At 49.8% G+C, this 271,373-nt stretch overlaps 7 protein-coding genes, 1 long non-coding RNA gene and 1 pseudogene across 44 annotated transcripts; 6 read left to right on the forward strand and 3 right to left on the reverse strand.

Annotated features, from left to right (window-relative positions):
• The first annotated feature begins 50,190 nt into the window (after nt 1-50,190).
• Nucleotides 50,191-51,458, forward strand: LOC105491034 (putative GED domain-containing protein DNM1P34). Its single transcript, XM_024795813.2, has 2 exons — nt 50,191-50,523; nt 51,258-51,458. The coding sequence occupies exons 1-2, from the start codon at nt 50,281-50,283 to the stop codon at nt 51,456-51,458; spliced, it is 444 nt and encodes a 147-aa protein (XP_024651581.2). The 5' UTR covers nt 50,191-50,280.
• Nucleotides 51,459-55,328: 3,870 nt separating this feature from the next.
• LOC105490998 (golgin subfamily A member 6C-like) lies at nt 55,329-107,410 on the reverse strand. 16 transcript variants are annotated; one of them, XM_071100940.1, is made up of 23 exons: nt 107,364-107,410; nt 105,203-105,235; nt 95,207-95,271; nt 94,948-95,051; nt 94,530-94,656; nt 85,600-86,728; nt 68,954-69,073; nt 66,915-66,995; nt 66,023-66,061; nt 65,707-65,757; nt 65,525-65,606; nt 65,319-65,425; nt 64,195-64,281; nt 63,980-64,087; nt 63,699-63,786; nt 62,819-63,303; nt 62,474-62,542; nt 61,065-61,140; nt 60,544-60,635; nt 59,881-59,983; nt 59,701-59,798; nt 59,457-59,610; nt 55,332-59,370 (listed from the first exon to the last, which is right to left on the reverse strand). In XM_071100940.1, exons 6-23 carry the CDS (start codon nt 85,654-85,656, stop codon nt 59,186-59,188), a joined length of 2,082 nt encoding a protein of 693 aa, XP_070957041.1. In that variant the 5' UTR covers nt 85,657-86,728; nt 94,530-94,656; nt 94,948-95,051; nt 95,207-95,271; nt 105,203-105,235; nt 107,364-107,410; the 3' UTR covers nt 55,332-59,185. The 16 variants fall into 16 exon arrangements, with proteins under 16 accessions (XP_070957050.1, XP_070957041.1, XP_070957044.1 ...); XM_071100943.1 differs by lacking the exons at nt 95,207-95,271; nt 107,364-107,410 and adding an exon at nt 107,189-107,279; XM_071100936.1 differs by lacking the exon at nt 107,364-107,410 and adding an exon at nt 107,189-107,279 and having other exon boundaries at nt 94,948-95,271.
• Nucleotides 70,031-80,380, forward strand: LOC139364418 (uncharacterized). Its single transcript, XR_011626331.1, has 2 exons — nt 70,031-70,447; nt 79,999-80,380. It is a non-coding gene; the product is annotated as an uncharacterized lncRNA (long non-coding RNA).
• Nucleotides 75,211-78,112, forward strand: LOC139364125 (MKI67 FHA domain-interacting nucleolar phosphoprotein pseudogene; annotated as a pseudogene).
• Nucleotides 107,161-172,229, forward strand: LOC105490980 (dynamin-1-like). 20 transcript variants are annotated; one of them, XR_011626314.1, is made up of 8 exons: nt 133,541-134,326; nt 135,251-135,419; nt 136,599-136,648; nt 137,449-137,570; nt 139,325-139,476; nt 139,564-141,690; nt 150,411-150,597; nt 161,597-161,849. XR_011626314.1 is itself a non-coding variant. In XM_071100951.1 (7 exons), the coding sequence occupies exons 2-6, from the start codon at nt 108,559-108,561 to the stop codon at nt 166,149-166,151; spliced, it is 417 nt and encodes a 138-aa protein (XP_070957052.1). In that variant the 5' UTR covers nt 107,166-107,449; nt 108,475-108,558; the 3' UTR covers nt 166,152-166,181; nt 166,888-172,229. The 20 variants fall into 20 exon arrangements, 2 of the variants coding, with proteins under 2 accessions (XP_070957052.1, XP_070957051.1); XM_071100951.1 differs by lacking the exons at nt 133,541-134,326; nt 135,251-135,419; nt 136,599-136,648; ... (2 more) ...; nt 139,564-141,690; nt 150,411-150,597 and adding exons at nt 107,166-107,449; nt 108,475-108,567; nt 111,196-111,243; ... (1 more) ...; nt 166,005-166,181; nt 166,888-172,229 and having other exon boundaries at nt 161,597-161,697; XR_011626315.1 differs by lacking the exons at nt 133,541-134,326; nt 135,251-135,419; nt 136,599-136,648; nt 137,449-137,570 and adding exons at nt 107,170-107,449; nt 111,196-111,279; nt 114,927-114,982 and having other exon boundaries at nt 140,725-141,690.
• Nucleotides 172,230-178,380: 6,151 nt separating this feature from the next.
• On the reverse strand, nt 178,381-181,954 carry CIMAP1C (ciliary microtubule associated protein 1C). 2 transcript variants are annotated; one of them, XM_011757030.3, is made up of 4 exons: nt 181,608-181,954; nt 180,706-180,816; nt 179,777-179,890; nt 178,381-179,010 (listed from the first exon to the last, which is right to left on the reverse strand). In XM_011757030.3, the coding sequence occupies exons 1-4, from the start codon at nt 181,723-181,725 to the stop codon at nt 178,529-178,531; spliced, it is 825 nt and encodes a 274-aa protein (XP_011755332.1). In that variant the 5' UTR covers nt 181,726-181,954; the 3' UTR covers nt 178,381-178,528. The 2 variants fall into 2 exon arrangements, with proteins under 2 accessions (XP_011755332.1, XP_070957055.1); XM_071100954.1 differs by having other exon boundaries at nt 180,655-180,816.
• A 10,574-nt stretch (nt 181,955-192,528) lies between these two features.
• Nucleotides 192,529-233,062, forward strand: LOC105490982 (chondroitin sulfate proteoglycan 4). Of its 2 annotated transcripts, XM_011757031.3 has the most exons (10): nt 192,529-192,707; nt 212,900-213,063; nt 216,309-219,848; nt 221,281-221,763; nt 222,067-222,243; nt 223,937-224,135; nt 224,237-224,371; nt 224,519-224,685; nt 229,381-229,564; nt 229,883-233,061. In XM_011757031.3, the coding sequence occupies exons 1-10, from the start codon at nt 192,620-192,622 to the stop codon at nt 231,715-231,717; spliced, it is 6,972 nt and encodes a 2,323-aa protein (XP_011755333.2). In that variant the 5' UTR covers nt 192,529-192,619; the 3' UTR covers nt 231,718-233,061. The 2 variants fall into 2 exon arrangements, with proteins under 2 accessions (XP_011755333.2, XP_011755334.2); XM_011757032.3 differs by lacking the exons at nt 192,529-192,707; nt 212,900-213,063 and adding an exon at nt 213,111-213,389 and having other exon boundaries at nt 229,883-233,062.
• A 16,233-nt stretch (nt 233,063-249,295) lies between these two features.
• LOC105490983 (sorting nexin 33) lies at nt 249,296-260,210 on the reverse strand. Its single transcript, XM_011757033.3, has 2 exons — nt 257,389-260,210; nt 249,296-250,940 (listed from the first exon to the last, which is right to left on the reverse strand). The coding sequence occupies exons 1-2, from the start codon at nt 258,857-258,859 to the stop codon at nt 250,687-250,689; spliced, it is 1,725 nt and encodes a 574-aa protein (XP_011755335.1). The 5' UTR covers nt 258,860-260,210; the 3' UTR covers nt 249,296-250,686.
• A 5,312-nt stretch (nt 260,211-265,522) lies between these two features.
• Nucleotides 265,523-267,533, forward strand: LOC105490984 (IMP U3 small nucleolar ribonucleoprotein 3). The gene has a single exon (XM_011757034.2). It carries the CDS (start codon nt 266,456-266,458, stop codon nt 267,008-267,010), a length of 555 nt encoding a protein of 184 aa, XP_011755336.1. The 5' UTR covers nt 265,523-266,455; the 3' UTR covers nt 267,011-267,533.
• Nucleotides 267,534-271,373: the final 3,840 nt, after the last annotated feature.

Here is a 271,373-nt window from a genome sequence, read left to right on the forward strand (position 1 = left end):
TCCAGTTTATCTGAGTAACTTAGTAGCTCCCCACAGCCTACAAATTGAGTCTCCTATCATTCAAACCAGCCCTCCCTTTTCCTGGCCATGCCCCAACTTCTACCACCTTCTACCCCAACTTCTATCTAGCCTTTAAGAAGACTAAGATGCTCACAGACCCCTTTGAGAATCTAATGAAAGCTACGATCCATCTTCCCAGGAAAATACTTCTGCATCTAAAATTTTGTACTTATGGGGATTCATGACCCCAGCACTAGAGGTACATTATACACTGGAACTGGGAAGAGAAAGGGTTCCAGGCCTGGGTTCTGAGCCAGAAACAACTAGGCTACCGTATTGGCATTATTGCTGGGTTAAGCATAGAAGTGGCTTGCCACTTTATTTTTTCTTCAGTCCTCAGTTTCTTGGGACCCTAACAGGCATGGCAATCCCAGATAAGGATTTGAGACAAAGAGCAACAAACTCTTGAGAAGTTGGTACGACTTTGAGAAACAAAATATTCTAAATAAGTTATTTAATCTGTCTAAGCTTTATTTTGTTACCTCTAGATTGCTATGAGAAAGTAGATCTTTCTAAATTGCAAGTATTTTTGCTAGCTGTATCTCAGAAATACATACAAATACTAATTTCACAATCGCTTTTTGAGCATCTATCTGCTGCATGCCAAGCTGTAAGAGGGCTAGAAAGATACATAGATACAGTCCCTGATTTTAAGAAGCTTAATGTTTAGCATCAAAAACAAAGTATTGTTTCCTGATGCTTTTGGCTGCAAATAATAGAAAACTGTGATTTAATCTGCCGTGGACAATAAGGAAATAAATTACTTCACATAATAGGAAGTCCAAAAACAGAACAGTCTCCAGGATTGGTTGATCTGAGCTTTCCTGTCATCAAAAGTCCAAATTCTTTCCATCTCTTTTGTTGGATTAAGAACAAGGTGGCTGTAGCTGTTCTTGCAGTTCACATCCAGACATGAAAATATCCAGAGGCAGAAAGGACATTTTCTTCTATGTTTCCTTCTAACACATGGGAAGGTTTCCAAGAATCTTCCCAGCAGACTTCCCTTAGTGTGTCCTTGACCAGAAATGTATCACATGCCCACCCCTAACACCACAGAGAAGTAGATGGGATTACTGTGGATTTCCAACCTGTTGGGATGGAATGGTTGCTAGGGAGTCCCCATAGTCTTAGACAAGTAAAGACAACATCAGATCATATGTGATATGAAGTTCAAACTACTGAACTACATTTCAGGGGAGGAAGAAACTAATTCCATGAATTATTTGCATGAAAGTAGGGCCATATTCAGAGGATATTCAAGAGGTCATTTGATTGTAGAGTACAGCAAGGGGCCAAGAGAAAGAAAAAGCTGAGATATTATTTTTGGCCAGATTTCGAGCCCTGAAATACCATGTCAGGGACTGTAGTATAATAGTTTCATTTGGTGAGAGGCATCACTTTTTTTTTTTTTTTTTGAAACGGAGTCTCGCTCTATCACCAGGCTGGAGTGCAGTGGCACAATCTCAGCTCACTGTAACCTCTGCCTCCTGGGTTCAAGTGATTCTCCTGCCTCAGCCTCCTGAGTAGCTGGAACTATAGGCACGCACCACCGTGCCCAGCTCATTTTTGTATTTTCACTGGAGACAGCATTTCACCATGTTGGCCAGGATGGTCTTGATTTCCTGACCTCATGATCTTCCCGCCTTGGCCTCCCAAAATGCTGGGATGACAGGCATGAGCCACCGCGCCTGGTAGAGAGTCATCACTTTTTTTTTTTTTTTTGAGACAGAGTCTTGCTCTGTCGCCCAGGCTGGAGTGCAGTGGCGCGATCTTGGCTCACTGCAAGCTCTGCCACCCGGGTTCACGCCATTCTCCTGCCTCAGCCTCCCGAGTAGCTAGGACTACAGGCGCCCGCCACCATGCCTAGCTAATTTTTTTGTATTTTTAGTAGAGACGGGGTTTCACTGGAGTAATCACTTTTAAGAGTCATCTGTGCCAGGTGCAGTGGCTCATACCTGTAATCCCAGCACTCTGGGAGGCCAAGGAAGATGGATTGCTTGAGTCCAGAGTTCGAGACCAGCCTGGCCAACATGGCAAAAACCCATCTCTACTAAAAATACAAAAAATTAGCCAGGCATGGTGGCACGTGCCTGTAGTTCCAGCTACTCAGGAGGCTGAGGTGGGAGAATCACCTGAGCCCAGGGGGTCGAGGGTGCAGTGAGCTAAGAATGCACTACTGCACTCCAACCTGGGCAACAAGAGTGAGGCCCTGTCTCAAAAAAAAAAAAAAAAAAAAAAAAAAAAAGATTAATCTGGCCTTTGTATATAAAATGGATTATAGTAGACTTAGAAGTATGCAGCCAGTAAAAAGAAGCAAGAAACCTGGATTCTAAATCTGGCCTGCCAGTAATTAATGGGGCAAGTCATATCCAGCTCTGAGGCTCCCCAGCTGCAAACAATGAAGAACCTTTGGATCAGTCTGAGTCAAGAGTGAGAAAAATTGAAGTAGAAAGAACCACACTAGGGAATCAGTGTGGAGTAGAACTGCTAGATCTTAGAGATAATGAGAGTATAGAAGGAGAGAAAGGAAATTTGTTTAAAGTAACACTTTGAAATTTCTAGAGCAGGTGGCAGGGAGGGAGTGATGCCATTGACACATCAAGAAAAAGATGTTGAATTTGGTGTGCTGATGGAACTTAGGTAGAGAGTTTGTATCTTAAGTTTGAAGTTTATGAGGGAAGTTGGAGCAAAGGACATATAATTGGGTCAGCCACACAGGTGGGTGATGATGGAAGCCATGCCATAGGTGTGATCATTGAGTCACAAGGGAGGGAAGACAACCTGGGATGTTGACGGGACCCTGAGGAAGTCTCACCATTGGTGCTTGAGTGGGAAAAGAGTCATTTGAAGAAGTCAGAGGATGACTCATGTTGAATTCTTTATGGAAGGGACAAGTTAATTCAGGACCAAGAAAAGGACATAGGCTTTAGGGATTAGGAGGTCAGTGGTGCTTCAGAGAAAACCATTGCAATAGAATGATGGGCATGAGGTCAAAGTAATGTTAAAGTGAAGAGAATGTTGCTAGCCTACTTTCTTGAAAAGTTTCAGGGTGTTTAGAAAGAGAAATGGAACAATGGTTTGCAATAGCAAAGCAAAGGGAAACTTTTGTATTCGGTTTGGTTTTTATGATAGGACAGACAGAGGTAGGCTCACTGTGAAATAAGCTTCAGGGCCCCTTGCACTTGCACAGGCCCTTTCTGAGTAAGTATTAACTTTCCCCCCTTAATTTGATATTTGTAATTTTGTATTCTTTTTTTTTTTTTTTTTTTTTAAGAGACTCCCAAGATTAAATAAGCTTTAGGACCTGAAAACCCTGGATCTGCCTCTAAGGGGAGAACCATTAACAGGCAATGAAGATTGGATACAAGAGACGAGAAAAAGCATACTACTGGGTCCTGGAAGAGAAGAGAAAACATGGGATAAAGAGTTACTCATAGAAAGGAATGCCCTCTCCATAGAGGATTGTGTTAGGGTAGGGAATTGGGGAAGACACAAAGAAATGTTGAGTTAGACTGGAGAGTTATTGAGAGACCTCATACTGAATAAATAACATTAATTTCAGCGAAACAAGATTGATGATTAGCAAAATAGATAAAAACAGAAGCCAGAGGACAAAGAAATGCTAAAAAAAATATGCTTGAAAATTCTGAGCATGGAGTCTCATCTAGAAGTGCATAAAGGACCATGAGACTAGGATGGGTTGGGAGGCTGGAAGTCTCCAGGAAGACAGGGCAGGTTCAGTGTCAGAGGAAAAAATGAGAGCTGCCACAGCCTGTAGAGTGGAAGAATTTCAGATTTCAAGAACTTGAATGCATGCAGCCATAAACAAAGAACGAGATCATGTCTTTTGCAGGAACATGAATGGAGCTGGAGGCCACTATCCTTAGCAAACTAATGCAGGAACAGAAAACCAAATACCGCATGTTCCCACTTATAAGTGGGAGCGAAATGATAAGAACACATGGACACAAAGAAGGGAACAAAAGACACTGGGGTCTACTTGAGAGTGAAGGATGGGAAGAGAAAGAACAAAAAATATAACTATTAGGTACTGGGTTTAATACCTGGGTGATGAAATAATCTGTACAATAAACCCTATGACATGAGTTTACCTATGTAACACACCTTCACATGTACTCCTGAACCTAAAAGATTAAAAAATGTGGAAGAATGCCCAATTAAATGTTCCATGCTGTTCTGGTCTAACATATTCTTTAAGGCCATGTTCAAATGCTGTCTTCTTCAGTGAGCCTTCCCTAGTCCCCTATATTGAATTTTAGTCTCTCCTTTTCCTCAATTTCCCAGTACTTTGCCTGTTACAGCACTTATTTCACTCTGCCTTGGTTATGACTAGCTGGTTTCTCATTTGTCTCCTCTGCGAGATTATGAACATCTTGTCTTAATCCTCTTCATGTCTGTAGCACATAGCCTGCTTCCTGGGACATAGAAAGCACCCACTAAATGATCATTAAGTGAATATAGCCTACTGAAGCTGAAACCCATGTAACATCCTTACTTAGAGAGACTGCAAGTAAATTGTGAGAGAAGTGATCTAGTTTCACCAAAATGTCAGGGAAGTGGTAAGGACCTCTCCCTGTCTAAAGCGAGCACACATCAGCATGTGGCCACTAGGCCCAGACAACCACAGCGCTACCCAGGAGGTATAGGAAACTGAGCCCATCCCTGCTGAAATGAACAAGTGACTCATTATTCAACTGTAGCCAACTCAGCCAGAAAGTTTTTCTAAGCTAAAATTTTCACAAGTGTGGACTCTGGCTTATAACAAAACTCCTATCTTTGATTTTAGTTTTAGTTAGCAACACTCATCATTTCTCTCTTGCCTGTGTTATGAAGGGCTTTCAGACCAAGGTGTAAACACCTTGAAGTGGTATGGCTTTGGGCATATATGCACATGAATGTTATTCTGGGGAGAAGGTCTAAAGCACCACTGTCCAATAGAACTTTCTGCAATGATGGAAAGGCTCTATGCCTGCCACTATATGGTAGCCACTAGCCTCAGGTGGTTACTGAGCACTTAAAAAGTGGTTAGTGTGACTAAGGAACTGAATTTTGTATATGTGCTGCCTAAGCAAGCACTGAGGAACTGAATTTTTATTTTATTTAATTGTAATTAATTTAAATTTAAGTAACCACGTGTGACTACTGCCTACCGTATTGGTACCTATTGCCTACCATTATCTAGCACAACACTAGAGAATTCTATCATTTTATAATAATATCACATACAGCTTGATACAGCCGCGTCCATCCTTCCTTACCCCTTGAGAGCAGTGATGAGATGTTACTAATTACATCTTCAGTGTCAACACATACTTGCCTGACACATACTCAGTTCATAATAAATGTTTGTTAAATGAATGAACAAAAAAAGAATTTTCAGAATTTCTCTGGACTTAGTTTTCTCATTTCCAGAATAGGGAGGGTATGTTCTGAGATTTCTTCTGGCTCAAAGAAAATTATAGGATTCTCTTTAAAAATATTTATTTGTTCAACACATATTTGTTGAGCACCTCCTGTGTCCTAAACTACTACTTCTTTGTAGCAACCTAGGAAACTACCATTATGCCCCTAAATAACTGAGTTTCAGAAAAGGGAAGTAATTTGCTTTAGATTACGCAATAAATAACTGATAAAGCCAGACTTTTAACCCAGGTCTGTCTGTTTCCACCACACTGCTGCTTCTATATAAACTACAATTTTTAATGTAAATATTATAGATAAATATAAAATAGCAAATAAATTAGCATTGAGTGGGCAGGGTGGCATAGGAACTTCACTGGATTGGAATATGTATCTTCCTCTTAGGAAGATCCATGGTTCTACAGATAGATTCTTGATTGTTGAGTGAGAGACACCAGCACTTTCAGGAAGATCACCTGGGCTACTGAGAAGAAAGGATGCTCCTCCCGAGTGGGAAACCCTCCTGACTCCAGTGATGCTGATGATGAGGGCTTGGGGTATCAGCCTGGCGTCTACTGTGGTAAATTGCTAGGAACCTTTCAGAGCATTACATCCTCAGTCATCAGCATATGAAAGCCTCAAATAAAAGATTTTCTCCTCATCCTTCCAGTCACATTTATACAAAACATTCTTTTGGAATGTTTAAGGCTACAAACAAGTATACAAGTGTTTAAGAGGTACAAGTGAGAACATCTAGATCTTTCTAGATCTAGGTATAATATACCTTTTACCCAGTGACTTCAAATCTAAGCATGTGTCCTAAAGAACTAATTAAGCATGCACATCAAGATTTAGTTACCAGAGTGAGGGCAACAGTAAACAGTTATGAGGCAATTGGGAAATTTGAACTTTAAGTGTTTGATGATAATATGGAATTGTTGTTTAATATTTTTTAGATGTGACAATAGTATGGTTATTACTATCTTCTTTTCTTTTCTTTTTTTTTGGAGATAGAGTCTTACTTTGTCACCCAGGCTGGAGTGCCATAGTGTGATTATGGCTCACTGCAGCCTCGATCTCCCGGGCTCAAGTGATCCTCCCACCTCAGCCTCCCAAGTAGCTGGAACTATAGGCACATGCCTCCATGCCCAGCTAATATTTTTTGGCAGAAACAAGGTCTCACTATGTTGCCCAGGCTGGTCTCACACACCTGGGATCAAGCAGTCTTCAGTCTCCCAAAATGCTCATGTGACGATCATGCCCAGGCTGTTATTACTATCATATTTTAAAAGCAAGAGTCCTTATCTTTTAGAGATATTTATGGATGAAATAAAACCACAAATATTTGCTTGAAATATTTATTTCACCTTTTTTTTTTTTTTTTTTTTTTGAGATGGGGTCTCGCTCTGTTGTGAGGCTGGAGTACAGTGGCACAATCTCGGCTCACTGCAATCTCTGCCTCCCGAGTTCAAGCCATTCTCCCGCCTCAGCCTCTTGAGTAGCTGGGATTACAGGGGTGCGCAATCACACCCAGCTAATTTTTGTATTTTTAGTAGTGATGAGGTTTCACCGTGTTTGCCAGGATGGTCTTGATCTCCTGACTTCATGATCCATCCGCCTCAGCCTCCCAAAGTGGTGGGATTACAGGCATGAGCCACCGCGCCCAGTCCCAGCTATTGTTATAATAGTAAAAGAAAAGACCCAGAGTCTTAGAATTGGATGTACCATACATTTTGGTACAACCATACAATGAAATATAATACAGTCATTAAATGAGATTATGTATATATCTGGAAGGATACACCAAAATGTTAACAGTGGTCGTTTCTTGGTAGTGACTTTTTAGGTGATTTCAATTTTCTTTTTTTTTTTTTATTTTTTATTTATTATTGTTATTATACTTTAAGTTCTAGGGTACATGTGCATAACGTGCAGGTTTGTTACATATGTATACTTGTGCCATGTTGGTGTGCTGCACCCATCAACTCGTCAGCAAGGTGATTTCAGTTTTCTATCTGCTTCTTTATATTTTTAAAAATATTTGTATTGGGTTAGTTATGTAGTTAACATAAATATATGACTTTAAATTGTTTTATAGACATTTAAGATAGAGAGAGGTAAATCAGAGAGGAATTTTGCAAAGAAATTTTAAAGGCCCAATAAATATGTGGCTGTTGTTTTTTCTATCACAAAAAGACACCTAAAATATATGCCGCTCAAGGTTGAATTACAAACACTTAAACTTCAGGCCCCGTGACAAACAGCCAATTTAACTGACACTTTTAATGTTTTATTTTCCATTAGGAAAATAACATTTTTCCTCCTCCCCAGACCAAGCTGAGTGAGGGCTTTTTATGCTTTGGGTTTAGGTTACAAGGTCTTACATAGGGTTTCCTCCTCTGGCTTATTTGTTGGTCTTTCATTTAGCCTGTGGTCCTTCTCTGTAGAGCCACTGCAGTGTTAATCAAGACCTCCTCCTGCTTGTCCTCCAGGGCTTCAAGGTGGTGCTATGTGCAGGAGGAATTTATGGAAATTCAGGCTTGTTTCGTGTTTGGAGTTTACCGTAATCATTAATGCACTATAGAACTTTGAATAGTCATGGGACCTAGAATCTATAGTCATCTCCCTTGTTACATTTAGGTCTCATCTTGCAAGATATAAAAAATTAAGTGTAACAAGCTCAGTCCTTCAGACCTAATGGACCAAGGGGAAGATAACCAGGCTCACTCAAGACGGGGATATTTTTAACATTTACAAACATGCTTCTCCTGCTAAAAGCCTTGGGCTCCACTTAGAGATGATGAAAATAAAACCTGGAAAAAGAAAATCAGAGAAGTGGTTGGGGAACTGGGGGCTGATTCTGGCTCCTTTGGTCACTCCCTATAGAACATGTGTCCAGTAACATATTATAACGAAACCTTGGTTTCTTTGTGTGTCAAGAGATGTGTTGGATAGACAGGGTTCACATTTTCATCATTCAAACACTTGCTTAGTTTCAACAATGTGAAAGGCAGTTGCACATAGCTCTAAAGACAATAAAGGTCAAGAAGCTTATAGGCGTGAGGGCAGAACAAACATGAACACCACAAAAGATCAATGTGAGAACCAGATGGTAAGTAGCACTTTTTTTTCCTGCCTTTTTTTTTTTTTTTTTGAGATGGAGTCTCGCTCTGTCACCCAGGCTGGAGTGGCGCAATCTGGGCTCACTACAACCTCTGCCTCCCGGGTTCAAGCGATTCTCCTGCCTCAGCCTCCTGAGTAGCTGGGATTACAGGCACCTGCCATCACGCCTGGCTAATTTTTGTATTTTTAGTAGAGACGGGGTTTCACCATGTTGGCCAGGCTGGTCTCAAACTCCTGACCTCAGGTGATCTGCCCACCTCAGCCTCCCAAAGTGCTGGGATTACGGATGTGAGCCACACCGCGGGCCCGTCTGGTTTTGGACTGGAGAGTGAAAGGGCAGGGGAGGCAGAAATACTTTGTCTTAATTGAAGAACTGATTTATTTTCTACTTTCTAAATATAGCAGTTATGTTATTTAGTTTCTCTCTAGATTTCCAGGAAGCCCAGAGCTATCCTTAGTTTGAGTTCTCCTAAAAATAAATGCTGAGGTACACATTCTAGTGCAAATAATTAATTTTGGAGGGGACCCCAGGAAACACTCATAGAGGATTGGGAATATGAGACAGGGAAGCAAAACAATTTACCATGTCAGCTACTGGAGCTCAGTCCCTCCAAGGAACTCTGGGGCTGTTATAGGCTGTCAGTTATCCCAATCTTGGAGGAGAAAGCTGATGTGTTTATTCCCCAACTCCCCATTCGTTATTGATGACGGGCTGCTTCTGGGGGCATTCACCCTTTGGCATTTCCAATTTGCACTGTGCGTGCCAAACACACCTCCCATGATAGAAGGTTGCAAATATTGGCCGTTATCTCTTTGACGCTTAGTTTTGGATATTCATGGTCTCTCAGTTATTCTCCCTAACCCAACCATTGTACCCTTCCGTAGTAAGAGTTTTCAGTGGACATGGAGCTACCTAATCAGAAACTACCTTTTCTAGCTTCCCAGCCCATAAGTATGACCAAATAGCTAAGATACAGACAATAAGGTGTGCCTGGAAAGAATGCACACCGCTTCCAAGTCTTCTCTTTAAAAAGCTGGGACATACACTCTCCTACACCCCCAACCACTTCCTGCTTCCTTTTGGTGAATAGCTGAGACCAGAGAGCCAACCTGGACTCAGTGATGGAAACCACATGTTGGTGAAGCAGTCACCTTTCCAGGTCTTGAATGTATTTCCTGACTGTTATGTAAGAGAGAAATTAACTCCTTTCTAATTTAAACACTACATTTTGGCGTCTCTTTGTTATATCAGCTTAGCTTGTGCTCTAACCAACACACTCCCTTTCTCTCAGTACTGTTTTTATTTTTCCTTTTTAGCCTATTTTATTACTCTTATTGGATCATGTCTTTTAGCAGGACTTCTTGTGCCCTTCCTGGAAAGAGATAAGCAAGTGAAAAAAAAAAAAAAACCTAAAGAACAGTTAAACCCCTGTTATTGATATTTGCCATATTCGTGGCTGTCAATCAGGCTTTAAATCATCTCTTTATTTTGGGGAATGTTCTGACAAAGTTAAACAAAGCCGCTCATTAAAGTGGTAAAAACAAGTTTTACTGAGTAACTACTGACAGAAGGGGAAAGAGTGGAGCTCCATTCCAGTTTGTGCAGAGGTGCATGTGTACTTTAAAGAAAGAATGAGAGCGTAAGAGGGGGATGTGAACAAGGACTAAAGTGAGAAATGACAAAGGGTTGGTCAGTGTGAGTGAGAGTAGGCCAGCTGTGCCTGCTAGCTGCCAATTATCAAAGTTAGGATTCTAACCTCCCACAGAGACTGGGAGACAGAGGTCCAGTCCTTCTTGCTTATTACATTTCAAAGGAATGGCTTTTGGGTCCTTCAGAGAAACACTCCTGAGTTGTAGGAGATATAATACATCTATGCCTCAAAGAGAAAGAGAAAGCATTCACAATTGTAGGCCATTTTTAGTAAATGCTCTACTAAGAAAGGTAGGGGCCTATCTCAGGTGTTGGCTAGAGCAAATAGTAAATTTTTTTGACAGCTCTGAGCTTTTCCAGATAAAAATCCAAAATGGGGCTAGATTGTCCCAGGGACACCGGCTTAGACTGCCAGAAGCCATGTTAAAGTTTGATCAAGTCCTTGGTGCAGGGGTTTGAATGGAGTGCTTGTGCCAAGAGTTTTTTGCAGTTCTCAGTTCCCATATGAGGAGTCCCACCTCCTCAGTGCAGGAGTCAGAACTCACATCTCCACACTCCCTTGTAGCTAGGATGCAGGCATTTGGCCAGGTTTTTTCTATATTCCTGGAAAAGGACACCAGGCTCAGGGAAAATGATCTTTAGGAAGGCCTGGTGGTGAAGATATAGGTATGTGGGGGCAGCAAGGCTGTTTCTGCTGAGGAGGCATATAACATTTGTGCAAATACTGCAAAGGGAGTTGCTCGAGCTCCTGGAATCAACTGCCACCAACAAAATGAAGGCTTGCTGCTAGGGTGATGCTGATGGGAACAGGGGCAAAAACAGGAAAAGAAAAAATCCTTCTCCTTTCTCCAGCCTTTCAGTCTCCTTCAAGCACCCCTTACTTCCCTGTAAGCAAAAAAGAAATGCCAACCCAAGCCAAGAATAGAAGGCTGGGTTAAAAACTGAGAAACAATAGCATAATAACCAGCACAGATCTGAAAAGACGTCATATGCTTTTAGGTGTACATTATTTTGCTCCCTGAAATAAATATGCTTATTTTCTTGATTTATCTCTTTTCTTCTGGGCCTAGCCTCTCTCCCTAAATGGATTCCTCCATTCCCATGGCTTTGGTTAACATCTCTGTGACCTGACTCCTAAATTTTTTTTTTTTTTTTTTTGAGATGGAGTTTCACTTTTTTCCCCAGGCTGGACTGAAGTGGCACGATCTTGGCTCACTGCAACCTCCACTTCCCCGGGTTCAAGTGATTCTCCTGCCTCAGCCTCCCGAGTAGCTGGGACCACAGGCACCCGCCACCACACCTGGCTAATTTTTGTATTTTTAGTAGAGATAGGGTTTTGCCATGTTGGCCAGTCTGGTCTCAAACTCCTGACCTCGGCTGATCCACCCACCTTGGCCTCCCAAAGTGTTGGTATTACAGGTGTGAGCCACCGTGCCTGGCCGACCTGACTCCTACATTTCTACTTATAAAGCAGATCTCCTTTCTGCACTGTAAGTCTTGCACATCCAACTGCCTTCTCTGATCTTCTCCCCTTTGTCTCCCAGGTCCCTCAATCTTAACATGTCCAATTCTTGGTCTCTTTTTGAGCCCGCTCCTCCTGGAGCATTCCCTAGCTCCAGGAATGCACTCCCATTTCCCTCTTCTCATGCCAACACTGACAGTTACTCTTGGTCCTTCTTCTCTTGCCCATTTCTCACATGCACTGAGTACCAAGTTCCTTCTAAATGCTTGTGGATGTCTTCATTTCTCCCCATCTCCACTAGCCCTGCTCTGGTCCAAGCCACCATCCTCTCTTACCTGAGATGTCGGAGGAGCCTCCTAAGTCACTGCCTGCATTCCCTTTTGCTCCCCACTAGTGCAATCTTCTCAGTGATCTTTTAAAAATCTGGTCGGCCAGGCGCAGTGGCTCATGCCTGTAATCCTAGCACTTTGGGAGGCCAAGGCAAGTGGATCACCTGAGGTCAGGAGTTCGAGACCAGTCTGGTCAATATGGCAAAACCCCATCCCTACTAAAAATATGAAATTAGCCAGGCGTGGCGCTGCATGCATGTAATCCCAGCTACTTGGGAGGCTGAGGTGGGAGAATCACTTGAACCTGGGAGGCAGAGGTTGCAGTAAGCCGAAATCGCGCCATTGCACTGCAGCCTGGGCAACAAGAGCAAAATTCAATCTTAAAAAGAAAGAAAGAAAGAAAGAAAAATCTGGTCATAACACTTCCATATTTAAAAACCCTCCAGTGGTTTCCCTCCACTCTCAGGATAAAGTCCAGAATCCTGACCACAGCTTGCCAGGCTCTGAATGGTCTGACTCTGCTTCCCAACCCATCGCATCCCCCTAGACCATTTATATACTAGGCCACAGGTTTATTTTCAGTTATTTCAAAGCTTTGTCTCTTTCCTGCCTTTGTATTAGGCTGGTGTAAAAGTAATGGCAGTTTTTGCCATAATAGTTCCCTCTGCCTCAATTTCACTTTCCATCTCCCAGACCCTTCACCTCACTATCTTCTACTCATCCTTCAAGTCTCAGCTTAAATGTCATTTCCTCTGAGAAGCCTTCCTGGATCTCACCACCACCACTGCCACTTGGGCTAGGTAAGGCATGTTTTTATAAGCTCTAATAGCACCCTCTAATTCTTCTTGGCATTCATCACATTTGTGATCATTTATTTGTACAATTTGTTTAACGTGTCTTCTCATTACCCTTAAGCCCCATGAGGACAATGTTGCTCTTTTTCACTGCTACTGATCTAGCTAGCACACCTCACAGTGCCAGGCACATAACAGTGCCCAACAAATATTTGGTGAATGAACGAATGAGTAGAAAATATAATTACTTTGAGAGGCCGCATAGCATGGTAGAAGACACATTGGAGTAGCAGCCACAGACCTGGGTTCTAACCCTGATTTCGTCATTTCCTGGGTAATCTTCAGCCATAATACATTTAATTACGCTCTAGTGTCCTAGTCTTTAAAACAAAGGGGTAATGGTCTCTGAGATTTCTTCAGTTTCCAAAATGCAGTGAGCGTTACTTTTAGTGATGACCCAGTGACCACATGAAAAGGTGTCTCTGCGTTGACTCCAGTTCTGGAAGGGAGAGTAATACCTTTCCCCAGGCTCTCTGATTCGCCTTTCCCACATCCTCCCCATCTTACCACTTTTGGTTTGGTTACAAAGTAGATATCCCTGTCATTACTATCAAACCTGCAGTTGACCGATGTGTTTGGGAGATTAAGAAATGAAAAAAGTTGGCCAGGCACTGTGGCTCATGCCTGTAATCCCAGCACTTTGGGAGGCTGAGGTAGGTGGATCACTTGAGGTCAGGAGTTCGAGACCAGCCTGACCAACATGGTGAAACCCCGTCTGTACTAAAAACACAAAATTAGCTAAGCATGGTGGCGAATGCCTGAAATCCCAGTTACTTGGGAGGCTGAGGCAGGGGAATTGCTTGAACCAGGGAGGCAGAGATTGCAGTGAGCCAAGATCGCGCCATTGCACTCCAGCCTGGGGAACAGGAGTAAAACTCCATCTAAAATAAAAATAAATGAAAACAAGAAATGAGAGAAGTTAAGGTGTGTCAAGCTTCTAGAAAAGAGGTAGCTTCCCCTCTCAGGCCTGAGAATTATAGGGTAAATTTAATGCAAGTCTCTGGAACGTTTCCCATCCTCATAAGCTCTTGTGATGCTTCTGTTGGGGAAAAGCCTGTTCAGATGGGAGCAGAGAATAGTGCTGAGGGCAGAAGCTGTCACGAATCTTCAGTTCACTCACTCACCATGGGCTCTGGGATGGGTCGGGGCTCGCTTACATGTGGGTGTGTCAGGCATTCTGGGAATCCATGTCAAACAAAATCACTTCTCTACAACAGGAAGCTCTGAATCACGAGTCACTGACAAGTTGTTTAGTTTCCCCACCCTACTCCCTTGAACTCTCCCATCCTCACTCCCCAACTCATCCCACGGATCAGTGCACCCTCTATGCAAGTGATGCCAGCTGTAGCCAGAAAGAGCTAGGTCTTAATACCTGCCACCCCTGGCACACTCTCCTGGGCTACTCTTAGTCACAGACCACACGGTTCAGGGTCTTAAAGGTCTTCTTCAAGGCAGCACAATTATATCTAGAAGAACTGCAAAAAGCATTTGCCCCCAGAAATCCTGTGGCCCCATTGGATAACAATACTACCTATTCGAATGATGCCAGCAAGGACTCTCTTCTCACATTCCAGAAGCTAAGGAGGAAAAGTGTCAAAAAGATCACCCTGCAGACAAAAATATCACATTCCCACAAAATCTGAGCTGTAATGAGCTTATTCATAGAGTTATACTTAATTGGTCACCTTTCTAAGGTTGAATGACTTGCCAGTTTGCTCAGCGTAGGGCAGACTAGCTGCGTAAGATTGTGTGTGTTATTCAAGCAGAGAGTACCTGGTTTGGGGGGCTGAGAGCCAGCCCACACTGTATTTTCCAAGCCATGTGTTTTGGGGGCTGTGTCCTTCCACAGCCCAGGCCTTTTTCTAATCTGCATAAAGGTGTTACGTGAGCTATTGGTTGCTCTGGCCTAGGACTCCAAATCCGGAGGGGATAATGAGCATGTAAGGAAGAAGCACGGGTTCATATAATGCCGTGGGTCCTCTCCTCATCTTCACCTCCTGAAAAATGTTATCTTATTTCTCCAAAATAATGTCAGGTCATTTATTCAGTAAACATGGATTATTCATCTTGTCTGTGCCAGACAGGATGCTATGTTAGGAGGCTATATCAGAAAACATTTCCCAAGATAAATTCAGAAGGCAGATTAGGATAAATCATGGAGGAGATTTATGAACAAAATAACAATTTATAAAGGCGAAGCCGTTGGGGGAATAGTGCAGTAAGTGAGAGCTAGTAGCAACCAAGCTCTTATCATCCCTAGGCTTGAAGACTTGAGGGGAAGGAGTGATTACTGAAAGCTGGAATAAGAGAATGAGGGACAGCAATGTTACTCAGAGTGTGATTTGCACACCTGTGCAGGTCTTGCAGGTCTCTTCACACTGTTGTCAGTCTATGATAAGATATGTATGGCAATTGAAAGATGTTTAGAAATTTTCATAACAGTTCAACATTGCCGTAACATCAAAGTGTGTGATTAGTGTCAGAAAATGTAGTTTGAAGTTTAGGTTTTGTGTAGGAATGTGTCCAGGTAAAGCAGCTTAAATGACAGGGAAACATTCTGGGACACTTATTCAGATTGAGAAGCTTGCACCAGGGCTGGATACAGTGGCTCACGCCTGTAATCCCAACACTTTGGGAGGCTGGGAAGCTGAGGCAGGCAAATCGCTTGAGCCCAGGAGTTCGAAGACCAGCCTGGGCAACATGGCGAGACCCTGTTGCTACAAAATGAGCCAGGCATGGTGGCTTGTAGCTGTGGTCCCAGCTAGTAAGGAGGCTGAGGTGAGAGGATCACCTGAGCCCAGGAGGTCGAGGCTGCAGTGGACAACACAGTGAGATCCTGTCTCAAAAAAAAAAAACCTTGCACCAGAATGCAAGTAAATACACTGCTTTCCTTCTTGAAAAGTTGGGTTCCCTGACCCACCTCCCATAACAACAAATGAATGAATGAATGAATGTCAGCTAAACTTTCGGTGTGCTAGGTGACATAGTAAAAAGTGTTAATTCTATAAAGACTTGCTAATGTGTTCAGTTTGAGATTGTTTTCTTTACTCTGTAATAATATGGAATGCTGATCATAAACAATTGTAATTATATGCTGACATATGATGGTTACTTAAGGGAAAAATTCTGTCAAAAAGATTTGAAGGCTAGAGTGAATCTGTGCTTCTGCAGGATAGAAGACCAGTGTGGTCACACTTTTTTAGGCTGTAAATTAGACAGCCAGATCTATTTTCTTGTTTGAGATCTTGAGTATTTTAATGATGTCAATACTTTCATGCAAGGAAGAAATACAAGCTTAGAAGAACAGAATTTTTACAAATTGGGGTAGTACATTTCATTTCTTAACAGTTATCAGCGAAGTTGGTGATAATTCTGATATTGCACATCCGTTAAAAGTTAACACCAAACATCTTACAAATCTGATAGAACATTTTCAATTTATTTTTCATCAAAAGGAGATTCACAAATAGGAAATGAATGGATCCAGAAGTATCACTTGATAGAATAAATTGATCATGCTGTCTTCTAATAAATGATCATAGATAAATTTTGAAAACATAGCATCATTTGCCTGTTTTTGTTTGTTTGTTTGTTTATTTGTTTTTTGAGATAGAGTCTTGCTCTGTCGCCCAGGTTGGAGTGCAATGGTACAATCTTGGCTCACTGCAACCTCCACCTCCCAGCTTCAAGTGATTCTCCTGCCTCAGCCTCCTGAGTAGCTGGGATTACAGGCACCCACCATCATGCCCGGCTATTTTGCATTTTTTAGTAGAGACGGGGTTTCACCATGTTGGTCAGGCTGGTCTCGAACTCACGACCTCAGGTGATCCACCCACCTCGGCCTCCCAAAGGGCAGGGATTATAGGCATGAGCCACTGCGCCCGGCCCACCTCACTTTTATAGAGATACAAAAATAAAAACATACTTTTTAAAACTGATTTTTCTACTATAAGTGTGATTATTTTTCAATGTTGAAACTATTCGTATATACATCTGACTATGTGGGTATCAATGTTGTCAATCCAACCTAGATTAGGTAAATTAAAAAGCAATTTGTCACATCGAAAACTTAAAATATTGATATATGTATTGTTCTTTGAGAGTATTGTGGGCATTTAATGTAGGCAATTACTATATTGTCATCATTTTTTACTTAGATATGATTATAAACCTGTAAGAACTTAGCCATGTAGCAACAATTCTCTATGTTAATCACCTATATGCAGACTTTCAATGAGCAACATATGTAGGTTTTTGTAATTCTTTTTTTCCTGATTTTCTATTTTTGATATGACTTTATGACTTTAAATGTAGGAATAGAAATCTATCTTATATCTTGCAAGTTATTGCTTTTTAATTTTTCTAATAATTAATATTTTAATAATTCATGTTTCACTGTGTTTTGTAAAAGCACTATGGTGCACTTCATTGGAGATAATATAAAACAAACCAGCTCTTCACCCCAGATAGTCTGAGGAATGCTCCTGTGAACTTCCATGAGGGATGCTGCTAGCCTACAGCCATCCCCTAGGGAGGGAGCCTCAGGAACAAATGCCCTGACTGCCCTCCCCTCCCTCCAGTCTCCCACTGGGGCTTTCTCTCATTGGCCTAAACCAATCAGAAGCCAGAGGGCCTAGGAACCCTATAGAAGCAGTCCTTACAAGTCAACCTCCAGGACAGAGGGCAGGATGGAGGACAGGAGAAGGTATATCTGGGAGGGCACAAGGATCAAAATAAAAGCCACAGTTTGTGTCCCAAGATGCCAGTTATTTTGTGGAGTCATAGGCAGATAGACAATTAGAGGCAGTGTAATCAGTGACAGGACAGAAAGAAAACTGGGGTGCTATAGGAATATGTATCTAACCCAGGGCACATCTAATGCAGCCTGGGTGTTCAGGGTCAGGGGTGGAAGGGGATAAAATGGCTCCTTGGGAATGTGACGTCTGAACTGAGGAATGTGGGAAGAACAATAGGCCAGGAGACAGGCCGGTGGAGAGTGGGGATAAAGGTGACAGTCCAGGCAGGCACAGAAGCCAAATGACAACACAGAATGCAAGCAGGTAAGGCAGGACAGCTGGGCTTGCTCAGATCATGAGACATCTTATCCTCAGGCCAAGAGCTTGACTTTATGCTGCAATAAATCAGGTAGAAATTTCATGCTAATGAAGGAATGACTGAGAAGGTTTTGAGTAAAAAGGTTTTGATTAAAAAAGCCAGAGGAAAAACAGCAAGAAGCAACAAAGTTTAGATTCAGGAAGGAGCAGAGATGATTGTAGTGATAGCTAAGCCTTAGAAAGGGCTTACTCAATGCGCTGCCATACACTGTCCTAAGCTCTTAACATGTGTTAATTCATTTAATACTTCCAGTGATGCCCCCAAATAGATACTGTTATCATTCCCACTTTATTTTTTATTTTTATTTTTATTTTTATTTTTTTTTGAGACGGAGTCTCGCTCTGTCGCCCAGGCTGGAGTGCAGTGGCCGGATCTCAGCTCACTGCAAGCTCCGCCTCCCGGGTTCACGCCATTCTCCTGCCTCAGTCTCCGGAGTAGGTGGGACTACAGGCGCCCACCACCTCGCCCGGCTAGTTTTTTGTATTTTTTAGTAGAGACGGGGTTTCACTGTGTTAGCCAGGATGGTCTTGATCTTGTGACCTCGTGATCCGCCCGTCTCGGCCTCCCAAAGTGCTGGGATTACAGGCTTGAGCCACCGCGCCCGGCCTCATTCCCACTTTATAAATGGAGAAACTGAGGCACAGAGAGATTGGGGAATAGCCCCAGTTCACACCGCCAGCAGTAAAAAGAGCCAGGATTTGAATCTAGGCAGTCTAGCTCCAGCATCTGTGCTCTTAACCCCATTCTGGGGCAGAAGAGCAAGCTGGAGTACATCTGATTCCTCACTGTTTCCTCTATGGAGAGTCCAGTGGGCATGGAAACCATGGCAACTCACCTCTTCCAAATCAGCTATTCCTCAATGCCTTATTTGTATTAAGATGCCCAAACCTGTCATCTGTGCTGAATGTATTTTCCTCATTTCCATTTTGCATCTTGGCTTATGCTATACTGGCAAGGACGCAAGAGACAGGAGACCTAGACCCTAGTCCCAGCCTGATTCTCTGGCCCTGCTCAAGTCACTAACCCAATGGGACACCTGCCTGAAGCAAGCTTACTTCTCCCAGTGGCTCCCCTTTTGTCTTTCTGTACCACCTGATACAAGTTTGCTGTCTTTGCATTTTCTCTGCTTCTGGATATTTCGGCCATTGTTAACTGCATTATTTCATTCTTGGTCTCTGAATCCGGGTGTTTGATTTTCCAACTGATCCCTGTTCCTTATGAGGTGCCTTGTCAGCTATTAATCCAGGATAGTTACTGAGTTCTTGTAGGTGGCATAGCCACCAACTTGGGGTGTGTGTGTGTGTGTGTGTGTGTGTCTGTCTGTCTGTCTGTCTGTCTGTCTCCCAAGGGAACAGAGCACTACTGAGTTCAGGCTGATTATTAGCTTGTGGACTGTCAGCAAAATACATTCACAAGAAGGCTATGTGCTGATTTGTCTTTTGCAGTGACGTCATCTTGCTCATGTTTTATGTTTTTCAGAGTTCATTAGTTTCTATTTGTTCTCAGTTAATATCCAGCTCAATAGATTGTGTAAGTAGAATACCCCCAACTGAAAATCAGCCACTTAAAATATAGTGAAAAATGTGTCACCTATTTAAACTATAGTTGAAAATATGTACCCATTAGTTCTGTGTAGCAAACACTGGATAATGGGTAAGGGCACAGGATCCCAGGGATAGACTGCCTGGGTTCCAACTCTGACTTAGCCACTTGCTGGCTGTGAAATACTTGACAGCTTTAGGCCTCAGTTCGTTCGTTCTTTCTTTCTTTCTTTCTTTTTTTTTTTTTTTTTTTTTAGACGGAGTCTCGCTCTGTCACCCAGGCTGGAGTGCAGTGGCCGGATCTCAGCTCACTGCAAGCTCCGCCTCCCGGGTTTATGCCATTCTCCTGCCTCAGCCTCCCAAGTAGCTGGGACTGCAGGCGCCCGCCACCTCGCCCGACTAGTTTTTTTTTTTTTTTTTAGTAGAGATGGGGTTTCACTGTGTTAGCCAGGATGGTCTCGATCTTCTGACCTCGTGATCCGCCCATCTCGGCCTCCCAAAGTGCTGGGATTACAGGCTTGAGCCACCACGCCCGGCCTCCTTCCTTCCTTCCTTCCTTCCTTCCTTCCTTCCTTCCTTCCTTCCTTCCTTCCTTCCTTCCTTCCTTTCTTTCTTTCTTTCTTTCTTTCTTTCTTTCTTTCTTTCTTTCTTTCTTTCTTTCTTTCTTTCTTTCTTCCCAAAGGTGATAGTAAGCCTCAGTTTCTTGATCTGAAAAATATAAATTATTCAGCGAGAGTCTATGTGAAAATTTTAAAGCACACTGCCTGGCTCAGGAAAGTCCTCAGCTTTAGCCGTTATTAGCTATGATTACTACTGTGCTGGCTACATGTGTGTTAATGAGGCAGGAAAATGCTCAAGGATAACAACCAAGTATCCAAATTATCTCATCAGAACGAGAGAGATGCATGTGTGTGCATGCTCATGTTTCAGCTCAGAGCCCCTTGTCTAGAAGACTCTTGAACTCAGAGGACCAGGCAGTATCACTTTACTTTGCAGTGGAGCCATCACTTTTGTTGATCAATTAAATTGACGTAATGCTCTTCTTTTTTTTTTTTCCACCAACCATGTGCCTAGAGCTATCTGTGTCAAGAAGAGCATGCTTCAATTAGCTGGAGTGAGCAATTCAACTTGTGGAGGAATGAGAATTGACATTGTTGAGACAAGAAACATGAAACCCCAGGGTAAGGCAGGAATCACTGAAAGTCAGGCAAAGGAGCTCGTGTCCAGTAATGAGTTAGGCTTTGCTGGCCTCTGGCCCTACAGATGGCTCTTTGGAGAGGAAAAAATTAAGCTAGGCTAAGGCCACAGATCCTAAGGGACTGCTGGCAGCTGGAGGCTGTCTATGGAAGACAGGCAGAGGGTGGCACCTAGTTGGAAGAGGGGGCTGGGGGGCATGGCTTGAGCTTGTGTTTAGAGATGGAGTCCCCTGATTCCTGAGACTGGGGAAGGAGATCATACCCGGATCAGAGGACCTCAAATCAGAACTTTTCCCACCCACATCCCCTTCTCTTGAGGGCATCTTTGACTGCAAACAACAGATAAACTAGTTGGAAAGCTCAGCAGATTCTCACGATGGTGCCTAGCAGACCAGACCTAGTTGCCCTTTAACCTGTGACTGAGGGTGATGCCACTGGCCTGTATGCACACATTGGAAAACCTTTACATCCATGGACACGCCATGCCCCACAGTGACAACTGTGCAGGATTCTTTAGGTTTGGGGTGCTGTGCCGCAGGTTGCCTTATAAATATGTAGGATTAAAATGGGATGCCCTGGAGCTTAGCTAACCTTTACCCCACCCCTCCCTAAAATGAAGGGGCTGCTAGTTTTGTTTTCTTTATGAAAGATGGATCTGTCATTGTTTTTAGAACCTTTGGAGAAAGATTTATTGGGAGGAAGCTCTCCTGAACCCTCAGAGACTTTTCTCATTTACTGGAGCAACAGCTTTAGAGTCCTAGGTCTTCATCCTGGCTCAGCCACTCTCCAGCTGTGTGGCCTTCAAGAAGTTGCTTGACTACACTGAGTCTTATTGTCACCTATGAGTGGAGGTTGCTACATTGCTACTGTGTGGAGCACCTACCCCCAGTCACTCTTATAGGGTGATGGTGAGGAGTAAATGAAATAATAAGGTTGAGGCAGGAAGATCACTTGAAGCCAGGAGTTCCAGACTAGCCTGGGCAACACAGCCAGACCTCATCTCTACAAAAATGTTTCTTAAAAAATTAGCTGGCTTGGTGGCTTATGCCTGTAGTTCCAGCTACTTAGGAGCTAAGGTGAGACTACTTGAGCCCAGGCAGTCAAGGCTGCAGTGAGCCATAATCATGCCACTGCACTTCAGCCTAAGCAGCAGAGAGAGACTCTAACTCAAATATTAATAAATAAATAAATGAAATAGTACATGCAATTAGTACACTAGTACATGATCAGGCACATGGTAAATGCTCTCCACAGTTACTTTCAGTTCTAAAATATATTTTGTGACTCTGTGAGATAAACAGACCTGAGCAAAACCTTGTTAAACCAACAGGTTTAACATCTTGTCAAGAGATAGCAAATTCTTGGAACATTTGCCACTAGTCCCCAAACCTATGCCCATGACAGACACTGCTAATCGATAGCAGCATATTTCCCCTACAAGCCTCATCTACCTCGGAATCTTTTCTAACATAGCTTTCCAAGCCACCACTTGATCCAAGCCCATGAGATGAAACCTATTTGGCATTTCTTGATCTAGTGCCCCAGTAAACTTTATAATGTTTCAGGAGAGGGTGTCCTTTGGACTCAGTCCAGTGACAGAAGCATTTGAAAAGACTAATCTATATGATGGCTATTTCCTACAGGTTTAAATCTATGCCTCCAGGGACCCAGGGCATTGGCTCACTGGAGCCCCTTGTTCCCTTTACTTTTGTTTTGGGCTGTACCAATTTATTGCAATTTTATACTCCAAAGCTTAAGACTTACTTTTAAAGGGAAAGATCAAATGTTTTATTAGTTAATTTCCTAGAACAACTCTCTTTACCTCTTAGAACCAGAGTGTTTTCATCTATAAAAGAAGGCATTGAAATAATGAAGATTAGAGAAAAAAGTAATAAAACAGAAAATATAAAAACAATAGAGAAAAATCAATGAAATCAAAAGTTGTCTCTTCAACAAGATCAACAAAGTTCTTTGACAAACCTTTAGCTATACTAACCAAGAAAAAAAGAGGGAAGACTCAAATTACTAAAACCAGAAATGAAAGGAAGGGTCATTATTACAGACTTGAGAATAAATAAAAACTGTGAGTAGACCTGTAACAAGTAAAGAGATTGAATAATCAAAAAAAAAACAAAAACAAAAACAAAAAAACTCCCCTCAAAGAAAAGCCCAGGCCCAGATAGCTTCACTGCTGAATTCTACCAAGTATTTAAAGAAGTAATACCAATTCTTCACAAACTCTTCCAAAAAACAAAAGAGAGTACACTTCCCAACTCATTCTATGAGACCTCTACTACCCTGATAACAAAACTAGACTAAACATCATAAGGAAAGAAAACCACAGACCAGTATCTTCCCTAAATATAGACACAAACATCTGCAACAAAATCCTGACAAAACAAATCCAGCAACATATTAAAAGGGTTATATAGGATTTATCCCAGAAATGTAAAGTTTGTTTAACATGCAAAAATAAATTACTGTGATACACTATATTAATAAAATAAAAGGGTTGGGCGTGGTAACTCATGCCTGTAATCCCAGCACTTTGGGAAGCCTAGGTGGGCAGATCACCTGAGATCAGGAGTTGGAGATCAGCCTGGCCAACATAGTGAAACCCTGTCTCTACTAAAAATACAAAAATTAGCCAGGTGTGGTGGCACACACCTGTAATCCCAGCTACTTGGGAGGCTGAGGCAAGAGAATTGTTTGAACCTGGGAGGCAGAGGTTGCAGTGAGCCGAGATTGTGCCACTGCACTCCAGCCTGGGTGACAGAGCAAGACTCTGTCTCAAAAAATAAATAAATAAATAAATAAAAATAAAAGACAAACACCACATGGTCATCTCAACAAATGCAGGAAAAGCATTTGATTAAATGTTTTCATGATAAAAATACTCAAATCTTTTCATGATAAAAACATTCAACAAATTAGGACTAGAATGGAACTTTCTCAACCTGATTAAAAACGAAAACAACTATGAAAACCCTACAGATAACATCATCCTTAATGATGAAAGACTGAATGCCTTCCCCTAAAATCAGGAATGAGACAAGGAAAGCCACTTGCATGATAAGACGACAGGAAATCAAAAGGAACAAAAAACACAATTTAGTCACCCACTCTCCAATTGATGGGCAATAGGTTTTTGCTATTTTGAATGGAGCTGTTAGGAACATTCCTTATACATGTCCCCTGTTTTATATAGGCAAGAATTTCTCTTGAATGTAGAGTAGAATTCCTGGGCTGTGAGGAGTGTGAACATTCAACCTTATGAGATGGAGCCAAACTGTTTTCCAAAGTGGTCAGACCAATGTATATTCCCAGCAGCAGTTCTTAAAAGATCTCAAGATCTCTATCTTCTGGTGGTGTCACAAGCAGTCAAAAAGAATGAACACCAGCTATAAACAACAAGGATGAATCTTAACAATATAATATTCAGCAAAAAAAAAAAAAAATCCTATAAGGATGCATACAGCATACTTTTTATAACTTGAAAAACAACTGAAAGGAAAATATGTGTATGGGCTGGGTATAGTGGCTCATACCTGTAATCCCAGCACTTTGGGAGGCCAAGGCAGGAGGGTCGCTTGAGGCCAGCAGTTGAAGACCAGCCTGGGCAACATAGCAAAACCCTGTCTCTACAAAAACTAGAAAAATTAGCCAGGTGTGGTGGTGCAGGCTTGTAGTCCCAGCTACTTGGGAGGCTGAGGTGGAAGGATCTCTTGAATCCAAGTGTTTGAGGTTACAGTGAGTTGAGATTGTGCCATTGTACTCCAGCCTGGGCAATAGGAGATTCTGTCTCTTAAAATAATAATAATAATAAGCAAATAAGTAAAAATTTTAAGAAATGTGTACGTATACTTTAGGATTATATAAAGATAAAATTAAAAACTGTGTGAAAAGGAACTCTAGGGGAAGAGAGACATCTGTACACACATTTCATAGCAGCGTTTATTCACAATCACCAAAAGTCTATTGCAACCTTTTGGCTATTGGGTTGCAAAAGCAACCCAAGTGTTCATAGATGGATGAATGGATAAATAAAATGCGGTATACTCATACAATGAAATATTAAATTATGTTAAATAGATATTAAATAACATATTTAATATTATTAATTTAATAGTATTTAATAATTTAATACTATTTAATAATATTAAAAAAGAAGGAGATTCTGACACATGCTGCAACACGGATTGAACACCTTATGTTAAGTGAAATAAGCCAGGCGCAAAAAGACAAATACTATATGATTCCACTTGTAGGAGGTATTTAGAGTAGTCAAACTCAGAAATAGAAAGTAAAATGGTGGTTGCCAGCATCTTGGAAGGAGGGAAAAACAGGGAGTTATAAATGCGTGTAGAGTTTCAGTTTCACAAGATGAAAAGAGTTATTGGAGACTAGTCACAGCAGTGTGAATATACTTAGTACTGAACTGCACACTTAAATTTCATGTCTTGTGCATTTTACCACAATTTTGAAAAGAAGAAAGGAACTATTAAGGCAACTAGGAACATGAGATTCAGGAAAGTGGTTCCCTGTGGAGGGGGAAGTGATAGGGAGTCAGGAACACGGGGAAGTGCTGTGTCGCCAGCTATAATAAGTTGTCAATGTCCTAACTTTAATTTTGCATAGTGTGTTCCCTTTAAAAATAGTGCTTATTACATTTTTACAAATAAATAAACATATTAAAATGCTCCTGCATTTCACCAGTGGTGAGAATGTGTTATGAACCAGGGATTAGATCAATCCAGTTATCTACACCTGAAAGGAAAAACATTCAACCTCAAAATCCTCTGTAGGAAATTATAAACTTTTTAAAAATTGACAAGATGTCAATATCTCCCCTAACAACTTCCCTTTGTCACTTTCATATAGTCCTGACTTCAAGAACCCTTCTTTAAATTATTGCAGACAGAAGCTACAGAGAGAAGGCTGAACCAGGAAGATCCCCATCTGGGAATTTTAGTCACACTTCTGGCACCCAGCAGAAACAAAGGGAAGCTTGTTCCTTACAGAAAGTTATATTTTTAAAAAATTCAACAAAATACTAATTTATTAAACAATCCAAGTGACAATTTGGTTGCAAGTTGGCCACTCAACATTTCTAATTTTTTAATAAAATTGATCCATCATAAATGTGATAATTGACTTATTTTGACCCCAATTTGTTATCAGCTGTTGGTTTAACAAGGTTTTACTCAGGTCTGTTTATCTCACAGGGTCACGAAATATATTTTAGAACCAAAAGTAACTGTAGAGATCATCTTGTCCAGAGATAGCAAATTCTTGAAACATTTGCCACTAGTCCCCAAACCTATGCCCATAGCAGACAGTGCTAATCCATAGCTGCATATTTCCCCTACAAGCCTCATCTACCTCAGAACCCTTTCTAACATAGCTTTCCAAGCAACCACTTGATCAAAGTCCATGAGATGAAACCTATTTGGCATTTCTTGATCTAGTACAACCGTCTGCTTGTACAAATGGAGAAACAGAGTAAGGAAGTGACTTACCCAAGGTCACACAAGAGACAAAATTCATTCGAATCTTCTGAGCTCCGGTCCAGTGCCTTTCTCATTACTTTTGAGTCATCCCTTCCTTTGATATAAACCAGACACTCCAGTCATCACAGGAATCCCAGCCTCTGCTGAATCCAACTCCCAATGTGCAGCCTTATTCATGAACATTTTCCTTTCTGGGATTGCAGGCCTCTCTCTCCCTCTCCGTCCTTTTAGCTGCTACTGCTGTTGGTGGTGAGGGCTTCCATGGAGGAGAAAGCATCCTCCTTATCTTTCATGAAGCTCCTCTGGCAGCTCCCCATACAAAGCCCTTTGCAAGTGCACCACAGCACTGCCAGCTTTGGCATGGCTGTAACTCACTGTGTGCTGGTCACCGAGCTCCCCTCCATGGTTGCCTTGTTGACATGGAGCAGGTTCAGCTTCATTGCCTGAAATGATTCACCCTCCAAAACCTGCCACTGCACTCCCATACACAAATGACCACAGCATTCTTTCTCTGAGAAAACCTACAAAACCCAAATTGTTGTACAAATGAGACGGAGACCAAATTGCAAGAGCAGGTAAGCTGGTCTTGATCCGTGTGAGATAGCTGTGGAAACAAAACTGAAGACCATTTGGTGCCTTCTGAAATTGGCCTTAATTAAGATGCTTTTACGGAACTGGAGAAAGGCAGGCAGCAGCTCAGGATCTTTAGTGCCACAAAATAATGGAAAGGCCTTTAACCTCTGAAAGGGACACCAGGTACAGGCAAGGCATCATTTTCCTTGAACCATGTGGACATTTTACAACCTCTGCCAAGATGCCTCAATTCAAATTAAAATTCAAGTGGTTTTGCCAACCCCTCCTCCAAGTGAGAAGTACACACCTCATCTTAAAGCCATAGGAAAGGCATTGGAAATAACTGGTTCAGTCTTCTCATTTTGGACATGAGAAAGAGGGGCACAAATCAGACAGAGACTGGCCATAGGTCACACCCAGGGACTCAAAGCTCAAAGTCAGAGCTCTGCTCTTGATTCAAGGTTCTTCCTCAGTGCGTGTATCATAACCAGCGGCCCTTGCTCAGGTGCCTGGGAAAGGAATATACCAAACAGTGCAAAGAAACTTGCAACTGAAGGTAGCCTCCCCAGGGAACACATTGCTGCTGGTGGCGAAAGGACAGAAGAGTCCTCGCAATCGGAGGGTGAGAGAGGACAGATCAGAGCTGGAACTGACGAGCCAGCTCTGCGTTAGCATGGTGCTGTTGCCTTGCAGGTATTTGCTCTTTTAATCGTTTCAACAAATCTGGGTGACTAAACCCATTTCATGGATGAGAACACGTAGGCTCAGAGACAGTGAGTAACTTGGCTAAGGTGGCCTCATTAGAAGTTGGCTGTACCATTTGACCCCAGGTTACTCACCAGGGCCTGGCCCTTCCTCTGACACGCACTTAAGGCCACCCTCAGGCCACACAGAGTCCTGCTACTCCCACATGGATGCTGAAGAATCTCAAAGTTAGGTAGAAGTATATTTTATCTTGACACTTCAAAGGAGAATCCTGTGTAAGCAATGAGTTTAGGGGTGGATGTAAGGACTTTTTTATTTTCTGTGGGGGATATTTAATCCCTTTAGGAGAATAAAATGTTCTGAAGCCACTTGGTAGTAGCTATTTTTATAGAACTATTCTATTGTAAGGTATTACTTCTAGCTCACTGCTCTACATCTTCCAGAAAAGAAAACTCTGCATTTACTGTTTAAAATGAAATAAATGCTTATTTTTATAAGGTTGATATGGTTTGCATCTGTGTCCCCAGCAAATCCATGTTGAGATGTAATCCCCAGTGCTGGTGGTGCGGCCTGGTGGGTGGTGTTTGGATCATGGGGCTGGATCTCTCATCAGTGGCTTAGCGCCATCCCCTTGGTGATGAGTGAATGAGTTCTCTGAAACCCAGTTGTTTGAAAGTGTGTGGCACCTCCCCTCTATCTTGCTCCCACTCACTCCCTGTGACATGTCTGCTCCCTCTTTGCCTTCAGCCATGATTGTAAGTTCCCTGAGGCTTCTTTAGAAACAGATGCCAGTGTCATGCCTCCCGTACAGCCTGCAGAACCAGGAGCCAATTAAACCTCTTTTCTTTGTAAATTACCCAGCCTCAGATATTTCTTTATAGCAATGCAAGAATGATCTAATGCAAAGGTGTACTGTTTTGTTTTGTTTTCAAGCTAAGGTATATTGTTTATGCCTTATTACAAATATGAGGGATATCGGAAACTGGGGGAGGCCGTAAGCCCAGCAAGGGGAGGAATACTCTATGGCTTCAAGCCTGGGCTCTCCTGCATATGGGGTTTCACAATGGGAATGGTGCTTGATGCATTCAACTAATACCTTATTTGTAGATACCTGTATAGTTTTCAGCTTTTAAAATATGATCAGCTACATTGTAGGCAGTACTTCCAGTTAAGTCATAGCTGATATACAACTTTATTTCCTTATAATAAAATACTAGAAGTTATTGGTCAGATTTAAGATGTTCAATATGTATTGACAAATTGCCCACTAGAAAAATTGCTCCAATTTACCTTTGGACAGCAATTATGAAAGGCTCATTTTTCCAAACCCTCACTGATACGGTTTGGATCTGTGTTCCCACTAAATCTCATGTTGACTTCTAATCCCTAATGTTGGAGATGGGGCCTGCTGGGACATAATTGCCTGACAGGTGTAGATTTCCCATAAATGGTTTAGCACATCCCCTGGGTACTGTTCTCATGAGAGTAAGTGAGTTTTCATGAGATCTGGTCATTTAAAAGTGTGGCACCTGCCCCCTCACTCCCTCTTGCTCCTGCTCCCACCATGTGAGAGGCCTCGCTCCCCCTTTGCCCTCCACCATTATTGTAAGTTTCCTGAGGCCTTCCCAGAGCTGAGCAGATGCCAGCATCATGCTTCCTGTACAGCCTGTGGAACTGTGAACCAGTTAAACCTCTTTTCTTCAGAAATTCCCCTGTCTCAGATATTTCTTTACAGCAATGTGAGAATGGACTAATACTCTCACTAATGCTGAGTTTGCTTTTTCTTTATTATTACTATTGATATTGAATATTATTTTATATGTTCATTGGCCATTTGTATTTCTTCTTTTCTGAATTGCCGGTATATTTCCTTGACTTATTTTTCTATTACTGTGTTTGTCTTTTTCCCGTTTGTTGATGAGTACTTTTATATAGTTGGAATACTCACACTGATATACTTCATTATATAAAAATCAAAACTTCTATATGTTACAAAACACCAGAAAAACAAATGAAAAGACAGAAGAAATTATTGAGAAAAACAAATTTGTAATGAATAGAACAATTTTTCTTTATACCTTCTGTACAGTACTGAGCATCTTGCTTAGAAAATCCTTCATAATCCCCAAGATCATGTAAATATTCTTTTTTTATGTTTTCTCTTTGTTAGTATGTTTATAGTTTTATTTGTTAACATCTTTACAACAACTGGAATTCATTTCTGGCATGAGGTTGAAAGCAGTAATGATTCTAACTTAATTTTTTTCCAGGTGGTTAATTAATTGCTCTAACAAAACGTATTGAATAATTCTTCTTTGCTCAAGAGGTCTTAATGCCACCTTTATCACATGCTAAAACAATATGTTCTTAAAAAATTCAGGTTTGTGGCCAGGCATGGTGGCTCATGCCTATAATCCCAGCACTTTGGGGGGCCGAGGCGGGTGGATCATGAGGTCAGGAGTTCAAGACCAGCCTGGCCAAGACGGTGATACCTCATCTCTACTAAAAATGCAAAAATTAGCTGGGTGCAGTGGCAGGCACCTGTAATCCCAGCTACTCAGGAGGCTGAAGCAGGAGAATTGCTTGAACCCAGGCAGCAGAGGTTGCAGTGAGCCAAGATCACACCACTGCACTCCAGCCTGAGTAATAGAGTGAGACTCCATCTCAAAAACAAAAACAAACAAAACAAACAAACAAACAAACAAAACTTCAGATTTGTTTCTGGACTTCCTATTCTGTTCCATGATTTCTGATCTCTTATAAATTCTAAAGCTGTCCTATTCCAACAAGGGACCCCAAATTCTCAGAAATAGAGTTTGCATTGCTTTGGCGATCTCTGTTCAAATTCTTATCTCTTATGTTATACCATGAGTTTCCTGAGGGAAGGGTCCTGTTTCACTCCTCTGTGTACCCCAAGAGCCTACTGTGGTGTAATGGAGGGAGGGCACAACAGCACCACGGTGAAGTGAGGAAGCCCCAAGCTTAGGGGTGCCAGATTGAGCAAAGAAAAGTGCAGGACATGCAGTTAACCTACAATATCAGATAAACAGCAAATCGTTTTTTGTATAAGTATATCCCATGCAATATTTGGGATATACTTATCCTAAAAGTTATCCAGATATCTCCACTGAAACACTCATCCTCCTCAGACCTCATACCCTTACTTACCATGAAATCCAAGCTGGAAAACCAGGAATGCATTTCTTTACATGCCAAATGCCACAGCTCAAGTTAGAAGCACCCAGCTGACTGGGTGTGAGAGTGGGGAATATGGCCTCCCATGCCTGCAGAGGCTGCATCCCATGCCAAGAAGGGACTGACTCACTGCTGTTCCTCCATAAGGCTCCCTGCCACAACCACTTGCAGCATGTGCCATGTCCCTGTCCCATATCCCCAATCCCCATTCCCCAGGGGCCTTGAGCCCAGTGGAGCAGAGCAGACACTGTATGATCCCACAGCTGACTGTAGTCTCTAACCTTTCCTTCTCTTATAAAAGGAAAACAGGGCACTTCTCTGATGTCACCCAGCATGTGATACCTGCCTAGACACACCCAGGAAGCACTCAAGTCATGCTGGGGAGGCAGTCATCCTATTTCTCATGTTTATCCACACACTTCCCCAGGGGTGCAAGTCTACACAGCCTAGACACTGGTCCAAATGGCCCCTAGTTTGTGCTAGGCACAGTGCTAAGCATTGGGGTTACAATGATGAACAAAAACTGACCTGGTCCTTGATGTTATGGAGCTTATAGTCTAGTAGGGGAGATGGCCATAAATCACATGATCAAAATTTATTTAATTGAAAAAGTATAAAGAGATATAAGAGCGTATAGTGAGGGACCTAATCTGATGAGGTGGGTAGTTGACACCCCAATTAAGGGATATTTGAGAAGGCATTTACTGTCAAAGAGAAGTGTTTCTGGCAGAGAGAACAGCATGTGCAAAGGTCCTGAGGTAGGAGGGAGGGAACCCTCAGGGATCTGAGGTGATTGAGGGAGTGAGAGAGAAAGAATGAAGCAAGAGGCGGCTGCAGAGACAGACAGAGGCCAGATCCTTCAGGCCAAGGGTGAGTCAAGGCCATTGCAGAATTTAGCAAGAGAGTGACTTAATAATATGGGGCTTTTAAAGATGAATATGGTTGCAATACCAGAATGGCTGGTTGGAAGAAGGCAAAGTGGAAGCTACTGGGGATGTCTGTGTAAGAACTGACAGTGACCTAGCGGTGGAAATGGGGCAGGAGAAAGGAAGACTGTGCTGGGCTTCTTCATGGTTGAATGCAGGAGAGAAAGGAAGTATCAGGGAGATGCTGGCCCAGCCAGGGAAGACTTTCATCACCCACTGGGCATGGGGGAGGGTGGTTAACCTGTGGGGAGAAGCAGGGCACTTATCCAGGATGGAAAAGAGAGAGAGTGAGAAGGAGCAGGAGCAAGAGAGCTAAAGCTGAGAACTCAAAGGACCAAGGAGAAGCTACAGGGCCAGTTCACAGAAATAGGGCAGAAGGAACTCACTTGTTGCCCCAGCTTTCTCTCATTTCAGTCTCAAAGAGATCCTGCCGGCTAGGGGGACACTTTCTTCTCTTCGCAGGGTAACCAACTGTGGATCAGATCCTTTTCTAACATCGCAGAGCTGGGACTTGAATGCGAATCTGTGTAACTACAAAGCCCACATTCTTTGCTGTCTGCCAGGAGCCCCACTTCTGCCCCCGATCCCTGGGCTGATGAGTTATATTGGGGCCTATAGCCAAAATGAAGGCTCAAAGATTCCCCAGCAGGGGAGGAAAGTAGCTGGGTGGGAGGGCTAATTCTCAATTCTGGTAGTTCTCCCAGATCCTGGAGCCTAGGGGAACATGGGGAAACTAAAGCAGACACAATGTGGAGACAGCAAAGGGCAGTATTTCTCAACCCTGGCTGCACAGTGCCATCATCAGGTGAGCTGTGAAAACTCCTGGTGCCCAGGCCGTCCCCCAACCAATTAGCTCAGAATCTCTAGGGTGGGGCTTGGGCATCAGAATGTTTTCAAGCTCTGCAGGTGATGCCAAGCTCTCCAGGTGCAGTCAGGTTGAGAACCACTGGCATATCAGCCCCTTTCCTGAGACCCACTCTATCTCAGTTTAGACTCATATTGGAAGGGCCTCCCATAAATGTGTTTGGGGCCACATTGCCCAGGATCCCAGCCTAATCTGAGTTTATGTCCTCATTAAGATCTTTAGAGACCTAAGACACTGCAAAATTGTTGTGCAGAGCTCCTGTTTCTTTCTTTCTTTCTTTCTTTCTTTCTTTCTTTCTTTCTTTCTTTCTTTCTTTCTTTCTTTCTTTCTTTCTTTCTTCTCTCTTTCTTTCTTTCCTTCCTTCCTTCCTTCCTTCTTTCTTTCTTCTTTCTTTTCTTTCTTTCTTCTTTCTTTTCCTCTTCCTTTCTTTTTCTGTTTTTCTTTTTTCCTTTTTTTTTTTTTTTGAGACAGGGTTTCTCTCTGTCACCAGGCTGGAGTATGGTGGTGCAATCACAGCTCACTGCAGCCTCAACTTATCAGGCTCAGATGAATCTCCCACTTCAGTCTCCTGCACAGCTGGGACCATAGGCACACACCACGACATCTGGCTAATCTTTGTATTTGTTGTAGAGATGGGGTTTCACCATGTTGCCCAGGATGATCTTAAACTCTTGGGCTCAAGCGATCCTCTGCCTCAGCCTCCCAAAATGCTGGGATTACAGGCATGAGCCACCACACTCAGCTCCCCTTTTTCTTAAGTAATTCTAAATAAAAACAAGACTAAATTATAAAATAAAATTTGACATGGGATTTTTGGAGAAATGACACAAAACTTCCATGATAGCTGAAATTGAAGTATTTATTTTCGGATTTTCTGTTACGTGTGTGCACACAGGTACACACTTGTCTTTTGTTGGTGCTCTATGTGTGTACTGGCTCTATCTATTGGGTTAATCTGCACAGAGTCTGAAAGCACAATTTTCAGTAAACAAAAGCTCTACATAACACAATTTCCAAGCAGTTGAGACTGAAGCAGCAGTCTCTTTCTGGGTTTAATTTGAATTAACCCATTTATGTCAGAAGTTGCAAATGTTTTTTTGTGAAAAATCAGACCTTGGCAGTGACATTGAGCAGTGGGATATAAATAACTCCACAAGCTTAGCGTTCCAATAATGGAAATGAGTAAACAGTTTACTCAGAAATGAGTAAACTGCCAGGATGTACTTGTTCAGGAAACTGACAATTCTCAGCAAGAAATCTTCAGATGAGGCCTGTCACTCTCCAGTGTAACTCTAGGGCCTGCTTGGCAGGGGAACCAGCTTTGGCTGCAGGCTGGATCAAAGGGGCTCCCCTGGGATGGCACCTTCCCATCCCACAGAGAGAGTTCTGTTGGGAATGTGAGACAGATCAAGAAGATTCATCCATTAGGAAAGTGGCCTTTGGTCTGTCCGGTTTTAATGGAGGAGGGTGCTTGGTGCAATGACCACCGCTGATGGGGAAACTAGTCGAAGACATGGGCATTGTCTTTCCTATGTGTGCCCCACTGGGAACCTAAACTTGATGGGTGAAAAGCTCCAGGAGACGAATCAAGAGTGGTGTACATGTCTTGGCAGTCCAGGCTGGGCTCCTCCCACTACCCCTTGGTCCTGCCCTCTAGAACCCTTAGCAGGCTGGCAGGAGCCCTTTTTGGGGTCCAGACTTCTGGCCAGGATGCCTATGGCTTCCTAACACTCAGGTGGGGCAGCCTAGTGTACAGATCCTGAAAGCAGGAGAACAGCAATTGATCATGTGAACCCAAGACGTGACTAAAACTGTCTCTGATGGCAAAACCTTTGATGATGAAGAGTCTGGCCCATAGAAAGATGGCCCTGAGCATGGCATCTCTGACCAAATCCCTCACTCTGATCTACTGAGCGTATGAGCCCAGCCTTGCTCACAGTCGGGGCTGGAGGAAGACCTCATGGAGGCCACGCGATAACTGTACTTCTTGTGTGCCTGCTGATTCTACCCACACTGTTCTCTGCCCAAGCCAGCCCAGCCCTGCCATGTCCTGTCATTGCAGTCAGGGCTCTTTGGGGGTGAGTGACAGAAAATTCACTCGAGTTGTCTTAGGCAAGAAGGGAAGTTCATTGGTTAGTAAGTTAGCCACGGGCAAGAGAGGGAACAGTTGGGCCTCAGGAATACCTGGACTCTGAGTCACCAATGCTATTAGGATTTGCAGGCGCCTCCCCTTGTCTCTGTCTCCACCTCAGTCTGCAGACTAGTTTTGTGCTCTTAGAGCAACTTTCCCCACAAGGTTGGAGTCAGGCTGTTGGCAGCATGAGGCTTCCATCTTCCTGGCTTTGCCCCCAAGAAAGGATGGGGCTCCCCTCCATTAGTTCCGATTCAGAAAATTCCAGAAGAAAGTTTCTGCTTGGTGTGGTCTGGGTTGGCTGGGTAGCTGGGACACTAAAACTGCCAAGCCCTCTAGTGTCATGTGGTTGAAGTAGGGCCGGGAGATGTATTAGTTCAGGGTGTCACGCCAAAATACTACAGACTGGGTGGCTTAAATCACAGACATTTATTTCTCACAGTTCTGAAGGCTGGGAAATCCAAGAACAAAGTACCAGCAAGGTAGGTTTCATTCTGACGCCTCTTCTCTTGTCCCATAGGTGGCTGCCATATTGTGTGCTCCCGTGACCTCTTCTTTGTATTTGTGCAGAGAGAGTGAGTGAGGGCACTCTCTGGTGTCTCGTCTTATAAGGACACTAATCCTACTGAATCAGGGCCCCACCCTTAGGACCTCATTTAACCTTAATGACTTCCTGAGAGGCCTCATCTCCAAATACAGCCACGCAGAGGGTTAGGGCTTCAACATATGAATTTGGAGGAGACAGAGACACTCAGTCCATGATGGGAAGAAAAACTATTCATGAAAAAAGGGGTGCAGTGGCCAGAAAAGGGGGCAGACAAAACTACAGATGCTCTCCCCATTTCCCCCAATATACAACACACACACACACACACACACACACACACACACGGCCCTGTCTTTGCCCCTTCCCCATAAGGCCACTCCCCACCCCATGATTATTTACCTCCCTCCTATCCTGCTCTCTGGAGCTGCCCCTTCCCCTACGTTGTCCTGGGGCTCACTGATTGCTGCATGCAGGTAGGTGCATGTAAATGTAGCTGGGGGCCGGGGGCCTCCTGGACCATGTGTGTCCTGAGCCCCACCATGGGACTGGGTGAGGAAGTGGGTCTCACCCATGTCTATTGTCCTCAGGCAGAGCCCAGCCCTGGGACATGAGCTCAGTGGGTGCTACAGCTTTGTTGGATTCACCTCAGGCCTCCTTTCCCCACATCCATTTATAAGGTTCCCAGGGCCTTGATACCTCTGTCCTTGGAAGAAAAGAATGTGATTACCCAGCTCACATGAACCTGCTGGTGACTTCCTGCAACAGAAGCACATAATTTTCAAGTTCAAAAGAGTCTACCAAGTGACTAGCACAGTGAATGAAGACCTACAACAAGGCACATCATTGGGAAATTCCAGAAAACTAAGAGTAGAGGGAAAATCCTAAAATCTTCCAGAGAGAAAACACAGGTCATAAGTAAAGAGCCAAGACTCCACATAACACTGACTTCTTCCCAACAACACTGGGAACTAGAAAATAATAGAGCAATATTTCCCAATGTGAGGAGAAGTTATGTTTAAATTAGAGCATTATACCCAGCCAAACTATAATCAGGAGCTGGGGCAGAAAAATGACATTCTAAAATACATGAGGGTCAGAAAGCTTGGCTTCCGTTCACTCTTTCTCAGGAAGCCACTGGAAAATGTGCTGCAACACAATGGGAGAGTAAACCGGGGAATACGAGATGCACACAGAAGAGGCAGCAGGAAATTCATACAGTAGTGCAGAGACATGCCAGGATGCCAGCCGTGCCATGGGCTGAGAGTTGAGTCCAGATTGGAGCAGAAGGATGGAGGGCAAGGGAGAGAGGGAAGACTCCAGGAAAATAACAGGTCTGATACAGTATCTGGTGTTTCTTAGTTTTTGGATCATTATCACTAGGTATTTGATAAATCAGTTGGAGCATCTGAAAAGAAAATGGTAGGTGGGCCAGACGCGGTGACTCATACCTGTAATCCCAGCACTTTGGGAGGCTGAGGAAGGGCAGATCAAGAGGTCAGGAGTCTGAGACCAGCCTGGCCAATATGGTGAAACTCCGTCTCTACTAAAAAATACAAAAGTTAGCCAGGCATGGTGGCGGGCACCTGTAGTCCCAGCTACTCAGGAGACTGAGGCAGGAGAATCGCTTGAACCCAGGACATGGAGGTTGCAGTGAGCTGATATTGTGCCACTGCATTCCAGCCTGGGTGACAGAGTGAGACTCCATCTCAAAAAAAAAAAAAAAAAAAAAAAAAAAAGGTAGGTAATAGGTACAAAAACATATAAACAAGTGAAGGAAAAAAATGCGAAGCAATTATTAACTCTGAGAGAAAAAAAGGAAATAAATGAGACAATTTCAGTGCCAGAGTTGGGTTAGGGAACAATATTTAGATAGCTACAAGAATATAAATGATTTTGATTTCATAAGACTATGATCCAATCAAACTGGTAGATTGGAAGCAAGGAAATGGTTAAGACCTCATAAGGGAGGTAAGCCCTATACTGTGCTATGCCAGGAGGTAGACAGATACTGAAGAAAACAAATCAAGAAATAGCAACATAAGCATTATTTAGAAATATGATTATAAATACCAGAGGAAATAGCAAAATGAGTTTAAAGTGATGGCCTCTGGGAATTAGGACTCAATGGCAAGAAAGGAAAGGGCAGAGGAAATGCTTTTTGATATAAGCCTTTTATTATGATTTTGTTCTTTTTTTTTTTCTTCTTTTTTTGTTTTACTGGGGATTTCTTGCTCCAGATACCATTGTGTTCTTAACTCTGTGTATGTAGTATTTTGATCAGAAATAAATAAAATCTTACAAATTCTGGAGATCTGTTGTACAGCATGATGACTACAGTTAAGAATAATGTATACTTAAAAATTGCTGAGAGAGTAGATTTTTTGCTTTTATTATTTTTAATTGATACATAATACTTGTACATATTTATGGGGTACAGTATAATATTTTTATACATGTATACAATGTATAATGATCAATCAGGGTAATTAGCATCTCTACCACCTCAAAAATTTATCATTTCTTTGTTCTGGGAGCATTCAAAATCCACTCTTCTGGCTATTTGAAAATATGTAATAAATTGTCATAAATTATAGTCACCCTATAGTGCTAAAGAACACTAGAACTATTCCTCCTATCTAGCTGTATTCTTTTTTCTGTTTTTTTTCCAGACAGGGTCTCACTCTGTCCCCTAGGCTGGACTGCAGTGGTGCAATCACAGCTCACTGCAGCCTTGACCTCTCTAGCCCAAGTGATCCTCCCACCTCTGCCTCCCAAGTAGCTAAAAATGCATGGCGAATTTTTGAATTTTTTGCAGAGATGGGATCTCCCTATGTTCCCCAGGCTGGTCTCAAACTCCTGGGTTCAAGTGATCCTCCCACCTCAGCCTCCCAAAGTGCTGGGATGATAGGCCTGAGCCACTGATCTCAGCCATGTATTTTTTTTTTTTTTTTTTTAAATTTCAGACACAGTCTCACTCTATCTCTCAGGGTGGAGTGCAGTGGCACAATCTTGGCTCACTGCAACCTCTGCCTCCTGGGTTCAAGCAGTTTTCATGCCTCAGCCTCTCAAGTAGCCGGGATTACAGGCATGAGCCACCACCCCCAGCTAATTTTTGTGTTTTTCATAGAGACAGGGTTTCACCATGTTGGCCAGGCTGGTCTCGAACTCCTGACCTCAAGTGATCCGCCTTGGCCTCCCAAAATGCTGGGATTACAGGCATGAGCCACCGTGCCTGGACCAGCCATGTACTCTTGTATCTGTTAACCTGTTAGCCAACCTTTGGCTACTCTCTCCTGCTTATCTTTCCTCACCTCTAGTAAACACTAAGATCTAAGCAAATAGATCTTAAATGTTCTTACCACAATAATAATAATAATAAGTATATCAGGTAATGGAAATGTTAATTAACTTGATTTAATAATTTTATAATGTATGCATATATCAAAACACCACATTGAATACTGTAACTATACACAATTTTTTTTTTTTTTTGAGATGGAATCTTGCTCTGTCGCTCAGGCTGGAGTGCAGTGGCCGGATCTCAGCTCACTGCAAGTTCTGCCTCCCGGATTCAGGCCATTCTCCTGCCTCAGCCTCCCGAGTAGCTGGGACTACAGGCGCCCGCCACCTCGTCCGGCTAGTTTTTTTGTATTTTTTAGTAGAGACAGGGTTTCACCGTGTCAGCCAGGATGGTCTCGATCTCCTGACCTCGTGATCCGCCTGTCTCGGCCTCCCAAAGTGCTGGGATTACAGGCTTGAGCCACCACGCCCGGCCCACAATTTTTATTTATCAATTGTACTTTAATAATGTTGGAGGAAAAATTGAGTATAATGTTAAAACAAAAAACAATTGCAAAACCTAAAGAAAATCATTAGGCTGGGTGCGGTGGCCCATGCCTGTAATCCCAGCACTTTGGGAGGCTGATTCGGGTGGATCACCTGAGGTCAGGAGTTCAAGACCAGCCTGACTAATATGGCAAAACCCTGTCTCTACTAAAAATACATAAATCAGCCAGGTGTGGTGGCATGCGCCTGTAGTCCTAGCTACTTGGGAGGCTGAGACAGGAGAATCTCTTGAACCCAGGAGGCAGAGGTTGCAGTGAGCCGAGATTGTGCCACTGCACTCCACTCCAGCCTGGGTGACAGAGCAAGATTCTGTCTCAAAAAAAAAGAAAAAAAGAAAATCATTAATCTAGTCCAGACCAGCCTTTTACAGATGAGGTCACTGAAGTGCAGAGAGGTGAACTGACTTGTCTAATTTTACACAAGTCATCAGCAGAACTTGACCTGAAATCCAAAGCCAAGCTGTTTCCTATTACCTCCAGGTCCTTCAGTCCAGTCCTCTTGGGGTTCAGCCTTGGCAGTTGGTATTGGTGACAAAGGGAATAGAGGAGAACATGCATAGAGCTCTCCATTTAGATTGACATATTCACACTGTGCCAGGGCATCGGCAAGAAACAGTGCAAGCTCCAAGAGTGCTCGCCCCGACCCTTTTCCCCCTCCCCGGCCTCTCTCATAACCAACTTCAGCTAAAAGGTCTGAGAAGATAAGGGAATCTTAGATGACTCTCACTAGGGTGTAAATGACTCCCCCATGATTTTTATTTTATCAACACATAACTCTAAAAACAGTTTGATGGACAGGATGCCAGGCAGTAGGATGAAGACATGGGGAAACTGCCTGGGGTCATGAAGAAGGTGGAGGCACTGAAGCCATGAGTAATTTTATAAAGAACACCTTAGCAAATGTCCAGCACCGTGATTTCTCATCTTCACTACCTAGGACGCATAAGGTCCCACGTTCTGACAGATTTTATCAGACAAATTGCACTCAGTCATGCTTCATTCATTTTCCTTGGAGAGTTCCCAGGTTACATAGAATTGAGATAATTGCCCCACCTCGCTGTCACCCCCATGGAGACACTCCATGTTTCTGTTTGCAATACAGTCTTATATAGATCAATATTAGATTTTCATGGTGTTCTTTGTATTTTGCAACTATTGTTGAAGCTGGAGACCCTAAAAGAGCACTAGCTTCAGAGTCAAAGACCCCTGGGTTCCAGTTTCAGCTGAGAGACTGTGAGCACGTCACTAGCCCACTCTGATCCTGTATCCTAGTTGTATAATCACCTATTTCTCATCAATTGCGAGGCTGGAGAGAAAATTGCCTACTCTGGCCGGTACCCAGTAAGAGCTTAGTAAGCTTAAGTTCTCTTGCTTCCCCACTACCTTAAAGTGTTAGCAGAAAGACAGAGATGTGGGGAACGGCACCTAGGAGGCTCCAGCTGTATGCGTCACAATCCTACCAATGAAAAATCTGAATTAGGCTTCAGTTTCCCGTCTACAAAATGAGACATGACAGGAGTTGGGTAGGAAGAAGAGGAGCTTGACTTTGTTGGTTTAAACTGGGCCCGTCTGATTCTGTAACGCAGGCTTCACTGCAGGGTCCGGCCCACTCCGTAGCCAGGGCTTTAAGTGCTCTGAATGCCTTTTGACCAAGTCCAAGGCTGTCCAAGGTGGCGGTGGGAATGTGGAGTTGTGGGTAGTGGGGTGGAGAGAAGCAGTTTCCCCACATAACCTGCAGATGGCACCAGAGCAGCGCAGGAGCCGAGGGTTCCGCTCCAGCCTTCCTGGAGACCCGGGCAGGGCGGGGTAGGTCGAGGCAGAGGTGGTGCACACCGCTCGGCTGGGCAGCGGCACCGGCGCGGTTGGGGATCAGTCCACACCGTTTAAAATCGACACAAAGGTCTTCTGGCTGATTTCCTCTCTTTAATAGGGTGATCATATGCTTTATCATCCAAATCCAGACATTTCGGAGAGTGAAAGGGGCACTATAATAATTGCACCTGGACAGCAGACACAACCTTAGCTGTACCTTGCAAACCAGAACATATGGTCACCTTACCCTCCGGTCACTTTTTCTTCCTTGTTTCCTTTCTTTCTTTTACTTTTTTTCTTTTTAAACACACAGCATTCTTTCTCCCCGAGCACCGTTGTCTTTGAAAATGCCCTTGCAATCGGGATATTATCGACCAGGCAACATCTGCTTTCGCATCTTGAGTCTGAACAGTCTCTCTGAACCCACCCCAAAGGCTGGTTTTAGCTTCCAGTCAGAAGACTCTGTTCCTGGCTTGCCATCCCCATGACTCAAGTATTAAAGATGTCAGACGTGGAACAGTGACCCTTATCTCAACTTTAGTTCCTCTTTGCTAAATGTATTCCTGTAATTTTGTGCTGAGTGCTCATTTCCTTTATCTCTTTGAATTTACGTATATTAGTTTATCGAATTGCAAGTAGACAAGCCCCATTAAGCAGGATTCTTATATTTCCAAGATCATCTCATTACTCCATTCAACCCCAAATTAGCATGCCATTTATCCCCTTGTTTCTAACCCTCTTCACTTAACAGTCTCATAAACATCCAACCATTGCAAAAAGGACTCGAACTGTTCTCACTTCCATTTTTAGTTGATTCATTGCTATCCAAGTAGTGATTTGTCTGGGGAGTCATTAGTAGAGAACTGTGCCCTTAAATTTAGTTTTACAGTTGGATCCTGCTAGTTAATATCTCTCTCTCTCTGTCGTTCTCACATTGCAACAAAAGACTGTGGTTTTCTGTCTTAACCTAAAATCTAGGTTAGAAATTTGATCTTATTTCAATAAAATATTAATAGATAGTGTGAGACTTTTTTAAATTTACTGTAACGTTTCTCAGCTAAGAATGACACTCGTCACAAATATGCATGTAAGCAAGCAGAAAATTGAGCTTCAAATATATAAACTCTTAAAATATCATGTTTAGGGACAATTTTTTCTTCTTTTATAGTAAAGTATATTTGCTATAGTTGGAATGATTGTGTCTTCTCCAAAATTCATATTGGAACTTAAACTCCAATGTGATAGCATTAAGAGTGGGAGTCTTTAGGAGATGACTAAGTCGTAAGGGAGGAGCCCCCTCATGAATGGGGTTAGTGACCTTATGAAAGGGCTTGAGGGAGCTACCTAGCTCGGTTTTCTTCTTGTGCTTTTCTGTCCTTTCCATCATGTTGGGACACAGCATTCTTCCCCTCTGGAGGAGTCAACATTCAAGGTGCCATCTGGAAGCAGAGAGCAGCCCTCGCTAGACTGCAAACCTGCTGGCACCTTGATCTTGGACTTCCCACCCACCAGAACTGTGAGAAATACATTTTTGTTCTTTACACGTTACCCAGTCTCAGATATTTTGTTATAGCAGTACAAATGGACTAAGACAGTATCTTACATACAACAAGGTGCATGTACCTTAAGTTACAACTCTGTACTATTTACGTATGTGCACACTCATGTGACCACCACTCAGCTCAAGATACAGAATGTTCCCATCAGCACAGAGGGCTCCCTCTTGCCCCTTCTCAGTTGCTGTCCCCTCAAAGTTAACCACGATACTGACCTCTGTCACTATGGGTTAGTTGCGCCTGTTCTTGAACTTCATATAAATGGAATCATACAGTACGTGTGTGTTTGGAACTTAAGCTGGCTTCTTCCATTCAACATAATCCTGTGAGATTTAGCCATGTTTTGGGTACTGGTAGTTGTTTATTTTTCTTGTTGTGTAGTTTTCCATATTTTATTTATTACCCTTCTATTTTTGTCTCTAACTCAGTGTCTTGTGGGGTCTATTGGTCATTTTTAGCTAGATTGATATTGAACATCTTCTTATCAGTGGAGCTTAGGACATTTTTAGAAGACAAAAACCTAATAAATCCAAGCCCCCCAATCATAAGCCAAGCTTCCTTCTCACGCCTGTTTAGTTGCTCTTCTTCATGTAGTATTTTTTCCCTCACAAAACTGATGGAAATTAAGAAACCCAAAAGCTCTTCATCATGTTATCAGCTTAGGGACTCTTGTTATCTGCATAACAGGGTAGATATTTATAATCTGAAATGTTAAAATACACTATAGCAAACACTTACATAGACTAACTGCTGTTCAAAGTGCTTTACATATTTTACCTCAAAACAACTCTGTGAAATAGACACTATTATTGTCATCCCCACATTTTAGATGGGGAAATGGAGTTATAGCGAGACCATGTAACTTTCCCAAGGTGGTGGAGCCGGGACTTGAACCTGTGTTTTCTGGTTTTAGAGCCTGCACCCTTCACCACCACACCATATTATGTAGCATGATACTTCCTGTGGTTAAAGTGTTTTCTTCTATTAGCTTGGGAGCATTTTCTGAATAATTTGAATCTTATAAGTTTGCTTCAAAGAATACAAGTAAATTGAAATGGAAGCTCTAATATAGAATGTGTGGCATTCGTGAATAAATTATAGGACTCCCTGGTTTTAAGTAATAATTATTTGTTTATCTTGTGACTTTTGTCAGTAGGGCTGTAATGTGCTCACCTCAGTTTCCTTCTCTTCAATAGGAGGAAATGGGCTCAGAGACAGGCACAATTTATCAAAAAATCTCATCACACTTTCCCTCACTATCTGGAAACTGGAGATAGGTTTGTGAAATCTTGGTTGAGAAAGAGTTGAATGCCACTTGTAGCATAGTGAGTTTAAGAAAGGTGGTTTTATTTGCTAGTTCTGTTGCACAGGGTCCTGCAAGTTTTGGCAATTAACATATATGATCAACAGTTTTCTCACAAAGATTATCAGGGTTCTAGAGGAAATTATCTTCCAGTTTTATCCTGCTGCTAAAGTGTTATATTTCTTTATAGAAGAACTAATTAATTATTGGTCACTTTTCATTAGACATTTCTCTGCCTCTTTATGCTGTGCTTTATGTCTCTTTGTGCCCAGCCCCAGGTTTTTCCTTCTAACTGCAAGAAGGTTATTGAAATTTTCTCTCTCTCTCTCAAACTCCCGAGCTCAAGTGATCCTCCCCCGTCCGCCTCCTGTGTAGCTGGCATTACAGGTGTGCACCACTGCACACTGCTGATTTTCTCTCTCTCTCCTTTTTTGTTTTTGTTTTTGAGATGGAATCTCACTCTGTCGCCCAGGCTGGAGTGCAGTGGTGTGATCTTGGCTCACTGCAACCTTCACCTCCCTGGTTCAAGCAATCCTGAGTAGTTGGGTTTACAGGTGCACACCACCACATATGGATAATTTTTTTGCATTTTTAGTAGAGATGGAGTTTCACCATGTTGGCCAGAATGGTCTCAAACTCCTGACTTCAGGTAGTCCACTCACCTTAGCCTTTCAAAATGTTGGGATTACAGGCGTGACCACCACGCCTGGCCAATTTTCTCTTTAACCTTCCCCCTGAGCATGGGTACACACACACACACATAAACGTGCATATAGACACCCAGACATCCACATGTATACACAAATACACATACAGAGACATACACATATCTACACATACTTTTTAGATATATATTTACACACACCAACACAGATGTGCACACACACATATACACCTTCCTTTCATCTTCTTCACAGGAGTCAGGGTTCTCAGAGAGTGGAAAGAGTATTGCACCACGAGTCAAAGATAGACTGTGCAACTTTGCCCAAGTGTCTTTTCTTTCAAGATCTCATTTATAATAATAAACATCCTTACCCACCAATTAGGGTTATTTTGAAGATAAAACAGAAATGTTGAATAACAGAATGATGGCATGTCATATAGTTAAGAAGAAAGAAAGAAAGAAAAAAAAATTAACCTTGACCAAAAAGAGGTCTGGCCTTTGTCCTAGACTCCTGGGAGGTGATTTCTAACATGTAATACCTGATAGGAATATCTTTGCCTGGGGATCTTGGGTCATGATGGATAGACTAATAATAAGATTTAGGGTGGGGACTAGCCGGGGCAGGAAAAGCGACTATGTGATTTAGAGTCTGTGTTTTAAGTCATCCTTGGAAGGACTGGAGACTAGAAATTGAGAACATCCATGTGGACAATCAAGCATGCCTCTGTGATGAAGTTCCAGTAAAAACTCTGAACACCGAGGCTTGAGGGAACCTTATTGGCTGGGAATACTCCATATGTATTGGCACATAACAAAGCCACGAGGGTAATGCACTCTGACTGCATGGGGAAGGGATAATGGACACTCCATGACTGGTGTCCTCTTGGACTCAGCCCTACGCCTTTCTTCCCCTGGCTGATTTTAATTTTTATCCTTTCCATGTAATCAAGCGATAACTATGAGTATAACAGCTTTCTGTGAGTTCCAGCCAATTCTTAGAGGTAAGCAAGCAGAGCTCATCTACCACCAAGCTGAAAAAACTATTTAAAAATTCCTAAAACAAAGGCCAGAGCTCTCATGAATCTGACCCAACAGATTTTGAAGCTAAAGCTGAAGGCATTTGAGCCAAAGCCAGGCCAGACAGAGATGAGGCTCCTGGGAGGGAACAGGTGCAGTCCTGCTCAGGCTGCAGTGTCCCTGGGCTACAGCTGGAAAAGAGCTCCCTCTGGGTCACAGCTTCTAGGGACAGAGTTTGGGGCAGGTCAACTGTCTGATTTGTAAGGCTCTGGTGATGAGCTCAGCTGGGAAACTGTGTGGTGATGGGAAGAGAATGGTTTTGCTTTTCCAAATCATCTACCCCCTGCATGCTTGGATCCACATGGGAACTCAGTGTGGAAACTACCTTTGAACAGCCTAAGCCTGAATTCTGGGCCATGTGTGCAATTTCCTCGCCTCCAGCTTTGTTCAGTCCTTACCCCTACCCATCACTGATGCCAGATCCATCCTCCCAAATATCCTTTCACCATGTTACCCTCCCCACCACCTCATGGCACCTTCTACACAACAGGAAATGCCTCCCACCTCAGCTTGGCATTCAAGGTTCTTTCTGATGTGGCCCACCTCTCACCACCCTATGGCACCTTCTACACAACAGGAAATGTGTCCCACCTCAGCCTGGCATTCAAGGTTCTTTTGATGTGGCCCACCTCTCACCATCCCACCACATCTCCCTGTGGTCCTGCCTAATTGGATCAATTTTTCCTATCCATGAGCTGAACTTTCCCACCTCCATACTGTTGCTTACACTGTGAACTTCCTGTGCATGTTCTCTTCCTCCCTCTCCCCAAGTCCAAATGCTATAGACTGGATTGTGTTTCCCCAAAATTCTTATGTTGGAGCCCTAACCCCCTATGTAGTTGTATTTAAAAACAGGGCTCCTAGGAAGTAATTAAAGTGAAGTAAGTGGGGAGGGGCAGAGCAAGATGGCTGAATAGTAGTCTCTACCAATCAGTCCCCCTGCAGGAAAATAAAATTTAACAACCGTCTCCACCAGAAAACCATCTTCATAAGAACCAAAAATCAGGCGAGGACTCACAGTACCTGGGTTTAACTTCATGTCGCTGAAAGAGGCACTGAAAAGGGTAGGAGAACCAGTCTTGAAACACCAATGTCACCCCTCCCCCTCACCCAGCAGTGGCCGCTGTGGTGCTGAGAATCTGTGCACCTGGGAGAGGGAGAAGGCAGCAACTGTGGGACTTTGCACTGAACTCAGTGCTGCTCTGTCACAGGAGAAAGCAAAACCAGGTGGAACCCACATGACACCTGCCCATGGAGGGAGCATTTAGACCAGCCCTACCCAGAGGGGTTCACCCATTTCAGTAGTTAGAAGGCTTGAGGCTTGCATTTTGACAAGCCTTGGCATGGCAGGCTATTATGCTCTGGGGCCCTAAATAAACTTGAAAGGCAGTCTAGACCATAAGGACTTCAACTCCTAGGCAAGTTCCAATGCCATGCTGGGCTCAGAGCCAGTGGACTCAGGGGGGCACAAGACCTAGAGAGACACCAGCCAGGGCAGCCAAGGGAGTGTTGCACCACTCCTCCCGCAACCCCAGGCAACACAGCTTGCACCAACTAAAGTGACTCCTTCCTTTTGCTTGAGGAGAGGAAGGGGAAGAGTAAAGAGGACTTTGTCTTACATTTTGGATAGCAGCTCAGCCACAGTAGGACAGAGCACCTGTCAGAGTTGAGAGGCCCCCATTCCAGGACCTAGCTCCTGAATTACCTTTCTAGATACACCCTGGGCTAGAAGGGAATCTGCTGCTCTAAAGGAAAGAACCCAGTCCTGGCAGGATTCAACACCTGCTGACTCAAAAGCCTTGGGCCCTGAATAGCCAACAGTGATACCCAGGTAGTATGCGATGGGCCTGGAGTAAGGCTCTGAGACATGCTGGCTTCAGGGGAGACCCAGCACATTCCCAGCTATGGTGGCTGTGGTGACAGACTTCTTCTGCTTGAGAAGAAGAAGTCTTGCAGCTTAGGTGCCTGCCTGGCCACAATGGGGTAGAGAGCACCAAATGGGCTCCTGTGGTCACTGATTCTAGGCCTTCACTCTTAGACAGCATTTCTGGACCTGCCCTGGGCCACAGGGGAGCCCACTGCCCTGAAGGGTGAGTCCCAGGCCTGGAAGCATTCACCACAAGTGACTTAAGAGCCCTTGGGCCCTAAGTAAACATCAACAGTAGCCTGGCAGCACTCCCTGTGGGCCTGTGGTGGTGGCCACAGGGTGAGGCTCCTCTGCCTGTGGAAAGGGAAAGGCAGAGTGGGAAGGACTTTGTCTCATGGTTTCAGTGTCAGCTCAGCCGCCTTAGAATAAAGCACCAGGTAAATTTCTAAGGTTTTTGACTCCAGTCCTTGGCTCCCAGACAGCATCTCTGGACCCATCAGGGCCTGAGGAGAGCCCCAGAGCCTCGAGTGAACATAGGCGATAGCCAGGTAGTATTGACAGTGAGCTTTGAGTGAGACCCAGTGCTTTGCTGGCTTTAGGTCTGACCCAGTGCAGTCCCAGTGGTGGTGGCCACAGGGATATTGTGTCAGCCCACCCCCAGCTCCAAGTGGCCCATCAGAGAGAGAGAGAGAGAGAGAGAGGCAGAGACAGAGAGGCAGAGACAGAGACTGTTTTTTGGAGAGAAATTACAGGCAGAGAATAAGAGTCTCTACTGGCTGGTAGCTCAGAAAATTCCTCCAGATCTTGTCCAAGACCACCAAGGCAGTTCCTCTATGAGTCTGCCAGAACCGTAGCGTAACTGGGCTTGGAGTGTCCCCTAAGAAAGATACAGTTTAGATCACAACACCCACATCCTTTCAAATACCTGGAAAGCCTTCCCCACGGTGGGTACAAACAAGCCCAGGCTGAGAAGATGGTGGCAGCTTGAAATCAGCCATGGAATATTTGAACCATGGAAAATGGCAAACACTACAGAACAGACTCTGTTCCCGCCTCGACAGAGAGCCCCTTGGGTAACAACAGCACAGCACTGCCCCATCCCTGAGCGGAGCGCTGTGTGTTGCAGCAGAGTGGGGGCGGGTGTCTTCTCCCTTGGGCTACAGAATACACATTTTTTTCCTCAGCACATGGATCCTTCTCAAGGATAGACCATATGTTAGGCCACACGACACATCTTAAAATGTTAGAAAAAAATGAAATAATTTCAAACATCTTCTCTGATCACAATGGAGTAAAACTAGAAGTTAGTAATAAGAGAAATGTTGAAAACTATACAAACACATGGAGATGAAATAATATGCTCTGGAATGACCAGTGGGTCAGTGAAGAAATTAAGAAGGAAATTGAAACATTTCTTAAATGATAATGGAAACACAACACACCAGAACGTACGGGATATGACAAAAGCAGTGCTAAGAGGGAACTTTATGGCTATAAACACCTATTTTTAAAAAGTAGAAAAGCATCGAATAAACAACCTAACAATGCATCTTAAAGAAATAGAAAAGCAAGAGCAAACCAAACCCAAAATTAGTAGAAGAAAAGAAATAGTAAAGATCAGAGCAGAAATAAATGGAATTGAAATGAAGAAAACAATAAAAAGCATCAATGAAATGAAAAGTTGGTTTTGGGAAAAGATAAACAACTTTGACAAACTTTAAGCCTAATTAAGACTAAGAAAAAAGAAGACTCAAGTGAATAAAATCAAAGATGAAAAAGGAAACATTACAACTGATACCACAAAAATTCACAGGATCACTAGTGGCTATTATAAGCAACTGTATGCAAGGCCAGGTATGGTGGCTCACACCTGTACCAGCACTCTGGGAGGCTGAGGCGGGTGAATCACAAGGTCAGGAGTTCGAGACCAGCCTGACCAACATGGTGAAACCTGTCTCTACTAAAAATACAAAAAAATTAGCTGAGTGTAGTGGCACACACCTATAATCCCAGCTACTTGGGAGACTGAGGCAGGAGAATCACTTGAACCCAGGAGGTGGAGGTTGCAGTGAGCCGAGATCATGGCACTGCACTCTAGCCTGGGTGACAGAGCAAGACTCTGTCTCAAAAAATAATAATAATAATAATAAGCAACTGTGTGCAAAGAAATAGGAAACCCTACTAAAAATGGATAAATTTGTAGACACATCCAGCCTGCCAAGATTGAACCCTGATGAAATCCAAAACCTGAACGGACCAATAAGAAATAATGAGATCGAAGCAGTAATAAAAAGTCTCCCAGCAAAGAAAAGCCTGGGACCTGATGCTTCACTGCTGAATTCTACCAAACATTTAAAGAAGAACTCATACCAACCTTACCCAAACTATTCCAAAACTAGAGACCTTACCCAACCATTCCAAACTCATTCTACAAGGCTAGCATTACCCTGATACCAAAACCAAAGATACATCCAAAACAGAGAACTACAGGCCAATATCACTGATGAATATTGATGCAAAAATCCTCCACAAAATATTAGCAAATTGAATTCATCAACACATTAAATTTGGGGTGCAGTGTCCCAGGTTCACTCAACCCTTCCCCTTTTTCTGTGTGTGTCTACTTTAGTTGTGCTCCCAGGTGGCAGTGGTGGTGGCAATGTTGGTGTATGGACCTCCCAGGACAAGGGGAGCCTGGCACCAACTCTGGCCAGGTCTTCAAGCAAGGGACCTGGAGATATTCTTTTCCAATTTCCAGATTGGGAAAATGGAGGCAAATTCTGGGTACTAGAGTCAGAACTAAGATGAGGCTTGATCAGTGGTGTCTGGGGTCCTGAGAGGCAGAGACGTGAAACCCTCTAGTGTGTGGGGAGCTGGGTGTGTGTTCTGGCCGGTTGCTTCTCCTTGTGCCTCAACGTTCCAGGTACGCTTGGAGGGGCTGAGATCCTGGGGATGCCTGGAGCCTGGCTGCACGGCCTGGCCACCCTGATGCCCTTGTGTTCTCCATGGCAGACCAGCAAGACTGGGGAGAATGGCTCCGACAGCTTCATACACTCCATGGACCCACAGCTGGAGCAGCAAATGGAGACCACCCAGAGCCTTGTGGACTCCTCTGTGGCCTTTGTCAACAAGACCGTGTGGGACCTCCTGGTTGGTCTCATGCCCAAAACCACCACACACCTCATGATCGACAACGTGCATGCACCGCCTCATGGGGGCAGGGGGCTCCTGTGGCACTGGGGAGGCAGGTGGCCGTGTTGGCCTGACAGAGATGCCAACCAGCCCTGTGGGACCAGGTCCAGGGAGAGGGGCACAGTCAAGACCAGAGCTGTCCCATAGAACTATAACGTGGAACTGGGCACAGTGGCCCATGCCTGTAATCCCAGTACTTTGGAAGGCCAAGGCAGAAGGATCACTTAAGCCCAGGAGTTTGAGACCAGCCTGGGCAACATAGTGAGACCTGGTCTCTACAAAAACATTTAAAAAATAGCTGGGCCTGGTGGTGGCATGTGCCTGTAGTCCTAGCTACTCAACAGGCTAACGTTGGAGGATCACTTTGAGCCCAGGAGGTTGAGGCTGTAGTGAGCAGTGATCTCGCCCACTGTATTCCAGCCTGGTGACAGAGCAAGATCCTATCTCCAAAAATTAAAAACTGAGTAGATAGGTGTCCTGGTGGCATGATAGCTCCTGGCTCCCCTCCCAGATCTGTGACCTTGGGCAGGTGACTTTTCCTCTGGACCTCTGTCCTCATCTGAGTGAGAAAATGTGGTGGGGAGGCAGGTCTTCAAGTCTAAGTGGTGTAGAAGCCACATCTGAAAAGCCATACTCGGGGCTCCAAGTCCAGCATACAGTACAGCAGGGCCTGGTGGGGTGGCCAGGGTGGCACAGGCATCAGGTCCCAACCTCCTTCCCTGTTTGCCCACTCTCAGACCAAGGAGTTCATCTTCTTGGAGCTGCTGGCCACCCTGTACTCACGTGGAGACAAGAACATGCTGATGGACGGGTCAGCAGAGCAGGCACAGCAGTGCAACGAGATGCTGTGCATGCACCACGTGCTGAGGGAGGTGCCCAGCATCATCGGCGATATCAACATGACCACCGTCAGCACGCCCATGGGGGCTCATGGATGACTCCTGGCTGCAGGTGTAGAGCGTCCAAGCTGGACACAGGTACCAGGGCTGGCCCCCACAACCCCAAGGCCCCCCAGCCTCCATGGCTGAGCCTGTGAGCTCTTGGAACAGGTTCCATGCCCAAGCTGGCATACGTGGTTGCTCTCTGGAGCTGTCAGAGAGGGCAGAGAGCTCATGGTTTATGGTGTAGGAGCTGGAAGCTTAGAGGACATTGTGTGTGGGGCTGGACTGTGAGGCAGCCAGAGGCCTAGGAGCATCATCCTGGGCATACTGTACCTGTTGTGCAGTCTGAGTCATGCTGCTGGGGCAGGGCATCCAGCTCCCAGCCTGGGAGTGCCGAGAGCCAAATCCACTGCAGAGCAGGGGTGATAGTCAGGGTCCCACCTCCTCTATCTGTCAGAAATCCAATGGCGATCTAGGATAAAATCTTGAGAGTCCCATACAAACAGTCATCCCACAACACACCTCACAGGCCAGGCAGGGACACACAGCCCCCTTCCCTCCCTCCCAGGTACCATCATAGCTGCTAGCGTGTGACTGAAGGCAGGGTCCCTGGCCCCCGCTGAAGCAGTACCGCCGGCCAGCAGGCTTACGCACCTTGGCCTGTTGCTTCTATGCGTCACCTGTACTATTCAGCCAAGGGGACCACAGTCCCTGCTGGCTCAGCTGAGCTCCACCTAGCGAGCTCACCCACCTCCCTCTTCCTGCTGGGAAAAGCAGAAGAGCCCATCTCCCTCTTCTGCTTTTCCCAACAGGAAGGGCCCAGCCTCACCTATGTGACCTGCAGACCCTGCAACCAGCTGAGGCTCCCTTCTTAGACTTATAAGTCTATGGCCAGTGGCATATGCCCTTCCTGCCTCTCCCAGGGTCCTTTCAGAGGGTTCTGGGCTTTCTGACCGCCCAGAGGGGCCTCTGGCGCTCACTCCAGCCATCCATCCCAGGTGAACCTAAAAGGTTCACCATCCTGGGTCAAGCAGTGTTCCTTCTCTATCAGACCTGGCGGCTGTTGTGTGGGCCTCTCCAAGGCAAGAGGTGGCCCTGAGCCAGTGGGTTGGAAGAGAGGATGACTAGAGAAGAGGGAAGCCTGAGGGGGCTGAGCATTGGTCTGAACTGTGGGTGCACTGCTTGGGTGCCATGGGAGAGGCCAGTGTGTGTGGGCTGGGGAGGGCCGCTGCAGCCCCTAGGCACTACCTGTGAAGCTCCAGCTCCTCCCTCCATCTTCCTCCCCTTTCCCTTCCAGCCCCTCTTTTCCAGGAACCTTGCCACCCCTGCACCTGCGCCCACCCCTCCCCAGCCCTCCCACAGCTGCCGCAGCACAGCCCTGCTCTGTGCTTGCCTCACCATCTTTCTGCTCACTTTTCACTCTCCTGTTTTCTCTCTGCTTCTCTCCAACTGCCAGCTGATTGGGTCAGGCAAGTTCATCCGGACCTGAGAGCCCCAGCCCCACTTTGACCTCTAAACAGATCCTCCTCTTCTCGGAGGCCTCCCTTTCCAAGCCTGCCTGGGCGAGTGTCCTGTGACTTGACAGTGGCTCCCCAGCCCAAAACCAGCCCCCTTCATCTGTGACTTAGTCTGTTGTAGTGCTGAGCTGACACATCCAGGTGTGACCGTTCCTGAAAACTTGTGCCCCTCTGTGGTATGCCCTGCCCTGTTCTATAAATACCCATAAATACTCTGTGGTATGCCCCACCCTGTTCTATAAATATCCATAAATACTCTGTAGTATGCCCCGCCCTGTTCTATAAATATCTATAAATACTCTGTGGTACGCCCTGCCCTGTTCTATAAATATCCATAAATACTCTGTGGTATGCCCTGCCCTGTTCTATAAATATCCATAAACACTCTGTGGTATGCCCTGCCCTATATATAAATATCCATAAATACTCTGTGGTATGCCCTGCCCTGTTCTATAAATATCCATAAATACTCTGTGGTATGCCCTGCCCTGTTCTATAAATATCCATAAATACTCTGTGGTATGCCCTGCCCTGTTCTATAAATATCCATAAATACTCTGTGGTATACCCTGCCCTGTTCTATAAATATCTATAAATACTCTGTGGTATGCCCTGCCCTGTTCTATAAATATCTACATATACTCTGTGGTATGCCCTGCCCTGTTCTATAAATATCCATAAATACTCTGTGGTATGCCCTGCCCTGTTCTATAAATATCCATAAATACTCTGTGGTATGCCCTGCCCTGTTCTATAAATATCTATAAATACTCTGTGGTACGCCCTGCCCTGTTCTATAAATATCCATAAATACTCTGTGGTATGCCCCGCCCTGTTCTATAAATATCTATAAATACTCTGTGGTATGCCCCGCCCTGTTCTATAAATATCTATAAATACTCTGTGGTACGCCCCGCCCTGTTCTATAAATATCTATAAATACTCTGTGGTACGCCCTGCCCTGTTCTATAAATAGCTATAAATACTCTGTGGTACGCCCTGCCCTGTTCTATAAATATCTACATATACTCTGTGGTATGCCCTGCCCTGTTCTATAAATATCTATAAATACTCTGTGGTATGCCCTGCCCTGTTCTATAAATATCTATAAATACTCTGTGGTATGCCCTGCCCTGTTCTATAAATATCTATAAATACTCTGTGGTACACCCTGCCCTGTTCTATAAATATCTATAAATACTCTGTGGTACGCCCTGCCCTGTTCTATAAATATCCATAAATACTCTGTGGTATGCCCTGCCCTGTTCTATAAATATCTACAAATACTCTGTGGTACGCCCTGCCCTGTTCTATAAATATCTATAAATACTCTGTAGTACGCCCTGCCCTGTTCTATAAATATCTATAAATACTCTGTGGTATGCCCTGCCCTGTTCTATAAATATCTACAAATACTGATACATATATACACACACACACATATATATACACACACACACCTACACATGGCTGACCGCCTTGCCTCTAGCGCTGGGAATCAGTCACTGTGCTGTCCTTGTGGAGTCTTGTGGCCTAACAAGAGAAAGCTCTCCCCTGACATTGCCCCTCCAAAGTGCGCCACCTCCAGTGAGCCTCCCTGTCATGCCTGGCCTGTGGACAGCCAGCCTCCGCCATCTCTCCCACCCCCCACCAAGCATGGGGTTGCTGTGTACGCAGCCATGTGGCCTCTCTACCAGTCCTGCTGTCCCTCGGCTGAAAATCAAACCCATTTCTGGATGACGGGGAATGTGTCCTCTGCTGGCTGTGTTCTCTGTGGAGCTCAGGGGAGGGAAAAGGCCAAGCCATTTCTAGGGTACTGTTGGGAGTGGTGAAAAGGCCACACCCATTCCAAGGGACACTTTTCCTGGAAAGTCTGGAGTTTAGCTGTCTCTTATCCTGGGAAGCCGGCTCTGGCCACTAGGGTGCAGGGCCATGAACTCAGCCTGGAGGGAGCCTGCAGGGCAACCGGCACTCTGAGAGGCAGACAGAACAGGTCACCAGGTGCAGACAGGAGAGGGAGGCAGGGGGACAGAAGGGAAGATGCCTGGGGTGGATGGAAGTCAGTGCCCTTGGGTGCTGGTATCTGCCTTCCCGGCCACTGCTAGATCAGGCTTCTGAGCCTGTTGGCTGTCAGGGCTGGACTGTGCCCCATAGGCACCATGGCAGTCCCCGTGAAATCCACCAGATGTCACCAGGCAGCATACAGGTAACAGGCCTGGAAGGTCCCCAACAGCCCAGCTGGACATGCTCAGACACTCTGGGCTCCTCGTTCACAGTGGCACAAACTCCAGGACCCAGTGAGGGAAATGGGAACATACCAGGTTGGGCAGTATGGCTAAATCCATTTATTCCAGAATCAAAAGCAAAATAAATGGGAGTCGCATTACCAGGGAGCCACAACCTCATCCCCACCTCCTTCCTCTGTCCTATGCTATCAATAAATAAGTTTCCCAGATGCAAATAATGATTAGAACCTCCTCCCCATATGCCAGTTCCAACCTCCGCTAGGTACAATACAGGGGGCGGCCCTACTCCTGGAATATACAAAATGTTACACAGATACTATATGTACACTGGGGAAGGGGGGCCACCCCAGCAGCCCGTGCCCTCGCCTGCTCTACACTTAGCCCCACTGTCCTGCCTCAGCTGCCTCTCTGAATAAGAAGACAGGAGCCCCCTGAGGGAAAAGTTGCTTTGGTGAGAGTAGGGAGGCCATCAGGCCTCCTCCAAACAAACCAACTCCACCAGCCTCTGGCTCTTAAATAGCAAACATCACCATCCAGAAATTTAAGGACTCGGCCCTGGTCAAGGTGGCAAAGGGTCTGTTTTTCACCCCCACCCCCATTAGACAGGGGTCTTGTCATGCTACCCTAATGGTAAAGGGGTGACAGGGAAGGGGTGATAGGAATATGATGGGGGGGAGACTCCAGCCCCGCTTCTCCAGGCTTATGCTGACAGGGGCCTGCTTTTATTTGTTTTTGTTTTTATCCCTTGACTTATTTTTTTAATCCTATAACTTCTTGTTCATAATAATTTTTTTAAACTTTTCATGAAACACTATTCTACTTTTTTTCACAACTTTTCCACATTTTTTATCCCATAACTTTTTCATCCACAACTTTTTTATCCCATAACTTTAGTTTGTGTTCTTTCAATAAACACACTTGCATAGTTACAATTTTGTAAAAATAAAAACCGATGATCTCATGCCAAGCGTGCCCAGCATTTGCACAGTCTCATACCTTTAATGCCATAGCTTTCAAGACACACAAAATTTTAAGGCAAAAACAGCCCCTTGCAACAATTTCCTAACTTATTGCATTGCAGTAGCATCACAGTAGCAGTCAATAATGGTACTTTAGGCAACAGTCTTTCAGTATTTCCATTATACATTCTGTTTACAGGAATTCATAAATTGGTAAAAGTCATTCTAAGAAAACTCGGCAAATAAAGCTTGGCATTGGAATTGGCATTTCTTTCTCTACTTTTCCTTCCCCCAGTTTCACTCTTTTAAACTACAGTATTCATATTTTAATATGCTTTAACTTATTTCAAAACATTAAGATAGTTACATTTTTGCATAGTTATATTCTTTTAAAATGATTCTTTAAGCCAAAGTTTTACAGAAACTATATTGTGGATAGAGCTGATTTACATTTTCACATTTTCTAAATTAGATATCAGCTTTGGTTGTGGAATTGATTGTTGTTTTTTTTTTCATTTCTGGGAAACCTATCAGGTTTAATCAAATACTTTAAAAATGGTTATATATTGCAATCTTTAAATAGGTATTTTAATTATTTACTTCATACAGAAATTCATATTTATTCAGTTGAACTCACACTTTAAAGTTCTATGTTTCTGATAAACTCTAACCTTCTAATGTTGCCTTCTCAGCAAATTGAAAGCTGCCTTATACTGAATGAGGAAGAGAACAAATACTTGGCTGAATGAGGTATTGCAAAAGACTGCGTGCACTTTGAAGAAAAACTTAAGTTATTATCATACAATTTCTATTCTTTTTAGCTTTTTTAAAAAATAAATTACAAAATACCTACACAAAGAGTGGTATTTCAGTTAATACAGTACATTTCTTTTCCAGACTGACATTCAGCTTAAACATGCCAGTGTGTGATTTCACCCATAGGTACCTGATGAACACATTATTGTCAGATTGGTTACAGATGTTAAACACTATCTGAAGGTCATTCCTAGTCATTTATATTTATCAGGGTAAAAGTGAAGTGACTTGAACTATAAAAATACCTTTGAAATAATTTATCAGTTTATCAGGTAAACCCAGTTTCAGCATTATAAAGAAAAACTGTTAGACCAAACAAGGGGGCTAATTAACAGTGGTATGATTTCTAACTCAAGGCTCTAAAATAGACAATTTGGAAGAGTCAGTTGAAGTCACAAGGACTAAATATTTGCACCCTTTCAGTGAATGCAGGCAAATCTATTATTCCATCTGTAAAATCATATTATTGCTCTTCTGTTAATGTCATATGTATAAAAGTATCATGAGGAAGCCAAATGCTAAAAATGGAGATGATCTAGTAACTAGAAATGCCCACCCCAGGGAACGCATATACATCTCTCCCTACATCCTTATAAAGTGATGTATTTTGGAACACAGACATTAGAACTTCATGAAGTTTTAGCTGTTGATTCTTTCCCAAGCATCATAAAGTTATGATTTAGGCAACGTATAACTGAAATAATTCATTCATCATGTACAGACACATTAACATAAATACGGCACAAAATATGCCTCTAACTGAAACTGAGAGGTACAAAAACATAGTTCACTCTTTGTAAAGAACTTTGTGAGGAAACATAACTCTGTGATTGTATAGACACTTTTCCTCATAACACTTTGAGCTTCACAAACAGTAGATTGCACTGCAGTTTGTAAACATTTTAAGTTGCATAAACTTCCCCTTGATTTTCAAATGTAGTATAATACAGTCTACTAAAACTCCTTTTTGTTTCAACTAATACTCTCACATATATTGGTTTATAATAATGGTCGTTATTATTTTTAAAGTGTTTTTCATTCAAAGAAAAGAAGCAAATTCTTGTGTCAGATTAACCAATGTGGTTGAAGAATAGGTATTAGCCACAGAGGTCTAGATGGTAAAATCAATCTTCTAGCCTCAAAGAAGCTCCGTGAACATAGAGGAATGCCAGGTGTCACACAGCTTTCCTTCACTCAAATTCATTCTTGACTAGAGCCTGTATGCCTGTTCCAGGGACATTTAAACTCTGAAAGGATTTCTGATGATCTTCACTAAATACATTAAGAAGAATATCAACCAGTGCCCTTTTGTGTACTGGGACATGTCGTCATGTGATTAAACCAGGTAACATGAACTCTGACGTTAAAATGTATTGTGGATATGAAGGCTCTAAGCTAGAAAAGGTTTTCTGCATCCACAGTCAATGATGGGAGCCTGTCATTCCTCAGAAATAATCCCTTTTAGGTCACTGAGAAAGAGTCCAACCGCTGCAGCTCATGCTGCGATATCTTCATGAGCCCAGAGCACATACAAATCCTAAGGGAACTACCATAGTACCGCGCTCATTCCTGGCACCAGAACAAATGAAACACACTCTATCCCGCACACACCTGCCAGAGCAGGTCACTTTCCTCTTCTGTGAGATTTAAAAAGCTCCCCAAAATGTTACCACTCCCATCTCCAATACACAGAAAATAGGGGAAAAGCTGTTTCCAGTTCTCGGCCTTTAAACAACTCTAAATGTCAGTACTCACAGGGGCATATTACAAACTAAGAAACAGTCCGCACTTGAGGGCAAACCACATATTGAGCTAATGAAGAGCTCACTGTGATTAGGATTCGATCAAACATAATAGCAGAACATAAGCAGATTTTATCTGAATTCTGTAAAGAATATACATGCTGCAATAACATTTAAAAAGCATGGCAGCCTATTCCAAACCAGCAAGAATAGTTTTGTGCAAATAGTGGGTCTTTGTGTGTTTGAACTCCCACCACATAAGGGCAAACTCGATACGCATGCTAATAACCTACAATTATCAGATAAAAAACAAAAATGCTAAAGGATGCCAGAGTGAACATCAGGGAAAGATCCCTCTCCCTTAACTTTTTATAAATAAATTTAAACTCTAAATTAGAAACACAAATAACCATGAGGGGCTCTAACATTCAAATGAAGTAAAGGAATTGTGTAGGAGATTAACCACATTTCATTGTTGTTGATTTTAAATTTCTTGACCAGCTCTCAGATGATGATGATGTTTATCTCCCTGTTCTCCGCTGCCCGGTAAAAGAATGGGACGCAGGGTTTGCTGGCCAAGCCTGAGTGCTCCTGGGTGTCCTGCATTACAGGAAGCAGCTGCACGATCTTCTGTGCAGTGGGGTTGGGTGCAGGCTCCACGCTGTCAGCCAGGCTCACCTCACAAAGATCTTCAGAGAGAGGGAGGCGGGGGTCTGAGCACAGTGCGAGCCTCCCCTGTTCCAGCCTGCCCACCCCGCCTGAGGGCTCTACTCACCACCCTGCTCCTCAACAGCCCCAAGCTCCTGGGGGGCTGGGGCCCCTGGAGCTGGCTCATCACCAAGGTTCTGTGTAGTGGGGAGGAATTTGTCATGCCCCTCGTGGTCGCCCACGAGTGGCAACACCAGCTCCTGCAGTTCCAACAGCTTCACCTGAAGGGAGGGGTGCTCAGCTGCCATGACTGAGCCAGCACCAGCGCCAACGCCCACCCCACCCCCACAGAGATATTGCATGCCCTCCACCTTCATCTCCTCCTCCTTCTGGGCCAGCCTGATGATGTCCTCCTGGTGCCGTGTGTTTGGTACTGCCCCATGGCTCTCATATATGGTGATGTAGTCTCCTGCAAGAGGACAGGGCTCAGATGCTGGGTCCCCTCCGATGGCCCCGCAGCTCCCCATGCCGTGCCCTGGATTTCTGCTTACTCATGCCCTCTCTTGCTCCAGAGAGCTGGATGAATCCAAGCTCTAGTTTTTCCACCTGCTCCTTCCTGTCCACCTTCTCCTTTGGGAGGTCCATAAAGCTGCTCTGGAGCCAAAATAATGGGGTCACATCTCGGGAGTGACCTGTCCTTCCCCATCCCCACTTTTCTTGGCCCATGCCAGGACTCGCTCACCTTCAGCTTCTCCATGGCCCCCTGCAGGGCCCGGTAGGTCTCCCCACACACAAACTCATCCCCAGTCCCTGGGGCTGGGGCCTCAGCCTCTGGCTCCTTCCAAGTCGAGGCCACCAAGTGAGTCAGGTGCGGGAAACACTGCCTTTGCACCTTCCGCTGTCCACATAGCCGTGCCTGCTCCTCCTGGGCAGTGGCTCCAGTGGAGTTGAAAAATGCCACATGAAGGCAAGAGTTGAGTATTCTTGTAGGGGCATACACAAATCAAATGGGGCAGGGAGGTGGAGCACAGCCCCTTCCCTGGGGTCTCAGAGAGTGCACCTGTTGGTCACAGGTGAAATGGTGTCTGACCACTGGCTCCCGGAAGGGGTGAGGGTCCAGAGAAATCAGAAAGTGGGGAAACCAAGAGCATGAGGGGGTCTGGGAGGCACCACAGAGGAAGGTGGCAAAGTGGGGCAGGGAAAGGCAGACTCACCATGGCCTCCTGGCTCTCCTGGTCCTTTGGGATGCTTGGCATGAGCTGAGGCACTTCCTCCTCCTCACCATCCAGATGACCTCCTTCATCTCCTGTGGGGAGGTGGCCAGAGGGGTCCTCAGAAAACCCAACTAGGGAGGTATTGTGGGCCCACCTCTCCCCACCCTCACTGTGTAACCCTGAGCCAGCCCCTCCCCAGAGGGAAATGAGCTGCTGTTCTTTATTTTTCCTTTTAAGAACCAAGATCTTGCTATATTGCCCAGAAAGTCCCACTACCGGTCGGTGTGGGAGTTCTGAACTGCTCCCTTTCTGATCTGGGCCAGTTCACTCATCCTTAGGCAACCTGGTGGCCCCCTGCTCCCAGTAGGTCACCATATTCATGCCGAGTTTATTGCAGACACCTGGTTGGCATAATGACCAGCTCTTCTAAAGGTTTCTTCCAACCCTTCAAATGCTGTGCTGCTGACAGTCCCCCCTTCCCCCTGGGGCTCTCTCCTCTTCCCCTGAGTGGTCTCCTGTACCTTCTCCAGGGAGAGCCATGAGGCTCAACTGGGCCTCTAGGTGTTGATTCTGCTGGCTGGCTGCTTCTAGATGCTCCTAAGGGAATAGAAAACGAGTGAGAAGGCACCGAAGTTGCCAGGTCTTCTCCCTCGAGGCCCCTGTCCTCAGCAACTCCAGCTCCTGGGTCCCCTGCAGCTTTGGCGGGCCATCTCAGCCACCGCTTTGCCCTGAGTTTCCTGCTGCTGCAGTTGGTCCATGAGCTGGGTCTGCAGCAGTAACTCCCTGTACAGCACCTCCTTCTCAGAGGTCAGCTGCTGATAGGTGGCCACGTACTGCTGCGGGTGACCCAGGTACTAGTCTCACTGCTGCTGCAGACTCTGAGACTCCTGGCTCTTCAGCTCCAGCTGCAGGAAGGCCCTGGGCATGAGGGCACGTGGTGGCTGGCTTCCAGATTCTGGGACCATTAATAGGGTAGTGAGGGCACTGTGGGGCTCTGTCACATGCCTGGGCCCCTGGACCCTTGCTCCAGGCCTAAGAAACTTCCTCCCTTGCCTAGTACCCCATGCCTTCTTCCCCACCTCAAATATCATTTATTTGGGTCCTTCTTCCCACCATTTAAACTGTAGGCCACAGACTTGTAGAAAAGTAGAGGGAGCCAACCACCATCTGCTAAGTGTGCTACAAGCCTAATGCTTTCCATGTATTCTCTCATTTAATCCTCAGCACCTCTGCAAGGAAAATGCTAACTTCCTGTTGAAGTTAAAGAAACAGAGACTTAGAGGTGGAAAGTAGTTGAATGGTGACCAGAGAAACCAAGGCTCGAATCCAGTTTGAATCTAAGGAGGGTTTTTGTTTTGTTTTGTTTTGAGACAGTGTCACTCTGTGGCTGAGGCTGGAGTGCAGTGGTGCGATCTTAGCTCACTGCAACCTCCACCTCCCACGCTCAAGTGATTCTCATGCCTCAGCCTCCTGAGTAGCTGGGATTACAGGCATGTGCCACCATGCCTGGCTAATTTTTTGTTGTTTTAATTTTAGTAGAGATGAGGTTTCGCCATGTTGGCCAGGCTGTTCTCAAACTCCTGACCTCAAGTGTTTCTCCTGCCTCAGCCTTCCAAAGTGCTGGGATTACAGGCGTGAGCTACCACCCCGGGCATAAGGAACCTCTTTTACCAGTCTCTTCCCCTATAATTGGGGAACTCCATGCCTCTAGCTGGAATGATGATGTCCAGACCTGGGAGGAGCCCAGGGCTACCCACCTCTAAAATCAGAGGGCAGGAAGCAAGAAACAGGTATAGGGCTACACTGGAGGGTGCTGAGGTCACCTTCCCTCCAGCTAGAGCTGCCTTTGGCCTGGGACCTCCCCTCCCCAGAGGCTGGTGCCCGCCTCCCAGCCCATTTTGGATGGGGCAGAGGTTACCATCTCCTTCACCTCACTCAGCTTCTCCTGCAGCTCCTTTACTTGCTGCTCCAACTGCATTGCGCTCTTGTTCTCGTTGTTCTGGACAGAGAGAAGCAATCAGTGGCCATCCACTGCAGCTGGAGAACCCTGAACTTGGTGTCTGTCTCCCATGTCAGCGGGAAGGGTGGAGGCAGGTTAGAAAAATCATCCCCTCTCCCCCACAGCCATCAGAGCAGGGCCTGATGAGCTCTGGCTCACAGGTGCCTTTCAAAGTACCATGTCATGTGAGGGCTACACTGCCCCATTTTACAGGTGGTGAAACAAAGGCCTGGAGGGCTAGGGATGAAGACAGGCTCCCCAGGTGGGGCAACCCACCAGATCTTTGAAGCTGCACTGTGGCTCGGCCAGCCGCTTGTCGAGCTTTTGGTTCTGGGAGAGTGCGAGCCTCTCCTGCTTTCGAAGCCTCTCCTCCTGCATTCGTAGCCTCTCCTCCTTCTCCCACAGCCTCTTCTCCTGCTTTTGCAGCCTCTCCTCCTCCTTTCGCAGTCTCTCTTCCTGCTTTCGCAGCCTCTCCTCCTGCTTTCGCAGCCTCTCACCCTGCTCCTGAAGCCTCTCCTTTTGCTCACACAGCCCCTCCTGCTCCCGAAGCCTCCTCTCCTCCTGCTCCTGGAGCCTCTCCTCCTGCTCCTGAAGCCTCTCCTTTTGCTCCTTGCTCAGGAGACTCAAGGCCTGGTTGTTTTCCACCTGGGATTGGAGTTTTCCCACCAAACTCTCCACCTCCTTCCTCAGGTGTTTGGCCTCATCTTGTAGCTGCTCCACCTCAGAGGGCCCTGCTGCGGGTGCTGGGGATGAGGGCTCAGCTGAGAAAGGAAGCAGACAATGAGGGCCTCTGGATTCCCCCTCCCACTGTCTCCCCCCACCAAAAAAAAAACCAAGCCTCCTCTTGATGCACAGCTCCTCTCAGGCTTCCCAAACTTGGCCTCACTGCTAATGATTCCTCGCACCCGATGGAAGCCAATTTCCCAGCCATGTCAGATAGAGAGCACTGTGGGTGGCTGACAACGGGCACTCCTCCCTCTTTGCTGATAGGGAACCTGAGACTCATGGAGATGACAAGACTTGCTGTCTCCTGGCACAGACCTCTTTCCCTCTGCCTCAAAGCCCTTCCATTCACCCACCTCCCTGGGGCATCCTAAGCCACCCCACAGCCCTCTGATGCCAGTCCTGCTCCCAGATCACACCAGCCCCATCTTACCTATCTGGGGTTTGAGTTCCGACAAGCTCCTCTCCAGCTCCTGTATCCGATGTATGTCATGCTTCTTTTCCTCCTTCAACATGCGAGCCTGCCCAAAGCACAGGGGGAAAGGGGCCTAGAGAGAGGGGCTGGTGGCTGGACAGGCTACCCTCTCCCTCTCTGACCCCACCTCCACAAAGCCCAGATCCATGACCACCACTGGCTATACTAGTCCCATGTTACAGATGCCCAGAAAGATCCAGTGACCCATCTAAGGTGGGGGCTGGAGGGTCAGGTCTCACCTCCACCGACATTTTCCGCATCCTCTCCTGCCACCGGGCCCTCTCTCCTTTTATATGTTGAGCGTATTCGTCTCTCTGCAGCTGGACTTGTTTCAATGACTCTGTCACCTGCAGGAATGGGCACAGAAGTGAGGAAGGGCTGTCACTGGTCCTCACCTGCTCCTGGCCACCTGGGGTCATCTTCCTTCCACATCCCTCCCTCTGCAAAGCCTCACTTGTGTCACGTGTGCGTTCAGCAGCGCCCGCTCCTTTATGGTCTGCCGTAACTGCCGCTGGAGGACTGCTTCACTGCGGCTCGAGGACTGGATGGTGAAGAGTGAGAAGTTTTGATGTGGGGAGCCCGGGCAGTGCCCTTTAAAAGGGCTAGGGCGAGGCTCAATATACAACTCGGTCAGTAAAGATCAAGGCATTTCCAAGCCCGTGGCCTGGTTTTTAAAAGAACTCAGTAAAGTTGGAAGGGACAAGGAAAGAGATTGAATTTACAGCTGGCTAACGGAGGCCCAGAGAGATCGGATAATAATGCAATTGTTATTTCTGTTATTACTACCAGTGTTTGAAACTTTATGGAGTGCTTCACCAGGTACCATGCTAACAATCCCATTTAATCCTCACAACCATCATCTGAGACAGTTACTAGGGTAACCTCTACTGCGTAGATGAAAATCATGGAGTGTTTGAGGTTAAGTGCTTGCCTAAGATCCCTGAGACAGAGCTGGGATTTGAACACCCAGGTCTATCCGATCCTCTAAGCCCATTTTTTCTTGCTATGGGTGGGGACACAGATAGAAAGGGGGAAATTAATCTTTTGTTCACTTTTTGAAAGGATGATACATTCGCATAGTTCAAAACTCAGAAGGTACAGAAGGGAAGTGTCTCCCAGCCACCCTGTTACTCTCTGCTGAGCTTTTTTACGAATGCTTACACTTACAGACATGTTTTATGTATATTATCATAGCACATACACACACACACACACACACACACCCCTCTCCTCTCTCTACAGAAATGGTGACATAGTAAAGGTTCTCTTCTGTACCTTCACAGTACAAGTACCCGATACCCCACCTGGGACTTGGCCAAGGCCACAGCCAGGTAAGGGCAGGGCAGGCACTTGGCCTCTGAGATCTGTGTCCAGTGCTTGCTCCCCACAGTGCTCCCAACTCACCCACAGCAGCTGACTCAGCCCCAGGCTGCCTCTAACAACCATACACAAAAGCAGCAAGAAATGAGCATGCTGCCTTCTGGGCAGGACACTGCATCCTGCAGAAGGGACCTTTAGGCTCACTCCTGCATCTGGGAAGCCAGGCTGCCAGGGGATGGGGCAGCTGGTTGGACTCACCCTGTCCTCTTCCCGCTGCTGTGTACACACAGCAGAGAAAGCCCGCTCCAATTCTTGAATACGCTGTAAGGAGCATTGCAGGCGGCCGGCCAGATCCTTGGACTCTTCTGTAATGAGAGAGGTTGAGATGGGGCCCAAAGGAGTCCCCCTAAAGTGCCAGTGTCAAAGTGCCAGGGTGAAGGATGATGGGGTGCCCAGATTCCCACCTTCGAAGTGTCTGGCGGCACGTTTAGTATGGTAAAGGGTGGTCTTCAAGTCTGCCTTTTCCAGCGTGAGGATGTTGATTGTCTGGAATTGAATATTTGGGAGAAAAGCCAAGCAAGTGCTGAAAGAGACGGAAAGAAACATTCTCCGGAGGACAGGAGAAAACTCCCCACCCTCCACTCACCTCTAACTGCTCCGTCTGTGCTTTGTGTATTTCATTGGTTGCTTTCTTTTCCTATAGGAAGAGGAAGACAGAGCTCTTATCCGGGGGAGGCAGAGATGGCACAGCAAGAGAGATGTCCCCAGCATGCCACCAATGCCCCAGGACAGGCACACCCATGGGACCAGGTTATCAGGGACCCTGTGGGTATGGGGTGGAATCTGAGGGGTGAGCCTTCTTCCCCAGGCTGGGAGTGGGTGAGACAAGACTGGCGCCTCTACATCTGAGTGCCCTCCAAACCCAGCAGTCATGTTGTGTGCAAACAAAGAAATCACGTTACTTCTTCCAGCTGATGTTCCACTTGTTTCTTCTGTTGTTTCTGTGGGGAGAGTCAAATTCAGGTGACTGAGGGGGGTCCCCTCAACTCTATTTCCCAAGCCAGGAAGTTGTAGGCAGGGACCAAGAATGGATTTTAAAGGCAAAGTTCTCAGACCCAATGGCGACACGAACTGGTCAACTCTCCTCAAGCTCCCAAGGACAGAGGATTTGGGTCTTTGTTGGTTTTTGCCCACAGCCACAGAACTCAAAGTCTGAATCTGGATTCTCTCAAAAGGACAGTAACATAAACCTCTAGAGACGGAGTCTGAGAAAGGTCCACCCTTCTGCCAGCTTGTGATTGAGAAAGATGTGTTCATTTGACAAACATTTACTGAGCACATACAGGCCAGGTACGGGTCTTCAAGCAGATATACAGGATAGAAAAGGACAGACGGGAGCCCTTGGCCCTGAGATTTCCATTCTAGGGGCATTTCAATCTCAGACTGTCAGAGCTTAAAGAGATCTTTGATACTCTCTACCTCCTCTGGAAACATGAGCCCAAGGAGGAGAGGTGGCTTGTCCAGACTCAAAGAGCAACTTAGGGACTGAGTCAGGGCAGAAATACGGGGCCCCTGACAACCCTCACTTTCCTTAGAGGTGACAACCCCAGGGCGTATGTGGCAAGGACTGGAGCAGGGATGTCTGAAGCAGAGAGAGTCAGCAAAGAGGACAGTGACAGAAGAGCCATGCTGCATGCTCCTTGCTCTGGGGTCCCCCCAGGTGAAGCCTGGGTGCTTCAGCTCCCCATTTGCCCTTTTGACCAGGGGCCCTCAGCCCCTTTCTTCAGAGCCCCAAGGGGAAACTAAAACCCAGGATTGGCAGCACGGAATCAGGGGACCCCACTGGACTCTTACCAATGATTCTATGTTTTCATTTAGTTGATTGATTGTTGCGGAGCTTGAGTCCAGGGCTACTTCCAGTTCTTGGTACCGGCTCTGAGGCACATGCAGAGAGGATGAGTAGAAGGACGATTGCAGGGAGAGGTAGAGAGAACAATCATTAGGGCTGGGGTGTGTGGGGGTTGTCTCAGCTGGCATAGGGGCACCCAGCCCCTGCCATGAGAGGAGCTTGGAGGGCTGGCCTGCAGGGTCACTGCACCTCGGCCCAGGGCCTCTTACCTCCAGACCCTTCAGGGTAGCAGATGATGCAGGGGTAATAGAAATTCAAAAAAAAAAAAAAACTTACATGGGATACAGTTATGGATATCGAGAAAGTTAAAAAAAAAAAAAAACAAAAAAACCAGCAAGGAGCTGGGCACAGTGATTCATGCATGTAATCCCAGCGCTTTGGGAGGCAGAGGCAGTTGGATCACTTCAGGTCAGGAGTTCGAGACAAGCCTGGCCTACATGGTGAAACTCCATCTCTACTAAAAATACAAAGATTAGCCTGGCATGGTGGCAGATGCCTGTAATCCCAGCTACTCCGGAGGCTAAGGCAAGAGAATCACTTGAACCCAGGAGGCAGAGGTTGTAGTGAGCCAAGATTGCACCACTGCACTCCAGTCTGGGTGACAGAATTGAGACTCTGTCTCAAGAAAAAAAAAAAGAAAAGAAAAAAGAAAAGGAAAGTAAAAAAAAAAAAAAGCCCCAAATCCCACATGCCTGTTCTGTACATTATTCCCAAACTACTTTTAAACTTTAAGGTATGTCTCACCATTTCCAAGATGATCAAAAATGCAGGGAAGGAAAAAACCCAATCAGTCAAGCAGGTGAAGAAGCAGACATAAACAGGCTGAAGGATAATGCCAGCAAAATAAAATAAGCCAGAGGCAAAGCATCCCCCAAACCAGAGAAGCCTCAGGGGCATGCACAGCTGGAGACAGTAAGCCAGAGGGGTCCTGGCACTGCCTCACCTTCCACTTGTTCAATGGGGGAGCGCTACCCCACTGGAATGGTGAAGGTTGGACACCAGCACCTTCAGAATGTCCTGAATCTACAGGAGGTGACAAGGGAAAACAAGGGCAGGGGGAGAAAGACAGAAGTGGCTTAGAGAGAAGCAAGAAAGTCAGGGTAGGAGGAAGATGTGGGTTCAGGAAAATGAAATGCTGAAGAAGAACAGAGGAGATTAAAACCATGGCCTGTGCCATTCTTCCAAATGACCACCTGCTGCCTTGCCAGTGGCAGGAACAAATAGATGGAAAAGTCCCCTGAGCGATGCAGTCACAGAGTAGAGTCACCTGACCAATGCAGCTCTTAATATGCTCACTGGACCCCTCTCCTCAGGCCCAGGGCATGGACGATGAATCTGGTAAAGCTCTAGACCTCCACCTCCATTAAAAAAACCAGACTCCTGAGTAAGGGTTCACTTGAACTAAGGGGGCTCCAGCTAAAAAGCAAGTTTGAAAGACACTGATGTTGTCCAGTATCATCTTACAGAGGAGGAAACTGAGGCCCAGGGGAAGTGATTTTTCTGTGGTCACCCAGTAGGCTGGTGGCAAGTTAGATCTTCTCTTACCCCTAATGCCTGGGGCTTTCCTCACCACACACTGGGGCCCTTTCAGTGACTCCTAAAGGGACAGGCTGATGGCAAGTGTCTGAACTCATTGGCCCAGCATCCCTTGAGACTGGGGATGAGGAAAATCAAGCAGTAATGGCCATTTCCTGGGTGTCCTGGGTGTTTACAGCGGCCAAGTACTAGGGATTAACATAAAAACAACAACAAGGAATCTCATTTAATCTTCAAAAATGGAAGTCAAACAATACTACCCCTACTTTACAGATGTGAAAAGAGAGGCCCAAAGAGCTCAAACAACTTGCCATAAGTCAGATCCCTATCACATGGAGAGGCAGGATTCAAACCCAGAATTCTTAACCAGTACCCAACAAACTCAACAATTACCCTCTATTGCCCCTTGGGTGCCCTTTCCCGAGAAATCTGACCAGCCAAGACTCACATCCCCAGGTGAGTGGCAACCACCAGAAGTGGTTGTCTCAGGGCTACTGCCAGTATTTTTCTTTTTCGTCTTCACTCCTGCCGGAACACCAAGGCTGTTCCTCTGCTGATATTCTTTTAGCTGTGGGAAAGAAGAGCAGTCATACTCATGAGGACTACCAGCCCCTACAGCCACATCCTCCTTTACAGTTTTTCAAAATACTCTTATACACCATCTGATTTAATGCCACCAACAACTGCACAAGGTGTTGTCACAATCACTTAGTGACTGAGAGGGATTGATATTATGGCTAAAAAACAAGGGGGTGGGGGAAATAATGGAACTTAAACTCAGTTTTCTGACTCCAAGCTCTGGGGTTTTCCATGAATCAGCAGCTGCCAGGGACCAAAACCAGAGGCAGAGGTAGAAAAATAAACATTAAGTAGTCAAGAACTGCACACTGTGTGGTTTAGAGTCATACATCCTCACATGTCTGTTAGTGTGAATAAGTACACCAGTATCTCTCAAACTTTTATATCAATGTGTCCTCACGACAAAGGCAACTTTTTTGTTAAATCTGGCAATTTATCAGAAAGAGGACAACCCAAGTCTCATTTCAAGGAAAAGTCTGGTGTGCTCTTAGAAACCTATGTGACTGTCATCCCTAAGTACATTAAGGATTCTTCCTCTCTCAAGAAAATCAAGGGAAACTGATGCTTCAGAAAGATCTCCCACATTTATCCTGTGGCACTCAAAGTACCGAAGTTGAGATGATATAAGGAAGACTCAAGCTGTTAAGTTCAGTTTTCCAAGATCTATTCCACAGAAGATGAGCAAATGTCACTTCAGAGACCACTGACTGAAGTGCAGTCTGGTCCCAGAACCATGGAGAATTAGAACATGAGGTGGAGAACTCAGAAAAAAAGTTAAAGTCTCCTGTTGAGTAGAAACCTGGGAGAAAACCAAACCCAACCCATTCTCCCATTGCCACCCAGAGATACTGTCAACACTTTGAGCTCATAGGCAAAGGGTAGGCTTTACACACTGTCAATGTCTATGTGACGGGAGTAAGGCAGCCTGAAACCTCTGCCTCTTAGGTCCCATACTCTTCATTCCCATTCCAGCTGGAAATTTGTGCTGTGACCAGAGAAACCAAAAATTGGGTGAGAACGGTTAGGGGACTGGGTTGTAAGAGAAAAGGCTGGTCTTGCAGCAGTAATGACAGTTCATAGGGGGATTGTGACATCACTACATTCCACTCCTCCTGGGGGTGGGGGGAACCACACTAGTGAGATGGCTGAGTCATTCTGATCCATGATGGTGAAGCAGGATATAGGCCTGGGACCCACGTCCTTGGAGATGCCAGCCCAAAGAGTGCAGGGAGATCGGGCTTGGGTCAGCAGGAGGGGAGAGTAGAGTCTGCAGCAGGGAACCCCAGGAATCACCAGTTCAAAGTCACCCAGGGATGAATGGCATTGGGGGTCCTGGGGCTGGGGGACCCACATCCTTGGAGAGGTGAGCCCAAAGAACCCAGGGAGGTTGGGCTTGGGGTGGCAGGATGTGAGGACTGAGTATGGAGTGGGGAGCCCCAGGAGTTGCCCACCCAAAGTCACTCTGGGGTCATTGGTGAGGGCAGGGGCTGTGCTGCTTGCTGAAGGAGTGGGACTGACTGCCAGGACTTTGGTGGGGGGAGCCCAGAGGTGCCAGGGTTGGGGTCCCCAGTCCAGTGTGCCTCAGGAGTAGTATAGACTCTGGCTGTGGTCTTGTCATTGGAGGGGATCTCTGGCTGGATTTGGATCCACGACCTGGTGCTTTTTACCTTTTTCTTGGCTGCTGCCAATTTGCTCTCTCGAGTTTCTTCTAACATCGCGGGGTGGGGAGGGAGGCAGGGTTGGGGCCACATCAGGGAACACCTCCAGTCACCTACCAGTCAGCTGTGTGACTGAGCCAGAGGAGGCGTAACCAGGGCCCCAATAGAACACAGAAAAGGGGTGTGGCCTTCATGCTCCAAGCCCATTGGTCAGTGAGAAAGATAAAAGGGAAAGGAGGCATGGCCAGGCAGCAGTGTGTCCATAGGAACCTGTGGCATCACAAGGGAAGCTGCCCATGCAACTGCTGTCCCCGCCCACTTGGGGCAAGGGGTAGGGCCTGCTTACTCCGGGAGAGGGGACGGGCCGGCTTTTGCTTTAAAACTTTAAAAAATATATATGTTTATATTTATATATTTGTGTGTCAGTGTGTGTGTGTCTACGTGTTCCTCGAGATCTGTCTTCATTATCCAGCTTCTATGCATGGTCTATGATTTTGGCCTACATTTTTCATCTTCAGATGGAGTACAAGAATTATCAGTATTATCTCTATTGAGACACAAATCCTATAGAAATGTAAAATTCGTAGTATGTCTGATGATTCATGTAGCAGACTATATTATCCAACATTCCAATAAGGTAAAATAATCACAAGTAATTCTCTCTTTTAAAACATTTCTCTTATTCTCCTACAATGTTAAGATTTTTTTAAAGCAAGAAACATGTCTAATATCTCTAAAAACACAAAGCTTTTGGGTCGGGTGCAGTGGTTCACCTTAGTTCAGGAGTTCAAGACCAGCCTGGGCAACATGATGAAACCCCGTCCCTACTAAAAATACAAAAATACCCAGGTGTGGTGGTGCGTACCTGTAATCCCAGCTACTCAGGAGGCTGAGGCAGGAGAATCACTTGAACCCAGGAGATAGAAGTTGCAGTGAGCCAACATCAAGCAACTGCACTCCAGCCTGGGCAACAGAGCGAGACTCCGTCTCAAACTAAACTAAACTAAACTAAACCATAAAATAAAATAGAAAAATACCAAACTTTCAATTTAATAAGCACTCAAAACTCTTTACCAGTTTAAAGCAAATACAAGGCCTCCTTTTCTAGAATCACCTGGCCTCTCTAAGCCTTGCAAATGAAACTGATTTTCTCACTTGATCCTTGGCTATGACTTGCAATCATGAAAATCAAGAATTGTGTTATGTCACTGTGTATTGCTCCCTGAATTCCACACTATGCTGGGATCAAGGGTTGAATCTTTCATGATTTGCTCCGTAATCTCAGCTTCTTATCCCACACCAAACTAAGCTTTTTTCTAGAGTTCTACCATTTACAGTTAGTAGACAAGAGGGTTCTCAATAATGTAGTCTCTGGACTAGCAGCACCAGCAGAACCTGAGGACTTTTTATAAGTGCAAATTCTCGGGCCCCACCCTGGACCTGGTGAATCAGTAACTCTGGGATAAGGCTCAGCCATCTGTGCTGCAATAATCCCTCCAGGTGTTCAAGAACCTCTGGCATACAAAAGGTAGAAAAACATGTTTCCTTCTGTAGGTCCAAAGCCAGGGAAACCATATGTTCTGTCTTGATATGAAACAATGACATGCAATTAAAAGACATAAATCTCCCTCCTGCTCCCACCCTCCATCCAATGTGTTCTATTTTTATGAGTTAAATAAGAAAACAAGTGGCAATCAGAGATGCAGTCTAAAAAGTATATTTACAAATGTCAGTTCTCATCCAGCCTGATCTCATACAACACCATTTATACCCTCTTACCTCTCAAGTTTTAAAAACATATCTTCACAATGTAAGTCACAGGCACACTAGCAGTTCCATAATAAAACACCAAGTAGATTGGAATGTCCAAATTTACTAGAGAAGAAAAGTGGAATCAATGGCTATACTTTCAAATTGTAATCAACAGGAAATATAAGTTTTGAATTTTTTTCACCTTCGTACTTCCAAGTTAATAGAATTAAACCAGAATACTCCATTCTTTCACAGCCTCTAGCCAGGCAAAATCTTCCTGTATTGCTTCTCACTTTCAGTGGATATAAAGCAGAGTCCTCCTAGGCACATTTTATATACCTGCAAAGATGCAGAACTAAACACTTCCATCTGTTCAATATTCAAACAAAAGACCTGTAAACCCTGGATGGTGAAAGTAATACTTCAGCAGTAGCACCAAAGCCTCAAATATGAAAAGATACCAAGAATGCCACTAGCAAACAAAAGGAGCTCAAGGCCGGGAGCAGTAGTTCACGCTTGTAATTCCAGCACTTTGACAAGCCAAGGTGGGAGGATTACTTGAAGTCAGGTGTTCAAGACCAGCCTGGGCAGCATAGCAAATTCACATCTCTATAAAATTTTTTTAAAATTAGCTGGGCATGGTAGTACACACCTGTAGTCCTAGCTACTTGGGAGGCTGAGGTAGGAAAACTGCTTCAGCTCAGCAGTACGAGGCTGCAGTAGCTATGATCATGCCCCTGCAGTCCAGCCTTGGTGACAGAGCAAGACCTAGATAATTACAGCCTGTCCTGCTCCTATTTACATTAAAATCACTAAGTTAAATGCTTTCAATCCGCAGGATAAAAATTAAGTGAAATATGACTTTGGAGGTTGGCCAGAAAATAGGCAATGGAGAAACAGGCACTTCCCACAAAAATAAAAATGGTCAATAAGCATATAGAAAAGATTCAAGGCTGGGTGCGGTGGCTCACGCCTTTAATTCTAGCACTTTAGGAGGCCGAAGCGGGTGGATCATCTGAGGTCAGGAGTTTGAGACCAACCTGACAACATGGTGAAACCCTGTCTCTACTAAAAAATACAAAAATTAGCCAGGCACAGTGATGGGCACCTGTAATCCCAGCTACTTGGGATGCTGAGGCAGGAGAATCGCTTGAACCCAGGAGGCAGAGGTTGCAGTGAGCCGAGATCACACTGTTGCACTCCAGCCTGGACAATAGAGCAAGACTCCACCTCAAAAAATAAAAAATAAAAAATAAAAAAAATGTTCCAAAGCACTAGAAACGAAACAAATGTAATGAAAACAATGAGATTTTCTGCTTAAATACCAGCAAAGAGGACAAATGGAAGGGGGACACTGGAGCTCCGCCCTTGTTGGTGGGAGTATAAACTGAACCAATTTTTTCTGCAGGATAATTTGAAAATTTCTACTAAAAATCTTAAAACTGTTTTATGTTATTTTCCTCCAGAAATTCTACTTCTATGAATTCAGCCGAAAAATCCTTGCTTGAGTTCATTAAAATATATATATAAGAAAATTTACTTCAGGGGTGGCAATGATTAACTTAATATACATCAAGCTTTTAAAAATGTTGATGACAAGGATATATTTACTGCCATAGAAATATGCCCAAAACATAGTGACAAAAGACTATATATTATGATTCTACTTTTTAAAATGTTTATATGCATACAAAAGTATAAAAAGCAACAAACCAGAATGTTTTGCGTGGCAAAATTAAATACTTTTCTTAATATTTTGTCTTCCAAATTATTACAAAAAGAATGTGATTTTCTTTATAATCAGGGAGAAGTATTGTTTTCATTTCGTTATATTTAATTTTTTTTTCTTTTACTTATTTTTTCTCATGTATGTATCACATGTACTCTAGAGAGCTTGAATCCCTACCTCTTGAGGTAAATCAGACCATTTCTGTCTCTGTCAACTTGCCTTTCTTGGACATTTCAAATCAATGGAATTATGCAATACATGCTCTCCTGTCTGGCTTTTATACTTAGCTAATGTTTTTGAGGTTTGTCCATGACATATAATAGGTTTTGGTAATTTGTTCCTTTCATTACTGAGTAGAAGTCCATTGATGGATATATCACATTTTGTCAGCAGAGAGCATTACAAACTTTGATATCAATTTCCTGTGGTCTAAATGAAACCCTTGGAACACAGGACTTACAGGGAAAGCTGCTGTGCATATCAAAATAACTACTTAGCAGAACCAGCTTTGTCCTCAGGAGCCTTAACCGCTGCAGAAAATTTTACCATTTTGCAACTTCCTTTTTACAAGCAACTTTTGCGTTACTACAAATCAGGACTTTTGAAGCATCTGATACATCCATCGAATAAGTATGAGCGTGTGTCTGAGTGGACAAGTGAAACCATCTATGCTATACTGCATATTTTTTCCTGCCCCAGACTGGACCAGGGAATCTCTCAGCTTTCTAGAGTACCCTGTCTCCACTGACAAAGCTGAACAGTATTAAAGACCATACTTCCTTTGTTAGGGAGATTTGGAGGGGAGGCCCAACAGCAAGGGTGGAGAGGAAAAAGAGAGGGGAGCTTGTGGAACAGGAAGTCCCCCAGGGTCCGCGCATGGCTCCCCGCTGTTGAGGATGTTGTGGATGGGGAAGTGCTGATGGTGTCCTGAGGCAGCCTAGCACCTCCACTGGGCCCAGGAGGTCTTGACTTTGGACCCTTACCCATGTTCCAGAAGTGTTTAAAAGTTGTTTTTGCTTTTGTTCTTTTCCTAAATAATCATTACTTGGTAGTTAGTTATTAATCTTTCTTTGGGAGGGGGACGGGGCTTTAAAACTGAAGAACATAATTTTCATTAAAATATAAAAAATGGGAAAAAGTTACTTTGTAAACAATTTGCTATACAAACCAAATGGGAGCTATTGAGAATCTCAATAAAATGTTAAATGCATTTGCTGCTGTTAGAAGAAACAAAGAAAAAATTTAGAAGAAATAAAGAAAAAAATGCATTTGCTGGCAGTAGTACCATTTGCCTAAGGTTGGGTCACTGTGTCATCATACTGTGGTGGGGGTATGTGTCGTGTATATGTGTGAAACTTTTCATCTCAGGGTAGGTCATAATCTTAGCTGCAGTTTTCCTTCCAAATAGGGTTACAAAGTAGTAAAACATGGACTTGGAAGTGACAGACCTGAGTGAATCAGCACAGCTTAAAGAAAAATCCAATAAAACTAACTTTTAACAATCCTGAGGTTGGTTTTTGAAACAGGTACAATTATTTACTCTAAGCATCTGGTTATGATCTTGAGTCAATAATACATACTGTCGTGACCCTATTTTTTTTTTAATGGAAATAGACGTTTCATCCAGAAAACCCCGAAACACTGACTTTTTTTTTTTTTAAGACAGGGTGTCACTCTGTTGCCCAAGCTGGAGTGAAGTGATGGATCTCAGTTCACTGCAGCTGGCCTCCCACCTCAGCCTCCCAAGTAGCTGGGACCACAGGCGCCACCGCGCCCGGCTAATTTATTGTACTTTTTGCACAGATAGGATTTTGCCATGTTGCCCAGGGTGGTCTCAAACTTCTAGACTCAAGTGGTTCACCCACTTCAGCCTCCCAAAGTGCTGTGACTACAGGCGTGAGCCACTGTGCCTAGCCTGCAGTGACTTCTTAAAACTTAAGTTCAAGCATCTCTTCTTAACTCCTTTAATTGGAGGTATCTCTTCTCTCATTCTCATCTTTGGTGTTTTCCCAGAGTTCACTGCTGACTGGATATACAACATACATTTCAAAGTCAAGGCTGCCTGCAGTGGCTCGTGCCTATAATCGCAGCACTTTGGGAGTCCAAGGCAGGAAGATTGCTTGAGTCCAGGAGTTCGAGATCAGCCTGACCAACAGGCAGAAACCCCATCTCTACTAAAAATACAAAAATTGACCAGGTGTGGTGGTACATGCCTGTAATCCCAGCTACTCAGGAGGCTGAGGCAGGAGAATCGCTTGAACACAGGAGGTAGAGGTTGCAGTGAGTCGAGATCGTGCCATCACACTCCAGCCTGGGCAACAAGAATGAAACTCCATCTCAAAACAAACAAACAAACAAACAAAACAAAACACAGAAACAAGAACAACTTTCTCGTGGAATAGTCTATGTATGCCACCTACTTAACCTACTGAACGAAACCCAGATCCTTTCTTATCCTCCCAGTGTGGCACTCTTTCAAGGTTCAGACTATCCAGAAATAAAAGGACTGGAAATAGCAAAGGCTATGCATTTGTGTAGTTTGAGTCTGAGGATGTTGCCAAGATAGTTGCTGAAACAATGAACAACTACGTGTTTGGTGAAAGACTTTTGGAGACTCATTTTATGCCACCAGAAAAAGTACAGAAAGAACTCTTTCAAGACTGGAATATTCCATTTAAGCAGCCATCATATCCATCAGTCACACGTATCATCAGAATCGGCACTTACACAAAAGCTATGGATGGAGGAGCGATTTAAAAGGAAAGAAGGATTACTCAGGAAGAAATTAGCTTAAGAAGGAAATGATTATGATGTTCCTTCTTTGATTTTACAGAAAATGGAAAGTATTTCAAAAACAAATCATCAGACATCTACAAAAGGCCAGGTTTTATGTAAGAAGAAGAAAAAGAAAAAAAAAAAAAAAAGAAGAAGAAAAAGGTTTTAGGTACTCCTGAGAAGACTGTGGATACCCAGGGGCCCACACCGGTTTGTACATCAACGTTTTTGGAGAGATGAAAATCTGAAGTGGCTGAAATGAATGATGATGAAGATAATGAAATAGTTTTCAAACAGCCCATATCCTGTGAGACTCAAACACCTACATGTTCACAGAAGAAAAAAAAAAAGATGAAGAAAAAGCAATCCGTGATTTTCAATGTATTATATATAAGATTTCTTCTGAAAAAATATTTTTATGAGAAAAATACAAAAAATTAGCTGGGCATGGTGGCTCATGCCTGTAGTCCCAGCTACTCGGGAGGCTTAACGGGAAGGATTACCTGAGCCCAGGAAGTTGAGGCTACAGTGAGCTGTGACCAAGCCACTGCTCTCCAGCCAAGTCAAGTCATTACATTTATCTTAGCCTATTCTAGGCTGACTTAAGTGAGATTTGTACTAAGAATACAATAGGCTACCTCACAGACATCTAAGTACAGAACTCAAAATAGGACCACACCATGGAACGGCTGGGGTGGGAAGTGATTTTCCTCTCCTGCAGGCCTTCACTCTGGACTTCCACTCCATGCTTGTGCTCTGCTCTGTGGATGAACATTCGGCATGTGCTCCAGGATCCTCCAGCCTCTGAGGCTTTGGCTTGCCCTGGCAGTACCCCTGGTCCCAGTGTTACTGGACAATATAGATGCTCCTCTGCAAAAAATCTATCGAACACTCTCTGTGTCATTTCCAATGAGCAGGAGAGAGAATCTGATCTGCCTAGCAGTGAGGGTGGGAGTTCCCTAGTTGTCCCTGGATTTGTAGTGCTGCCCTATCCAGAGACTCGAGGAGGGGCCAGATATCCAAAAAGAGTGTGTGAGTAGGGCATCAGTAATACAGTCTACTTCTACTAGAAAGTATAAAGTAGAGGCAGTGGCTCACACCTATAATCCCAGCACTTTAGGAGGCTGAGGCAGGTGGATCACTTGAGCTCAGGAGTTCAAGACCAGACTGGGAAACATAGAAAAACTCCATCTCTACTAAACATACAAAAAATTAGCTGGGTATGGTGGCACATACCTGTAGTCCCAGGTACTTAGGAGGCTGGGGTGGGAGCATTGCTTGAGCCCAGGAAGTAAGAGGCTGCAGTGAGCCAAGATCATGATGCCACTGCACTCCAGCCTGGGCGACAGAGTGAGACCCTGTCTCAAAAAAAAGAAAAGAAAAAAAAGTATAAAGTGGAAGCATCTGTATGCATGATTGAAGTCATGCTTTCCATCTATTTTTTCCACCTTCCCTTTTTTCTCTCTAAAACATTGTATCTTAAGCTTTTTCCTATGTTATCAAGTACTCATAAGCATTATTTGAATGGTTGTATCAGAATCCATTATCTGGACTCATTGTCATTTAGCCATCTGCAGTTGCTGGAGATACTGCCCTTTCTGCCACACTCAGTCACCCTTCTGACCTTGCTGTGTCCAGTTATCTACTAATACACATACTGGTCATTTAGGACTTAAAGTTAAGAATAGTTATCATGGTTTCTAACACTTCAAAAAGAATGTATCTTCCTAAAAATAGAATGGCTTGGAGTTTATACTATTAAAGCAAAATAGACAAATCGATGATGAAATTACTGTTTTACTTTCTTCTTGTGTCTATTTTCACTTCTCTGTCATTTTGATGGATACAGTTTCATTTGGAAGGATTTTTATTTCAAAACAGAAACAGTATATGACATGAGAATGGGAACTCTGAAAGGTTCAACTTTCTAGTTTACTAAGTTTGTCACAAAAGCTACTGATAGTCAATCATGATTGGCCTGTATTGAAAGTGAGTTCACATTATGTAAATCTTAAGCACTATACTTTCTATCAGATATAGAAAAATAGGTGTGTTTGGAAAGGTATTCAGCTAGGAGTCAGGAAGCTTGACTGTTAGTCCCAGTCCTGCTTCTTCAGCTGAGCACCTGTAGGTAATAACTCAGCAGCTATTTCTTAAATACCTAATGAATTTCAGGCTTTGTAGTTGGTCTGGGAATATAGACATAGATACTGCATTCATGATTCTCCAAGGCTCCCTTCCTCACCCAGCTCACAGTGAGCTTTCTTATGCATTGTGTAAATCTGTCTCCTAACAGTCCCCTACTGTGTCTCCAACCTGCTTCCCAGGGCAGTTGTGAGGATCAAATGAGGGAGACTATGTGTGAAAGCAAATTGAAAATGATTTTAAAATGCAATAAAAATATGATCCATGGAAAATTATATAAAGATCCTTAGAATTTTAAATAAACAGTACATTAGGCTGGGCACTGTGGCTCACACCTGTAATCCCAGCACTTTGGGAGGTCAAGAGGGGCAGATCATGAGGTCATGAGATCGAGACCATCCTGGCCAGCATGGTGAAACCCCGTCTCTACTAAAAACACAAAAATTAGCTGGGCATGGTGGTGCGTGCCTGTAATTCCAGCTACTCAGGAGGCTGAAGCAGGAGAATCACTTGAACCAAGGAGTCAGAGGTTGTGGTAAGCCATCACGCACTGCACTCCAGCCTGGGTGCAACAAAACAACAACAACAAAATTACATTAACCTGAATTTTCTATGGTTTTGATTTTAAATAGATATGAAAATTTCACAATGGACCACTGATATGGTTGAAAATCTTGGCTTGGTTATTCTCCAAGAAAATGATACAGTGGTTTGTATGATTAATTTTCTAAAATTGCTAGCCAAAAGAAACCAAAGCCTTTTTTGAGTCGAATGACTGGATCAAAGGAGCGTTGAACCTTATAACGGAGAAATGTTTTCTGTGTTCACTAACAGCTTGCCTTTGTTTGATTCCAGCTGCAGCATATCATGAGTGATGACGTCTGTGAGCAGGTGACTGACCTATACCTGGCAGAAAATAATAATGGGGCCACCAGAGGCCAGCCAAACACACAGAACTCAAGGAGCCTCCTGGAGTCAATGTATCAGCAGAAAGTTGAGCAGCTAATGTCAGATAAGAATTGCTTTAAGGTGAGAGTGGCTCAGGTAGTCAAATACCTTGCTGGTGACAATGTAAGTTGTTAGGATTCTCTGAACCAGAAGTTAAAGCCAGGGTACTCTGACCCCATGATTCTACTCCTGGAACTTTTTAGAGTTCTCAATGGGTTCACCAGAGAAATACAAAGTGGTAAGTAACTATCTTCCTGGACAATATACTTTGTTTCTTTCTTCCTTTTTTTTTTTCAAAAAAACAAACACAAAACCAAAAAAACTAGTTATGTATGATTTTTACAATTTTGTATTCTTTTTCTCTGAACATTTATCATAGTACACATTGTAAATACTATTGTTAGAAAAATGTTGGTGCATGAAATCTATGGTCATGGTCATTACAGAAAAGAAAACAGGCCTGGCACACATGGTTCACACTTGTAATCCCAGCACTCTGGGAGGCCGAGGTGGGCGGATCACTTAAGACCAGCTTGAGCAACATAGCAAAACCCCATCTTTGCAAAAAATACAAGAATCCAAAAATTAGCCAGGTATGGTGGCATGTGCCTGTAGTACCAGCTACTCAGGAGACTGAGGTGGGAGGATGGCTTAAGCCTGTGAGGTCAAGACTGCAGTGATCCCTGATCGGGTCACTGCACTCCAGCCTGGGTGACAGAGCAAGACCCTATGTCCAAAAAATAAAAGAAAAAAAATGCAGATAACCAAAACAAGTCATCTTAGAATTCTTTCCTGAAATTAATATTGATTACATTTCTAGACTTTTCTATGTTTGAGTATATATTTTGAAAAAGTTTATACTGGACAAATGGTTTTTAACTTTTTTTTGAGACAGGGTCATGCTCTGTTGCACAGGCTGGAGTGCAGTGGTGAGATCACAGCTCACTGCAACCTCTGCCTCTTGGGTTCAAGTGATCATCATGCCTCAGCCACCCTAGTAGCTGGAATTACAAGCATGTGCCACCACACTGGCTAATTTGTATATTTTTAGTAGGGCTGCGATCCCTGTGTGTCTCTGGGCCAGCAGGCTCTTCCCCTCTGTAAACCTCAATGTTCCCCTTCTACAGAATGGGCAGAATTTCCTTCAGACAATACTTGCTCATCTGTTGGGTCCATAGAGAGGAATGGGGCATAGAGCTTTAGCAAGGAGCTGGACAGAGGCCAGAAGCAGTCAAGATCAGAGGAATGAGAGGGTCCCGTCAACTCCCTGATTGCCCAGGACCTCACTGAGTCCTCACATGCATGCCAAGATCTGTCCCACCAAGTCAGGAGCAAAAACCCTCAGCTCTGTCCCAGTACCGGGGCTGTAAGAAACCCATATCTCCTCTTGGGGCCTCCTGATAGGATGACTTCTCCCAGCTCGTGCCATCCAAACAGGGAGAGCTGGTCCACGCCCAAGTTAGGAGAGCGCAGGGCAAATCAGTCCCCTCCAGCCACACACAGCCTGAAGCTGCTCTCCAAGGACCCCTCAGTCACAGAAGGTGCTGATCCTCCTACAGTGCTGCCCCACACCCACCACCGCAGCCTCCTGGGGGTACAGTCAGAGGTGCCCTCCTTCGGGCTCTGCCCTCACACCCACTCCTACACAACTACTCTCCCTGTCGGCCGCCCCAGAGACCAGATTGGTTTGGGCCTCCACCTCAACAGGTCCGAACCACCATCTCTTCTGCTTCCCAGAAGGCCAGCTCCCGGCAGACAGGCAGTGTTCCCTCTTCATTCCACAACACAGAGGGCCCATCACAACCCTCTCAGCAGATGGTAGAACTCCCCAAGCATCCTCTTAAAGAGGCTTCACCTTTGATGGCCACAAGCCCCAACACGACCTCCTCCCAGGGAGTGAATTTGGACAAAATAAAACATAAAAGCAGCATCTATTAAATTACCAGCAACATTTCCTACTAGGATTAACTCTCGGAGTGAGCAGTGTATTCCATTAGATGGATCAGCGCAGGGGTTAGCAAGCGTTTTCCGTACAGGGCCAGAAGGAAACTCTTTAAGGCTCTGCAGACCACTGGCTTTTAGTCACCACCTACTCAAACCCTCCCCTGTAGCAAGAAATCAGCCCTAGGCAAGATGTCAACAATTGAATGTGGCCACATTCCCGGGAAACTTTCTTTATGGACATGGAAGTTTGCTTGTCACGTACTTCTCATGTGTCACAAGATACTATTCTACTTTCCATGTTTTCTACCATTTAAACATATAAAACCCATTCTTTGCTCATGGGCCACATAAAAACAGGCAGCAAGAAATTTGACCGTTAGACCAGCGGTGGCTGACCCCTGGATGGAGTATTAGAGCTTGGGTGCGCGCCCCACCCCAGGGCTTCCAGGAGAGGGAGAGCAGGCTGATGCCGCCTCCACCCCCATCGCTCTAGGAGAGGAGGCAGAGCTGGTGCTGTATGAAGTTTGGCTGCAGATCCTGGGCCAGCCCTACACCAAGGCCTTGGAGGACAAAACCAGCCCTGAGTTCTGGGCACTTCAGGGGAGCTGACCAGATGGGTGAAGTGGGGGGATCGGGGAAGAGGCCTCAGGAAGATGGGGGATGACTGGACAAGGCTCTGGTAGAGCTGTGACCCTCTCCATCCTCTCCTGACACCCCAGCTGACCCTCGTCCTCAGATCTCTGCCGAACTTTGACCAAGTGGTGGTGGAGGAATTGCAGTGGGTCCGGGGTGGCCCTGGGTGACCCAGGGCTCAGACCTGGGTTCTGGGGTTGAGGGCAGGAGGCTGGAAGAGATGACCACCCTTAGGCCCCCCAGGCTGCCCAGACCCCTGAAGTCTGTGATAATCCTCCCACCAGGCTGGACCCACTGACCGCCAGAGTGGGTGCCACCTTCTTCAGCGCGGTGCCAGCTCAGGCTCTTGTGTGGGACTGTGTGTGTCAGGGTCTGCACACCTGCACACCCTGGGGGAGACAGAGGGCCTCTTGGTAGAGATGGTCATCCCAGACCTCGGTCAGTAACTCCTTCCCTCTGCAGGCCCCCTCCGTCTGTCCATTGGCCTCCTCCCTTGGGCTCGCTGCCTCCACATGCCCTAATCTGAAACCTGCCACCCTTCCTCATGGAGCCCTCCAAGATGCTCCTAGCCCCAGCTCCCTGGTCCCGCAGCAACTTCTGGGCCCAGATTCTGCCTTCTCAGAAGTCTGGGAGGCAGGGCCCCCGCCTGGCCATAGCCTTCTTTGTCTGCTCTAGGCACTCCTAGCCCCAACCTGCTGGATGCCTCCATCCCTGGCTATGCTGTGGCTCTTCTCATTCTAGGCCTCCTGCTCGTCACATTTGCCCTTGTCCTAGTGAGTGTCTGGCTGGGCCCAGACTCCTTCCTGAGGGTCAGGCTGAGCCTTTGATGCCTTGAGCACTCGAGCTAAGCTGAGGGGTAAGCAGGCCCCTTTACACCCCTGATTCCCTCACCCAAGCCCAGCATCTCCTCACCCTCCAGCTGGGGCTGCAGGGTTTGGGGTCAGGGAGCTGGGCCTGATCCCAGTGTCCCTGCCCTTCTTGTCAAGGTGCTGAAGTGGAGGGCCTCCCATGGGGTGTTCAGCCTGGGAGCGTAGACGCGCACAGTGCAGCACAGAGGACCCTCTCCAGACAGGTAAGTGGTTCTCCCTGACCCCTGACCCTGCTTTTGTTCTGGGTGGGATCCATCACCACCCCTGCCAGGGCCTTCTGCAAACACTCCCAGGGGGCTACTGTCGGCAGTGCCTTGGTGGTGCAGTCAATGTGCCAGAAAAGCTCCCCACTACTGTGGGAAGTAGCTCAGGTAGTCAAGCAGACTCCCCCAAACAGGCCCCACCTACCCCTAACCTGTTCCCAGTTGCCTCCCACCAACCCTAGAAATGATGCTGGGGGCCGACAGAGACTGAACTTAGGTGCACAGGGGGCCAGGAGACCTGGGACAGAGAACAGGAGGTGTGGGGAGGGAATCTTCCCTCCCCCACTTCCCACTGCATTATGGCCAGACAGTGGCACCTCCAGGTCCTGGAAGGACATGTGTGGACCCAACTCAGTTTCCCCTTTGTCTCATGGCCTTTCTTCTCCCTTGACCAGGGCTAGGTGGATGTGGGAGGAGACACAGCACCATCCTGGGTGCACTCAGACTCATTCCTCACTGCTGGCTTCACTCCCTTTCCTCTACACACAGGTGACCCCTCACGCTGCTAATCCCTCTGCTGAAACCCAAACTCCAAGCCTCTCTTCTCCCCACCTTCACCATGCCCCACGGCTTCCACAGACAGTGCCTCAACCCTGAAGCACTGTCTGGGGTTGAGGGCAGGAGGCTGGAAGAGATTACCTGCCTTAGGTCCCCCAGTTCCAACACCACTGACTTTCCCAGGAACTCAGAGCCAGAGAGGGCCAGGGTCCAGCCCAAGGTCACACAGCCAGGGACTTCTTCCCTCCTACACCCCCAAGGACTGGACTTGCAGGGCTGGGGCAGAGGTGGGGTGGGGGAAAGCAATGCCTTGTCAACCCACACAGGGAACTCCACTCCCATCACCAAGGTTCGTGAAGTCGAGGAACACCCCTGCTCCCACGTCCATGCTCACTCAGGGCCCTGCTCCAAGAGCTTGGCACTCACACCAGCCTCACGCCCTCCATGCCACAGGTATCGGTCTTCTTTACAGAGTGGTAAATGATGGCCAATACAGCTAGACCACACAGAGGACTTAGGCACAGCTCGGGGGTCCACAATCTCTGCTGTCCCTCCTGCCACCAAAGTGTGGTCCTGCTTCCAGGCAGCAGGAAGGGGACAGAAGCCCGCCCCAAAGAGGGCTGGGACAGGGCACCCTTACACCTGCCTAGTCTGGCCCAGTAGGGCTGGAGGGACTGTCAGTCCTAAGAGAAATGATGGCCCTTTGGGGGTATGGAAAAGTCAGGAAGCAATCCAAAGTTGGTATTTAAAATATTGATTTCTAGATACTTAGACAGGCATCTGGTATGAGGAGCTGGGAGGGCCCCAGGGTACAGCCCACAAGAGGAGGAAGACTAAAAAGGGGTCGGAGTGGGAATGGGGGCTGCTAAGGGAAGGCCCACCCCCCTGCCTGAACCCCTGAACCCAGCCACAGAGCCAGTCAGCCTCAGGCCAGAGGGTGTGAGCAACGGGTGCCCTGGCTGCTCTACAGTGAATCAGAGCCAGAGGGTGTGGGGGGTCTTCCAGGGCAGGTGTGGGGCACAGGCCAAGGTAAAGCAGGCTCCCAGGGCAGAGACTGAGGCTGACCCCTGCAGCCCCCCTACTGCAGGGGGGGACACAGGGATAGGCAAGGGTCTTAACCCAGAAAGCCCCAGCAGCTCCTGTGCCCATTGACGCTTGGCAGCGGTGGAATCCAGGAATGGTCTTTGAACCCATGACCTGGAAGGGGGAGTCAAGGATAGTCCTGGCCCATAGGCTCCTCTACCTGCAGGCAGTGGGCAGGCCCAGTGAGGGGACCCCAGGAGCCCTAACCATGAGCTTACCTGGCCAAAGACAGCAGCCAGCACCAAGACATCAAAGAAGATTGTTGGACAGATCATCACATCAGGGTTGACTGCGGCTGCCACCAGATTCCTCTGTACTTCTGGAACACACAGGCCTCTCCTTCCTATCCCTGGCGCACCCCTGCCCCCACCCCAGCACCCCGAAGACCAGCCTAATAAATGAATTTGTCCTGGGTCAGCCCAGCTGTCCAAGCAACTGCAATTTCTCACTAGAGAGCCAGGGCGGGGCAGGGTATAGGAGGGGTCCCCGGAAGATGCTCCCCAGGATGCCCCGAAGCCTAAAATGTTCCCCAGTGGGCCTTCTCAGGGAGGGAGGGTTATGGCAGCCTTTTCTCTCCAGCCACCTCCATCACCACAGGAACTCTTACAGGCGTCTCAGGAAACAACTGGCTCACTGGAGCCAGGACTAGCATGGACACAGTCCTGGGGCTGAGGCTGACTAGGTGGTCTCTCTGTCTTCACTCTGCCACTCTGTCTTCAAGTTTTGGTCTCCTGGCCCACTACAAGCCAGGCTGTTTCAGGCTTTTATGAGGCCTTGCACAGAGACAGAGTTCAAACACAGTTGGTGAACACAGCGGGCTTTAGGGAGGTGGCACATACTTGGGGGTGGGGGCTGGGTAGCAGGGAAGGGCAGCTCTGGGGGCTAGCATGCCTGTCTGGAGGTGGCGCAATGGGACATGCACCATGTGAGGAGAGAGGGTCCACCTGGAAGAGTGGATCACTCAGATGGCCACCAAGCTGGATGGCCACCGGCAGAGCCTGCAGGACAGCAGAGGGGACTGGGAAGGGACAGAGGACAGCTGAGGGGCAGGGAACCTGTATTCCTCCATACAGACATGTGAGTCTTCCCTAAGTGGATCTTCCCCACGGGGGTGAGGGAGCATTCAATACACACCTCCAGCTCACCTCAAACCATCTCAGGAGGCCACCACCAACTCACACAGGCCAGCTGCACTGTCACAGTGACCCCAGAAGAGCACAGCCCTGTCCTTCAGATGAATAAACAGAGGGAGACACACATCTCACAGCCAGGAGCAGCGACTCAGACCAGGTCCAGCTGCAGTGCTGCCTCGATGGCTTCGCCTGCACCTCCTCCAGGACTCAGTTCCTGCTAACAAGTGAGCACTTGAGTACAGGTGAAATAGGTGCTATTATCCCCATCTGGCTGCTGGGGAAAGGGAAGCAAGGCACAGGTGACTTACCCAAGGCCAAAGAGACAGGGCTGGTTCAACCCCATCTGTCTCGGCCAGCACATGCCCATGGCAGAGGCTTTACTGTGATCCAAACCTGGAAGGTGGAACTCCTTCCAATGTCCCACCCAGGGCACAGAGCATGCAGCCCCATGTTTGGGGAGGTGACAGTGTGGAAAACAATCTGACTAGGCCAAGGCCTCATGGAGCCCAGGGTTCCCTAGGGCCAGGAGAGCACTGGAGCCCACCCCAACACCCATTGGAAACCTGGAATCTGCACCTGCAGGAGATCAGGGGAGGGGTTCAGTCTCCGATGCACCTACAGCAAGGTGAGACAGGCACAGGTGGGCATCCTGCTTCCAACCAGCCTCAGGTGGGCAGGAAGCAGATCTCCTGCCTGACCTTCCTCTCCTGCCTCCCCCAAGCAGAGGAGAAGGGGCAGCCACCCATCAGGCCATTGCCCAGACTGAAGCCGCTGAAGCTAGGTCCCAACAGGCGAGTGTGACCCCTGACTATCCCAGGCCCGGGCCAAGGCAGTCCTGTCTCTGGTGAGGACCTGGTAGACAGGAGATGTGATGTCCCCACGTGGCTCTATAAACCTCTGATTGAGGATAATCAAGGAAACAGGCAAGACCATCAAGCTCAGCCAACAACACGACGGGCACCAGGGGCAGGCAAAAGTCAGTTTGGGCCCAGGCCTAGCCCCTGGAAGGATGGTGGATGAGGGGTCAGCCACGGTGAAGGGGAATGGATGGCCACGGGCTGGGTGGTCAGGGCTGTCAGCTCCTGCAGCCCCTGTGGAACATCTGCCCAGGCCTGGCTCTGCACTCAGCCTTCTGCCTGGAGCCACAGGTGCCTGAACACTGGCCTCAAGTAGGGATGGAGGTAGGAAAGGCACTGTGGCCACATGCGGGCATCTAAGCATGGGACAGAGGGGTATCGTGCCCCGAAGAGATAATACAGGCCAACAACTTAAGCAGATGTGACACCATCAATAAACCCCCTTGTCCTGGGTCACATCAATTAAGTCAGCACCTACCCTGACCCTGAAGCTGCAGCTCAGTCTGGTTGAGACTCACAAAGAGATGTTAGTGCTGGGCAGGGGGCCTGGCCCAGCCTGTGATGTCCAGCAAAGCTGTGAGCTGGACAAGAATCTCTGAAGATTAGTCCAGGACAAGGACAGCTGTGCCTGGGCAGGGAGTGGCGGCAATGCCCAGGGGGCAGGAGGCCTGAGGATCTTTAACTAGGTAGGGTGCCAGGTCAGGACATGCAGAAGAAAAGGTGGCATGGCAGCATCCTGCCCGAGGCCAGGCTATAAACCTAGGGGCCGCCTTGTCTAGCCTAAACCATGCTGCTGCCCAGATGCCATCCTTCAAATGTGAGGCAGGGATGGGAGAGCCCCCTGCCCCCTCATCCCTCCCGCCCCAAGCTGGTTCCCATCCCTCACCAGAAGGAAAGGGAACTCTTCTATGGGGCACAGAATGCCAGGTTCTCTATCACCTGGTGGAAGGGACGGGGGCAGGGGGAGTTGCAGCTGGGTGAGAAAGAACCCAGGTCCCACTCTGTCCTTTTCTTTGCCTGGGGCCAAGGAGAGTCACAGGGGAAGGGCCAGATTAAGAGGGATCCACCCTGGAGCCCAGAGCTACCCAGAGAGAAAACCTCCCATCCTCCTGATTCTGCTCCCAGCTCATGCTGCTGGGATAACATCCTCCCCATCAGAGAGGCTGGAGGAGGCAGAGGCTGACCCTGCTCCGTCAGGCACCTCAGCGGGTTTCAGTCCACCTTCATCATGATCAGGAAGGGGGTCCCAGGGATCACAAATGTGAGGGGCAGCTTCTTGGGCTCCAGGTGCTCCAAGGTAGACCCTGTAGGGCACCAGGGCTAGAAGGGTGTTGGGGAGGCCAGGCACGGTGGCTCACGCCTGTAATCTCAACACTGAAACGCTGAGGTGGGTGGATCACGAGGTCAGGAGATCGAGACCATCCTAGCTAACACGGTGAAACCCCATCTCTACTAAAACTACAAAAAATTAGCCAGGCGTAGCGGCATGCGCCTGTAGTCCCAGCTACTCAGGAGTCTGAGGCAGGAGAATCACTTGAACTCAGGAGGTGGAGGTTGAACATGGCCAGGATCTGAGCTCTGCATGGCCATGGTGACCCTGAGCCAGGTACCCCTACATTAGTCTCAGTTGTAACTCTGTCTCATGGTTAATGTCAGCCCTAGGTAAGCCAGGGTAACCAGAGTTCCCAGTAGGGACCAAGACCAAAGGATGCAGGGGTCAGGCCTGTCCCAGAAGGTCAGGCTAGATGGGGATCTGTGAAGCCGGGGCAGCCAAGGGCCTACCCTTCAGGTTACAGGTATATGGGTCCTGGTGTAGACCCTCGCATGCCATCCAGAGACCCAACCCTAGGGACAGTTCCTCTCAGGCTGGTAGCAGAGAGTTGATCCTTGTACTCATGCCACCAAAAGCTCTGAAATGAGGGGGCCTGTGGCTCAGGGAAAGACTGTTCAGGAAAAGGTTCTCAGGGACAGGGAAGGTTTGAGCTGGGTCTTAGGGCAGCCAGAGAGGTAGGTGACAGGCCCTCTCACAAAGCCCACCAGAGAATGCAGGAGGGACACAGGTGTAGTGTCAGGAATGTTCTGGAAGACAGGAGGCAGTCTCCCACTCACAGATGGAGCCAAGTAGTGAGGTCAGGTCCACACACCAGGAGAAGCTGGTATCCACATGCTGGCGCACTTTGTTTCTTGTTTTAGAGACAGGGTCTTGCTCTGTTGCCCAGGTTGGAGTGTGGTGGCTCAATCATAGCTCACTGCAACCTTGACCTCCTGGGTTCATGCAATCTTCCCACCTCAGTCTCCTGAGTAGCTGGGACCACAGGTGCACGCCACCATGCCTAGTTTTATTTTTTGCAGAGACAGGGTCTCGCTATGTTGCCCAGGCTGGTCTCAAGCACTTTCCACCTCAGCCTCCCAAAACACTGGGATTACAGGGACAAGCCAGTGCTCCTGGCCACGCTGGTGCATTTTGGCTGCCATGGTGCACAGGAGGTATGAGCTGGGGGGCAGAATCTGCTCCTGGACCTGTACCCAGGCCTGCACCCAGACTGACCCCTGGGCTGCAGGGAGCAGGTGTAAAGAGAATGCAGTGAGCGGAGCTGGCTAGCCAGTGATGGAGACCCAGGCTGGGACTAGGAGAGGTAGGGCTCCAGCCCTCAGCCTAGTGGCCCTGCCCAACCCCTTGGGGCCAAGATGATTTCCTAGGAAGCCAGGCATGGAGGCCAGCATGCACCTGAACTGAGGACAGAAGACTCTGATGAGAAGGAGGGGGAGGCCTCTGACATAGTTTGGATACTTGTCCCATCCACATCTCATGTTGAAATGTGATCCCCAATGCTGGAGGTGGGGCCTACAGTGTGAGGTGTTTGGGTCATGGTGGGGGATCCCTCATGAATGGATTAGTGTCCTCCCCACGGTAATGAGTGAGTTTTCTTATTTTCTCTTTTTTTTTTTCTTTTTTTTTTTTTTTTTTGAGACAGCATCTCACTCACAGCCCAGGCTGGAGTGCAGTAGCACGATCTCGGCTCACAGGAACCTCCACCTCCTGGGTTCAAGTGATTCAATGAGTGAGTTTTCTAATAGTTCACTGGAGAGCTGGTTGTTTAAAAGAGCCTGATGCCTCCCCTCTCTTGCTTCCTCTTTCACCATGCAACATGCCTGCTCCCTCTTTGCCTCTCGCCAGGAGTAAAAGCTTCCTGAGGCTTCACCAGCAGCCTAGCAGATGCTTGTACAGCCTGCAGAACTGTGAGGCAAAGACCTCTTTTATAAATTACCCAGTCTCAGGGCCAGGAGTGGTGCTCACATCTGTAATCCCAGCATTTTGGGAAGCCAAGGCGAGTGAATCACTTGAGGTCAGGAGTACAAGACCAGCCTGGTCAACCTGGTGAAACCCTGTCTCTACTAAAAATACAAAATTAGCCAGGCATGGAGGTGTATGCCTGTAATCCAACCTACTTCGGAGGCTGACACATGAAAATTGCTTGAACCTGGGAGGCAGAGGTTGGAGTGAGCCGAGATCACACCATTGCACTCTAGCCTGGGTCACAAGAATAAAACTCCATCTCAAAACTCTGTCTCTACTAAAGATACAAAAAATTAGCCAGTCATGGTGGTGCATGGCTATAATTCCAGCTGCTCAGGAGGCTGAGGCAGGAGAATAGCCTGAACCCAGGAGGCGGAGGTTGCAGTGACCTGAGATTGTGCCACTGTACTCCAGCCTGGGCGACAGAGCTAGACTTCCTCTCAAAAATAAATAAATAAACCAGTTTCAGGTATTCCTCTAGTGCAACGCAAAATGGGCTAATACAGCCTTCATGCTTGGTGTCCACTGGACCTGACAATCAGGGAAGGGCTGGTCTTGACTCTGCCACTAACAGGCAGACTATGACAGAGTTGTTTCCCTGCTCAGCCTCAGTTTGTCCTCTCTCAGCTGAGCAGAGCAGGGATAATTGCTTCTCATGTGGGCCACAGGACAAAACAAAGCCCTGAGTCCCACAGGAAGGTAGGTGGGCTACATCCAAGGGCAGACAGACCTGGGGCATTATTTTATGTCCCTGAGCTGGCAGAGGGACATGGAGAAGATGCCTCCTTTGTGGGCAAGGGAGAAGGGAAGATAAGCAGAGAGGCACCAGACACCTGCCTCACCCCCTCCTCCCCCACCTCACACCAGGCCCGTTCCCATTTAGCCCCCAACTCAGGCTGCACCATTCTCCTTATGGTCAGGGTGACTTCGTGGCCAAGCTGACGGAAGCTGACAGCTTGGATTCATCAGGGACAGCATGTAGTGTAGGTGATGTGCAGGATGGAAGTGGGAGGGGACACGGAAACCGTGGTGTCAGGTCTGGGGCTGCCAACATGGTACCTGCCCTGGCTGTGGGCAGACCATGCTGGTCCACCCTGCCAGATGTGGCCTCTAATTCTAAGGTCTCTGAGTTCCAAGCCAGGACTGGAGCCAGACTCCCTTTGGGGACAGGGGACACAGTCCACATAGACATCACTTGTGCTTTGGGCAAAGCCAGCTGGACAAGTGAATGGGAGGGGACCTGCTGGAGGGTAAAACTGGGCCTGGACTACTCAGACCTGCCTCTGTGACAGGACAGTCCCGTCCTTCCAGTCAGACGCCTGAGCTGGAAGCCCACCCAGCCAGGGAGTGGGGAAGGGGTGGCCTGCAGTCTCCCTTGAGTCTGTAGCCCCTCCCACCCAAGGGAGCTCCATAAAAAAAGATGCAGAAACATCAAGTGCTCCTCCCAGCTGCTGGCCGCTTCCTGGCATGGCCTCCAGGACCCTGGATGAGTTAAGATGGGGCTGCCAGCAGCTGGGGGCAGGGGGAAAGCTGGGTCCCCAGGGTGGATGCCTAGCAGGAACATGCAGGTGTGGCAAGTGATGGGCCCTGAGCCCCTTCTGCCCAGGGGGCCTTGGTGACACACCTGCTGCTGAGCTCAACCCAAGGAGTCAGGGCCTCATGCCAAGCAGCCTCTCTGCTTGCGAAGACAGTCCTGGGATCGTTACCCCTCTGCCCAGGGCTCAAGTATCCAGGCTGTGGAAGGACCAGCAGTCAGAAAGAGGGAGGCCGTGGGTGTGGGTCCCCTAGCAGTCAGGGGCCTTGGTGGACAAAGCCCCTGTGAGGGGGATGAGGGGGAAGGGAGACTGAGCTGTACCCTCCACCCTGAGATCTGTGGTACTGGGCTCCAGAGGGGGACCTGGGGGGAAACCAGCATGAGACAAACTGCTACTGATGCCTTTGAGCACCTACTCTGCAGGGCTGGGCCAGCCGGAGGTTGGCATCAGAGGAGTAGGCCAGGGGCCACAAGAAATAAGGCTTGGTTTGGTAGAGCTGTGACCCTCTTCATCCTCTCCTGACCCCCCAGCTGACCCTCATCCTCAGACCTCTGCAGAACTTTGACCAAGTGGTGGTAGAGGAATTCTAGGGGGTCTGGGGTGGCCCTGGGTGACCCAGGGCTCAGACCAGGGTTCTGGGGTCGAGGGCAGGAGGCTGGAAAAAATGGCCTCCCCTAGTCCTGCAAGGTTGTGCAGGCCCCTGAAGTGTGTGATGATTCTCCCACCAGTCCAGATCCACTGACCGCTAGAATGGGTGCCACCTTCAGGCTGGCACCAGCCTGGGCCCTCAGGTGGGACTGTGCGCGCCAGTGTCTGCACACCCTGGGGGAGGCAGAGGGCCTCTTGGTAGACACGGTCATCCCAGACCTCGGTCAGTACTTCCTTCCCTCTGCAGGCCTCCTCCCTCTCTCCATCTGCCTCCTCCACATGCCCTGATCTGAAGCCTGCCTCCCCTGCTCATGGAGCCCTCCAAGATGCTCCTAGCCCCACTATCTGGTCCTGCAGCACCTTCTGAGTGCAGATTCTGCCTTCTCAGAAGTCTGGGAGGTGGGGCCGCGCCTGGTCATAGCCTTCTTGCTCTGCTCTAGGCACTCCTGGCCCCAAAGCCTCCAGCCCGCTGGACACCTTCATCTCCAGCTATGCCGTGGTTCTCCTTATCCTGGGCCTCCTGCTCGCCATAGTTGCCCTTGTCCTGGTGACTGTCTGGCTGGGCCCAGGCTCCTTCCTGGGGGGCAGGCTGAGCCTTTGACACCTTGAGCCTTTTAGCCAAGCTAAGGAGATTCCCCCACCCAAGCCCAGCATCTCCTCATCCTCCAGCTGGGGCCGAGGGGTTTGGACCAGAGGGGTGGGCCTGAACCCAGTGTCCCTGCCCTTCTTGTCAAGGTGCTAAACTGGAGGGCATGCCTTGGGTGCTGACTTTCCCAGGAACTCAGAGCCAGAGAGGGCCAGGCACCAGCCCGAGGTCACACAGCCAGGGGTTTCTTCCCTCCTAGACCCCCAAGGACTGACTTGCAGGGCTGGGACAGAGGTGGGGTGGGGTAAAGCAATGCCTTGTCAAGACAGGGAGCCCCGCTCCCATCCCCAAGGTGCATAAAGTCGAGGAACACCCCTGCTCCCATGTCCATTCTCACTCAGGGCCCTGCTTCAAGTGCTTGGCACTCACACCAGCCTCCCGGTCTCATTTACAGAGGGGGAAATGGTGGCCAAGAGCCTCCCCCAGGACAGACAGCTAGACCACACAGAGGTCTTAGGTGCAGCTGAGGGGTCCACAGTCTCTGCTGCCCCTTCTGCCACTCATGCTGCAAGAGACCACACTGTGGAGAGGGAGGAACGAGAGTGAGCTGGGTGCTCACACATGGGGCATGGGGGACTAGGGAAGGTTCAGCCAGGAGGAAAGAGCAAAGTCTGATCCTGTACGTACACATCACAGAGCCCACGGATTCAGAAGACCCAGGGCCAGGTCCCAGCTCTGTGGCTGCTCAGCATGTGACCATGGTTAAGTCGTCTCCCTGGACTCCCCATGCACTTTGCATGCTGCGTGAACCTTCTAGAATGAGCGCAGACACTGGCTGGGCTCATACTTACTGCATAGGTTGCAGACCCCAAGTGCTTCTGCAAGGGGCTTTGCTTCTCCTCATAAGAGTGGCACAGGCTGGCCACATGCTCTGGGGGTAGAAAGGAGTAGCTCTGGAGGTAGCAGGTGGGAGCTGGGCTTGGGTTCCTGGCCCAGACAGGGCAGGGTACACCATAGGGTCACAGGGCCTGGCCCCCTCTCTAGCAGCCCTTGGCCCACAGGCTGCCCAGCTGCCCACCCACAACCCATACCTTTGGGCAGCCCCAGCTGCTGCAGTTCACTGGACAAGCATCCACCATCGACACTGTGCTTGGCCGCACTGGAGAGGATGAAACAGCACTGCCACTGTGGCCTTCACATCGCCTGACTCTGAGGGACCTGTGGGTGGGACAGGGGGTTTCACTGTGGCCCCAGCCACTCCCTTTTGCCCTATTAACTTCAGCTCAAAGCCCCCAGGCCTTCTGGAGCCACAGGCACTGCTACTGCTCCACCAGGAGCTGGCAGAGGACAGGAAGGTGGGACTGTCAATGTCTTTCCTTCCCTCATGCTCCTCCACTAGGGAAGGTAAGTTAAGGATGCTGCTGGGAGGGGTGGGGGGCCCCTCTGTACCAGGAACCAGGCCGAGGTCCCAGGGTTGCCTGGGGCCTGTGAACTTAACGGGGTACTCACCAAACTTGGCCATGAGCTTCAGGATCTTCTAATACTATGAGGAAAGGAGACCTTCAGAGGCTGCCAGTACTCTATTCACCAGCCCCTCACCCCTAGCCTGGATCCTGCAATAAGGAACAGAGAGGCTGGAAAGAAGTATGGGTGGTGCCCAGAGAGGTTGACAGGCTGGGTCACCCATCTCCCTGGGCCTAGTGCAGAGCTTCAGGGCACTGGGGGTCATAAGGTCATGGGACAATGGGGTGCTGGGTCTTGTACTCACATCATTCCCCCGTCCCAGCAGCTCTTTAGTACCTGGCTGCAGAGCAGCTGCAACTTCACAGAGGACTGGAAGGGAAGTCCTTACATCAGCCAGGCTGGTGAACCTCACCCCTCCTTCCTGGGGACTGGCTCAGAGCAGGCCAGACACTGATCAAGGTCACGAAGCATGGTAGCACAGGCTGAGAGCACTGAAGCCCTAACCCCAGAGAAAACTCACCATCCTCTACACCCACAATCCCCAGCCCAGTGCCCCTCCTCCACCCAGACTAGATCCTGTGCACTCAACCATCTTGGCCAGCATGCTGATCTCTGCCAGGACCCAGTCAGGACAGTCCAGATCACCACAGAACCAGAACCTCTGAAAGGGAGGGAGGCAGGTAATCAGGCTGGAGGGAGGGCTGAGGTGTGGCCGGGATCCGTGTCTCCCACACTTCTGTCCAGCAGGGACCCCTGGTCCCCATCATAGATGGATGCCCTCTGGCCACTTGTTCTCCCCTATCACCAGGCTGTTGAGTGAACTCTCTCCTGACCCACCCTGCCACCAAACCCTGCTCTGAGGTCTACTCCAGGCATTCATCTGCTCAGCAAACATCAATTGAGTGCCTTCTCTGTGCTAGCTCCCACTCTAAGTGTTGGGGTACAGCAGGGGATAAAACAAAGTCCCGGGCCTCACAGAGACGAGTGACCTCTCTCCTCTTCCCCATACCCACACAAGTCCAGCCACTCCGGCTTCCCTGCTGCTGCTCAGGGACACCAGCCTTGCTCCCGCTGCCATGCCTGCTGCACTCTCTGTGTGGCTTGCTATCTTTGATTTCATTCCACTCTCTGCTCAAGTCACACCTCATCAGACCAGTCCTATTTATTTATTTATTTATTTACTTATTTATTTATAAAGATGGAGTCTCACTCTGTTGCCCAGGCTGAAGTGCAATGGTACAATCTTGACTCACTGCAACCTCCGCCTCCTGGGTTCAAGTGATTCTCCTGTCTCAGCCTCCCAAGTAGCTGGGACTACAGGCATGTGCAATCATGTCTGGCATTTTTGTATTTTTAGTAGAAACAGGGTTTCTCCACATTGGCCATCTTGACCTCGAACTCCTGATCTCAGGTCATCCGCACAACTCAGCCTGCCCAAAGTGCTGGGATTATAGGCATGAGCCATTGCACCCTGGCAGGCTGGCCCTTCTTGATCATACTTCCTGAAATAGCCCCTCACACATGGAAATTTTGGGGGCGGGTGGATGTGTTCATTATCTTGATTGTGGTGATCCAAGAGCCAGGAATATTCGGTCTTTACTTGTTCAGCCTCATCTTTCCCTAACCTCCAGGTGATACTCTCCCAGCTACGGGAATTGCATTCATTCCTGGGGAGCCATGCTCTCTCTCACCTGAAGTTTCTGCACATGCCATTCCCTGTCTGAAAACACACGCCTCCACCCTTGCCTCCCAACTCCTGGCACACATAAGGGAGGAAACCACCCCTCATATCGTCTTATGCCCAATTTCTGCCTCCAAAGAAAGAAGAAGTAAAAACTAAAAGGCAGAAATGAAATCCACAGGCACACAGCCTGGCGCCACACCCTGGGCCTGGTAGTTAAAGATCGACCCCTGACCTAAACAGTTATGTTATCTATAGATTACATACATTGTATAGAAATGCACCATGAAAATCCCTATCCTGTTTTGTTCCGATCTAATTACTGGTGCATGCAGCCTCAGTCACTTACCCTCTGCTTGCTCAATCAATCACAACCCTCTCACATGCAGAGTTGTGAGCCCTTAAAAGGGACAGGAATTGTTCACTCGGGGAACTCGGTTCTTCAGACAGGAGTCTTGCCAATGCCCCTGGCCGAACAAACCCCTTCCTTCTTTAACTCAGTGTCTGAGGAGTTTTGTCTGCGGCTTGTCCTGCTACATTTCTTGGTTCCCTGACCAGGAATCAAGGTGATTGGCAGATGGTCGAGGCAGCTCCTTAGGCGGCTTAAGCCTGCCCTGTGGAACATCCCTGCAGGGGACTCCAACCAGACCCAGCCATGTGGATCCTGAGAGCACTCCCAGGTAGGCATTTGCCCCCATGGGACACCTCGCCAGAACAGTGTGTGGCAGGTCCCCGTGGAGGATCAACGCAGTGGCTGAACAATGGGAAGGAACGGGCACTTGGAGTCTGGACATCTAAAACTTGGTAAGACTAGTCTCTGAAACTTGCCCACTCCGTTTGAGTGGAAGCATGGCCTGATCACCCATGGCATGCCTTCATTGGCACTTTGGTTTTGGTTTTGACTTGGTTTGAATTGCTTGATAGGATTGGTCTTAGGAACTTGCCCACTCCATTTGAGTGGAAGTGTGGCCTGATCACCCACAGCATGACTTTATCAGCACTTTGGTGTTTTGGTTTTGACTTGGTTTGAATTGCTTGACAGGATTGGTCTTGGGAACTTGCCTACTCCATTTGAGTGGAAGCATGGCCTGATCACCCACGGTGTGCCTGTACCGGCACTTTGGTTTTTGTTTTTGACTTGACTTGGATTGCTTGATACTTTGGTTTTGGTTTTGACCTGGCTTAGATTTCTTGATACTCTGATTTTGGTTTTGATTCTGGTTTGGCATAAACTGTAAAAGTGTGTGTGTGCCCTTTTTACCCATTCTTTGTTTTGTGGTGTGTGTGTGTGGTGTGACTGTGGTGTTTTGTCTTGAGGAAACATGGGTCAGGCACAAAGTAAGCCCACCCCACTAGGAACTATGTTGAAAAATTTCAAAAAGGGATTTAAGGGAGACTATGGAGTCACCATGACACCAGGAAAACTTAGAACTTTGTGTGAGATAGTCTGGCCAGCATTAGAGGTGGGTTGGCCATCAGAAGGAAGCCTGGACAGGACCCTTGTCTCAAAGGTATGGCACAGGGTAACCTGTAAGCCAGGGTACATATATCAGTTCCCATATATAGATTCATGGTTACAGCTAGTTTTGGACCCCCCACAGTGGTTAAGAGGACAGGCAGCAGCAGTACTAGTAGCAAAGGGACAGTTAGTTAAGGAAGGTTCTCGCTCCAACTGCCGAGGTAAGTCGGCACCAAAAGTCCTGTCCGACCCAACACCAGAAGAATCATGGCAGGAATTTGTACAAGGAATACCCCCTCCTTATCAGGAGGAAGGACTCCCCACCCCTGAGCCCACAGCACCTCCACCTCCACCAGATAACCACACCCCTAGACCACCCAGAGTAGAAAACAGAGGAAGTGAAGGTGCGGGAGAAACTCCTCCCTTGGCAGCTCACTTATGGCCCAAGACTGCAATCCAAATGTCCCTGAGAAAGCAGTGATATACTGGGGTAGATGAGGATGGACACATGGTGGAAAGGCGTGACTTTGTGTATCAACCTTTCACCTCTGCTGACCTCCTCAATTGGAAAAGTAATACTCCATCTTACACTGAAAACCTCAAGCTTTAATTGACTTGCTCCAAACAATTAAACAGACTCATAATCCTACTTGGGCTGATTGCCACCAGCTGCTCACGTACCCCTTTAATACAGATGAAAGGTGAAGGGTGCTCCAGGCGGCAACTAAGTGGCTAGAGGAGCACATCCCAGCCGATTACCAAAACCCCCAAGAATATATAAGAATTCAACTGCCAGGAACAGACCCCCAATCGGACCCAAACGAGGGACCAGACATGGAGAGGCTAAGATGGTACCGTGAGGCATTAATAGAAGGTCTAAAGAAAGGGGCTCAAAAGGCTACAAATGTATATAAGGTCTCTGAGGTCATCCAAGGAATAAAGGAGAGTCCAGCGCAATTCTATGAAAGACTGTGTGAGGCTTACCATATGTACACTCCTTTTTATGCAGATAGCCCTGAAAATCAGCGCATGATTAACATGACCTTAGTTAGTCAAAGCATGGAGGATATCAGGAGAAAATTGCAGAAACAGGCTGGGTTTGTGGGTATGAATACCTCACAGTTACTGGAAATAGCCACTCAAGTACTTGTGAATAGAGATGCAACAAGCCATAGAGAAAGCTGTAAGGAAGGCAAACGCCAGGCTAGGCAAAATGCCGACTTACTGGCCATGGCCATTAAGGGAATTCCCCTGAAAGGAGAGGGAAAGGGGGGTTCCAGGAAGAATACCCACTAATCGCCCACGCTTGCAACATAACCAGTGCTCCTATTGTAAGGAAATAGGACATTGGAAAGATAAGTGTCCCCAACTGAAGGAAAAGCAAGGTGGTTTGCAACAAGAGACCTTAGATAAAGACGATGGAGCTTTGTTCAATCTGGCTGAAGGGTTATTGGACTGAAGGGGACTGGGCTGAAGTGCCCACAAGGAGCCCGCATTCAGGATTACAGTTGGGGGCAAGGACATTAAGTTTTTGGTTGATACTGGTGCTGAACATTCAGTAGTGACCACCCCGGTTACCCCCTTATCCAAGAAAACCATTGATATAATCAGAGCAACAGGAGTTTCCACTAAGCAGGCTTTCTGTCTACCATGGACCTGTTCAGTGGGGGGACATGAGATAGTTCACCAGTTCTTATACATGCCTGGCTTGTCCCTTGCCCTTGCTCAGAAGAGACTTGCTTAGCAAGCTGAGAGCCACCATCTCCTTTACAAAACAGGGCTCTTTACGGCTAAAGGAACAGGAGTTATCATGGCCCTTACAGTCTCCCAGGAAGAAGAATGGAGACTTTTTCTAACTGTGCCAGGCCAAGAGATAAAACCAGCTCTAGCTAAGCAATGGCTCCGAGTATAGGCAAAGGATAATCCTCCAGGACTGGTGGTCAACCAAGCCCCCGTACTCATAGAAGTTAAGCCTGGGACCCAACCAAATTAGACAAAAGCAGTATCCAGTTCCCAGAGAAGCTCTCAGAGGAATCCAGGTTCATCTAAGGTGCTTGAAAGCCTATGGAATTATAGTTCCTTGCCAGTCTCCATGGAACACCCCCCTCCTGCCTGTCCCTAAGCCAGGGACAAGGACTACCAGCCAGTACAGGACTTGTGCTTGCTCAACCAAGCTACAGTGACTCTGCACCCAACAATTCCTAACCCTTACACACTGTTAGGGCTGCTGCCGGCTGAGCACAGCTGGTTTACCTGTCTGGACTTAAAAGACGCCTTCTTTATCGTCAGAATAGCTCCTGAGAGCCAGAAGCAGTTTGCCTTTCAGTGGGAAGATCCGGGGTCTGGTGTCACTACTCAGTACACTTGGACCCGGCTTCCCCAAGGGTTCAAGAACTCTCCTACTATCTTCGGGGAGGCCCTGGCTCGAGACCTGCAAAAGTTTCCTGCTAAAGACCTAGGCTGCGTCTTGTTCCTGTACGTGGACGACCTGCTGCTGGGACACTCCATGGCAGTTGGGTGTGCAAAAGGGACTGATGTCCTGCTTTGGCACCCGGAGGACTGTGGGTATAAGGTGTCCAAGAAGAAAGCTCAGATCTGAAGACAGCAGGTACACTACCTGGGATTCACTATTCGGAAAGGGGAGGGCAGCCTGGGGTCAGAAAGAAGGCAGGTCATCTGCAGCCTGCCAGAACCAAAAACCAGAAGGCAAGTAAGGGAATTCCTAGGAGCTGTGGGGTTTTGCAGATTATGGATTCCAAACTTTGCAGTACTAGCCAAACCTTTGTACAGGGTTGTGGGCGGCAAGCCACCCAGGTGCTGAGGCAAGAGACCAAGGGCACAAGCTGTTCCAGTATAATAAAATATATAAAATAAGAATAGTCATATAAAATACAGATAATAGATATGATTATGTATGAATATCATTAATCATTAGTTTGTAACAATTACTATTTATTCCAATATTATAATAATCCTTGCTCTATAATTATAACCTAGCAAAAACCAGGCCAAACAGAGATAGGAGCTGAGGGGACGTAGTGAGAAGTGACCAGAAGATACAAGTGTGAGCCTTCTGTTATTCCCGGGCAGGGCCACCAGAGGGCTCCTTGGTCTAGCGGTAATGCCAGCGTCTGGGAAGATGCCCATTGCCAAGCGGACCATGGTCTAGCAGTAGTGTCAGTGTCAAGGAAAAACATCCACTACTTAGCAGACCGGGAAAGGGAGTCTCCCTTTCCCTGGAGGAGTTCAGAGAAGACTCTACTCCTCCACCTCTTGTGGAGGACCTGACATCAGTCAGGCCCATATGCAGTTATCTGGAGGCCTAACCATCTCCCTGTGATGCTGTGCTTCAGTGGTCACACTCCTAGTCCGCCTTCATGTTCCATCCTGTACACCTGGCTCTGCCTTTTAGATAACGGTAGCAAATTAGTGAAAGTACTAAAAAGTCTCTGATATGCAGAAATAATGGTGTAAGCTGTCTCTCTCTCTCTTTCTCTTTCTCTCTGCCTCAGCTACCAGGCAGGGAAGGGCCCCCTGTCCAGTGGACACGTGACCCACGTGACTTTACCTATCATTGGAGATGGCTTTCACCCCTTACCCTGCCCCTTTGTCTTGTATCCAATAGATATCAGTGCAGCCTCACATTCAGGGCCACTACCGGTCTCCACGTCTTTGTGGTAGTGGTCCCCCAGGCCCAGCTGTTTTTTTTTTTTTTTTAATCTCTTTGTCTTGTGTCTTTATTTCTATAATCTCTCGTCTCCGCACACGGGGAGAAAAACTCACCCACCCTGTGGGGCTGGACCCTATACAGGTTTACAAAGGGCGGTGACTGGGAGCCTTTTGAACAGGGGCCTCTACAACAGCAAGCCTTTTGTAAGTTAAAGGAAAAACTTATGTCAGCCCCAGCCCTAGAACTACCAGATTTGATAAAGCCCTTTACACTCTATGTGGCAGAAAGAGAAAAACTGGCAGTTGGAGTTTTAACCCAGACTGTGGGGCCCTGGCCAAGGCCAGTGACCTATCTCTCAAAACAACTAGATGGGGTTTCCAAAGGCTGGCCTCCGTGTCTAAGGGCCCTGGCAGCAACAGCCCTGTTAGCACAAGAAGCAGAGAAACTAACCTTTGGGCAAAACCTGAATATAAAGGCCCCCCATGCTGTGGTAACTTTGATGAATACAAAAGGACATCATTGGCTAACAAATGCTACATTAACCAAGTACCAAAGCTTGCTATGTGAAAATCTCCGCATAACTATTGAAGTCTGTAACACCTAAATCCCACCAGCCTGCTTCCAATATCAAAGACCCAGTTGAGCATAACTGTGTAGAGGTGTTGGACTCAGTCTATTCTAGCAGACCTGACCTTCGGGACCAGCCATGGGCATCAGTAGACTGGGAATTACACGTGGACAGGAGCGGCTTCATTAACCCACAAGGAGAAAGATGTGCAGGATATGCAGTGGTAACTTTGGATGCTGTCGTTGAAGCCAAACCGTTGCCACAGGGCACTTCAGCCCAGAAGGCTGAGCTCATTGTTTTAACTGGGCTCTAGAATTCAGTGAAGGTAAGACTGTAAACATCTACACTGACTCTCGATATGTCTTTCTAACCCTCCAAGTGCATGGAACATTATATAAGGAAAAGGGTCTGTTAAACTCTGGGGGAAAGAACATAAAATATCAACAAGAAATTCTATAATTAATAGAGACAGTGTGGAAACCTCAGAAGATGGCAGTCATGCACTGCAGGGGACACCAGCAAGCCTCCACTTCAGTGGCCTTAGGAAACTCTTGAGCTGATTCAGAAGCTTGAAAAGCAGCATCTACCCCTTACCGGGTATCAGTAGTAGCCCCCTTACTCCCTCAAACACCTGACCTGGTACCTACCTATTCTAAGGAAGAAAAAGACTTCTTCCACACAGAAGAGGGGCAAGTAATAAAAGGAGGATGGATCAGACTGCCAGATGGGAGAGTAGCTGTGCTGCAGTTGCTGGGAGCCACAATCGTATTGGCTGTGACCAAAACCACTCATCTAGGTCAAGAGTCACTTGAAAAATTGTTAGGCCAGTACTTCTACATCTCACACTTGCCAGTCCTTGCCAAAGAAGTAGCACAATGGTGCACTACTTGCCGACAGCACAATGCAAGACAAGGCCCCACTGTTCCACCCAGCATACAAGCTTATGGAGCAGCTCCTTTTGAGGATCTTCAGGTGGATTTCACAGAAATGCCAAAATGTGGAGGTAACAAGTATTTGCTGGTTCTTGTGTGTACTTACTCTGGGTGGGTGGAGGCTTATCTAACACGAACTGAAAAGTCCTACGAGGTTCTGTGTGCTTGTCCGAGATCTTATTCCTAGGTTTGGACTGCCCTTATGAATCGGCTCAGATAACAGGCCAGTGTTTGTGGCTGACTTGGTAAAGAAGACAGCAAAGGCATTAGGAATCACTTGGAAGCTACATGCTGCCTACTGACCTCAGAGTTCTGGAAAGGTGGAGCGAATGAATCAGGCTATCAAAAATAGTTTGGGGAAAGTATGTCAGCAAACAGAATTAAAGTGGATACAGGCCCTGCCTATGGTATTGTTTAAAATTAGATGCACTCCTTCTAAGAAAACAGGCTACTCCCCTTACGAAATACTGTATCATAGGCCTCCTCCTATACTACAGGAGCTTCCAGGCACTCCCCCAGAGTTAGGTGAAATTGAATTACAGCGACAGCTACAGGCTTTAGATAAAATTACACAAACAATCTCAACTTAGGTAAATGAGAGATGTCCCATCATCTTATTCTCCCCAGTTCACCCTTTCTCTCCAGGTGATCACGTGTGGATCAAGGACTGGAATGTATCCCCTTTGTGGCCACGGTGGAAAGGACCTCAGACCATCATCCTGACCACCCCCATGGCTGTAAAGGTAGAAGGAATCCCAGCCTGGATCCACCACAGCTGTGTGAAGCCTGCAACCAATAAAACCTGGGAAGTAAAACTGAGCCCAGACAACCCCTGCGAAGTGACCCTGAGGAAGACGACAAGCCCTGCTCCAGTAACACCAAGAAGCTGACTGGTCTACGCACGGCCGAAGCATGAGGAGAATAATTGTGGGACTCATTTTCCTTATAATTTGGACTTGTGTAGTAAAAACTTCCACTGATTTTCCCTGCATGGAGGACTGCTCTCAGTGTATACATCAGGTTACCGAGGTAGGGCAACAAGTTAAAACAATGTTTCTGTTCTATAGTTACTATTAATGCCTAGGAACTTTAAAAGGAACATGTTTATATAATGACACTCAGTACAAGGTATGTAGCCCAGGAAATGACCAACCAGATGTGTGTTATGACCCCTCTGAGCCTCCCATGGCCACAGTTTTTGAAATAAGATTAAGGACTGAAGACGGGTGAGGACTCATAAATGATACAAGTAAAGTATTAGCCAGAACACAAGAAAAAGCGGTGCCCAAACGCATAATCTTGAAATTTGATGCCTGCGCCGTCATTAATAGCAGTAAGTTAGGAAGGGAATGTGGCTCTTTTAGTTGGGAAGAAGGCTATATGACCGAAAATAAGTACATTTGTCATGAATTAGGACTGTGTGGAAATGAATGTGGATACTGGTCTTGTGTCATTTAGGCCACTTGGATAAAAAATAAAAAGGATCTAGTCCACCTTCAGAAAGGAAAAAATGGCCCTTCCTGTACTAAGGGACAATGTAACCCCTTAGAGCTAGTAATAACCAATCCCCTTGATACTCGCTGGAAAAAAAGGGGAGCATGTGACCCTAGGAATCGATGGGGCCAGACTGGATCCTCGAGTACATATCTTGGTTCGAGGAGAAGTTTACAAACGCTCTCCTGAGCCAGTGTTTCAAACTTTCTATGATGAACTAGATGTACAAGTACAAGAAATTCCAGGAAAAACAAGAAATTTGTTTTTGCAATTAGCCAAGCATGTAGCCCAGTGTCTCAATGTCACTTCATTTTATGTATGTGGAGGAACTGTAATGGGAGATCAATGGCCATGGGAAGTCAGATAATTAATACCTACAGACCCAGTTCCTGATGAATTCTTGGCTCAAAAGAATCACCCTGATAATTTCTGGGTCCTAAAAGCCTCAATTATTAGACAGTAGTGCATAGTTAGAGAAGGAAAATAATTCACTCACCCTGTAGGATGACTTAGTTTTCTGGGACAGAAACTGTATAATGGAAACACAAAAACAGTCACTTGGGGAGTTCGAATCAGAGAGGAATCCATTTAGCAAATTCCCAAAGTTGCAAATTGTGTGGACCCACCCGGAGTCCCACCAGGACTGGACAGCCCCCACTGGATTATACTGGATATGTGGGCATAGAGCTTATGCCAAATTACCTGACCAGTGGGCAGGTAGTTGTGTTATTGGCACTATTAAACCATCTTTCTTCCTACTGCCCAGAAAAACAGGCGAACTCCTGGGTTTCCCTGTCTATGCTTCCCATGAAAAGAGAAGCATAGCTATAGGAAATTGGAAAGATGATGAATGGCCCCCTGAGACAATTATACAATATTATGGGTCTGCTACCTGGGCACAAGATGGCTCATGGGGATACCAGACCCCCATTTACATGATCAACCAAATCATACAGTTACAAGCTGGCTTAGAAATAATCACTAATAAAACCGGCAGAGCTTTGACTATTCTGGCCCAGCAAGAAACTCAGATGAGAAATGCCATCTATCAAAATAGATTGGCTCTCGACTACTTGCTAGCATGTGAAGGAGGGGTCTGTGGGAAATTTAACCTTACTAATTGCTGTCTACACATAGATGATCAAGGGCAACTAGTTGAAGACATAGTTAGAGATAAGACAAAACTGGCACCTGTGCCCATGCAAGTGTGGCATGGATTTGATCCTGGGGCCATGTTTAGAAAATGGTTCCCAGTGCTAGTAGGATTTAAAACTCTTATAATAGGAGTTATAATAATAATAGGAACCTGCCTACTCCTCCCTTGCTTGCTACCTGTACTTCTTCAAATGATAAAAAGCTTCATCGCTACCTTAGTTCACCAAAATGCTTCAGCACAAGTGTACTATATGAATCACTATCGATCTGTCTTGTAAGAAGATATAGGTAGTGAAAATGAAAGTGAGAACTCCCACTAATAAAATGAGTGAGAGTCTCAAAAGGGGGGAATAAGGGAGGAGACCACCCCTCACATTGTCTTATGCACAGTTTCTGCCTCCAAAGAAAGAAGTAAAAACTAAAAGGCAGAAATGAAAGCCACAGGCAGACAGATTGGCGCCGCACCCTGGGCCTGGTAGTTAAAGGTCAACCCCTGACTTCATCAGTTATGTTATCTATAGATTACAAACATTGTATAGGAATGCACTGTGAAAATCCCTATCCTGTTTTGTTCTGATCTAATTACTGGAGCATGCAACCCCCAGTCATGTACCCTCTGCTTGCTCAATCAATCACAACCCTCTCACACGCACCCCCTTAGAGTTATGAGCCCTTAAAAGGGACAGGAATGGCTCACTCGGGGAACTCGGCTCTTGAGACAGGAGTCTTATCAATGCCCCCGGCCAAATAAACCCCTTCCTTCTTTAACTCGGTGTCTGAGTTTTGTCTGCGGCTTGTCCTGCTACACACAAACTGTACTTCAGCCAGCCAGCTCCTGCCATCCGCCTTTAAAGTTGATGGCATCTTTAGCACTACATGCAAAGTGCAGTTAGGTCTCTGCCCCTGGAGCCTTAACTATGACTGCCAATTCAAACCTCTGATTCCCCCTTCCCTCAGCAGCTCAAGTCCTCCCAGTGCCTAGCACACTTCGTGGTATAGACTAGGCACTTAGAACGTATGGATGCACGGATTGGATGGATGGATGGATGGATAAGTCTCAACCCCAACACTACTACTTTCTGGGTCTGGAAAGAGCAGAGGGGCTTCCTAACAGTGTGGAAGAGTGAGACTGATTCTAAACACGTGTCCAAGTCCCACAGCAGGGACTGGGGAAGGTGGTGCCCTTGGGAGGTCCTCTCCGGGCTGGGGAAGACCTGACAGGCCTCCCAGCTCCAGACAAGCCCCACTTCCTGCCCAGGGAGGTGGGGGCCCTTCCTTCCGCCAGGGAAGCGCGAGAACTCTGAGCACGGGGGCCCCTCTGTCTTACCGGCTCCCCCACCCCGTCTCGGGAGCCGGATGGCGGTGGACTTTTCTCTACCAGACCAGCAGCCCTCACGCCGGCACACACTGTGTTTGCGGAGAGGCCAGGGCAGACCTCCCCGCTTTGCCGGAGCCACTGGCGCCCCCTCGTTCCCGCTCCAGCAGCCGCCCCCTCGCTTCACCCCTGGTGCCTCATCATCAGGCCAGGAAGCCAGGGCCCGGGAATTTCTTTTTCTGGTGGCGCCTGGTCAGCTGATTCCACGATCAGGTAACCTTGACTAACGGACTCTGGGAGGGCGGGGGCTGGTCCAGTGAGGTTGAGAGCGGACCGCAGCCCCCTGGAAATGCCGGGTCTAAATGCTGGCAGTCTCCTCCTCCTCTCCCAGAATCCTTCCCTGGAAAAAAAAAAAAAAAAAAAAAACAGCGCCAACCGCCAGTTTAACTGACAGTGGGAGTTATTTCATTTGTTTAACTTAAGGTGGTAGGATCTTGGGAGCCAGTGGGATTCAGGTCATTGCCATGTTTTCCACTGTTAAGCGAATAGCATTATTATACACAGCTGCGGGCTGTGGCAAAAGACATTTTAAAAACTATTGAAATATACTACACATACAGAAAATTGTACCTATTATAAATATAAAGCTTAATAAGTTTTCATCAACTGTAGACCTCACATAACCAGCACCCAGATAAGGAAATAACCAGATAACTTCTTCAAGTCCAGGTGTATTTTATTTCATTTTGATGAATCGTCTAGGTGCCTAACTAAAAGGGCTGTCATAATTAACATGCTCAGGAAAACTCCCTACAGCTTCAACATCAATAGATGCTTATCTTAATTTTTGCCAATCTGATGGGGAAAAAATCGGTTGCCTAGATTGCATTGGTAGTCAGCTTACTGGTAGCTTTGAGCTAATGAGTAGTCTAGAACAAGTAAGTTTCCGACATTGACTTGAAGAGGCAAAAACAAAAAGACAAAACAACAACAAAAAAATAGATTAGAGAATGCACTAATAACCAGAGAAGAAATTGAATACAGTCGTCCCTTGGTAACCTCAGGATATTGGTTCCAGGACCCCAGAGATACCAAAATTCACCGATGCTCAAGTCCCTAATATAATATGGCATAGTATTTGCTAATAACCTATGCACATCCTTCCATAGACTTTAAATCATTTCTAGATTACTATAATACCTAATACAACATAAATGCTTTGTAAATACCTGTTATAAAGTATTTATAAATTTTTGTTTTTTATTGTTTTACTTTTTCCAAATATTTTTGATGCACAGTCGGTTAAATCCAAGGATCCAGAACCCGAGGATACAGAGGACTGATCGTAGTTTGAGCTCTATCCTCAATTCCATGCCTATCCCATGCACCAGGTACAACTGGTTTTATTGTTGCAGGCTTTCAAGTTTTCAAAAGACAGAGCTCATGACAAACTGTTCTATAGAATAGAAAGAAATGGAAAGTGTCCCAATTCATGGTAAAATTGAACTCATTTCTGAAGAGTTATTTTACAAATCATAAGCACTAGCCTGTTGAAAACAACAATATGTCAAGTTACTAGACTATCCTATACCATGTCGAAAAAAAATTTTAAGAACATAAGACCTGTAATCAGCACTTTGGGAGGCCAAGGCCGGTGGAGCGCTTGAGCACAGGAATTCTGGACCTGGTTGGGCAACATAGGGAGACCCCAGTCTCTACAAAAAATTAGCCACTTGTGTTGGTGCACATGTGTTGTCCTAGCTATCCAAGAGGCTGAGGTCAGAGGATTTCTTGAGCCTGGGAGGTGGAGGCTGCAGTGAGCCATCATGGCACCACTGTACTCCATCCAGCCTGAGCAACAGAAGGAGACCATCTCAAAAAATAAATAAATAATAAATAAACAAAAAATAATAAAATTTTTTTAAAAGACTGGGCGCAGTGGCTTATGCCTGGAATCCTAGCACTTTGGGAGGCCAAGGCAGGCAGATCACCTGAGGGCAGGAGTTGGAGACCAGCCTGGCCAACATGGCAAAATCTGTCTTTACTAAAAAAATAAAAAATAAAAAAAATAGATGTAAGAATGGCTCAACTTTTGTTTCTTCCTGTCAATAGCTTAAAGAAGAGAAAAATGGATAGATTAGGAAAACCATTTTTTATTTAAAAAGATAAAATTAGGAACAGATGAAAACTGTCTTAAGAGTATTTGAAAACCAAAACAGCAAATTTAACATCAGACGGACAGAATATTTAAATTCAGAAATAAAGTTAAAAGGTGGGTGGTGTGCCCTTTTAATGTCATACTGGAGCATTGTTTCATAGATACTTGTTTTACAAATAAAGATTGACTATTTAGGCTGGGTGCAGTGGCTCATGCCCGTAATCCCAGCCCTTTGGGAGGCCAAGGCGGGTGGATCATGAGGTCAGGAGATTGAGACTATCCTGGCTAACATGGTGAAACCCCGTCTGTACTAAAAATTTTTAAAAATTAGCTGGGGTGGTGGTGGGCGCCTGTAGTCCCAGCTACATGGGAGGCTGAGGCAGGAGAATGGCGTGAACCTAGGAGGTGGAGCTTGCAGTGAGCTGAGATCACACCACTGCACTCCAACCTGGGTGACAGAAGGAGACTCTGTCTCAAAAAAAAAAAAAAAAAAGATTGACTATTTAGAGCAGTAGTTCTCAAACATTAGAGTGCATCATCATCACCTGCAAAGCTTGTGAAACCGACTGCTGGGCCCCACACCAACAGGACTGAGGTGGGGCCTGAGCATTGCATGTCTATGTTCCCAGGTGATGCTGATGCTTCCAATTTGAGACCATGCTTTGAAAACCACTAGTGTAGGGAAATAAATTAGAGAATATGTTATGAATATACTGGAGAATATGTATATAAGTTAACTTACAGATTTCTGTCCAGTAGAAAAGATAACTCCCAAAGAGGACAGTTTTATTTTCCAATTTTTTTTTTTTTTTTTTTTTTTTTTTGAGACAGAATCTTGCCCTGTTGCCCAGGCTGGAATGCAGTGGCATGATCTCGGCTCACTGCAGCCTCTGTGTCCCATGTTCAAGCGATTCTACTGCCTCAGCCCCTTGAGTAGCTGGGACTACAGGCACCTGCTACCACACCTGGCTAATTTCTGTATTTTTAATAGAGACAGGGTTTCACCATGTTGGTCAGGCTGGTCTTGAACTCCTGACCTCAGGTGATCCGCCCGCCTCGGCCTCCCAAAGTGCTAGGATTACAGGCGTGAGCCACCATGCCTGGCCTCCCTATAGGATATTAACAAGTTTTGTCTCTATCTCAGAATGCATTTCGGAAGGCCCTTCCTGGAGCACTACAGACACTGTCTCTCAAAATATTCCTTGAACTAGCTTCACCATGTTGCTGACTCCCTTGTAAATTAAAGAAAATATCTTATATATATTTCTTCATTATTTGTATGAAAGTCAAGCTTTTCATATTGTGAAAATTATACTTCTGGCTGGGTGCAGTGGCCCGTACCTGTAATCCCATCACTTCAGGAGGCCAAAACAGCAGGATCACTTGAGGCCAGAAGTTTGACACCAGTCTGGCCAACATGTCAAACCCCATGTGTACTAAAAAAAAAAAAAAAAAATCAAAATTAGCTGGGTGTGGTGGCATACACTTGTGGTTCCTGCTACTTGAGAGGCTGAGGCACAATAATTGCTTGAACCCAGGAGACAGAGGTTGCCGTGAGCTGAGATCGTGCCACTGCACTCCAGCCAGAGCCAGAGCAAGACCCTGTCTCAAAGGAAAAAAAATAAAAAGGAAAGAAAGTTATACTTTGATACAGTATGCTAATATAAAGGATATGATATGGTTTGGCTCTGTGTCCCCATCCAAATCTCACCTTGAATTGCAATAATCCCCACGCATCGAGTGTGGGACCAGGTGGAGATAATTGAATCATGGGGGCTGTTTATCCCATGCTGTTCTCATGATAGTGAGTGAGTTCTCATGAGAACTGATGGTTTTATAACAGGCTTTCCCCTTTGCTCAGCTCTCCTCTCTCCTGCTGCCCTATGAAGAGGTGTCTTCTGCCACAATTGTAAGTGTCCTGAGGCCTCCCCTGCCATGCAGAACTGTGAGTCAACTTAAACCTCTTTTCTTTATAAATTACCCAGTTTTGGATATTTCTTCATAGCAGCATGAGAATGGACTACTACAGTGTACTAATAACAGCCCAGACAGTAGTATACAGGTGCTGCTATACTTTGATGCCAGAGGTATTCCCATTAAGCTCAGGAGCAGTATGTGCTATCATTACCATGATCTAACATTGTTCCAGAGGTTTTTAGGTCAGCAGTTCTCAACTGGAGGTGATTTTGCCTCCCTGGGGATATTTGACAATATCTGAAATCATTTTGGCTGTCACACTGAGGAGTGCTACTGGCATGTAGCAGGCGGAGGCTGGAGATGCTGATAAATATCCTGTGAGGCACAAACAGCTCCAAAACAAAGAATTATCCAGCCCAAAACGTCAATAGTGCTGCTGTTGAGAAACCCTAGTCTAGAGAAATAAAACATGGGAAATCCATTAACATAAATGTGGGAAAATAATAAACTAGTATTTGCCAATGACAGTCTAGCTAGGAGGCCTAAAAGAAGAACCTGAAGAACAGTTAGATTTTGCAGGGGCTGCGTGGTGGCTCATGCCTGTAACCCCAGTGCATTGTGAGGTCACATTGGGAGGATCTCTTGAGGCCAGGAGTTCAAGACCAGCCTGGGCAACATAGTGAGACTGCATCTCTACCAAAAATTTAAAAATTAACCAGATGTGGTTGTGTGCTCTGAGACTCCCAGCTGCTGAGGTGGGAGTATCGCTTGAGCCCAGGAGCTGGAGGCTATGGTGAGCTGTGATCATGCCACTGTACTCAAAAACTTTTTTTTTGAGACAGGGTTTTTCTCTTTTGCATGTGGGGTTTTGCTATGTTGCCCAGGCTGGTCTCGAACTCCTGGCCTCAAGCAGTCTTCCTGCCTCAGCCTCTGAAAGTGTTGAGATTACAGGTGTGAGTCACTACCCCTGGCCTTAAAAAAGAAAAAGAAAAAAATAAATTACATGGTATCATATGGCCAGTTGAAAGATGTTGGAAAACAGTTGTGCATGTGACCCCGCTGTAACCAGTTATAAAAGTATCAGGATTAAGAAATGCACTGGGTCTAGCTTTCCCAAGTTTAGGTTCCTGCTGAAAGAATGAGATGGATCTTTTCTTCCTCCGCTCCTTACCTCCCTGCAAGAACCAGGATGGTGCATTTCGATGGGCAGGCTCTTACCTCTGGCAGGCCACGGGGGCATGCAGAACATTTCTGCACGTGTGTTTTGGGCACTCAGATAAAGACCCCCTCCCTATCCAGGACTTTGTTTAGGATATTTGGCCCATGGAGGAATGAGACTGGAATCACCTGGGAGGGACAGAGGCTTCGACTGGAAGGAGGAGTGACCTGAACTCCAGGTTCTGTCCCTACACTTTGTTCCCTTGCAGCACCCTGTTAGTGGTGACTGGAGCCTGGAAGTCAGGGACGTTCGTGACCAAGTGTTGGGTGGACAGGAAGAGCTAAGGGAGGTGAGGGGCATCTCTCCAGTACTTCCCCCGGCCCTGTCCCCAAATCATGCCCTCTGTCAGCTCAGACACAGCCCCAGCCAGCAGGAGTGTGGGTCAGGAAGGACGAATGCACTCAGCACGGATCTGCTCTGTAATCTCCGCCTCACTTCATTTCAGGTTGAGGGAAGTGAGTCCCCACAGCACTGATGATATCCTGTCAGCTGAGAACATTCAGCTTTATTTAGAAAAATAAGGTGGGACATCTCTTGGGCATGGCGCATGGAGAAATGCCATCCCTCTGTGGCAGTGAGCCAAGGAATAAACCAGAATATGCAAAACCTGTGTCACAGAATCACCATTCCTGGAGGAAAAGCCTATATGGTCAAGATACCCACAGCTAAATTAACCCAAACATTCCACCCAGCCTCAAAAAACCAGTAGAACTTTGATATTAATACACTAACCCTCAGGTCTATACAGAAATTTGTAAGAATAGCCACATACTGTAACATGCGGTCATTGAGAGAGGAGCCCATCAGAACAAATGGAACCAAGTCCAGAAACATGTCTGTCTAGATGCAAGATGCCAGCATGTGTGTCAGCCAGGGAAGCAGACCAGGAGCAGATATTTAGTAAGATTTAAAATTGGGCTCTGTAACTCAGGCCTATAATTTCAGCACTTTGGGAGGCTGAGGTGGGAGAATCACTTGAGCCCAGGAGTTTGAGGCAGCAGTAAGCTATGATCATGCCACTGCATTCCAGCCTAGATGACAGAGCAAGACTCCGTCTCAAAAAAAAAAAAAAAAGTGCTCAGATGTGCCCTTACATGGAGCCACCTTTGGCACAGCTTCCAAGACTGGCAAGGCCTCACTCAGGACCAGGGGAACCAGTCGTAGCTCAGTTTCCACCACCTGAGTGGCACAGTGTCCTCAGTCCAGGCTCTGTCGGGTGTCAGATCCCCCCATCGTGCCCCTTCTGCCCAAGCTCTGCCTCATTATGGCCTCCACTGACCACAGCCTCTTCCACCTCCCCAAAGGGACCCCTGCTCATGCTCCCCAGCCTGCAGGAGCACCTGCGTCTCCAGGAAGCCCACCCTGCTGGCTCTGGGCTCTATGTAGGAGAGCTGGGCAGGCTGGATCCTGCCACTGAGTTCAGTCTCAAGGGTCTTGCTCTGTCACCCAGGCTGGAGTGCAGTGGCATGATCTCGCCTCACTGCAGCGTCCACCTCCCGGGTTCAAGTGATTCTCCTACCTCAGCCTCCCAAGTAGCTGGGACTACAGGCACCCACCGCCGTACCTGGCTAATTTTTGTATTTTTGGTAGAGACAAGGTTTCACCATGTTGGTCAGGCTGGTCTTGAACTCCTGACCTCAGGTGATCTGCCCACTTCGGCCTCCCAAAGTACTGGGATTACAGGCATGAGCCACCACGCCCAGCCTCCCTATAGGATATTAACAAGTTTTGTCTCTATCTTAGAATGCATTTCAGAATGCCCTTCCTGGAGCACTACAGACACTGTCTCTCAAAACACTCCTCGAACTAGCTTCACCATGTTGCTGACTCCCTTGTAAATTAAAGAAAATATCTTATACCTATTCCTTCATTATTTGTATGAAAGTCAAGCTTTTCACAGTGTGAAAATTATACTTCAGGTTGGATGCAGTGGCTCATGCCTGTAATCCCAATACTTCGGGAGGCCGAAGTGGTGGGATCACTTGAAGCCAAGAGTTTGACACCTGTTTGACACAGGTCGAGCCCCATGTGTACTAAAAAAATAATCAAAATTAGCTGGGCGTGGTGGCACACACCTATAGTTCCAGCTACTTGGGAGGCTGAGGCACAAGAATTGCTTGAACCCGGGAGGTGGAGGTTGCCGTGAGCTGAGATCATGCCACTGCACTCCAGCTAGAGCCAGACTGAGACTCTGTCTCAAAGAAAAAAAAAAAAGAAAATTATACTTTGATATAGTATGCTAATATAAAGGATATGATATGGCTTGGCTCTGTGTCCCCATCCAGATCGCACCTTGAATTGCAATAATCCCCACATGTCAAGGGTGGGACCAGGTGGAGATAATTGAATCATAGGGGTGGTTTCTCCCATGCTGTTCTCGTTCTCATGAGATCTGATGATTTTATTATGGGCTTTCCCCTTTGCTCATCTCTCCTCTCTCCTGCTGCCCTGTGAAGAGGTGTCTTCTGCCATAATTGTAAGTGTCCTGAGGCCTCCCCTGCCATGCAGAACTGTGAGTCAACTTAAACCTCTTTTCTTTATAAATTACCCAGTTTTGGGTATTTCTTCATAGCAGCATGAGAATGGACTAATACAGTGTACTATTAACAGACCAGAGAGTAGTATGTAGGTACTGCTATACTTTGATGCTAGAGGGATTCCCATTAAGGTCAGGAGCAGTATGTGTTATCATTACCATGATCTAACATTGTTCCAGAGGTTTTTAGGTCAGCAGTTCTCAACCGGAGGTGATTTTGCCCCCTGGGGATATTTGACAATATCTGAAATGATTCTGGCTGTCACACTGAGGAGTGCTACTGGCATGTAGCAGGCGGAGGCTGGGGATGCTGATAAACATCCTGCGAGGCACAAACAGCTCCAAAACAAAGAATTATCCAGCCCAAAACGTCAATAGTGCTGCTGTTGAGAAACCCTAGTCTAGAGAAATAAAACATGGGAAATCCATTAACATAAATGTGGGAAAATAATAAACTAGTATTTGCCAATGACAGTCTAGCTAGGAGGTCCAAAAGAAGCACCTGAAGAACAGTTAGATTTTGCAGGGGCTGCATGGTGGCTCATGCCTGTAACCCCAGTGCATTGTGAGGTCACATTGGGAGGATCTCTTGAGGCCAGGAGTTCAAGACTAGTCTGGGCAACATAGTGAGACTGCATCTCTACCAAAAATTAAAACATCAGCCAGATGTGGTGGTACGCTCTGAGAGTCCCAACTGCTGAGGTGGGAGTATCACTTGAGCCCAGGAGCTGGAGGCTATGGTGAGCTGTGATCATGCCACTGTACTAAAAAAAAAAATTTTTGAGACAGCGTTTTTCTCTGTTGCATACAGGGTCTTGCTGTGTTGCCCAGGTTGGTCTCAAACTCCTGGCTTCAAGCAATCTTCCTGCCTCAGCCTCCGAAAGTGTTGAGATTACAGGCATGAACCACTGCCCCTGGCTTTACAAAATAAAAATAAAAAAACAAAGAAGGTACAGGATGTTGTGTGGACCATTGAAAGATGCTGGAAAATAGTTGTGCGTGTGACCCCGCTGTAACCAGTTATAAAAGTATCAGAATTAAGAAATGTATTGGGTGTGGCTTCCCCAAGTTTAGGTTCCTTCTGAAAGAATGAAGGGGACCTTTTCTTCCTCCCCTCCTCACCTCCCTGCAAGAACCTGGACTGTGCATTTTGACAGGCAGGCTCTTACCTCTGGCAGGCCACAGGGGGCATGCAGAGCCTTTCTGCATGTGTTTTCTGGGCACTTGGATAAAGACCCCCTGTCCAGGCCTTTGTTTGGGATATTTGGCCCATGGAGGAATGAGGGTGGAATCACCTGGGAGGGGCAGAGGCTTCGACTGGAAGGAAGAGTGACCTGAACTCCAGGTTCTGTGCCTACACTTTGTTCCCATGCAGCACCCTGTTAGTGGTGACTGGGGCTTGGAAGTCAGGGGCCTTGGTGGCCAAGTGTTAGGTGGACAGGAGGAGCTGAGGAAGGTTAGGGGCATCCCTCCAGTACTGCCCCCCACCCCATCACCAAATCAGTGTCCTCTAACAGCTCAGACACAGCCCCAGCCAGCAGCAGTGCGGGTCAGGAAGGACGAATGCAGTCAGCACGAATCTGCTCCATAGTCTCTGCCTCACTTCATCTCGGGTTGGAGGGAGTGAGTCCCCACAGCACCGATGATATGCTGTCAGCTGAGAACATTCAGCTTGATTTAGAAAGATAAGGTGGGACATCTCTTGGGCATGGCGTGTGGAGCAGTGCCATCCCTCTGTGGCAGCGAGCCAAGCAATAAACCAGAATGTGCAAAACCTGCGTCCCAGAGGGACGCACCGTTCCCGGAGGGAAAGCCTATATTGTCAAGATGCCCGCAACTAAATTAACCCAAACATTCCACCCAGCCTCGAAAACCAGTAGAACTTTGACATTAATACATTAACCCTCAGTTCTATACAGAAATGTGTAAGAATAGCCACATACTGTAACATGTGGTCATTGAGAGGGAGGAGCCCGTCAGAACAAATGGAACCAAGTCCAGAAACATGTCTGTCTAGATGCAAGATGTCAGCATGTGTGTCAGCCAGGGAAGCAGACCAGGAGCAAATATTTATTAAGATTTAAAACCGGGCTCCGTACCTCAGGCCTATAATTACAATACTTCGTGAGGCTGCGATGGGAGGATTGCTTGAGCCCCGGAGTTTGAGGCTGCAGTGAGCTATGATAGTGCCACTGAATTGCAGCCTGGATGACAGAGCAAGACCTTGTCTCAAAAAAAAAAAAAAAAAAAATGCTCAGATGCTCCCTTACATGAAGTCACCTTGGATATAGCTTCCAAGACTGCTGAGGCCTTACTCAGGACAAGGGGGCCCAGCCCTAGCTCAGCTTCCACAGCCTGAGCGGCACCTGGAGGAGGTGGCCACAGTGTCCTCAGCCCAGGCTCTGTCGGGTCTCAATCCCCCGATCATCATGCCTTTTCTGCCCAAGCTTTGCCTCATTATGGCCTCCACTGACCACAGCCTCTTCCACCCCCACAAAGGGACCCCTGCTCATGCTCCCCAGCCCGCAGGAGCACCCGTGTCTCCAGGAAGCCCACCCTGCTGGCTCTGGGCTCTATGTAGGAGAGCTGGGCAGGCTGGATCCCACCTCTGAGTTCAGTATGGGGGGTCTCCACCCATGCTAGGCTTCCACTGATGGGACATAAGTGCCCTGGGGGTCCTTTACATCCACACAAGAGCCCTATGGTGACAAGGAATGGGGTTCTGAGAGGTTAAATGACTTGCCCAGGGCCCCAGAGCTGGCTAGAATTCCTGCACTGCCACATCCAAGGCCATGTTTGGGCCTCCCGCTGGGGGCCTGGACACCCCTCTGCATCTACCAGGCTGGGAAACACATGTCTACTGCAGCTTCCTCCCAGTGACTTACAGCAGCTGCAGATTTCTGGGGGGCCTTCTATGGGGCCCACTGCAGCAGGGAGCCGAGAACTCTTACAGAGCCCTATGTTCTCTCTCCACCTGCTTCAGCTCCGAACTCATACTAGCTGGTCTGATGTAAGAACAGGCTGTGGTGAGGGAGTTGGGGCTCTGGTCAGTAACCCAGGCCTCCAGGAATCAGGTGATGTCGATCTGGAGAGGAGGTGCCTGCTGGAGGGACTAGGGGGAGCAAACCTGGCCCAGGGCCCTGGCCTCCTGCTGGGGCATCCCCCTCTTCCTTCGCAGAGTCCCCTGAGAATCCGAAGGCATCCAGGGTAAAGTGCAGTGTTCAGCTGTGTCCTGGGGTCCAGGAAAGCCAAGTAGTTGTTCCACCTGCTGTCCACCAGGCACCCCAGCAGAGAACAGCCTCAGCCCACCCCAGCCCAACACCAGATCCCAGGGACTGATCCACCTGTAAGAGGGCAGCATGAGACTGCCCCCATTGTCCCTAGAGAGTCCCCTCAGTCATGGGCTCCGACCAGGGTGCAGGTGGGCCCAGAAGGCTGGCCCAGCATGGGTGTGGCTGCCCATTGGTCCTCTGAAGAGCCCCAGTGGCTTGTGGCAGCTGGTGTGTGTTTGGGCTTGGAAGTAGAGGATGTCCCCCAGCCAGAGGGCAGGGGACACTTGTTTTGCATTCCAGTCCTCTGCAAGGACAGGGACCCCAGGCTCCAGGCACCCCAGCTCTGCCTGCCCTACCCACAGCCTACCACTGTTTGGTTCAGGCAAGTCGCCCCAGCTCCCACAGAGGGAGCCACCCTTCCCAACTCCTGATGTTTGCCCGCACCGGTCAAGCTCCATTCTGGAAAAAACCTCCACATCCTTGGGACGACACCTCTTCCTTGACTCCTTTCCAGAGCTACCATCCCCACTTCTATTTTCTACCTATCATTTGATGCAGAGACCAGCTTCTTCCCTGGGCCAGGGCTGTTCTGGAGGCAGGGAGGTTGCAACCAGGCCATGGGGTATAGCAGAGCACTGGGTATAGACCAGGCTCTCCAGGCACACCTGGGCAGAGAAGTCAGAGACCCACAGGTGAGTGCCCTTCCTTCTGGCCCCACCCACCTCACTGGCAGAAAGAGAGAAGCTCCACAAGGAGGCTGAGGTAAACAGGGGAGCCTAGGTCACCTCTGTCTGATCTCCTGCCCTCCTGGGACAAAGCCAGAGGTTGGAGCTGGGAGTTGTTGAGAGCCCTGGCCCAGCCCTGGTTTCACCGATGAGGCTCAGGGAGGGGCTGGGTCAGCCCAAGTTACTGAGTCCATAAGGGATGGTTCTGACCATAACCCATGACCCTAGAGCTAGCCGAGGCCCCATCCCTTTCCCACGTATATCATCCTTTTCCCACATAGGGGCATGAACTGGCTTCTGACTTCTAAGGCTGAGGCCCAGCACACCTCTCCCTCCCCTTGCCTGCAGCTGTTGTCACACATCAGAAGTGAGTTTTTCCCTGAGGGGCTGGAGGTGCAGCTCCTTGGGCTGGACCAGGTGGCCAATCCAAACAAGTCCCTGTTAGTCCCCACCAGCCAGGAATTCTCATGCCACACAGCAGCTGGAGGTACCAGGATACCCGGGGGGATTCCAGGGATGAGCCCTCCTAGAGGCTCCCACAGCAGCACTGCCATCCCCAGACCCGCCACAAGCCCCGTGTCCATCCAGCCTTCGAGAACCTGGCCCCTCACACATACTTGCCCCGCTCCTCACACCTGGCTTTGCTGTGAAAAGTGGAACTGGTTCCACCTGGGCCAACTGGAGAAGGGCCTCACGAAATTACCATTTTGGGGATTCATTCCAATCATTCATTCATTTATTCACCAAATACTCACTGTCCACCTTTTTGTACCAGGCCGGGGTGATGGTCAAGCGGAACACATGTCCCAAGGAGCTTTCCTCTCTTTAGAGACAGACATGCGGACTCTCACACCATGAGATGCCCTCTGGGCTAGGGGGTGCTCAGGGCTGGATGCAGGGGAGGGCCTCGCCCACAGGAGGTGCTGGTGGGTATGGATGTGGAGGCCACCACAGGGTGAGAATGTCCAGATGTAGGGCCTAGCATGTGCCCAGGCCCAGGGTGTGACCTGGGACAGGTGCGGGGCTGCTCTATCTGGAAGGCTTCCTGACTCTGCCAATAATAGGCCATGGCTGGATCAGGCTTCATGTCAATTTTTAATATTATATTTAATAAGTTTTGATTATGTAACTAAACATGATTATTGTGATAAAAATTATGAAATATAGAAAAATTAACACACACACAAAAAACAGCAAACCCCTTCTCTCCCAAATAGCTGCTTCGACAGTATTTTCTGACTTTTTTCCCCATGTATCTGCAGCTATAAACATAAGCTGCACAAGATAGTATCCTTCCCCATATTCTGTTTTGGAGCTGGATTTTTCACCCAGCAGTGAATAGAGGCAGGCTTTAAACAGGCCAGGCATTGTGAGGGCCCTGGGAAAGGAGACTGACCATGTTGCTGGGTGACTTTGGGCAAGTCTCGCCCTCCTCAGAGCCTGGATTTTCTCAGCCCAGTGAAGGGCAGGAAGGGCTGTGGTAGGACTGCATCAGTGCTTCCCAAACTCAGAACTGCCACGTGGAGCTGTGTGAGCTGTCACCGCACAGCCCCAGGGACAGGAGCATTCTTGTCATAGCCTCTGTGAGTGGGACTCCTGTCCGAAAGTGTGGTGTGTGAACCTGGTGCCCACAAGAGGATTTCAGGTGATATGCGGATGCATTTATTTTTACCGTTACCTTCTATTTGTAGTAAATGAGACTGATTCTCACCGGGAGGGCTTGTTAACCCACAGATCACTGAACCCACTCCTCAGAGGTTCTGATTCAGGAGGTCTGCGGTGGCACCTGAGAATCTGCATTTCTAACAAGTTCTCAGGTGATGGTGATGCTGATGCTACTGCTTCAGGGACCACACTTTAAGAACCACTAATCACAAATTTCCTTTTATTCATTTATTTAAGGCAGGGCTTTTCTCTGTCACCCGGGCTGGAGTATAATGGTGCAATCATGGCTCATGGTGCCTCGACCTCCCAGGCTCAAGCAATCCTCCTGTCTCACTTCCCAAGTAGCTGAAACCATAGGTGCACACCACAATGCCCAGAAATTTTTGTATTTTTTGTAGAGATGGAATTTCACCATGTTGCTCAGGCTGGTGGTGAACTCCTGGGCTTGAGCAATTCACCTGCCTTGGCCTCCTAAAGCAAAAGTTTCCTTTTTAAATACATGTATTTAGGTTTTAAAAATGAGTTGGCTTGCCGGGCGCGGTGGCTCACGCCTGTAATCCCAGCACTTTGAGAGGCCGAGGCGGGCGGATCACAAGGTCAGGAGATCGAGACCACGGTGAAACCCCGTCTCTACTAAAAATACAAAAAATTAGCCGGGCGCGGTTGTGGGCGCCTGTAGTCCCAGCTACTCGGGAGGCTGAGGCAGGAGAATGGCGTGAACCCGGGAGGCGGAGCTTGCAGTGAGCCGAGATCGCGCCACTGCACTCCAGCCTGGGCGACAGAGCGAGACTCCGTCTCAAAAAAAAAAAAAAAAAAAATGAGTTGGCTTAAAGCACATGAATAGATCTTCAACACTAACCACTGGGGAAATGCAAATTAAAACCACAGTAAGATATCACTAGATGTCTATTAGAACAGCTCAAATCAAACATAGTGATAATATCAAATTATTGAGGCGAGGATGCAGACAAAACTAACTCATACATTGCTGGTGGAAATATAAAATGGTGGCCGAACACAGTGGCTCACACCTGTAATCCCAGCACTTTGGGAGGCCAAGGTGGATGGATCACGAGGTCAAGATATCAAGACCATCCTGGCCAACATGGTGAAACCCTGTCTTTACTAAAAATACAAAAAAAATTAGCTGGGCGTGGTCGTAGGCACCTGTAGTCCCAGCTACTTGGGAGGCTGAGGCAGGAGAATCACTTGAACCCAGGAGGTTGAGGTTGCAGTGAGCTGGGATCATGCCATTGCACTCCACCCTGGGCAACAAGAGCAAAACTTTGTCTCAAAAAAAAAAAAAAAAAAAAAGTCAGGCACGTTGGTGGGTGCCTATAATTCCAGCTACTCGGGAGGCTGAGGCAGGATAATTACTTGAACCCAGGAGGTGGAGGTTGCAGTGAGCTGAGATCGCGCCACTGCACTCTAGCCTGGGTGACAGAGCAAGACTTCATCTCAAAATAAATAAATAAATAAAAAGGAACATGTACAACTTGGATGGATCTCAAAGGGCATTTGCTGAGTAGGAAAAAAAAAGCCAATCTCAAAAGGCCGCATACTTTGTGATTCCATTTGTATAATGTTCTTTTTTTGTTTGATTTTTGTTTTGTTTTTGAGACAAAGTCTCACTCTGGCCCTTCTGGAGGATAGTGGCATGATCTTGGTCATTTTTAGTGGAGTATTTACACCATGATGTCAGTGTATCTTTAGTAGAGACAGGGTTTTGCCATGTTGGCCACGCTGGTCTTGAACTCCTGGCCTCAACTGATCCACCTGCCTCGGCCTCCCAAAGTGCTGGGATTATAGGTGTTAGCCACTGTGCCAGGCCTTCATTCATTCATTCATTCATTCATTCATTGAGACAGAGTCTCACCCTGTCTCTCAGGCTGGACTGCAGTGGCAGGATCACTGTAGCCTCCACCTCCTGGGTTCAAGCGATTCTCCTGCCTCAGCCTCCACATAGCTGGAACTACAAGCTCGTGCCACCATGCCTGGCTAATTTTAAAATTTTATAGTATTCTTGAAGTTGGAAGATTGTAAAGACAGAAAGCAGATTAGCGGTTCCCAGGAGTAGGAATAGTAGAGGGAAAGAGCCTGGAATGAGTGCAGAGGAATAGCAGGAGGGGGATTTTCATGGTGGTGGAACAGTTCTGTATCTTGACTGTAGCAGTGGTTAAAGGAGTCTACATATGTGATAAAATGGCATAGACCTAGACATGTGACATTGTTAGATATTGTCCTACATTTATCCAAAATAGAACCTTTGGAGGAAACTGAGTGAAGAGTCCATGAAACCTCTCTGTACCATCTTTGAAATTTCCTCTGAATCTCTATTTCCAAATAAAAGGTTAAAATTTATAAAGTTGCTCTAGACCAAAATATTAAATAAAAATAATATTGATTGTATGCAGGTCTGGCAAAACCTTAGACACATTGAATGACTAACATCTCTAACCCATCCAATGCACAATTGCCCCTGGTCAGGCCCTGTCCTAGGCTAGGTCATCTGCTGGAAGATAGCACTCTGGACTCTCTCCTGCTTGGCTTTGGGGTAGAGATGCCAGGTAAAATATAGGACACCCACTTAAATTTAGTTTTCTGATTACAAATAATTACTTAGTATGCGTGTACCATGCATATTTAGGACATACTTATACTAAAAATTATTTCTTTAAATTATCTTTTAACCATCTTCAGCAAGTATTGATATTTCTTTAATGTATGTATATAGTTGCTTTAAAGCTCTTCCTTGCTAATTCCAATGTGTGAGCCATTTATGGGTTTGGTTTGTTTGTTTGTTTGTTTGTAATGGAATTTTTCTCTTGTAGCCCAGGCTGGAGTGCAATGGTGTCTTCTCAGCTCACTCTAACCTCTGCCTCCCAGGTTCAAGCAATTCTCCTACCTTAGCCTCTGGAGTAGATGGAACTATCGGTGCACATTACCACACCCAGTTAATTTTTGTATTTTTAGTAGAGATGGGATTTCACCATGTTGACCAGGCTGGTCTTGAACCCCTGACCTCAGGTGATCCACCCACTTCAGGCTCCTAAAGTCCTGGGATTACAGATGTGAGCCACCATGCCTACCCCTTTTTTTTGCGGGGGGGGGGGGGACAAGATCTCACCCTGTTATCCAGGCTGGAGGGCTGGAGGGCAGTGGCATGATCTCAGCTCACTGCAACCTCCACCTCCCAGGCTCAAGCCATCCTTCCAGGCAGCCTTCCAAGTAGCTGGGACCACAGGCACATGCCACCAGCAGTCCTGACTGGTTTCTTATTAGAGGAAAGACAGAGATGTGGGGAATAGCACCTGGGAGGCTCCAGCTATATGCTTCACAATCCTACCAATGAAAAATCTGAATTAGGCTTCAGTTTCCCGTCTACAAAATGAGACAGGACAGGAGTGGGTAGGAAGAGGAGCAGCTAGGTTTGTTGGTTTAAGCTGGGCCCGCCTGATTCTGTAACGTGGACTTCACTGTCGGGTCCAGCCCACTTCCCAGCCAGGGATTCCCGTGCTCTAGATGTCTTTTGGCCAAGTCCAAGGCTGTCCAGGGTCAGGATGGGGAGGTGGGGTGGAGGATAGTGGTATGCAGAGAAGCAGTTCCCCCATAAAACCTGCAGATGGCACGAGAACAGCGCGGGAGCCAAGGGTTCCGCTCCAGCCTTCCTGGAGACCGGGGCAGGGCGGGGTGGGGCGAGGCAGAGGTGGTGCACACCGCTCAGCTGGGCAGCGGTACCCGGCTGTGGGCCAGTCCATATCTTTTAAAATAGACACATGGGTCTTCTGGCTAATTTCCTCTCTTTAGTAGGGTGATCATATGCTTTTTCATCCAAATCCAGACACTTCAGAGAGTGAAAGGGGCACCATAATAATTGCACCAGGACGCCGGGCGCGGTGGCTCAAGCCTGTAATCCCAGCACTTTGGGAGGCCGAGACGGGCGGATCACGAGGTCAGGAGATCGAGACCAGCCTGGCTAACACGGTGAAACCCCGTCTCTACTAAAAAATACAAAAAACTAGCCGGGCGAGGTGGCTGGCGCCTGTAGTCCCAGCTACTCGGGAGGCTGAGGCAGGAGAATAGCGTAAACCCGGGAGGCAGAGCTTGCAGTGAGCTGAGATCCGGCCACTGCACTCCAGTCTGGGCGACAGAGCGAGACTCCGTCTCAAAAAAAAAAAAATTGCACCAGGACAACAAACATAACCTTATGGTCACCCTACCGTCTAGTCACTTTTTCTTCCATGTTTCTATTCATTTTTTGTTGGTTTTTTTTTTTTTTTTAATTTATTTTTAAACACATAGCATTCTTTTTCCCCGAGCACCACTGTTTTTGAAAATGCTCTTGCATTCGGGATATTTTCGACCAGGCAACGTCTGCTTTCGCATCTTGAGCCTGAACAGTCTCTCTGAAGCCACCCCAAAGGCTGGTTTTAGCTTCCAGTCAGAAGACTCTGTTCCTGGCTTGCCATTCCCATGACTCAAGAATTAAAGATGTCAGACGTGGAACAGTGACCCTTATCTCAACTTTGGTGCCTCTTTGCCAAATTTATTCCTGTAAATTTTTGTTTGTTTGTTTGTTTTTTGAGACGGAGTCTCGCTCTGTCGCCCAGGCTGGAGTGCAGTGGGGCAATCTGGTCACTGCAACCTCTGCTTTCCAGTTCGAGTGATTCTCATGCCTCAGCCTCCCAAGTAACTGGCACTGTAGGCACCCACCACCATGCCTGGCTAATTTTTGTATTTTTAGAAGAGATGGGGTTTCACCCCACTGACCAGGCTGATCAGAAACTCCTGACCTCAGGTGATTTGCCTGCCTCAGCCTCCCTAAGTGTTGGGATTACAGGCGTGAGCCACTGCGCCCAGCACTATTCCTGTAATTTTATCCTGAGTGCTCATGTCCTTTGTCTCTTTGAATTTACTATATTGGTTTATTGAATTGCAAGTAGACAAGTCCCATTAAGCATGATTCTTACATTTCCAAGATCATCTCATTACTCCATTCAACCCCAAATTAGCATGCCATTTATCCCCTTGTTTCTGAACCCTCTTCACTTAATAGTCTCATAAACATCCATCCATCGCGAAAAGGACTCAAACTGTTCTCACTTCCATTTTTGGTTGATTCATTGCTATCCAAGTAATGATTTGTCTGCGGGAGTCATTAGTAGAGAAATGTGCTCTTAAATTTATTTTTATAGTTGGATTCTGCTAGTTTATATATATATATATCTCTCTCTGTCATTCTCACATTGCAACAAATGACTGTGGGTTCCTGTCTTAACCTAAAATCTAGGTTAGAAATTTGGTTTTATCTGAATAAGATATTAATAGATAATGTGAGAAAACAAATTAACTTACTGAAACTTTTCTCAGCTAAGAATGACACTCATAGTCAAAAATATGTATGTAAGCAAGTGGAAAACTGGAGTGTAAATATATAAACTCTTAAAATATGTTTAGAGACAAGATTTTTCTTTTTTCTTCTTTTTTAGTAAAGTATATTTGGTATGGTTGGAATGATTATGTCTCCTCCAAAATTCATGTTGAACTTAAACCCCAATGTGATAGCATCAAGAAGTGGAGTCTTTGGGAGATGATTAAGTCATGAGGGAGGAGCCCCCTCATGAATGAGATTAGGGACCTTATGAAAGGGCTTGAGGGAGCTACCTAGCTCAGTTTTCTTCTTTTGTTTTTCTGTCCTTTCCACCATGTTAGGACACACTGTTCAAGGTCCCATCTTGGCAGCACCCAAAACATGACAAAATTAGTTTCACTTGTTGTTGAACTTCATATAAATGGAACCATTCAGTATGTGCACGTTTGTGGCTGGTTTCTTTCATTCAACATAATCCTGTGAGATTTAGCCATGTTTTGGGTACTGGTAGTTCTTTATTTTTCTGGTTGTGTAGTTTTCCATATTTCATTTATTACCCTTCTATTTTTATGTCTACTCAGTATCTTGTGGGGTCTGTTGTCCTTTTTAGCTAGATTGCTATTGAACATCTTCTTATCGATGGAGCTTAGGAAATTTTTGGAAGACAAAAGCCTAATAAATTCAAACCCTCCAATCTTAAGCCAAGCTTCCTTCTCACGCCTGCTTCAGTTGCTCTTCTTCATGTGGTATTTTTTTCCCTCACAAAGCTGATGGAAATTAAGAAACCCAAAAGTGGTGGGGCACGGTGGCTCACACCTGTAATCCCAGCACTTTGGGAGGCCCAGGCGGGTGGATCACAAGGTCAGGAGATCAAGACCATCCTGGCTAACATGGTGAAACCCCGTCTATACTAAAAATACAAAAAAAATTAGCCAGTCGTGGTGGTGGGCGCCTGTAGTCCCAGCTACTCAGGAGGCTGAGGCAGTAGAATGGTGAGAACCCAGGAGGTGGAGTTTGCAGTAAGCTGAGATAACGCCACTGCACTCCAGCTTGGTGACAGAGCGAGACTCCATCTCAAAAAAAAAAATAAGAGAGAAAACCAAAAGCTCTTCATCATGTTATCAGCTTAGGGATGCTTGTCATCTGAATAACAGGGTAGATATTTATAATCTGAAATGTTAAAATAACAATAGCAAACACTTAAATAGCAATAACTGCTGTTCAAAGTGCTTTTTATATATATTATTTTCCTCAAAACAACTCTATGAAATAGACACTATTATTGTCATCCCTACATTTTAGATGGAGATATGGAGGCACAACAAGACCATGTAACCTTGCCAAGGTGATAGAGCCAGGACTTGAACCTGTGTTTTCTGGTTTTAGAGCCTGCACCCTTCACCACCACACCATATTGTGTGGCATGATACTTCCTGTGGTTAAAGTGTTTTATTAGCTTGGGAGCATTTTCTGAATAATTCAAATCTTACAAATTTGCTTCAAAGAATACAAGTAAATTGAAATGGATGATCTAATATAGAATGTGTGGCGTTCATAAATAAATTATAGGACTCTCTGGTTTTAAATAATAATTATTTGCTTATCTTGTGACTTTTGTCGGCAGGGCTGTAATGTGCTCGCCTCATTTTCCTTCTCTTCAATAGGAGGAGATGGGCTCAGAGACAAGCACAATTTATCAAAAAATCTCATCACACTTTCCCTCACCATCTGGAAGCTGGAGATAGGTTTGTGAAATCTTGGTTGAGAAAGAGTTGAATGCCACTTGTAGCATAATGAGTTTTAGAAAGATGGTTTTACCAGCCAGTTATATTGCACAGAGTCCTGCACATTTTGGCAATTAATATATGTGATCGACAGTTTTCTCACAAAGATTATCAGGGTTCTAAAAGAAATTATCTTCCAGTTGCATTCTGCTGCTAAAGTGCTATATTTCTTTGTAGATGAACTAATTAATTCTTGGTCACTTGTTTTTCATTAGATATTTCTCTGCTTCTTTGTGCTGTGCTTTATGTCTTTTTATGTCCAGCCCCAGGTTTCTTTTCCTAACTGCAAGAAGATCATTGAAATTTTCTCTGTCTCAAACTCCTGGGCTCAAGTGATCCTCCTTCATCTGCCTCCTGAGTAGCTGGCATTCCAGATGTGCACCACTGGACAGATACACACATATATAACAATACTTATAGACACACAAACATCCACATATAAACACAAACACACAGAGACATACACATATCCACACATACTCATTAGATACACATTTACACACACAAACACACATGTGCACACACACACATATGCACACCTTGTTTCCATCTTCCTCTCAGGACTTGGGGCTCTCAAAGAGTGAAAGAGTCTTGTACCATGAGTCCAGGATCAACTGTGCAACCTTGCCCAAGTGTCTTCCCTCTTGAGATCTTGTTTATAATAATAAACATCCTTGCCCATCAATTAGGGTTATTTTAAAGATAAAACAGAAAGGATAACAGAGTGACGGCATGTTGTATAGCTTCAAATAAAAATTAACCTTGACCAAAAAGAGGTCTGGCCTTTGTCCTAGACTCCTGGGAGGTAATCTGTTGAAACATGTAATGCCTAACAGGGGTATCTTTGCCTGGGGGTCTTGGGTCATAACGGATAGTCTAATAATGAGATTTAGTGTGGGATTTAGCCAGGCCAGGAAAACCGACTAAGAGATTTAGAGTCTGGACTTTAGGCCACCCCTGGAAGAACTGGAAACTCAAAACTGAGAGGATCCACGTGGACAATCAAGCATGCCTCTGTGATGAAGCTCCAGTAAAAACCCTGAACACTGAGGCTTGAGGGAGCCTCTCTGGCTGGGAATACTCCATGTGTATTGGCACATAGGAAAGCCAGGAGGGTAATGCACTGCCAGACTGAGAAGACTACAATAAATACCTAACTCTTCAGTGCTCAGGCATTGAATATCCATAAACATCAGGAAAACATGTCCTCACCAAACAAACTAATTAAAGCACCAGGGACCAATCAGAGAAAAACAGAGATATGTGACCTTCCAGACAGAGAATTCAAAATAGTGGTTTTGGAGAAACTCAAAGAAATTAAAGATAACATAGAGAAAGAATTTGGATTTCTATTAGATAAATTTAACAATGAGATTGAAGTAACTAAAAAGAATCAAGCAGAAACTCTGGAGATGAAAAAAGCAATTAACATAATAAAGAATCCATCAGAGTCTCTTAATAGTGGAATCGATCAAGCAAAAGAAAAAAAATTAGTGAGCTTGAAAACAAACTATTTGAAAATACACAATTAGAGGAGACAAAAAATTTAAAAGAATGAAGCATCCCCACAAGATCTAGAAAATAGCCTCAAAAGGGCAAAGCCAAGAGTTATTGGCCTTAAAGAGGAAGTAGAGAAATAGACAGAGGTAGAAAGTTTATTCAAAGGGATAATAACAGAGAACTTTCCAAACCTAGAGAAAGCTATAAATATTCAAGTACAAGAAGGTTATAGGACACCAAGTAGATTTAACCCAAAGAAGACTACCTGAAGGCACTTAATAGTCAAACTTCCAAAGGTCAAGGATAAAGAAAGGATCCTAAACAGCAAGAGAAAAGGAACAAATAACATACAATGGAGCTCCAATACATCTGGCAGCAGACTTTCAGTGGAAACCTTACAGGCCAGGGGAGAGTGCCATGATATATGTTATGGGCTGAAGGAAAAATCTTTTACCCTAGAATAATATCTCCAGTGAAAATATCCTTCAAACATGAAGGAGAAATAAAGACTTTCCCATACAACAAAACCTGAGGGATTTAACCAACACCAGACCAATCCTACAAGGAATGCTAAAGGAAGGTCTTCAATCAGAAACAAAAGGACATTAATGAGCAATAAGACATCATCTGAAGGTACAAAACTATAGTAATAGTAAGTACACAGAAAAACACAGAGTATTATAACACTGTAATTGTGGTGTGCAAACAACTCAAGTAGAAAGACTAAAAGATGAGGCTGGGCACGGTGGCTCACACCTTTAATCCCAACACTTTGGGAGGCCGAGGCGGGTGGATCACGAAGTCAGGTGATTGAGACCATCTTGGCTAATACGGTGAAACCCCATCTCTACTAAAAATACAAAAAAAAAACCAAAAAACAAAAAAAACTAGCCAGGCATGGTGGCACACACCTGTAGTCCCAGCTACCTGGGAGGCTGAGGCAGGAGAATCACTTGAATCCAGGAGGTGGAGGTTGCAGTGAGCTGAGGTGGCACCACTGCACTCCAGCCTGGGTGACAGAGCAAGACTCTGTCTCAAAAAAAAAGAAAAGAAAAGAAAAAAAAACCTAAAAGATGAACCAAACAAAAATAACAACTACAACAACTTTTCAAGGCATAGACAGTACAATAAGATATAAGTAGAAACAACAAAACGTTAAAAAGCAGAGGGACAAATTTAAAGTGTAGAGTTTTGTTCATTTTCTTTTTGCTTGTTCGGTCCTTTATGTAAGCAGTGTAAAGTTATTAGCTTAAAACAATGGGTGATAAGATAGTATTGCAAGCCTTGTGGTAACCTCAAATTAAAAAAAAAAAAATATACACACACAAAAAAACAAAAGCAAGAAGTTAAATCATACCACCAGAGAAAATCACCTTCACAAAAAGGAAGGCAGGAAGAAAGGAAAGAAGAAAGAGAAAACCACAAGCACCAGAAAACAAATAGCAAAATGGCAAGAGTAAGTCCTTACTGATCAATAATAACCTTGAATGTTAATGGACTAAACTCTCCAATCAAAACTGTTATGGAAAGAACTATTATGGAAAGCAGTTCTCCCCATCCCCACCCACATCATTTTTCATCAACTCTAGATGATGTAAGAGCCCCCAAATGCCTTAGGTTTAGCATTCCTTGGGGAGAAGTCCCTTCTTGCTCAGAGTGTAAAGACAAGTAGTGACACTGTTTCTGCCTAATAGACCTTCAGTCTCCAGAGTGGAGAATCTGCCTTTGTGTGGGGTCTTAGTAAGAAAAGCTAGGATCCAGATCGGATCCTCTCTGGCCCTGCTGCAGCCAGGGAGTGCACATGTGACTTAGACTCAGCCAACCAAATGCTCTTTCCTTGCTCGTGGAAATTTGAGTGAGAAAGGCGGGGAAACAGAGATGGCTGTAGTACCACCAGAGGTCGTGGGGTGGGCAGGCTGAACCGTTTCTGTTAAGAGACTGTTGTTGTGGTTCTTGGGGCCTTCCTCTTTGTTTCTCAGTTATTAACTGTTCTCAAGCCTGATCCATCAGCTTCCTTCTATTCTGTCACTTCCCTGTCTTTCAATAAGTCCCTTTTACTTAAGTTAGCCAGATTAGTTCTCAAGCTTTTAACCAAGAATGCTTCCTGGTGGAACTGAGCCTCTCTCACCCCTGTGGTTTGGCCAATAGAGAAAGGAATGTCTTGGGGGAGCAACCTTGAACTTGGCTTTGTTTCCAGGCTTGCCTCACTGTGGCAGGCTGGTCTTAGAGTACTGCCTCGGCTACCAGGGCCCTTCTCAGTAGGATCGTTATGCCATATATTGGTCTTAAGTGTGACTTTCTCTGTCTCATGTAGGATAGTTGACACTGGCAAAGACCAGCCTCCCAGAATCAGACACAGAGGAGACGGCTTCTCTAGGACTCTTCATGACAAGCTAGTGCCAGTTCTTGTGGTCAAGGGTTGACATGGGTTAGGAACAGAGAGGTAAATGAACTCTTGGGCTGCTGGAAAGTTCCAGCTGTGCATCCCCAACCTCCCCGGTATCTTTTCCCTTTTGTGTAAATTTCCATTACTGGTAAGAATGGACATGTGGGGAAACCCATCTTTGTTAATAAAATGTCACCCCCAGAAAATCACTGGAGGGGTTATGACCTGGAGTTCTGCTTAGTGCAGACTTCTTAGGCTGACTTGGAGGTGGTGCTGTTTGCATGTGGTCAGTCTGGACTAATAAAGATGCTACCAGGGTAGTGGATAAAATTCACTAGCTAAACTTCACTTTGCATCTCTTTTTTGGATTAAAGAGGTTAATTAGTGAAAAACAGGTGAATTCCACTTCTTTGGAGTGGTGCAGAGGATTTTCTTTTTTTTTCTTTTTTTTTTTTTTTTGAGTCGGAGTCTCGCTCTGTCGCCCAGGCTGGAGTGCAGTGGCCGGATCTCAGCTCACTGCAAGCTCCGCCTCCTGGGTCTACGCCATTCTCCTGCCTCAGCCTCCCGAGTAGCTGGGACTACAGGCGCCCGCCACCTCGCCCGGCTAGTTTTTTGTATTTTTTTGGTAGAGACGGGGTTTCACCGTGTTAGCCAGGCTGGTCTCGATCTCCTGACCTCGTGATCCGCCCGTCTCGGCCTCCCAAAGTGCTGGGATTACAGGCTTGAGCCACCGCGCCCGGCCGGTGCAGAGGATTTTCTAACACAAAACTCAGACGCTATAAAAAGACAAGATTAACAAATTTGACTGCATAAAAACTTCAAATTTCTATAGCAGAAAACAAACAGCAAACTGAGAAATAGTAGCAACAGTTGTGACAAAGAGATAATTTTCTTAATATACAAAGAGCTCTTACAAATAAATCCAATTAAAAATGGGAAAGGACCGGGCACTGTGGCTCATGCCTCCTGGCAATTTGGGAGACCAAGATGGGCGGATCACTTGAGGTCAGGAGTTTGAAACCAGCCTTGCAAACATGGTGAAACCCTGTCTCTACTGAAATACAAAAAATTAGCTGGGCGTGGTGGTACATGCCTGTAATCGCACCTACTCGGGAGGTTGAGGCAGAATAATCACTTGAACCCGGGAGGTGGAGGTTGCAGTGAGCCGAGATTGCACCACTGCAGTCTAGCCTGGGCAACAGAGCAAGACTCTGTCTCAAAAAAAAAAAAAAAAAAAAAAAAAAAAGGCAATCATTTCACTGCATGTGCCTCCAGTAATTGCTCTGTGCAAAATATACAACTATTCCATCACAGACCATGAAGGGTGCCTCTCTCCATTCTGAGATTTTCCACTTGAGTTTCTAGGCAGCTTCTCACCTGTTTTCAAGCAGGGTTGGGGCAACCATTTCTTCAACAGCGCCAGTCCTAGGAACACCAAGATACAGGCCAACCTCCCACTCTCCGGCACCCCATGCTGAGACTGACAAGTAAGCAACATGGTGGTGGGTACTAAAATGGAGAGTCAGCCAGGTGCATCTGTAATCCCAGCACTTCGGGAGGCTGAGGAAGGAGGATCCCTTGAGCCCAGGAGTTCGAGGAGACCCTGGGCTCAAGCGAGGAGTTCAAGGAGAGAGATAAATATAGATATCTATAGATAGATAGATAGATAGATAGATAGATAGATAGATAGATAGATATAAATATATAAATAAATATATATATAGAGAGAGAGAGAGATCTTGTTTCTCTCGCGCACTCTCTCCGTGTGTGTGTGTGCGTGTATGTTATTTCTTTCTTTTTTTGTTTTTTTTTTTTAAATAAAATGAAGACGTCCAACAGCTGTGCTGGAGCAGCGTCTCTGCCTAGGGAGGTGATGACAGGGCAGGCTCCACCAAGGAGGAGCTGAAAGAATGGGAGTTCCGCGGCAGAGGAGGTGGGCAGAGCCTTTCTCCAAACACAGGTATACCACGTGCGAAAACAAAGCGGTGTGCGAAGGCCGGGTGCATGTGTACAGCTGCAAACTGGAAAAGAGACGCCAGGCTTGGGCGATGAGGGATTTTTCCTGCATGGATTCCCTTCCTGCCCAGGGTCCTCTCTCGCTGGTCGGGGGCGCCTAACAATAATCCTTGCCACGGGTTCGCAACTGAAAACGACCTTCCAGTCCGTCCTTCCACATTTCACTTTTTATAGACGAATATACAGAGGCCTTAGAGAAGTGAAATGGCTTGCCTCGGGTCACAGCTCTGGCCAACACTGGGGTCCTGACGGCCAGTTTGCGGATTTTCCTGCCTCTGGCCTGCGGGCACTGCCCAGGCTATCAGCCCCAACCCTGCTCCGGGGACCGCGATCGGGTTTGTCTCCGGGCGGACTACGTCTCCCACAATGCCTTGGGCCCAGACTCCTTCCCCCCCCCCCGACGGGTGCTGTCTCAGCCAATAGAAAGGCAGAATTCCCAGGGCCCTTCTCGGAAGCCAATGAGCGCGGCGGTGGGCGGACCTCTCCTGCCCAGGGTTCCCTGTACCCCACAGGCTTGAGTGCCAATGCTTGGGGCGGGCCGAGGCCGGGGCTGCTTTTGCACACAGAGCATCCGCTACTGCGGGACGTGGTCTCCCTAGAGGTGAGCCGGAGAGGCAGGCCTTGAGCAGCGCGGACCCCGTTCAGTAGCCCGAAGCGAGGGAATAGCGGCTCTGGAGCCAGCTGCCGGCAGCCCTGCTTGGGCTGGGGCATCTGGGTCACACTTCGTCTCCCGCGGGCCCGGGCAGCGTCGATTTACGCGCCCGGCTACGCCCCGAGAACAGTCCCCGACGCTTCTCCCTGGTTGAGAGCTCCTTGCGTCTCCTACCTGGAAGCGCAGACTTTGGACGGGAAGAGACATTGGACGACATCCCGCGCAACCGACGCGTTTTACAGATGGGGAAACTGAGGTTCAGAAGGGACGTGTGGGCCGGGCGCGGTGGCTCAAGCCTGTAATCCCACCACTTTGGGAGGCCGAGACGGGCGGATCACAAGGTCAGGAGATCGAGACCAGCCTGGCGAACACGGTGAAACCCCGTCTCTACTAAAAATACATAAAAAACTAGCCGGGCGAGGTGGCGGGCGCCTGTAGTCCCAGCTACTCGGGAGGCTGAGGCAGGAGAATGGCGTGAACCCGGGAGGCGGAGCTTGCAGTGAGCTGAGATCCGGCCACTGCACTCCAGCCTGGGCGACAGAGCGAGACTCCGTCTCAAAAAAAAAAAAAAAAAAAAAAAAAAAAAAAAAGGAAGGGATGTGTGATGCCCCAAGTCAGACGGCAAATTAGCTGACCGGGCAGTTTTCCTAGGCTCTCAAGTAGGAAGGGTTCTCTTACACCATATGCCACTGTTTCTTCTAGTCATTTGAGTAAAATACATGTTGAGTGCTTCCATTTTCCTACTAGCTTTTTCTTCATCTTTTTTCTCTTTTTTTCACCTTTTTTTCCTACCTTTCCCCCCTTTTTATTGAGGAGGTCGTTATCTGAGTCTTTATGATGTAGTAATTTGTAAAATTTTTTTCCTTTTTGTAGAGATGGGGTCTCAAGCTGTCGCCCAGGCGGGTCTTCCACTCCCGGTGTCAAAGGCTTGTGAACCAGAGCAACTCCATCTTGAATAGGAGCTGGGTTAAAAGAGGCTGAAACCTACTGGGCTGCATTCCCGGATGGTTAAGGCATTCTAAGTCACAGGATGAGATAAGAGGTCAGCACAAAATACGGCTCATAAAGACCTTGTTGATAAGGTCTTTATGGCCTTATCAGTCACAGTGGCTGATACGGCCTGATAGCAGTGAAGAAGCCGGCCAAAATCCACCAAAACCAAAATGGTGACCAGAGTGACCTCTGGTTATCCTCACTGCTACATTCCTACCAGTGCCATGACAGTTTACAAATGCCATGGCAACATCAGGAAGTAACCCTATGTGGTCTTGAAAGGGGGAGGCATGAATAATCCACCCCTTGTTTAGCATATCAAAAAATAACCATAAAATTGGGCAACCAGCAGCCCTCAGGACTGCTCTGTCTATGGAGTAGCCATTATTTTATTCCTTTACTTTCTTAATAAACTTGCTTTCACTTTGCACTGTGGACTTTTCCTGAATTCTTCCTTGTGTGATATTCAAGAACCCTCTCTTGGGGTCTGGATCCGGACCCCTTTCTTGTAACACTGGCCTCAAGCCACCTTCCCTCTTCAGCCTCCCAAAGTGCTGGAATTACAGGCATGAACCACAGTGCCTGGCCTAAAAATAATTTTGTATTGCTTTTATAATATTTATTTAAAGTCGTTTGCAATTTCCACCGCTCTCAGTATTTTGTAGCTGCCATCTGGTTCTTTTTTCCTGTGTGAGTCCATTTTTAAAGGGAATTGGGGACTTACTGTGTCTGTGGTTTTTCTGCCCTGCTGGTTTTGTGTTTATACATTATTTTCATTTCATATCAGAAGGATTATCTTAAATCATTAGTGATTAATCTTTGTGAGTATAATTTTTAAAATATTTAAAAATACATATAGTATAATGCACAGATCTTAAATTTCATGTTTGTTCTTATGCAACCATTGCCAAATCAAGATACCGAAAATTTCCAGCATCCCAGTTGACTCCTTTGAGCCCCGTCCCTGTCATTACCACCCAAAGGTAGCCTTTATTATACCACAGTTTCTGATACGTGCTACTATATGGATGTGCCGTAGTTTATTAACCATTCCCCTACTGGTGGATTCTTAAGGACTCAATTTTTTGGAATTAGAAATAATGTGGTTTTGTGTCCTTGCAAATACATTTCTTTTTGCAAAGATGGGTTTTTGTTGTTGTTATATATAAAGTTTTCGTGCCGCAAAAGACATAGCACTCGAATATAAAATTTTCTTTTTGATTCTCAGCAAGGCAAGTTACTTCTATAGAAGGGTGCGCCCTTACAGATGGAGCAATGGTGAGCACACACTTGGACAAGGGAGGGGAAGGGGTTCTTATCTCTGACACACATGGCCCCTGGTGCTGTGTCGTTCACCCATTGTCTAGGGTTAGACCGCGCAGGCTAAACTAATTCCGATTGGCTGATTTAAAGAGAGTGACAGGGGTGAGTGCTTTGGTGGGAAAAAAATGGTTATGCAAGGTGGAGAATGAGTCAGGGTGGAGCAGGTAGCAGGTAATCTGAATGAGTCAGGGTGGAGCAGATGATCAGAATGAGTCAGGGTGGAGTAGGTAATCAAAAAAGTTGCTTTACAAGGAAGTTAAGTTTAAAAGTAGAAGGCAAAGAATTGAACATACTGACATATTGATTCTTTGAAGATAAATTTAGAACTTAGAGCTAACATTTTTAAGATAAACTACTGAGGGGCCAAGACTGGATTGGAGATGTATGAGCATGTCTGAAACTTCATAAAATAGATAATAATGGAGTTGAGATAATTGTCTTTCTTCCAATGAAGCTCAAAGTGCTTTGACATCTGATCCATTGCTAATCCTTAAGATGCCCCCGTAAGAATATAAAGATGAGTGTTACTATCTCTGTTTATTCGGTGGTCACTGAGATTGAGTGACTAAGTTGCATGTTAGGTCAAGGTCACGCAGTGCAAGTCGGAGCTGACTTAGGAGAGTCCTTAGTATTTCAGTCGGGTTTTTCTGGGGACTTTGCATTTCTGATACTTTCTCTGGTGTTTTGGAAGGAACAATGCTATATGTTTTGTGTTTGTGATTCTTTTTTTTTTTTTTTTTTTTTTTTTTTTTGAGGTCGAGTCTCACTCTATTGCCCAAGCTGGAGTACAGTGGCATGGTCTTGGCTGACTGCAACGTCCACCTCCCAGATTCAAGTGATTCTCCTGCCTTAGCCTCCTGAGTAGCTGGGACTACAGGTGCATACCCAGCTAATTGTTGTATTTTTAGTAGAGACAGGGTTTCGCCATGTTGGTCAGGCTGGTATCGAACTTCTGACCTCATGATCTACCCCCCAGAAGACAGGGGGCACAGATTTGGCCAGTGGGATTCTCCAGCTCTAGAACTGAGGACTTGGCACTTTGTATCATGTGTCTGTACAATTCGACTTCATTCTTTCATACCAGCCTTCTCCATGTGGTGGAGGTACATGGCTGCTTCCAGACATCATCACTAGAATAGAAAGCTCTTCCTCCCTGTGGAACTCCACTTCAGAATTCTGGGGAAGGCCTCTGATTGGTTTAGCTTTCATAGCCTCTTTGAACAATCACTAAAGACAATGCTTGATGCAGGTAATTAACCACATTCCTGCCCTATGACTGGAACAGAGAGATCAGGGGTCCATAATTAGAAGTTCGCACTAGAATCACATGTTTAAAATGGAGAAAGGTAGAGAGAAACAATTGATGTTCAACAAAGCCTGTATATGGAGGCAAATATGCCATATTTCGGTATTAATAAGCCTATGGGAAGAAAGAATCTGGATATCATTTGGTTTCACAAACTAACATACCATCAAAAGTGAAAACAAAACAAGATGTATCAACAAATATTTATATGGTTTTAAATGAGCAAAGCTTGTTTATTCCTGATTTTTGACCACTCACTGGCTTTCTCAGTATGCCACTGACACTTTTGTCTCTGCATGTGGAGGTCTTTCTAAATTTGTCTTAGTAATATCCCTCCTAGAGTGTTTCCTAGTATATGCAGGAGATAAAGAATTACTATATACTTCCCCTCAGCATGAATTTCTTCATAAGCTGGATTCCAAAGGGAATACTGCATCCATTACCAAAGTTAAAATACATGAGTCTACAGAGCTACACTTTGAAAATATTTAAAATACAAAAAGATATGTGCATGTATGTCTGAATGCAAATGTGTGTGTATGTGTATTTGTGTATGTAAAAACTCTGCTGTAAAATGAAAAATAAAGGCCTGAGTATCCTAGATAGTTCAACAACTCTTAAAGGAAAAACATACACCTATTAAATTTGACTTATGATGTTTATTTTGCCTGCATTGTGAAAATGTTGATTTCGTTGGTCATAGTAGTTGGCCAATGACAGCAATTTCAAAATCATCCCTGGATAGTTGGCAGCCCTGCCAACCATTTCTACAGTTATGAAAATATTCCTCTTTATACAGTGTTAGGATGTACTGCTGCATTTTTTCAAAGTTCAATTTCTTCGTTTTTCATAAACTAATGAAAATAACTTTTTAAAATTGCTCTTCACATTTTTACTGCAGGTATCACTACAAATATGTATTATTTAAGCCTATCAACTGACAGCATATTACTTTTGTCAAGAAAATTACCAATAATATTTGTAGCAAATAAGAAATAAATGTAGACAGGCAGACTTATGATGAAAACTTACATCTTTGTTTGGGTTCCCCAAAATGCAGACTGAGATAAAGACTTGATTACAGATGGTTTATTTGGTGATCCCAGGAACTTCATGGGATAGAGTGAAGAAAGGGAGAGAAAGAAAGGAGAAAAGAACGAAGGGGGTGCCTTAATTAGTAGGTCCCATTTTCCTAAGCCACTGGGGCTCACTTCCACTGGGGAGCCTCTGAGAAACCGTGTAGAATACGCCTCAGGAGGAATTCACTGAGGGATGGGGAAGTTGGGAGTGCTTATCTTCTAACTCTTGAACCTTATTGATTAAAGGTTGACCTTGGGGGCACTATGCCCTCAGCACTTCCAGGCTACTCTCACCACGGGCTGAGAAGGGCCTCAGCAGAGAAGCAGAGTTACGGCACTCGTGGTATGAAGATGTCAGTGTGTATGGACATGTTTGCAAGCTGCAGGGGAACTAACAGGTGGGCCGTGGGCAGGGTATCAGTAGTGACTACCATGTTCGTTCCTTTCATGCCCACCCTGAGTTTGCTTTGTTACTGACATTTCAGGGTTGTAGCTGGCTGCAATCTCCAAAAATGATTGAAAATAGAAGAATATGTGGAACAAGTTACAATCTTCACTGCTGCCACTAGTCCCAAGGCTATAATCTATACTCATCATCCCTCTGCTCCACCACCTCTTCTAGATTTCCCGAATCCTTGGCTAGCACTTCCACTAGTCATCGTTGCTTGCTCAGTGAATGACTGCACCTTCAATTCTGAGTGGTTGAGCCTTGATTACCTTGCCCTTGTCAGGCCATGGGATGAGAGATATTGTTGCAGCCTTCTTTAGAAAATACAACCTGCCACATCTCTCACAGCAAGAGCTATGCTGCCCTGCTCAGGGCCTGCTGAGACTTGTTCCTAGTTTTTGGAATAGACGCAATGGGGGCAGGCAGTGGCAGACCTTGAAGCAATCTTGGAGGTGTCTGCTTCAGAGGAGGACTGTGTAGAGTCTCTAGGCAGTGGGAAGCTGTTCTCTTCAACTAATGGGGTGCAAGATACTTCTAGACTGGAGGGTTCAGGGAATGTAGGGGTTCAAGGTTCTCAAACATGTCTACCCAGATGCCTGCCTGCACCCCAGTGGTTCTAGGGACCGTTTCCTTCCTCTAGGGCTTTGACTTTTACATCAGAGGCCTGCTTGGACTGTGCCTTCAGTCGGCTTTGTAGTTCTGTTACTCTTGCAATGAACCCCTGAGTGTCATTTTTTAGAACATTTTTTCCTGGTTGTAGGAAATGGAGTTTTTTTGTTTGTTTGTTTTTTGAGATGGAATCTGGCTCTCTGTTGCCCAGGCTGCAGAGCAGTGGCATGATCTCGGCCAACTGCAACCTCTGCCACCTGGGTTCAAGCAATTCTCCTGCCTCAGCCTCCCGAATAGCTGGGATTACAGGCGTGCACCACTATGCCCAGCTAATTTTTGTATTTTTAGTAGAGACGGGGTTTCACCATGTTGGCCCAGGCTGGTTGTGAACTCCCGACCTCAAGTGATCCACCCACCTCAGCCCCCCAAAGTGCTGGTATTACAGGTGTGAGCCACCACGCCTGGCTAAGGAAATGGAGATCACTTTAAATCCTTCCAAGGAGGCCTTCTGGCTTTCACTGCTATGCTGTGAATGGATAGTTGGATGATATAAACCTGTCTTTCTTTTTTCCCAATTCTTCTAAGGCAGTTAACAAGAACAAGACAACTCTTCAATTCCTGTGACTATCACAACCCCACATCCTTCAGGAGGATGAGCACTACTGCATAAGCTAAGCTTCTCTTTCACCTTTACCTCATCCAAGTACACCATGGGTCAAGTGTAGGTATGGAATCTTCGAAGTGCCAGGGTTTGTCACCACCTTACTCACCACCACCAGTGGGGTTTTTGTTGCCACCATACCATTGAGAATATACTTTCTATAGTCACTTCCAGTACCCGTTACCTTAATTTGAGTTCTTCCAAAATCAAACCTTGTGACAAAGCTTTGGATACAAGAGTCTCTCTTGGAGAGGATCCCAGGTAGAGCAAGTGAGTGAGTGTGGAAAGTGAGAGAGGTGAAACAGAAAACTGAATTGATGAATGGGTTATTATTGTGGGCAATTTGGGCTCATTCCCATTTGGGACCTCTGAGGAACCACACAGAATGCCTTATAATAGTCCCACCAAGGTATGGGATGGTTGGATATTAATCCACTGATCCTCATCCTTCATGGGTTGAGGGGTGTTCTGTCCCCAGCAATTCTAGGATGCCTTGTGAAGGTTGGGCAAGCTTTTGTTGTACTGGAGGAAATCCTCAGTCAGAGAAGCAGAATGAGGCAGGTGCTTGAGTGGGCAAGCCGTCAGCATGCTTAGGATTCCTAAGTTCACTGCAGCTGCAGGTCAGGTCAGCTCAGTTCAGGGGACATGGGGAAGGGCATCAAGACAGTCTGCTACCTACTCTTCAGTAATTCATATGGAAAAATCAGGAGGCAGTGCCTGTTAAACATCGTGGACTGAACACATGTGTTTATCACAGCTCCATCCTGAAGCATCTCTGAAATGACTGAAAAGGAATAAAAACAATCTTATAAAAACTGGAAGGATAAAGAGAACAGAAGAGGCAACAACAGACAAGAACTAGCAACAAAATGCTGGAAGATGGAAGGCAGATGGGTGAGCGGTAACAAAGTTAGCAGAGCAACAAGAAAGTTTGCTTTGCTGTGAAAAATATCAGAAAACAAAAGCAATATAGGGTGTTTGTAGCAGAAGCTGTCCCTGCTCTACCTATGTCATCTGGGATCCCTCTGCCATCTCTTTGTAGACCAGCTGGATTCCAGTGTGCATTCTTTCACAGAAGCCAGCATTCTGCTGGAAGGTGCAAGAGAGCCAGAAGCGCCTGAGAATTTGTGTCCCTTCCCTCCCGGCACAGCCCTTAACCAATGACTGATGAGGGTGGGGACAGACATACTCCAGCTCTTTTGCCATCTCACTGGGATGACTTTGAGGTGTGACCTATGATGTTCCCTGGGCCCTCTGCGGGAATGAATCAAAATTCCCTTCCGTGGGACTTGACTTGATGTTGTACCCTTACGTGGCATCTTGCTACTCCTACTTTCTCACTTCTCTCTTTTCCCTGGGAATATTTCCTAAGAAATCACTTTCATGTGCATTTTCCTCTAGTGCAGCACTGCTTGAAGATACTTCTGTTTCAGTGATGTAGGAGTGTGTGTGTGTGTGTGTGTGTGCGTGCACGTGCATGCACTGGGTTATCATTTAACATGGATTTCTTATCGTGAAGCCAGTTTGAAAGCCACTGTTCTATACCACATTAAACTGCCTGTTTGTTCACTGAGCTGGAAATTTTCCTTGATGCCCCAAAATAAGAACTGTCGATCAGATTCCAAATCTTACTGCTTATTTGAGCACAGTGACTTAAAATATATTAAATAAAAATGTAGGCTGGGCACAGTGGCTCACACCTATAATCCTAGCACTTTGAAAGGCTGAGGCGGGTGGATCACTTAAGGTCAGGAGTTCGAGAGCAGGCTGGCCAATATGACAAAACCCTGCCTCTACTAAAAAAAATACAAAACATTTAGTCAGGTGTGGTGGCATGTGCCTGTAGTCCCAGCTACTCAGGAGGCTGAGGCAGGAAAATTGCTTAAACCTCGGAGGCGGGGGTAGCAGTGAGCTGAGATTGCACCACTGCACTCCAGCCTGTGTGACAGAGCGAGACGTTGTCTCAAAACAAACAAACAAACAAACAAGTATTAGTTATGGCTCTAAAGAACGAGGTCAACTTTGACACAATTGGCTGGTCTGGTCTTTGACTTCTTGGGCAGCCAACCATGCTAAAAAGCTTTCAAAGTCCAGGCATCCCTTTAAGATTGATAAATGTGGCATAAAGGTTGTGATAGTTTGTTGGGAACAGACCCCCCAAAATCTGGCCATGAACTGGTCCCAAAACTGGCCATAAACAAAATCTCTGCAGCACTGTGACATGTTCGTGATGGGCATGACACCCACCCTAGAAGGCTGTGAATTTACCAGAATGAGAGCAAGGAACACCTGGCCCACCCAGGGCGGAAAATGGAAAACCGCTTAAAGGCGTTCTTAAACCACAAAAAATAGCATGAGCATTCTGTGCCTGAAGGACATGGTCCTACTGCAGATAACTAGCCAGACCCATCCCTTTATTATGGGCCCATCCCTTTGTTTCCTGTAATGAATACTTTTAGTTAATCTATAATCTATAGAAACAGTGCTTATCACTGGCTTGCTGTCAATAAATACGTGGGTAAATCTCTGTTTGAGGCTGTCAGCTCTGAAGGCTGTGAGACCTCTGATTTCCCACTTCACACCTCTGTTATTTCTGTGTGTGTGTCTTTAATTCCTCTAGCGTTGCTGGGTTAGGGTCTCCCCGACCGAGGTGGTCTTGGCAATGGTTGATTGTTAATTTTTTTGCAGGCTAGCAGAAACAAAAAGACCAAGTTTGCCTTATAGCAGAGCCAGAAGGTGTGCCTGACCACAGGGCAGGATAGTCACCTGGGGACTCTGGCCCTTGGCTTGGCTTGGATGGAGAGAGGTGAGGTGTACAGAATTGCTTTGCATTTGCCCCCAAAGACAAGGTAGTTAAGAGAAGGGAAGATAACACACCACATATTCACTAATAACCAGTGAAACCTAGCAAAGAGGTCACACAAATTTCTGTCAGTCAGATTTGTGGGGATCCCGGGGCAGGCCTGACTGCCAGAATCGGTCGGAGGCCATGAGTGGAGGGCTGAGAACATCATTTCTATAAGTACAGTGGAGATGAAATCTGGAAGACATTGCAAAGGAAGGGGCAGGAGACTCATCTTCCCAGGAAAGCCGTGGGATCGTTGGCATTACGTGTGTCTGTTGATAAACCTTATTTGTCAGTACATGACGTAACACTGTCTACATGTTTAGAAAAGAGCAAAAATATGTTGAAAAATTGATGGAATGATTAAGACACAAGGAAGAAGATCTAAACTCATCAAATTTAGGACGGAGATGACTGTGAGTTAAGAATTTACAGGGGGCTGGGTGTGGTGGCTCATGCTTGGAATCCCAGCAGTTTGGGAGGCTGAGGTGGGAGGATCACTTGAGGCTAGGAGTTTGGGACCAGCCTGGGCAACATAGTGAAGCCCTTTCTCTACAAAAAAAAAAAAAATTATCTGAGCTTGGTGGTGCACACTCGTAGTACCAGCTACTCAGCGGGCTGAGGAGGCAGGATGACTTGAGTCCAGGAGTTGGAGGCCGTAGTGAGCTATGATTGTATCACTGCGCTCCAGCCTGGGTGACAGAGTGAGAACCTGTGTCTGAAAAAATAATAATAATTTTTAGAGTCTAATATTGTCCCGAAGAAGAGCCTGACTTTCTGGTGGGCATGGATATTCTGGACTCCCTGAAGGTGTGGTGGAGCGTGGGGAGTAGGTGCTCATCAGCACCACCAGGGTCTCTGTTAAGCAGAATACTGTGTATGGGTATCAATCCCTGCAGGGGAATTCTGTGTACTTATTAATCCCAGGGGAGAACTCTAAACACTCACCAACGTCTACTACTACTAAGGTTCCTAGATCTAGCAGTTTTCTAGATCTAGCAGGAGGTTTTGCCCAAACCCAGCTGCCAGTGTTGGTGAGACACGGCACTTGGGCAGCATGTCAGGCAAAGCAACTTAGTACTCCCAGACAGGCAGCAAGGGCCAAAACAAGTCTAGGATCCATGATGTGCTGGCCCCCAAGGCTCAGGGAGGCTGCCCACGGTAGATGCAGACTTATCTGTATGTGCCCTACTTTGCACCTGATATAGTTTGGATATTTGTCCCCTCCAAATCTCATGTTGAAATGTGATCCCCAGTGTTGGAGTGGGGCCTAGTGGGAGGTGTTAGTGTCATGGGGGCAGAGCTCCCATGAATGGCTTCGTGTCCTCCCCATGGTAATGAGTGAGTTCTCACGCTATTAATTCACATGAGATCTGGTTGTTTAACAGAACCTGGCACCGTCTCCTTTCTCTCTTGCTCCTCTTATGTCATGTGACATGCTGGCTCCCCTTTTGCCTTCTATGAGTGGAAGCTTCCTGAGGACCTCACCAGAAGCTGAGAAGATGCAGGTGCCATGCTTCTTGCACAGCCTGCAAAACCATAAAACAAATGAACCTCTTTTCTGTATAAATTACCCAGATATTCCTTTATAGCAACACAAACTGGACTAATATAGCACCACAGCTGAGGCACCCTGAAAGCATTCTGCTCTGGTTTTATACCTCAGAGGCCACTTGGGTTGCTGAGCCAAGCAGTGCAGGCTCTTCTAGGAATGACAGAGACGAAGCCTGGAGTATTCTGGGCATTTCCTCCTCATCTCAGCACGTTTCATTCTCCATACATTCTGCCCAAGAACTGCAAACAAGAGAGGGTCAGACAAGGCTATTTGGGGACTTGTCCTCCTGTCTGGTTGAAGGATCCTTCAGCACCAGCTGCCTCTCTCTCCTGGCTCCATGTTCAGTCTGCTACTTTCTGATTATTACTCCAGGTTGGAGGGATGGCTCATGGACAACCCTTTTCTCATCACTGGGAGGGCATGTTCCCCATTGAAACTTAATCCACTGAGTTGAGACTCAGTCAGTATCATGTGCGTTTAGGTTGTGGGAGCCAGTTTTCAGCACCAAACTCTCTCCAAGGTGTGATATTCAAACTCCTGGCTGAAATAACACATATAATGGCTTAGCGCTGTGCCCAACAGATTCTAGGTGTTTGGTGAATAACGGTTGTTATTTGTCATTAACTCTAGATGCCAAAGCCTATTGAAAGATGTGTAATTGAGAAATCAGTAAGAATGAAATCCAATTTTAAAACTTTCAGGCCAGGCACGGTGGCTCACACCTATAATTCCAGCACTTCGGGAGGCCAAGGCAGGTGGATCACATGAGGTCAGGAGTTCAAGACCAGCCTGACCAACATGGTGAAACCTCCTTCTCTACTAAAAATACAAAAATTAGCCAGGCATGGTGGCACATGCATGTAATCCCAGCTACTCTGGAGTCTGAGACAGGAGAATTGCTTGAACCTTGGAGGCAGAGGTTGCAGTGTGCTAAGATTGCGCCACTGCACTCCAGTCTGGGTGACAGAGTGAGTCTCTGTCTCAAAACAAAACAAAACAAAAAATTTCCAATAGTTTGTGCTTCTATAACATGTCATTAACAGCCCACATGGGAATTTGAGAAATACCGTTATTCGCATCCGAGAGGGATGTAACTGGAAGCTGTGAAGATTAACATCTGAGGGCACAGAGAACAGGCTCAAGTTTACTGTTATGTAGCCCTCCTCCTAGTTCCTGTGTCCCATTGGAGGTGCCCTGAAATCTTTTTTTTCTCTAGTCTGTGAGCCACCCACCATTTAGGTCTGTATGTGTCCATTTTAAATAAAATTGCATTCCCACTATGTAATTTCCCCATTGAAAAACGGGGGCACACAAAGCCCTGTTGATCTCATCAAATCCTGATTAGTGGCCCTGCTTCTTGCAACTCATGGAAGAAGATATTTAAAATGAAGTCCTTGTTTATACATATATTTTTTTTTTCATTGTTCCTGCTTTCCAATCAGTTTAGGTATAGGATTTTATTGATTTCAGTGTGCATTTATTTGGATGTTAGTAATGAGAGGATTTCACAAAATGGGATAGAGACTACCCAGAAACATACTCATCCTAGACTCTTAACTGTCCTTGCCCTCCCATCCAAGCTTCTCAGATTGACTCCTTCTAATGTGTCAAGATTAAACCAAAACCTTACCTATTGAGAACAAAAATAGTTATTAAGGAGCTGAAGCACATCTTTAAACAAGTTCTGAAGATTACCTTCATTGGGCTTAGTTTACACCCCAGGGTAAAAGTAGGGTCTGATCTTTGTTACCGCCTGAAATATTCATCCATGGCTACACGAACGAAGCGGGAGGCAAGACCACTTCTATTGTTTAGATAAGGGTTTCCAAAATAATTGTACTGTTTAAATAACACAGCTTTATGGTCACAGGAAGTCGTTCTTAAATTTAAATTTATATATAAATTCCTTTTGCAGAGAGGCTCATTTGAGACAATAAGAGAACTTTAGATAAAGTTAGGTAGAGGAAAGAGAAATAGAAATACAACTTTAAGGCCGGGCGCGGTGGCTCAAGCCTGTAATCCCAGCACTTTGGGAGGCCGAGACGGGCGGATCACAAGGTCAGGAGATCGAGACCATCCTGGCTAACACGGTGAAACACCGTCTCTACTAAAAAATACAAAAAACTAGCCGGGCGAGGTGGCGGGCGCCTGTAGTCCCAGCTACTTGGGAGGCTGAGGCAGGAGAATGGCGTGAACCCGGGAGGCGGAGCTTGCAGTGAGCTGAGATCCGGCCACTGCACTCCAGCCTGGGTGACAGAGCAAGACTCCGTCTCAAAAAAAAAAAAAAAAAAAAAAAAGAAAAGAAATACAACTTTAAGAAGAAGAATGAAGAAAAGCAAGACTTTACTCAATGATTTCTATAACTGAACGATGGTAGAGAACAGAGTGCTATGATATTTACATTCCATTGACTATTCTAAAAATGCTGTTATAGTTTTGTTTTAAAATCAATATTTATTTTTTATTTATTTTATTTTTTTGAGTCAGAGTCTCGCTCTGTCATCCAGGCTGGAGTGGTGCTTGGATTACAGGCATGAGCCACCATGCCTGGCCTAAAGTCAATATTTACAAGACTGCAAATTATACCGCTAACAACTACTTAATCTTATAGAACTTATAGTTATCAATCTAGCAATGTGTGTCTGTGAGGCAAAGGAAGGTGGGGAGGGGGCACATAGGTTTCTAAAACTCTTTTGGAGGTACCCGAGCCAAAAAATGTTTGGCAACAGCCATTGTGGGATTTGGAGGCTTAAGTGGCAGAATCTATCCTCACTTCCCTAAACCTGCGTCCTGCAGTACAGTAGCCACTAGCCATGTGTGGCTGTTGAGTGCCTGGGACACGATTAGTGTAAAGGAGATGTGCAGTAGGTATATAAAATGTATACCAGGTTTCAAAAACTTTGCATTGGCCAGGTGCGGTGGCTCATGCCTATAATCCCAGCACTTTGGGAGGCTGAGGTGGGTGGATCACCTGAGGCCAGGAGTTCATAGATCCTCCTGGCCAACATGGTGAAACCCTGTCTCTACTGAAAATACAAAAATTAGCCGGGCGTGGTGGCAGGTGCCTGTAACCCCAGCTACTCGGGAGGCTGAGGCAGGAGAATTGCTTGAACCCAGGAGGCAGAGGTTGCAGTGAGCAGAGATCACACCACTGTACTCCAGCCTGGGTGACAAGAGCAAGAATGCATCTCAAAAACAACAACAACAACAACTTTGCATTAAAGGAAAAAGAATGTAAAATATCTCAAATAATTTTCATATTGGTTACATATTAAATGATAATATTTTGGATATATCAAGTTAAATAAAACATATTATCAAAATTAATATCACTTGTTTCTTTTGCATGTGGCTCCTAGAAAAATTTTTTTTTTTTTTTTTTTTTTCTTTTTGAGACGGAGTCTCGCTCTGTCGCCGGGGCTGGAGCGCAGTGGCCGGATCTCAGCTCACTGCAAGCTCCGCCTCCCGGATTTACGCCATTCTCCTGCCTCAGCCTCCTGTGTAGCTGGGACTACAGGCGCCCACCACCTCGCCCAGCTAGTTTTTTGTATTTTTTTAGTAGAGACGGGGTTTCACCGTGTTCGCCAGGATGGTCTCGATCTCCTGACCTCGTGATCCGCCCGTCTCGGCCTCCCAAAGTGCTGGGATTACAGGCTTGAGCCACCGCGCCCAGCCAGAAAATTTTTAAGTACATATCCATAGGTGGTTTGCATTTGTGGTTCATGTGATATTTCTATTGAACAGCACTGTGTCTAACAAATGTTTCCCAGACCTCAGAAATCCCTGTAACTCTTCAAGATTTTTGCAATATCTGCTATTACTGATGGTAATATTATGAAATTATTATTTTTCACTTTATATTGACTGACATTTTAAAGTTATTTTAAAAGGAAGCTATAGATCATGGGTTTAATATATTAGCTCAAATTGTTAATACACATTAAATATATAACTCTTGAAATTTAAAAAAGTCTCTCCCTCAGCATACCTCTGAAACCATGTTATGTTGCAGTAATAACAGGGCAACTATACACTGGGAAATGTTGCCCTGAACTGAGGAAAAGGGATTCAAAGGGAATTTCCTTGGGTGGTGGAAGCTCTTGGCCCACTCCTGAGCAGTGCTATTCCTGGCCACCAGAGGACTGGCCACCAAGAGCCATGGCCTTGGGAGCAGCTGTGAGACAGTAGAACCTGAACTTCAGAGAGACAACTCTAGTAAACATTGGCTTAGACAACGAGCATCTCAGTGGCAATCAGATGGACTGAATAATAAAGATCTTTCTCTGTTTTCCATACATCCCAAAAGCAGCGCCCCAACTCCCCAAAGGAAAGATTGCCCCACCCTGACATATAGGGTTTGAAGTCAGGTTAAATTTGATTTAGAAAAATAATGTGAGTCTTACCCCCAGGATTGTGCAATAAAATTCAGACCCCTTAAACATGTCTGCAACATGGGTGCCATGATCCCCATATAGATATCAATGAAGCTCAGATGTCCTAAGTGACTTCCCCAATGTCATTATAATTAACAAATGACAGCCTGCTGGCTCCTAACCTGGAAGCCTTGTTATACCCATTTTACAATAGGGCACCACGGACACAACAGAGATACGGCCCTGCCCTCCACACGCTTGGGAGGTGTGGTCCCAATCTAATTGGGACGCCAAGTATTTTCCTCTATTATGTATTAGGAAAACACCAGAAAATATTTTCACTGCAAACAGAAATCCAATTCCTGAAAAATGGAATCTAAGGCCACGTTCAGCATCCTTCTGTTCCCCACAAATACATTTCTTGTTATTTGTTTAAATTTAATATTTATAGAGACAGGGTCTCACTATATTGCCCAGGCTGGTATCAAACTTCTGGCCTCGAGGGATCCTCCCAACTCAGCCTCTCAAAGTGCTGGGACTACAGGTGTGAACCATCACTCTCAGCCATTTATTTTATTTTAATATTTTCCTCTGACCACAGGATGTGATCATTTGGCAGCTGTGGTAACAAGAGCCCAGGCTGAAATCTGACAGACCTGGCTTCCAAATCCTAACTCTGCCCTATGACTTTGGGGAAATACTTAACCTCTCCCTATGCAAAAAGGGAAAAGTTGTTTTAAAATTTAGAAATAATGTCTGCAAAAGGGCTTGGTAAATATACCTAACTAATAATATGATGATCATAGAAAATAATCATTCCTTATTCTTCTCTTTCCTCAAGATCATCTATCGACTTTAATACAAAACAAGAGCAAGCCTTTCATCTAAGGAGCATAAAAAGGCTAAATGGAGTTTGTGTGGCTGCACCTGTCTGTTTGCTTACTTAGTGTCACCATTTTCCTAGAATCAATATGATTATTCGCCTGTGGACATAGTTTCCTAGCAACACACATCTTGAACCAATTCAGGTAAATTTCCTCTATCACTTATAGTCACCTGGCTTCTGCATCAAGTGGCTCTTCGCAGGCCTCCGTGAATATTAGTATTATGCCTGCTTAAGGGAAATGAGCAAATGTTAAGCTTATACACCACCTTTCTCTTGGGATTTTATGATACGAAGCAAAGAGCCATCAGCTGAGGCTGCCACAGTCTCTTTGAAGGCTTGGGTGGGCACAAAGCCTTGAAAACAGAGCAGAACAAATTTATCTTCAGGGTTTCCTGATCATGAGGGAAAGGAGTAGTCCTTATTCAACAATCATTGTTAATGATCAGGAGATAGACCCAGGAAATAATCTGATTTTCCTACACAAGGGTCTAACCTGGTCTTCCCGCTGAGAGCAGGCTGGCAAGCACCTTTAAGGCAAATGACAGTCAAGTTATTGCCAAACCTCTTAGCAAATAATGTATGATTTTTCCATGTTTTAAGTGCAAATATTATTTATTTTAAATTCCCTTTATCCTTCCAAGACTGATTAAAAGAAAAAATTGGCCGGGTGCCATGGCTCACGCCTGTAATCCCAGCACTTTGGGAGGCCAAGGCGGGCAGATCACGAGGTCAGGAGATCGAGACCATCCTGGCTAACATGGTGAAACCCCATCTCTACTAAAAAAAATACAAAAAATTAGCCAAGCGTGGTGGCGGGCACCTGTAGTCCCAGCTACTTGGGAGGCTGAGGCAGGAGAATAGCGTGAACCTGGGAGGCGGAGCTTGCAGAGACCGTGCGCCACTGCACTCCAGCCTGGGCGACAGAGCAACACTCCATCTCAAAAAAAAAAAAAAGAAAAAATTATGTTATTTGAATCCCTACAGGCAGGACCTTCACTTTGATATTCATTCAGTGGGTTTTTGTGGTTGCTAATCACATGTTAAACAATGATGTACCACTTTTAATTAGAAAAATAGTGACGATTGGCCGGGCATGATGGCTCACGCCTGTAATCCCAGCACTTTGGGAGGCCAAGGCAGGTGGATCACCTGAGGTTAGGAGTTTGAGACCAGCCTGGCCAACATGGTGAAACTCTGTCTCTACTGAAAAAACAAAAATTAGCCGGCGTGGTGGCAGGTGCCTGTAATCCCAGCTGCTTGGGAGGCTGAGACAGAATTCCTTGAACTGGGAAGCAGAGGTTGCAGTGAGCCGAGTTGGCACCATTGCACTCCAGCCTGGGCGACAACAGCAAAACTCCACCTGGAGAAAATAAAAAAAAAAAAAAGAAAAAAGGTTGGGTGCAGTGGCTCACACCTGTAATCCTAGCATTTTGGGAGGCCGAGGTGGGTGGATCGTCTGAGCTCAGGAGTTCAAGACCAGCCTGGGCAACACGGTGAAACTTTGTCTCTACTAAAATACAAAAAATTAGTCGGGTGTGGTGGCGTGCACCTGTAGTCTCAGCTACTTGGGAGGCTGAGGCAGAGGAATTGCTTGAACCCGGGAGGTGGAGGTTGTAGTGAGCCAAGATCGTGCCAAGACTCTGTCTCAAAAAAAAAAAAAAAAAAAGGAAAAGAAAAATTAGTGGGACATGGTGGCACATGCCTGTAATCCCAGCTACTCAAGAGGTTGAGGCAGGAGAGTCGTTTGAACCCAGGAGGCAGAGGTTGCAGTGAACTGAAATTGCGCCACTGCACTCTGCCTGGGTGACAGAGTGAGACTCCATCTCAAAAAAAAAACATTGACATTGGTACAAGCCATAGAATTTATTCGTATTTTACCAGTGTAGACTCATTTGTGTGATGTGTGTGTGTGTGTGTGTGTGTGTGTATAGTTCTATGCAATTTTATTACATGTGTAGCCTTGTGAAACTACCCCCTTAATCAAGATACTCAAACTGGACCATCATCATGGGTCTCCCTCTTGCCATTCTTTTATAGCCACATCTCTTCCCTCTTTGTCTTTAACTTTTAACTTTTTTAATTGTTTTATTTTATTTTATTTTATTTGAGACGGAGTCTAGCTCTGTTGCCCAGGCTGGAGTGCAGTGGCCGGATCTCAGCTCACTGCAAGCCCCGCCTCCCGGGTTCACGCCATTCTCCTGCCTCAGCCTCCCAAGTAGCTGGGAGTACAGGCGCCCGCCACCTCGCCCGGCTAATTTTTTTTGTATTTTAGTAGAGACGGGGTTTCACCGTGTTAGCCAGGATGGTCTCGATCTCCTAAACTCGTGATCCGCCCGTCTCGGCCTCCCAAAGTGCTGGGATTACAGGCTTGAGCAACCGCGCCCGGCCAACTTTTAACTTTTTTTAACCTTACATTTTTCTTTCTTTCTTTCTTTCTTTTTTTTTTTTTTCTTTTTTTATAAAGACAAGGTCTGGCTAGGCACGGTGACTCACACCTGTAATCCCAGCACTTTTGGAGGCCGAGGCCGGTGGATCGTTTGAGGTCAGGAGTTCAAGACCAGCCTGGTCAACATGGCGAAACTCCGTCTCTACTAAAAATACAAAAATTAGCCAGGCAGTAAGGCTAAGCGGGAGGCTGAGGCAGGAGAATTGCTTGAGCCTGCGAGGCGGAGATTGCCCCGGTCAGCCGAGGTTGTGCCACTGCACTCTAGCCTGGGTGACAGAGTGAGACCCTGTCAAAAAAAAAAAAAAAAAGACAATCTCACTCCTGGCCATTTACCCAAGATAAATGAAAGCATAGCTTCACACTAAGACCTGAATGTGAAAGTTTTTAGAAGTTTTATTCATAATTACCCAAAACTGGAACAACCCAAATGCCCACCTAATAGGAAATGGGTAAACAAATTGTGATGCATCTATACAATGGAATACTATTCACGACAAAAGGGAATGAAGTACTGATACGTGCTACAATGTGAATGAATCTCAAATGTGTTAAAATGAAGAAAGCAAGGTGCAAAAGACCTCATGAGTGATTCCATTTATATGATACCTCTAAAAAGTCACAGCTACAGAAATCAGATCAGTGGTTGCCAAGCGCTGGGGTTGGAAAGAAGATTAATTACAAAGGGGCATCCTAAAGGAATTCTGTGGGGTGACGCTTATGTTCTCTATCTCAATTGTGATGGTTCTTACACAAATATATACATTTGTCAAAAACTGATCAAAGTATACATCTAAATTTTATGTAGATTTTACCTTCATCAACCTGAATTTAAAAAATAAGTATGATACACAAAGGTCCTTTTTGGTAGCTTACACAGCATTCTTGTGTTCAGCAGTGCAAAGTGGGCATAGCTGCGGTATAAAGTCAACATTTCATAGAGTTGCAGAACTACAAAGTCAATGAGTGGTCAGGCAAGGCAGGTCTGCTATGCTAAGGTCAAGGCCCTAGTTGAGAAAAGCTGGGATCCTGAAACATGGGATAAGGACATCTGGGTGAAGGACCCCTGAAGACTGTGGCTCTGCAAACTCTCAAGCCCTTAGAGGCTGCAGAAGTGCCTCACCCCACAACAAGTTGAGACCTTTGCCCAGGAAGGAGGACACTGCAGAGGCCTCTTTTCTTCAATACAACAAGTGTCCCCTCAGAATACTCTCTCTTCTCCTGGTGCCAGATGGATAAACAGACCTAAATCCCAGCATACCACTTCTAAGGACATGCTGTGCCTAATGATGGAAGAAAAAGATCACATCCCAAAACAGCTAGAATTAGCCACCATGGACTGGCAGAAGCCAAGGGAAGAACTCCTGGGATTTCATGTTGAGGGTGTTACATCAAAGAGGCCAGAATATAAGACTGGATGAGCAAGACTTCATAGTCTTGGGACACTGTCTTAGGACACTGGATTTAACACCGTGTCTCTTAGGAGATAGGCAGATTCATGTCTGCGTGGTTCTTGGAAGCACGAAGAAAGTGATGACCCTACAGAAAACATTCTCCAAGGAAGAAGCACTGAAAAAGCAAGTAGGCAAAAATGACCTGGGCAGCCAGTGTTATCCAGCCTTTGTCATTAGTTGCCCCAGAATTAGCATGACCTGCCCATGAATGAAGCTGCCACAGAAGCAGAGCTGGGCCCAACAGCATGAACTCCCATGATCTAGCTATGGCTGCCTCTGAACATCCAATCTTCCAGCAATAGATCCCAACGCTGACCCTCCTATATGGCACTATCTCCTGAGGAGACCAAATTGCCACTTGGTGACAAATTGACTACATTGGTTCCCTTTCCTCATTGGAGGGCCAGTGATTAATTCTTATTGGAATAGATAGCTATACTGGTAAAAGTCTGCATTTCTTGCCCACGGAGCCTCAGCCTGCTAAGCTCCCTATTTGGAAGCTTATGGAATATCTGATCCACAGGCATGGAATCCCACACAACTTAACATCCAACAGGAGACGCACTTCACACTAAAGGAAGCCCATGTCCACAGGGCCAACTTGTTGTACCACAACCATCCAGAAGCAGCCAGCCTGAAAGAGCACTGCAATAACCTTCTTACTGCCCAACTTCAGTGCCAGCCCAGACACAATATTCTGTAAGAGCGGGTGTCATCCTCCAGGATGCAGCATATGCACTGAATCAAAGACCTGGGGAGGCCTGTCCTCACGCATGCAGCTGTGTCTCCAGTGAGAAGAATGCATGGACCCAGGAACCAAGGGGCAGGAGCAGGAGTGCCTTCCTTTCTACCATCTTCTCACCCCTTCTAATGACTCAAAGGGGACATTTTCACTTCCTGGCTGCACAACTGTGGTCTCTGTAGGGTTAGAGCTCCTGGTCCTCAAAGTGGGTGCACTCTAGCCAGGGAGCAAATCCAGAGTTCCATTGAACACAAGGTTAAGGCAGCCTTCCAGGGCACCTTGGGCTCTTTGTCTCCAGAGACCAGCAAGTGAGAAGAGAAGTCACCATCCTGGCAGGAGTAATTTATCTTGATCAGCAAGCAAAGGTAAGAACATTTTTATACAATGGGCAGAGGCATGGTGTACATATGGAACTCAGGTGACCTACCTGGGTGCCTCTTAGTATTCCCATACCCACCTGTACTGTGAAGGGACCCCTTTGTATAGCAACTTTGGCCAGAGATTACTCACGACTCAGCCCCTGCAGTAATGTGGTCTGGAACACGTCACCAAGTAAGCATCCAAAACTTGCAGAGGTCATAGCCAAGGGTAAAGGGCATTAGAATACATAGTGGAGAAGAGAGGAAATGAGTGCCAGTTGCAACTCCAAAACTAACCAAGGAGATGGGGGTTGAGGTTCATCTGACCTCCCTCTTCTGAGCTTCTCCCCAGGAAGCAAAGCTCACAGTAACTGTGAAGGAGCAGCTCCCTGATCATGCAGGGGAAAATAGTTCACATGGGGTGAACTGCAGTGGTCTTGGATTTGTGCCATTCAAATCTCCCTTCAAGAGAGTCTGTTGCATAGAGGATAGTTAGCTGACAGCCTCCAGCTGCAGAACCTTCTGGATCCTGTGCAACATGCACACACTCACACACTGAAACCATGCTGTCTTAAAAGATTGAGCATGGCAGGGATACTAGAGCCTGACCATTCCTGCCTAACGCAGGACTCGTCTCATGGCAAGTCTTTGCTTTGTGGTTTCTTCTTGAACAGGCTGACTTTCTGACAGCTGCACAGGAAAACAGGGTGAGAGTAGGCTCTTCTCACCCTTCTCTCCTTCCCTCTCTTGTTTCTTTCATAGGCGTCAGACCTGACTTACAGTCCGAAGGGTTTCCCTGCCTGCTCTTGCTCCCTTGGTCCTTTATCTTTCACAGGCACTTCCCCCAAGAAATCTGCTGTGTTTCTAATTCTATCTTGACCTCTGCTTCCCAGAGGGAGAAGTATCCTGACAATCACCCTTTCTTACACCTGATCCCAATGGGAACCCAGCTTCTATGCAAGCAGCCACATAATTAAGCTCATCTGTCTCCTGTAGAGTTGGTTCTGATTACGCTACTAAAATTAAAAGCAAAGTTTAATATTCCTCTACATTTTCATGCCAAGAACACTTAAATTATTAAAATTCGGGGAAAAAGTCCATTTACAGAAATATAATTATTTATATTTTAGCAAAACACTGTCCCACGAAGTGGGTACATATGTAAAGCATCTGCTCTAGAACTTTCCAAAACATCCCCAAACAGGTTTTAATCTATTTCTTCAGGTCTCGTCAAGTTTTCCTATTTCCACAACTCCTGATTCTAAAACATACATGTCAATTTTTCAACCCTATAACATGTTAATAAAATTTTAATTTTTCACCTGTTGAAAAGGAAACTACCATTATATAAAACATGAATAACCTGACAGTTTTGGAGGGGCTTGTGTCATTATATGTAAATGGTTTCAAGTGTTTTAATTTCATCCATGATCAGACTTTATGCCAATAGAGAGTAAGGTCTGTGCCTTATATTTCATGTATCCCTCTGGGCCCCAGGAACTCTGCCTGTGCTTAACTAGTTTCAGGCTGGGTGTAGTGGCTCAGGCCTGTAATCCCAGCACTTTGGGAGGCCGAGGTGGGCAGATCACCTGAGGTCAGGAGTTCAAGACCAGCCTGGCCAACATGGTGAAACCCTGTCTATACTAAAAATACAAAAAATGAGCTTGGCCTAGTGGCAGGCACCTGTAGTCCCAGCTAGTCAGGAGGCTGAGGCAGGAGAATGGCTTGAACCTGAGAGGTGGAGTTTGCAGTGAGCCGAGATCATACCACTGCACTCCAACCTGGGTGACAGGGTGAGACTCCATCTCAAAAAAAAAAAAAAAAGTGTCAATAACCAACTAATTTATTTAATCTCTCTCCATCCTTTCCTTTCTTCTACCACCACTCTAGGATAATAGCCATTATACCTCTTGAGTCCAATTCATTTTTTTCCTTTGTTTTTCTTTTTTTTGCTGTTGTTATTTAGTTTTTATTTCATAATCATAACTCAACTCTGCAATCCAGCTAGACATGGAAGGGAACTGCAGCAAGAGCACAAAGATTCTAGGATACTGTGAGCAAATGGGGTGGAGGGTGCTCTCCTGAGCTACAGAAGGAATGGTCTAGTGGTTAAGATAAAACCTAAGTCAAATTTATTAGAGTTGTCCACAGTCAGCAATGGTGATCTTCTTCCTGGTCTTGCCATTCCTGGACCCAAAGCGCTCCATGGCCTCCACAATATTCATACCTTCTTTCACCTTGCCAAAGACCACATGCTTGCCAACCAACCACTCAGTCTTGACAGTGCAGACGAAAGACTGGGAACCATTTGTGTTGGATCCAGCATTTGCCATGGATAAGATGCCAGGACCTGTAGGCTTTAGGATGAAGTTCTCATCATCAAATTTCTCCCCGAAGATGGACTTGCCACCAGTACCATTATGGCATGTGAAGTCACCACCCGACACATAAACCCTGGAATAATTCTGTGAAAGCAGGAACCCTTATAACCAAATCCTATCTTTCCAGTGCTCAGAGCATGAAAGTTTTCTGCTGTCTTTGGAAACTTGTCTGCAAACAGCTTGAAGGAGACATGGCCCAAGGGCTCGCCGTCGATGGCGATGTCAAAGAACACAGTGGGGTTAGCCACGGCTGATAGTACCGGGCTCCCGACGGCGGGGGCGTCTGCAAAGCCTCTTTGGTTTTCTTTTCTCAATATGCCTAAATATTTAAAATTATTATTTTTAAATTATATCAGCAAGTCTACTTATTTTAAAAAGTAAAATATATACATATATATATATATAAGAATAACGTTAATAATCTTCTTGCAGTCCCTTCCATCCTCACCCCAAAAACAAGCAATAGTAACAGCTCGATGTCCCTTAGTCCATATCTTTCCTTATGCTTGTACAGACCTATAAAAATTGGTATATTTAAGTATAGTATGTTTTATGATTGATTAAAAAAAATCACACTTAAGCAATGTGGTTTTTTCATCTCTCTGTCTCAATAAGTGAGACTCTGGATCAATATTTTTAAAAACTACATCATATTCCAAGTTATTGGTAAAACCACAAAGTATTCAGTTCACTTATTCCTGAGTTCTAATGACATTGAGTGTATTGTCATAATATTATAAAACACATGTTTCTCTTCTGTGCATTCCATGTTCATATTCTTTATTCCTTATATTTAAATTTCTAAACCATCAGAACCTTATTTTTATGAATGGCATGAGATCGTGTTTTCTTCCAGATTGATAGCCAGCTTATATTTAAAAAATTAACCTTTTCCCACTGAATATTTTTTATATTTTTTGTCCTTATATATACTTTATGTTTTATATTTTATGTTCTTATATATACTTACATATATACTTACATATATTATATATACTTATATGTATTATATATACTTATATATACTATATATTATATATACTATATATAGTTACTTATATATAATATTATACTTACATATAATATATACTTTTATATATTATATATACTATATATACTACATATTATATATACTAATATAAGTATATATATATACTTATATACACTTACATTGATTTTGGGATCAATTTCTGATCCATGGATACATTTTTATTCATCTTTTAATGTTGTTTTGATTATACTGACTTTATCATATAGGTTAATATTTGGTAGGGCAATTCTCCCTGTTTCTATTTTTTATTTTCATAGTTTTCTTGCCTATTCATTTATTTTTTCATTTGAACTTTACGTTCATTTCATGTACTTTTGTAAAATGACTTGCTATGGTTTGAATGTTCGTGCCCTCCCCAAATTCCTATGTTGAAATCCTATCCCCCAAGGTGACAGTATTAAAAGGTAGAGCTTTTGGGAGGTAGCTAGGATGTCAGGGCAGAGCTCCCATAAACAGGATTAGTCCCTTTATAAAAGAGGCCCAGCCGGGCGCGGTGGCTCAAGCCTGTAATCCCAGCACTTTGGGAGGCCGAGACGGGCGGATCACGAGGTCAGGAGATCGAGACCATCCTGGCTAACACGGTGAAACACCGTCTCTACTAAAAAATACAAAAAAAAAACTAGCCAGGCGAGGTGGCGGGCGCCTGTAGTCCCAGCTACTTGGGAGGCTGAGGCAGGAGAATGGTCTAAACCCGGGAGGCGGAGCTTGCAGTGAGCTGAGATCCGGCCACTGCACCCCAGCCTGGGCGACAGAGCAAGACTCTGTCTCAAAAAAAATAAAAATAAAAATAAAAATAATAATAAAAGAGGCCCAAGGGAGCTTGCTTGTCCCTTCCCCCGCTGAGGGCATAACAAAAAAGCACCATAAATAAACAACGAAATGGGCTCTCACCAGACACTGAACTGCCTGTGCCTTGATCTTGGACTTCCTAGTCTTCAAAACTAGGAAAAGTCAATTTATGTTGTTTAGTAGCTATCCAATCTATAGTATTTTGTTACAGTGGCCAAAATGGACCAAGACATAATTCAATGTGATTCTAGTGGGAATTGCATCATAGTTATACATTAATTTTTCTAGGAATTAACATTAACACTATCCTTTCTGGAGTACCAGCATGTCTCTCCACTTGCTTAGATCTTGTTTTCTGTCTTTAAAAATTACTTAATATACAAACGTTCTTAGCCATTATTGTTGTTGTTTTCGTGTTTTGTTTTGTTTTTGTATTTTAGTAGAGACAGGGTTTCACCATGTTGCCCAGGCTGGTTTCAAACTCCTGAGCTCAGGCAATCCACCGGCCTTGGCCTCCCAAAGTGCTAGGATTATAGGTGTGAGTCACCACACCCGGCCTATTGTTGTTTTTAATCATGATTTTTATTTTTATTTTCTATTTTTATTTTTTTTCTTGAGATGGAGTCACCCAGGCTGGAGTGCAGTGGCACAATCTTGGCTCAATGCAAGCTCCACCTCCCAGGTTCACGGCCATTCTCCTGCCTCAGCCTCCCAAGTAGCTGGGACTACAGGCACCCGCCACCATGTCTGGCTAATTTTTTTTGTATTTTCAGTAGAGATGGGGTTTCACTGTGTTAGCCAGGATGGTCCCAACCTCCTGACTCGTGATCCGCCTGCCTAGGCCTCCCAAAGTGCTGATATTACAGGCGTGAGCCACCGCACCCAGACATTTATTTATTTATTTATTTATTTATTTTTGAGATGGAGTCTTGCTCTGTTGCCAGGCTGCAGTGCCGTGGTACAATCTCGACTTACTGCAACCTCCGCCTCTCAAGTTCAAGCAATTCTTCTGCCTCAGCCTCCCAAGTAGCTGGGACTATAGGTGCATGCCACCACGCCTGGCTAATTTTTATAGTTTCAGTAGAGACGGGTTTCACCATATTGGTCAAGCTGGTCTCGAACGTCTGACCTAAGGTGAGCCACCCACCTCAGCCTCCCAAAGTGCTGGGATTGCAGGTGTGAGCCACCACGCCTGGCCTTACCATGATTTTAAAGAAGATATTTCAAATTTAAAATTGTGTTATTAAATATTTCAAATATACAGAGAAATATAAAAAATAATATTCCGAGCAACATGCACCCTCATCTCATACTTACTAGATTTTAACATTTTGACATATTTATTGAATGTGATGACATTCTTTCATCTTCCCCCTTTCTAGATATGTGACTAGTGTCTAGAAGCCAGTGTTTATAATTCCCAAACATTTAAACATTTTTTAAATGTATTTTTGCATTTCTAAATAATAGATAATGGTTTTATATGTATTCCTAAGCAATATATAATGCTTTTATGTGTTATTTAAAAAATAAATTTACATCCATGACTAGTTATTCTTCCTACTGAGAAAGGCTAATTTTTATGTGCTGTATATATATATTTGACATATATATATATTTGACATATCATATTTTATTATTTATTGTAGTATTTATCTTATTAAAATCTTAGATTTTCTCTGTTCTCTATTATATACAAAAATATGCAATTTTACCTTTTTTGTACAATATACATACCAATTTTTTTTTTTCAGTTTAATTAGCTAAACATTTTAAATAATGTTGACTAACACTGGGGAAAGCAGCAGTTTTTCTTATTCTTGATTTCAATGGAAATTACTTTAGAAATTCTAATATAATGTTTCTGTTGATTTTTATAAGCTTGTCATATTTAAGCAAGACTTTTAACTTATTTTTTTTAGGATAATGTTTGGCTGAATCGTCACAGTGATCTGAAGAGGGATGTATTAGACCGTTTTCACACTGCTGATAAAAACATACCCGAGACTGGGAAGAAAAAGAGGTTTAATTGGACTTATAGCTCCACATGGCTGGGGAGGCCTCAGACTCATGGCAGGAGGCAAAAGGCACTTCTTACATGGTGGTGCCAGGAGAAAATGAGAGAGAAGCAAAAGCAGAAACCCCAATAAACTCATCAGATCTCATGAGAATTATTGACTATCATGATAATAGTACGGGAGAGACCAGCTTCCACAATTCCGTTACCACTTCCTGGGTCCCTCCCACAACACGTGGGAATTCTGGGAGATATAATTCAAGTTGAGATTTAGGTGGGGACACAGCCAAACCATATCATTCCACCCCTGGCCCCTCCAAATCTCATGTCCTCCCTCATATTTCAAAACCAATCATGCCTTCCCAAGAGTCCCCCAAAATCTTAACTCATTTCAGCATTAACCCAAAAAGTCCGCAATCCAAAGTCTCATCTGAGACAAGGGAAGTCTCTTTCACCTACGAGCCTGTAAAATCAAAAACAAACTAGTTACTTCCTAGATACAATGAGGGTACAGGTATTGGGTAAATACAGCTGTTCCAAATGGGAGAAATCGACCAAAACAAAGGGGTTACAAGGCCCATGCAAGTCCGAAATCCAGTGAGACAGTCAAATTTTAAAGCTCCAAAATGATCTCCTTTGACTCCATGTTTCACATCCAGGTCATATTGATGCAAGAGTTGGGTTCCCATGGTCTTGGGCAGCTCCACCCCTGTGGCTTTGCAGGTTACAACCTCCATCCCAGCTGCTTTCATGGGCTGGCCATTGAGTGCTGCAGCTTTTCCAGGCACATGGTGCAAGCTGTCAGTGGATCTACCATTCTGGGGTCTGGAGGACAGTGACCCTCTTCTCACAGCTCCAGTAGGCAGTGCCCCAGGAGGGACTCCGTGTGGGGGCTCTGACCCCACATTTCCCTTCTGCACTGCCCTAGCAGAGGTTCTCCATGAGGGCCCCAGCAGCAAACTTCTGCCTGGGCATCCAGGCATTTCCATACATCCTCTGAAATCTAGGTGGAGGTTCCCAAACCTCAATTCTTGACTTCTGTGCACTCACAGGCTCAACACCACATGGAAGCTGCCAAGGCTTGGGGCTTCCACCCTCTGAAGCCACAGCCTGAGCTGTATGTTGGCCCCTTTCAGCCACAGCTAAGTGGCTGGGACATAGGGCACCAAGACCCTAGGCTGCACACAGCACAGGGTCCCTGGCCCCAACCCACAAAACCACTTTTTCCTCCTGGGCCTGTGGGCCCAAGAGGGAGGGTCTGCCATGAAGGTCCCTGACATGGCCTGGAGACATTTTCCCCATGGTCTTGGGGATTAGCATTAGGCTCCCTGCTACTTATGCAAATTTCTGCAGCTGGCTTGAATTTCTCCCCAGAAAATGGGTTTTTCTTTTCTATCGCATAGTCAGGCTGCAAATTTTCCAAACTTATGCTCTGCTTCCCTTATAAAACTGAATACCTTTAATAGTACCCAAGTCACCTCTTGAATGCTTTGCTACTTAGAAATTTCTTCGGCCAGATACCCTACATCTTCTCCCTCAAGTTCAAAGTTCCGCAAATCTTTAGGGTGGGGCAAAATGCCACCGGTCTCTTTGCTAAGACATAACATGAGTCACCTTTGCTCCACTTCCGAACAAGTTCCCTGTCTCCATCTGAGACCACCTTAGCCTGGATTTTATTGTCCATATCACTATCAGCATTCTGGGGCAAAGCCATTCAACAAGTCTCTGGGAAGTTCCAAACTTTCCCACATTTTTCTGCCTTCTTCCGAGCCCTCCAAATTGTTCCAACCTTTGCCTGTTACCTAGTTCCAAAGTCACATCCACATTTTCAGGTATCTTTTCAGCAATGCCCTACTCTAAGGGTACCAATTTAATGTGTTAGTCCATTTTCACACTTCTGATAAAAACATACCTGAGACTGGGAAGAAAAAGAGGTTTAATTGGACTTGTAGCTCCACATGGCTGGGGAGGCCTCAGAATCATGGCGAGAGGTGAAAGGAACTTCTTACTTTGGCAGCAGCAGAAGAAAATGAGAGAAGCAAAAGGAGAAACCCCTGATAAACCCATCATATCTCATGAGACTTATTCACTATCATGAGAATAGCACAGGAAAGACCAGCCCCCCTGATTCAATTACCTCTCCTTGGGTCCCTCCCACAACGTGTGGGAATTCTGGGAGATACCATTCAAGTTGAGATTTGGATGGGGACACAGCCAAACCATAACAAGGCAGGAATTATTATTAACCCATCTTCCCAATAAGGGAACTGAGGCTGAAAGGAAGGGATTTACCCAGAATCACACAGCTGGGAAATGAGCAAGCCAGGACTTGCCTCAGGTATGATGACCCCAAAGTCCAGGCATACCCTTAGCCCCCAGGGAGGGTGGGGCTTTGCCCATCTGCCTTCACTGCCTGCCCTGTCTTGCAGGAATTTCTACAAGGATTATCAGCAGCTGGAGCTGGCCCGTGAGACACAGAAGGAGGTGAAGAGCTGGAAGTCCTCCTTTCTGAGGGCTGGCGTGTACCTTGAGTGTGTTGGGGTGAGCAGCAGGGCAAGGAGAGGAGGGGCAAGCTGCTGATACTAGGGGGCCCTGGGGCACCATCCACAGCGATGCCAAGTCATGCCATGTCTCTGAGCCCTTATTTGACTCAGAAATAACCAGGAATCCTCCCCACTATCTACTCTGGGGGTGAGATCAGAGTTAAGTTTTCTGGTCCTCCCATCCTTCTCCAGTGGCAGTTTTGTGTCTCCCTCTCTGCCACAGATGGCATTTCCTGCATGCCCTTTCTATGATGCTGGTTTCTTGTTGTGGGGAAAAGAAAGAAAGATCAGACTGTTACTGTGTCTATATAGAAAGAAGTAGACATAAGAGACTCCATTTTGTTCTGTATTTGAGATGCTGTTAATCTGTGACCCTACCCCCAACCTTGTCCTTGCAAGAGACATGTGCTGTGGTGACTCAAGGTTTAATGGATTTTGGGCTGTGCAGGATGTGCCTTGTTAAAGAAGTGTGTGAAGGCAGCTTGCTGGTTAAAAGTCATCACCATTCTCTTAATCTCAAGTGACCAGGGACACTTACACTGCCAAAGGTCACAGGGACCTCTGCCTAGGAAAGCTAGGTATTGTCCAAGGTTTCTCCCCATGTGATAGTCTGAAATATGGCCTCATGGGAAGGGAAAGACCTGATCGTCCCCCAGCCTGACACCCGTGAAGGGTCTGTGCTGAGGAGGACTAGTACAAGAGGAAAGAAGGCCTCTTGGCGGTTGTTGACAGTTGAGATAGAGAAAAGCATCTGTCTCCTGCCCGTCCCTGGGCAATGGAACATCTCGGTGTAAAACCCGATTGTATGCTCTGTTTACTGAGATAGGAGAAAACCACCTTATGGCCAAAGGTGGGACTTGCTGGCGCAATGCTGCTAAAAGGTTTATGGAGATGTTTGCATATGCATATCAAGGCACAGCATTTTCCTTTAAACTTATTCATGTCACAGAGATCTTTATTCGTATGTCTTACTGCTGATTTTCTCCCTACAATGATCCTATTATCCTGCCACTCCCTTATCTTTAAGATGGCAAAGATAATTATCAATAAATACTAGGGAACTCAGAGACCAGTGCCCTCTTATGCTGAGCACCAGTCCCCTGGGCCTACTTTTTCTTTCTCTATACTTTGTCTTTGTGTCTCATTTCTTTTCTCAAGTCTCTAGTTCCACCTAATGAGAAACACCCACAGGTGTAGAGGGGTAGGCCACCCCTTCATCCTGTGACTGCTTTCTCTTTTCTCCCCTATTTCACTGTGGCACTGTCTAGAGGAGCCTTAGAGTTGGGGTGCAGTGTCCCAGCTTCACTCAATCTCTCCCCTTTTCCCCGCTGTGTGTGTCTACTTTGGCTGTGCTCCCTGGTGCCAGCAGTGGTGGCAGTGTTGGTGTGTGGGCCCCCCAGGACGAGAAGAAAGTGAGTGTGACCTTCTCTTGCTTCCTGCCAGGCGTCTGCAGCCTGGCACCAGCTCTGGCCAGGTCTTTAAGCAAAGGACCTGCAGATGTTGTTTTCTCATTTCTGGATTGGGAAATTGAGGCAAACTCTGGGTACTACAGTCAGAAACAAGATGAGGCTGAATCAGGGGAGTCTGGGGTCCTGAGAGATATAGGGATGGGCAGAGACCTGAAACCCTTTAGAGCATGTGGGGATCTGGGTGTCTGTTTAGGCCAGTTGCTTCTCTCTCTGCATCAATGTTCCAGGTACCCTTGCAGGAGATGCCTGGAGCCTGGCGACATGGCCTGTGTACCCTGATGCCCTGTGTTCTTCATGACAGGCCAGCAAGACCGAGGGGAATGGCTCCGATAGCTTCATGCACTCCATGGACCACAGCTGGAGCAGCAAGTGGAGACCATTCAGAACATGGCCATTGTCAACAAGAATGTGCAGGACCTCATGCCCAAGACCATCATCCACCTCATGATCAACAACGTGCATGTGCCGCCTCATGGGGGTAGGGAATTCCTGTGGCATTGGGGACCCAGGTGGCCATGTTGGCCTGGGGGAGATGCGGACCAGCCTTGTGGGACCATCCTCAGAAAGGGAGGCACGGTCCAGACCAGAGTTGTCCCATAGAAATATAACGTGGGATTACAGTGGCTCGTGCTTGTAATCCCAGCACTTTGGGAGGCCGAGGTGGGAGGATCACTTGAGCCCATGAGTTCGAGACCAGCCTGGGCAACATAATGAGACCTCATCTCTATATAAAAACTTTTTTAAATAGCTGGGCTTGGTGGTGGCACGTGCCTGTAGTCCTAGCTACTCAACAGGCTGACGTTGGAGGATCACTTTGACCCCAGGAGTTTGAGGCTGCAGTGAGCGATGATCTCGCCCACTGTACTCCAGCCTCGTGACAGAGCGAGATCCTATCTCCAAAAATTAAAAACTGAGTAGACAGGTGTCCTGGTGGCATGATAGATCCTAAGTCCCTTCCCAGAACTGTGACTTTGGACAGGTGACTCTTCCTCTGGACCTCAGTGTCCTCATCTGAGTGAGAAAAGGGCAGTGGGCAGGCAGATCTTCCAATCTAAGCGGTGTAGAAGCCGCCTGAAAAGCCATACTCGGGGCTCCAAGTCCAGCACACATTCCCAGCAGGGCCCCGTGGGGCGGCCAGAGCAGCAAGGCATCAGGTTCCAACCTCCTTCCCCCTTTACTCTCAGACCAAGGAGTTCATCTTCTTGGAGCTGCTGGCCAGCCTGTACTTGAGTGGGAACCAGAACATGCTGATGGAGGAGTGGACAGAGCAGGCACAGCGGGGAGACCAGATGCTGCGCATGCACCACGTGCTGAGGGAGGCGCCCAGCACCATTGGTGACATCAACACGACCACTGTCAGCACGCCCACGGGCGCCCGTGGATGACTCCTGGCTGCAGGTACAGAGCGTCCTGGCCGCAGGTGCAGAGCGTCCTGGCCTGACGCAGGCACCAGGGGGCTTCCCCGACCCCTTTGGCCCTCCCCTGGCAGGTGCCCTCGCGCTCCCGCCCGGGGTCCCCAGGTGAGTAGGAGCTGAATAGGGCGGGAGAGGCCGCCGGACGGACGTGGCCAGGAGAGAAATGGGGCTGGATTCCAGAGTATCGGACCTGGTAGCCAGAACTGGCCGTCTCCATCCCAGGCACTCGGACCGTGGGTGCTGGAGCCCTGAGTGGCCGAGAGCTGACAGAGCCTGCCCCCAAAGGAGTACTGAGTCCCGGAGGTGGTCGTTTTTAGGGAGGGGGCTATGGGGCTCATCCCACCTGCCCGCTTCTTTCCAGCACTTACATGGTGCTTCCCTCCATATTCACTCTTGGCAGCTGCCCTACACCTTGCATTCCTCCTCCTTTCTTCTTCTGTGTGTGCTCCATCCTCCATTCCCTCCAACTCCTCTCCCAGCCCCTGGGGAGCCTACCTCAGGTCAGAGAGTCTGAACTCCGATCTGCTCTGGTTGTGTGGATTTCCTTCAGCTACCCTGATGTCCCCACTTCCAAGTCCTGACTCCTTTGAGCCATTCCAAGGGGTGTCCGGCCACTGGCCCACAGGAGCAGAGACCAGGCTGTGACTGTGTGACCATCAAGGTGTGTTATGTGTGGGGGGGAGCTTGCACACGAGTGTGAGTGTGTAAGAATGGCACCCAGGCCTGGACCAGGACAGGAGCCTGGGGGCCATGGGCAATCTGATATTTTCCTCCACCCCCACCACGCCCACACCCCCGCCCCACCCTACGGGATCTAAACCAATATAGTAGGGCTGGCTGCAGGGGCAGGGACAGGAGTGTCTGAAGCCTGCTTCACTTCCGAAGATTTCTAAGGAAAAGCGTTCTGCATCTTTTGGCTTGGACTTGTTGACCCATGGCCCTCTTGCAAGGACATTCACTCCGATTCCCAGTGTGCCCTGTTTCCACTGGCCACGTTCTCTAAGGAAGAACAATAGCATCTGTTTTTGTCTCCAAATGACTGTAGGGTGGGGCTGTGGGTCCAGCGCCCATAAATCAAAATGAGGCAAGGATTGGGGCTTGCTCTATGATGCTCTGATGACCAACGGAGATGGGTAGAGGCAAGCAGCATGGTATTGGGCAAGAGCACTGGACTGGGAGTCCAGAGATGCTGCTTCACCCTGGGACTTCAGGCAAGTCCCTTTCCCTTCCAGAGCCTCAGCGTCCTTTCTATCAAATGATTTCTTTCTGCCTTTCTCCCAGAGTGGCTGTGGGGATCAAGGGAGACAGTGGCCATAGGGATGCTGTGTTAACTGTAGATGTGGCCATAGGAGCACTTTGCTAACTACCAACGTGAGTTCAGACTCTTCAGGGTATTTGGCACCCAGGTCTGTGGTGAGGTGTGACATATGGGATGTAAGGTTTGATGCCTGCTCCAACTCTAGTCTTACACGCAAGCAAAACATTTGGCAAGTCATGACCCTGCCTTGGTGAAAAGGGCAGTCTGGGAGAGCTTCTTTAAGACAGCCTGGCTTCAATGCAGTCCGGGGCATGACTGAGAAAGAATTACGTGGCGAGGAATTGGAGGGTATTGGGTAAAGAGGCTGCAGTGTGGCAGTGTGGGCAGAGGTGTAGTGTGGGCCGCATCCAGGACAGCTGCTGGCCAAAGCAGGGAACAGAGACAGAATGAGGAAGAGCTCTGTGGGGAGGGTGGGGGGCATAGGGTGGAGAATCTTCGAAGTCTGAAGAGTATGAGTTTTGGGGCTCAATGCTGTAGGCCGTAGGGAGCCATGGAAGGCTCTTAAGTGGGTCAGACTCTCTGACCTGAGGTAGAGAAATGACAGCTGGACATTAGCTGTCTCCTGTCTCCTGGACATTAGCCCTGTCTCCATGAGCAGCACAGGTGGTCCTCTGAGCACACCAGGCACGAGTGTGCAGGGAGCTGGCGCAAATGCCTCTGTGTGAAGGCAAGCTTCTGTGTTGTGACTCTGCCCACGTGTATGGATCAGTGTGCCGAGTGGCTGCACACCCAGCTCCGTGCCGGCCAGTGAGGGTGCTGGGCACTGGGAGGTGGGGGGGAAGGAGGCGTGTTAGGCCACTGTCTCCAAAAGGCCTCTGTGAGTCCACATGTGCTTCTGGAGGAAGGAGCCCTGCACACCGCAGACACGGAGTGTGCTTCCACAAAGGAGCACTCAACTGGGAGTCAGGCAGGCTGGCCACTAATCCCAGTGCTGTGCGACCTCGGGCAGGCCCTGCACCTCTCTGGACCTAGGTTTTCTTGTCTGTAAAGTGGGGGAAGGCTAGAATGGCTGGTAAATGCTCAGCTCTGTGAGCCAGCTGAACCCGTTTTGTATCACCCGTAAGGAATCACCCATAATGGGGGAGACTAGAGCCACTCTAAACCTAAAGCAGGATTAGATGGTACACGGAGCTGAGCATTTGCTATTTTAACTATGTGTTTACTTTCATGGATATATTTCATGTGTATATTTTCACATATATGTGTATATGTGTGTGTCTGTGTGAGTGTGTGTGTGCACATGTGTATGTGTACATGTGTGAGGGTATTTGACTAGTATATCAGACCCTGATTTCACAAATATGGCTAAAGACGAGGCTAAAACACATACTTAAATTTTAAAAGTAAGCTGATTTCTAAAAAACACTAAGAAGAGTTCCGGTGGCATGTGAGTGTGGCAAAAGTCCTGATGAAAGTCGACAAATGGCTGCAGCCCTAACCTGAGTGTCCCTGTCCCCTTCCTGCCTAAGGGACAGTGGATTCAGGGCCCTGGCCTCCCTGGAATGAGAGATGTACAGACTGGGCCCCAATCTCCCACTGTGTCCTCACAACCCCAAGACAGAATGCCCTGCAGATTGGCAGGAGACCTCACTGTGGGGCTCATGGAGCCAACCCTCCCGGTCATGTAGGGTCCAGTCCTACGGGGCTTAGCGGGTGTTCTCCCCGTATGCAGAGACGAGAGATTGTAATAAATAAAGACAGGAGACAAAGAGATAAAGAGAAAACAGCTGGGCCTGGGAGACTACTACCATCACAACACAGAGACCAGTAGGGGCCCCAAACGACTGGGTGCGCTGATATTTACTGCGTACAAGACAAGGGGGCAGGGTAAGGAGGATGAATCTTCTAAGTGATTGACAAGGTGAAGCAAATCACTTGATCACAGGACAGGAGGCCCTTTCCTCTTAGGCAGCCGGAGCAGAGAGAGAGAAGGCAGCATACATCAGCATTTTATTCTATGCACTTACAAGATCAAAGACTTGAAGACTTTCACTATTCCTTCTACTGCTATCTACTACGAACCTCAAAGAGGAACCAGGAGTACGGGAGGAACATGAAAGTGGACAAGGAGCGTGATCACTGAAGCACAGCACCACAGGGAGGGGTTTAGGCCTCCAGATGACTACGGGCAGGCCTGGGTAATATGCAGCCTCCCACAAGAAGCTGGTGGAGCAGAGTGTTCCCTGACTCCTCCAAGGAAAGGAGACTCCCTTTTGCGATCTGCTAAGTAATGGGTGCCTTCCCAGACACTGGCGTTACCGCTTGACCAAGGAGCCATCAAGCAGCCCTTATGTGGGCATGACAGAGGGCTCACCTCTTGCCTTCTAGGTCACTTCTCACAATGTCCCTTCAGCAGCTGACCCTATACCCGCCGGTTATTCCTAGGTTATATTAGTAATTAAAAGGTAATGATTAATAATGTTTATAATAATAATTGATAATTATCCATGATCACCTCTATATCTAATTTGTATTTTGACTATTCTTATTCTGTTTTCTTTGTTTTGCTGAAACAGTCTGTGCCTTCAGTCTCCTGCCTCGGCACCTGGGTAATCCTCCACTCACAGGGCCACAGGGCCACGGGCCCTATGAGATCTCTGAGGCCACAGAGCGTGTCCACACACGTGACCTCCAGGGTGATTTGGGCCAGGGCACAGGAATGGCCCAGGCAGCGGTGGCCTGGGCGTGGGCAGAGGTGGCTCAGCATCGCATCTCCTCAGAGGGGCCATCTGAGACGGCTGGACCCATGAAGGGGCTTCTCCCCAGTACCCACCTGTCCTGTCCGGGAGAGAACAGCCAGCCCCACAGCCCCAAATGTCTCTGTCCTCCAAGAGGCTGGATGTGAATCACAGGAATTTACAGCCCGGCCTGGCGTGGGATTTATGAGTCTGCCTCCAGCCGGGGCTGGCGGGGAGTGGCCGCTGTCAGCCCCCCATTGCCGCTGATGGATGAGGCTGTTTCCTGCAAGACAAGCTTCCCTCTGTGGCAGGCAGTGGAGGGAGAAGCATCCAGGCCCTTGGGCCAGCCCCATACCTGTCCCAAAGCCGGATCCCTCGTGCCTTCACAGTCCACACCTCCCCTTGATCCCTAGCCCTACACACTGACACGCAAGCAGGAGGTGCACCCAAGGGGTCCAGCTCTTAGCCAGAACTCTGCCATCTGCAACCCTTCCCCATGACCTTCAAAACCCTTCCCTCCCAGGGCCCAAGCCTTGGGACCTGCCCAAGATGGGACATGCCACACTCAAAGCCAGAATGGATCTCTGAGGTAGCCCAGAACACACACACACACACACACACACACACACACACACCCCAGGGTCCAGAGAGGAACGGGCCTTGCCGGAAGTCACCCAGCAGCACAGTGGTGAAGCCAGACCCCAGCCCACAAGCCCCCTGGACTGGTCATTTCAGTGTCCGGTCACAGTGGACTGTCATATGGCCACGGGGGTAGTTTTCACCTCCAAATGCAGGCGCGTCTCCAGAGAAGAGACAGACCTGGGTTTGAGTCCCTGCCCCACCACTCTGTGTGTAAAAGTCATAAGCTCTCTATGCCCTTCCCTCACCTGAAAAATGGGGCTCAAAATAACCCCAACTTAGCAAGGCTCTTACAAGGTTCAAGTGAGAGGACGCAGGCAGAGCCGCAGGACAGAGTGGGCCCCTGGCACATGCTCCCTGAGTGGTGACAATGGCTCTCCACCATCTCTCGTGCCTCAAGGGGCTCCACTGACTGATTTGCTGCAGGCAGGAGGACAGTCATGGTTGGGTGGGGCAGGAGGAGCAAGGAGAGTTTGAGTGTGGGACTGCAGGGCAGGAGTGAGGCCACTTCCCACTGAAGGAGACCCTGGAAGGCTCCCTGGAGGTGGTGGCATCAAGCAGAGGATGTAGAACTGTTTCTCTTGCTCTGAAGCTGACTGGGGGCTTCTTGAGTGCCACAGGGATGGAGGGAAGCACCCTACCCTGAAAGCCCAGCCCAAGCTTCTGCCCTGGATGACCTAAGGAGGAGTCCCTCCTTTCTCTGGACATCCGAGAAATGGGGCCAGGGAGGACCAGACAACACTCCCTAGAGGCGCCTTTCTGCTCTGGCCCTTGTGCCAACTGAAGGTGGCCGTCCAGACCAACCCTCTGCAGTACCCAATTATTGCCACTGAGCGGCAGCAGGGAGTAAATCTGCGATCCGGCCTCCTTTCCCTGCCGGCCAGTCCCTCCCCCAGCACCTGGTGGTCTTTGCTCCTCCACCCGCCAGCCAGCTCGGCAGAGAGCCAGAGCTGAGGGTCCTTCACATCCAGACATCTGACGCTACCCGCAGCCCTGCAGAGAGCCAGCATGCTGGCTGCTTTCCAGACGGGCAAACTGATGGCCGAGAGGGGAGGACTTGTTCAAGGTCACATAAGAGTAAAGTGTGCCCACAGCAGAGGCGATGTGAAAGGAGACTGCGGTCACACGGATCTGGCTGGGATCCTGGTCCCCTCACTTCCGGCTGTGTGTCGTCGGGCAGGTCCCCCACCCTCTCTGAACCTCAGTTGATATAAGTGCTGAACACACGAAGCCACCGCTTTGTTTCCAGTAGAGTTTATGCTCCACGAGTGCGAAGACGTATCTGTCACTCACCTCAGCGCCCCCAGAGCCTGGCGCAGGGTGGGATTCGGAGAATAGCGCCTACCTCCCGGGGCCTGCCTGGCACTCAGCAGACGCTGTGTCTCCTCAAAACCCCCCCCATGGCCCTGGATCAGCCTCGCCTCGTTCCCCTCCCATCAGTCCTTCCTGCAGGACACCCACCCCCCCGGCCTTGAGGGGGGCTCCTGCTCACCTCCCACCTTGCTCTCTGACTCCCACCCCATCCCTCTCGGCCCCCTTTCTTTGTCCTGGCCTCTCCCTCATGTCCCTCTCTCCTGCCGAGCCCCTACTTGGTGCTACGCTGTGTTTACAAGACGATGACAGTTTTTATTTCTCTTCTGTCTCCCTTCCTCCTCTGAAGGGAAACGTGCTTCCAATCTTCCAGGAAAAAATGAAGGCTCCGGATGAGAAAAAGCAAACAAAGGACAGTGGGACTGTGGGCGTCCCCACCCCCGCCACCTGCAGACCCCACACACAAACCAGCGCCCGTGCCCGCGCCCGTGCAGCCCTCCTCTGCCAGGCCCCAAGAACGGCTGTTACTTTGGGGGTAATTGAAAATGTCAATCATTATTCTAGAGGATAAGCAAGTCACAGAGACACAGGGAGCGAGCGAGAGAGAGAGAGAGAGAGAGAGACAGAGAGAGAGAGAGAGAGAGAGAGAGAGAGAGAGAGAGAGAGAGAGAGAGAAGGGAAAGGAAAGCTGGTCCTGGGAGAGGATCTAGGGGAGAGAAAGGCCAGCTGGGAGGATGTGGATGCAGACAGGAAGAGGGAGCAGAGGGAACGGGAGGGGCGGGCGACTCTCCACCAGTGAGCAGGGCCATGGACTCAGGGGGATATGTCCTCCCACCAGCCCCCCACCCCACCCTGAAAGGAGCCAGGTGCCAGGAGCTCCTGTTTAGGCCTCCCATCCCTGAGCAGCCCCGAGGGTGGGCGTCTCTGTGTGCTGGGAGCAGGGGTGGGCACTTGGCTTGTCTTCATGGAGATGCCCTCTCACAAGCACATGTACAGTGCCCAGAGGCCAGGCCCGAGGATGGAGGGCTGACAGAAGCCAGTGGTCCCCTCTCCTGTGGGAATGCAGGTACTCTCTGACCTCCCTCCCATCACCCATCCCACCTCTCTCTGCATGTCGGGGCATCTCATGGTTTGTGGACTTGCTTCTCCAGGGCAGCGGGGGGCACCAGTGAGCCTGGGTGGGCATGTATCTGTGCATGAGATGAGATGCCTGGGAGAGAGGGACAGGGCGGGGTGGGGAGAGTAAGAGGTGTGGCCGTGCGTGGCGTGGGGCCTGTGCACATGTGTGGTATAAGCGTGGGTCGTGTCTGCTTTTTCCCTGTGACTAGCATGAAGCATGTGTTTGAAGGCAGTGGTGGTACCAGGTGTGTGTGTGTGGAGTAAGGTGTGGGTCTGCGCATTTGTGCGTGTGTCTTGCCCCACATGTGTGCAGTAAGGGACATGTGTGTGTGCACAGCCCCTACCTGTGTGCCTCCAGATGGTGTATCTGTGTGTCCCTGAAGGCAGGGCCCCTCTTCCGCTTCTGGCCCAGGGCCACCATCATCCGAGGTCCTGGGAACCAGAGTCGTGGCTGGCCTTGGGGCTTCCTCCAGCAACAATGGAACAACAGATACCAGCCCCCACCCCAGCCAGTGTCCAGTGCTCATGGGACTGCGATGTCACCACCAAGCTCTGGCTGAGGTAACTCAACATGGAGTCAGGCCTGTCTTGCCCTCTAGAGAGAAAGGAGGAACCTCAGGTTGGCTTCCTGCCAGGCACCGAGCCTCATCCGCCCTCCAACGTCTGCTTGTGGTGGGAAAGGGCGAATTCCCACCCTCCCACTGACACAGCCTCAGACGTCCTGGAGGCCAGGGCTCCAGGTGAAGATTATCTCTCCATATCCCTGGGCCCAGCCAGAGCCTGGCACAGGGCAGGAGCTTAGCAAATGCTTGTTGAATGAATGAATGCATGGATGGGGACTTTGTGTGTGATCAAGTGCTGGGCTGTGGGGTCTAGTGACCTGAAGATACGGATTCAAGTCCTACAAGGATCAAACCAGGGCTTCCTGCAAGGTCAAGTGAGAACCCCCTGAGTTGTTCAGAAGGGGCCATGCTGCACTCAGCCAGACCCGGGAGGCCATGCCTGACCTTCTGCAGGTCACCTCTCTGGGGGCACTACCACAGGAAAGGCAGCGTCAAGCGATGGGACTGCTTCATCCAGAGGTCGATCCCAAGCTAAATGACCCTGTCTTTTTGCAGACCGAGGCACAAGGGAGGCCCCATTCATCTTCCCTGGAGTTGGCATCCCTCTGATGGTGGGGCCATCTCTCATCTGAACATCTTCACCCCCCAGATATTCCTTCCGAACCCTCCATCCTCCTTCTCCCCTTCCCTTGGGACCATAAACCCATCCCAAGAGTGAGTCCTAGTTCCAGGGCCAGCTCCCAATCCTGCCCCTGTCTGGTGGCAGCTGGGGCCAGGCTGAAGGTCTGTCCTAGACTGAGCCATAAAGGCAAAAGTAATACTTAGTCCTAATAGAAGTAAAGCACTTCACCCCCGACGAGCCCTGGCCCTGGTCACACACGAAACCTAGACCTTTATTTAGAGATGGGCCACTAATCTGTCACGTGGGCTGGGCATGGTGGCTGAAGCCTGTAATCCCACTTTGGGAGGCCCAAGCAGGAGGATCACTTGAGGCCATGAGTTTGAGACCAGCCTGGGCAACATAGCAAGACCATGTCTCTACAAAAAAAATTAAAAATTAATCAGGTGTGGTGGCGTGTGCCTGTAGTCCCAGCTACTGCAGTGAGCCAAGATTGTGCCATTGTACCCTGGCCTGGGCAACAGAACAAGATCCTATCTCAATAATAATAATAATAATAATAGTAATAACAATTGTCATATGGCCAAAGTTTTTTCCAGGCTCTGAGCGCCAGCTTCCTCATCTTTCCAACAGAGGGCCTTCGCCTGGGCTCAGTGTTAAGTCAGAAAACCCCTATTCAGAGGTTGGCCTGCAGTTCCCTGACCTGGTAATGCCGGGGAGCATTGGCTGCTGTCACCTGCCAGCTCCCACCCCACCCAACACTTACAGACCAAGCATCACTAATTTTTGCAGCTGCCGTGATAAATGGCACTGTCGGCAAAATGACGGAGTCTTCGCTCTGTCGCCCAGGCTGGAGTGCAGTGGCGCGATCTCGGCCCACTGCAACCTCTGCCTCCCGGGTTCTCACCATTCTCCTGCCTCAGCCTCCCGAGTAGCTGAGACTACAGGCGCCTGCCACCACGCCCAGCTGATTTTTTGTGTTTTTTAGTAGAGGCAGGGTTTCACCATGTTAACCAGGATGGTCTTGATCTCCTGACCTCATGATCCGCCCGCCTCAGCCTCCCAAAGTGCTGGGATTACAGGTGTGAGCCACCGCGCTCGGCCAAAATGACATCTTTCTAATCTGCTACAAGACAGATGGATCCCCGAGTTCCTGCAGCCTCCCAAGAGCCAGCCCAGGCCAGCCTTGTTGAGAGGCCCAGACGCAAAGCCCAGGGCCTGGGGGCAGGTGAGATAGAGAGGGGACCTCAGGGCCCAGAGTCAAGGACATCCCTAGTGGGGTTTACCACAGGCTCTTTTCTAAATATTTAGTTGTATGTGTGCTTCTAAAAATATTCCAAATAATATTATATCCTCTGTTCCTTTCTGTCCAAAGTTAGGTCTTCAATTCAATTTTCTTTTCTTTTCTTTTCTTTTTTTTTTTTTAAACAGGGTCTTGCTCTGTCACCCAAGCTGGAGTGCAGTGGCACAATCACAGCTCACTGCAGCCTCGACCTCCTGGGCTCAAGCGATCCTCCCCCTCAGCCTCCTGAGTAGCTGGGACTATAGGTGCCCGCTACCATGCCCGGCTAATCTTTGTATTTTTTTGTAGACACGGGGTCTCGCCATGTTATCCAGGCTGGTCTTGAACTCCTGACCTCAAACGATCTGCTTGCCTTGGCCTCCCAAAGTGCTGGGATTTCAGGTGTGGGCCACTGCACCCAGCCTCAATTTTTGCTTTAAATTAAAACCTGGAAATTGTTCAGGTTTATAAGGATGAGTCATTAGACACTGGTTCTGAGGCGGTGCTCTCTTCCCGTCTCCCTCTGTTCTGCGGAATGGCGTGCCTCTGCCTGAGCCATCGGGTCTGGGGGCTCTTCTCACCGCCCCCACCTCACTTCCACTCCATGGCTCCCACCCTCCCTCCCAGCCCCTCCGCTGACCTCAGCCACATCCCTTCCATGCCTCTCGCTGGCCTCAAGCTGCCAGGTCAAAGTAGAACTCCTCTCACACCTTCCTGTGTCCAGGAGTAGAGGTGAATTGAGGCTCTGGATGCCAAGAACGGAGGAAGGACAAATGTCGGCCCTAGAGACCCTTGCCTCCTCAAGACCAACAGGAGCTGGCGCCTGTCCGCCCAGCAGCAGCAAAGCCAGAGCAGATGGGGGCCTGGGTGGGTGGGCACAGGCCTGGGCTTGAAGATTGAGGCAACGCTGCCCTCTCCTGGCTAATTCATGGCTGCTTCTCTGACAGGCACTGCCCGGCTAAGTTGTTGAGGCTGGGGACATAGCAAGTGACTCCCCAAAAACAGCATGTGACAAGCTGACCCTTCCCAGGAGTCTGCCCGGCTGAGAGCTGCCTCCCGCTCTGCCCATCCTGTCCGAGCTTCTCTCACTGCCCAAAGCATCTTCCGGCCCTCATACCTTCAGGGCAAAGCCCGAGGCCCCTCCCAGCTGCCCACCATGTGGCCCTCGTTAGCAGCTCCACCCCTGCACCCCAGGCCCCTGCCGCTCTGCACCTCCCCAGTTCCCTGTCACTGCACCTGCATGCTTTGCTCTCACCTTCACCTCCACCTTCGCCCTCCCCAGCACAGTCTCCTCTTGTCCTCTTAGGTCCCTCCCCAAGGAACTCCTCTCCCAACTCCCAACCAGAGGGACCCCACTCCTCTGCCCTCACCCCCACCTGCCCTGCCCCTGTCTCTGGGACTGTCCCCTGTCAGCACAGTCCCACAGTTCTGGAACTTGGGGGAACCTGGACCTCTTCCAGGCCTACCCACTGCACTGTCTAAAGGGCAATCCTGAGCCCAGAGAGAGGCAGGAGCTGCACAAGGCCACACAGACTGTTAGTGGTAGGACTGGAACAGCTCTCCCAAGTCCCTGCCTGGGGCTCATTGGAGGACAGACGTATGGTTCCCCATCTGGTGAACCAGAATGGAACTCTTCAAGGACAGGGACTGTACCATTCCTTCCAGTGTCCCCAGCCCCTCACCCAGAGCAGGACCCACAGGAAGCAACTGTGAATAGAAAAGGAGAAAACGAATACATGAAAATATATCTCTAATGCCTTCTGTGTGCCGGACGCTCAGCAGGCACCGGCTCTGCTACTAGAAATCTTGGTCAAATCGCTCAATTTGGTGTAGAAAAATAATTTCTGGGGATGAGGGGAAGTGAGTGCCCCAGGAGGGGCCTCAGTCACGAACATCGATGACCAGTGGGCACAGGTGGAGTGAGTGCTTGATGCCCATGGTGAAAGCAGGGATGTGGGGCTTGTGCACAGTGACCTGCTGGACCTCGTGGGAGCCAGGGCCAGGCCGTGGTGTGAGGTCCAGAGGGTAGGCAAAGCGCTTGGCCATGCTGTAGGTGGGGCTGCGGTTCTGATAGGTGGATGGCTCAGGTCGGGCGTACCTGGTAGGTCCAGGGCCTCCTGCCACATCCTCCTTGTAGAACCAGTTCTTGTCCCTGGAGGCCAGACTGTAGCTGGGAGCAGCTCGGCTGACAGGGGTGTTGGGCCCCAGCAAGAGTGGCATCTGGTACTGGTTGGGGGCCGGGTTGGGGTCCATCACTCTGTATGGGCGCCGGTAGCCAAACGTGTACTGGGGAGCCCTACGTTCCCCCGGTGGGTGGATCTTCTCCAAGTAGTACTGGCAGGATGCGAGGGTGGGGTTCAGGCCTGAAAGGGAGTGGTGGGAAGGGAGGGCTCTCAGAGCAGGGAACCGACCTCATTCTCTGCTAGCCAACTGATGGTCCTGGTTATCCACTGTGACCTTAGGCTGACCACCTCAGCAGCAGGGCAGGGACATCCAAATGGTCACTTAGGCTAGGCGCGGTGGCTCACACCTGCAATCCCAGCACTTTGGGAGGCTGAGGCAGGCGGATCACAAGATCAGGAGTTCGAGACCAGCCTGACCAACATGGTGAAACCCCATCTCTACTAAAAATACAAAAATTAGCTGTGCGTAGTGGTGTGCACCTGTAATCCCAGCTACTCAGGAGGCTGAGGCAGTAGAATCACTTGAACCTGGAAGGCGGAAGTTGCAGTGAGCTGAAATCACACCACTTCACTCTAGCCTGGGCAACAGAGTGAGACTCAATCTCAAAAAAAAAAAAAAAAGATGGCCACTTAGGCCATCCTGACATCGGGACACAGAAACATCCTGAGATCACTACAGTCTGTAAGTTCATTTGCATGACAATATTGCATCCACAACAGGAGCCCCATGTCATCATAACATCACCTGGTGACATGCTGCATGTCATAACATTGACTTCAAGACATGGTGATGTCAGCATCGCAATGTCGGTGTCTTGCAGGGAGATACCAGCATCCAGACATTCCCAAGGAGACAGTCTTGACCCTTTGCCCCTGCCAGGTCCTAAGGGTGCACTCCACCCCCCAACCTCCCAACCCCCAACATCTGTCCATAACCCCATCTTACGCAGGTTGGAGATGCGCTCCTCCATGGGGACCTGCGGGCAGCTGGACATTCCAAACCGAGTTACTTTGGGATCCAAGAGATAGCAAGGCCCAGGGCTGCTGTGGCCCACGTTCCCTGCAGGGCAACCAAGGAGAGGGCCTGGTCAGCCCCAAAGGCTGCCCCACTGAGCACCTGGCCCGCCTCCAGGCAAGATTTCCCTCCCACTTCAGATTCTGTGGCTCCTGGGTGTTTGGGGACTCTTGATTTCCTCATCTGTAAAATTGGACTTTTAACACATGACCTGATATTTTCAAGAACTTGCTCAGAGGAACAGTAAAATAACAGCTGCCCAGCAGCTTGGGCAACCACCCACCCAATCAGGGATTGGGGCCAAGAAGTAATAGCCCTGTGGCTGCTGTTGGCATTCAGAAAAGGCCTAGCCAGGCCAGAGGCTTCCCCTGCTGAGATGGCTGTTGTCCCCAGAGAAAAGCCTGACAGGCACCCCAGATCTCAGACCCCTAGGTGCATGCCACCACACCCTGCCCAGCAGCTTAAGTCATCTGTGGCCGCTGCTCCTGCCCTTCCAGGGGGTTCTAGGCCACCTGGGGAGCTCTGGGGGCCACCACTTCCCCCCTGGCCCCCTAACTGTTCCTGCCTGGCCACATGGCAAGTCACCCTAGCAGAGCATGGCGACCGGAGCTGAAGGGCCCCAGCCAAAGGCCAGACAAAGGAGACTCTGCTGTGCCAGCTGGACAGCGCCAGGATCCCCTACAGGCTCGCCCATGGAGTTGCCCCATCTTCAATCCCTGCTGGCTTCCTCTGGACCCAGGGGGCCCCTTGAGTGTCCCACTCAGATTCCCAGTGGCTACAGAGAATGGCTCCATGTCTCTCCCCTCAACCTCCAACAACAGCTCCAACCCAAGGGGGATGACTCGGGTGGCGACGCTCACGCTTCTCTGAGTGCCGGCTATGCAGGGTATAAGCTGGTGCCTTGAACATGGAGATGTCATGATCTATGTAACCCGTGCAGGATGGCCGGAGGTACTTGGCGGGCCCCGGACCTGTAACGATGGACATGACAGTCCTCAACCTGGGCCCACCGGGTCAGAGGCAGGGGAAGCCCCAATACAGCGCACCATGGGAATATTGGGGGTCTTTGTTCTTGCTGCTATCGCACTGCCACAAACCCAGCATCCATCCAGCTGCTTCATTTGGGGGAAGGCAGTATTTCCAGATAAAATGCAGTTTCTCTTGGACAGACAATGCATAATAAGAAGCTAATAGTTACAGTTAATTGAGAACTTATTCTGCTCCAAGTTCTCCACTAGGCATCCGATATGGATTATTTCCGTTAAGCCTCCCAACAATGCTCTAAGGTAGATGCTCTTGTTTTTCCCATTTCACATAATATTGAGGCTTAGAAATATCAATCTACCCACATATCACAAACTGGTAGTGTGAAGATTCTAAACAATCATCCAGTAGAACCCAAACCTTTAATCCCTGCACTAAACTACTCCCACTTAAAGTACTAGTCAGTCATTACTAACATAGAAGAATTAGTGTCTGCTGTCCCTTGAGAGTAAAATTGAAGAGAAGTGAGGAAAGCTAAAGCTAGGACAAAGGCTCCTAGTCTTTTTCCAAAGCGGGCCTCACTGCAGCCCCATGCTCCCCTCCTCCCGCACCTACTTGGACAATGCCAGCAGCCAACACTTCCCATGAGGGTCAGCTTGGAGGCTCAGGTCTTCCGAAAGGCTTCAAGGAAGTTGGAAGGGGCTTTGCAGGTGGCAGGCTGAAAGGAGTCCTGGCGACAGGGGAGGGGGCCCAAGCCCAGGGTGGGGATGGCTCTCACCTTTTATCATGGCCATGATGACAGGGGTCTGCTTGACCTCCTGCCGTGAGGGCAATGGCTCCTTTTCTCGCTGCTGTGCAAAGTACACAGAGCTCCTGGTCCCCTTGGGCGGTTTCATGGCTGGGGCTGGGGAGGGAGCAGCAGCAGCTACAGCAGGGTCTAAACAGCAGGCAAGGAGCTGGGGTAGCCCTGCCTGAGACACCCCACCTCCCACCCCAGACACTGAGGAAGCTGGGAAGGAAGACTGTTCTCCGGTTTGAGCAGCTGAGGCTGTCTGGGGCACAGCCAGCACAGGCCCCAGCAGGCTGGAGCTGGAGATGACGTCACGGCAGAACTTGGACTGTGAAACTCGGAGTGTTTATTTCCCCTGGTTGCCATGGCACCTGAACTGTGGCGTGGAAATTCTATGCTGGGAGCTTAGTTATAGAACCCTGACTATCCCACTATCCCCCACCACCAACCAGGCCAAGTGGCCTGGGGGTCCCCAGGACTCTGGGTCAGGGAGGGCAAAGGGAGAGATGGCGTTACATATCAGCCAGCGCTTCACTCCCAGTGGGTGCCCTAAGGTTGGGGAAAGGAATGGAAAAGGTGGATGGGTCATGGGTGAAGGGTTTGTGCAGCACACACAGCCCCCTGGGGGCTCTCTACCGCCTGCCTCTCCCACCTACCTCCCAGGCTCTGGACATGCCCTCCCTTCTGTCAAGTCTGTTTTTCCCTTGGCAAAAGATCAAGTCAATTATCACTAAGGTGTGACTGTCTGATAGATCCTCCCCAGAATCCTATCCCAGGGCGTGGTATCTTTAAAGATCCATGTCTAGCTCAATGGATACAAAAAGGAGTGGGAAGCAAATAAAGGAGGACAGAGGGGTGATGCTGAGCCCTCAAGGGGCTACTTCCTGTGCCTGTGACCAAGAGCACTCCCTTGGCAGGGGAGCAGTTGGAGTTGGGGGGCGGTATGAGAGGACACACGGAAGGGGAGGGAAGGCAGCCAGCCCCATCTGAGGGATAGATGAGCCCCAGGCCTGAAAACGTGCTGGCAACAGGCTTTGGGGGCCTGGGGCCTGTCACCTCCACTGGTTCGTAACTCAGACTGTGAATTTGACCTGAACTGGGTCAGCGGTGTCCATCTCAGGAACCAGATGACTGCTGGTTTTAGACAGGGTGTCTGTCATCACCCCAGTACACAGTTAAGAAAACTTGAGGCCTGGAAAGGAACAAGGACTTGCCCAAAGTCTCCTATTACATCAAAGTAGCAGAGATGGAACCAGGACACAAAACTCAGGGCTCTCCTTGGATCATATTCTCTGATTGAATAGAAACCAAGCCATACTCTGAGCACATTCCAGTCAGCAGGCACAGTGAGGGCTCAGAGCAGCAGAGGACGGGGGCCCAGCCCCGCCAGCAGCAGACCCTCTGAGTGCCCCTGCATGCCCATGGGGCAACCGAGCCTCTGATTTCTGGGGACAGGAGAGCTGGGCCAGGCTGGGAGTGACCCAGCCTCAGTGGCCTCAAGCCAGGACCAATGCTATGTCCTCAGCCCCATCCACGTCAGCTTTTCCTGTAGGAAGCTGCGAGCCCTGATGGTCCCCCAGTGTTGAGAGGGGCCGGATCTGGGGCTGGGATCCCCAGCTTCCTGGTGAGGGGGCAGTCCCCAAGTATTTCAGTCCCAGGGACCCTCCTGCCTTCCTCTCTCACTGCTTCTGCCCCATCATCCTGGTGCACAGCTTTTCTGGAAACCAGGCCACCCCGCACCCCAGCAGGTCACAAGCCACTCCAATTTGTTCCAAATGCTCCCTTTCTTCCAGCTCTGATGGAGACCCAGCATGCCCCTGGAGGTGGCCCTCGGCCCTCTCCGAAGCTGGCTGCTCGGTCATTCACATCCCTTGTGCCTCAGAGTCTCTCTGGCTGCCTTGGTCCTCAGACTGTGCTCTCCCCATCAAATGCACCATTCCTCTGGGGCCCTGGTGTCCAGGTGTGTCCCCTTCACCTCCTCAGGGCTGCCCTGGGTCCCTACTCATAAACCTAGCAGCCATGGCACAAGGCCACCTCCACCCCACCCCAACTCCTGCCATTACCCCGATAGCTGGGGCCTCCCCAGGGACCACCACCAATGCCCTGGCCTCCCCGTTCCCAGACCTCCTCAGAAACCCCTCCACTCCACTCCCTCACAGGCCAGTCCCCCACCACAGCACTGACCACCAGACTCCCTGGGACGCCATCCCCTGCCCCCCACCGCTGAGACCCCAGTGCTGACCCTGTACTCCCTCCACTTCTGCCTCATCCTTCAGGCCCCTCCAGCTTTCACCACCCACCTCGTCCAGCCCCTTTCCTGAAACATCCCAGCTCTGTATACCCCAGGTCTGCCTTGTCCATCTGCATCAGGCAGCTAAAGCTGCCAGGACAGTCTCATGACCAGAACCCTGGACCTGCCCTCCTCGCCACCTGCCACCCACCTCCACCTCTGGGCAGCCTGCCCTCCTCCTCTCCCCCACCCATGGGATCATCCCCCGCATGGCTCACTCTTCTCTCTTGGCCTGGCCATCCTTCCGCCCCCCGCATCCACCTGCCCCATCAGGCTGGGCTCTGACAAGCACCCCCCATCACAGCCTCAGAACCGCCGCGTCTTTTGTTATCGGCTCCCACTTCCCCCCGGGACACTGTGGATTGCACCCCTCTCCTTGGACTTGTGCCTCTCATCTGGCTCCCTCCTGTCACACTCTAGATATCCTAAGTCCCCTCCTATTCAAAACCGTCCCCCAGCCCACGTGCTTCTCCGTCACCGCCTGTCCCTCTCTGCCCAGCCCACAGACCACCTCCCCCACAGAGGCGTTTTCCGGTCATCTCTATTTTCACCTCCCTCTCACACTGGACTTAGCCTGTTGGCTCCAGGCCCACTACTCCACCCGAACCAGGCTTAACTCGACACCTGCCACCTGCAGGTGGCAGCTGCTTCCAGGGGACACTCTTCATCCTCTAATGCATGGCTTTTCAGCAGCACTGGCCTCAAATGCCAGCCCCGCCTCCCTCATGCTGCCCCTGCTGCCGGCTCCAGGATGCCCTCCTGCTTTCCTCCTGTTTCTCAGCTGCCCCTGCTTCCTGGCTTCCTTCCTCAACCTGACCTTTCAATGTTGGTGTATGCTTATTCATTGCAAAGAGGAAACAGTAACTTTACAAGGGAGAGGCCTGGCAGGCATCACCTCAACCAAGTGATACCAGTCAACATCCTAATGATGGCACAATAGATGTGTGCCTCTTGGTTCTGTTTGTCTTTTTGGGGGTTTTTTTGGGTTTTGGGGGGGAGACAGAGTCTTTTGCTCTGTCACCCAGGCTAGAGTGCAGTGGCGTGATCTCAGCTCACTATGACCTCTGCCTCCTGGGTTCAAGTAATTCTCCTGCCTCAGCCTCCTGAGTAGCTGGGATTATGGGAGCCTGCTACCATGACCAGCTAATTTTTGTATTTTTAGGAGAGGCAGGGTTTCACCATGTTGGCCAGGTTGGTCTCAAACTCCTGACCTCAAGTAATCTGCCCTCCTTGGCCTCCCAAAGTGCTGGGATTGCAGGTGTAAGCCACCGTGCCCAGCCAGATATGTGTCTCTTGATAAGCTGAGTGAGAAGGGCATGGCATCAGTTCCCAGGCGTTCCCACCAAAATACAGAACCTGAATCTAATCATGAGGAAAACAGACAAACTCAAACCAAAATTCACCTAAAAGAACTGGCCTGTACTTGTCAAAAATGGCAACATCATGGAAGACAATGAAACACTGAATAACCATGCCAGATGAATAGACACTCAGAAGAAAGCTGGTGTTTTATTTTGCTATAAAGGATATTTTTGGGAAAATTGGCAAAGCTACGGAGAAAAAAAGTCTACGGTTTAGTTCAAAGTATTGTACCAATGTTAATTTCCCGATTTTGATCATTGCACTCCAGTTATGAAAGAGAAGGTCCTGTTCTAGGAAATACTGCTTGAGCCCAGGAGATCAAGACCAGCCCGGGCAACACAGTGAGACCCTGTCACTACCAAAAAAGAAAAAAAAAATAGCCAGGCACGGTGGTATGTGCCTGTAATCCCATCTACTCAAGCAGGAAGCTCCCTTGAGTCCAGAAGTTTGATGCTGTGGTGAGCTATGATGGCACTACTGCACTCCAGCCTGGGCAGCAGAGCGAGACCCTGTCTCATTAAAAAAAAAAAAAAAAAATTAAAAAAGAGGAAACACTCACTGAAATATTTAGGAATAAAAGAGCATTATGTCTGCAACTTACTTTCAAATGGTTCAGAAAAATAGAGAGAGAGATGGTCGGGCGTAGTGGCTTATGCTTGTAATCCCAGCACTTTGGGAGGCTGAGGCGGGCGAATCACATGGTCAGGAGATAGAGACCATCCTGGCTAACACAGTGAAACCCCATCTCTACTAAAAATACAAAAAATTAGCCGGGCGTGATGGCACGTGCCTGTGGTCCCAGCTACTCAGGAGGCTGAGGCAGGAGAATTGCTTGAACCCGGGAGGCAGAGGTTGTAGTGAGCTGAGATTGCGCCACTGCACTCCACCCTGGAAACTGAGCGAGACTCCATCTCAAAAAAAAGAAAGAAAAAAAAAAAAGAGCGAGAGAAAAGAATTTAAAATGTGGAAAATAATTAACATTTGGGAAATCTAGGTGGAGTATGTGGGAAACATTTGTAATCATCTTGCCACTTTTATCTGGGTCTGAAATTATGTCAAAATAAACATTTTAAGGAAGAGACACTGGTGTCTCAGGGCTCAGTGCTGGTCTTCCTCTCATTTTTGCACCACGCTCCTCTCTCCCGGGCAGTCTCATCTCCTCTGGTTGCTTTAATTCCATTATCGATACCCCAGGAATTCCCAAGTATAACTCCCCCTGGCTAGACCTTCTTAGGAGCATTAGGCTCACATATGCAGCAGCCTGCACACCTGGGTTTCTCAGAAGCACCTCAAAATCAACATGCCCCAAGATTTCCTTGTGAGATACCCCCTAGTCCCTGTCCATCTCAATCCATGACACCACCACCCACCCTTCTAAGTGCCCAAGCCAGAAACCTGGGCTTGTCCTGCACACCTCCCTCATCCTGACTCCCACATCCAATCAATCACCAAGTCACTCTGGGGAGCCTGTAAGTTCCCCCAAAACAGGGTCCTGTGTTTATTCACCTGTGTCCCCAGCCCTCAGCATCAGCATAGTGCCTGACATATGATCTGTGCTTAAGAAATATTTGTTGAATGAATGAATTTGTTGATCAAGGAATGTCACTCCTTTTCATGGAAGCAGAGTCCTGCTTTCTGAGCCCCAGGCACGTGCCGGGTCTGACTCAATGGACTGCCATCTACGATGTGCTGGCTTCTATCAGTAATCTCACAAATTACTTTCAAAATCTAATTGCTGGAAACAGCACTCTCCTTCTGTTGCACACAGTTGCTGTGGGTCAGGAGTTTAAAAGTGACTTTGCTGGGTGGTTCTGGCTCCAGGTCTCTCAGGAGGTGGCAGACAGTCAAGATGTCAGTAGAGGTCAGGTGCGGTGGCTCACGCCTGTAATCCCACCACTTTGGGAGGCCGAGGCAGGTGGATCACTTGAGGTTATTAGTTCAAGACCACCCTGACCAATGTGGTGAAACCCCATCTCTACTAAAAATACAAAAATTAGCTGGACGTGGTAGCATGTGCCTGTAATCCCAGCTACTCGGGAGGGCGAGGCAGGAGAATCACTTGAACCCGGGAGGGAGAGGTTGCAGTGAACCAAGATCACACCACTGCACTCCAACCTGGGCAACAAAGCTAGATTCCATCTTAAAAAAAAAAAAAAAAAGTAGAGGTTGTATTCATCTGAAGGTTTGATTAGGGTTGGCAGATCCACTTCCAAGATGGCTCATTCACATGAGTGGTGAGTTGGTGCTGGCTGCTGGCAAGAGGCCTCAGTTCCTCTCCATATCGGCACCTCCACAGGCTACTTAATTATCCTCCTATCATGGTGGCTGCAATCAGAAGAGGGCAAGAGAAAAGCTGCCATATCTTTTCTGACTTCATCTTGGACATCACCCCATCATTTCTGCAACACCCTATTGGCGGCACAGGTCATCTGTATTCAACATGAGAGGGAACTACCCAAGGGCATGAATGCCAGAAGGTGAGGCTCACCGAGGGCCATCTCAGAGGCTGGCTACCACAAGGCTTTTCACTGTGCAAGGACAACAGCCAATGGGGCCAGTAGGGGCTGAACTCTAAGCTGTGTATTCTTGTGTAGGGTGGCGTCCCCACTAAAGCTCCACACAGGCTAACAGCAGGCCCGCCAGCTTGCTCCAGCTGTCTCTTGGTTGTCAGTCTTGCCTCTTCTCCAAGGGACTCCAGGGAGTCAGACAGACAGCAGGACCCTGACATAAAAATCATCATAACCACCAGGTCTTCAGAGTTTATAAAGCTCCGGCACTTCTGTTGGAGGCCATCATCCAAGCACCTCGGTGACTGTACATTTTACGGATGAGGAAAGTGGGACAGAAAGATGAAGTGACTTGTCTGGGGCCACATAAAAAAAGGCTTGGCAGGACCGGGCTCCTGGCTCCTGACCCCACATTCTTTCCACTGCCCTGCCCAGTGACCAGCTCAGACCCACATCCCCTGACATCTACTGCAAGCCTCATTCCCAGCCCTAAGCAGGTATTTCTCACCCTTCTGCTGGGAGCCCCAACCCAGCCCTCAAGCAAATATATTCACAAATTTTTCATCCAGGTGGGGACTGTCCACTCTCCTTCTAAGAGGCTCTGTCTGGCAGCCGGCTGTCTACTGGGGTGGCACAGCAAGGGTTAACAGTAGGAACTAATATTTAGAAACAGTACAACCCCAGAGGAGTCAGCTGTGGCCAGCTGGTCACAGCCACTGAAGCCACCAGCCTTGTGAACGTGGTATGGAAGACAAGTGCCTGCTTCTGCAGAGCAAAGGCTCCGAGAGGCTCCTTCACCGCCCTTGGCCCTTGTCCTCCCAGCATGGCTTGTGCGTGGATCAGAGCCCAGGGCAAAGCCCTCCACTGGCCTCCCCCACACCTGGCTCCTGAGGGGGGCAAACATAACTTTCCAGCTCCCGAACTGAAATTGTTGGGACTGGCTGCTCCCGCCCCTCCTGAGCCTGGCTGCCTGTACTTGGAGGAGCCCTATGTGTGCCTCTGCCAGAAGCAGGATCAGCACCACTCCTAACAGAGGCCCCAGGTCAAAGGCCCAGGCCCAGGGCCCGCTGCCGTGGAGCTCTTGGCCACAAAACTGCAGGGCCACTGAGCCAGTGCCTAAAGCCCGTGCCCTCTTGCACAGTAGTGGCCTAGGTTCTGTGACCTTCATGGCAGAGGGCCAATTCCCTGAGGGCAGGCCCTGGGCAGCAGGAGCACAGCCCTGCTTGGGCACCACCCCATCTAGGGCACAGGCACACACCATTTACCAGCAAGCTGGCTTTGGCCACAGGCTCCTTGGGTGGGGCCCAGGCGACCAGGGTGCAAAACGCCCTGGCCAAGGGTGGGGCCAAACCACAGCCACTGCCCAGAGCGGGGACTCTTAGTCTAAGAACCAAGAAGGGTAGGAGTGACCAGCAGCGCCTGGCTAGCATGCTTGGCTGAACTCTGCTGGCAGGGAGGTGGGTATTACTGAGCCCTCTGTTGTCTTCTTCTCCGAGAACAATTGGAGAAATGGAGGCAACACATACCACAGGTCACTGTAGCTTCACAGAATTGTGAATCTTCTTTTGCCCCTGGGTGGGAACATCCTTCTTCCTTCTTCTAAGAGTGTTCTAAGCCTCCTTCTTTCCTCCTCCCTCCCACCCTGTCCCCTGTCCCATGCTTGGCTGGGGAGGCATGCACACCTCCTGACCCAGCTAGGCAGGCCCCAGGTGAAACTTGGAGAGCTACGGAGATCAGGACTCCAGGAAATCGTTTGAAAGAGAAGTCACCGTGCACGAAGGAGGGTTAGGAGGGCTTGCTGGAGGAAGGTGAGATGTGGCCAGGGAGCTAGGGGCAATCAGGGATGGCCACCAAGGACGCCTGGCCAAGCAAAGTCATGGCAAATGTTGGAAGGCAGAAGGGAGAAGGCCCAAGCCAGACCTGAGGATGCCAGGGAGGCCCAGGTCAGCTCTGCTCAGCACTGAGGCTTCAGGGCCTCGGGGGAGCTTGCTGAGGAGCTGGAGAGGGGACAGTTGCGGAGCAGGCACGGCTGGTCCAGCAGCCTTTGTTCCAAGACAGTGGGGGGCGGTCAGTGGTCAGTTTCAAAGGCACACAGGGGCCTTGACTTTCTGCCAGTCTGCCTGGCATGATGCTGCCCAGCATTGGTCCAGAGTTCCAGCCCTAGGTTACGGCTGAGCAAAGGCCAGGCCTGTGTGCGCTGGAGCCACAGCATCCCTTTTTCACTGAGAGCCTTAGTTTCCTCATCTGGAAGCAGGGACACTGTCGGCCAACACATACACTTCCCAATGTTGTCAAGAGAGCAGGTGAATGTTTTGTAAACTGGGAAGCCCCAGCAGAGATGCGCCAGCCGGGTTACTGCCGCTGTGCTGGTTGCCATTATTTTCCAGGCCTGTGTTTCTCTGCACAGCTAGCAACAAGGCAGGGGGAGGCTCCCAGCTAATCCAGACTTGAATCTCAACTGTGGGCGGGAGTGCCCTGTCTGGAGGCTCCATAGACATCTGTGTAGGTGGGGAGCAGGGAAGATGGGGAGGGGGAAGGGAAGGGGAGATGGGGCCAGTAGGGATCTTCACCCAAATTTTTGATTCATAGAGCAAAAATCCTTCTGTCTTCTTTTTTCATTCCTGAAAAGAAAGCTCTTTTCCTCCAAACACAGTCTTCCAAGCAGACCCCCGAACCCCAGCCCCATAGCTGGTCAGTAATTAGCCCCTAATGAGGACCAGGTGTCCTGCTGACTTGAGGAGAAGGAAAAACAAGGGACAGCCAGGCGCGGTGGCTCACGCCTGTAATCCCAGCACTTTGGGAGGCTGAGGTGGGCAGATCACGAGGTCATGAGTTCAAGACTAGCCTGGTCAACATGGTGAAACCCCGTCTCTACTAAAAATACAAAAATTAGCCTGGCCTGGTGGCGCACACCTGTAATCCCAGCTACTCTGGAGGCTGAGGCAGGAGAATCCCTTGAACCCGGGAGGCGGAGGTTGCAGTGAGCCAAGATTGCGCCATTACACTCCAGCCTGGGCAACAGAGCCTAGCACAGCCTCCATCCCAGGCCTCCTAGGGCACCTGGATGGAAGCTCTTAGGTTTGCCAAAATCCCTACAGAACAGCAGCAATTGGTTTCTTAGTCAACTACAGCAGGCATTTATTGCACACCTACTGTATGCATCAGCCTCTGGAGGAGAAAGTTCAAGCTTTACAACAAGGGAGGTGATATGTGTAAAGCTATATGTAAACCGTGAATCACAGGGAATGTGCAGGATGACAGAGGCAGAGGAGAAAGGATAAGCATTTCTTGAGCACCTACTGTATGCCAGGCCCTGCGCTAGGGACTTCAGGTACATTGAAGCATTTAATCCTCATTAACCCAATTTTACAAATGAGGAAACTGCCACAGAGAGGTGAGGGGACTTGTTCAAGGTTTGACAGCCAAGTAGAGGAGCTGGGATTCGAACCCAGGTCTCTCTGATTTCAAGACCAATACTCATAACCCCCACACAGACCAGGCACCATCACACCTGAGCACTATACTTAGGGTCAAAGACCTGGCCCCACCTCTCAGCAGCTATGTAGACTAGCTCCAGTCCCTTAATCTCTTTCAGCCTCAGTTTCTTCATCTGCAAAATAGGCCTCAGTTTCGTTGCAAAGTATGAAGTGCTGTACACATTGTGGGACTGTTACTGGTCAAAGGGAGGAGCTGGGAAGAGGGTGCAAGGTGGGGTTGTACTAGAGATGGGCTGGAGCAGACAGATGGAGGGACCTGGATGGAGAAAGTAAACCAAGACCTGGTAACATTGGGACTGGACAGAGAACAGGCACAGCCTCTAGGCACCGGAAGCTACAATAACGTTGTCCTTTCTCCTGTTTGGGACTAGGCTGATGTTGCTGCCTGGAAGGGAGCCAGCAGAAGGGCCCCAGCCTGAAGCTGTTAGGTAGGAGCTAAATCCAGGGCCAGATTTCCCGGAGGCAGCCTTGGGAAGTTGAAACACCCAGATTCAGGGGTCAGGAGACCTGGGCTTCTGGCCCCAGTTTGGATCTACTTTCCACCTGGAGTCTTGTAAGAGCCATTTTCAGCTTGAGCTGCACTTTCATCCTCCATGAAATGGGGGAGGGGATGCTCATCACCCACCTTGCAAGGTTATTTTGAGGCAAATGTCATGGCGGGACTGAGAATTCTTTGCCCTGTGAGGAAATCCAGACATCTCTCCTTTACAGACAGGGAGACTGAGGTGAGGCCCTTCCAGACAGAGAAGGTCACTGTTGCACCCATGGGCAGTGCCCCACAGGACCTTGGGCGGTGCCTCTGGAGTCCGGAGAAGTTCCCAGGGGGCCTCCGAGGCAAAGCAGCCCAAAAGCTGCCTGTGGCGGGTGTCTGTCCTTCCTCCTAAGGCTGGAGTGTGCCTGTGGACGGGTCTCCTGAACTCCAGCAAAGGCAGAAAGCAGGGAAAGTGGGGGCTGGCCCAGCTCATGCCTCCTCCCTGAGGGGGTCTCCCGGGCTTGGCTCTTGGGGCCAGAGTTCAGGGTGTCTGGGCCTCTCTCTGACTTTGTTCCCAGTCTTTAGGGTGGGGCTGGGGGCTGGCCCAGCTGTAAGGGCCCCCCTCACTCCTGCCCCGGAGAGGAGCAGCCCCGCACGGGCCCTTTAAGAAGGTTGAGGGTGGGGGCAGGTGGGGGAGCCCAAGCCTGAAACCCGAGCGGGCGCGCGGGTCTGCGCCTGCCCCGCCCCCGGAGTTAAGTGCGCGGACACCCGGAGCCGGCCCGCGCCCAGGAGCAGAGCCGCTGGCTCCACTCAGCTCCCAGCTCTCAGGACTCCACTGGCTCCTCTCAAGTCCTGCCGCCCAGCCCGCCGGGATGCAGTCCGGGCGGCGGCCCCCACCTCCAGCCCCCGCCCTGGCCTTGGCTTTGACCCTGGCTATGTTGGCCAGACTTGCATCCACCGGTGAGTGAGGGTCCTGAGACCCCGACCCAACCTGGCAGAACTAGAGGGATTCCTCCGGGAGGGAAAAGGGACAGGAGGAGCCAGAAGTGGCCCGTAGATGGGGAGTCAAGCAGGCTGCGCTTCTCCCACCACTGGCTGGGGTCGCAAGGGGTTCAATCCTGGGGTGGACACGGGACCCCGCTATCTCAGGTTATGGGGTTTCTAGCTAGCCAAGGCTGGCCAATTAGGGGCGGGGGCAGGTGCCCCAGGCATAGATTGCTTAGGGCGTGGCTTTGCCCGTTTGGATTGCCCGAGACACCAGTGGAGGCACCCCAATGCTGGCCGGGCTTTGTTTGCCAGGCAAGTTTGGGGTGACTATGTTGGGGTCCAAAGGGACCCGGCGACAGTGAGAAGTGGGTCCTCCAGCCTCAGATGCCCCGGGCCAGGAACGGGGAGAATAAGGCGGGAAATGAGGAAGGAGCCACCCTGCCCTCCCCTGTGAGCAGCCCCCACACACACCCCTCCAGCCACCCCCCAGCTCTGCCCCTTCTCCCCTCTCCTTGCTCCCCTGAGGATCCGTCTGTCTATCCGCCACCTCCCCTCTTCCTTCTCTCCTCCTCTTCCTGACAGGCAGGACCCCCCACCCACCACCCACTCTCAGCCTCCTAGAGGCAGAGCCGGTGCCCCTCAGATACACTGTGCCCCAGCGGGGGCTTGTCCTACAGATAGCCCTGGACCACCCCCTGCCACACCTCCTCATCCCAGCACTGACGCCTGACCCAGCAGAGGCTGAATGGAAGTTCGCTTTCACAGAAGTGCTGGGATGTATCCCCTCTTTGTCTCCATGCCAGAAACCCCGACATGACAGCATTCTTCCTTCAGCGAAGGCAGCTCTACTTATGCCATAAGAACTGTGGCCTTAGGGCCCATCCATCATCACTACCCATGTGTGATTCAGTGCTTCAGCTGCACCTTCGAGATCATTCCCAAGAGCAACATGGAGCCAAGGAAGGGCCTGAGCCTCCTTCACAAGGGCCCAGGCCACACCCTTCTCCCTTCAGATGGAGAAGCAGCTCTAAAAGAGGGCATCACATGGTTCCCAGAAGGGAAGTGAGTCAAGGGAGGACCCCCCGGGGTGAATCAGGGCTGGATCCCCAGGCTCCCTGTTCCTGCAGGGACCAGATCCCCTGAGATCTCAGGGCCTGAGGGATGGGCTGGGCAGCCCGGGCGAGGGGAAGGGAGCATCCAAGGTGACCAGGGCAGTCAGCTCATCCAGGCCCCAGCCTCCAGCCAAGGAGGGATTCCAGTACCCCCACCTCCTTGCGCTTCAACTGAGAGCCATTCTCAAATACCTTCTTATCCCTGACAGCATGCAGGCATGGTGCTAGGCTCAGGGGCACAGGATATTGAGAGACTGAACTGAGACTCATTCAGGAGGCAGAAAGGCAAATTAAATCTCAAACAGCAAATATCTGGATGAAAAGTACGGAGGGGAGAAAATCAGGGGCAAGCTGGGGCGGGACACAGGTGGTCCTCAAACCATGCCTTGGTGGATGGAAAGGGAGTCAGTCCTCCAGGCCGGGGCACTGACTCAGAGGTACCGAGGTGGGCGTAAGCAGAGGGGTGTTGAGACAGGAAGGCCAGCAGCCTGGTTGGGAGGCACATCTCGAGCACAGGCCAGGGAGAACCACTGGGCTGGGGCACGGAAGCCTTAAATGGCAAAATGAGGCCCACGGCCTTATGCCCTATTGCAGAGGAGATGCCACCAGGGTTTTAGGGCAAGAGAACAGCATGGTGCTGTGGGGTTTTATAAAGTTATACCACCCCCTGCCTTTAGGAGGACTCAGAAATGAGGAGGGGGTGGGAGAGCTCCTGTCCAGCAGCCCATCTCTGTCACCACTCCTGGTCCAGCTCCCTGTCCTGATTTCTGCAGTAGGGGCAGCTCCTGCCTGAGGGAAGCGTCCCTCTCACCCCTCCCGGATGCCCCTGGCTGCAAAGGTCCTTGTCCTCCTGTATCCAAGTGAGGCATGCTGGGAGACTCTCCCTCCACTCATCAACGTTTGAGGCATCTGGGTCAGGGGGCCTGGCAGTCAGCACCCTAGAGGCCATCTGGACCAATCTCCCACTTGTATAGAGAGGGAAACTGAGGCCCCAGAGAGGAAGAAAAGTACTCTGAATTCCACCAAGAACCCCAGCAGCCTAGGAAGAGCCCCCAGCCCTGCTTTGAGGGTGCTCCCAGCCTGCGTGGGGGCTGGGCTTGGGCCACTGTGACAGTGTGGATGACAGATGCAGTGTCCAGCTCCTTCTCAGCTGTGTGGGAGGCCCCAGCAGAGAGCCAGGCGTCAGGGGAGACTGGATTTGAGCCGATACTGGAAGGACAGGCAGAGAAGGAAGGAGGTGACATTCTAGTCGGGGGGTCACAGTGAGCACAGGGCAGGCAGGGATGGTGGCTCCCACACCTCTTCCCTGGCATCGCTGACTTTGAAAGGCAGAATATGAGGAGTTGAAGTGGGACCCAGGTGGGGGAGTACCTGGCAGGGAGGGCTTGTGTGTTACCTGGATGGGAACTCAGAATTGATGGGGGTATCTTAGCATGCAGGGCCGCAGGGACACCAGGTACAAGAAACTGAAGCAGGGTAGATCCTGCTGCCTCTGATGATGGCTTGAGGGGACCAATGGTGCTCGGGACAGGCACTAAGCCTTGTGTACACCTTGTGTGCCGCCCCAGGCCTCTGGAGCAGGCCGGGGCCCAGTGGCCAGCGCCCTTGGCCCAGCCCACCTGGACTCGAGAAAAACTGTTCTAGAGCCAAGTGTAACGGAGCCTCCCTCCCTACGCCTGCCCGCCCAGGCAGGACAAGAAGGGCCTTTTAGTGCTGCCCGCCTGGGGGGACCGGGGTGGGCCACGCCAGGTGAGCCAGGTGGCTGTCGATGATGGCAGGAGGGGAGTGGGGTGCGTGTGGAGCTCGTGGAGGAAGTGTATAGGCTATGTCTGGGAACTGGGCGTGCTGCCCAGGAGAGGCGGGCAGGGGAGGGGGAGTTGGAAATAGCCCTGATGTCCACACTTACTGGCGCACACAGACGTGGGCACACACACGTGCACACGGCCACTCTCACAGACCTGGACAAGGTGGCCAGGACCAGGATCCCGGGACAGAGGCTACTGCCTCTGTCTCCGAGTCCCCTACCTTAAAGACCTGGGTCAGTGGCGCTTGCGGGGAAGGAAGTGAGCACAGGATGGGGACGGCGTGCCACCCTGAGCTGTGTCTTCTATTCAAGGCCAGGAACAAATGAACAAGAGGCCTCTGGGTCTGGGACTGGAGCCTGATCCCTCCCTGGTCCCTCTGCTCCTTCACTGCCTTTCCCCCTGACTCCCGCCCCATCCAGCTCTCCTCTTGCCTTCAACATGCCCTCCGCCCCAGCATATGTCAATTCAATAGAGCCTTGTAGAGAGAGCTGACTCTTCCTCCAGCTGCAGGCTTAGGGCAGGTTTCAAATTTACTTTATTACCATTCCTACTGAGTTTGTATGAGGAGTTTTTGAAGGAACTGAATTTGTATGAACAATTTTGTGCTTGGCTCCTCCGTGGGGCAAGGGTTCCTAGCTCTCTCCGCTTCTCTGGAGGGTCCGTAACTCCAAACGGGAGAGGATAGAGCTGTCTTATCGCTGCGTTCTTACCTCCAGGGACACCCCATAGTGCGTACTAACCATGTTGTCAGTCCTGCAGCCCCACAGCAGCCCTGCAGGTCAGGAAAGTCACTGCAGCCTCAACCTCCCAGGCTCAGGCGATCTCCCCACCTCAGCCTCCTGAGTAGCTGGGACCTCAGGCATGTGCCACCACACCAGGGTAATTATCTTTTGTAGAGATAAGGTCTCGTTCTCACTATGTTGCCCAGGCTGGTCTCGAACTCCTGGGCTCAAGCAAGCCTCCCACCTGGGCCTCCCAAAGTGCTGGGATTACAGGTGTGAGCCACCATATCTGTCCAACATTCCCATTTTACAGATGAGGAAACTGAGGCTCAGAGAAAAGCAGGGACTGCCTCAGGTCTCTCTCTGGGCACACAGGCCGTGGTATTCTCACTTACCCCAACAGCAGTGAGCTTCCCCACATCAGGCCAGGTGGACAGCCACCCACCAGTGGGCTTAGGCCCCATTAGGGGAAAGAGAGAGGTCTGCAGGGACAGGCAGCTCCCTGAGGACTCCAAATGTTTGTTCCTGTCTCCCCATCCCCCACCAGCCAGCATTTTCTCCCTCTCCAAACCCTCCCCACTTTCTCACAGCCTAAGCAAATCCCCTTCAAATGAGCCCCCACCAAAAGCTGGGGTTGCCAATGAAGCCACGTTTGTCTCTCTGTAGGGTCATAGCTGTAGGGCTGCCATCAAGGTGGCCTGGCGGCAGGGGTGGGCCCCGTCAGGAACAGTGCCTGTCCTGTTGAGCATTCCTGCCTCTCGCTCAGCTCCTCCCCACGCCCATGCCGCTCCCAGCCTGTGGAGGAGCCCGCGGGCTCTGCCAGCCTTGGCGTGTGTTAGCCAGGCCTCCAGCCATCGCTCCTGCTTCAACACTTCAGTGTGGCTCTCCCGTGGCCTAAGGTTGAGGCGTGTCAGTGAGGCTTTCTCCCTTTCCGGAACTTACTGCAGAAACCCCTGACCCCAGACCAGCCCCCAGTGGATCCTGGGGAAACCCAGGCTCGGAGAGAGGAGCCTCCTTGTTCAGAGTCACACAGCGAGTCCTCAGCAGATTAGGGGGTGAGCTCCCTACTCTTTCTCCCTGGTTTGGGCGGTAGCTTCACCCTCAGGACCAGCAGCTCCCCGGGAGCACACATCCCACCTGCTTCGCTCAGGGGTCTCCCCCATCGTAGGGCTCACAGCCTGGTCCCCAGAGGGGTGTAGAGATCACTGAGCCAACCAGGGATTTTCCAGCTGTGCTCCAACGCACCCCAGGGCTTTCCAGCTGAGCCAGCCTGGAGGCGGCTGAGCTTGGGATTATGGGATGCTTGCCCCACCCCAATTCATGCAGAGCCGCATGAATTCTTGGGTTCCATGAAGATTGGTAGTAAGGGCTCTTGGAAGATGTCCTTCCCCAAGTCTGGGAGACTGGAAGCAGGGAGCAGAAGATGGTCCCAGCTTCCTCACAGCAGGCCTGGGGCTGTGTGGCCTTTCCTGCCCCAGCTTCCTGCTCCTGCCCCTGCTTGCTGGCCCTCATGCCACACTGGCTGAGTGTCCCTTATCTGAAACGTTGGGGACCTGAAGTGTTTCAGATTTAGGAATTTTTTGGCTTTTGGAATATTTGTTATATATAATGAGATATTTTGAAGATGGGACCCAAGTCTAAACATGAAACTGATTTGTGTTTCATATACACCTTGTACACATAGGCTGAAGGTAACGTTATAGATTTTTTTAAAGAATTTTTTGCCTGAGAGAAATTTATGTTAAGTTCTTATGTGTGGAGGCCAGGTGTGGTGGCTCACGCCTATAATCCCAACACTTTGGGAGGCTGAGGTGGGTGGGTCACCTGAGCTCAGGAGTTCGAGACCAGCCTGGCCAACATGGTGAAACCCTGTCTCTACTAAAAATACAAAAATTAGCTGGGTGTGCTGGCGGCGCCTGTAATCCCAGCTACTCGGGAGACGGAGGCATGAGAATCACTTGAACCTGGGAGGCAGATGTTGCAGTGAGCTAAGATCACGTCACTGCACTCCAGCCTGGGCGACAGAGTGAGTGAGGGTTCATCTAAAAAAAAAGTTCTTATGTGTGGGATTTTCCACTGGTGGCATCCTATTGGCACTCAAAAATTTAAGGGCATTTGGATTTTGAATTTTCAGATTAGGGATGCTCAACTGTGCTACACTATGTCTTTCTCTCCCCAAATATATCATCCTCCCTGGTCAAGGTGATCCTGTGTCCCACAGACTGGCTGATCAGGTAGAACTAGGCCATCAGATAATAACCTGTAACAGCTGGCACCCTTCCACTTCTGCTCAAGCTGCTCCATGCAACCGGCCTTCCCTTTCCTCATCCTCCAAGGCTCAGCTCCAGCATCGCCACCCCCAGGAGCCTGTTCTAACCACAGATTGCTCTGAGACCCATGACCTGGACTGTGCCTCTCCTGGGGCCCTGCCCTCCATCTCTGTGGGGTTATAGGCCTTTCTCCCCCCACCCTCACCTGGCCTCTGTCCCCGGTCCATGACCTTCTTCAGCCTGACACCCAGTGTCTCTACTAAAAATACAAAAATTAGCTGGGTGTGCTAGCGATGCCTGTAATCCCAGCTACTCGGGAGACTGAGGCATGAGAATCACTTGAACCTGGGAGGCAGATGTTATAGTGAGCTAAGATCGCGTCACTGCACTCCAGCCTGGGCGACAGAGTGAGTGAGGTTCATCTAAAAAAAAAAAGTTCTTATGTGTGTGCGTACACACACACGCTTACACACACACACTCACACACATATACACACTGTCACACTCACACAACGCTCACACTCATACACTCACACACACACACACACAGACACACACACACAGTGTTGCTCAGCAGGCAAGGAGTGTCCCACCCCTGAGCCAGCAGCCCCAGGGAAAACCGCCAACTCAGGACACAGTGCCTCGTCCCACCGCCAGGGCCGGCCCTCTGGCCTGGGCCAGTCCACTCTCTGGGGAGATAGAGGGGGCTGGGGAGAGGAGACCAACTTCCGTTCCCACCTAAGAGCAGCCCCTTCCCCCACCCACATTTCAGGAAGGGGCAGCTATAAATACCAGTAGGACCAGGACACTGATTCCCACGACACCCGCTTCTCCCTGCCCCTTCCCTGTGCACAGCGGCTGGGGCCAGACCAGCTCTCCTGCAGCTGGAGGCCACCCAGGCAGGCCTGAGGCCTAGCCACACACACACAGACACACACACACAGACACACACACACATGCACATAGAGACAGACAGACACACACATACACACACACACATACACACACACATACACATAGACACACACATACACATAGACACACACATACACACACACACACAGACACACACACATGCACACACATACACACATACACACACACATACACACACACATAGACACACACACAGAGACAGACACACACACATATACACATAGAGACAGACACATACACACACACAGACACACACACACACATACATACACACACACAGACACATAGACACACACATACACATAGAGAGACATACACACACACAGACACGCACACACACACATACACATAGAGACAGACACATACACACACACACACACAGACATACACACAGACACACACACACAGACATACACACACATACACACACACAGACATATGCACACACAGACACACACATACATACACACACAGACATACACACATACAGAGACACACACAGACACATACACATAGAGACATAGACACGGACAAATGCACACACACAGACACACACAGATACATAGAGACACAGACACATACACACACAGACACACACACATAGAGATACAGACACATATGCACATAGACACACAGAGACATAGACACACACAGACACACACAGACACACACACAGACATACATAGACACACACACATACGCATACACACACACACACAGACACGCACATACACACATAGACACACAGACACTCATACGCACACACACACGCACACAGACACACACACAGACATACACAGACATGCACACAGACACATACACACACACACTCTTACTTCCCACCCTGGCCAAGGAAGGAGCAAATCTCCCTTTTTGGGAGTCTGCGGGCAGCTGAGAGGGAGCTCCTCCCCTGCCCCTCAGCCCTGACCCAGGCCCCACCTCTCCGTCCTCTGAGTGCTGAGCTGTGGGCACCCATACAGGGAAGCAGGAGGCCAGGCACGGGTGGTAAAACACGGCGTTAGAGGGCTCAGATTGAATTCCAGCCCTAACACACCATGCGTGACCTTGAGCAAGTAACTCTGTCTTTCTGAGCCTCAGTTTTCTCCTCTATAAAATGGGGATAAATAATTTCAACCTCTTATGTGTTGTGAGAATTAAGCAAGACACTGTGCCTGGAATCAATGCTCAGTGGCGTCTGCTCCTGAGGCTGCAGTCACTCTGCTATTAGCATCTTCTTCCCAGGGTGGAGCGGCCCGGCCACGTGGGGCTTCTGCTTAGGAATCTTTAAGGAAGGTTCCGAGGCAAAGGCTTGGAGGAGGTGGCCCTGTGAGTCTGTCTGGGACCAGGTGACGTGGAAAAGGAGAGGTGGGCTCTTGAGGGGGGATCAGCCAGCGGCTGCCTGCCAGCCCAGGACCCTTCAGAAGGTGGGAGGGGCTGGGGGTCTGCATCTGTCTGGCTAACTGGGCTGAGGCCCACACCCCTCTCCCAGTGCTAGAAGAACTGGGGACAGCCCCTCCCCAGGGCCTATTTCTCCCAAGCCTAGCAGCCCCTAGGATGGAGCTCACTGGGCCGGGGCACAGCAGGAACCCCCGGTCCCCAGAGCAGGTGGGTGGGGAGAAGAGAATGAGCAGGCACCAGGACCTTTTATGGGATGGGGGACTCTAGAAGCCTGTCTTTTCTCTGTTCTCTACCAGCCCCTCGCAAGTCCCTCTCTGGAGGCAGGGGCTGGAGGCCAGGGCCCAGGGACGCGAGACAGCTCACCTGCCAGAGTCACCATGGTGCTCTTACCAGCACTCATGATATAAGCAGTGGTGGCTGCATCACGAGGAGCAGAAATCCAGACTGAGGGGAGGGGACAGCCCTCTCCGCTCTGGGCTGCTAGGACCCCTCAGGGGTATGGGTGTATGTGTGAGCTCAGCGTAGGGGAAGGTGTGGGGAGGTGACTGAGGTGACTGCAGAGCGGGGTGTGCAGCTCAGGGCAGGGACACCGGAGGGACCCCGGACAGGAGCTGGCCCACGCCTCAGCTCCCAGGCTGAGATCCTATTGTGCAGGCTCCCAATGCCTTCACCCCCATAGTGGTGACTCTTCTCCACAGACCCTTGGGCAGGGCCTGGCCAGGCCCCCCACCCACATGTGCTAACGGAATCCAGGTGGCTGCTCCTGGCCGAGGTTCCATCTCTGGGCATCTGGGGCCCATGTGCTTCTGGCCACCCATCTGGAGCCTGGCTGAGCCCCTCCAGGGGTGGGTACTCAGACAGGGGCTGCCCCTCCAACCGTGGACAGCCCTGGAGTTGGGGAGATATTGTAGAGACCTCAGCCAGCTGGGTGATGGTGCCACAGCCCTTGGGCTTCCTGGCCCCGCTGTGTGACCTTGGGGAGACCCCTGGCCCTATTTGGGCCTCTGAGTGGAATCTTCAGTCTCCTGGGTCAGCTCTAAATTCTGCGCTTAAGCCTCTTGGGAACAGGACAGGGGGCTCTGCCTCTATCTAGAGAGCCAGCTGCTTGTCCTGGGCCAAGCAGCAAGGCAGGCTAGGCCTGGAGTGGGGCTGAGAAGCAGCCAGCCTGCCAGGGCTCCCTGGCACTGGAAAGCCGCTTTCCTAAGTTGGCATGGAGCCCCGGGGCTCTCCCCGGGATGAGAGCAGCGGCTCCTCTCCACCCCCGGTTCCCATCTTCCACCCCTGGCCCCAGCCCCGCCCTGCCAAAAATAAACCCAGACCACCCCATCTTGTACCAGCCAGACCCACCCAGCCCCTCCAGAGCCAATTGAGTCACCACTCAGAGCTGCTCCTTTTTTAACTGTCTGAGTCACTGCTTGTGGCTCCATGACACATGCCCCAGGCTACAGTTACCCCGCAGCCCCCTACAAGCGCAGCCAAGGGAGGGGTCTGAGTAGAGGCTGGCAGTAGGAGTGAGTCCAGGCCATAGCCTTAGCTTGTGAGCCCTCCAGGCCTAGGGAACTCATCCCATAACAAGCCAGAGACCAGACCTGTCCCTCGAGATCCTGGCCTGAGGTCCTGGCCGTGCCCAAGACAGTCCTTGGGGATCTTGGTGACAAGGTCAATCTGGGCTCTGCCCCACCGCATTGTGTTGCCTCCAACAGGTCTGGGCCTCCCCTGCAGGACTGCCAGGAATAGAGGGTCTCCAGGCCCTGGGCCCTGGGGGCTGGGGGTGGGCAAGGCCTGGCCTTCTGGGGTGAAGGCCACAGAGGCGCCTGCTCCCTCCCTCCTCACCGGCTCTACCCAGACTCTGACCACGCTGCATGGAGCACCATGAAGACTTTCTATGGGACGGAAGCCACACTTCAGTCTCCACTCACGGCTTCTGTCTGCCCCTGCTAAGGGTCAACCGGGCTGCAGAGCTTTCCCCTGTCTCTCTGTCCGCCCCCCCATCCTGCTCTCTCCATCTCTCTGTCCCTTCCCACCCCTGGCTCTGGTTCCTCCATCTCTTTCCGTCTGTCTTTCCCACCCTGTCTCTCTGTCTGCCCATCTTTCCAATCCTGCTCTGTTCTCCTTCCCTTCTCCTTTACCCGGTTCCGGTTCGTGGCAGTCAGAGTGCTCCCTGCTGCCAGCACCCCACCCCTCCCCAGGGCCCTCTCTGCCTTCTCAGTAGACATAACAGACCCTCACCTCCTCCCATTCCCACAAGGGACTCCGGGCCCCAGGGACCAATCCTGAGAAATGTTCCGCCCCCTCACCAGGTCCTCCCTGGCCCGAAAGTGCAGGCTACATCCTGTCCCAGGGAGTGTCAGGATCCCACAGGCACTTCCTTGGGAGTTGAGAAAGGCGGGCAGGGGGGCCTGGGAATGGCCCCACCTCCCAGCCAAGCCAGAGCAGGGGCCGTAAGCCTCAAACCCCATCGTCTCCTGTCTGTGGCTGTGGCCTCCGTCTATAAATAGGGGCTCAGATTCTATTTTCTTTAAAAACAAGCACCAGACTGTCACCACAGGCCCAGAAAAGCAGTCTCTGGCTGTGACAGTCCCTCGAGCCCTTCCAGGCCATTGTGTCCAGTCCTCTGCCTCAGCCCTGGGGCCCTGGAGGGCAGAGGAGGCCTGGAAAGGAGCCTGGAGGTAAGACAAGGTGGGGAGGGCTGAGGCAAGCTCCCAGAGGCAGCCTCTCCCTCCTTTCCTCCCACCTCCTGTCCCCAAGCAAGGTTAGTCTGGTCCCCAAGGCTCACAGTGTAAATGGAGAGAGGTGACAACAGCACAGCCCCTGGGCCACAGCGAGTGTGTTTGCACCCCAAGGACAAAGAAGGTGCTTTGGGCTTTTTTCCTGAAAGAGCATGAGGACAGTTCACAGGCAGACAGGAGAGAAGAGATGGCCGGGCAGCAGGCCCATCCTGAGCGAAGGCAGCAGGCGGGCCCTGCTAGGCTTGTGCAAAAGCAGTGTAGGATCTAGTGAGGCAGAGGCGTGGCGTGTCCGTGGAAGACAGCAGGAGACTCTGGCAGGCAGAGTCTAGGGCACCCTGGCCTTCAGTGCCACTCGGGGGTGGGGTCCTGACCCTGGAGCAGGGGGAGCCACCAAAGGCTTCCAGGCAAGGGAGGCTGAGGGAGCAGCTTTCAGTTTGGGTTAACTGGGGCTGCTATTAGCAAAGGGAGGCAGGAGATTCATTAAACCGGACCAAGGACCGTGGCCAGTTGCCTTATGGATGGACCGGGAGCAAGAGAGGGAGATGAATTTGAAGGAGAGTTTGGGAGCAGGAAGGATGGAACCTGAGTATTAGTTAGCAGTGGCCACGGGGAGGGAGGAGGAGGAGGAGAGTCCAGCGCAACCCTCAGATGTCTACTCAGCAACGGGTGGACAGTTGGGCCTTCACGGGGCTGGGGAGCAGGCTGTAGGGGAGAGGACACTGAGTCCTCCTTGCTTTGGGTGGGGTTGGGCTTGGGGGTTCCTATGGGTGTTCGTGGCGTGGACATCTGAGGGACACTGGCAGTGGGCCGGGAGTCCTGGAGAGTTGGTGCCAGGGAGAGAGACATGGTGCATCAGCAAAGAGGCTGGGTCTGAGGCCGGGAGGGAAAAGGAGGGCCAGAGGGAGTGTGGCCGTGGTGGGCACAGCTCCAGGGGAGCCTACAGGCTGCAGGCTTCCAGGCAGTTGACAGGTGGTGGTGCTAGGTGGGAACCTATTCCAGGAGGAGCCAGGCCTGCCCAGGAAGAGAGGTCTCAGTCTCGGGATCTCTGATGGGCCTGGTTAGCTCAGAGGTCCACTAGCAAGGACACTGAGGTTTCCTGGTGCACCTTCCCGGCAATGCCCTCCCGATGGAGCACGACCAGTGCCCGGGCCTGCTGTGGTGGGACAGCTCTGCCTGATAGAAAACCCCTCATGCAGGCCAAATGCTACCTCATTTGATCCTTTCGTTCCCTTAGATACTGATGTCACCTCCCTCATCACCGGTCTGTGGGCCTCCTGGCTGCACACACGCCCTGGGCAGGGGATGTGGGCCCTGGTCCTGTCCTCAAGAGTTTCCAGTCTGGCCGGACCTGTGGCCATTTAGGCCAGAGGTGGCTTTACTGTACCCACAGTAGTGGCCACACCTCTTGCCAGTCTGCTGGGCTGGTCAGAGGCCAGATCTGGGTCCCTCTATCCAGGTCCCCTTTTACAGATGGGGACACTGAGGCCAGGGAAAGCATGGAAGCACATGGCTCTGAGCCCTGTGTGTGGGCTGGGGGTGTGAGTCCTGACCTAGGCATCTGCCCTGTATTCAGACAGGGGAACTGAGGAGGAGGCACACAAGCTACTGTGCACAAGTTGTGCCACCAGATTTCAGGTCCAGGCAGCCATCCAGACCCACAGTCACCATTTCCTCTGTTCTTCCCCCACCCCAACTCACACTCACTATCTCCAGACCCAGCCCGCCAGGCTGGGGAAGCCCCGAGACGCCGCCCCAACAGCCCTGTCTTTGGCGGTTTCTGCTGCCAGAGCCAAGGGGAGACTCAGAGATGAGCCATGGGCTGCCTGGTCCTGGATGCGACCCAGGAGAGAGCCTGGCCCTCAGCCTCCTGGGGGCAGCTCCTACCCAGACCCCCTGTCTCTCCACCCTCCTCCCGGACCTCCAAGTCCCCAGTGGGCAGGGCTGGCACTTATCACTGACTTCTAGACTGAGTCATCCCCCGCCAGCCCCTGCAGAAGGGCCGTCCCCATGCAGCCAGCTCCAGAGCCAGAGAGGCGGGGCTGCCAAACCTTCCAAGGAGAGCAGATGCTTCCCTCCCCTCCTCGCTGCCCCCTCCACCCGGCCCTGACAGAAGAGCCCCAGGGGACAAGAAGGGAAAGAGTGTGTCTTCCCCAGGCTGGGGTCCAGCTCTCACACCCTCCTCCCACTGGGGCCCTCGGCAGATGCTCCACTTCCGATTCACAGGCAGCAAGTAAACCCACCACGCCTCTCTGGGTGCACACACGGTGCATGTGCCCTGCCGACACCCACAGCCCCCAGCTCTGGAGCCACACCCGCAGGAGCTTAAGTCCCAGCCCTGCCGCTGCTCCACAGGCTAGCGCAGAGGACTGCGCTCTCTGAGCCTCAGTTTCCTCACCTGTAAAATGGGAGATGCCTCCCAGGAGCCTGCTGGGCCTGGGAGGGGGGGTGCTGGGCAGCCCCAGTGCCAAGTGAGGGTCCTTCACTCTTCTCTTCCCTGCCAGAAACCTTACCCCAGCCTGGGTCCACTGAGGTGAGGGTCCCAGATCCGCTAGGGCCAGGAAAGTGGGGAGAAAGGAGGTTACGGAAGGGGCCTGGAAACCCACCCATCTCCCTGTACAAGGGGGAAAATTATAAGGCAGGGAAAAGCCTCTTGGAACCACTCCCCACCGCAGCCACCCCACCCTCCTCGCCTGAGGCCTGGGGAGCAGCAGGGCCTGCACAAAGACACCATTGAGGCCCCGCTTCCTCCTCCCCCGGCCCAACCCTCCAGCCTGGGTGGACTCTGGGCTGCTTCTTCCCTCAAAACCTCTCATTTCCCCTCCTGCTTCCTCTGTGCTCCACTAGGCCCCAGGGTTGGGACATGTGGCCGGGAGCCCAGCGTGCGGCCCCTATCAGCCTCTGTGGACCAAGCTCAGCTTCTCCCACCCCACCTGCCCCTGCTTCCACTCTTCTTCCAGACGGGTTCCCTTAACTGGAAATGTTCCCCAGTACATGCCCCTCCAGGTGGGTGACTCAGAGCGCTTGGTTAGAGGACTACAGCTGAGGCCAGTGACCAGGGTCAGGGCCCAGCCAATAGCTGAGGAAACTGTTTTCCTCCCTGGCTTCCTTGGCCTTGCAGGGGACCGGAAAGGCCACTAAACAGAAGGTCAGCTGACCTCAGTGTGTGTCTCTTGGCTCAAGAGTTCTTGGTGCTGCCCTGACCCCAACAGAGGTCTCTGCAGCATTTAGACATGGAGGCAGTCACCCGAGCAGGTGCCTGGCACCCCAGTGCTCCACTGGGATAAAGCAGTGTCTCCTGAGAGGACGGCTGCTGTTGTAAGCTCCATGGGATTTGGAACTAACCTACTGTTGTCCACATTTCGGTAGCTTATGGGACAGGAGAGGAGCAGGCAGTCCGTGGGCCATGAGAATGGCCCTGGGTGGTGGAATCCCAGTCTGGAAGCAGCCAGGAAGAGTGGCTAATGGGCAGTGAGCCCTGTGGGGTCTGCAGGTGTGTGAGTGTCTCCCAGGCAGCCCACCCTGGCCAGCGATGAGCCATCTAGCCTGAGCCCTGGTGACCCCAATGTCATCACTGGGGAGGTTATGTGGTCCCCTTAGACTGACCTTAAGTCTCCCCTGTAACCTACCCCCTTGTAACCCTCAGAGTAACAGGTTGGGGGAAGGCGACAGTTCAGTGTGTGTGGCTGAGCCTGGGGGGTCTGCCGAGAGGAGGTTTGAGAGGGGCTGGCACCTGAGTAAGCACATCAGACAGCTTCTCCCTTGCCTGAGGAGCCCAGGGAGACCAATGTGCTGGGGAGGGAGCCTCCAGTTATGGCTCAGTATCCAGGGCCCACAGTGGGGCCAGACCGTGGACTCAGCACCCCCCCTCCTCGCTTGCCTTGCTGCCACACACATGTGTACACGTGACACTGACCCACACTCTCGCACACACACACGCCCACGCCCCGCCTGCTGGCTTGAAAGTAGATTGCTGGTGAAAGAAAAATCGGGGAGTCCCTTGGAGGTGCAAGGGGAGGGGAACTGACCTGAGGTCTAGAGGGCCAGGTGACCTCAGGGAGGGTCTGCTGCTGGGGAAGCGCACCTGGCCTGTCCATGCTCTCACACAGCCAGCATTCAGCCCCCAGGTGAGCCACGACCCCACCCCCGCCCCACCACACACACACCCATGAAGGGAGACAGAGAGCCCTTCATCCTGGCCTTGGCCCTCCCAGAGCACCCCAGCCCACAGCCCCCTCAGACTCCCTCACCCCTGCCTGCCTAGACCCGGAGCCAGGATCTCTACCCGTGGTGCAAAACTCCGAGGGGCTATGGTGGAGAAGTCCAGCTTCATCTTGAAGCAGGGCCCTCCCTCGCCAGCAGGCTGGCTGGGCGTCCCCTCCTCACTCCTGTGCATAGCAACAGGCTTGCTGCCAACATCCCGCCTTCTCTGTCTCCCTCGAGTTTTCCTCCTCCATCCCCTTCCTCGGGCCTTGGTCTGTATGTGAATTCAGTCTTTATGGAGGAGGGCATCTTGATTTCTCCTTCTCAGTTTTAATAACTTTCTCCCATGTTAGCTGTCTTCTTTGATTCCCATCACTGCATTGCTGTATTTGTGATTGAGTGAATGAATGAATGGGTCTCCCTTACGCATTCCACCTCTCACCTCCTGCTCTGTTTCTGTGGCACTGGGTGTCCTTCCCCCACATACAGATGTCCAGGTCTCCTGCCCTCACCCTCAACTACGGGCCCAGGCACTTCCCCACCAGCCATCCTGCCCAGCAGCTTCAGGCTCCCAGACTTTCTCCCTTATAAAGTCAGGCAGCAGCAGACACCCAGGAATGCTACTGCTCCCATGACGCAGCCTGGCTGTGGGGCTGCCCCCAGGCAACCGGGAATGTGGTAGGAGTGGGGCACACAGGGATCCACTGCCAGAGAGTGGGGTGTAGTGGGGGTGCCTGGGTGGGTGGGGCTCACACGGGTGATGCTGGGCCTGCTGGATCTCTTTCTGCTTCTCTTTGTCAAATCGCTTCTCTGGAGCCTCAGTGTGTCTGTCTGGAAGGTGGAAGCTGAGTGCCCTGCCGCAGGCTTGAGCTACAGAGAACGCTGACGCTGTGGGACTCAGCACCCATGAAGGGTGGGGCCCCGGGCTGGGGAGGCAGGAGGCCCCGGGCCAGGCCCTCCAGACTGTCCTAGGGCAAAGGGTGATGTGCCCAGAGACAGCCAGGATGGGGCAGAGGGAAGAGGGAGCCAAAGAGCTAGGGGGAGACCAGGGGGAGCAGAGGCAGAGCCTGGCAGCAGGGATGGCCAGAGTCGAAGGAGAGATGGAGCAGATACAGGGATAGAGGCAGCCTTCTGAGGACTCAGAAGGAACAGAGCCCACAGCAACCCTCAGCCCGGAAGAGGCATCTGTGCCTGAGACCTGGCCCTGGGCTGGCTGGGGAAGGTGGGGCCCTGGCAGGGGGAAACGGGCCTGATGGGCAGAGATGCTCCCCTCACGGAGACCCCTTGTCCCCGGAGCCTGGTGTCAGACAGAGGGCTGGGCGTCAGGATGGAAGCCTCAGGGGCCCATCCACACTCCTCCTAGCAGTGCCTCCAGGGAGCCCGGAGATGCCAGCGCAGCCCTTGCCCTGCCAGAGGAGGCTTGCTGGGGACCTTGACTGAGGTTTCCCCTAGCCCCTGAGAAGGGACTTGGGAGGGAAGGACACAGGCTTTGTCTGTGCCCCCAGGCCTAGGTCTCAGGAAGGATGGAGCCACCCCACCCTCAGGCCCAGACAGCAGTGCCCTGTTCATGAGGAGGAAGGGTGGGAAGCCTGAGGACATACCCACCTTTAGCAAACCTCTCTATGGGCGCCGAGCAGGAGGGGCAGGAACCCTCCAAGAACACACAGCCCCTTTCATGGAGCCAGGCCCAGCCAAGTAATGGCAGGCGGGCAGCGAAGGGCAGGACAGGCCCAGGCACAATCATTGCTCTGTCCTGGCAGCTCCCGGCCCACACACGCGCACGCACACACAAACACACAGCCTTACTCAAACCCAAAGCACACCCCCAGCAGCCACCCACATGCTTGCGGGCACACACAAATACACATCTATTAATATACAGCCCTGGACGCTCACCGACGCACCTTCCAGAGAGAAGCCCATACACGCAGCACTCTTCCTGCCCCTCCCACGGGCCCCCAGACCTGTGGGGCATCCTGCTCCTCTCATGCCCAAGGCTTGGCACCTCCAGACACCCCATGCTATTAACCTTCTCCACATCCATATGGACAGCAAACTCCTAGACCAGGGAGGGACCCCCAGGACTAATCCCTACAGTCAGGAGGGGGAAGAGGTGGGAGGGATGTGCCCATTTTACAGAATGGTGACACTGAGGCCTGAAGTGGGCCCCTTCTCCTGTCTCAGAGGGCAGCCCATGGAGCTGCTGTAGGTCTGGACGGGTGTTTTGATGAATCGTGGGTCCTCTTGACCCAGGAGAGTCAAGGGCAGGTCCGATCCAGCCTGTGATGATGTCTCCCCACAACCTCCTCCATTCCCCCCTCCCCCCAGGCAGGCAGCTGAGCCTGGCTTGACCCATTCTACTTTCCCCTCTGCTTCTCTTGCTTCAAGTTAATCAGCGTCTCTAGGGGGTGAGAGAGCAGAAACCCTCCTCAACCCCCCCAAGGGGGACCTGTGTACCCCTGCCAGTCTCTCACTTGGCCTTGCTGCTGTCCTCAGAGACTGCTGCTTCCTCCCTCTCTGTGACTGTACACCACTGTCACCTCCTCCAGGAAGTCCTCTGGATTGACTCCTAGCTTATTACATCTTTATCCTGCACACCCTCTCCATTCAAAGCCCCTCTTCAACTGTCCCTGCCAACCACCTCCAAGACAGGGATTCTGGGTTCTTGCAACTGAAGCCCCTCAGAGAGTGTAAGAGGGGCAGAAAAAGGAAACCAGGAGGTGGAGGGAGTGGCACTGTCAGAGTTTCCAAAGCCCTGGCCAGCAAGGCCTCAGAGGCCTCTGTTGGGATGGGGGGCTGCCTGGCTATGCGCTCCAGCAGCACAAGACAGCCTGTGTGAGCCCCTCCCACTCAGCCCCACAGGAAGCAGCAGGGCCCAGCCCCTCAATGGACCCATTCAGACCCCAGTGCTCTGGAAAGTACCTCTGCTTCCTGCCACCCTCCCACTCTAGCCAAACAGGCTCTACTGTCTTCTGCTGGGAGGGGGCTGCAGGCAGGTGGTTCAGTGGTTAGGGCCAACCATCTAATTCAGTTCCTGTCTGGCCCAGAGCCCTGACATTGACCAAGCCTTGGCTGGTCTACATATGCCTTTAGTGCAAGGGTGGGTAGTGGCAGGGACATGTGCTGGGTAGGTAAATGTTTAGCAATGGGCTTTCTTGGGGAGGGGGAACCCTTATTTACAGTGCTTGCCTCTTTTCCTGGTATAAATATTCTCACTATGGGCAGTATCACCTGGCTCTCAAAATTCCTGAAAATTCAATAGTCGGCTCCTGGCAGCTGCTGTGAGCCGCTCCATCCTGCAGGGCCGTGTGCCCCCACCCCTTGTGCTATGGCCTCCCTCACTTTAGTGTGCTGTCTTTTGCTTTTAGGAATCAATGTCTTTGTAAATAAGGCACCCCGGTAGGTGGCCGCCACCTGCAGTTCCCTGGTCTGCCCTTTGCTGGCACCAAGCTCTGCTGAGCCTGCTGGGCCATCTCTATGCAGATGGTCTGCAGGGCTCGCTTGATTCCCTTAGCTTCCCAGACAAGGTGCTGGTGTTGCCAGCAGTACTGGCAGGAGGAGATAACTAGAGGGGATTTAATTCAGCCCAAGGGGTTCTTACAGGCTGCCCTTAGGGCGTACAAGTCTCCAACTCTTCCAATGGCTGAAGCTGCTTTCTCAGGCGGATGGCAGCTGGCTCAGGCTGGCCAGGGACCAGCACATGTGGGGCCGGTGCCGGATCATCCCTATCAAGGCCGTCAGCCTGTGCTTGCTCTCAGGGTTTGAGGGAAACCCAACAGGGATGAATCACCGTTTTTAACCCGTGTTTGTCTGTCCCCCAGCCCTGAACATCTGCAGGCAGAGTCAAAGTTATATTTGGCTCTTATCACCACAAAAGGCATAGACCAGAAATTGTGGCGGCAGGTTGGACGTCAGGGAGGCTAATTTGGGGAAACTGTCTGGAGGAAGCAGCAATTCAAAAGAGGAGGAGTCCCGGTGTGGGACAGAATGGGCCCTGTATAGGAGCCACTAACCCCAGGCAAGCCCAGGCATGGCCTTCTGCCTGGCGAGGCCCTCTTTGGTCTGCCCAGCAGATCCTCAGCCCCTTCCAGCCCCTGTCTTCAGCCTCAGCCTGCGTGGTGGCCTGGGGAAGTTGGGAGCTCAGCTGTTCTCATCCCTGGTTCCTTGGCCATGGTGGAAACAATGGGGCCGGATCTGACTGCTCATCGGGGACTGTGAATAGCTCTCCAGCAGGAAGCAATAGCAGGGTAATGGAGGAAGTGTGGGCCCACTTTGGTTTGACCCTGCACATGGTCTCCATCTGGCCTCAGAGCCTTTGCTCCTTCTCAGACTCAGGCTAATAAGCTCCCGCCCCCACTCTCAATGGCAGGTGGAAGAATGGCCTGAGAGAGAAGCAGGGATAGGTGGGCCATGCTGACACCACTGCCAGATCCCAGCCGTGGCCTCAGCCAACCCATGGAGGCGGGGCATGGCACGGTGGGCACTGCACAGGAGCCCAAGCACAAGGGCACTTAGGAGAAGGAATCTGAGCAGGGATCAGTCTGGACTGGGGGTGATTCTCCAGAAACTCCATTCCTCGGGGCTGTGACCAGCAAGCCAGGTGATCAGGCCAGTGATGTTTCCCTTTGGGGGGGTAGGGGACCCAGACCCGGGAGGAAGACTCCTCTGGGGCCCAGGGGAAGTGAGTCAGAGCTGGCAAAAGCCTCTGGCTCCAGGAACCTCTAAGGAGGAGACCTGAGTTGCTGGGAATTTCTGGGTCTGACCTCCTGCAAAGTCAAGGTCTGGCTGGACACAAGGTGAGGCTGTGCCTTCTGGTGCCAGGACCAAGAAGATGCTGGGATCCAGGCAGTACTCACAGACAGCACCATATAGCAGAACCATGAGGGTGCGCCGGCATGGACCCCTTTCTTCAACCCACCGGTACCTCTTTGTGGCACCTCACCTCCTCCAGGCAAGCATCTGAGCCTGGACCACAGCTCCCTCTCTCACACAGCTTCCTTCTTCGGTGAGAACCACCTGGAGGTGCCTGTGGCCACAGCTCTGACCGACATAGACCTACAGCTGCAGTTCTCCACGTCCCAGCCCGAAGCCCTCCTTCTCCTGGCAGCAGGCCCAGCTGACCACCTCCTGCTGCAGCTCTACTCTGGACGCCTGCAGGTCAGCGACGTCCCCCTGGGATCCGGGCGGGATTCAGGGTGGGATTCCTTCTCTAGCTTTGAGTGAACCCCAGCTGGCTGTGTGACCTTGTGTAAGTCACTTTTATCTTAGGGTCTCAAGTTCTCCACTGTGGGATGGGCAGCAGCAGCCTAGAAATGGCAAATCCTTCATGAACTGGCTCTGCCCACGGGCTCCCTCCAACCACGTTTCCCACCACAAGCCCTTGCTGGCCCTTTGTGCTCTGACCTCACTGAACTGCTTTCAGTTCCCGGCCATCTTACAGTCGCTTGATGCCAGGCCTTTGGTCACCACACTCCTTCTGCCAGGTGCGTGCCTCACCCATTCCCTGCACATGCCTGACTCCAGCCTCTCCTTAAAGTCTCAGTGTGGACGTCCCCTCCTCCTGGGCGAGGCCCCCTCCTGGGTCCCCATGACCCCTGTGCATCCCTGTGGCACTGCACCAATTTCTCTGCAGCACCACTGCCTGTCCACGACAGTAACAGCACCAGTACTGCCTCAGCTTCCTCATTTTTCCATTTCATCCTTCAAGACACCGCAAGCTTTTTTAGTGAGGAGTCTTGTGGCTCTTTCTTGAGTCTTTTCCCAAACCATGAAGAGTTAAGAACCCAGGGTCTTATTCCAAATTTGTGCCAGGCTGGGTGCAGTGGCTCATGCCTATAATCCCACCACTTTGGGAGGCCAAGGTGGGAAGATCACTTGAGCCTGGGAGTTCAAGGCTGGCCTGAGCCACACAGTGAGACCCCCCATCTCTATTTTTTTTTGAGACAGAGTCTCGCTCTGTCACCCAGGCTGTAGTGCAGTGGCGTGATCTCCACTCACTGCAAGCTCCACCCCCCAGGTTCACGCCATTCTCCTGCCTCAGCCTCCTGTGTAGCTGGAACTACAGGAACCCGCCACCGCGCCTGGCTAATTTTTTTTGTAGAGATGGGGTTTCACCGTGTTAGCCACGATGGTCTCGATCTCCTGACCTCGTGATCCACCCGTCTCGGCCTCCCAAAATGCTGGGGTTACAGGCGTGAGCCACCGCACCCGGCCCCATCTCTATTTTTAAAAGAAAAAAAAGGCTGGGCACGGTGGCTCACACCTGTCATCCCAGCACTTTGGGAGGTCAAGGCGGGTGGATCACCTGAGGTCAGGAGTTCAAGACCAGCCTGGCCAACATGGTGAAACCCTGTCTCTACTAAAAATACAAAAAAGGCTGGGCGTAGGCCGGGCGCGGTGGCTCACGCCTGTAATCCCAGCACTTTGGGAGGCCGAGGCGGGCGGATCACAAGGTCAGGAGATCGAGACCACGGTGAAACCCCGTCTCTACTAAAAATACAAAAAATTAGCCGGGCGCGGTTGTGGGCGCCTGTAGTCCCAGCTACTCGGGAGGCTGAGGCAGGAGAATGGCGTGAACCCGGGAGGCGGAGCTTGCAGTGAGCCGAGATCGCGCCACTGCACTCCAGCCTGGGCGACAGAGCGAGACTCCGTCTCAAAAAAAAAAAAAAAAAAAAAAAAAAGGCTGGGCGTGCTGGCTCATGCCTGTAATCCCAGCACTTTGGGAGGCCGAGGCAGGCGGATCATGAGATCAGGAGATCGGGACCATCCTGGCTAACACAGTGAAACCCCATCTCTACTAAAAATACAAAAAATTAGCCGGGCGTGGTGGTGGCGCCTATAGTCCCAGCTACTCGGGAGGCTGAGGCAGGAGAATGGTGGGAACCCGGGAGGTGGAGCTTGTAGTGAGCCGAGATCGCGCCACTGCACTCCAGCCTGGGGACAGAGCGAGACTCCGTCTCAAAAAAATAATAATAATAAATAAAAATAAAAAATAAAAATACAAAAAAATTAGCCAGGCATGGTGGCACATGCCTGTAATCCCAGCTACTTGGGAGGTTGAGGCAGGAGAATCACTTGAACCCAGGAGGAGGAGGTTGCAGTGAGCTGAGACTGCACCATTGCACTTCAGCCTGGGCAACAAGAACCAAACTCCATCTCAAAAAAAAAAAAAGAAAAGAAAAAAAAAATTGGGGGCAGCCATCTCCTTCCACACCCCGTGGGGAGAGGACGAGGGCTTGATCAGTTTGCTGCTTTCATTGCTTCTCATTGCCACAGGGTGTCACTGTTAAACGCTGGTGTGGTGCAGGCTGGTGCTGATGACTGTCCAGTTCTGCAAGTACAATGATGCCACACCCCTACAGAGATGCTCCATACCAGGACTCCAAAATTATAGTTCTTAGTGCCCTGATTCTGCAGTTCCCATACTCTGCCACCTCCCATTCTACCATCTGGGAGCACTGTACCAGAGCCATTTCTGCTGTTAATGTCATGGAGACAGAACTATATCCATCTCTCCCCAAGATCTCCTTCCACCCCAGGTCAGGGAGCTTTTTCTCAGAACATATAGTATTTAAATTTCAATTTAAAAATTAGCCTGTCTCTGAACAGTGAGCCTGGCTGCCTTCAATGACCCCAAGAAACTTTGCCCTGTTGAGGGGGACTGATCAAGGGATTCCCAGTTACCCATTATTCCAGAGTTGAAATCCAGATTCCAAGACAATATTTCTGGCACCTCTCACTCAAGGAAAGAGGGGAAACATTTTTAAATACAGGTTGGATTTCTAAGACAGCATCTTGCTGTATGTCAGTTCCTTGTGGGCGAGGACCACACCTGATTCACATCAGGGTCCCCAGAGCCCATCCAGGCCTGGCCCAGAGTTCTTTTTGGTGAGTGTTTGGAGGATGAGTAAAGAGATGGCAGGACGGCAAGAGGAGTGGCACTAGAGGTCCTTGTCCTAGGTTTTCCACTCTGGGGCCCCAAGTGTGGGGAACCCACTACGCTTTTTTTTTGTTTGTTTTTGTTTTTGTTTTTTTGAGACAGAGTTTCGCTCTTGCTGCCCAGGCTGGAGTGCAATGGCATGATCTCAGTTCACTGCCCTCTGCCTCCCGAGTTCAAGCAATTCTCCTGCCACAGCCTCCAAAGTAGCTAGGATTACAGGCATGCGCCACCATGCCTGGCTAATTTTGTATTTTTAGTAGCGACAAGGTTTCTCCATGTTGGCCAGGCTGGTCTTGAACTCCCAACCTCAGGTGATTTTCCCACCTTGGCCTCCCAAAGTGCTAGGATTATAGGTGTGAGCCACCACGTCACCACTGCAACCACGCCTGGCTCTATGCTTTTATAAGGGAAATGATGGATTCAAAGTGCTGTCCCCCATCTTCCATTCCCCATCTCTCTTCAGGTCAGACTTGTTCTAGGCCAGGAGGAGCTGAGGCTGCAGACCCCAGCAGAGACGCTGCTGAGTGACTCCGTTCCCCACACTACAGTGCTGACTGTCGTAGAGGGCTGGGCCACATTGTCAGTCGATGGGTTTCTGAACGCTTCCTCTGCAGTCCCAGGAGCCCCCCTCGAGGTTCCCTATGGGCTCTTTGTTGGGGGCACTGGGAGCCTTGGCCTGCCCTACCTGAGGGGAACCAGCCGACCCCTGAGGGGTTGCCTCCATGCAGCCACCCTCAATGGCCGCAGTCTCCTCCGGCCTCTGACCCCTGACGTGCATGAGGGCTGTGCTGAAGAGTTTTCTGCTGGTGATGATGTGGCCCTGGGCTTCTCTGGGCCCCACTCTCTGGCTGCCTTCCCTGCCTGGGGCACTCAGGATGAAGGAACCCTAGAGTTTACACTCACCACACAGAGCCGGCAGGCACCCTTGGCCTTCCAGGCAGGGGGCCGGCGTGGGGACTTTATCTATGTGGACATATTTGAGGGCCACCTGCGGGCCGTGGTGGAGAAGGGCCAGGGTACCGTATTGCTCCACAACAGTGTGCCTGTGGCCGACGGGCAGCCCCATGAGGTCAGTGTCCATATCAATGCTCACCAGCTGGAAGTCTCCGTGGACCAGTACCCCACGCGTACTTCGAACCGAGGAGTCCTCAGCTACCTGGAGCCACGGGGCAGTCTCCTTCTTGGGGGGCTGGATGCAGAGGCCTCTCGTCACCTCCAGGAACACCGCCTGGGCCTGACACCAGAGGCCACCAGTGCCTCCCTGCTGGGCTGCATGGAAGACCTCAGTGTCAATGGCCAGAGGCGGGGGCTGCGGGAAGCCTTGCTGACACGCAACATGGTGGCTGGCTGCAGGCTGGAGGAGGAGGAGGAGTATGAGGACGATGCCTATGGCCATTATGAAGCTTTCTCCACCCTGGCCCCCGAGGCTTGGCCTGCCATGGAGCTGCCTGAGCCATGCGTGCCTGAGCCAGGTCTACCTCCTGTCTTTGCCAACTTCACCCAGCTGCTGACTATCAGCCCACTGGTGGTGGCCGAGGGGGGCACAGCCTGGCTTGAGTGGCGGCACTTGCAGCCCACGCTGGACCTGATGGAGGCTGAACTGCGCAAATCCCAGGTGCTGTTCAGTGTGACCCAAGGGGCACGCCATGGCGAGCTCGAGCTGGACATCCCAGGAGCCCAGGCGCGAAAAATGTTCACCCTCCTGGACGTGGTGAACCGCAAGGCCCGCTTCATCCATGATGGCTCTGAGGACACCTCCGACCAGCTGGTGCTGGAGGTGTCAGTGACGGCTCGGGTGCCTATGCCCTCATGCCTGCGGAGGGGCCAAACTTACCTCCTGCCCATCCAGGTCAACCCTGTCAATGACCCTCCCCGCATCATCTTCCCACATGGCAGCCTCATGGTGATCCTGGAACACACACAGAAGCCGCTGGGGCCCGAGGTTTTCCAGGCCTATGACCCAGACTCTGCCTGTGAGGGCCTCACCTTCCAGTTCCTTGGCACCCCCTCTGGCCTCCCCGTGCAGCGCCGAGACCAGCCTGGGGAGCCGGCAACCGAGTTCTCCTGCCGGGAGTTGGAGGCCGGCAGCCTAGTCTATGTCCACCGCGGTGGCCCTGCACAGGACTTGACATTCCGGGTCAGCGATGGACTACAGGCCAGCCCCCCGGCCACGCTGAAGGTGGTGGCCGTCCGGCCGGCCATACAGATCCACCGCAGCACAGGGCTGCGCCTGGCCCAAGGCTCTGCCATGCCCATCTTGCCCGCCAACCTGTCGGTGGAGACCAATGCCGTGGGGCAGGATGTGAGCGTGCTGTTCCGCGTCACCGGAGCCCTGCAGTTCGGGGAGCTACAGAAGCAGGGGGCAGGTGGGGTGGAGGGTGCTGAGTGGTGGGCTACACAGGCGTTCCACCAGCGGGATGTGGAGCAGGGCCGCGTGAGGTACCTGAGCACCGACCCACAGCACCGCACCGAGGACACCGTGGAGGACCTAGCCCTGGAGCTGCAGGTGGGCCAGGAGATCCTGAGCAATCTGTCCTTCCCAGTGACCATCCAGAGAGCCACCGTGTGGATGCTGCGGCTGGAGCCACTGCACACTCAGAACACCCAGCAGGAGACCCTCACCACAGCCCACCTGGAGGCCAGCCTGGAGGAGGCAGGCCCAAGCCCCCCAGCCTTCCACTATGAGGTGGTTCAGGCTCCCAGGAAAGGCAACCTTCAACTACAGGGCACGAGGCTGTCAGATGGTCAGGGCTTCACCCAGGATGACATACAGGCTGGCCGGGTGACCTATGGGGCCACGGCACGTGCCTCGGAGGCAGTCGAGGACACCTTCCGTTTCCGTGTCACAGCTCCGCCATATTTCTCCCCGCTCTATACCTTCCCCATCCACATTGGTGGTGACCCAGACGCACCCGTCCTCACCAATGTCCTCCTCATGGTGCCCGAGGGTGGTGAGGGTGTCCTCTCTGCTGACCACCTCTTTGTCAAGAGTCTCAATAGTGCCAGCTACCTCTATGAGGTCATGGAGCGGCCCCGCCATGGGAGGTTGGCTTGGCGTGGGACACAGGACAAGACCACTATGGTGACATCCTTCACCAATGAAGACCTGTTGCATGGCCGGCTGGTCTACCAGCATGATGACTCCGAGACCACAGAAGATGATATCCCATTTGTTGCTACCCGCCAGGGTGAGAGCAGTGGTGACATGGCCTGGGAGGAGGTACGGGGAGTCTTCCGGGTGGCCATCCAACCCGTGAATGACCACGCCCCTGTGCAGACCATCAGCCGCGTCTTCCATGTGGCCCGGGGTGGGCGGCGGCTGCTGACTACAGACGACGTGGCCTTCAGCGATGCTGACTCGGGCTTTGCTGACGCCCAGCTGGTGCTGACCCGCAAGGACCTCCTCTTTGGCAGTATCGTGGCCGTGGATGAGCCCACGCGGCCCATCTACCGCTTCACCCAGGAGGACCTCAGAAAGAGGCGGGTCCTGTTTGTGCACTCAGGGGCCGACCGTGGCTGGATCCAGCTGCAGGTGTCCGATGGGCAACACCAGGCCACTGCGCTGCTGGAGGTGCAGGCCTCAGAGCCCTACCTCCGTGTGGCCAACGGCTCCAGACTTGTGGTCCCTCAAGGAGGCCAGGGCACCATCGACACAGCTGTGTTCCACCTGGACACCAACCTTGACATCCGCAGTGGGGATGAGGTCCACTACCACGTCACAGCCGGCCCTCGGTGGGGACAGGTACTCCGGGCTGGTCAGCCAGCCACAGCCTTCTCCCAGCAGGACCTGCTGGATGGGGCCGTTCTTTATAGCCACAATGGCAGCCTCAGCCCCCGCGACACCCTGGCCTTCTCTGTGGAAGCGGGGCCAGTGCACACAGATGCCACCCTACAAGTGACCGTTGCCCTAGAGAGCCCGCTGGCCCCACTGAAGCTGGTCCGGCACAAGAAGATCTACGTCTTCCAGGGAGAGGCAGCTGAGATCAGAAGGGACCAGCTGGAGGTGAGGAGCTGGAGGTGATGAGCAGGGGTGTGGGCCAGGTAGAGGGCCTCCCACCCAGCCTCCATGCCGCAGTGTCACAAGTACACATGTGACTTGGGCTGTGGCTGTGGTGGCCCCAGGCTACATGTGTGCACGTGCCTCGGATGTGTTTCTAAATTTCTGGGGAGCTTGCTGTACACCCATCCTCCTGGAAGTTGTGTGTGCCTCCAGAGGTCATGTCCTCTCGTGTCCATGGTGTGGCTGAGCATGCAGATTCCTGGACCCCACCCAGCCCTACAGAATCTCTGAAGTGGAGCCCGAGATTCTGCATTGCAGTGAGTTCCCTGGGAGGGCATCACGGGCCCTGAGCTTTGGGGATTGCTGACCGTAGAGACAGGCGGCTGCTCCTCAGACCCCCGTGTCCCCCCCTACACTGCTCATTTCGGAGACCCTTCTGGTCTGCATGTCTGGAGCTTGGGGCCCATGGCAAACCAGCAGATCTGGCGTCAGGAAGGCCTCGAGGAAGGAGGCAGCGTTTGGGCCGGGCTCTAAGAGCACAGGCCATCAGGAGCAGAGAATGGGGAGTGGTATTCCAGGCAGAAGGAACATTCGGGCAAAGGCATAGAACGGGAATGTGAGTTTGGGCGTGGTTTAGCCTCTCATGGCTGGCCGGTCAGGTGAGGGAGCCCATGTGGCCTTTGGGGCCTGAGCTCTGTAGGGCCTGCGCTGAAGGCGGCTGTGCCTCCAGGAAGGGTGGGGTGAGGCGCCCTCTGATGGTCCTGGGTGGTAATAGCAGGGGTTGGGGAGGACGCTGCCTGCAAACCAGCCACAGGCCTGAACAGATCCTGAGCAGGGGGGCCTGTGTGTGTGTGTGTGTGTGCACACGTGCATATGTACATGTGTGACTATGTCAGCATATGATGAACTCGTGTGTCTGTGTCACTGAGTCTGGGGATATGTGATTATGCACCTCCCCGGGGGAGTGCATCTCAAGCTGTGTGACTGACCCCCTGTAACCGTGTGTGGGGTGGGTATTAACATGTGACCAGCAGCCGGGGCAAACCAGTGAAACTCCATCTCTACACAAAAAATTTAAAAATTAGCCGGGCATGGTGGCACGTGCCTGTGGTCACAGCTACTTGGGAGGCTGAGGTGGGAGGATCCCTTGAGCCTGGGAGGTTGAGGCTGCAGAGAGCCGTGATTGTACCACTGCACTCCATCCAGCCTGGGTGACAGAGTGAGACTGTCAAAAAACAAAAAATGTGACCAGCTGCATGTCTAGCTGCTGTGTGTGTGAACCCACATGTGTGTTTGTCTGTCTAAATGAGGAGCAGTGGTATCTGGAGGAATAAGTGAGGCAAGATCAAGCCTGTTCTGGCTGCTTAGGGCCACAGTGGACCCCTGTGAGACCCCCTCTGTGGCCCCGTGAGTCCTCATGACCTCTGTTAACCAGGCAGCCCAGGAGGGAGTGCCGCCGGCAGACATCGTATTCTCAGTGAAGAAGCCACCGAGTGCTGGCTACCTGGTGATGGTGTCTCGTGGCGTCTTGGCAGATGAGCCACCCAGCCTGGACCCCGTGCAGAGCTTCTCCCAGGAGGCAGTGAACACGGGCAGAGTCCTGTACCTGCACTCCCGCCCTGAGGCCTGGAGCGATGCCTTCTCACTGGATGTGGCCTCGGGCCTGGGTGCTCCCCTCGAGGGTGTCCGCATGGAGCTGGAGGTGCTGCCCGCTGCCATCCCACTGGAGATGCAAAACTTCAGCGTCCCTGAGGGTGGCAGCCTCACCCTGGCCCCTCCACTGCTCCGTGTCACCGGGCCCTACTTCCCCACTCTCCCGGGCCTCGGTCTGCAGGTGCTGGAGCCACCCCGGCATGGGGCCCTACAGAAAGAGGACGAACCTCAAGCCAGGACCCTCAGCGCCTTCTCCTGGAGAGAGGTATGGCTGTGAGAGAGGCCCAGGGGCTGCAGCCCAGCTCTGGGGGCAGAATGGAGGGAGCCCCAGGTACTCCCAGTCTGGGGGTTATACACAGAGAGGAGATGGGGAGTCGCATTTCAGAAGCACCTGTGCTTTAATTACCATATCTCTTTTCTTCCTCACAACTCCTTGGAGCCAGAACTTATGGTCCCCATTTTCCACCAATGGAAAATGAAGCCCTAAAAGAGTCAGCCTCCTCCTGCACCTAAAGGCAGGACATGAAGGGTGCTGCTGGGGCCTGACTAGCCCTGGGCCTGCCCGTAGGTGGAAGAGCAACTGATCCGCTACGTGCACGACGGGAGCGAGACACTGACAGACAGTTTTGTCCTGATGGCTAACGCCTCCGAGATGGACCGCCAGAGCCATCCTGTGGCCTTCACTGTCACCGTCCTGCCTGTCAATGACCAACCCCCCGTCCTCACTACAAACACAGGCCTGCAGGTGACAGTATTCCTGGCACCATCCCCCATGTCTGCTTCGAGAAAGAGGCCAGCGTCCCCTACTTCCCAGCACAGAGCTCCCCCTGTCTGAGCCTCAGTTTCCTCCTCTGCAAAATGGGGACGCTGCTGCATGCCTCACGGGGTTGTTGGAAGGAGAGTTGTGAGATTGTGCTGAAACGGAACACAGGTGGGAGGTTTTGTTATTGGACGCTTGCAAGTAAGGTAGGCAGACTTCTGAGCGGCCACGGGTGGCTCTGCTGTTCCTTCTCCTGTGGCTCAGGACCAGAACTCCCGACAGAATCACTTACAAACCCTTAAGGGCAGGCATCAGGGCGGAAGCTCTTGTTTCCCACCTTCACCCAGCAAGTGAAGGCTACAGCTTGGGTCCCCAAACTCCTGCACAAGGCTGTTCCACACCCAGCAGGACAGTGCAGGGGAGGCCCTGGAGAACTTCATTCAGGCAGAGGTAAGGGCCCCACTCTGCAGGTGGAAGTTGAGGCCCAGACATGGGATGGAACTTCTCCATGGTTGCAAAAGTAGTTCTGGTAGAACAGAAAGGGCATAGCTTTACTAAGCCCACATGGCAGGGCTTTGAATGCCAACTTCTGGGGTGCGTCCTCCTGGGTCAGCAGGAGCCACTGAAGGTTCCACAAGAGGACTGACTTGGGCTGTCTCTGACATGGGGCACCTGGGGCAGGGGTTGCGGGGGAGGCCTTGGTGGTCTAGGATGTGCCCATAGCGGGCAGCGTGGTGGTGCAGAGGCCACAGAAGAGTGGGACACAGTGCTCTGGAACCACAGGCTGGGACGGCTGTGTGGCAACGTGGCCACCAGGTGGTGCCATCTACCTGTGTTTGCTCCAGAAGCCCAGTGCTAGGGTCCAGCCCTGCAACATTATGGCCCCTCCTGCCAGGGCTGGGCCTGAGGGCTCCTTGGGGCCGGGGCAGGGAGCCCAGGAATGCCAGAAGGCTCTGTTTCCCGGGCATGTGAGTCCCACTGCAGCTCTGCCTGCAAGTAATTGACCCAGCAAGACTGGTACCAGGACCTCAGGAACAGGCGCCTGCTCTGCTTGCAAGTGGGAGACCTGAAAAAGGGTCCCCTTCACCCAACATGACGAGGGCCCGTAACTGCTCTGGAAGCACCTGGGCCCATCGCAGCGCTGATTCTGTGCTGCAGAACATGCCAACCATCAGCCCCCCAACTCTCCACGCCACCCACCCCTCCCTCAGCCGGAGGGAGGGCCCGTTTCTAAAATCACCACTGCCACCTGTGCCCGGCCCTGGCCAAGGCACGGAGGCTCTGAAAGGAGACCCCTGCCCCACCAGTGAGACAGATTAAGGAGCACTGTTGGTCAGCGTTGGGGGTTTCTGGAGGTGAGAACTTGGTGAGGGTAAGAACAGGGGCCTTCCGGGGTAGGGGACACAAGCTGGCCTTGAGGGACATGCAGGACTAGGGCAGATGAAGAGCAAGGAGGCTGGGCCTGGAGGGTGACCTTCCCTGGGGCCTTCCCTGGGGTGACAGGGAAGGTGAACGTGGGGAGGGCCCTTTGTGCAGGGGAGCCAGAGCGGTGCCAGCCTCGATGCCACCTGAGGGCCTGAGACACAGCAGAATTGGAACCCTGGTGGCAGCCCAGAGCCAGGGAGGAAGGGGTGGGTGAGCAGGGCAAGGCAGAACCTTCACAGGCCTGTGTCCCCAGATGTGGGAGGGGGCCACTGCGCCCATCCCTGCGGAGGTTCTGAGGAGCACGGACGGCGACTCTGGGTCCGAGGATCTGGTCTACACCATCGAGCAGCCCAGCAACGGACGGGTAGTGCTGCGGGCGGCGCCGGGCACCGAGGTGCGCAGCTTCACGCAGGCCCAGCTGGATGGCGGACTCGTGCTGTTCTCACACAGAGGTGGGTGCTGAGGGCCGGGCCTCAGGTTCCTGCTGCCCACGGGGTTGCCCTGAGATGGGGAGCCAGCTCGGGCCAGCTGGACCCAATGCCCCTGTCCCCAGGAACCCTGGATGGAGGCTTCCGCTTCGGCCTCTCCGATGGCGAGCACACTTCCTCTGGACACTTCTTCCGAGTGACGGCCCAGAAGCAAGTGCTCCTCTCGCTGGAGGGCAGCCGGACACTGACTGTCTGCCCAGGTGGGTGTGCTGATCGTGGGCATTCCTGGGTGCCAGGAGCTGGGGCAGAGCTGAGGGTGGCACGCCAGGGTCACACTGCCTCTCTGCAGACACAGGCCTGGGCCTGGCTCCCAGTCAAAGTCTGATAGCCCCTTTTGCCTCTGGCAGGGTCCGTGCAGCCACTCAGCAGTCAGACCCTCAGAGCCAGCTCCAGCGCAGGCACCGACCCCCAGCTCCTGCTCTACCGTGTGGTGCAGGGCCCCCAGCTAGGCCGGCTGTTCCATGCCCAGCAGGACAGCACAGGGGAGGCCCTGGTGAACTTCACTCAGGCAGAGGTAAGGGCCCCACTTTGCAGCCACCACTCAGACACCACCAGCCTCAGGTGGATGCGGTGCCATGGACATCACGTGGACATGGGTGCCAGCTCCAGCATCACTGGCAGCAGACGTTCCCGGTCTTGCCATGGTCCAGGCCCTGGTGTCCTGCCCTCCAGGAGCTGCCAGGCTGGCAGGGCAAGTTCATGTTCCATAAGGAGGGAGAAGGATACAGAAAGTCGGGGATACAGGGCCCCAGAGTAGGGCTGGGGTCTTGGGGTATAGCTTCCAGAAGGAAGCTACAGCCGGACCCGAGGGTCTAGAGAGGGAGCACCATGTGGGGGCACTAGTGGCACCCCAATAGCTGGCAAGGGGCAGTGCTTGGTGGGGGATAGAGTTGGAGGTGAAGTAGCCGCTGGGCCTGTGGGCAGAGGTGTGAGGCTGGGGCTCAGGTCAGGTGCCAGCCAGAGGCAGAGTGGATCCTAGGGGCAGATGAGCTGATGAAAGGCAGCTGAGTCGGCCAAGAGGGTGAAGCCACCGTTCATCCATCCTGGTAGCTTCAGAGACCACTAGGAAGAACTAGAGCTCTCAGCCGTGGGTAGCAGCAGACTCTGTGATAATGTGCCATGGGGGCCAGTCCAGTCATCGCTTAAATGAACACCTCTTCCCGAAGGCAGAACGGGGTTGTTCCATAGCAGGGCAGAACGGGGCAGACTCTTCCAAGGGCCATCCCAGGCAAGCGGCACATGTGGTGCTCCCGCCAGGAGGCTGCAGGGGCATCTGGACCCAGCACATGATCACAGTGAGTTCTGAGTAGGGAGCGGTCTTGTGGGGCGCAAAGCCGACTCTGTCATTCAGGAGCCACGGCACGCGGTACTGCCCCAAGTACCTCCAGAGGGGTCCCCCCGCCAGCCCTCAAAAATGGCAGAGCACACCCCAGCCCCCTTTCCAAGCTCCCTTGCTTGGGCAGGGACCTCCTGAGCCTGGCACTCTCCCTCCTGAGAGGCGCAGATGGTATTCAGCAAGTGCAAAGCCAAGGTTCCCGCCCAGCAAGTGGCTCAGATGGGGAGCCTTTGGGCATCTGGAAGGAGGTGGCTTTGACAGGTGGAATAGTTTCTTGGGCTTCTCACATCAACACCTCCCAGGCCAGGTTCTGTATTTCCCTGGAGCCCCACTCCTGCTATGGCCCTCTCCCCACAATGAGATATTCATCAGGCTGGTGTCTACAGCTGCTGTGTACCCTCGGTTGCTGGGAGCCTTTGTCAAGAATGCCCAGGAATGGGAAGGGCACGGGACCTGGCCATCAGCAACCCTCTCGCACTCTATAGTCCCACGTTACTCAGAGCTTCCCCATGCCCCAGCAATATGAAGGACTAGATTGAATTGGCACCGGGGGCCAGGCTGGCAGTGCCACCCAGGAAAGCGGGGAAGAGGCTATGTGGGCTACCTGGCCCGCTCGGGGAGGAGGGCAGGACTGGGGATTGTCTTGACAGCAGCCCTGTCCCACAACACTGAACTGGGCAGGGAAGGGGTCAGGTGTCCCCATTTTTCAGATAAGGAAACGGAGGCTCTTAGAGGGCAGGGTAACTTTATTTAGAGCACATGGCGAGTAAGAGGCAAAACTTCTGCCTGCGAGTCCAGGATTTCCTTCACCGGAGGACACTGCTTGCTCCCCAGAGCTCAGGACCCTGTGTTTTGTCTCACTCCCACCCACAGAGCTCCTGTATCCAGGCATCAGCTCCCACTCCCACTCCTGGGGGCTCCATTTCCTTCCTGCCTACCATTCAGCCTGGACCAGAAGTTGCCACTGGCAGCTCTTTAGTCCTGGGCCAGATTTGGCCCACAGATGTGTTTCTTTGGCCTGCACACAGCAGCTAATACTTTGAAGTTAATTGTCAACATATAACCTTTGGGAAATTAAACAAAAAACTTGATTCCCATTTTCTTAAAAGGCCTGTGTTCCCTCTTACAGTGAAAGCAGAGGAGCAGCTGCTTCCTTTAGAACAGGTGCTAGCCCCTATGTAGATAGCTCGGCTCTTCTTCAGACTGGGCTCAGCTGCCCTTTAGCCCAGGCTCTGCTTCCCTTAGACCAGGCCCTGCCCCACCGCAGACCGGGCCCTGCCCCCACCTCAGACTGGGCCCTGCCTCCCCTTGGGCTGGCCCTGCTTAGCCCGGGCCCTGCTGCCCTTACTGTGGCCCCTGCTTCCCCTTACTCCAGGTTCTGCTCCTAGAGTCTTCACAGGTTAAGACCCTGTTAAGTTTCCATGTTACTATTGTGCAAGTCCTGTTTTTCTCTGAGAAGAAAAATAGTTCCCAGTGTTTCCTAAAAGGGGAAAATAAGGCTGGGCGCAGTGGCTTATGGCTGTAATTCCAGCACTTTGGGAGGCCAAGGCGGGTGGATCACAAGGTCAGGAGATCGAGACCATCCTGGCTAACAGGCGAAACCCCATTTCTACTAAAATACAAAAAATAAGCTGGGCATGGTGGCGCGCACCTGTAGTCCCAGCTACTCAGGAGGCTGAGGCAGGGGAATTGCTTGAACCTGGGAGGTGGAGGTTGCAGTGAGCCGAGATCACGCCACTACACTCCAACCTGGCAGCAGAGCAAGACTCTGTCTCAAAAAAAAAAGGGGTGGGGAACAAAAGATAGGCCAAAAGAACACATTTTGATTTTAGTGGGAGGAGACCTCTTTTCTTCCTGGAGTGAAGAATATTCTTTTTTTTTTTTTTTTTTTTTTTTGAGACGGAGTCTCGCTGTGTCTCCCAGGCTGGAGTGCAGTGGCGTGATCTCGGCTCACTGCAAGCTCCGCCTCCCGGGTTCACGCCATTCTCCCGCCTCAGCCTCCCAAGTAGCTGAGACTACAGGCGCCCGCCACCACGCCCGGCTAGTTTTTTTTTTGTATTTTTAGTAGAGACGGGGTTTCACCATGTTAGCCAGGATAGTCTCGATCTCCTGACCTCGTGATCCACCCGCCTCGGCCTCCCAAAGTGCTAGGATTGCAGGCTTGAGCCACCGCGCCCGGCCCAAGAATATTCTTTGGTGTTGAACTGCAGGCAGCCCCATAGAACAGCAGGTGTGGCTGGACTGGAGGTGAGGGGAGTTGAGGTCACGGGGTGATGTGGTCACAGCCAGGCCTTAGTGGACAGATGGGGAGACACCGCACTATGTGAGCCAAAGAGCCCCATAATCTTCCCTTTCAAAAGGCTCCCTCTGGCTGCTGTGTTAAGAACAAAATGTAATGGGTGGGGGACTGCAGTTGGGACACAGGAAGCTGTTACAATAATCCAGGTGAGAGATGAGGTGGTTTGAGGGAAAGAGGATGCAAGGGTGGTTCCAAGGGTTTGGTCTGAGCCCTTGAAAACGGAGCTATGGTCTCTGAAGCGGGATGACTGTAGCAGGTGGGGCCGATCGGGAGTGCAGCTGGGGCAGGTTGAGTTTGAGATGTCCACTAGATATCCGCAGGGGCGGCTGCAAACATGAATCTGGGGTTCAGGGGAGAGCAGGCTGGGCTGGAGCTACAAATAAGGGGGTCTTCAGCACACCTGGCATTTAAGGCCAGGAAACTGAACAAGGACCCATGGAGAGTGCCTGTAGACAGAAAAGAACCTGGAGACCTGGCCATAAGATGTTGGGGAGAAGAGGAGGAACAGCCAGGAGAATCTGTGAGGCAGGAGGAACCCCAGACTGAAGTATCCCGGAGTCCGTGGCTCTCTTGGAGGAAGGGCTGCTTGGTGGCGTCAGTGCCACTGAGCAGATAAGAGGAGGCTGAGAGCTGACTGCTGGATCCAACAACACGGAGGCCCCTGGTGCCCTTGGCAAAAGGAGATATGGTGATGGGGGAGCAAAATCCTGGGTAGAGAGACCCAAGAATGCCTGGGGGAGAGTGTGAACTATGCTTTTTGAAGTTTTGCTGCAAAGAGAAGCAAAGGGGCAGGGGTGGTGTTGATGGAAAATGTGAAGTCAAGAATAGTTTTCTCTGGCCAGGTGCAGTGCCTCCTGCGTGTAATCCCAGCACTTTGGGAGGCTGAGGCAAGTGGATCACTTGAGCCCAGGAGTTCAAGACCAGCCTGGGCAACACAGTGAGACCCTGTCTCAACAAACAATAACAGAAATTAGCCGGGCATGGTGGCACCTGCCTGCAGTCCCTGCTACTTGGGAAACTGAGGTGGGAGGATTGCTTGAGCCCTGGAGGTCGAGGCTGCAGTGAGCCATGATCATGCCACTGCGGTGTCTCAATAATGGTAGTAATAATAATTAAATAGCTTTAATGTAAGTGAGACAAAAGAATAGCATAATTGCATAATGAAGGGAATGATGCATCTGGGGGGAAACTGGCATCATAGGAGAAAGCCAGAAGACAGTAGAAGTGGTGTCTTCAGAAGGCAAGAGGGGATAAGATCCTGTGCACAAGAAGAAGTACTTGCTTTAGAGAGCAGCACAGACAGATCATTGCATTCCCCAGAGGTCAGAGAAATTAGGCGATTTCCCCAGGGTGGCAGAGCTGGGGTTTGAGCCCAGACTCCGGCTCCAGAGCCCAGCTCTGCACTGCATTGCCTGATGTGACCCACTGAGTTAGTGAGGGAGAGAGTGGGTCACACGCACAGACCTGGGCACAGCCAGGAGAGCCCAGAGTGGGGCCTGAGGAGACAGAAGTGCTCAGTGTCTGGACAAGCCGGACTGGACCTGCCTCTCACCCCACGATGGTGTCTCCCCTAGGTCTATGCTGGGAATATTCTGTATGAGCATGAGATGCCCACCGAGCCCTTCTGGGAGGCCCATGATACCCTAGAGCTCCAGCTGTCCTCACCACCTGCCCGGGACGTGGCTGCCACCCTTGCTGTGGCTGTGTCTTTTGAGGCTGCCTGTCCCCAGCGCCCCAGCCACCTCTGGAAGAACAAAGGTGAACAGCATGGTGAACTGGCAAGATTGTGGGGAGGGACAATGGGAAGGGCCCAGGAGGAAGGGACACAAGGCCAGGGTCAGCAGCTCCTGTCTCAGCCCCCAGAACCTGGGAAGTCACAGGGAAGGTGAGTGGGGAAGCTTTGGCATCAGAGCGGGGACACAGTCCTTGTCCTCCTGGGAACCCTGAGCCCCACCCTGGAGGACCTGGCTTGAGGGTGTGGGGGAGGCATATCCTTGCCCTGGGGCACCTCCAGCTGAGGGTCCATGGCTCTTCCCTCAGTGGGCTGGACCCTCATAGCCTGTGTCCCACCCCCAGGTCTCTGGGTCCCCGAGGGCCAGCGGGCCAAGATCACCATGGCTGCCCTGGATGCCTCCAACCTCTTGGCCAGCGTTCCATCATCCCAGCGCCTAGAGCATGATGTGCTCTTCCAGGTCACGCAGTTCCCCAGCCGGGGCCAGCTATTGGTGTCTGAGGAGCCCCTCCACGCTGGGCAGCCCCACTTCCTGCAGTCCCAGCTGGCTGCAGGGCAGCTAGTGTATGCCCATGGCGGTGGGGGTACCCAACAGGATGGCTTCCACTTTCGTGCCCACCTCCAGGGGCCAGCAGGGGCCACCGTGGCTGGACCCCAAACCTCAGAGGCTTTTGCCATCACGGTGCGGGATGTAAATGAGCGGCCCCCTCAGCCACAGGCCTCTGTCCCACTCCGGATCACCCGAGGCTCTCGCGCCCCCATCTCCCGGGCCCAGCTGAACGTCGTGGACCCAGACTCAGCTCCTGGGGAGATTGAGTATGAGGTCCAGCGGGCACCCCACAACGGCTTCCTCAGCCTGGTGGGTGGTGGCCCGGGGCCCGTGACCCGCTTCACGCAAGCCGATGTGGATTTGGGGCGGCTGGCCTTCGTGGCCAACGGGAGCAGCGTGGCAGGCGTCTTCCAGCTGAGCATGTCTGATGGGGCCAGCCCACCGCTGCCCATGTCCCTGGCCGTGGACATCCTACCATCCGCCATCGAGGTGCAGCTGCAGGCACCCCTGGAGGTGCCCCAAGCTTTGGGGCGCTCCTCACTGAGCCAGCAGCAGCTCCGGGTGGTTTCAGATAGGGAGGAGCCAGAGGCAGCATACCGCCTCATCCAGGGACCGAAGTACGGGCATCTCCTGGTGGGTGGGCGGCCCGCCTCGGCCTTCAGCCAACTCCAGATAGACCAGGGCGAGGTGGTCTTTGCCTTCACCAACTTCTCCTCCTCTCATGACCACTTCAGAGTCCTGGCACTGGCTAGGGGTGTCAACGCATCAGCCGTAGTAAACATCACTGTGAGGGCTCTGCTGCACGTGTGGGCAGGTGGGCCATGGCCCCAGGGTGCTACCCTGCGCCTGGACCCAACCATCCTAGATGCTGGCGAGCTGGCCAACCGCACAGGCAGTGTGCCCCGCTTCCGCCTCCTGGAGGGACCCCGGCATGGCCGCGTGGTCCGTGTGCCCCGAGCCAGGACGGAGCCTGGGGGCAGTCAGCTGGTGGAGCAGTTCACTCAGCAGGACCTTGAGGATGGGAGGCTGGGGCTGGAGGTGGGCAGGCCAGAGGGAAGGGCCCCCAGCCCCACAGGCGACAGTCTCACTCTGGAGCTGTGGGCACAGGGCGTCCCACCTGCTGTGGCCTCCCTGGACTTTGCCACTGAGCCTTACAATGCTGCCCGGCCCTACAGCGTGGCCCTGCTCAGTGTCCCTGAGGCCACCCGGACGGAAGCAGGGAAGCCAGAGAGCAGCACCCCCACAGGCGAGCCAGGCCCCATGGCATCTAGCCCTGTGCCTGCTGTGGCCAAGGGAGGCTTCCTGGGCTTCCTTGAGGCCAACATGTTCAGTGTCATCATCCCCGTGTGCCTGGTCCTTCTGCTCCTGGCGCTCATCTTGCCCCTGCTCTTCTACCTCCGAAAACGCAACAAGACGGGCAAGCATGACGTCCAGGTCCTGACTGCCAAGCCCCGCAATGGTCTGGCTGGTGACACCGAGACCTTTCGCAAGGTGGAGCCAGGCCAGGCCATCCCGCTCACAGCTGTGCCTGGCCAGGGGCCCCCTCCGGGAGGCCAGCCTGACCCAGAGCTGCTGCAGTTCTGCCGGACACCCAACCCTGCCCTTAAGAATGGCCAGTACTGGGTGTGAGGCCTGGCCTGGGCCCAGATGCTGATCGGGCCAGGGACAGGCTTGCCTATGTCCTGGGCCCCATTGCTTCCATGCCCGGGTGCTGCCCAGAGCAAGAGAGACCTGGAGACACCAGGGGTGGAGGGTCCTGGGAGATAGTCCCAGGGGTCCTGGACAGAGTGAATCAAGAGCTGGAACCTCCCTCGGCTCACTCCGAGCCTGAAGAACTGCAGGGGCCACGGTGGAGGCAGGCTTAAGTTCAGTCCTGCCCTGGAGCTGGTTTAGGCTGTCAAAACCAGGGTAACCTCTCACATGGGTCATGATTCTGGGTCCTGGGACTGTGACCTTGGGTAAGTCACGTCTGACCCAGGCTGCTAAGAGGGCAAGGAGAAGAAAGTACCCTGGGGAGGGAAAGGACAGAGGAGGGTATTCCTGGCTTTTCCACTCCAACCCAGGCCACCCTTTGTCTCTGCCCCAGAGTTGAGAGAAAAACTTTCCTCCCTGGTTTTTCACAGAGATGGTATTCCTTGGAGTAGAGGGCAGGAGGAGAGAGCGCCTCCACTCTAGAAGGCATAAGCCAATAGAATAATATAATCAGGGTGCAGGGTGGGTAGGTTGCTCTGGGGATGGGTTTATTTAAGGGAGATTGCGAGGAAGCTATTTAACATGGTGCTGAGCTAGCAAGGACTGATGGATCCCCTGGGGGTGTGGGATGGAGGAGGGTCTGCAGCCAGTTCATTCCCAGGGCCCCACCTTGATGGGGCAAGGGCTAAGCATGCATGTGTCAGCGGCTTTGGAGCAGGCTAGGCTGGGGCTCATGGAGGGTCTTAGGCCGAGGCCACTGCAGTGCCAGTGCCCCCCTGAGGACTAGGGGGCAGGCAGCTGGGGGCACTTGGCTCCATGGAGCCTGGATAAACAGTGCTTTGGAGGTTCTGGACAGCTGTGTGGTGTTTGTGTCTTAACTGTGCACTGGGCCTTTTTGTCTGCGTCGGCTTGCATACAAAGGGCCCCTGGAGTCGGCCCTCTGGCCTGGCCTCAGCCAGTGGGATAGAGAGGGCCAGGTAGACCTCTGAACTTCCACCTTCTGGGGCCTCCCAGACCTCCTGTGCCCCCACGTGTGTGGGCAGGTGGGCCAGTCTTTGGGTGATGGGACCAAACCCCTTCAGTTTAGTAGGGAAAGGCTAGGTCCTCTACAAAGAGCTTCAAGACAAAAATTAAAATAAATGCTCCCCACCCTAGATTTATTAGCCTGAGTTTTGACCTCCACACCCCTGTTCCTCCCCAGCCACCTCTGAAGGGGTTGCAGCAGCAAAATGAAGGGAGTGGGGGGACTTGGGGATCCCAAGGCTGGGACGTGGTACCAAGGGGGAGGGGGAGGAGAACCACCATAGGTGCCTCCTAGAAACTTTTACAAGGCAGGCTTCTGCTGGTCTCCACCCTCCCAACAGGAGGACCAAAGGTGCTGCTTCTCCAAGCCAGAGGAAGCAGCAAGGATTCAGAAAAGCCAGGCATCCCTGCGCAAGGCCTGAGAGGCCAGCATTGGGTTACAGAGGGATTCTGAGGCCGCAGCATCTCCAGAAGGCCCTCTCTGAGTTGCTGAGTCACCACCCTCTAGACCTCTCTTGAGGGTGTCGCAGGGTTGGGGGCAATGGAGACAAATTCTGGGTCCCAGGGGATATGCCTGGCCCTGAGAGTAGACTGAAGAGAGGAAGAGAAACGTGAGAGGCCTCTGAGCACAGCCAGGTCAGTGGGTGGACAGCCCTGGCCAGCCTCTGGCAGCTGACCTGCATCTGGGGACCAGAGTCACCTCTTCCCTGCGCCCCAACATCTGAAACATTTGAACCAGGAATGAGAGCAAGAGAGAAGGCTCCTCCCCATCCTGCCCCGGACCGCCCCTCCTGTGACATCTCTCACATCTCAGTGTCCAGCCTCCTAGGTCCTCCTCTCAGAGGCTTCAGGCAGGAGACCAGGTACATCCTGCTGTTAGGGCCCCCAGAGGACCCAGGGGAGACTAAGAGTCAGGGAGGGGAAGAGGGCCATTACATAGCAAGGCGCTTCTTGCCACACTGAAAAGCAGGACTCCCCAGGGAGGGTGACCAGAGCCCCAGAGATCCCTCTGCACCGAGCTCACTGTGCTCAGGCCTCGGTGTGAGCTCATTCAGTTCCTTCTACAAGCCTGGTCTCTCCGGCACCCCAGGCCAGCCTCAGACAGGGGCCTGGCCAAGGGTATCTCCACACCACATCCCATGATCTGCCTCCCCTCCCAGGAGCTCGGGCTGGAGCCCCAGGGCCCTGATATCTGGAGCAACTCTCTACCCAGGGTGACCAGTTTCACTGGAAGTGTAAGCTGAGAAGAGGGTGACAGACCCATCAGGCAGGATCTGGCCTGGTCTCCGATTTCCCCCAGAGGACTGAGAACACACTCTGTTCACAAAGCCTGGCCGGGCCTGCCCTGCCCCCAGGGAGCTGGCACCAGCTGACACAGTTCCAGCTCCTCTGAGCCCGTGCGGGACAGTGGGCTAGCACCCAGGGCACTGTGCCAGCAGCTCTGCTAGGACCTGGGAGAGGGTCTTTCACTGGCTCACCAGAGCTGAGAACCCAACCTAAACGTGGGGCCTTGGTTTATGTAAATCCCTTGCCCCAGGGCTTAAGGGGCTTGTCTCTACTTTACAAAGTAACTCACCATCCCCCTCCTTTAAGGAGCCAGTTCCTCCCAGGTGCTGGAGATAACACCCAACCCGTGTACAAGTGTTCAGGAATGTTTGGGAGCTCCTGACCCTCTCCACGCAAACACACACAAATGCATAATGTGCATTTGTGCACACCATTGTGTATGTGAACACAGGCTCATGCATGACCTTCAGACACACAACACAGAGATAAATACCTACCTACCTAAGAAAAACACGCATACGCATGGGCACACACAAATTTCAGAAGTATATGCTTCTCACCCGGGGCCCCCTGCAGTCCCAGCTAGCCTAGTTGAGCAAAGGAGTCAGGATTTTCTGCCCATTAAGCCACCCAAGTTGACATCAGCAGAATTGCAAAGTGAGCCCACGGGTGGGGGAAGGGGACAGGGTAGGAGTTGCCAGAGGGGCCCAGATCTCCAGGACCCCAGTTTAGAAACCCTGCCTACCACCTCTCAGGCGCTAGAGAAGGGCTCCCTCTGAGCCCTTCTCTGCATCCTAGAAGCCAGCCCTTTAAGCCGGTTGATCTGGCAGCCACGGAGCCCACTGAGCTGGCACACTCATCCCCCAATAGGAAGCTAGAGAAGTGCTTCCGCCACCCCATACTGAATTCCCCTGACCAATGAGAACTGCCAGGGCTGCTGGCCTCTTCCTCCAGGCCCTGAGGATTCCAGATCTCAAAGAGGTGGAGGTTCTTCCTGGGCAGAACTCCAGACATCTCTGGTTGGATCTCCCATTCCTGGCCGTAACATGTCGGGAAGCTCTGGTAAGTAGGTGGAACCAAGATAGAGAACCAGACCCGCTGGGCTCCTCTACAAAGCTCCACTCTGACCGTAGGGCCTCTCATAGGTAATGCCATCCCTGTGGAGTTACCGCTAAGATTGGTCAGGCAACAGCAAGGGCATGTTGTGCCAAAAATGCAGTGGAAGATGCAGATAGGAATCCAATCAGCCCTTCCTGAAGAGCCGCAGGCATGCCAGTGAATAACTACCTAACCCTGACATGTGCCTTCACCCAGTGGTGTGAGCAGGTCAGGGAGGGGAAGCCCAGAGTGGGAGCGCTCGCTGCCTCTGTCTGCTTCCTCCTCTCCTTAGAGAAGGCTGGTCTTTCCATGGAAGGCCCAGCCAAACGGCAGCTAAAGCTGGGCATGTTCAGCTACATCCTGGTTACATTTCTATTCTCAGTGTAATGAATTATAGTATTTAACTGATGGCTGCTAGCCTCACAAAGGGCGTCAGCTCCTTGGAGAGCCCTCTGTCAGCTCCTTGGAGGGCCCTCTGTGACCACCGAGATAATTGGTGGGTTGTGTTGTGTTCCTTCACGTTCCAGATGTCCTGTGAGCCCCTAGAGACAGAAACAGCCCTGGATTAAATCGCCCAGTGGCCAAGAAGGGACTTTTCTATCCAAACACAGCCTCAGCAGGGGACTAGGGGAGTTCCCCTGCCTGCCAACCTGAGGTCTGCAGTTAGTCCAGAGCCTGGAGCTAATCCCAAGGCTTCTTTCTGATGCCTCGTGAGGTTGCAAAGGGCCCAAGAGACACAGTCTCTGTGTCTTGCAGACTCAAATTCGATGAGTTGCCTAAATCTTTGCTGCTCAAAGTGGAGTCCATGAACTGGCAGCACGGGCATTACCTGGGAGCTTGTTGGAAATGAAGACTTTCAGGCCCTACCCCAGAGTAGCTGAATCAGACTGTTTTAACAAGGTCCGGCCAGGTGCGGTGGCTCAAGCCTGTAATCCCAGCACTTTGGGAGGCCGAGACGGGCGGATCACGAGGTCAGGAGATCGAGACCATCCTGGCTAACACAGTGAAACCCCATCTCAACTAAAAAATACAAAAAAATAGCCGAGCGAGGTGGCGGGCGCCTGTAGTCCCAGCTACTCGGGAGCCTGAGGCAGGAGAATGGCGCAAACCCGGGAGGCGGAGCTTGCAGTGAGCTGAGATCCGGCCACTGCACTCCAGCCTGGGCGACAGAGCGAGACTCCGTCTCAAAAAAAAAAACAAAAAAACAAAAAAACAACAACAACAAAAAAAACAAGGTCCTTGGTGAGTAGAAGACACATGACACAGTGTAAGTCCTGACTGAAGTCCTCCCCTCACCCTTTAATTAGGGGATACTGAAATGGGAGACGCAGGGCCCAGACCAAGATCACACAGTGAGCTAGTGGCTGAGCTGGAAGAAGGGTCAGACCTCGAGCCCTGTCCCAGGGCTTTCTATTCCACTTCAGCTCTCACTCTTGCGAAGTCCCCATCCGCTGCAGGTTTGGAGGGATGGGTTCTGACATGGGTTCCGTCCCCAGGGAACTCCAGTGAGGACAAGAGAGGGAAGCAGAGGAACCAGCAGCCAGATCTGATCCAATGGGGAGGCTCTGCAGGAAACAGCCCACTCCCATCCTTACCTCCCAAAGACGGAACCCTGGGAAGAGGGCAGTAGCCCCACCACCCCACCTTCTGCAATCTGGCTGCTCCTTCCCTTCCTGTCCCCTCCCTGCCCATCTGGTCTCACCTGTCAGGGGAAGAGATGAAGGGAAATGTCTGGCCAACGTCACAGGTCAGTGCCTGTGTAATGCACAGGGCCCCCCGTGGAGGAGCAGGGCAGCCAGCAGGAGAGGAGAAAGAAGCCACCTGTCAGGCTGCCAGCCAGGCCTGGTCGGAAGGAGGGCAGGGGACACCCAGAGCTTTCTGTCCCACAGAGGTGCCACACTGTCTCTCCTGCCCACAGAAGGAATGCTGGTCTATGGCCCCCAGCCTGTGGGCTATCCTGGTGCTGGGAGTGCTTTTGGGACCCCACCAACTCTACTCCTCTCCTGGGTTATTGAGCCACAGCCCAGGTGAAGGCCCCAGACTCCCATACCCTGCAGTACGCATCGTTCAATTCTACACACTCCACTAAGGCCGTGTGTAGCCTGGCCCAGCCACCACTGTGCCCATGCTAGGTACAGAGTAGATGTCCAGCAAACATCTACTACCAGAACAGTAGCACATGCCCTTCCCTTAGACATGCCCTCAAGCCAAGAGGCCTCTGACCACCCCCCCTACCCAGATCTCTCCTGGGTTCCCACCCTGGCTCCCCTGCTCCCCTCACCCCCAGGGTTGCTGGCTGGGCTCTCGATGGCTGCTCTGGCCCCAGATCTCTGCTAGGGCCCAGGCTGACCTGGCCCCAGGCCCTGGGTTTCTGTGGGGTGGGTTTAATCTTTCCCTCCCAGACACTTCAGAGCTCACTGCACACTTCCTTCAGACTCACCCCAGGCTCCCTCCCACCCAGACACCTGAGGTCTATCTGCCTGAATGTGTTCTGCCTATTGGGTCTATCTCAGAACCCTATGGGCAGAACGCGTTCACCAAATCACACGTGGGAGTTCACCACAGATAGAAGCAAAGTTAAGTGGGGCAGGAGGAGGAGGTGACCCCAAACCCCCTTACACTCAGCCTCCCCCTGCCCAACAGCCCTCCTCAGAACATCCAGGCTCGTGGGGCGCTGTGCCAGCTGGGCTAACCACTCACAGGGCTCACCTGATCCCAACCTTCGGGGACAAGGAGCAGAGCAGAGCCACAGATGCCCTCACCTCTCCCCCCACCCACATGACCCTGCATTCAATCAGGGGCCCAGAGAAGAGGTGTGACTCACCCACAGTCACAAAGCAATTTGCTGGCAGAGCTAGGCCTCCTAGAGGCTTGAAACCTTTCAGATGCCACGGATATGTCTCTCAGCAGTGGGATGCCCAGCACCTGGAGAGACACTGGGGCCAGGCAGTGGGCCAGGGATGCCAGACATGCTGGCCAGGGCAGAGACCTTCAAGAACCAGAGTGCGGCAGGGGAGCCTCGTTGAGTCTTGTTGGGGAAGGTGGCGCCTGGGCTGGGGTGACCTAAAGGGCTGCTAGGCAGGCAGGCAGGTGGGTGAGGCTGGCAGAGCCTGAGCACTCCTGGAAGTCAGTGACTCAGGCTAGAAAGGCCCCTTCTGAGTCAGCCCTGCTGAAAGGTTGCCTTGTGAGTGCTGCACCTGGACAAGTGACTGAAGCAAGGCCCAGGTACCCCACCAAGGTTCTAGGCCCCAGGACCTCTGCTCCCTAATCTGCCCTGAGAAGCTCAGAGTCTGGGGAGAGAACCCATGAACTGAAGGAGGGAGGGCAGAGGCAGTGACTGTCCACTTGGTGAGCTTGTACAAGTCCACCCACCTGTTCTAACTCAAGAAGGGATCACTGGTTCGAGACAGTATTGAGCCAGGCCTGGGAGCTCAGTGCCTGCTTTCTGCCTAGAAGCCCTCCTCCTGTCCCTTCCAGCATTCATGCTGTGTCTGGCCAGAGGGCCCCAGCCCAGCTTCTGCCCTCTCCCTGAGTGCAGATCTACCAAAACAGTATATCAGAACCAAGGTTTCTCTCCAAAGGGTCAATGTTAAGGCAAAGCTCTTAGAACAGCCCCTCACACACAGTAAATGCTCAGTAAATGTTGATCTTTTTTTTTGTTCTTTTTTTGTTTTTGTTTTTGTTGTTGTTGTTGTTTTGTTTTTTGTTTTTTTGAGACAGAGTCTCACTCTGTCGCCCAGGCAGGAGTGCAGTGGCACGATCTCGGCTCACTGCAAGCTCCACCTCCCGGGTTCATGCCATTCTCCTGCCTCAGCCTCCCAAGTAGCTGAGACTATAGGCGCCCGCCACCACGCGTGGCTAATTTTTTTTTTTTCTATTTTTTAGTAGAGATGGGGTTTCACTGTGTTAACCAGTATGGTCTCGATCTCCTGACTGCATGATCCGCCCGCCTCGGCCTCCCAAAGGGCTGGGATCACAGGTGTGAGCCACCATGCCTTGCTTTTGTTTTTGTTTTTTTTGTTTTTTTGTTTTTTTTTTTTTAATATGGAGTCTTACTCTGCCACCCAGGCTGCAGCGCAGTGACGCGATCTCAGCTCACTGCAACCTCTGCTTCCCAGGTTCAAGCGATTCTCGTGCCTCACCCTACCGAGTAGCTGGGACTACAGGTGCACACCACCATGCCCGGCTAATTTTTGTATTTTTAGTAGAGACAGAGTTTCATCATGTTGGCCAGGCTGGTCTTGAACTCCTGACCTCAAGTGATCTGCCCGCCTCAGCTTCCAAAAGTGCTGGGATTACAGGCGTGAGCCACCACGCCAGGCCGACCATTCTTATTATTGGTGCTGTTATGATGGTTCCTCCTATTGAATGGCCCAGCATATGGTTCTGGCATGTTGTAGGTGCTTGATAAATGGTAGAAGCTGACGTTATTGTTATTATCATAATTTATGGCGGCTATCTCAGTGCCTGACACATAGTAGATGCTGAACAAATGCTCAGTCCTTCTGTGGATGGCCGAATGCATGTGTTCCCCATCTGGCAAAGAGAGACACAGGGACATTCTTCACTGGGCTGTGGCAGGGAATAAAGTGAGGTGTGCAGCAAGGGATACAGTTCTGGGTGGGAGCAGCTGGCAGTGCCACTCTGCCCTTCCTTCCTGCACACCCACCTCACTGATTCGGAAGGCTCTCCCTGAGGTTGGGGGTGGAGTGGGTGGGGACCATCTGGCCTACGTGGTGGGGAGGTCTTGGCTGCAGGGATCCAAGAGGGAGGAGCCCCAAAGAACCCAACTGCCCAGGTGGAAGGGGCAGGCCCCTCCTGGAACACAGGGGTTGTCTGGGCTGGGCCCTGAAAAAGGGGGAGAGCTGAGCCTAAGGCAGGGTGGGAGGTGAGAAGGACGATGCAGAGCCAGAGGACGTGGACCCTGGCCTCTGGGGGCAGAAGGGGCGCTGGAGAGCAGGCTGAGAAGCCACTGTAGAGCTCTTGGCCCGACAGCGAAGAGCCCCTGGAATGAACCTGGTGCTGGGCTGAGAGCACGGTCTTCCACCACTGCCCACTTTCCAGGGCCAGCCCTTTAAGATGCAGAACTTGTTGCGGGGGAGTGGCGGCACTGCTGGGGCACTGGACCAGACATCTACCCCGAGTTGTCCCCAGCTTAAGTGGCCTCAGTTGCCCAATTACCCAGCAGTCACCCTAGAAGCCTTCGGAGCTGGCCAGGATGGGCCACTACCACGCCTCATACACCCCCCCCACCCCATCCAGCTAATGCTGGCCCATCTGGCTGGGTTTCAATGCCAGGGAGGAAGGAGGCTGCCTGCTGTACTGGTGGGGACAGCACAGCGCTCTGCTAGTAAGGAAGGACAAGACGGGGCTCTCTGGGTCCTCCAGAAGGCTGAGCAGAGACTGGTGCACACCCCTCTTCCACCCCTTCACACCCCATCCCTTGCTGAGAAAGAGGGAAACACTTCCCAGAATGAGTCATTGGGTCCCCAGGGGTGTGGGAAATGACATCAGGGAGTAGGCACGCATTTAGCCATCAGCTGCTGTGGCAACATACACACACACATGCACACGTATTCACAGGACTGCCACATGCAGCCGCATACAAAGGCATGCGCAGACACTCGCTGACATGGTGGTGGACATGTGCAAACCAGCACCTACACACATGCCCTCCCCAGAGACCTGCAGACACAGCCATGCAGAGCTCCTCAGTCACCTACTGAGAGCCAGGCGCTGTGCCCGGAGCTGGGGATACAGCAGTGAGCAAGACAGACAGACACCAACTCCCCAGAAAGCTACTTTCTACCGTGGGAGACCAGAAACAGCTACATTTAAAATATAACCTTTGCACTGAAGTAGCCACACATGAGACTGTGTGATGTTGGAGTCCGCTGGAAGGCAAAGGGTACGGGGGAGTAAAATAGGGACCCAGTGTTGAGAACTGTTGGAGCCAAGAGGTGGGCATGTGGGGTTCTGTTATATTTGTTTCTCTACTTTTTTTTTTTTTTTTTTTTTTTTTGAGACGGAGTCTCGCTCTGTCGCCCGGGCTGGAGTGCAGTGGCCGGATCTCAGCTCACTGCAAGCTCCGCCTCCCGGGTTTACGCCATTCTCCTGCCTCAGCCTCCCGAATAGCTGGGACTACAGGCGCCCGCCACCTCGCCCGGCTAGTTTTTTGTATTTTTTTTAGTAGAGACGGGTTTTACCGTGTTAGCCAGGATGGTCTCGATCTCCTGACCTCGTGATCCGCCCGCCTCGGCCTCCCAGAGTGCTGGGATTACAGGCTTGAGCCACCGCGCCCGGCCTTGTTTCTCTACTTTTGTGTATGTTTGAAACTTTTTTTTTTTTTTTTTTTGAGACAGAGTCCCACTCTGTTGCCTAGGCTGGAGTGAAGTGGTGCAATTTTGGCTCACTGCAACCTCCGCCTCCCAGGCTCAAGCGATTCTCCTGCCTCAGCCTCTTGAGTAGCTGGAATGACAGGTATGCACCACCACGCTCAGATAATTTTTGTATTTTTAGTAGAGATGGGGTTTCGCCCCATTGGCTAGGCTGGTCTCAAACTCCTGACCTCGGGTGATCTGCCCACTTCGGCCTCCCAAAGTGGTGGGTGTGAGCCACCATGGCAGGCCTGTATTTGCTTGGGAGACTGAGGCAGGATAATCGCTTGAGCCCAGGAGGCAGAGGTTGCAGCGACAAAAATAAATAAATAAGAGTTAAATACATACACATTTATAATTGGCAGCTGGTAATAAGTAAAATGAAGAAAAAATAAGGCAGGGTAAGGAAACAGAGGGATGAGGAAGTTTCTTTAGATTTCAGGGTCAGGGAAGGCTTCTCCAAGGAGGTGACATTTATGCAGAGACCTGAATTAATTGAGGTGAGAACCACATGTTTATCTGGGAGGAAGAACATTCCAGACAGAGGAGACGGCAAATGCAAAGGCCCTGAGGTCTGAGCAAACGTGGAAGAGGAAACCAGCAGACCAGTGATCTGGAGTTCCATGACTGAAGGGCAGAGGGGTCTGAGACAAGACCAGAAAGGAGCCTTGTGGGTTATGCTAGGAGTTTGGAAACTTTCCTAAGTATGGAGGAAGCCCTGAGGTTGAAAGCAGAGACATGATTTGATTTAGAATATGGTTTTAAGGCTAGGCACAGTGGCTCATGCCTGTAATCCCAGCACTTTGGGAGGCCGAGGTGGGTGAATCACTTGAGGTCAGGAGTTCAAAACTAGTCTGGCCAACATGGTGAAACCCCATCTCTACTAAAAATACAAAAAAAAAAAAAAAAAAAAAAAAAATTAGGCGAGGTGGCGAATGCCTGTAATCCCAGCTACTAGGGAGGCTGAGGCAGAAGAATCGCTTGAACCCAGGAGGCGGAGGTTGCAGTGAGCTGAGATCATACCATTGCACTCCAGCCTGGGCAACAGAGCAAGACATCGTCTTTAATAATAATAATAATAATATGGTTTTAAAAGTTCACTCTGAGCTGGACACAGTGGCTCATGCTTATAATCACAGCTGTGCAGGAGCCTGAGGCAGGAGAATCACTTGAGGCCAGGAGTTTGAGACCAGACTGGACAATATAGCAAGACCCTGTCTCTAAAAAAAAAAAAATACATATTTATAGATATGTGTATGTGCACGTGTGTGTATGTGTATATGTGTACATATGTATACATACATTCACGTGTTTTTGTAAAAGATCACTCTGGCCCCTGTTAGACCATTAGGGAGCAGGAGAGGCAGCAGAAGGGCAGCTTGGAGGCTGCTGCAATAGTGCAAGCAAGCCTAGTGGTTTGGACCCAGGTGGTGAGAGCATCAGATTTGGGGTCTCTTTTGGGGGGCTAACAAGGTTGTACTCGTGGATGGGATGTGGAGCGAGAGAAAGAGAGGAGCCAGGCATGAGTCCAAGGTGGGCCTGAGGTTCAGGGTGAAAGGAATTGTCTTTTCCAGGCTGAGAAACACAGGGAAAAGCTCATGTGGCTGAATGACTATAGGTACCAAGCACCACCACAGGGACATATACGCAGGTACAGGTGCACACACTGACAGGTACCCGCAACCATACAGGTGGGTCCACACACTCCGGGTACCAGACGCAGGCAAAGACTCCATCACCCTACCTCTGCCTGCCCCACCTGACGCCCCAGCCCAGCCCCAGGGCCAGAGCCCTTTTTGGCTCAGCACTCACAAGCCCCCACGGAGTCTCGACATTTTCCTGCCAGCTCTCACTGCCCCCATATTGTCTGCTGGAGTAAGGAGGCTCCTGACTGAGTTATTCTCAGAGACCAGAGTCCTGCTTCTTCCCCCAGCTCACTGCCCATGGCCTCACCTGTCTAGCCCCCTCCTCCACAGCCAGAACCTGACCCCATGCCCCAGCCTCAGGCCTTCCAGAAAATTATCTCTCTACAAATATTTGCTCAGCACTCTCTGTGGGCCAAGCCCTCTGCCCTTTCACTCACTGACTTGAAGGAACACAGCCACCTCCACCCAATACCCACCACCTGCCCCTCCACGGCCACCTGCCCCTCTCCCTCCCCATTCCCTTCAATTCCCAGCATACTTGTGTTCACACTGCAGCAGGATGGTGGCCCCCGCCCTGCCTAGCCCCGCAGCCTTCAAAAGGCAGCCTGGTGCAGTGGGAAGGACACGGCTCCAAGTGCAGGCAGACCTCAGCCCAGGCCTGCCATGGGGCAGCCGCGCAATCTCGCAGTGACTCAATGCCTCTGAGCCACCGTCTTCTGGAAAATGTTGACAATAGGAGTTCCTACCTTCCAAACAGTCATGGTACCAGCACAGAGTAGGACTGAAAAAATGGTAGCTCTTGTGCGATCAGGCCCACACAACCAGGCTGACCTGTGTGGCTTTGAGATGCAGCCGGCCTGAGGCAGTGACAGTGTTGACAATCGTGAACTCGTGGCCATGTGTAATCGTGATAACCATCACTTGAGTGATGTTGGAGGAAACTGAGACTGAGTGATGACCTCACCTGAGGTCACCCAGTGAATCTGTTTATGGGAGGCATTGGGTATGAGACGGTCTCTTAACCTTGGGCTGTGCTATCCTGTACATGTAACTATCAGTGGCCCAGTGGACCCCTCCTGCCCTGGATGACAAGTACCATGACAGCCAGGGACCCCAAGGAATCTGCTCCCCATGGAGGCAGTGTGGCAACACAGGGCAAGGTTCAAGGTCTGGGGATGGTTAGTTCCAGGCCCAGCTCTGCCATCTACCCACTGTGTAGCTTTAAAGGGCTTGCCCAGTCAGTTTTCCAACCTATGAAGTGGGGGTACCAATACTCATAGCACTGTCTCTCCCCAGAGCTGCTCCAGTTCTACTCAGGCTGATGACCCCAGCTGCTCCTCAGTGGCGCTGGCTGTGCAGGCACTGCCCAGATGATGTGTTCTGCTCACGTCACCCTCCTAACAGCCATCTGGAACTCCCCTCTCAGTGGAGAAACAAGCATGAAGCAGTTAAGAAACATCCCTACAGCAAGGCTGCACTGGGCAGGATCTGCACTTGGCTCAGCCACTCTGCGGTCCTGTCTCTGGGTGGTGAAGGGAAAGGAGCGGGGTCGGGGTGGGGGCTGCTGCTATCTGGGGGCAGCAGGGCTATATGGAGGAGCCTCATACTCCCTTGCTCCAACCCCAGAGCACTCCTGCCAAATGGCAGCAAGGGGGTGCAGGTCAGCCTAGAAACGGCTCCAGGTGCCTCCAGGCTTCAGCCAGCCTCCAACACCCAGCCCTGGCACTGGCCATCTGCCTCTCAGCACAGGTGGCCCAGGCCTGGGTACTGTTTCACACCAGCCTTGAGTACTCCAGCACCTCCCTCGCTGGACCCCATTTCCTGGTGTGTAAAATGATGGTAATAATCTCTTGCACATGGGGTGGTTGTAAAATAACGACCATCCAGTGCCCATCACGGTGCTGCCTGCATTGGGAGATGGTAGAATCCCCAGAGGCTGGGAGATTCTGAAGCAGTGGGACTCATATCCCCTTTCTAGGTAGAACCCCAAGAAGGCAGCCAGACCCCAGAAGAAACAGGGTGGCATGGGGTGTCTAAGCAGCACCCTAGAGCTCCCTGTGCTTGACCGCGAAGTGGAAGCTGTGGAATGATCACCACAGGCCCCAGAAAGGACCTCTGTCAGCCCCTTAGTACAGGGCAATGGAGGGAGCCCTGAGTGCCCAAAAGCAGAGAAGGAGCCAGACACACAGAGCCTCAGGATGGGCATCAAGGGAGCATGCAGGGGAAAGGCAGGAGGCAGGGCAAGATGATCAGAGGACCCAATGCTTACCAGGACCATGGCGAGCACCGCAGGCCCAACGGCAGCATCCAGGTCCAGGAGTTCTGCAAGAAGCAACCATAACAATGTGTGCCACTGGGTGGGCAGGGTGGGGAGGAGGGAAGAGAGCAGAGCACCAACAGAAAGGGGCAAAATCAAAATTAATACAGTTTAATTAAGTATCTACAAGACAAGACACTGTCAAGTCATAAACTGAACCCTTTAATGTGGAATGCAGGTAAATATTAATATGTATGATAGAGTGTAGGATTCAGCCTTTAAAATGCAAAGTGCTAGGGGCTCCCTAAGGTCTTCAAATGTGCCATCCCCAAAAGTTCTACGCATCCCTGGGGAAAAAAGGGGTCCCCAAATTGATTTGAGATTACACTTCTACCATGTGGGGAATGGGGGAGGAAAAGAGAAATTCAGGTCAGATATTTTAAAAATGAAGTTATGTTCCTCACTCATGTTCCTTTGTAAACGGAGCTCCTGAGTCACTGCAGCTGTCACCGCGCAGCACCATCTTCAGACCCTTCATCCCTCAGGGCTGGTGGGACTCACCGTACCCTCTCACCCTTCACATTTCAGCTGTTGGGTTCACCAGCCTCCTATTCTTTCACTGATCTAGAGGAGAAACCTGCCTCCCCTTCTTTTGGCCCAAATGAGTTCATCAATGTGACTCTAAGGAGTGATGGCAGGGAGTTGGATTCGAGTTCAGCTCCGCCAGAGATTCCCTGTGTGAATCCAGGCAGGTCCCATCTTCCCTCTGGCCAAGTCTTCTCTTCGCTGTGAAAAGGAATAAATGTTGCCTACCAGGGCTGCTGAACAGACCCAGGCCACAGCTATGTGAGCACTACTTCTTAAACAGACTGCGTTGCACTGGGGTTTGACTAACAAAACAAAACCAAAAGAAAAAAAAGAGTTTGTGTTCAACTATGTTGAAGAGAGCTGGGTTTCACAATCAGCCCTTCTGAGCTATGTCTGGGGGTGGTGAGGTTTGATTTTTCCCCATGGTCTTCCTGCCAGGGCTCACCGTCTCCTCTTGCCCCAGCCAATGGAGAGAGGAACCAGAGCCGAACTAGTGGAGAAGCAGGTTGGGGTGGGTGGGGGAGCTGAGCAGGCTTGGCTCCTGGAGGCCTGAGTCAGCGGGCAGGCAGGCAGGGCGGGCCGGGTCCTCACATGCTTCGGGAGGAGATGGTGCAGGAATGTTCCTCCCGCCCAGGCCCTGCCCACCGCATCCTGGCTCCAGCTCCCATGGCCACTGCAGCTTGGCTCTAGATTGAGATGGGAGCTGCCTTGAGCTCTGCTGGATCAGTTCAGCCAGGGGCCTTCCGAGGCAGCCTGGCCCAGAGGATTGGCCCAGGGGAGGGCAGGGCCAGGCCACAGAGTCTGCCCAGAGCCAGGCACTGGACCCAGAGTATCCCCTGCCCTGCTGGGTGATAAGGCCAGCCACCACTGCTCCCTGGGCCTCAGGTGCCCATCTGTGCAATAAACAGCTGAACTTGGTGGTATCTAGTCATCCCAATTGCATCCCTAGACCTCTCTGCCTGTGTGCCTGCACGTGGTGCTTGTGACTGACTGTACTCCCGCTTGGAGACACCCCCTCCAGGGGTGGTGTCTCCATGCAAAGCTTTCCTGAATCTCTGACGAGGTGGGGGCCCTGGGAGGTCGTGCAGGTGCAGTCCAGGCACAGAGATGCTTGTGACATCTTTGCTCTGTGCAAGCATGGCTTTGTGGCAGTGTGTGCCTGAGTGTGTGTCACTGTGTGAGGCTACGACCATGTGCATGGGACTGTGGTGTGGCTGTGTGTGACAAAGTAGCCACTGGTGCTTTGAATGGATGGCAAGGCATGTGTGGATATGGCCGTGAATGTGTAACAGTGTGTGGCAATATGACTGTGTGAGTACACAGGCATGCTTGTGTGGCCTATGTGCCTGTGGGCAGGTATGTGACTGCATGTGCTTGTTGTGAGACTGAGCGATTACGTGCGTGAGTCTGTGAGTGTGTAGACACGTGGAAGACATATGGCTTTGTCATCTGGGGGGAGGTGGTGCAGAGCAGGGGCCGATGGGGCCACCTGCCTCTCCCAGGCCTGGCTCTGCTCCAGCCAGTGGCGCAGTCATGGCCCAGTGCTTCATAGCCCTCCTGTGTCCAGCGGGTGACGAGATGCAGGATCCGAGGTCTGCCTCCATCCCCAGCCCCCACTTGTGGCCACAAAGCGGATTCCTTTTCCTGTACTGGGCCAAGACTGGTGACCAGGGGATCCCCTACCCTGGGCGCTGGTAGCTGCTCAGGGCAGAAAGAGAGGCCTTGTTTTCTGCCTCCTCAGAGCAAAGCGAGGGAGGAAACGAGCAGCTGGGTCCAGCTGAGTCGGGAACATCTGCCTGGCATGTGACGAGGCAGGCATCTGCCATCACCAGGATGCCCCCGACACTGGTCCCCCAATCTCTAAGAAAGGGGCTTAGCTACCCCAGAACAGCCCCAAGTTCTCCCAATACCCCCACCCCCATAGAGGCAGAAAGAAAAGAGAGAGGAGGGCCAGGACAGTCTCCCTCCTCACCACACACACACCTGCCCCAGCCCAGAGACCTCAGGATACCAGGAGCAGGCCTGGCATTATCCCAAGACCCCACTTCCTGATGCTTCTCCTACATCCAAGTCCCTCCTGAGAAAAGTATCAGACTGACAGTTTCACCCTGAGGATGGGAGGCCTGGGAGGTGGTCCCCCCTCAAGGAAGGCACACAGAGGACAACACTGTTCCCAGAGCAGGAAGCATGAGCAGGGGACTTTCCAGGCACCATGGGTTAGGAGGAGCATTCCCACCAGCCCTGCCCCGGCCTGGCCCAGCAGTCACTGCTGAGCTCCTCTGCAGACGGCTACATGGAGGGCAGAGCTGAGAAGAGGTTAAGGGCGGGAAGTTCCTCGGATGGGTTAGAAAATGGGGCAGGGTGGAGAGGGGAAAATTCCTCAGAAAGTCCCAAATCTGACCTAATGTTGACCAAGGGCCAGGGGGACTCATTCCAGAAGTTCCTCTGAGGACTCTATGCCCTGAACAGGGAGTTCTGCCCGCCCCTTCCCCCACCGCACCTGCTGGACCTTCCCCATCTTCCTGCACAAGCTCCCTGGTCCCTGGCCTAGCCAACCTTCCCTGACGGCCTTGACCCCGGAAGCCCTCTCTCCACCAAGTCCCCATTGCCTCCAAAGGAGAGCCAAGTCTCAACCAGTACCCTCCTCTCCTCTGTGGATGAATAGATCCAAGAGCAAGATCTGCTCATCCTGACCAGGGCACCCCCAAGGGCACAGCCAGCATCCTCTTCAGTTTCCAGTGTGGGAGCCTCTGCTCTGTTGGATACCCAGGACAGCTTGGGGAAGAGACACAGCTTCTGAGTCCCCCACTTCTCTCCTGTGGACTAGGGCTTTTCAAGGGCAAGGCCAGGGCATGGCTGCTTGGGGAGAGGAGCCACCATCTATTAAATTGTCCTGGGGCACAGCATCCTGTCCCTTCCTCATACAACCCTCAGCCCCAGATCACAAGGCAATACAGCCAGTCCCCCGGGGCAGCACTCCACCCATTTTAGAGACAACAGTGCGTTCTAGAGAGGGATGGATCCACCCGGGGGTCCACAGCCACCTCTAGCTCCTCCTGCCTGCTGGCACCTTCCACCAGCACAGCCCTCCCCCCAACTTTTGAGGTCCTGTGGTAAATGTGTGCCCACCAGGACCTCAGAATCTCATCCAATGCCTCCCAGGAGCAATTAGGCCTCTATCCTTCTTCCGCCCTCCACCTTTCTGGGATCCAAACAGAAAAAGTCATGCTTGTGTTATCTTAATTGTAAAAGGTTTATCAAGAAAAAAGATTCAAGCAGCAGTATCCAGGAGGAGACCATGACCCCCCTGGGGGCAAGGAGGGCAGTGGTGACACAGGTCAGCACCCCACAACAAGCTGCTGGACCACACCCTGACCTGGGTGGGGAGGAGGCAGTAACTCCTTGGGGATGTAAACATAGGTCAGAGACAGCACAACCCAACCCAGAGCGGGGGCCTGCATTCCAGCGAGGCAGGCAGAGAGCGGGTGGGCAGGCAGGCAGGCCCCTGTCTTTTTCCTCTTAGGTTTCCCATTGTGCAACAGGAGGGATCTGGGGAAGACAGTGCCAAGGAGCCCAAGGACCCTGGGATCCTGGGTTTGGACCTGCTTCGAGTGTGGGGAGTTATTGCTGGTGAACTCAAATATACAGTCGCTTTCGAGAGTCTTCTCCAGGAAGGTGTCACCAGGGATCTGGGGCCCAGGGCTTATACCTCAGCACCTTGAACCCGAGGAGGGAAGGATGCTGCAATGGTCTCCTACCTGAGAGAAGCTGGGGGCCCAAAAGTGGAGGGTAGTCAGAGGCCTACAGGAGGGAGATGGCCTGTAGCCCCCTCCTGCAGGGGACAGGGTGATGCAAGGACAGTCAGCAACATGGGAGCAAGGGAGATCCCTTCCTACCACACAGGCCAGAATCCCCAAGGAAAGCACACCTAACTTGCTTGGAAAGTAAGGGAGAGAAGAGGGAGATGTTTGCATGTCTCCATAACTTTGCCCATGCTGTTCCTCTCCCCTGAAAGTCCTTCTCCCCATGTACTGTCTGGCAGGCCCTTGTCATCCTTTAAAACACTGTCCGAATGTTGCCTACTCCATGGAGTCTTCCCTGACCAGTGGAATGCTGTGGCCCCTTCTATGAGCTTCCAGAAATCCCTCACTTAACCATCAGTCACACTGCATTGACTTTGTCTATGTCTAACCCCGACCTTCACTGAGGACTCCTGAAGAGCAGGCAAGTTACAGCCCTGGGTGCCCAGTGTCCGACCCAGGGGTGCAGCAGGCCTCGGTGTCTGCTGAATGGATAAGGCAGCAGTGGCCAGGTGAGCAAGCAAAATAGGCTCTAGGGGAGGCTGAGACCCTGGCCTGACCTTCACCGACTAACCGGCAGCCCAGGCCTTGGCCTCGAGGGCTCTTGGCTCCATTCTCACCCCTGCTGTGCCCCACTTCTAAGGAGTGGGGAATTTCCCAGGGGTACTCATGACTCCTTGAAAGCTCCTTCTCCCAGGAGGCAGGACAGGCCGCTTCTCTCCCCAACTGCTGACCCCTCCCCCAGCCACTGCTGGTATAGGGAGGTTGGGAAAGTGGGGTACACTGCAGTGACCAGGCCCGGGGGAAGGAGGGGGCCTAGGCACACGCGGTCAGAGGTTGTCATACATGCGCAGGGTCTTCTCCAGCTGCTGGCCCACCCGCTGGTAGAAGAGGATCTGCTGGCGCAGGTAGTTCTGCATCATGTGCTTGAAGTCGAGCTCACGGCGCTGGTGGAAGTGGTTCATCTCGGCCTGCAGGGCGAAACCCACCACGCGGCAGCGCCTGCGAATGCCATCTGCCTCGTCCTGCGCCATGCGGCCCTCGTCACTCATGCGTTGGCTCTCCTTCACTTTGGCGAAGGCGCCTGGCATAGGCAGAGCAGAGGACAGCGTGTTAGGGCTCTGATCTCCATGTGCTCCCTATACCCTTGAGGGCAGACAGCACCCTCATCAGTTCAACTCGGACCTCACTCCCGAGCCCCAGACCCACATTCCAGCCACCTGGGTGTCTCTGCCAGGACATTCCCCAGGTCCTCACCCTCAGTACCTCCTAAACCAAGCACATCATCTTCCCTCCAAATTTGCAGTGCCACCAGTAGCCCACACGTGACCAGTCACAGCCTTGCTTGATGGACTATGAGTTCAATGAGGATACAGCCTGTCCTCAACCTCTGTGTGTCCCTGGTACCCAGAACAAGGCCTGGCCCACAGCAGATCCTGATATAGGCCTGCTGAACTGATTCAACCCTGTCCATCACTGGACTGCCACAACAGTCCCCCCATGGCTCCCTGCCCTCTGCCCCAGCCTCTGACAGGTTCTCTGCAGCATCTGAAGAGGTCTTCCAAGCTGGGCACCTTTCCTGGCTCTCCACCACCAACAGATCAAGGTCCACACCAATCTGCCTGGCCTGGGGCGCCCTCACCTCTGGAGTTGGCCCCTGCATGCATTCCGCAGTGACCCCCATGTTCATCAAACTCACCTGGCTCTTTCCTACCTCTGCCCCCTGGATTCCTATTCATAATTCATGGTCCCGATCAGGTGCCACTTCTACACTGGAGCCTCTCCCAGTTCCCCTGACAGAATGCCTCCCCCATGTCACCTGTGCCCTGGCTCCCCACTCCCACCCCCATCACACTTATGATTCTAAAGCAACTCTTCAAAGGCCACCTGGTGTATCTCCCAGACATGCACGCCCTGTTCCCTCCTCATCCCAGCCCCCAGGGAACTAGAGGAGGTTGTGTAATAACCAGGTAACAGATGGGGGGTGGAGATGAACCTGAGCAGAGGACCCAATTTAGAAGAATCTGAATGAATGAACAAGCAGTTGGTGAATGAATTTCAGTTCTGAATTAAAAGGGACTTGACTAATTCTGCCTTTAAGCCAGTAGGGACAGTTGCTGGGAAGAGAAGGAAGTTTGCCTGTGCCTGGCACTCAGTCACCGAGGGCTACAGGGAATCCACCATGCAAAGAAGATTAGGAGGTGGGAAGGGTTGGCACAGCGAACAGCACACCCCTGAGCACTTCAAACGCACCCACTGCACACAGACAGCATGCTCAATATCCATGCTTTCCCACTTCTCCTTTAAGGAGGGCTCTTGAGGGCCGTCTAGATGGTATTCTCTTCACTCCCTGACTGAAATTGTCCAGTGCTTTCTAAATGCATTCATTGAGCACTTACTGTATATCAGGCCCAGGGCTCTACATGCTGGGAATAATTCTGGATGCCTTTAGAAGGGACAGCATCCATGTTAGTTGACAAGTGCATGGCTAATCGGCTAATAGTAGCATTTCAGGCAAACAGACTCAAGTTCAGAGAGTCTCCAGGGCTGCTCACACAGCACCCAAAAGAAATCTGCAGTCCCCAGCTCCCAGCCCACTCAGTCCTTCTGCCACCTTCCCTGGACCACCTCCTGCACCATCTCAACAGCCCAGCCCTGGGCAGCAGAAGGGGGATCACCCCAAGGCCCAGGATAGGACCCAGAAAGAGACATCAGAGCTGGAAAGGCCCAAAAGGTCAGGTGTCCGACCCTCAATTCCACCTCCACCCTACTACTGTACAGAGGAGGCCAAGGCCCTGAGGGACAGGAACTTGCCCAGAACTCCCATCCTCTGTCCTGCCTGGTCCTCCACAGCTGGGGGTTGGACACCACTTCTGTTGCAGGGAGTACATGCTAGGTCCTTCGGGCATGTGTGTGGGGCCCCCAGACATTGGACACAGGGATTCAAGAAGGTCCCAAGGAGTAGGAAGAACCGTAACAAGAAAGGTAGAAAACAGCAGGGTGAAGAAACTGGAGTTAAACTTCCACAGAAGGAACCCAGCTAAACGGGAGATACTGAACTAGCCTGGATTCCACCTGCCTGAGAAAGTTGGCACAGTGGAAGTACATCTGTAGACTTTTCCTGCCCATGGCCTTGAAGGAAGGAAAGGTCTCTTTTGCTAATAAGGAGCCCAAAGAGTAAGAATGAACCCATTGCAATGGTTAGGTATCCAAAGACAGGCAGGAGGCCAGGGATGGGGAGCAAAGGCCACAGAGGTCGGGGGGAAACAGAGGCCCCACCCTACTCTCCGTTACCCCTCCACCCTGTGACTCAGCTCTGGGGCCAGGACCAGCTAATGCTAATGCACCCCACCCCACAGGCTGGGAGTCATGGCTCCGGCCTGTCCAGCATCCCCCCTACATTCTACTTAAGACTTAACCTGAGAGCTGAGGACCCAGGAGGACCTCCTGCCTCAGCACTCCTCTTACAGGCTGGGTCCCAGAAATGCAGAAAGGAGGGCTGGAGCCCACCAGCTGCAGAGTCCCAGGGATATTCCCTAAGCTCCCACCTCAATCCATCTTGCTGCTACCTCTTGGAGATAGCTAACATCCACCCCAGGTTGGGGGCAGGAGGGAGCAGGAGGTCTGAGTCTTAGTCCTAGCTGTGTCCTCTCCAGCATGCCACTGTTCTTGCCTGGGCTCCAGGTCTCCCCACTGCCCAGTGGGACAGGTTGCCCTAGATGTGATGTTGTTGACAACCTCTCATACGGTATAGTGCTTTAGAGTTTCCACATCTGTAAAATGGGATAATAATAGTACCCGCCCTATAGTATAGTTGAGGCTTAACTGAACTAATATGTACATAGTAGAAAGGATCGTATCTGAGATAGAATAGGAGCTCCAGATGCTACATGCTATAGCTTGAAAACTACTTTTCTTTTCTTTTTTTTTTTTTTTTTTTGAGATGGAGTCTTGTTCTGTTGCCCATGCTAGAGTTCAGTGGCTTGATCTCGGCTCACTGCAACCTCCGCCTCCCAGGTTCAAGTGATTCTCCTGCCTCAGCCTCCCAAGTAGCTGGGATTACAGGTGCCCACCACCATGCCTGGCTATTTTTTTGTATTTTTAGTAGAGACAGGGTTTCACTATGTTAGCCAGGCTGGTCTCGAACTCCTGTGATCCGCCCACTTTGGCCTCCCAGAGTGCTGAGATTACAGGCATGAGCCACGGAGCCCAGTGCAAACTGCTTTTCTATCCATGAGCTCACAGCAAGTACCTTCAGGTGGTAGCTCACAGCAGAGTATTATTCTCTTTGTTTACGCCTAGGGGGGTGAGGTAGAGGGAGGGCTAGATAATGGCTTAGAACCCAGAGGCTGAACCCATCTGTCCCCAAAGCAAGAACTTGTCCCTACAATGGCCACTTTGCTTTGATCACGCTGTCCCTGTGGCCCCTCTATGGATGCTCTGTGGTCCTGGGCCTATCTCTAGCCCATGGGACCAGTGAAGGAGCACCCAAGCCTTCCTCCCTCCTCTTTCCCCTTCTGGCTCAGCTCTCCATCCCTGGGGATCCCCTCCCCTGTCTGGCGGGCACAGTAGAAACACAGTAGAAATCCTGGGCTGCGGAGTCAGACACATTGGGCGCCAGCTCCTGCTCTGAGGCTCATCTGCATTGCTGCACCTCGTCTGTAAAACGGAGGTGACCACATTGCCCTCCTGACCTGTCATGAGCCTTAGGACCAGCCCTGCTCTTGCTGGCTCTTAAGTTGGGGGGCCATAGGTCCTGGCTTGCCCCGGACAGTCCTGGACACTTTCCCCTTGTTGTCCTGGGATCACTATTGCTAGGGCCCCCTTTTATGCCCCAAACTGCCTATGGTTACCCTTCTCTTAGGAGACCCCTGGATTGGGCTACAGGGACTAGGCCCGTGGGAAGACCAGGCTCCTCTCAGCTCCAGCCAGGGTTTATGTCCCATTTTATTTCATTTTATTTTTATTTTTGAAAAGCATACAAATTTGTTTAATGTAAGTTTCACATGACATGGAGCCCTCCTAAGGAAATGAAGACCCTCAGGTCCCATTTTGTTCACCTAGAGACTGAGGGGAGAAATCTCTCCCAAAGTCATGTCAGACGCAAAGTTTGTCCAAATCCTGGTCTCCTGACTCCCACCTAGGCCTCCATTGTCCTTCCTCCCACACACTCACCACCCATTCAGATGTCCAGACAAGCTGAACAGAATCCTTGGGGCCCAGGACCCAACTGTTCTTCTCCTTTCTGTGAGAAGGGCTCCACCCCTAGGGCCAGCATAGGACCCCCTCCTTATCACCCCCATTGGGCTGTGGTCCCCAAAGCCTGTCCAGTTCTGTCTCAGTACCTGCTCCCTAACTTGCCCCACACCACAGGCCTCGGAGGAGCAGTGCGGAGCCCAGAACTTAGAGTAAGCCAGAGGGGGCTTAGCCCATTGGTAGGGTTCATCCCGGGAAGGGAAGGAGGTGGGCTGGCCTCTGCTTCAGGTCAAATGCATCAGCACAGAGGACAGTGGCCCCTGACTCTTAGAAACACCTCAAGTCGAAACTCAGAAATGGCCTCTCTCAGTTTGGTCTCTCTGCCCAGGGTCAGAAAGGCCAATCCGGCTTCCCCCTCAGCCTGGGAGGCCCTGGTGTCCTTCCTGGGTGTGGGGCTGCCCTAATGCCCTCACCTCTGTTCTGGGTGGGGGTCCCCAGCCACTACATGGGAGCATCTGTTTAATCATTGCGCTCCCCCTCCTGCTGCCTGCGCAGGAACAAGCCATCTAAGGAGCTGGTTGAACCAGCCTTCCCACTTCTGCTCAGGGAGACACCTGCCCCAGTGGGCCCCCAGCAGGCCTGGCCATCTCCCCTGCCCTACTCCTGCCCCAGAGCTCAGAGTCAGAGCTAAGGTGTCATTCTGCTTCTGAACCAGACCCTCCCCAAGAGTCCCTTCCCACCCACTCCCTCGAAGACCTGACCTTCCCTTGTTTTACAGACCAGGAAACTAAGACCCAGAGAGACAAAGGCACTCCCCAGGGATGCACAGCAATCTAGGGGCAGAGCCAAGACTAGCACTCAGGTTTGTGTTTCGTGGAGTTCAGAGGAGGAAGAAGAAAGGTAGAGATGAGAAAAAAGAAAAAAAAAAAAAACAGGAAGAGGAAGAGGATATAGTGAGGGGAGAAAGGAGGCTGGAAGCTAGAGAAGTTATAGAAGTCAACCTCTTGGTAAAGGAAAGTAAGGCCAGCTTACCCCAGGCCCTCCCTGGTGGTGGTGGGTGACATGTTTCCTGTTCCCCAGGCTCAGTCCAGAGGTCTGCCTCCTGGCCCCACCCAGAGTCAAACTCCCCACCAAGCCAGGCCTGACCTCAGGGCCCAAGGGCCAGGGAGCCAGCTCCACACCCTGCATACGAGTTACCCAGCAGCCCCAGGGAGGATCACACCTCTCTCCTGACATCTGCCCTCCTAGCTGTCCCCAGGACTCAGGTACCTGCTGGGGCAGTCACTGGCTGTCTCCTCAGGCAAGAAGAGAAGCCAGGCTTGGGAAGCAGGAGTTGGATAGGCCATGTGGGCAGTGCCCTGGACCCCTGATTCCGCAGCCTGGTCCAGCCAGGGTGCCCCTGTGTGACCCAGGATGAGTCATTTCCCCGGCAGTTCCTTGACAGCCCCAGCAGTAACAGGCAGAGGCCCATCCTGTCCCTCCCCAACGGAGGGGGTCATGACAACTGAAAACACGGCTAGGCTTGGGAAGCGGCCAACATGGACGTGTCCTTGGGGAGGTGGCAGGAGGAAAGGACAGTCCCAGCCGGGCCACAGGCTGTGCAACCACTCTTCTGTGGACAATAACTCCTTCATCCGCAAAATGGGGACAGGGATCTTCCTGCACACAGACAAGACGCTCATAGAGAGAATACACAGTGGTGAGAGTAACTTGCAAAGCTGCAAAGGTGGGGAGTTGAACTTGCAAGGGGCAGAAGACAGGCCCCCACTCTGAGCTCTTGTTGTCTGGGTTGGGTCTTTGTCTCCCAAGGGCCTACCGGCTCCTCCAGGGCAAGGCCTGGGGCCCGGTCATCTGTGTGTTCTCAGAACCCAGCATGACACCATGCATGATGGGTAAATGAGATCCAGAGAAAATGAATGAATTGACAAGAAGGTAAATATCAAACTCCATGAGGACAGAGACCAGGCCTGTGCACAACAATATTCCTGTACCTAGAAGCACATTTGCACAGATACAGAGTTGATACTCAACATGTTTGTTTGTTTGTTTGTTTTAGAGACAGGGTCTCACTCTGTCACCCAGGCTGGAGTGAAGTGGCACAATCGGGCTCACTCAACCTCCTGGGTCCAAGTGATTGATCTTCCTACTTCAACCTCCCAAAGTGCTGAGATTACAAGCATGAGCCACCATGCCCAGTCCAACACATTTGTTAAATGAATGATTGAGACAGAGAAATAAAGATAAGTTGCTCCATTCTATCCAGGCCATCCCCATCTCCCCAGGGCCCAGCAGAGAGTCAGACTCAGGATGGGTTTCCTGCCTGCACTGGGTCTTACCTTTCTGTAGGTGGATGATGTCAGGGAAGTTAGAGAGCAGGCCCTGGTAGAGAGACAGTGTGTCCAGCATCTGGAAGAGGTCATTCTTGGGCTGCTCAGCAAACATCTCCCCGATGGCTTCATAGGTACGGCCCGTGTGAGAAATGGCACTGTTGAGGGCCTCAGAGCAAAAAGGGGGGTCCATCTGGAAGGAATGACTGATGGCCTGGAAGGCACTGCCCAGCTTCTGGAATTCCTTGCGGAAGCCCCCCACGTGTTTACGCACCAGCTCTGACGCCACGGTGCTGAGCTGCAGGACACTGTCGTCCATCTTCTTACTGAAGGCCTTGAAAGTGTCCACGCGATCTTCCACGTCCTGCAGGTCCTGGTGCTCGGTGGGGATCTGGAAGGTGAGCAGGAAGCTGGCACCCACCATCTCATCCTTCTCCGCCCGGCGTTTGCCCATCTTCCACTGCTTGTCATCTAGGCAGCTAAGGAAATGCTGGAAGCCTTCGTACTGGGAGAGCACAGGGTGGCTGGTCATGTGGTCCATCCAGAGGATGAGTCTCCGCTTCCGCTTTTCAATGAAGTCCTCCTCGAAGCGGCCTGTGGCCTGCTTCTCAGGCAGGTGGGGCACTGAGATGACAGTGAACTTGTGTAGCAGGCGGTTATAGAGCCAGTCAAAGTGTTTGTAGCGCCGGTAGACAGGTGAGGCAGCATGGGTGGGTGTGAGCTTGTAGGAGATGTAGCTTTTGATGCCCTTGAACTTGGTCTGTTTTGTGGGGTCCTCCACAGAGCAGGCAAATGGGTGGGGGTTGGCCTTCCACTGGGGGCCACGAGGGCCCATTTCAATGGAGTATGTCTCAGCGATCTTGGCCATCATGGGCACATCACCCAGGATGAAGGCCTCCACTCCAGAACGCACAAAGCATGAGAAACGGTTGAGGTTACGGCCCACCACACTGCCTCGCTTGGCAGATGCCAGGCTGTCCTGCCGCTCCAGTGGTGGCTTGGGCCGGAAGGCCATGTGCTGGCTGGGGTAGGCACCAGGGTAGGAGAGGTTGAGGGGAGGGTGCCCATTGGTGCCCAGCCCACCAGCCCGTGGCTCCTCCACCACTGTGCATCCATCGTCCCAGTCATCCCAATCATCATCATCATCCTCCTCAAAGCTACCCTGGTTTGAGAGGAAGCCACTGCCCCCACCACTCCTAGCTGGGTTGGCCACACTGGGGCTATTGTACAAGCTCACGTGGGCCCCCGGAGAGCCTGCAGGGCTGCTGGAGTAGTCAGCATGGTTGGTGCTGATGCCAGAACGGACGATCTCCACGTAAGAGGCAGGAAAGAGCCCTGTCTCCCCACGGCTGTTCTGGCCCTGCAGCCAGCCATCCAGTGAGATCTCGCTGAAGATGACCAGGTCCTCATCCTGCTGGATGCTGATTTCCTCCTTGTTCTCACTGTGAAAGTCATAGAGGGCTCGGCCTTTCAGTGCCATGGTTGGGCTGGGTGGTACAGACAGATGGGAAGGAGAGGGTCCTGTCCAGACCCAGGATGCTCACAAGGAAGTCCAAGAATGCACTCGCAGCTGAATGGCGCTTACACAGTTCAATCTCTCAGGTCCTAAGGTGGGGTCTCAGCACCCACAGATGCTGTCCAATCTCCTGCTCTTCAAAGCAATGTCCACGGCCCAGAAACTGCCCTATCAGGTCTCCGGGCATATGCTTGTGAGCAGGGAGGGCTCATGTCCATAGCCTCCTCCCTTAGCAGCCCCTGGGGGATTAGAGGGGAGTCTCTCCTAACTCCTACTCCCAGAAGAAAAGTCAAGTGACCTGGAGAAATCTGCCCTGCGAGGGGAAAAATTCGACACTTTCCACTGGAACAACGTTCTAAAATAGAAGAGACTCACTCGGAAACCACCATTCCAGAAACCCAGGCAGGGCTCGGCTGTCCCTCTGGCTCCCAGATTCTTTTGGCCACTCTCGCTTTGGGAGGCTCTCACATTCCTCTGCAGATCTGCCCCTTCCTCCTTCCTCCTCCTCTTGCTCCTGGGCCACTGGGTTTTCAAATATCCGGAAAATCCAAGAGGGGCAAGGAGAAAAGCAGCAGCCGCCTGAATCGAGTCCAAGGGTGGATGTGTCCGGCTTCACAACGAGCCAGGCCGGGAAAACAAGGACTGAGGCTTACACAACAGGCCGCCAACTCTTCGACCCCGGCTGCGCAGCCGGAGCCCCCGCCGGCTCGGGCGCCCTCTCCCCGCCCCAGAAGTGGCCAGTCCCAACCCCGGAGGAAGGAGGGGGCGCGACGAGGCGGTCGGGCGACTTCTGGCCAGTCGCTGAGTGGTCTCTTTTGTTTGCCTAATTCCTCAGCAGTTTCTGAGACTGACGCTGACCCTGCTCTGAATCCCAGGAACCCCGTCCAAAGGTAACCCCAGCAGAAACCAGTTCCTCACCCGGGACTTACGACCCCCGACCCCCACCCTCGCGTGCACGCACACACTCAACAGTTTGGAGTTTGGAGAGTGAGCTCCGGCGAGCAGATGGCGCGGCTGGCCGTCTGTCCGTCCGTCCGTCCTCCGCTCCGCCCTGCGGGGCCCGGCCAGTGGGGGGCGGGCTGCGCCCCCAGCCTGCCTTCCCCTGCGCTCGCAGACCCTCCGCGCCGCCAGCGAGAAGGCAGCTCCAAAACAAAAACGCGATTCCGGGAGGTGGCGTCCCGAGGAAGGAGGGGATCGCCAAAGGGGAGGTGAGGGGTGGGGAGAGGGAGGAGGGAGGGGGAAGCAGGCTGGAGAATCGGGCAAACTCCGCTGCACTTCCGTGCGTCCCGGCGGGGCAGGGACGGCCAGCTCCGCCCTCCCGCGGGCCCGGGGCGCTGCAGCCGAGCCCCCGCCTACTCCTCCGCGCGGCTTCCCATCTGGCCAGTGCCCTCGCTCAGTCCCGGAGGCAAGAGGGAGGAAACGACCCGGGAACGAGGGAGCCCGAGAGCCTCCGGGGCTGGTCTCTGGGACCGCCACCTCCTCTGCTCTCCCTCCGTCTGTCTGCCCTCGCCGGGAGACACCTCACGCCCCCGTGGTTGGAGCGCCCGGCGGTGGAGCTTGCCAGCCACTGCTGCCTCGCTTCCTGGACTCCGTCATCCTCCTGCCTTTTCCGTGACGCAAATGGAGTAAAACTCCCAAAGTTTGCAAAGCGTGGGGCTGCAAGGAGCACCGCGCCAGAGCCAGGATGGGGAAATCGGGCCGGGCGGGGAGAGGTGCGTGAAAAGCCGTGCCAGCTGGGGTTGGGGAGCAGAGTCGCGGGCTCGCCTTCCCACCTTCCCATTCCCCACTCCTGCTCCGCAGGGACGGGGTCGTGGCGCAGCTCGGAGATTGTTTTCCGGAGGGGTAGAAACGGCCTGCGCGTTCCGGGCGTCTGACCTAAGATACCGACAGCTGAGGGTGCAGCACCCTAGCCAGATAGGGCGACCCTGCCCTGGGCGACTAGCTTGGAAGGAGGGAAAGACACTACCCTACATCTGCCCTACATCTGCAGCGACAGGGAACAAGTCTAGGTGCCACCCGGTTCCGTGTTGCTTAGTGCGGCAGCGGGACTGGATGTTCTGTACTAGCCAGGGGCAGCAAGGAGAGAGGTGGTCAGGTAGAGAGTCTTGAGGCAAGTGGGATCTGATCCTCGGTCAGCATATCGGGAACACTTTGGGCACTGAATCTGCTAGGCACTGTGCTGGGCACTGGGGAGTACACCACAAGTCAGTCGGGGTTCCTATCCTGGGGGGCTTACAGTCGATCCTCTCTCGTCTTTAATCAATCCATTCTCAGTCATTCATTCAGCCAGGTCATGCACTCAAGAAACATTAACTGAGTATCTACTCTGCACCAGGCCCCTGAGCTACAAAGACAATTAAGACATTATCCTTATTTTCCAAAAGCTCAGATGTGTTGTGACAAGTAGACAAATGCTCCCTGCCCAGTGTGACTAGTCAGTGCCATGAAAAGTGCACATGAGGATACCTACTCCAGCCTGGGTGGAGCAAGGATCAAGGAAACCTTCCTGAAGGAAGAGGTGCCTAAGATGAGGCAAAGGCTTCAGGAGGATCCCCTTTCCTGGCTGTACCCTGGAGTCTTGTCTACCCTGTCCAGCTAGATCTTCCCTTCATTCTCTCTCTAGTCACTTATTGCAGATTAACTGGTACAAGGTAGTTCTGCTAAAGATGGATACCTTTGGCTGTTTTGAGGGACATGGTTCCCAGACCACTGGCCCCAAAACCCAGTTTCACTGGTTGAGTGAGTGCATCCGACTAGCTTTGCAGGTCTGGCATTTGACCAGAATAAAGGCCTGTGTACAAACCCCAGAAGGCTAGGTATTAATTTGCACAGCGAAATAAAACTGTCAAGCAGAACTGAATTTCTGCATCAATAGATCAAGGCAGTTTGGGCTACCCCTTGGGAAGCCCAGTTACCAGAAAGTTAGCTCAGTGAGTCCGGAACCTCCAAGAGGGGAAAAGGTATGACGAGTCTCTTAGTCAAGTAACCTTAAAACCTTGTTTCCTGTCATGGGGCAGCCTTGATTCTAAAGACACAGTTCCTCCTAGTATCTCTAAGACTGAATATACGTTTTCCCCACATGCTTTTAGGACCCCTCTTCCCTGTGATCTATCTTCTGTCCACATAGCCTTTCTCTAAACTGAGTTTAACAATAGCATCAGGGCTGGGTGCAGTGGCTCACACCTGTAATCCCAGCACTTTGGGAGGCCAAGGCAGGTGGATCACTTGAGCTCAGGAGTTTGAGACCATCCTGGGCAACATGGTGAAACCCCGTCTCTACTAAAAATACAAAAATTAGCTGGGCGTGGTGGCGTGTGCCTGTAGTCCCAGCTACTCAGGAGGCTGAGGCAGGAGAATCGCTTGAACCTGGGAGGCCAAGGTTGCAGTGAGCCGAGATTGCACCCGCCACTGCACTGCAGCCTAGCGACAGAACAAGACTCCATCTCAAATTTTTTTTTTACTCCACTTTCCCCACCAGCTATTGCCCCATTCCTCTGCTCACCTTTGCAGCAAAATTCCTTGAAATAACTCTCTCTCCTAAGTGCGTCCAATTTCTTTTCTCCTGTTCTCTCTTTAAATCTCTCTAGCCAATCTTTTACTCCCACACTCCACTGAACTATTCTTGTCAAGGTCATCAATATCCTTGGTGTTGCTGGACCCTAATGGTATTATTCTCAGTCCTTCTCTTATTTAACCTTTTGGTAGCATTTGACCTGGTTGATCACTCCTTCCTCCTGGATACACTTTCTTCATTTGCATTGGAGAGAACATACTCTCCTGATATTCCTTCTACCTCACTGGTTCATCCTCTTCTCTCCAATAATTCTTTTTTTTTTTTTTTTTGAGACGGAGTCTCGCTCTGTCGCCCAGGCTGGAGTGCAGTGGCGGGATCTCAGCTCACTGCAAGCTCCGCCTCCCGGGTTTACGCCATTCTCCTGCCTCAGCCTCCCGAGTAGCTGGGACTACAGGCACCCGCCACCTCGCCTGGCTAGTTTTTTGTATTTTTTAGTAGAGACGGGGTTTCACCGTGTTAGCCAGGATGGTCTCAATCTCCTGACCTCGTGATCCACCCGTCTCGGCCTCCCAAAGTGCTGGGATTACAGGCTTGAGCCACCGCGCCCGGCTTTTTTTTCTTTTTTGAGACAGAGTCTTGCTCTGTCGCCCAGGCTGGAGTACAGTGGTGTGATCTCGGCTCACTGCAAGCTCTGCCTCCCGGGTTCATGCCATTCTCCTGCCTCAGCCTCCCGAGTAGCTGGGATTATAGGTGCCTGCCACCATGCCCGGCTAATTTTTTGTACTTTTAGTAGAGACGGGGTTTTGCCATGTTAACCAGGCTGGTCTCGATCTCCTGACCTCGTGATCCGCCCACCTCAACCTCCCAAAGTGCTGGGATTACAGGCGTGAGCCACGGTGCCCAGCAAGCCTCCTATAATTCTTAACATTAGAGTAACCACAGTAGAGTTGTCCTCTTGTCTTTTGTATCCACAGGCACTCCTTTGATGATCTCATCCAGCCGAATGACTTCAAATACCACTCATTCTAGTAATGCCCAATTTTTAAAATCTCCAGCCCTTTTTAAAAAAAACTCCTAACTCATATATCTATTTCTCCTTGACATCTCCCCTCAGAAGTCTAATGGATGCCACCAACCCAAAATGTCCAAAATTGAATTTCTGAACCAGGTGTGGTGGCTTATGCTTGTAATCCCAGCACTTTGGGAGGCTGACGTAGCAGGATCGCTTGAGCCCAGGAGTTCAAGACCAGCCATGACAACATAGTGAGACCCCATCTCTACAAAAAATTTAAAAATTAGCGGCCGGGTACAGTGGCTCACATCTATAATCCCAGCACTTTGGGAGGCCGAGGTGGGCAGATCACCTGAGGTCAGGAGTTCGAGACCAGCCTGGCCAACATGGTGAAACCCCATCTCTACCAAAAATACAAAAATTAGCCAGGCGTGGTGGCAGGTGCCTGTAATCCCAGCTACTTGAGAGACTGAGGCAGGGAGAATCGCTTGAACCTGGGAGGCGGAGGTTGCAGTGAGCCGACATCACGCCATTACACTCCAGCCTGGGCAAGACTCTGTTTCAAATAATAATAATAAAATAAAAAATAAAAAATAGTCGGGCATGGTGGCATGTGCCTGTAGTCCCAGCTACTCAAGAGGATCGCTTGAGGCTGGAAGGTTGAGGCTGCAGTGAGCCCTGGTTGTACCACTGCACTCCAACCTGGGCAACAGGGTGAGACCCTATCTCAAAAACAAAAACAAGCAAAAAACATAAGTGTCAATCCTTTGCTCAAAACCCCGAAGTATCTGCCTCTCAACATAAAAGCCAAAGTCTTTTCAAGGGACTACAAGCTCTTTAATCTCTTCCTCTCCTCCTTGCCCACTCTGCTCCAGCCAAAATAGCTTTCTTATTCTTCTGACATGCCAGGCACATTCCTGCCTTAAGGCATTTCCACTGTTTCCTCTTCCTGAAATGTTCTCCCTCTAGATATCCACACATGGCTTACACCCTATAAAATATCACCTTCTCAGTAAGACCTACTCTGGGGCCAGGTGCAGTGTCCCATGCCTGTAATCCCAGCACTTTGGGAGGCCGAGGTAGGTGGATCACAAGGTCAGGAGATGGAGACCATCCTGGCTAACACAGTGAAACCCCATCTCTACTAAAAATACAAAAAATTAGCCAGGCGTGGTGGCGGGTGCCTGTAGTCCCAGCTACTCAGGAGGCTGAGACAGAACAGCTTGAACCCAGGAGGCGGAGGTTGCAGTGAGCCAAGATCATGCCACTGCACTCCAGCCTGGGTGACAGAGCAAGACTCCGTCTCCAAAAAAAAAAAAAAAAACCATTAGATTTTAAAAAGCAAATGATCTGTATTAGTTTTCTGTTTTAGAGACAGGATCTTGTTCTGTTGCCCAAGCTGGAGTGCAGTGGTGTGATCATGGCTCACTGCATCTTTGAACTTCTGGCTTCAAGGGATCCTCCCCCTTCTTACCCCGAAACCCCCACCAGTAGCTGGGACTATGGGTGCTGCCACCATGCCTCGCTAATTTTTTTTTTTTTTTTGTCCACAGGGACTGAGTATTACTATGTTGCCCAGGCTGGTCTTGAACTCCTGGGTTCCAGTGATCCTCCCACCTTGGCCTCCCAGTGTTGGGATTACAGGCATGAGCCCCATGCCTAGCCTGGTGATGTTTTCTTAAACTGGCTAAATTCATGAGTATTTATTATACTTTATAATTTACATATTATGTTTATTATTTTCCAGATATCGAATTTTTTTTAAATATATATATTTTTTGAGACAGGGTCTGGCTCTGTTGTGCAAGCTGGGGTGCAGTGGCACCATTGTAGCTCGCTGCAGCGTCCAAGTCCTGGGCTCAAGTGATCCTCCCACCTCAGTCTTCCAGGTAGTCAGGAATACAGGCACACACCACCATGCCTGGCTAATTCTTTAAGAATTTTTACAGAGGCAGGATCTCGCTTTTATCTTTTCTTTTCTTTTCTTTTTTTGCCTAGGTTGGTCTTGAACTCCTGGCCTCAAATGATCCTCCCACCTCAGCCTCCCAAAGTGCTGGGATTACAGGCGTGTGCCACCGCGCCCCACCCAGAAATATTGTATTGTAAAAGACAATGAAAAGCATACAAAACAAAAATGATCAGTGAGAAGTTAAATGCCTGGGCAAAAAGGGGTTAGGTCTGCAGCGCTACACCAGATGTAACTTACAGCTGCAACTAGCCGAAACAGCATTACATTTGTTAATTCAATACTTGGTGGCCAGAAATTTATGTCAGGATAATTCATTTGAGCACAGACTAAAGGGTTTGGACTTGTACTTATAGTCCAAGTTTCTCAAACTTGCTGGGTTTTATGAATCATCTGACACCTTAGTTAATAATACAGATGTCCAGGCGGCTCCCTTATAGATCCCGATTATAATGTGCGCCTAGGAAGCGGCCAGGCAATCGGGATTTCATGGGTTCGGTGCTACCCAGCCCAACGTGACAATGAGAGATCGCTCTGCCTGCCAGGGGAAGGACCTGACGCTGGCGGGAGGCGGGGACTACCAGGTCAGTCCCAGGACAGCCGGCTCCGGCAAGCTCCCCCACGGCATGGCAAGAGCCCAGTGGAAGTTAGCACAGTAAACCCAATCAACAAGCCGCAGTCACCCTTCTTCCCCAGAAATGGCCTCTTCAGCTCTTGCGGGGGAGACTCTGAAAGTCCCCAAAGGACAGAAGTCTAGGAGGAAATGATTGCCGCACAAAGGGATACAGTCTTGGCTACTAAAAACCCCGCGTAGCCGCCTAGGGACCCGCCCCCCCGCGCAGTGCTTCTACCCCCTCCCTATGCAAACGCGCAGAAAAGAAACGCGAGATCCCAGTGCAGGGGCGTGGTCCCACCCTGGCCAATGGAAAATGAGGGCGAGACTTTAAGCCTTTCTTTCATTGGCCCAGGGTCCCAGACCGTCCAGGTCTTGGTGCGCCGCGGCGGAAATCGCGCGGGTACTGAAACGCACTATCAGCTTCGGGTCCTGGTGCTGCGGCTGCCGCCATCATGGTGCGGAAGCTTAAGTTCCACGAGCAGAAACTGCTGAAGCAGGTGGACTTCCTGAACTGGGAGGTCACCGACCACAACCTGCACGAGCTGCGCGTACTGCGGCGTTACCGGCTGCAGCGGCGTGAGGACTACACGCGCTACAACCAGCTGAGCCGTGCGGTCCGTGAACTGGCGCGGCGCCTGCGCGACCTGCCCGAACGCGACCAGTTCCGCGTGCGCGCTTCGGCCGCGCTGCTGGACAAGCTGTATGCTCTCGGCCTGGTGCCCACGCGCGGTTCGCTAGAACTCTGCGACTTCGTCACGGCCTCGTCCTTTTGCCGCCGCCGCCTTCCCACCGTGCTCCTCAAGCTGCGCATGGCGCAGCACCTTCAGGCTGCCGTAGCCTTTGTGGAGCAAGGGCACGTACGCGTGGGCCCTGATGTGGTTACCGACCCCGCCTTCCTTGTCACGCGCAGCATGGAGGACTTTGTCACTTGGGTGGACTCGTCCAAGATCAAGCGGCACGTGCTGGAGTACAATGAGGAGCGCGATGACTTCGATCTGGAAGCCTAGCGGATCTCCCACTTTCCATGGCTGTCTTTTACAGATGGGAAAACTGAGGCCTGATTCTGGAGATTCTATGAGGGTGCTTTCCCCAAGGGTGTCAGATGGTCGTAGGTTCTTAAGAACTTGATTCATCAGTGGCAGGCCTTGCATAGAGCTACGGGAGATGCGTCCTTGTTTTCCAGGAAATGTTCTTAGAACTTGGACTACTGATTATTAATTGACTCTGCCTTGGAAAGCAGTGGGAAGTAAGTTGGTGCTGCACTGGGGTATTGTTGGCTTCTTGTGTTGGAAACTTGGTAATCTAAAAGGAAAAACCGCAAATCCCTACGCCCTGTTTCCCTTTATCTAGTCTTGTAGTTGGACTGGTTCAATTCGTTTAACTCCAATTCTTGCTCCTGGCCGTGGTTAAGCTGTGTACAGATGATGGAGAGTTTGGCCTTAAGTTTTTATAAACTGAGCGAGACTGGTGTTCAGGATCTCCTCCCTTGTTTAAATGCCAATAAATGCCCCAACTGCTTTGTAAGTGCAACTTTTTAATCTGTCTGGTTTTCCTTTATTTTCTCTAGAGATGGAGTCTCGCTCTGTCACCCAGGCTGGAGTGCAGTTGAGCGATCTCGGCTCACTGCAACTTTCGCCTTCCGGGTTCAAGCAATTTTCCTGCCTCAGCCTCCCGAGTAGCTAGGATTATAGGCACCCGCCATCGCGCCCGGCTAATTTTTGTATTTTTAGTACAGTCAGGGTTTCACCATGTTGGCCAGGCTGGTCTGGAACTCCTGACCTCGTGATTCGCCCGCCTCGGCCTCCCAAAGTGCTGGGATTACAGGCATGAGCAAACTGTACCCAGACTCTGGTTTTCTTATATAGAGTCATATTTGTAGGCCCTAGGATCCCAGAGAAGAATAGGGTCAGCAGCGAGCGACCTGCCTATGGATGAGATGTGCAACAGGGGCCAGATGTGGAGGATGCAGGATGTTGTACAGGATTGGGCAAATTTGTCACTTTACCAGTCCCTTCCTTGGAATGAGTGTTTTGGCAGAGCTCTTCCTCACATAACTTCCTGTTGATATTCCAGCCCCAGGAAATACCGTATTAGAGGGCTGGGATGTTTGCTTGCCTAAGGAAATAATCACCCTGTAGCTTGGCCATCTAGCGGTTAGAAGTGGCCTGGGAGGTTCCTGAAAATTTAGATGACAGCAGTGATAGAGAATTAGAAGGGAGACTACCAAGTTTTACTCAAGATTTCTTTATTATTTTTTCTTTTCTTTCTTTTTTTTTTTTTTTTTCACACAAGGCCCGGACTGGAGTGCAGTGGAGCTGGCACAGCTCACTGCAGCCTCCATCTCCTGGGCTCAAGCCGTCCTCCCACCTCAGCGTCCCCAGTATCTGGGATTATAAGCATGTGCCACCACACTTGGCTAGTTTTTAATCTTTGTAGACACAGGGTTTTGGTATGTTACCCAGGCTGATCTCAAACTCCTAAGTTGAAGCAATCCTCCTGCCTCAGCCTCCCAAAGTGCTGGGATTACAGGTGTGAGCCACCGTGCTTGGCCAGGTCCTCTAAAAGGAGAATAAATAGGATGCTGAGATCAGTGGATTGGCTTTTAGGGGTTCCTTGTTCGTTTCCCCAGGTGAGGCAGCATTTGGTGAAGAAATGATGTAGAGAAGGGGACTTACTACATCATGGGATGATGTCATACCAAGTACTTCTGCTATATGTCAGCCCCATTTTTAAGTGCACCACCTGTATTGGCCCATTTCAACCTCCCAACAATCCTATAAAGTGGAAAATCCAATTCTCAACTTTTCAGATGAGGGAACTGAGGCAGAGCTGGGTCAAATTACCAAAGATTATGTAGCCAGTAAGCAATGGACTGGGACTGTGTCAGTATCAGCACACCCAGCCCTTGGTGTGTGTCAGAGTTCAGAAAGTCTCTGAACTTGAATTTACAAACCAGCAGAGAAAAGCAGCAGCACTAGACAATGTGATCGGTCTCCACAGGATGCTGTATAAAGGTGTGAGGAGGGAGCAAACATTGTACTGGGAAGGCTTTAAGGAAAAGGTGATATTCAAGTTAGGAAGGGAACGAACTCTCATCTAGGCCCTGCTAATGCTAGGCTGCCATTCACTCTTACCAACAACTCTGCAAGGTAGTTGGTGGTATCTGTAACTTCAGTTTGGGAAACAATTGGAATAAGAACTTGTCCAAGGCTAGGTTTCAAGTCCAGTCTCACGTGACTCCAGAGACCATGTTTATTTCAGTGCTGTCCCTTTAGAAGTGGAAGGAGAGAGAATCCTGCTCTCCAGCTCTGGTGGCTGGGCATAGTCTGCCCATTTGGAGGAACATCCTCAGGACTCCCAAGATTGTGGATCTCATGGAGGAAAAGAAAGTGACTGTACAAGGCAGGACCTCTGTGGCCCTCCAGACCCACAAGGCATGGCAGATAGATCAGCCCCCTTGGAGTAATTGGATCCTGCACCCATGACCCAAGCAGATAAAAACCTCAAAATTCAGGCCAGGTGCGGTGGCTCATGCCTGCAATCCCAGCACTCTGGGAGGCCGAGGCAGGCAGATCACTTGAAGCTAGGAGTTTAAGACCAGCCTGTCCAACATGGTGAAACCCCGTCTCTAGCAAAAATATAAAAATGAGTCGGATGTGATGGCACATGTCTGTAAACCCAGCTACTTGGGAGGCTGAGGCAGAAGAATAGCTTGAACCTGGGAGGCAGAGGTTGCAGTGAGCCGAGATCATGCCACTGCACTCCAGCCTGGGCAACAGAGTGAGATTCCGTCTCTAAATAAATAAATAAATAAAACAAGAATAAAAGCTTTAGACTTAAGAAAAAAAATCTGCTAGGCATGGCGGCTCACGCCTGTAATCCCAGCACTTTGGGAGGCTGAGGCAGGAAAATTGCTTGAACCCGGGAGGCAGAGGTTGCAGTGAGCCGAGATCGTGCAACTGCACTCCAGCCTGGACAACAGAGCAAGACTGTCTCAAAAAAATAAAAAATAAAATAAATAATCACTCAGCTAGCTAATAATGGCTACCCCGACAGTGCTTACTACGCCCTAGGCTTTGTGCTGTCTCATGTAGTCCTCACAACAACCTTATGGGCACTATTATTGTGGCTATTTTATCGCTGACAAAACTAAAGCTCAAAGATAATAGCTTACCTGAGTCACAGAGTTAGTGATGGAGGCAGGTTGCACCTAATTCCCTCTGGCTCCGGGTTCTACAATTTTAGCCACTCAGTTACACCGGGAGTGAGCCTACTATGGCTTAGAGCAGTGGTTCTCAAACTTGAGCATGCCACATTTGAACCTTGGGAAAGATTGTGAAAACAAATGCTGTCTCCACTCCCTTCATGTTTCTTTCTTTCTTTTTTTTTTTTTTTCTGAGACGGAGTCTTGCTCTGTCACCCAGGCTGGAGTGCAGTGGCTGGATCTCAGCTCACTGCACGCTCCGCCTCCCGGGTTCAGGTCATTCTCCTGCCTCAGCCTTCCGAGTAGATGGGACTACAGGCGCCTGCCACCACACAAGGCTAATTTTTTGTATTTTTAATAGAGACAGGGTTTCACCATGTTAGCCAGGATGGTCTCGATCTCCTGACCTCGTGATCTGCCCACCTCTGGCCTCCCAAAGTGCTGGGACTACAGGCATGAGCCACCGCGCCCGGCCCCCTTCATGTTTCTGATTCAGGAGGTCTGGGGTGGACCTGAGAATTTGCATTTCTAACAAGTTCCCAGGTGATTTTGGTGCTGCTAGTCAGGGGACCACACTTTGAAAAGCACAGGGCTTGTTCCTAGCCCAGTGCTTGGCACAGAGCAAACATCACACAGATGCTGCATCCTATTCCAGCACCAGAGGGGCAGAGAGGCTGCAGGGGCTTCAGGGAAAAGGGGTCTTGCCTGCCTGTGACTTGCTGTGGGACTAGGGGCATAAGCTTCTTCTCTCTCTAGGCCTCCCTCCATCTCCCTTCTATGATAGGAAGAGGCAGGATGAGATGGCTCTAGTTTCTGCTCTGTTTCTGATTTAGAGAAAAGGATATAAAAGAGTGCTGTCAACACTTGCAAAGTAGAGAAAAATTTAGAGGTGCTTTGCTGCCCCAACAATCCCCAGCCCTGGCTCAGGAAAGCTGTGCAATCTTTAGGACAAACCTTGGTTTTAACATCCAAGAAAGGCTGGGTGCAGTGGCTAACGCCTATATTCCCAGCACTTTGGGAGGCCGAGGCGGGTGGATCACCTGAGGTCAGGAGTTCCGGACCAGCCTGGCTAACATGGAGAAACCTCTACTAAACATACAAAGAAATCTCTACTAAACATACAAAAAATTAGCCTGGTATAGTGGCGGGCCCCTATAATCCCAGCT

Source organism: Macaca nemestrina, chromosome 7 (assembly GCF_043159975.1).
Source record: "Macaca nemestrina isolate mMacNem1 chromosome 7, mMacNem.hap1, whole genome shotgun sequence".
NCBI lineage: Eukaryota > Metazoa > Chordata > Mammalia > Primates > Cercopithecidae > Macaca > Macaca nemestrina.

Bases quoted from the DNA above. Each gene is read 5' to 3' on its own strand.
- LOC105491034 (XM_024795813.2), top strand. From the start codon at position 50,281: ATGCCTGGAGCCTGGCTGCACGGCCTGGCCACCCTGATGCCCTTGTGT. The intron at 50,524-51,257 runs GTGCATGCACCG...GCCCACTCTCAG, and splicing joins CACACCTCATGATCGACAAC to ACCAAGGAGTTCATCTTCTT.
- LOC105490998 (XM_071100932.1), bottom strand. From the start codon at position 70,835: ATGTGGCCCCAACCCTGCCTCCCTCCCCACCCCGCGATGTTAGAAGAA. The intron at 64,282-65,318 runs GTGAGTCCAACC...TTCACCATCCAG, and splicing joins AGCAGCGGGAAGAGGACAGG to TCCTCGAGCCGCAGTGAAGC. The intron at 64,088-64,194 runs GTGAGGCTTTGC...CCATTCCTGCAG, and splicing joins TGAACGCACACGTGACACAA to GTGACAGAGTCATTGAAACA.
- LOC105490980 (XM_071100950.1), top strand. From the start codon at position 107,218: ATGGCGGTGGACTTTTCTCTACCAGACCAGCAGCCCTCACGCCGGCAC. The intron at 107,450-111,223 runs GTAACCTTGACT...TGCCCTATGAAG, and splicing joins TCAGCTGATTCCACGATCAG to AGGTGTCTTCTGCCACAATT. The intron at 164,233-166,004 runs GTGAGCAGCAGG...TCTTCATGACAG, and splicing joins TGTACCTTGAGTGTGTTGGG to GCCAGCAAGACCGAGGGGAA.
- CIMAP1C (XM_071100954.1), bottom strand. From the start codon at position 181,725: ATGAAACCGCCCAAGGGGACCAGGAGCTCTGTGTACTTTGCACAGCAG. The intron at 180,817-181,607 runs GTGAGAGCCATC...CCATCGTTACAG, and splicing joins CATCATGGCCATGATAAAAG to GTCCGGGGCCCGCCAAGTAC. The intron at 179,891-180,654 runs GTTGAGGGGAGA...GTTGCCCTGCAG, and splicing joins GGTTGGAGCTGTTGTTGGAG to GGAACGTGGGCCACAGCAGC.
- LOC105490982 (XM_011757031.3), top strand. From the start codon at position 192,620: ATGCAGTCCGGGCGGCGGCCCCCACCTCCAGCCCCCGCCCTGGCCTTG. The intron at 222,244-223,936 runs GTGACAGTATTC...CTGTGTCCCCAG, and splicing joins CTACAAACACAGGCCTGCAG to ATGTGGGAGGGGGCCACTGC. The intron at 224,686-229,380 runs GTAAGGGCCCCA...TGTCTCCCCTAG, and splicing joins TGAACTTCACTCAGGCAGAG to GTCTATGCTGGGAATATTCT.
- LOC105490983 (XM_011757033.3), bottom strand. From the start codon at position 258,859: ATGGCACTGAAAGGCCGAGCCCTCTATGACTTTCACAGTGAGAACAAG. The intron at 250,941-257,388 runs GTAAGACCCAGT...TGCCTATGCCAG, and splicing joins CATCATCCACCTACAGAAAG to GCGCCTTCGCCAAAGTGAAG.
- LOC105490984 (XM_011757034.2), top strand. From the start codon at position 266,456: ATGGTGCGGAAGCTTAAGTTCCACGAGCAGAAACTGCTGAAGCAGGTG.